Raw genomic sequence first — 288358 nt, 5'->3', positions numbered from 1 at the left:
TTATACTCTTGAACCTCTTCAAGTACAGGTTCAGGGATTTTAAGTTTAAAATGGGTCTGACCGAACCATCCGGTTTCGGGACCACACACAGGGTTGAGTAATATCCCTCTCCTTGCTGGAGATGAGGAACTGTGACAATCACCTGTTGAATATACAATTTTTGGATTGCTGCCAACACTAGCTCCCTCTCCGACGGGGAAGCCGGCAGAGCCGACTTGAAAAACCGGCGAGGAGGCAAGTCTTCGAATTCCAGCCTGTATCCTTGAGAAACAATCTCTAATGCCCAGGGATCCACCTGCGAGTGAACCCAGATGTGGCTGAAAAACCGAAGACGAGCACCCACTAGATCTGCCTCCCCCTGGGAAGCCCCAGCGTCATGCGGTGGACTTTGCAGATGCAGGGGAGGACTTCTGCTCTTGGGAACTAGCTGTGTGCAGCTTCTTTCCCCTGCCTTTCCCTCTGGCAACAAAGGACGATCCCCGTACCTTTTTGTTTTTATTGGAACGAAAGGACTGCATTTGATAATGAGGTGCCTTTTTTGTATGCTGCGGGGGGGACATAAGGTAAGAAATTCGACTTACCAGCCGTAGCAGTAGAGACAAGGTCCGAGAGGCCGTCTCCAAACTCCTCCTCCCCTTTGTAAGGCAAGTACTCCAAATGCCGCTTTGAATCGGCGTCTCCCGTCCACAGTCGGGTCCACAAGAGCCGCCTAGCAGAAATAGACATAGCATTTATTCTGGTGCTTAATAAACAAATGTCTCTCTGAGCATCTCTCATATACAAGGCAGCATCTCTGATATGCTCTATGGTCATTTGAATGGCATCCCTATCTAAGGTGTCAATCTCCGTAGATAAGGAATCTGCCCATGCCACAACTGCACTACAAACCCAGGCCGACGCCATAGCCGGTCTAACAATAGTACCTGAATGAGTGTAAATGTGCTTCATGGTAATTTCCTGCCTGCGATCAGCAGGATCCTTGAGGGAAGCCGTATCCTGAGAAGGCAGTGCCACCTTTTTGGACAAGCGTGTCAGCCAATCTGAAACAACGAGGATTGTTCTCACTCCTTTTCTTCTTACTATTCTCAACACCTTGGGTATGAGAGGAAGAGGAGGAAATACATAGACGGACCGGAACACCCACGGTGTCACGAGGGCGTCTACCGCTACTGCCTGAGGGTCTCTGGACCTGGCGCAATACCTCTGTAGCTTTTTGTTGAGGCGGGACGCCATAATGTCTATCTGTGGCAGTTCCCACCGACTCACAATCTGTGCAAAGACTTCTGGATGAAGTCCCCACTCTCCCGGGTGTAGGTCGTGTCTGCTGAGGAAGTCTGCTTCCCAGTTGTCCACTCCCGGAATGAACACTGCTGACAGTGCGCTTACATGATTCTCCGCCCAGCGAAGAATCCTGGTAGCTTCCGCCATTGCCGCTCTGCTCCTTGTGCCGCCTTGGCGGTTTACATGAGCCACTGCGGTGATGTCTGACTGGATCAGAACTGGTTGGTCGCGAAGTAAGGCCTCCGCTTGACGTAGGGCGTTGTATATGGTCCTTAGTTCCAGGATGTTGATTTGCAGACAAGTCTCTTGACTTGACCAAAGACCCTGGAAATTTCTTCCCTGTATGACTGCTCCCCAACCTCGGAGGCTTGCGTCTGTGGTCACCAGGATCCAATCCTGAATGCCGAATCTGCGGTCCTCGAGAAGGTGAGCACTCTGCAGCCACCACAGGAGCGACACCCTGGCCCTGGGGAACAGGGTGATCAACCGATGCATCTGTAGATGTGATCCGGACCACTTGTCCAACAGATCCCATTGGAAAGTCCTCGCATGGAACCTGCCAAAGGGAATGGCCTCGTATGAGGCCACCATCTTTCCCAGGACTCGAGTGCAATGATGCACGGACACCTGTCTTGATTTCAAAAGGTTCCTGACCAGAGTCATAAGTTCCTGGGCTTTTTCTATCGGAAGATACACCCTTTTCTGGGTCGTGTCCAGAATCATGTCCAAGAAAGGCAGACGAGTCGTAGGAACCAACTGCGACTTTGGGATATTGAGAATCCAGCCGTGTTGTTATAACACTTTCAGTGAAAGAGATACGCTGTTCAGCAACTGCTCTCTTGATCTCGCTTTTATGAGGAGATCGTCCAAGTACGGGATAATTGTAACACCCTGCTTGCGCAGGAGCACCATCATTTCCGCCATTACCATGGTGAAAATCCTCAGAGCCGTTGAGAGACCAAACGGCAACGTCTGAAATTGGTAATGACAGTCCTGTACCGCAAATCCTAGGTACGCCTGATGAGGTGGATAAATGGGGACGTGAAGGTACGCATCCTTTATGTCCAGTGACACCATAAAATCGCCCCCTTCCAGGCTGACGATGACCGCTCTTAGCGATTCCATCTTGAACTTGAACCTCTTCAAGTATAGGTTCAGAGATTTTAAATTCAATATGGGTCTGACCGAACCGTCCGGTTTCGGAACCACAAACATGGTCGAATAATAACCCCTTCCCTGTTGAAGGAGGGGAACCTCGACCACCACCTGCTGAAGATACAATTTTTGTATTGCATTTAACACTATCTCCCTCTCTAGGGAGGAAGACGGTAGGGCCGATTTGAAAAACCGGCGAGGAGGCACCTCTTCGAATTCCAGCTTGTAACCCTGAGACACAATTTCTATTGCCCAGGGATCCACCTGGGAGTGAACCCACATGTGGCTGAAATTCCGAAGACGCGCCCCAACTGGCCCCGACTCCGCCAGTGGAGCCCCTGCGTCATGCAGTGGATTTTGCAGAGGCCGGGGAGGACTTCTGTTCCTGGGAACTAGCTGTATTGTGCAGCTTTTTTCCTCTGCCCCTCCCTCTGGCAAGAAAGGACACACCTCGGACTTTCTTGTTTCTTTGTGAACTAAAGGACTGCATTTGATAATGCGGTGCTCTCTTAGGCTGTGAGGGAACATAAGGCAAAAAATTTGACTTTCCAGCAGTAGCTGTGGAGACCAGGTCCGAGAGACCTTCACCGAACAATTCCACACCCCTGTAAGGTAAAACCTCCATATGTCATTTTGAGTCGGCATCACCTGTCCATTGCCAAGTCCACAGGACCCTTCTGGCAGAAATCGACATAGCGTTTATTCTAGAACTCAGCAGACTAATGTCTCTTTGAGCATCTCTCATATAAAGGACAGCGTCTTTAATATGCCCCAGGGTCAATAAAACAGTATCCCTATCTAGGGCATCAAACTCCTCTGATAAGGTATCAGTCCATGTCGCTACTGCACTACAGACCCAGGCCGACGCGATTGCCGGTCTGAGCAAGGTACCTGAATGTGTATAAATGGACTTCAGGGTAATCTCCTGTTTGCGATCAGCAGCATCCTTGAGGGTAGCCGTATCCTGGGACGGCAGGGCTACCTTTTTGGATAAGCGTTTTAAAGCTTTGTCCACCCTAGGGGAGGATTCCCATAGTAACCTGTCCGTTGGCGGGAAAGGATACGCCATAATCTGCAGTTTTTTATCTGGAGATTCCCAAGCTTTTTCACATAACTCATTCAGTTCGTGTGAGGGGGGAAAAGTTACCTCAGGTTTCTTTCCCTTAAACATATAAACCCTTGTGTCAGGGACAGGGGTTTCCTCTGTGATGTGCAAATCCTCCTTAATTGCTATAATCATATATCGAAGTGATTTAACCAACTTTGCATCATCGTAATTGACACTAGAGTCAGAATCCATGTCGGTATCTGTGTCAACAATTTGGGATAGTGGGTGCTTATGAGACCCCGACGGTACCTGCGACATAGGATCAGGCACGGGTTGAGACCCTGACTGTCCCAATGCATCAGCCTTGTCTAATCTTTTATGCAAGGAATTCACATTATCATTTAAAACCTTCCACATATCCATCCAATCAGGTGTCGGCGCCGTCGGCGGAGACACCACATTCATTTGCTCCCGCTCCTCTCCCACATAGCCTTCCACATCAGACATGTCGACACAAGCGTACCGACACACCACACACACAGGGAATATCCTTTCTGAAGACAGTTCCCCCACGAGGCCCTTTGGAGAGACAGAGAGAGAGTATGCCAGCACACACCCCAGCGCTATATAACCCAGGAATAACACAGTAACTTAATGTTAACCCAGTAGCTGCTGTTTGTATACTTTTTTGCACCTAATTATGTGCCCCCCCTCTCTTTTCAACCCTCTTCTACCGTGTATCAGCAGGGGAGAACCTGGGGAGCTTCCTCTCAGCGTGCTGTGGAGAAAAAATGGCGCTGGTGAGTGCTGAGGGAGAAGCCCCGCTCCCTCGGCGGTGGGCTTCTGTCCCGCTTAAATTTTATTTCTTTGGCGGGGGCTCCTACATATATACAGTGCCCAGCTGTATATATGTGTTCATTTACCAGAATGAGGTACCAAATGCTGCCCAGGGTGCCCCCCCTCCCCCCCGCGGCCCTGCACCCTAACAGTGACCGGCGTATGTGTAGGTGTGTGGAGCAATAGCGCACAGCTGCAGTGCTGTGCGTTACCTCCAGTGAAGATCACGAAGTCTTCTGCCGCCTGTGAAGTCTTCTTGCTTCTCATACTCACCCGGCTTCAGTCTTCCAGCTCTGCGAGGGGTCGGCGGTGCGGCTCTGGGACGGACGGCGAGGGTGAGATCCTGCGTACCGATCCCTCTGGAGCTAATGGTGTCCAGTAGCCTAAGAAGCAGGACCTAGCTTCAGAGAGTAGGGCTGCTTCTCTCCCCTCAGTCCCACGATGCAGGGCGTCTGTTGCCAGCAGAGCTCCCTGAAAATAAAAAACCTAACAAAAAACTTTCTATCAGCAAACTCAGGAGAGCTCACTGAAAAGCACCCAGCTCCTCTGGGAACAGAATCAAACTGAGGTCTGGAGGAGGGGCAGAGAGGGAGGAGCCAGTGCACACCAGGAACTAAATTCTTTCTTAAAGTGCCCATGTCTCCTGCGGAGCCCGTCTCTCGCCATGGTCCTTACGGAGTCCCCAGCATCCTCTAGGACGTTAGAGAAAAATGGTATCATTATCCAGGGTATCAATTTCCGCCGATAAGGTATCTGTCCATGCTGCTACAGCGCTACAAACCCAAGCCGACGCTATCGCCGGTCTGAGTAAGGTACCAGAATGTGTGTAAATGGACTTCAAGGTAGTCTCCTGCTTGCGATCAGCAGGATCCCTGATGGTTGCCGTATCTTGGGATGGCAGCGCTACCTTTTTGGATAAGCGTGTCAACGCTTTTGTCCACCCTTGGGGAGGAATCCCACTGTATCCTGTCCTTAGTCGGTAAAGGATACGCCATAAGAATCCTTTTGGGAATCTGCAGTTTCTTGTCTGGAGATTCCCAAGCCTCTTCAAATAACTCGTTCAGCTCATGAGATGGGGGAAAGGTTACCTCAGGTTTCTTTTCCTTATACATGCGCACCCTCGTGTCAGGGACAGAGGGGTCATCTGTGACATGCAGTACATCCTTTATTGCAATAATCATATATTGAATACTTTTAGCCAGAATCCGTGTCGGTATTAGTGTCTACTATTTGGGATATTGGGCGCTTTTGAGACCCAGAAGGTCCCTGCGACATAGTGGCAGGCAGGGCTTGACTCCCTGTACACTCCCTGGACTCAGCTTTGTCCAACCTTTTGTGCAATAAATTCACATTAGCACTTAAAACATTCCACATATCCAACCAGTCAGGTGTCGGTGTTACCGACGGAGACACCACACTCATTTGCTCCACCTCCTCCCTAGGAGAGCCTTCTACCTCAGACATGCCGACACACGCGTACCGACACACCACACATTCAGGGAATTCTCTTATCTGCAGACAGTTCCCCCACAAGGCCCTTTGGAGAGACAGAGAGAGAGTATGCCAGCACACACCCAGCGCCAATGACCCAGGGAAAAAATAAGAATTTACTTACCGATAATTCTATTTCTCATAGTCCGTAGTGGATGCTGGGAACTCCGTAAGGACCATGGGGAATAGCGGCTCCGCAGGAGACTGCGCACAAAAGTAAAAGCTTTAGGACTACCTGGTGTGCACTGGCTCCTCCCCCTATGACCCTCCTCCAAGCCTCAGTTAGGATACTGTGCCCGGACGAGCGTACACAATAAGGAAGGATTTTGAATCCCGGGTAAGACTCATACCAGCCACACCAATCACACCGTACAACCTGTGATCTGAACCCAGTTAACAGCATGATAACAGAGGAGCCTCTGAAAAGATGGCTCACAACAATAATAACCCGATTTTTGTAACAATAACTATGTACAAGTATTGCAGACAATCCGCACTTGGGATGGGCGCCCAGCATCCACTACGGACTATGAGAAATAGAATTATCGGTAAGTAAATTCTTATTTTCTCTGACGTCCTAGTGGATGCTGGGAACTCCGTAAGGACCATGGGGATTATACCAAAGCTCCCAAACGGGCGGGAGAGTGCGGATGACTCTGCTAAATTCTACAAATTTGATACCCTGGCTGAGGAGGACCTGGAGTTCTCTCATTCGTTGCTGCAAACGTGTTTGCCCCTGATAAAGTAGCTGCTCGGCAAAGTTGTAAAGCCGAGACCCCTCGGGCAGCCGCCCAAGATGAGCCCACTTTCCTTGTGGAATGGGCTTTTACAGATTTTGGCTGTGGCAGGCCTGCCACAGAATGTGCAAGCTGAATGTACTACAAATGCAACGAGCAATAGTCTGCTTAGAAGCAGGAGCACCCAGCTTGTTGGGTGCATACAGGATAAACAGCGAGTCAGATTTTCTGACTCCAGCCGTCCTGGAAACATATATTTTCAGGGCCCTGACTACGTCCAGCAACTTGGAGTCCTCCAAGTCCCTAGTAGCCGCAGGTACCACAATAGGCTGGTTCAAGTGAAACGCTGAAACCACCTTAGGTAGAAATTGAGGACGAGTCCTCAATTCTGCCCTGTCCGTATGAAAAATTAGGTAAGGGCTTTTATAGGATAAAGCCGCCAATTCTGAGACACGCCTGGCTGACGCCAGGGCTAACAGCATTACCACTTTCCATGTGAGATATTTTAAGTCCACAGTGGTGAGTGGTTCAAACCAATGTGATTTTAGGAACCCCAAAACTACATTGAGATCCCAAGGTGCCACTGGAGGCACAAAAGGAGGCTGTATATGCAGTACCCCCTTGACAACAGGAAACGACCCAGTTGAAATTCCTCTGTAGGGGCCTTCCTGGCCTCACACCACGCAACATATTTACGCCAAATACGGTGATAATGTTGCACGGTTACATCCTTCCTGGCTTTGATCAGGGTAGGGATGACTTCATCCGGAATGCCTTTTTCCTTCAGGATCCGGCGTTCAACCGCCATGCCGTCAAACGCAGCCGCGGTAAGTATTGGAACAGACAGGGTCCCTGCTGGAGCAGGTCCTTTCTTAGAGGTAGAGGCCACGGGTCCTCCGTGAGCATCTCTTGAAGTTCCGGGTACCAAGTCCTTCTTGGCCAATCCGGAGCCACGAGTATAGTCCTTACTCCTCTCCTTCTTATGATTCTCAGTACCTTGGGTATGAGAGGCAGAGGAGGGAACACATACACTGACTGGTACACCCACGGTGTTACCAGAGCATCCACAGCTATTGCCTGAGGGTCCCTTGACCTGGCGCAATATCTGTCTAGTTTTTTGTTGAGGCGGGACGCCATCATGTCCACCTTTGTTTTTTCCCAACGGTTCACAATCATGTGGAAGACTTCTGGGTGAAGTCCCCACTCCCCCGGGTGGAGGTCGTGTCTGCTGAAGAAGTCTGCTTCCCAGTTGTCCACTCCCGGAATGAACACTGCTGACAGTGCTATCACATGATTTTCCGCCCAGCGAAGAATCCTTGCAACTTCTGCCATTGCCCTCCTGCTTCTTGTGCCGCCCTGTCTGTTTACGTGGGCGACTGCCGTGATGTTGTCCGACTGGATCAACACCGGCTGACCCTGAAGCAGAGGCCTTGCTTGACTTAGGGCATTGTAAATGGCCCTTAGTTCCAGGATATTTATGTGAAATGACGTTTCCATGCTTGACCACAAGCCCTGGAAATTTCTTCCCTGTGTGACTGCTCCCCAGCCTCTCAGGCTGGCATCCGTGGTCACCAGGACCCAGTCCTGAATGCCGAATCTGCGGCCCTCTAGAAGATGAGCACTCTGCAACCACCACAGGAGAGACACCCTTGTCCTTGGAGACAGGGTTATCCGCTGATGCATCTGAAGATGCGATCCGGACCATTTGTCCAGCAGATCCCACTGAAAAGTTCTTGCATGGAATCTGCCGAATGGAATCGCTTCGTAAGAAGCCACCATTTTTCCCAGGACCCTTGTGCATTGATGCACTGACACTTTTCCTGGTTTTAGGAGGTTCCTGACTAGCTCGGATAACTCCCTTGCTTTCTTCTCCGGGAGAAACACCCTTTTCTGGACTGTGTCCAGAATCATCCCTAGGAACAGCAAATTGTCGTCGGAAACAGCTGCGGTTTTGGAATATTTAGAATCCACCCATGCTGTCGTAGAACTACTTGAGATAGTGCTACTCCGACCTCCAACTGTTCTCTGGACCTTGCCCTTATCAGGATATCGTCCATTTTCTTTGAAGAAGAATCATCATTTCGGCCATTACCTTGGTAAAGACCCGGGGTGCCGTGGACAATCCAACCGGCATCGTCTGACACTGATAGTGACAGTTCTGTACCACGAACCTGCGGTACCCTTGGTGAGAAGGGCAAATTGGGACATGGAGGAAGCATCCCTGATGTCCCGGGACACCATATAGTCCCCTTCTTCCTGGTTCGCTATCACTGCTCTGAGTGACTCCATCTTGATTTGAACCTTTGTATGTAAGTGTTCAAATATTTCAGATTTAGAATAGGTCTCACCGAGCCGTCTGGCTTCAGTACCACAATATAGTGTGGAATAATACCCCTTTCCTTGTTGTAGGAGGAGTACTTTGATTATCACCTGCTGGGAATACAGCTTGTGAATTGTTTCCAATACTGCCTCCCTGTCGGAGGGAGACGTTGGTAAAGCAGACTTCAGGAACCTGCGAGGGGGAGACGTCTCGAATTTCCAATCTGTACCCCTGGGATACTACTTGTAGGATCCAGGGGTCCTGTACGGCCCCAGCGTCATGCTGAGGACTTGGCAGAAGCGGTGGAGGGCTTCTGTTCTTGGGAATGGGCTGCCTGCTGCAGTCTTCTTCCCTTTCCTCTATCCCTGGGCAGATATGACTGGCCTTTTGCCCGCTTGCCCTTATGGGGACGAAAGGACTGAGGCTGAAAAGACGGTGTCTTTTTCTGCTTAGATGTGACTTAGGGTAAAAAAGGTGGATTTTCCAGCTGTTGCCGTGGCCACCAGATCCGATGGACCGACCCCAAATAACTCCTCCCCTTTATACGGCAATTGCCGTTTGGAATCTGCATCACCTGACCACTGTCGTGTCCATAAACATCTTCTGGCAGATATGGACATCGCACTTACTCTTGATGCCAGAGTGCAAATATCTCTCTGTGCTCTATAGTCAATAAAATACTGTCCCTGTCAAGGGTATCAATATTTTCAGTCAGGGAATCCGACCAAGCCACCCCAGCGCTGCCCATCCAGGCTGAGGCGATAGCTGGTCGCAGTATAACACCAGTATGTGTGTATATACTTTTTAGGATATTTTCCAGCCTCCTATCAGCTGGTTCCTTGAGGGCGGCCGTATCTGGAGACGGTAACGCCACTTGTTTTGATAAGCGTGTGAGCGCCTTATCCACCCTAAGGGGTGTTTCCCAACGCGCCCTAACTTCTGGCGGGAAAGGGTATACCGCCAATAATTTTCTATCGGGGGAAACCCACGCATCATCACACACTTCATTTAATTTATCTGATTCAGGAAAAACTACATGTAGTTTTTTCACACCCACATAATACCCTTTTTTGTGGTACTTGTAGTATCAGAAATATGTAACACCTCCTTCATTGCCCTTAACATGTAACGTGTGGCCCTAAAGGAAAATACGTTTGTTTCTTCACCGTCGACACTGGAGTCAGTGTCCGTGTCTGTGTCTATGTCGACCGACTGAGGTAAATGGGCGTTTTAAAGCCCCCGACGGTGTTTGAGACGCCTGGACAGGTACTAATTTGTTTGCCGGCCGTCTCATGTCGTCAACCGACCTTGAAGCGTGTTGACATTATCACGTAATTCCTTAAATAAGCCATCCATTCCGGTGTCGACTCCCTAGAGAGTGACATCACCATTACAGGCAATTGCTCCGCCTCCTCACCAACATCGTCCTCATACATGTCAACACACACGTACCGACACACAGCACACACACAGGGAATGCTCTGATAGAGGACAGGACCCCACTAGCCCTTTGGGGAGACAGAGGGAGAGTTTGCCAGCACACACCAAAACGCTATAATTATACAGGGACAACCTTTATATAAGTGTTTTCCCTTATAGCATCTTAATATATAATCATATCGCCAAATAAGTGCCCCCCCCTCTCTGTTTTAACCCTGTTTCTGTAGTGCGGTGCAGGGGAGAGCCTGGGAGCCTTCCCACCAGCAGTTCTGTGAGGGAAAATGGCGCTGTGTGCTGAGGAGATAGGCCCCGCCCCCTATTCCGGCGGGCTCTTCTCCCGGTTTTTCTGAGATCTGGCAGGGGTGAAATACATCCATATAGCCTCAGGGACTATATGTGATGTATTCTTTTTAGCCAGAAAGGTAATCTCATTGCTGCCCAGGGCGCCCCCCCCAGCGCCCTGCACCCTCAGTGACCGCTGGTGTGAAGTGTGCCTGAGCGCAATGGCGCACAGCTGCAGTGCTGTGCGCTACCTCATGAAGACTGAAAAGCCTTCAGCCGCCGGTTTCTGGACCTCTTCTTACTTCGGCATCTGCAAGGGGGTCGGCGGCGCGGCTCCGGTGACCCATCCAGGCTGTACCTGTGATCGTCCCTCTGGAGCTAGTGTCCAGTAGCCTAAGAAGCAAATCCATCCTGCACGCAGGTGAGTTCACTCCTTCTCCCCTAGGTCCCTCGTTGCAGTGAGCCTGTTGCCAGCAGGACTCACTGAAAATAAGAAACCTATCAAAACTTTTACTCTAAGCAGCTCTTTATGAGAGCCACCTAGATTGCACCCTGCTCGGACGGGCACAAAAACCTAACTGAGGCTTGGAGGAGGGTCATAGTGGGAGGAGCCAGTGCACACCACCTGATCCTAAAGCTTTTACTTTTGTGCCCTGTCTCCTGCGGAGCCGCTATTCCCCATGGTCCTGACGGAGTCCCAGCATCCACTAGGACGTCAGAGAAAAACTGGTGCGGGATTACACAAACTATATGTACAGACATTTACATGCACTCAACCAGTTGCGCTGTTAATCACCGACGGCTTGTGTGGCAAATGCATAGACGGTCAGCTGTCTACCCATACACACAGCACGATGCGCCTATATATCAGCAAGCGGCTGTGCTGCAGGGCCAACACAATAAGTTGTGAACAACAGCATTCACAGACAGTGACTTACCAGCGATATATCGGCTGTTCAATTGAACGCCCAATATATCGGTCAGTGTGAACGCAACTTAAGACTTGATAATAAATATGCCCCAAAACATTGCATTGATAAAATGCAAAACCCCAGTTAAATATTCACCATCCACCAAACTTTCTTTTTAAAAAGAGCTCAAAAGTGTTAAATGTTTTTGCAGTACATTTCAGTGTGAAACCCACAACTTGCATAGCACACCAAAGAGCACCATGCACTGCACAGTAAATATCACTAATGCTAAGTTACTAGAGCAGCAGCTCCTCTGCGTTGAACAAAAAAATTAAAACTCGTTTTTTTTTTTTTTTTTTTTTTAAACATGGGTCAAAGGAACTCACATACATTTACACAGCTGCAATGCGTAACAGTAGCCTACAGTACTGTAGGTGACTTCATGTGCTCCCCCTGAGAATGGCAAGCCAGAGAATATGTCTGCCCGTTTATTGCACTTGTGCATTTTCGTCCGGGTGCTGGCCGGGATGGCTGCCAGGGGTGCGTCACATAGCGACACATGTTATTACCTGAGAGTATGCCGCTAGCGCCGCAGCCGGGGGATAAGGTGTCTGCCAGCTCCATCAGCGCCCCTGCTGCCCTCCAGTCCCCGCCACTGCTTCAAACCTGGCTTCCGCCACCGTACGTCATCATGCGGCGCCGCAGCAAATGCACCACTGAATGTCGGAGAACCAGGCAGCAACACCAGCAGCCGGGAGTGTCTGTCAGGGTGACTAGTGCTGTGCTGGAGCTACACAGACAAGACTAACCGGGCATGTAAAAAACATGATGAAACATTGCAATACTGGTTTCATAACATAACTAATAATTTTCATTTACCAGAATATCATTAAAAAATCGTCATGTATATCAATCACAAAAACGAAGTGCCCATTAGATTTATTTAGTACTATTTAACCACATTCTGGTGAGTGCAATTAATCAAATTACTTTGATATTTTAAGAAAACAGTATTTCTCTATCGTCCTAGTGGATGCTGGGGTTCCTGAAAGGACCATGGGGAATAGCGGCTCCGCAGGAGACAGGGCACAAAAAGTAAAGCTTTAGGATCAGGTGGTGTGCACTGGCTCCTCCCCCTATGACCCTCCTCCAAGCCTCAGTTAGGTTTTTGTGCCCGGCCGAGAAGGGTGCAATCTAGGTGGCTCTCCTAAAGAGCTGCTTAGAAAAGTTTAGCTTAGGTTTTTTATTTTACAGTGAGTCCTGCTGGCAACAGGATCACTGCATCAAGGGACTTAGGGGAGAAGAAGTGAACTCACCTGCGTGCAGGATGGATTGGCTTCTTTGGCTACTGGACATTAGCTCCAGAGGGACGATCACAGGTACAGCCTGGATGGTCACCGGAGCCTCGCCGCCGGCCCCCTTGCAGATGCTGAAAAGAGAAGAAGGTCCAGAATCGGCGGCAGAAGACTCCTCAGTCTTCTTAAGGTAGCGCACAGCACTGCAGCTGTGCGCCATTGCTCTCAGCACACTTCACACGGCAGTCACTGAGGGTGCAGGGCGCTGGGGGGGGGCGCCCTGGGCAGCAATGAAAATCCTTTTTTTGGCAAAAAATACCTCACATATAGCCTCCGGGGCTATATGGAGATATTTAACCCCTGCCAGAATCCATTTTTAAGCGGGAGACGAGCCCGCCGAAAAGGGGGCGGGGCCTATCTCCTCAGCACACAGCGCCATTTCCTCACACAGTTCCGCTGGTCAGGAAGGCTCCCAGGCTCTCCCCTGCACTGCACTACAGAAACAGGGTTAAATCAAGAGAGGGGGGGCAAAATTTGGCGAAATTGTGATTTTATAAAAGCAGCTATAAGGGAGCACTTATTATAAGGCTATCCCTGTAAAATATAGCGTTTTGGTGTGTGCTGGCAAACTCTCCCTCTGTCTCCCCAAGGGGCTAGTGGGGTCCTGTCCTCTATCAGAGCATTCCCTGTGTGTGTGTGCTATATGTCGGTACGTGTGTGTCGACATGTATGAGGACGATGTTGGTGAGGAGGCGGAGCAAATTGCCTGTAATGGTGATGTCACTCTCTAGGGAGTCGACACCGGAATGGATGGCTTATTTATGGAATTACGTGATAATGTCAACACGCTGCAAGGTCGGTTGGCGACATGAGACGGCTGGCAAACAAATTAGTACCTGTCCAGGCGTCTCAAACACCGTCGGGGGCGTTAAAACGTCCTTTTACCTCAGTCGGTCGACAGACACAGACACGGACACTGATTTCAGTGTCGACGGTGAAGAAACAAACGTATTTCCCTTTAGGGCCACACGTTACTTGTTAAGGGCAATGAAGGAGGTGTTACATATTTCTGATACTACAAGTACCACAAAAGAGGGTATTATGTGGGATGTGAAAAAACTACCTGTAGTTTTTCCTGAATCAGATAAATTAAATGAAGTGTGTGATGATGCGTGGGTTCCCCCCGATAGAAAATTATTGGCGGTATACCCTTTCCCGCCAGAAGTTAGGGCGCGGTGGGAAACACCCCTTAGGGTGGATAAGGCGCTCACACGCTTATCAAAACAAGTGGCGGTACCGTCTATAGATAGGGCCGTCCTCAAGGAGCCAGCTGACAGGAGGCTGGAAAATATCATAAAAAGTATATACACACATACTGGTGTTATACTGCGACCACCGATCGCCTCAGCCTGGATGTGCAGAGCTGGGGTGGCTTGGTCGGATTCCCTGACTAAAAATATTGATACCCTTGACAGGGACAGTATTTTATTGACTATAGAGCATTTAAAGGATGCATTTCTATATATACGAGATGCACAGAGGGATATTTGCACTCTGGCATCAAGAGTAAGTGCGATGTCCATATCTGCCAGAAGATGTTTATGGACACGACAGTGGTCAGGTGATGCAGATTCCAAACGGCACAAAGGTGTATTGCCGTATAAAGGAAGACGAGTTATTTGGGGTCGGTCCATCGGACCTGGTGGCCACGGCAACTGCTGGAAAATCCACCGTTTTTACCCTAAGTCACATCTCTGCAGAAAAAGACACCGTCTTTTCAGCCTCAGTCCTTTCGTCCCTATAAGAGTCATATCTGCCCAGGGATAGAGGAAAGGGAAGAAGACTGCAGCAGGCAGCCCATTCCCAGGAACAGAAGCCTTCCACCGCTTCTGCCAAGCTCTCAGCATGACGCTGGGACCGTACAGGACCCCTGGATCCTACAAGTAGTATCCCAGGGGTACAGATTGGAATGTCGAGACGTTTCCCCCTCGCAGGCTCCTGAAGTCTGCTTTACCAAGGTCTCCCTCCGACAAGGAGGCAGTATGGGAAACAATTCACAAGCTGTATTCCCAGCAGGTGATAATCAAATTACCCCTCCTACAACAAGGAAAGGGGTATTATTCCACACTATATTGTGGTACTGAAGCCAGAAGGCTAGGTGAGACCTATTCTAAATCTAAAAGATTTGAACACTTACAAAGGTTCAAATCAAGATGGAGTCACTCAGAGCAGTGATAACGAACCAAGAAGAAGGGGACTATATAGTGTCCCGGGACATCAGGGATGCTTACCTCCATGTCCCAAATTTGCCCTTCTCACTAAGGGTACTTCAGGTTCGTGGTACAGAACTGTCACTATCAGTTTCAGACGCTGCCGTTTGGATTGTCCACGGCACCCCGGGTCTTTACCAAGGTAATGGCCGAAATGATGATTCTTCTTCGAAGAAAAGGCGTCTTAATTATCCCTTACTTGGACGATCTCCTGATAAGGGCAAAGTCCAGGGAACAGTTGGAGGTCGGAGTAGCACTATCTCGGATACTGCTACAACAGCACGGGTGGATTCTAAATATTCCAAAATCGCAGCTGATCCCGACGACACGTCAGCTGTGCCTAGGGATGATTCTGGACACAGTCCAGAAAAAGGTGTTTCTCCCGGAAGAGAAAGCCAGGGAGTTATCCGAGCTAGTCAGGAACCTCCTAAAACCAGGAAAAGTGTCAGTGCATCATTGCACAAGGGTCCTGGTAAAAATGGTGGCTTCCTACGAAGCAATTCCATTCGGCAGATTTCACGCAAGAACTTTTCAGTGGGATCTGCTGGACAAATGGTCCGGATCGCATCTTCAGATGCATCAGCGGATAACCCTATATCCAAGGACAAGGGTGTCTCTCCTGTGGTGGTTACAGAGTGCTCATCTTCTAGAGGGCCGCAGATTCGGCATTCAGGATTGGATGCTGGTGACCACGGAGGCCAGCCCGAGAGGCTGGGGAGCAGTCACACAAGGAAAAAATTTCCAGGGAGTGTGATCAAGTCTGGAGACTTTTCTCCACATAAATATACTGGAGCTAAGGGTAATTTTATAATGCTCTAAGCTTAGCAAGACCTCTGCTTCAAGGTCAGCCGGTATTGATCCAGTGGGAAAAACATCACGGCAGTCGCCCACGTAAACAGACAGGGCGGCACAAGAAGCAGGAGGGCAATGGCAAAAACTGCAAGGACTTTTCGCTGGGCGGAAAATCATGTGATAGCACTGTCAGCAGTGTTTCATTCCGGGAATGGAAACTGGGAAGCAGACTTCCTCAGCAGGCACGACCTCCACCCGGGAGAGTGGAAACTTCATCGGGAAGTTTTTCCACATGATTGTGAACCGTTGGGAAATACCAAAGGTGGACATGATGGCGTCCCGTCTGAACAAAAAACGGGACAGGTATTGCGCCAGGTCAAGAGACCCTCAGGCAATAGCTGTGGACGTTCTGGTAACACCGTGGGTGTACCAGTCGGTGTATGTGTTCCCTCCTCTGCTTCTCATACCTAAGGTACTGAGAATTATAAGACGTAGAGGAGTAAGAACTATACTCATGGCTCCGGATTGGCCAAGAAGGACTTGGTACCCGGAACTTTAAGAGATGCTCACAGAGGACTTATGGCCTCTGCCGCTAAGAAGGGACTTGCTTCAGCAAGTACCATGTCTGTTCCAAGACTTACCGCAGCTGCGTTTGACGGCATGGCGGTGGAACGCCGGATCCTAAGGGAAAAAGGCATTCCGGAAGAGGTCATTCCTACCCTGGTCAAAGCCAGGAAGGAGGTGACCGCACAACATTATCACCACATGTGGCGAAAATATGTTGCGTGGTGTGAGGCCAGGAAGGCCCCACGAAGAAATTTCAACTCGGTCGATTCCTGCATTTCCTGCAAACAGGAGTGTCTATGGGCCTCAAATTGGGGTCCATTAAGGTTCAAATTTCGGCCCTGTCGATTTTCTTCCAGAAAGAATTGGCTTCAGTTCCTGAAGTCCAGAAGTTTGTCAAGGGAGTATTGCATATACAACCCCCTTTTGTGCCTCCAGTGGCACTGTGGGATCTCAACGTAGTTCTGGGATTCCTAAAATCACATTGGTTTAAAACCAGTCAAATCTGTGGATTTGAAGCATCTCACATGAAAAGTGACCATGCTCTTGGCCCTGGCCTGGGCCAGGCGAGTGTCAAATTGGTGGTTTTTTTCTCAAAAAAGGCCCATATCTGTTTGTCCATTCGGACAGGGCAGAGCTGCGGACTCGTCCCCAGTTCTCTCCCTAAGGTGGTGTCAGTGTTTCACCTGAACCAGCTTATTGTGGTGCCTTGCGCCTACTAGGGACTTGGAGGACTCCAAGTTGCTAGATGTTGTCAGGGCCCTGAAAATATAGGTTCCAGGACGGCTGGAGTCAGGAAAACTGACTTGCTGTTATCCTGTATGCACCCAACAAACTGGGTGCTCTTGCTTCTAAGCAGACTATTGCTAGTTGGATGTGTAATACAATTCAGCTTGCACATTCTGTGGCAGGCCTGCCACAGCCAAAATATGTAAATGCCCATTCCACAAGGAAGGTGGGCTCATCTTGGGCGGCTGCCCGAGGGGTCTCGGCTTTACAACTTTGCCGAGCGGCTACTTAGTCAGGGGCAAACACGTTTGTAAAATCCTACAAATTTGATACCCTGGCTAAGGAGGACCTGGAGTTCTCTCATTCGGTGCTGCAGAGTCATCCGCACTCTCCCGCCCGTTTGGGAGCTTTGGTATAATCCCCATGGTCCTTTCAGGAACCCCAGCATCCACTAGGACGATAGAGAAAATAAGAATTTACTTACCGATAATTCTATTTCTCGGAGTCCGTAGTGGATGCTGGGCGCCCATCCCAAGTGCGGATTATCTGCAATACTTGTACATAGTTACAAAAATCGGGTTATTATTGTTGTGAGCCATCTTTTCAGAGGCTCCGCTGTTATCATACTGTTAACTGGGTTCAGATCACAGGTTGTACAGTGTGATTGGTGTGGCTGGTATGAGTCTTACCCGGGATTCAAAATCCTTCCTTATTGTGTACGCTCGTCCGGGCACAGTATCCTAACTGAGGCTTGGAGGAGGGTCATAGGGGGAGGAGCCAGTGCACACCACCTGATCCTAAAGCTTTACTTTTTGTGCCCTGTCTCCTGCGGAGCCGCTATTCCCCATGGTCCTTTCAGGAACCCCAGCATCCACTACGGACTCCGAGAAATAGAATTATCGGTAAGTAAATTCTTATTTTCACTTACTGTTTTACAGTTCATCTGGAAAGTATTCACAACACTTCACTTTTTCCACATTTTGTTATGTTACAGCCTTATTCCAAATTAATTTTTTTCCCTCAAAATTCTACACACAACACCCCGTAATGACAACATGAAAAAAGATTATTTGCCATTTTTGAAAATTTATTGAAAATACAGTATAAAACTAAAAAAATACATGTACATAAGTATTCGCAGCCTTAACGCAATTATTATTATTTTCTCTGACGTCCTAGTGGATGCTGGGAACTCCGTAAGGACCATGGGGGAATAGCGGCTCCGCAGGAGACTGGGCACAAAAAGTAAAAGCTTTAGACTAGCTGGTGTGCACTGGCTCCTCCCCCCATGACCCTCCTCCAAGCCTCAGTTAGATTTTTGTGCCCGAACGAGAAGGGTGCAAGCTAGGTGGCTCTCCTGAGCTGCTTAGAAGTAAAAGTTTAAATAGGTTTTTTATTTTCAGTGAGTCCTGCTGGCAACAGGCTCACTGCATCGTGGGACTAAGGGGAGAAGAAGCGAACTCACCTGACTGCAAAGTGGATTGGGCTTCTTGGCTACTGGACATTAGCTCCAGAGGGACGATCACAGGTTCAGCCTGGATGGGTCCCGGAGCCGCGCCGCCGGCCCCCTTACAGAGCCAGAAGAGCGAAGAGGTCCGGAGAAAGCGGCGGCAGAAGACGTTCCTGTCTTCAAATAAGGTAGCGCACAGCACTGCAGCTGTGCGCCATTGCTCTCAGCATACTTCACACTCCGGTCACTGAGGGTGCAGGGCGCTGGGGGGGAGCGCCCTGAGACGCAATAAAAATGATATAAAAACCTTATATGGCTAAAAAAAATGCATCACATATAGCTCCTGGGCTATATGGATGCATTTATCCCCTGCCAGTTTCCTGAAAAAAGCGGGAGAAAAGGCCGCCGTGAAGGGGGCGGAGCCTTTCTCCTCAGCACACAAGCGCCATTTTCTTTCACAGCTCCGCTGGAAGGACGGCTCCCTGACTCTCCCCTGCAGTCCTGCACTACAGAAACAGGGTAAAACAGAGAAGGGGGCACTATTGGCAGCTAATATATAAATACAGCAGCTATAACAGGGAGTAACACTTATATAAGGTTATCCCTGTATATATATAGCGCTCTGGTGTGTGCTGGCAAACTCTCCCTCTGTCTCCCCAAAGGGCTAGTGGGGTCCTGTCCTCTATCAGAGCATTCCCTGTGTGTGTGCTGGGTGTCGGTACGATTGTGTCGACATGTATGAGGAGGAAAATGATGTGGAAGCAGAGCAATTGCCTGTGTTAGTGATGTCACCCCCTAGGGAGTCGACACCTGACTGGATGGTAGTAATTAAAGAATTACGTGACAATGTCAGCACTTTGCAAAAAACTGTTGACGACATGAGACAGCCGACAAATCAATTAGTGCCTGTTCAGGCGTCTCAGACACCGTCAGGGGCGCTAAAAGTTTCCCCCGATAAAAAACTGCTGATTTCTAATAAATTATTGGCACTATACCCTTTCCCGCCAGAGGTTAGGGCACGTTTGGAAACACCCCCTAGGGTAGATAAGGCGCTCACACGCTTATCAAAACAGGTGGCGTTACCGTCTCCTGATACGGCCGCCCTCAAGGAACCAGCTGATAGAAGGCTGGAACATATCCTAAAAGGTATATACACACATACCGGTGTTATACTGCGACCAGCGATCGCCTCAGCCTGGATGTGCAGCGCTGGAGTGGCTTGGTCGGATTCCCTGACTGAAAATATTGATACCCTGGATAGGGACAGTATATTATTAACTATAGAGCATTTAAAGGATGCATTACTATATATGCGAGATGCACAGAGGGATATTTGCACCCTGGCATCTAGAGTAAGTGCGATGTCCATTTCTGCCAGAAGAACGTTATGGACGCGACAGTGGTCAGGTGATGCGGATTCCAAACGACATATGGAAGTATTGCCGTATAAAGGGGAGGAGTTATTTGGGGTCGGTCTATCGGACCTGGTGGCCACAGCAACGGCTGGAAAATCCACCGTTTTACCCCAGGTCACCTCTCAGCAGAAAAAGACACCGTCTTTTCAAACCCAGTCCTTTCGTCCCTATAAGGGCAAGAGGGAAAAAGGCCGCTCGTTCCTGCCCCAGGGCAGAGGAAGGGGAAAAAGACTGCACCATGCAGCCTCTTCCCAGGAGCAGAAGCCCTCCCCCGCTTCTGCCAAGTCCTCAGCATGATGCTGGGGCTCTACAAGCAGTCTCGGGCACGGTGGGGGGCCGTCTCAAGAATTTCAGCGCGCAGTGGGCTCACTCGCAAGTGGACCCCTCGATCCTGCAGGTAGTATCACAGGGGTACAAATTGGAATTCGAGACGTCTCCCCCTCGCCGGTTCCTGAAGTCTGCTCTACCAACGTCTCCCTCCGACAGGGAGGCAGTATTGGAAGCTATTCACAAGCTGTATTCCCAGCAGGTGATAATCAAGGTACCCCTCCTACAACAGGGAAAGGGGTATTATTCCACGCTGTTTGTGGTACCGAAGCCGGACGGCTCGGTGAGACCAATTTTAAATCTAAAATCTTTGAACACTTACATAAAAAGGTTCAAATTCAAGATGGAGTCTCTCAGAGCAGTGATAGCGAACCTGGAAGAAGGGGACTATATGGTATCTCTAGACATCAAGGATGCTTATCTCCATGTCCCAATCTACCCTTCTCACCAAGGGTACCTCAGGTTTGTGATACAAAACTGTCATTATCAGTTTCAGACGCTGCCGTTTGGATTGTCCACGGCACCACGGGTCTTTACCAAGGTAATGGCCGAAATGATGATTCTTCTTCGAAGAAAAGGCGTATTAATTATCCCTTACTTGGACGATCTCCTGATAAGGGCAAGGTCCAGGGAACAGTTAGAGGTCGGAGTAGCACTATCTCAGGTAGTGCTACGTCAGCACGGGTGGATTCTAAATATCCCAAAATCACAGCTGATTCCAACAACACGTCTACTGTTCCTAGGGATGATTCTGGACACAGTCCAGAAAAAGGTGTTTCTCCCGGAGGAGAAGGCCAGGGAGTTATCCGAGCTAGTCAGGAACCTCCTAAAACCAGGACAAGTGTCAGTGCATCAGTGCACGAGAGTCCTGGGAAAAATGGTGGCTTCTTACGAAGCGATTCCATTCGGAAGATTCCATGCAAGAACTTTTCAGTGGGATCTGCTGGACAAATGGTCCGGATCGCATCTTCAGATGCATCAGCGGATAACCCTATCTCCAAGGACAAGGGTATCTCTCCTGTGGTGGTTACAGAAGGCTCATCTTCTAGAGGGCCGCAGATTCGGCATTCAGGATTGGATGCTGGTAACCACGGATGCCAGCCTGAGAGGCTGGGGAGCAGTCACACAGGGAAGAAATTTCCAGGGCTTATGGTCAAGCATGGAAACGTCTCTTCACATAAATATCCTAGAGCTAAGGGCCATTTACAATGCCCTAAGTCAAGCAAGGCCTCTGCTTCAGGGTCAACAGGTATTGATCCAGTCGGACAACATCACGGCTGTCGCCCACGTAAACAGACAGGGTGGCACAAGAAGCAGGAGGGCAATGGCAGAAGCTGCAAGGACTGTCAGCAGTGTTCATTCCGGGAGTGGACAACTGGGAAGCAGACTTCCTCAGCAGACACGACCTCCACCCGGGGGAGTGGGGACTTCATCCAGAAGTCTTCCAAGTGATTGTAAACCGTTGGGAAAAACCAAAGGTGGACATGATGGCGTCCCGTCTCAACAAGAAACTGGACAGATATTGCGCCAGGTCAAGGGACCCTCAGGCAATAGCGGTGGACGCTCTGGTAACTCCGTGGGTGTTCCAGTCGGTATATGTGTTCCCTCCTCTTCCTCTCATACCAAAAGTACTGAGAATCATAAGAAGGAGAGGAGTAAGAACGATACTCGTGGCTCCGGATTGGCCAAGAAGAACTTGGTACCCGGAGCTGCAAGAGATGCTCACGGAGGACCCGTGGCCTCTACCTCTAAGGAAGGACCTGCTCCAGCAGGGACCTTGTCTGTTCCAAGACTTACCGCGGCTGCGTTTGACGGCATGGCGGTTGAACGCCGGATCCTGAAGGAAAAAGGCATTCCGGATGAAGTCATCCCTACCCTGATCAAGGCCAGGAAGGATGTAACTGCAAAACATTATCATCGCATTTGGCGAAAATATGTTGCGTGGTGTGAGGCCAAGAAGGCCCCTACGGAGGAATTTCAACTGGGTCGTTTCCTACATTTCCTGCAAGCAGGATTGTCTATGGGCCTAAAATTAGGATCCATTAAGGTTCAAATTTCGGCCCTGTCGATCTTCTTCCAGAAAGAACTGGCTTCAGTGCCTGAAGTTCAGACGTTTGTCAAAGGGGTACTGCATATACAGCCTCCTTTTGTGCCTCCAGTGGCACCTTGGGATCTCAATGTAGTTTTAGGATTCCTAAAATCACATTGGTTTGAACCACTTGCCACAGTGGATTTGAAATATCTCACATGGAAAGTGGTAATGCTGTTGGCCCTGGCTTCAGCCAGGCGCGTATCAGAATTGGCGGCTTTATCCTATAAAAGCCCTTACCTGATATTTCATTCGGATAGGGCGGAATTGAGGACTCGTCCTCAATTTCTCCCTAAGGTGGTTTCAGCGTTTCACATGAATCAACCTATTGTGGTACCTGTGGCTACTAGGGACTTGGAGGACTCCAAGTTGCTGGACGTAGTCAGGGCCCTGAAAATATATGTTTCCAGGACAGCTGGAGTCAGAAAATCTGACTCGCTGTTTATACTGTATGCACTCAACAAGCTGGGTGCTCCTGCTTCTAAGCAGACGATTGCTCGTTGGATTTGTAGTACAATTCAACTTGCACATTCTGTGGCAGGCCTGCCACAGCCAAAATCTGTAAAAGCCCATTCCACAAGGAAGGTGGGCTCATCTTGGGCGGCTGCCCGAGGGGTCTCGGCTTTACAACTTTGCCGAGCAGCTACTTGGTCAGGGGCAAACACGTTTGCTAAATTCTACAAATTTGATACCCTGGCTGAGGAGGACCTGGAGTTCTCTCATTCGGTGCTGCAGAGTCATCCGCACTCTCCCGCCCGTTTGGGAGCTTTGGTATAATCCCCATGGTCCTTACGGAGTTCCCAGCATCCACTAGGACGTCAAAGAAAATAAGAATTTACTTACCGATAATTCTATTTCTCGTAGTCCGTAGTGGATGCTGGGCGCCCATCCCAAGTGCGGATTGTCTGCAATACTTGTATATAGTTATTGTTACAAACAAATCGGGATGTTTATTGTTGGAAGCCTTCTTTTCAGAGGCTCCATACGGTTATCATACTGTTAACTGGGTTCAGATCACGAGTTGTACGGTGTGATTGGTGTGGCTGGTATGAGTCTTACCCGGGATTCAAGATCCTTCCTTATTATGTACGCTCGTCCGGGCACAGTATCTTAACTGAGGCTTGGAGGAGGGTCATGGGGGGAGGAGCCAGTGCACACCAGCTAGTCTAAAGCTTTTACTTTTTGTGCCCAGTCTCCTGCGGAGCCGCTATTCCCCCATGGTCCTTACGGAGTTCCCAGCATCCACTACGGACTACGAGAAATAGAATTATCGGTAAGTAAATTCTTATTATCCTTTATATGGCGCCACAAGGGTTCCGCAGCGCCCAATTACAGAGTACATATGCACATAATCAAAACAGGAAAACAGTGACTTACAGTTGAAGACAATTTAGGACAAGTACAGGGTAACTAAGCATAACTACACCAGTAAATGACAGAGATAGGTTCCAGGTGGCCAAAAAACTGCGTGATTTGGGCAGTTGAGGATTATTAAAGTAAGAAAAGGATAAGCACATGAGGGAAGAGGGCCCTACTCTGTTGATGCACCTTTGGCAGCAATTAAGGCCTCAAGTCTTTTTGAATATGATGCCACAAGCTTGGCACACCTGTCTTATGGCAGTTTCGCCCATTCCTCTTTGCAGCACCTCTTAAGCTCCATCAGGTTGGATGGGAAGCGTCGGTGCACAGCCATTTTCAGATCTCTCCAGAGATGTTCAATCGGATTCAACTCTGGGCTCTGGTTGGGCCACTCAAGGACATTCACAGAGTTGTCCTGTAGCCACTCCTTTGATATCTTGGCTGTGTGCTTAGGGTCGTTGTTCTGCTGAAAGATGAACCGTCGCCCCAGTCTGAGTTCAAGAGCGCTCTGGAGCTGGTTTTCATCAAGGATGTCTCTGCACATTGCTGCATTCATCTTTCCCTCTATCCTGACTAGTCTCCCAGTTCCTGCCACTGAAAAACATCCCCACAGCATGATGCTGCCACCACCATGCTTTACTGTAGGGATAGTATTGACCTGCTGATGAGCGGTGCCTGGTTTCCTCCAAACATGACACCTGACGTTCATGCCAAAGATGTGGATCCACGTGGCGCTACTGAATACCCTCAAAACAAAATCCTTACACAATGTAATGTAGTCAGATTCGGTTCTCATAGGTGGTAGAACTCATATAGTGTAAACAGTAATGTAGTCAGATCGGTTCTCATAAATAGTGGAACTCATATATGTCTAAAATGCAAAAAACATACAGAACATAGTGCAACTCTGTTAGGATAAACAAAGTATTTTGATTTGTTTGGTCCCACTCACATGAAAGCGGTATTAATATTGCGTGTAGATAATCAGAAGTACTGAAAAAGCAGCTGTCACTCAATGGAACAAACCTCCTTCATAGATAACTTGAAGAAGAAAAAAATGATAGTGCAACACCGTCTTAAAAGACAAGCAATTTAATAAAAAATGCACTCACAAACAAATAATAAAAAACAGCATGTAGAGGATAGAAGACACTCTTATGGTGATGGGCTGCTGCTGAAGAAACAACTTTTAGGCATAGTCACCGCAAAGTCCCAGTGATAAAACGTCTCCAGCCACTTCAAATTGCAGCTCCAATCCGCACGTCCTCGTCCTCACCAACTCCCTGCTTTAGCGCTTTCGGACTACGTCCTTCCTTAGAAGCATGGGAGCTGATCTACCAGGTTCCTCCTTAAATAGCACCTTAACGAGCCGCACCTAATACACCTGTCTCCTCCGGACACATTCGTCCGGAAATGACGTCACAGGAGATGACGAACCCGGAAGTGAGATTGCGGCCATGTACTCCCATATGCGTTCCACCGTAGCAGGAAGAAGAACGACTGGTGTCTCTAATTCCAGGGTATCACAAGATCATAAATTGTCATGCGTTCCATCACATAGTGTATTGCGTTCCACCGTACGTTCTTCCATAAATCAGTCCACCAATATATAAAATGAAAATAGAGATGTGCAATAATGACTAGCTGATTAATATAACAGAATAAAAGACAATATAAAATCACAAACACAAAACGGAAAAGATATTAATCCAAAAAACCTACAAAAACCATTTCAACTCAAAATCACCGTTTAAACCAAAAGGAACCAATGTTTATAACTTTTAGATCCACTTCATTTACATTTTTATAAGGATCGTTTCTATCTCCTTATCGCGTGATGTGGGGTTAGCAATTTGTATCCCCCAAAACGTTCTAAAATGGCTAGGGTTAGAAGAGTGTTTCTGTTTAAAATGCTTGGGGACTGTATGTGTCTCCAAACCTTTTTTCACATTATAAGTGTGTTCATAAAGTCTTGTTTTTAAATTGCGGCTTGTCTTGCCAATGTAAAGCAAGCCGCAATCACACTCTAGAGCATATATCACGTTCCTGGAGTTACAGGTGATAAAGTCAGGAATGGGATAAATGATACCGTTGACTGTGAAGTCCTTCATCTTACTTGGCCCATTGGTACATTTGCACATGGCACACAGTCCATACCTATAAAAACCCTTACTTCTAACACTGTTCCTTTTTATGGGTTCTATGGAGCTATGGACTAAACGGTCTTTCAGTGATTTCGATCTTCTGTAAATAAATCCAGGTTTCGCCGGTAGGACACCACCGAGAACCGGATCTTTAATCAACACCTTCCAGTGTTTTTTTATTGTAGACTCAATTTCCTTATGTTGGGAATTAAAATTCATTATAAATGACCACTTGGAATCGTCAGTCCTAATTTTCTTGACACTTTTACCACAAATTAGATCACTTCTACTTGTATCATTGGCTTTATCTTGTGCTTTGGTAAGTAACTGTCTAGAGTATCCTTTTTCTAGGAATCTATCTGTAAGTTCCCTTGATTGTATGGAACAAATATCAGGATCAGTACAGTTCCTTTTGACCCTAAGTAACTGACTAAATGGTATTCCATCTAGCCAGTGTTCATGGTGTTGGCTAGTGCGTTCAATGAAACTGTTGGAATCTGTAGATTTACAGTATAGTTTCGATTTCAATGAACCATTTTCTATGTAAATACATATATCAAGATAGGTGATTTCTTTATTGCTAAGTTAACCAATGAAGATAATTTAATATTAAAAGTATTTCTTTCAAAAGAACCAAGAAAGTTATTTAGATCCTCCAGGCTATTCTCCCATATAAACAAAATGTCATCGATAAAACGACGCCAGTGGTCATTTATAACGAATTTTAATTCCCAACATAAGGAAATTGAGTCTACAATAAAAAAACACTGGAAGGTGTTGATTAAAGATCCGGTTCTCGGTGGCGTCCTACCGGCGAAACCTGGATTTATTTACAGAAGATCGAAATCACTGAAATACCGTTTAATCCATAGCTCCATAGAACCCATAAAAAGGAGCAGTGTTAGAAGTAAGGGTTTTTATAGGTGTGGACTGTGTGCCATGTGCAAATGTACCAATGGGCCAAGTAAGATGAAGGACTTCACAGTCAACGGTATCATTTATCCCATTCCTGACTTTATCACCTGTAACTCCAGGAACGTGATATATGCTCTAGAGTGTGATTGCAGCTTGCTTTACATTGGCAAGACAAGCCGCAATTTAAAAACAAGACTTTATGAACACACTTATAATGTGAAAAAAGGTTTGGAGACACATACAGTCCCCAAGCATTTTAAACAGAAACACTCTTCTAACCCTAGCCATTTTAAAACGTTTTGGGGGATACAAATTGCTAACCCCACATCACGCAATAAGGAGATAGAAACGATCCTTTCAAAAATGGAAATGAAGTGGATCTATAAGTTAAAAACATTGGTTCCTTTTGGTTTAAACAGTGATTTTGAGTTGAAATGGTTTTTGTAGGTTTTTTGGATTAATATCTTTTCCGTTTTGTGTTTGTGATTTTATATATTGTCTTTTATTCTGTTATATTAATCAGCTAGTCATTATTGCACATCTCTATTTTCATTTTATGTATTGGTGGACTGATTTATGGAAGAACGTACGGTGGAACGCAATACACTATGTGATGGAACGCATGACCATTTATGATCTTGTGATTCCCGGTCGTTCTTCTTCCTGCTACGGTGGAACGCATATGGGAGAACATGGCCGCAATTTCACTTCCGGGTTCGTCATCTCCTGTGACGTCATTTCCGGACGAATGTGTCCGGAGGAGACAGGAGTATTAGGTGCGGCTCGTTTAGGTGCTGTTTAAGGAGGAACCTGGTAGATCAGCTCCCATGCTTCTGAGGAAGGACGTAGTCCGAAAGCGCTAAAGCAGGGAGTTGGTGAGGACGAGGACGTGCGGATTGGAGCTGCAATTTGAAGTGGCTGGAGACGTTTTATCACTGGGACTTTGCGGTGACTATGCCTAAAAGTTGTTTCTTCAGCAGCAGCCCATCTCCATAAGAGTGTCTTCTATCCTCTACATGCTGTTTTTTATTCTTTGTTTGTGAGTGCATTTTTTATTAAATTGCTTGTCTTTTAAGACGGTGTTGCACTATCTTTTCTTCTTTAAGTTATCTATGAAGGAGGTTTGTTCCATTGAGTGACAGCTGCTTTTTCAGTACTTCTGATTATCTACACGCAATATTAATACCGCTTTCATGTGAGTGGGACCAAACAAATCAAAATACTTTGTTTATCCTAACAGAGTTGCACTATGTTCTGTATGTTTTTTGCATTTTAGACATATATGAGTTCCACTATTAATGAGAACCGATCTGACTTCATTACTGTGTACACTATATGAGTTCTACCACCTATGAGAACCGAATCTGACTACATTACTTTGTGTAAGGATTTTGTTTTGAGGGTATTAAGTAGCGCCACGTGGAGCCACATCTACTGTTTTATTACACTATTGTGAATCACGGTGAAAGGTTCTTCTGGTCTCCAAGGGCTGCTATTAGTATTTAAGCGCACCAAGGGTCTATTTTTCTTTGTTCGTGCCAAAGAGTTCAATCTTCAGACTAGAGAATTTTTTTTCTCATGGTCTGAGAGTCCTTCGGGTGCATTTTGACAAACTCCAGGTGGGCTGCCATGTGCTTTTTACTAAGGATTGGCTTCCGTCTGGCCACTCTACCATACAGGCCTGATTGGTGGATTGCTGCAGAGATGGTTTTCCTTCTGGAAGGTTCTCCTCTCTCCACAGAGGAATGTTAGTGCTCTGACAGAGTGACCATCGGGTTCTTGGCCACCTTCCTGTCTAGGGCCCTTCTCCCCCAATCGCTCAGTTTAGACAGCCAGCCAGCACTAGGAAGAGTCCTGATGGTTCCAAACTTCTACTATTTATGGATGATGGAGGCCACCGTGCTCATTGGAACCTTCAAAGCAGCAGATATTTTCCTGTACCCTTCCCCAGATTTGTGCCTTGAGACAATCCTGTCTCATTGGTCTACAGACAATTCCTTTGACTTCATGCTTGGTTTGTGCTCAGACATGCACTGTCAAGTGTGGAACCTTATGTAGACAGGCGTGTGCCTTTCCAAATCATGTCCAATCAACTGAATTTGCACACAGGTGGACTCCAATTAAGCTGTAGGAACAGCTCAAGGATGATCAGTGGAAACAGGATGCACCTGAGCTCAATTTTGAGCTTCATGTCAAACTTATGTACATGTGATGTCCTAGTTTTTTATTTTCAATAAATTAGCAAAAATCACAAAAATACTTTTTTCACGTCATTATGGGGTATTGGTGGTCATTCCGAGTTGTTCGCTCGCTGCTATTTTTAGCAGAATTGCTAATAGGCTAAAATCCGGCAGTTCTGCGCATGCGTATGCACAGCAGGGCGCACGCGCTAAGCAATTTTACACAAAACTATGCTATTTTACTCACAGGCGAACAAAGCTTTTCAATCGCTCTGCTGATCGTAGTGTGATTGACAGGAAGTGGGTGTTTCTGGGCGGAAATTTGCCGTTTTCAGGGTGTTACGTTCCTGATGCTCAGAACTGGAGAGATGTAATGACGCGAGTTCAGAGCACCAGAACGTGACGCTGAACTAAGGAGAGGTACGGGAATAGCCCCTAGCACCCTACCTCCGTTGTCTTACCCGTGTGGTCGACTCACGCCTGAACGACTATGGTTTCTTGGGCCCACGGCAGCCGCGTTTGAAGGGCGGATTAGGTCTGCCCAACTCCGATGCCCCCAGGTCTTAGAGAGAGACAAAGCGTGAACCGAGACAGGGTAATAACAAGGGGACCTAACTAAAACAAACAGAAGCTAGGGGCTACTAACTACCCTAAAACTAAAGGTATGTGCGGCACGCCGCCAAGGAAAAAGGACAACAAATGATACCACTGTCCGTTCCCCTACACGGCACCGCCGAGTTCCGGGGAGGACAGTGAAAAGCGGAAACCTCTGCAAAAACCTCCAACACAAAAGAAATACAAAGTAAATGCGGCCTAGGCCGCAACTCGCGGCAGAAGCCGCTACTCACGAAACCGGGAGAGAACCCCAAATAACGAGAACCCTCGGATGACTACAACAGGTTCGTTTTGGACAGGAAGGATTCCCAGGACCGGCTTCAGAACTCCAGGACTCGGGAGCCCAGGGAGCAGGATCGACCAGATACAGCCAAATCAGGAACAGACGTTACCAGGCAGGAACAGCATGCAGGAAGCTATCACCGGCGTTTGTGTGAGGCACTGAGGAGGCATATAACAGGGAACCCTCCAATGGCAGTGCAGAGCCTGATTGATGAATGTCGTTCAGCTGCCTTGCTGCACGACCAGGGGAGAACAGGTGTGAGTACTCTCATGGCAACGGGGAACGCGGTCCGCATGTGACATCCCCGTTGCTATGGACCCAGCGGCCCTGGGCGCACGGCGTCCTAGCGTTGCCAGGGACCCGGCGGCTATCGCGCGCACGGCGTCCCGGCGTTGCTAGGCGCCGTGCGGAAGCAGACAGAGCGAGAGGCGCGGCGGCCGTGACCGCTGCTTGGTCAGAGCGCGGACAAAAAACGCTGCGCCTAACAGTACCCCCCCTTGAGGAGGGGTTAAAGAACCCCTAGAGCCGGGTTTCTGAGGAAACTCCTGAAAGAATATCTTCTTAAGTTTAGGAGCATGTAAATCCTTATCCAACACCCAAGACCTTTCTTCCGGGCCATAGCCTTTCCAGTGGACCAAAAAATAAAGCCGGCCACGAGAAAGCTTAGAATCTAAAACCTTCTCCACCAGGAACTCTTGTTGACCCTGAACATCCACCGGAAGTCTACCCTGGGAAATCTTCCGGGGGAACCTCCTGGAAACAATATATTTCTTCAAAAGAGAGCAGTGGAAAGTGTTGCCAACTTTAAGTGATTTAGGCAACCGCAGCCGAAAAGCCACTGGATTGACTTTCTTGACAATAAGAAACGGGCCAATAAATTTGGGTCCCAATCTAGCCGAGGGTTGTCGGAGCTTGATGTTACGGGTTGACAAGCACACCTTATCTCCCACCTTAAGAGTGCACGGGCGTCGGAACCTATCCGGAAAAAAATTCTCTCGGAAGGCAGCCTTCTTCAGGGCAAGGTGCACCTTTTTCCAAATTATTCTGAGGCGGGAAGTTACGGTCAACGAAGAGCCTGGAAAATGAGGATAAAAGGAATTGGCTCTAGGATGAAAGCCCAGGACCGAAAAGAAAGGAGACTCCTTGGTGGAAGAATGGCAAGAGTTATTATAGGCAAACTCGGCCAAAGGAAGAAATTCAGACCAATCATTCTGAAGTTTGGCCGAATACAGCCGTAAATACTGCTTTAATGACTGATTAACACGTTCAGTTTGTCCGTTAGACTGTGGATGGTATCCAGATGTTAAAGAGAGCTTCATATTTAATGAGGTACAAAAACGTTTCCAGAAATGGGCAATGAATTGTGGTCCCCGGTCAGAGACAATATCCATGGGTAAACCATGGAGCCTGAAGACATGGCGGAGAAACAAAACTGCCAAAACTTGAGCGGAGGGTAATCGGGGAAGAGCAATGAAGTGGGCCATCTTACTAAAACGGTCTATCACCACCCAAATGACCCGGAATCCAGATGAAAGAGGAAGGTCCACCACAAAATCCATGGAAATGTGTGACCATGGCCTAAGAGGGATGGCTAAAGGCATGAGTTGCCCGACTGGCAACGATCGGGATATCTTGTGCTGAGCGCAGACCTGACAAGAAAGGACAAATTCCCTTACGTCCTTGGAAAGATTAGGCCACCACACCAAGCGAGAAATTAATTCCAAGGTTTTAGTAACACCCGGATGACCGGAAACTTTGTTATCATGAAACTCAGCTAGAACAGTGCCTCTCAGAAATTCAGGGACGAAGAGACGGTCCGCAGGAGTAACTTTGGGAGCCTGCTGCTGAAGCTGGACTAGCTGTGTAAATAAATCCTGTGTGAGGCCTGCTCGGATGACAGACGATGGAACTATGGGGGTAGTTGCCGGATGGTTATTGTGCAAAAAAGGAATGAATGAACAAATGCGCTGCTAGGTATCATGCAGCCACACACTCAAAAGGAACCTTCACAACAATTCCAAGAGAATAGAATTTATAAAAAAGAAATGAGGAGTGGCGCAAATACCAATGGGTCTTACATGAAATGTCCTTATCAATTCCAAGTAGGTGAGTTCTATGTTGTAGGGGTCTCGTTGTGTATGCAACCTTTGATCCTGTGGTTGATATCCTTAAAATTAATATGAATTAAAAAGGCATATCACCACTCTGGGTAAGAGGAACAGGGTGCTGGCGTCACTGATATTCCAGAGTAAAAACGGGGTCCCTTTATATATGTAACCTTTGATCCTGTAGTTAATATCCTTAACTTGACAAACAGAAACAGATCATGGTGCAGACCAACATCTTAAAAGATCTTAAATCTACATCAAGGTCTTTTAACGCCAGCACCCTGTTCCTCTTACCCAGAGTGGTGATATGCCTTTTTAATTCATATTAATTTTAAGGATATCAACCACAGGATCAAAGGTTGCATACACAACGAGACCCCTACAACATAGAACTCACCTACTTGGGATGGTTATTGTGAACCGGAAGAAAACAACGTGACAAGGCATCAGCTTTCGTATTCTTGGAACCGAGCCTGAAGGTGATAATAAACCTGAAACGAGTAAAAAACAGCGCCCAACGTGCCTGTCGAGCATTAAGCCGTTTAGCTGACTCAATATACTGCAGGTTCTTGTGGTCAGTAAACACTGTAATGGTATGTCTAGCTCCTTCCAGCCAATGCCTCCACTCCTCGAAAGCCCATTTAACTGCCAACAATTCTCGATTACCAACATCATATTGGATTCTGCGGAGGAGAATTTTCTGGACATGAAGGCACAAGGGTGTAATTCCTGAGACTCCGGGTCTTCCTGAGAAAGGATAGCTCCCACTCCCACCTCTGAGGCATCTACCTCGACAATAAAGGGGAGCTCCGGGTTAGGGTGCCTGAGAACAGGAGCTGAGACAAAGGCCTGCTTCAAGGCCAGAAAGGCAGACTCGGCTTCAGGCGACCAATTGGAAGGGTCCGCTCCTTTTTTAGTCAGTGCTACTATAGGAGCGACCAAATCAGAGAAGGTATGAATAAAACGCCTATAATAATTTGCAAACCCTAAAAAGCGCTGAATTGCTTTTAAGTTCGTGGGTTGTGCCCAATTTAGGATGGCCTGGAGTTTCTTTGGTTCCATGAAAAACCCCTTAGGAGAAATAATATACCCCAGGAAGGACACTTCTGTGATGTGGAAATCACATTTCTCCAGTTTGGCGTATAAATGATTCTCCCGTAATTTTTGAAGGACCAGTCGCACATGGGTGATATGTTGTTCAACAGACTCAGAGTAAATCAAAATGTTGTCTAAATAAACGACTACGAACTTTCCTAGAAAGTCATGAAGGACGTCATTAATGAGATCTTGAAACACCGCAGGAGCATTTGACAGCCCAAACGACATCACCAGGTATTCATAATGACCTGACTGTGTGCTGAAAGCCGTCTTCCACTCATCCCCAGATTTTATTCGGATGAGATTGTAAGCCCCTCTAAGATCGATCTTGGAGAAGATAACGGCAGACCGGAGCTGATCAAACAGTACTGAAATCAATGGCAAGGGGTAGGTGTTTTTAACAGAAATTTTATTCAGAGCCCAAAAATCAATACATGGTCTGAGCGACCCATCTATTTTCTCAACAAAAAAGAACCCTGCACTTAATGGAGATTTCGAGGGCCTAATGAAGCCTTTTTTCAGGCTCTCCTGAATATAATCATTCATTGCCAAGGTTTCCGGCCCGGACAGGGCATATAATCTCCCCTTAGGTAAAGAGGCACCGGGAACTAAATCAATAGCGCAGTCATAGGACCGATGGGGAGGCAGTACATCCGCATTACCCTTGGAGAAAACATCGGTAAAGTCCTGATATTCCAAAGGAATAAGTTCTGGGGTGACTGCCGCAACCCGTACTGGACGGGAAATACACTCCTTAACACAAAAGGGACCCCATTGGGAAATCTCCCCAGACCGCCAATCTATGGTGGGATTATGAAAGGCAAGCCAGGGGTGACCCAAAACTACGGGGACAGCCGGACAATGGGTAAGGTAAAATTCGATTTTCGCTGAATGTAGGGCCCCCACTGTCAGTTGCACTGGAGGTGTGCGGTGAGTGATAACCCCATTAGAAAGCGGACCACCATCCAAGCCGTGCATGGTGATACGTTTATCCAAAGGCATCTGTGGAACGCCTAAAGCCTGAGCCCAACCAATATCCATGAAATTTCCAGCAGCTCCACTGTCGACGAAGGCCGACACCAACGAACTGAGGCTACCAAAGGAAATTTTTACAGGAACTAATAAGGAATCATTTGAGGAGATTAACTGCAGACCCAAGTGAACCCCCTCACTACTCACTTGGTCAGAGCGTTTCCCTGCTTATTCGGGCAATTACGTGCGATATGTCCCTTGCCACCACAATACAAACAAAGACCAGAATTTAGCCTTCTGGTTCTTTCCTCTGGGGACAGCCGGGAGAGACCCATTTGCATGGGCTCCTCGATGTCCTCAGGAAAAGTATATACACATGGACTAGACCTAAAAGTAGCTCCTCTTTCAGCCCTCCGCTCTCGGAGACGACGATCAATTTTAATAGCGAGCTCCATGAGTTTGTCTAGAGTCTCAGGAGCGGGGTACTGAAGGAGACTGTCTTTAATAACTTCAGACAAACCGAGGCGAAACTGACTGCGCAGGGCCGGGTCATTCCAGCCACAGTCGTTCGACCAACGGCGAAACTCGGTACAATACGCCTCTGCTGGATTTTTCCCTTGCTTAAGTGCACGCAGGTGGCTCTCAGCTGATGCTTCTCTATCAGGGTCATCATACAAAAGGCCTAAGGACTTAAAAAAGGCATCTACTGATAGCAAGGCAACATCATCCGCTATTAGCCCAAAAGCCCAGGTCTGTGGATCACCTTGGAGTAAAGACATCGCAATCCCGACCCGTTGAGACTCAGTACCAGAGGAACGGGGCCTTAAACGAAAATAAAGCTTACAAGCTTCCTTAAAATTAAAAAAAATCCTTTCGGTTACCCGAAAAACGGTCAGGTAAATGCATTTTTGGTTCTGGAACCATACTCGGGGAGGCTCGCAAAAGAGCTTCCTGCGATCTCACCCGAAGAGTGAGGTCCTGAACCATCTGAGTTAGTTCCTGAATCTGGTTGGCCAAAAGCTGGCTGGGATTTGGACCTAAAACTGCCGGATTCATGAGGCCGAATTTCTAGGCCCACCAATACAAAAGAAAAAATTAACTTTTTTTTTTTTTTTTTTTAATAGGGCCGGTGATAATGTTACGTTCCTGATGCTCAGAACTGGAGAGATGTAGTGATGCGAGTTCAGAGCACCAGAACGTGACGCTGAACTAAGAAGAGGTACGGGAATAGCCCCTAGCACCCTACCTCCGTTGTCTTACCCGTGTGGTCGACTCACGCCTGAACGACTATGGTTTCTTGGGCCCACGGCAGCCGCGTTTGAAGGGCGGATTAGGTCTGCCCAACTCCGATGCCCCCAGGTCTTAGAGAGAGACAAAGCATGAACCGAGACAGGGTAATAACAAGGGGACCTCTAACTAAAACAAACAGAAGCTAGGGGCTACTAACTACCCTAAAACTAAAAGGTATGTGCGGCACGCCGCCAAGGAAAAAGGACAACAAATGATACCACTGTCCGTTCCCCTACACGGCACCGCCGAGTTCCGTGGAGGACAGTGAAAAGGGGAAACCTCTGCAAAAACCTACAACACAAAAGAAATACAAAGTAAAAGCGGCCTAGGCCGCAACTCGCGGCAGAAGCCGCTACTCACGAAACCGGGAGAGAACCCCAAATAACGAGAACCCTCGGATGACTGCAACAGGTTCGTTTTGGACAGGAAGGATTCCCAGGACCGGCTTCAGAACTCCAGGACTCGGGAGCCCAGGGAGCAGGATCGACCAGATACAGCCAAATCAGGAACAGACGTTACCAGGCACGAACAGCATGCAGGAAGCTATCACCGGCGTTTGTGTGAGGCACTGAGGAGGCATATAACAGGGAACCCTCCAATGGCAGTGCAGAGCCTGATTGATGAATGTCGTGCAGCTGCCTTGCTGCACGACCAGGGGAGAACAGGTGTGAGTACTCTCATGGCAACGGGGAACGCGGTCCGCATGTGGCGTCCCCGTTGCTATGGACCCGGCGGCCCTGGGCGCACGGCGTCCTAGCGTTGCCAGGGACCCGGCGGCTATTGCGCGCACGGCGTCCCAGCGTTGCTAGGCGCCGTGCGGGAGCAGACAGAGCGAGAGGCGCAGCGGCCGTGACCGCTGCTCGGTCAGAGCGCGGACAAAAACTGCCGCGCCTAACACAGGGAGTGTGCTAAAAAACGCAGGCGTGCCAGGTAAAAACGCAGGAGTGGCTGGAGAAATGGAGGAGTGGCTGGGCGTGTTTGTGATGTCAAACCAGGAACTAAACAGACTGAGGTGATCGCAATCTAGGAGTAGGTCTGGAGCTACTCAGAAACTGCAAGGAAATACTTAATAGCAGAATAATCTTTCATTAGCAATTCTGCTATGCTAAGATACACTTCCAGAGGGCGGCGGCTTTGTGTTTGCATTTCTGCTAAAAGTAGCTAGCGAGCGAACAACTCGGAATGACCACCATTGTGTGTAGAATTTTTAGGGAAAAATGAATTTATTCCATTTCGGAATAAGACTAATGAAACAAAATGTGGAAAAAGTGAAGCGCTGTGAATACTTTCCAGATGCACTGTATGTATATATATATATATATATATATATATATATATATATATAGCAAGAATGAAGGAGCGGCACTCAGCGTCTTGAAAATGGTTAAGTGTATTGAAAAAACACAATGAAAAACCAACGTTTCGGGGCTTACATGCCCCTTTGACAAAGGGGCATGTAAGCCCCGAAACGTTGGTTTTTCATTGTGTTTTTTCAATACACTTAACCATTTTCAAGACGCTGAGTGCCGCTCCTTCATTCTTGCTGTATCGTATCTCCTTGGAAAAGGCACAAGCGCAACATTGGGACTAATTAGGGAGTGCCTACTCATCCACTTGCTATATATATATATTTATTTCTCTTACGTCCTAGAGGATGCTGGGGACTCCGTAAGGACCATGGGGTATAGACGGGCTCCGCAAGAGACATGGGCACTGTAAAGAACTTTAGAATGGGTGTGCACTGGCTCCTCCCTCTATGCCCCTCCTCCAGACCTCAGTTAGATCCTATGCCCAGAGGGGATAGGGTGCACTACAGGGGAGCTCTCCGGAGTTTCTCTGAAAAATAATTTTGTTAGTTTTTTTATTTTCAGGGAGCACTGCTGGCAACAGGCTCCCTGCATTGTGGGACTGAGGAGAGAGAAGCAGACCTACTTCAGTGATAGGCTCTGCTTCTTAGGCTACTGGACACCATTAGCTCCAGAGGGAGTCGGAACGCAGGTCTCCCCCCGCCGTTCGTCCCAGAGCCGCGCCGCCGTCCTCCTCGCAGAGCCGGAAGATAGAAGCCGGGTGAGTATAAGAAGAAAAAGAGACTTCAAGGTGGCAGAAGACTTCGGATCTTCACTGAGGTAAGCGCGCAGCGGTAACGCTGCGCGCGATTGCTCCCACACACACTGGCGGGCACTGATGGGTGCAGGGCGCGGGGGGTGGGGGGGGCGCCCTGGGCAGCAATAAAACCTCTGTTTCTGGCATAGAAACTGCGGAGGCAGTAATTCTTTAAACCCCCGCCAGTTTGAGATATTTTGAGCGGGACCGAAGCCAGCCTCCGGAGGGGCGGAGCTTGGTCCCTCAGCACTAACCAGCGCCATTTTCTCCACAGAGATCTGCAAAGAAGCTGGCTCCCCGGTCTCTCCCCTGCTGAACACGGTGACACAGGGCTGAAAAGAGAAGGGGGGGCACTTGTAAGGCGCAGTGAGTGTATTACACAGTAATATAATATAAAAGCGCTATTATCTGGGACATTATTTTCCAGTGTCAGTTGGCGCTGGGTGTGTGCTGGCATACTCTCTCCCTGTCTCTCCAAAGGGCATTATTGGGGAACTGTCTCCTTATAACTATATCCCTGTGTGTGTGTGTGTGGGGGGGGGGGTACGAGTGTGTCGGCAGGTCTGATGCGGAAGGCTCAGCTAAGGAGGAGGTGGAGCAGATGATTGTGGTGTCGCCGTCGGCAACGCCGACTCATGACTGGATGGACATGTGGAATGTTTTAAATGCAAGAGATTGGACAAAGCAGAGTCCAGGGACAAAGCAGGGAGTCAGTCCACGGCTTCGGCTGGGTCACCGGGCCCTTCTGGGTCTCTAAAATGTCCCCTATCCCAAATAGCAGACACTGATACCGACACGGACTCTGACTCCAGTGTCGACTACGATGAAGCGAGGTTACACCCAAGGGTGGCAAAAAGTATTCATTATATGATTGTTGCAATAAAAGAAGTTTTGCATATCACAGATGATCCCTCTGTCCCCGACACGAGGGTGCGCATGTATAAGGAAAAGAAACCTGAGGTAACCTTTCCCCCATCTCATGAGCTGAACGAGTTATTTGAAAAAGCTTGGGAAACTCCAGACAAAAAACTGCAGATTCCCAAGAGGATTCTTATGGCATATCCTTTCCCTGCACAGGACAGGGTACGTTGGGAATCCTCTCCCAGGGTGGACAAGGCTTTAACGCGCCTGTCCAAGAAGATGGTGCTACCGTTTTCGGACACGGCAGCCCTCAATGATCCTGCTGATCGCAGACAGGAAACTTCTTTAAAATCTATTTATGCGCATACGGGTGCTTTACTCAGACCGGCAATTGCATCGGCATGGGTGTGTAGCGCAGTTGCAGCTTGGACAGATACCTTGTCAGCTGACCTCGATACCCTAGACAGGGATACCATTTTATTGACCTTAGGTCACATTAAAGACGCAATTTTATATATGAGGGACGCTCAAAGAGACGTTGGGCTGCTAGGTTCAAGAGCCAACGCCATGGCGATTTCTGCTAGGCGAGCCCTGTGGACCCGGTTGCCACAGCTACCGCGGGTAAATCTACCTTTTTGCCTTTTGTTCCCCCAAAGCAAAAGAAACCTCCACAATATCAGATGCAGTCCTTTCGGTCGCACAAGTCCAGAAGAGGTCGGGGCTCATCTTTCCTCGCCAGAGGTAAGGGTAGAGGGAAGAGAGCACCTGCTCCGGCTAATTCCCAGGAGCAGAAGTCCTCCCCGGCTTCTACTAAATCCACCGCATGACGCTGGGGCTCCACTGAAGGAGTCCGCACCGGCGGGGGCACGTCTTCGACTCTTCAGCCGGGTCTGGGTTCTATCAGACGTGGATCCTTGGGCGATGGATATCGTATCCCAAGGCTACAAACTGGAATTCGAAGAGGTGCCCCCTCGCCGATTTTTCAAGTCGGCCGTGCCAACTTCTTCCCCAGAGAGGGAAGTAGTGTTAGCTGCAATTCAAAAGCTGTGTCAACAGCAGGTGATTGTCAAGGTTCCCCTAGTCCAACAGGGAAAAGGGTACTATTCGACCCTGTTCGTGGTCCCGAAGCCGGATGGTTCGGTCAAACCCATTTTAAATCTAAAATCCCTAAACCTGTACTTGAAAAAGTTCACATTCAAGATGGAATCGCTCCGGGCGGTGATCTCCAGTCTGGAAGGGGGGGATTTTATGGTGTCACTCGACATAAAGGATGCATACCTTCATGTCCCCATCTATCCTCCTCATCAGGCGTACCTGAGATTCGCTGTACGGGACTGTCATTACCAGTTTCAGACGTTGCCGTTTGGGCTTTCCACGGCCACGAGGATTTTCACCAACGTGATGGCGGAGATGATGGTGCTCCTGCGCAGGCAGGGAGTCACAATTATCCCATACTTGGACCATCTCCTGATAAAAGCAAGATTGAGAGATCAATTCCAGAAGAGCGTGTCGCTCTCCCTGAGAGTGCTACAACAACACGGTTGGATTCTCAATCTGCCAAAGTCACAATTGATTCCAACGACTAGACTATCATTCCTAGGCATGATTCTGGACACGGAACAGAAGAGGGTCTTTCTCCCGATGGAAAAAGCCCAGGACCTCCAGAACATGGTCAGAGACTTGCTAACACCAAAAAGAGTGTCTGTTCATAAATGTACTCGAGTTCTGGGAAAAATGGTGGCAGCCTACGAGGCCATCCCCTTCGGCAGGTTTCATGCAAGGACGTTTCAGTGGGACCTCCTGGACAAGTGGTCCGGGTCCCATTTACTAATACATCAGAAGATAAGCCTGTCCCCCTGGGCCAGGGTGTCTCTCCTGTGGTGGCTGCAAAGTGCTCACTTTTTAGAGGGTCGCAGGTTCGGCATTCAAAACTGGATTCTGGTGACCAAGGACGCGAGCCTCCGAGGATGGGGAGCAGTCACACAAGAAAGAAATTTTCAGGGGCTATGGTCAAGCCAGGAGGCTTGTCTACACATCAACATACTGGAATTGAGGGCCATATACAACGGCCTACGACAAGCGGAGAATCTTCTTCGCGACCTACCGGTTCTGATTCAATCAGACAACGTCACAGCCGTGGCTCATGTAAACCGCCAAGGCGGGACAAGGAGCAGAGTGGCGATGGCGGAAGCCGCCAGGATTCTTCGCTGGGAAGAAAATCACGTAAGCGCTCTGTCAGCTGTCTTCATTCCGGGAGTGGACAACTGGGAAGCAGACTTCCTCAGCAGACACGATCTCCATCCAGGAGAGTGGGGACTTCATCAGGACGGTTTTACAGAGATAACAAGTATTTGGGGAATACCTCACATAGACATGATGGCTGTCATATTACCGCCGCGGCCGCCGGGCTTGTCCCTCCGAGGCTGCTGGCTGCCCGGACGGCCGTCCCCGCTGGCGGCCTCTGCATTCCGGCGCTCCGTCCGGCGCCCGTAGTGAGGACGTCACGGGTGCGCCCGACGCTCACTAGGGACGGGTGACGTCATCAGCGCCTCTCCAATCGGGTGCTGGCGGGAAGTACAAATTCAGACGCCGGGCAGAGCTCCAGCGCCTGAGTATCATCGCTACTACTGCTGTACCTGTGATCTCCAGACCTCCGTGCCTCAGCATTTCCGTGCTTCAGCATCTCCGTACCTCAGCACCTCCGTGCCTCAACATCTCCATGCCTCAGCACCTCTGTGCCTCAGTATTTCCGTGCCTCCAGCACATCCGTGCCTCAGCATCTCCGTGCCTCAGCACCTCCGTGCCTCCAGCACCTCCGTGCCTCAGCACCTCCGTGCCCCAGCACCTCCGTGCCTCAGCACTTCCGTGCCTCAGCACCTCTGTGCCTCCAAGCACCTCAGCGTCTCTAAGCGCCTCAGCGCCTTCAAACACCTCAGTACCTCTTGCATTTCAGTGCCTCTAGCACCTCAGTGCCTCTAGCACCACAACACCGCTCACAGCGAGCTTTTGGTACTCTCCACCAATTCATCAGCACCTTTACAAGTCTTGTCTTTCAGGAGTCCTTCAAGCGCCCACCCGTACCTTCTGCCTACCGTCTGAATCCCGCATGAGGAAGACCTACATCCGGCCTTCTCTTCTGCGACCCAGTAGCGGTTCCTCTTCCCGGTCACCGGAAGAAACCCCGAGTCCACAACACTTCCAAACCAGGTCAGTGATAGTATACTCAGGCCCCATGGACCCGGGGGATCGGAACACAGAGTCAAGCGCCATCCAAAGTTTGGCTTCCCGAGTTCAGACTCCAGAGGCGACACAGGGCCAGGTGATGCAATATCTCCAGGAATTGTCCGGCCGATTGGATCAAATTCAAGCATCCCTAGCTTCCGTAATTCCGGTTCCAGTTCCCGTAACTGCTCCAGTTGCTGTTTCCAGTAATGCTCAACCTCCGGTTGGTACCAGGTCTCGTCTTCAGCTTCCTACTCCTTCCCGCTATAATGGAAACCCAAAGAATTGCCGTGGTTTTCTAAATCAGTGCGAGGTGCACTTCGAGCTTCTCTCTCACAATTTCCCTACGGATCGCTCTAAAGTAGTGTATATCATTTCCCTGCTTGAGGGGTCAGCATTGGATTGGGTGTCTCCGTTATGGGAACGATCTGATCCCGTGGTTTCCAACTGCACCAACTTCATCACGTCCTTTCGAAGAATCTTCGACGAGCCCGGCAGGATGACTACTGCTTCTTCCGACTTGCTCCGTGTTCGTCAGGGCTCCCGCCCCGTGGGTCAGTACGTGGTTCATTTCCAGACCATTGCCTCTGAACTTCGCTGGAATAATGACGCTCTGAGGGCTGCCTTCTGGAACGGTCTCTCCGACCGGCTGAAAGATGAGTTGGTTACTAGGGATCTACCTGATTCGTTAGAAGAGTTGATCTCCCTTTGCGTCAAGGTGGATCTTCGGATGCAGGAGCGTGGAAGAGAACGTAGCCGTTCAGATCGTCCCAGGTTCCGGCATTCTACTCCTAGACCGGCGGCTGTGCCCAGCTCGGACGAACCCATGCAAGTTAACCGATCCCGACTGTCTCCGGAGGAACGTCAGCGTCGTCGTGAGGGTAAACTTTGCCTTTACTGTGGAGCCGCAGATCATTTCCTCAAGTTTTGTAAATCCCGTCCGGGAAACGGGCAGGCCTAGCTTGTTCCGGAGGAGTCAAGTTGGGGGTCACGACTAAATCTTCTCCTATTCTGGATTGTTTGCTTCCTGTGTCTTTAATCACCAATTCAGTTTCCAAGTCTTGCGAGGCCCTTTTGGATTCCGGAGCTGCGGGGAATTTCGTTTCTTCCTCCTGTGTCCAAAGCATGGATTTAAAGGTACGGCCTATCGAGCGACCTATTTCGTTGACGGCTATCAACGGTACTAGAATTTCCAAGGGTCTCATAACGTGGTGCACGGAGCCAGTTAAGCTGCAGGTCGGGGCTCTACATCAAGAATGTCTGGAACTTTTGGTGATTCCGGAAATGCATCACGATCTGGTCCTTGGAATGCCTTGGCTCAAAATTCATAATCCCCACATTGACTGGAAGTCTTCTCAAATTCTGTCTTGGAGTCCTTTTTGTCATGCTAACTGTCTCACTCCCGTTTGTCCGCTCCGTGTCTCTTCTAAGTCGGATGAAGAGCATATTCCGAAGGCGTATCAAGGGTTCAAGGATGTGTTTTCGGAACAGGCGGCTGATCAGTTACCACCTCATAGGCCTTGGGACTGCCCTATTGACCTTATCCCAGGGAAGATGCCACCCCGTGGCCGCACATATCCTCTGTCACTTCCCGAGACTCAAGCTATGTCGGACTATATTAAGTCCAATCTGCTCAAGGGATTCATTCGCCCCTCTTCCTCCCCTGCTGGAGCGGGCTTCTTTTTCGTGAAGAAGAAGGACGGGGGGTTGAGACCATGTATCGACTACCGCTGTTTAAACGATATCACCATCAAGAATAAATACCCCTTGCCACTAATCACAGAATTATTTGATAGGGTTCGTGGCGCCCGCGTTTTCTCCAAACTCGACTTGAGCAGAGTTTATAATCTTATACGCATCCGAGAAGGGGATGAATGGAAGACCGCCTTCAATACCCGGGATGGGCATTACGAATACCTGGTGATGCCTCAGCACCTCCGTGCCTCAACATCTCCGTGCCTCAGCACCTCCGTGCCTCAGTATCTCCATGCCTCCAGCACCTCCGTGCCTCCAGCACCTCCGTGCCTCAGCACCTCCATGCCTCCAGCACCTCCGTGCCTCAGCACCTCCATGCCCCAGCACCTCCGTGCCTCAGCACCTCTGTGCCTCAGCACCTCTGTGCCTCCAAGCACCTCAGCGTCTCTAAGCGCCTCAGCGCCTTCAAACACCTCAGTACCTCTTGCATTTCAGTGCCTCTAGCACCTCAGTGCCTCTAGCACCACAACAGCGCTCACAGCGAGCTTTTGGTACTCTCCACCAATTCATCAGCACCTTTACAAGTCTTGTCTTTCAGGAGTCCTTCAAGCGCCCACCCGTACCTTCTGCCTACCGTCCGAATCCCGCATGAGGAAGACCTACATCCAGCCTTCTCTTCTGCGACCCAGTAGCGGTTCCTCTTCCCGGTCACCGGAAGAAACCCCGAGTCCACAACCAGGTCAGTGATAATGGCGTCACGCCTCAACAAGAAGCTTCCGAGGTATTGTGCCAGGTCAAGGGACCCTCAGGCAGTAGCAGTGGACGCCCTGGTAATACCGTGGGTGTTTCCGTCGGTCTATGAGTTCCCCCCTCTTCCTCTCATCTCGAAAAATATTGAGAATCATAAGACAAAAAAGAGTGAAAACAATCCTCATTGTTCCAGATTGGCTTCGAAGGGCCTTGTATTCAGATCTTCAGGAGATGCTCACAGAAGATCCATGGCCTCTTCCTCTCAGGGAGGACCTGTTACAACAGGGGCCCTGCGTGTTCTAAGACTTACCGCGGTTACGTTTGACGGCATGGCGGTTGAACACCGAATCCTAGCTGGGGAAGGTATTCCGGAGGAAGTCATCCCTACTCTGATAAAGGCTAGGAAGGAGATGACGGCAAAACATTATCACCGTATCTGGAGGAAATATGTTTCTTGGTGTGAAGCCAAGAATGTTCCTACGGAAGATTTCCATCTGGGCCGTTTTCTCCACTTTCTACAGACAGGAGTGGACATGGGCCTAAAATTAGGCTCCATTAAGGTACAGATTTCGGCCCTGTCTATTTTCTTTCAGAAGGAATTGGCTTCTCTCCCAGAAGTCCAAACTTTTGTAAAGGGAGTGCTGCACATCCAGCCTCCTTTTGTGCCCCCAGTGGCACCTTGGGACCTTAGCGTGGTGTTACGGTTCCTGAAGTCTCACTGGTTTAAACCTCTTCAAATGGTTGAATTGAAATTTCTCACTTGGAAGGTGGTCATGTTGTTGGCCTTGGCATCTACAAGGCGGGTGTCTGAATTGGCGGCCTTGTCTCACAAGAGCCCCTATTTGACCTTCCATGTGGATAGAGCAGAGTTGAGGACTCGTCCTCAGTTTTTGCCTAAGGTGGTTTCTTCATTTCATATGAACCAACCTATTGTGGTGCCTGTGGCTACAGGTGACTTGGAGGATTCCAAGTCCCTGGATGTAGTCAGGGCCTTAAAGATCTATGTAGCCAGGACAGCTCGGGTTAGGAAAACAGAAGCACTGTTTGTCCTGTATGCAGCCAACAAAGTTGGCGCTCCTGCTTCGAAGCAGACTATTGCTCGCTGGATCTGTAACACGATTCAGCAGGCTCATTCTATGGCAGGATTGCCGTTAACAAATTCGGTAAAGGCCCATTCCACTAGGAAGGTGGCCTCTTCTTGGGCCGCTGCCCGAGGCACCTCGGCTTTACAACTTTGCCGAGCGGCTACCTGGTCAGGTTCAAACACTTTTGCAAAGTTCTATAAGTTTGATACCCTGGCTGATGAGGACCTTGCGTTTGCTCAGTCGGTGCTGCAGAGTCGTCCGCACTCTCCCGCCCGGTCTGGAGCTTTGGTATAAACCCCATGGTCCTTACGGAGTCCCCAGCATCCTCTAGGGCGTAAGAGAAAATAAGATTTTAAACCTACCGGTAAATCTTTTTCTCCTAGTCTGTAGAGGATGCTGGGCGCCCCGTCCCAGTGCGGACAAAATCTGCAAGGCTTGTATATAGTTGTTGCTTACATAAGGGTTATGTTACAGTTGAGATCAGTCTTTAGCTGATACTGTTTTGTTCATACTGTTAACTGGTTGCGTATTTTCCAGGTTGTACGGTGTGGATGGTGTGGGCTGGTATGAATCTTGCCCTTAGATTAACAAAATCCTTTCCTCGTATTGTCCATCTCCTCTGGGCACAGTTTCTGTAACTGAGGTCTGGAGGAGGGGCATAGAGGGAGGAGCCAGTGCACACCCATTCTAAAGTTCTTTATAGTGCTCATGTCTCCTGCGGAGCCCGTCTATACCCCATGGTCCTTACGGAGTCCCCAGCATCCTCTACGGACTAGGAGAAAAAGATTTACCGGTAGGTTTAAAATCTTATTTTATATATATATATATATATATATATATATATATATATATATATACACACATACACACATATACACAAACACACACACACACAAAGGGAGATAACTTCATTAGTTGAAGTACATTCTTTATTGTGTTTATGGTCAATTTGCCGGTTGTCGGGATCCCCGACACCCACTTAAATGCCGCCACCCGGAATCCCTACTTGGGTTGTGGTCCATGCCACGACCCGAGGAGGAATAGATTAGTTTCGCCACCGGGCCCAAAAGCGTGGTGAGAGCAGTGAGCCCGCTGTCACAACTGAGGGTTTAGGCTGACGGGAGGAAGCCTCAGTTGTAGGGGCTGGAATGAAGTTAAACTTATATGGTTTAATCAGACCCCTGGACATGTAAGTGTGGAAGGAAACCCGAAGGTGTGACCATGACAAGCAGGTTAAAAGTCAAATGAAAATTTTTATTAAACAGACTCCGTATAATCACAATAGCGTTCACAGTCAGAATTAGCAGTGGCAGATAATACAGTTCCTGGATCACTAAACCATAAAAGGTATAACAGGGCACTGGTAGGTTGCAGAACGGATGTTATAGTCCTTGGGTAGAATAACCTTACCAGGCCCGGCTGTAGTAGTGGAGACAACCGAGGAACACGCCAGTAGGTGTATGAGATGATGCTGGTAACTGGAATGCACTGTAGGAGTCACTGGACGGAACCAGCCAGATGGTGGAGACACGGAGTTAAAACTGAAAGATGCTAGGGTGCGTGGAAACAGATGAAATGAAGAGTGGTTACCGGTGGTAGTGGATACTGCTGGTAAGTAGAAATCCGCTGGGAGAACACCGGCTCTTTAAGGAGGCTGAATTCTGTTGGAAGCAAGTTGCTGGAAACAGATGGGTTAATAGCTGAAAGCTTGGAAGCTGGAAGCAAACGAAGTAATAGCTGAAAGCTGGATCAGTCACAGAGGATTGCAGAGTCAGGCTGCACCGCAGGATGGAAAGCAGGTGCGGGTCTCTTTGTGGATGCTGGAGACAAGAGCTGGAACCTGGAGAAACAAGCCACCGGAGAGAGAGACTGGAACAAGGTATGACATTCAAAGCACTGACCTCTATCTGGCCCAGACACAGGATACTTATACCTGCTGCTATGCAGGCATTGGCTGGGCAATTATGCAGATTCCAGAGATGGTGGATTGGAGGAATTGGAGCATGTGATCAAATCCAACATGGCTGCGCCCATGCTGGAACCCGGAGGGAAAACCTGGTTTGGAATGAAATGTGCAAACATAGTGATAATGGCGGCGCCGGCCGCGGAGGGCAGGAGACGCTATATAACAGTTACATGCTGGGACACATGAAGGACAGCGGAGACTGCGGGAGGCATGATAAATTACTCTGAGAACCCGCAGCAATAACACAGTAACGGCCGCGGAGGACGGGAGACGCCATGTTGGATTCAAACATGGCGCCGCTGTGGTAGTGTCTCAGAATGACAGGAGGGATGTGCAGAGTGTTGACACAAATGAGATCCGGATTTGGAACGCTGGGCCAGTCTCAGAAGACACCTAAACGGCAGGTAATGGCGTCCAGATACCCGGATCGTGACACCCGCGATGGGACACACTGTGCTCGCCACCGGTATTCCAGCTGTTGGGTTTCCGGCATCTGTCTTCTGATCACCAGGATGCAGACAGCTGTTATCAGAGGCGTCACTTACCATATGTACACCCGGTGCGACACTAGGGGAAAAGGGGCAGGGCTTTATGGAGTTGCAGGGCTTCGTGGAGGGGGCTGGGCTTTGTGTCCCGACCCCCGTATTTTCGTCATTCTGGAGGTTCGGGAGGTGGGGCTGCCCCCTGGGGGGTGCCATGGCTGCAGTGCCAGCTCCTACACAGTGTCAGGAGCTGAGTGCTGCACATAATGTAACAGTGCAGCACTCGGCTCCTGTCACTGAGCATCAGCTGGCATTTTGGTGTCACCCCTCGGCGGGTGACACCCGGTGCGGGCCGCACCCCCCTTATGACGCCACTGGCTACTGATTCCCTTTATTGCCATATCATTTATTATAGATACAATCCTTATAGATAACTGTGTAGACATAGGGTGTCATTCCGAGTTGATCGTAGCTGTGTTAAATTTAGCTAAGCTACGATCAGGCACTCAGACATGCGGGGGGACGCCCAGCACATGGCTAGTCCGCCCCGCATGTCAGTGCCGGCGTCCCCCTCCCACAGAAGTGCAAAAGCATTGCACAGCGGCGATGCTTTTGCATTTCAGGAGTACCTCCCGGCCAGCGCAGCTCCTGCGGCTGGCCGGAAGAACCTCTTCGCTGCCCGGGTCGCAGTGGCTGCGTGTGACGTCACGCAGCTGCCGCGGCCCCCCCCCCCCAATGGTCCGGCCACGCCTGCATTGGCCGGAATGTGCCCCTAAATGGCGGCTTGACGCCGCCATCCAGCCCAGCGACCGCCTCTGCCTGTCAATCAAGCAGAGGCGATCGCTATACAACTACGGCCTTCGGCCGTCTGGCATGCGCCGGCGCATGCGCAGTACTGACCCGATCGCACCGCTGCGATAAACTGCAGCGTGCGATTGGGTCAGAATGACCCCCTTAGTTGTCTACTATAGTGTTCACTCTGTCATTGTGTTACTGTCTGTTTGGAAAGTGACACCGTGGGTGTACCAGTCGGTTTATGTGTTCCCTCCTCTGCCTCTCATACCAAAGGTACTGAGAATAATAAGAAGGCGAGGAGTAAGAACAATACTCGTGGTTCCGGATTGGCCAAGAAGGGCTTGGTACCCAGAACTTCAAGAAATGATATCAGAGGACCCATGGCCTCTATCGCTCAGACAGGATCTGCTACAGCAGGGGCCCTGTCTGTTCCAAGACTTACCGCGGCTGCGTTTGACGGCATGGCGGTTGAATTCCGGATCCTAAAGGAAAAGGGCATTCCGGAGGAAGTCAGTCCTACGCTGATAAAAGACAGGAAAGAAGTAACCGCGAACCATTATCACCGTATTTGGCGAAAATATGTTGCGTGGTGTGAGGCCAGGAAGGCCCCAACAGAGGAATTTCAGCTGGGTCGGTTTCTGCACTTCCTACAGTCGGGAGTGACTATGGGCCTAAAATTGGGTTCCATTAAGTTCCAGATTTCGGCCCTGTCGATTTTCTACCAGAAAGAACTGGCTTCACTGCCTGAAGTTCAGACTTTTGTAAAGGGAGTGCTTCATATTCAGCCCCCTTTTGTGCCTCCCGTGGCACCTTGGGATCTCAATGTGGTGTTGAGTTTCCTAAAATCACATTGGTTTGAACCACTTAAAACTGTGGATCTGAAATATCTCACGTGGAAAGTGGTCATGTTATTGGCCTTGGCTTCGGCCAGGCGTGTGTCAGAATTGGCGGCTTTGTCTTGTAAAAGCCCTTATCTGATTTTCCATATGGATAGGGCAGAATTGAGGACTCGTCCCCAGTTTCTCCCTAAGGTGGTATCTGCTTTTCACTTGAACCAACCTATTGTGGTGCCTGCGGCTACTAGGGACTTGGAGGATTCCAAGTTACTGGATGTAGTCAGGGCCTTGAAACTTTATGTTTCCAGGACGGCTGGAGTCAGGAAGACTGACTCGCTTTTTGTCCTGTATGCACCCAACAAGATAGGTGCTCCTGCTTCTAAGCAGACTATTGCTCGCTGGATTTGTAGCACAATTCAGCTGGCGTATTCTGCGGCTGGATTACCGCATCCTAAATCAGTGAAAGCCCATTCCACGAGGAAAGTGGGCTCATCTTGGGCGGCTGCCCGAGGGGTCTCGGCTTTACAACTTTGCCGAGCTGCAACTTGGTCAGGGGCAAACACGTTTGCTAAATTCTACAAATTTGATACCCTGGCTGAGGAGGACCTTGAGTTCTCTCATTCGGTGCTGCAGAGTCATCCGCACTCTCCCGCCCGTTTGGGAGCTTTGGTATAATCCCCATGGTCCTTACGGAGTCCCCAGCATCCACTAGGACGTCAGAGAAAATAATATTTTACTCACCGGTAAATCTATTTCTCGTAGTCCGTAGTGGATGCTGGGCGCCCATCCCAAGTGCGGATTGTCTGCAATACTTGTATATAGTTATTGCCTAACTAAAGGGTTATTGTTGAGCCATCTGTTGAGAGGCTCTGTTATATTTCATACTGTTAACTGGGTATAGTATCACGAGTTATACGGTGTGATTGGTGTGGCTGGTATGAGTCTTACCCGGGATTCAAAATCCTTCCTTATTGTGTCAGTTCTTCCAGGCACAGTATCCTAACTGAGTTCTGGAGGAGGGGCATAGAGGGAGGAGCCAGTGCACACCAGATAGTACCAAATCTTTCTTATAGAGTGCCCAGTCTCCTGCGGAGCCCGTCTATTCCCCATGGTCCTTACGGAGTCCCCAGCATCCACTACGGACTACGAGAAATAGATTTACCGGTGAGTAAAATCTTATTATATACTTGTTTGTTTGAGCTGCAGGCCAAAGGGGGAAGGGGGGGGGGGGTCCCAGGCAATCAGAACCCCCCTCCTTCCCCTGCATTTGACTATAAGAGTTAAGGGGGGTACTCACGGAGCGATCGCTGCTTAAAATCTAAGCAATCTGACTAGATTGCTTAGATTTTAAGCAGGATCGCTCTGTGTGTAGCCCCCACAGCGATAGCGATGCACAGCCCCGCGCGTCGCTATCGCTGGTGCTAGATTGGCCTGCAGTGCAGGCCAATCTAGCGGGTCGCTCATTTCACCTGCTGAGTTGAAATGAGCGGCCCCCGTCTCCCCCCGCACGCTCAGCACAGATCGCGCTGTTCTGAGCGGCGGGAGAGATGTGTGCTGAGCGGTTCGCTCAGCACACATCTCTCCCGCATCGGCTGGTGAGTACCGGCCTTAAGACCAGGTCAGAGACAAAAAAGGTAAAGCAGGGTTGTTGTTGTTTTTTTTTTTTTTTAAAGACTGCATAAGCTGTACCCCAAGGTCACCAATCCAAGGGTTAAAAAAAAAAAAAAAATTCTGGGGGGGGGAGGGGTTGTTGAGCAGAATTTTAATGTTGAATAAAAACTAATGGTAAAAATACCATGCTTCTGTGACTTCTGTGATTGGCTGAGAGTGCTGTGCAGGAAACTCTGCCACTATACTGTAATTTTGAGCAGAACTGTCTGGCTTGCAGCCTGCCTATGCCTCACTGCTGGCCCGGCAAAACTCTCTAATCTTGGCCCTTGTGTAACCTACCCCTTCCTGAATCCAGACCTTCAGGGCCTTTTTCTTTTAATAATATTTTTTTCATTTTAGCACTTGATGTTCCCCCTAAGGGCACTTGGCAGCTGCCTATGTTGCCTTGTCAAAAATCCGGCCTTGTGCGTATGTATCATATACATCAGTTTTCTATGCAGAATAGAGCTTAGTAGTATGATATTGAATTGGCTGACATACGGTATATACAGTAGTTAGGATCAGTTGTTTGCTAATATTTGCATGAACAGTGAGAATAATATTGTCTTGTGATGGGGTTTAGTATGAAATACCTACAATCAAAATCCCGGCTGTCAAAATCCCGACAATAATTGACTGACGGTCAAAATCCCGACAAAGTCAAAGGGGGTCATTCTGAGTTGATCGTTCGCTAGCAGTTTTCAGCAGCCGTGCAAACGCTAAGCCGCCGCCCTCTGGGAGTGTATTTTAGCTTAGCAGAAGTGCGAACGAAAGGATCGCAGAGCGGCTACAAAAAAAAATTTGTGCAGTTTTAGATTAGCTACAGAACTACTCAGCGCTTGCGATCTCTTCAGACCATTCCGTTCCGGATTTGACGTCACAAACACGCCCTGCGTTCGCCCAGCCACGCCTGCGTTTTTTCGAACACTCCCTGAAAACGGACAGTTGACACCCAGAAACGCCCACTTCATGTCAATCACTCTGCGGCGGCCATTGCGACTGAAAACTTCGCTAGCGTGGTGTACATCGGACATTGTGAAAGTATGTTGCGCGTGTGCACTGCTCCGCATATGCAGAAAAGCTTTGCTAGACCTTGTGTAAAAATACATCGGACGTTGTGAAAGTACGTTGCGCGTGTGCACTGCGCCGCATACACATGCACAGAAGTGCCGTTTTGTTACTTAATCTGAGCGCAGTGAACATTTTCAGCTAGCGATCAACTTGGAATGACCCCCAAAATACCAACATTTAAAATACTAACAAGGTCAAAATACCGACATTTAAAATGTCGACAGGTCAAAAGCCAACACAAGTTTTTCATTTTTGTGTGTGTATGTCGATATAGGTCGACATGTACACCGTATAAGTGTACCATGCCCCCCACATGGCTCACTGCGCTCGCCATGCTTTGGGCACGGTGCCTCGCTGTGCACCGCTCACTATTATATTCCCCCTCCTGGACCAACAAGTTGGTTTCAATGAAAAAAATCATGAAAAACTCATGTCGACTGTTTGACCTGTCGACATTTTAAATGTCGATATTTTGACCGTGTTGGTATTTTAAATGTCGGTATTCTGTCCATGTCTGGATTTTGACTGCAGGTCTATGGTTGTCGGGATTTTGACCGTCGGAATTTTTATTCTAGGTAAATTGACCGCATACCTTGTGATGGACAATTGAGGAAAACGAGTTTTACGGTAAGAACTTACCTTTGTTAAAACTCTTTCTGCAAGGTACACTGGGCTCCACAAGGAATGGACAATGGGGTGTAGAGTAGGATCTTGATCCGAGGCACCAACAGGCTCAAAGCTTTGACTATTCCCAGAATGTATAGCGCTGCCTCCTATATCACCCCGCATCCCTGCACAGGATCTCAGTTTTTAGTTAACCAGTCCAATTCAGTAGCAGGAAAAGAGACGTCAACGGTTAGTAGCCACAACACCGCATTCTCGCAACAGGAGGCGTGTCAGCGGCTAATGCGATACTAACCCAAAGAAGCTAAGTGCGTCAGGGTGGGCGCCTTGTGGAGCCCAGTGTACCTCGCAGAAAGAGTTTTAACAAAGGTAAGTTCTTACCATAAAACTCATTTTCTGCTGCGGGGTACACTGGGCTCCACAAGGAATGGACAATGGGGATGTCCTAAAGCAGTTCCTTATGGGAGGGGACGCACTGTAGCGGGCACAAGAACCCGGCGTCCATAGGAAGCATCCTGGGAAGCGGCAGTATCGAAGGCATAGAACCTTATGAACGGTTTCACAGAGGACCACGTAGCCACCTTGCACAATTGTTCAAGGGTCGCACCATGTTGGGCCGCCTAAGAAGGTCCAACAGACCGAGTAGAATGGGCCTTAATGTGATCAGGAGCAGAGAGACCAGCCTTCACATAAGCATGTGCAATCAACATTCTAATCCATCTGGTCAGAGTTTGCTTGTGAGCAGGCCAGCCACGTTTGTGAAACCCAAACACAACAAAAAGAGAATCCAATTTCCTAATAGGAGCAGTTCTCTTCACATAGATACGGAGAGCCCGTACCACATCCAAAGACCGCTCTTTGGGAGACAGATCAGGAGAAACAAGTGCCGGAACTACAATCTCCTGATTAAGGTGGAACGAAGAAACCACCTTAGGTAGATAGCCGGGACGAGTCCTAAGAACCGCCCGGTCACGGTGAAATATCAGATATGGGGAACTACAGGACAAGGCACCCAAATCCGACACTCTTCTAGCTGAAGCAATAGCCAGCAGAAACACCACCTTAAGGGAAAGCCACTTAAGGTCAGCTGAACCAAGAGGTTCAAACGGAGACTCTTGTAACGCCTCCAAAACCACCGACAAGTCCCAAGGAGCCACAGGCGGGACATAGGGAGGTTGGATATGCAACACGCCCTGAGTAAAGGTATGCACATCAGGTAAGGTCGCAATCTTTCTCTGAAACCACACCGACAAGGCAGATATTTGAACCTTGAGGGAGGCCAGATGCAGGCCTAAGTCCAGGCCTTGCTGAAGAAAAGCCAACAACTTGGCTATACTAAACATGGAAGCGTCATAATCGTCAGATGCGCACAAAACAAATTAAGAATGCCAGACCCTATAGTAAATCCGAGCCGAAGCCGGTTTCGGGCCCGCAACATAGTTTGAATGACCGCCTCAGACAACCCTTTAGCCCTTAAGACGGAAGAATCAAGAGCCACGCCGTCAAAGACAGCCGGGCTAGGTCCTGTCACGATCCGGGTATCTGGACGCCATTACTTACCCTTCAGATGCCTCCTAAGGTTGGCTCAGCGTTCCAGGACCGGATCCCGCTGTTCCTGAGTTTCCACATGCAGAATGTCAGAGTGGTGATTTCATCAGCCGCGGCCTCCGCTGTGCCCGCGTGGTTAAATGTGCGCTTGTCAGTCTGGCGTCTCCTGTGGCCGGCGTCGCCATTACTGTTTCAATTCTCACATGGATTACAAACCAAACTTCCCTCCAAGTGTCTGCATGGGCGCAGCCATCTTGGATTTTGTCATCTGATTATTTCCACCAATCTGCTGTCTGTATTGTTGATTTGCATAATTGCCTAGCCAACCCCTTCCTTGCTGCAGGTATAAGTATGCTGTGCCTGAGCAAGGAAGGCGTCAGTGCTTTGGTTGTCTAACCTAGTTCCAGTTTGTCTCTCTCCTGTGGTTGTCTTCCAGGTTCCAGCTCCTGTCTCCAGACTTCTGCTATAGAGACCCGCACCAGCATTCCATCTGCGGTGTAGCCTGACTCTCCGATCCATTCTGGACTCACCTGTTTCCAGCTACAACAATCACTTGCTTCCAGCCCAGCTTCCAGCAGTGTACAGCTTCTCTTAAAGGGCCGGTGTCCTTTCTGCAGTTTACCACTCTCCACCGGTATTATTATTTCACCGCTCTCAAACAATCACCTGCTTCCAGCCCAGCTTCCAGCAGTGTACAGCTTCTCTTAAAGGGCCGGTGTCCTTTTCTGCAGTTTACCACTCTCCACCGGTATTATTATTTCACCGCTCTCAAACTCCAAACTTCATTATTATTTCATCGCTCTCAAGTTCGTTTATTATTTAACTGGTTCCAGCCAGTATCCACTCCGTACCAACAACAGTCTGGTTCCAGCCAGTATCCACAGCAGCCGTTTTACCTTCAGCAGCCCAGCCTTTCATGGAACATCAGCTGGTACGATCCTGGGTTCTCTCCATTGCTACAGTCAGGCCTGGTTAGGACTTTCCAACTAGAAGATTATAAGAACTGTCTCACACTACCAGTGCCTGTGGCCCTTGCCACCCTGTAGTACCCAGGAATTGTATTTATCCTCTGTTGACTTTTATGTTTCCTTTTACTGCTGCTGTGTTACGGAGTTTGTCATAATAAACATCATTGACTTTTATCCTGGTTGTCGTGGTCACGCCTTCGGGCAGTTATTCTACATGTTACTTACAACCTGATACAACCTCCCAGGTTCCGTTACATCTCAGCCCCTACAACTGAGGCTGCCTCCCGTCAGCTCAGGCCCTCAGTTGTGACAGTAAGCACTGACCTAATGAATCCAGCCGGAGACCAGGATCAAGCGGCCAGGCCGATGCAAGAACTGGCAGCCCGACTTGAACATCAGGAGGCTGCACAGGGCCACATCATCCGCTGTCTCCAGGATCTCTCTACACGGCTGGATGGGATTCAAACGACCCTCCGTGGACCTGGCACGTCCGGTGCGTCCACTACAGTGACACCAGCTGTAACCCCACCCACCTTACCCATTTCCAGTCCACATCTTCATCTTCCAACGCCAGCAAAATTTGATGGATCTCCAAGGTTCTGCAGGGGATTTCTCAATCAATGTGAAATCCACTTTGAGCTTCTACCTGGCAATTTCTTCAGTGACCGTACCAAAATTGCCTATATCATCTCCCTTCTCAGTGGCTCAGCCCTTGACTGGGCATCACCTTTATGGGAGAAGTCTGATCCCCTGCTATCCTCCTATACTGACTTTGTAGCTACATTCAGGCGCATCTTCGACGAGCCAGGCCGGATAACATCTGCTTCATCTGAGATTCTCCGTTTACGCCAGGGAACACGTACTGTGGGACAGTATCTTATACAGTTTAAAATCCTGGCATCCGAACTGGCATGGAACGACGAGGCCCTGTATGCTGCATTCTGGCATGGCTTATCAGAACGCATCAAGGATGAGTTAGCTACCAGAGACTTGCCCTCTAAGTTGGATGAGCTAATTTCTCTTTGCACGAAGGTTGATCTACGTTTCAGAGAGAGAGCAACCGAGCGAGGAAGATCATCTACTCCTAAATCTTCTGCTCCTCCTCCTCTTCAACCATCTCCATCCAAGGATGAGCCTATGCAAATTAGTCGTTCCCGTCTATCTCCCGCTGAGCGCCGAAGACGTCTCTCTGAGTCTCTCTGTCTCTACTGTGCAGCTCCGTCGCACACTATCAATGCCTGTCCCAAACGTCCGGGAAACTCCAGATCCTAGCTCGCCAAGGAGAGGGCCGGCTAGGAGTAATGATCTCCTCTCCATCTCCTCATGACTGTAACCTCCCAGTGTCGCTCCAAATTGCTCAACGTTACAGGAACGTCATTGCCCTCCTTGATTCCGGAGCAGCTGGGAATTTCATAACCGAAGCTTATGTTAAACGGTGGTCCCTACCCACCGAGAGACTGTCCTCGTCCATCTCTTTGACTGCCGTGGATGGCAGCAAGATTTTTGACGCAGTCATTTCCTTAAGGACTCTTCCAGTTCGTCTGAGAGTGGGAGTTCTTCATTCTGAGTATATTTCTTTTTTAGTGATTCCAAGAGCCACACATCCAGTGGTTTTAGGCCTTCCATGGCTCCGTCTCCACAACCCATCAATTGACTGGACGACTACGCAAATACTGGCATGGGGTCCCTCCTGTGCTGAGACTTGTTTAGCCAAAGTTCTTCCTGTTTGTTCTTCCTTCCCCAGGTCATCTGATGTTCCGCCTCCTCCATATCAAGACTTCACGGACGTGTTCAGTAAAGCCTCTGCTGATATCCTTCCTCCTCATAGAGAATGGGACTGCCCAATCGACCTCATTCCAGGGAAGGTTCCACCGCGAGGCCGAACTTATCCGTTGTCTCTGCCTGAGACACACTCCATGGAAGAGTACATCAAAGAGAACCTGGCGAAGGGTTTCATCCGACCATCTACTTCTCCAGCCGGCGCAGGCTTCTTCTTCGTTAAGAAGAAAGACGGTGGTCTGCGTCCGTGCATCGACTACAGAGGTCTGAACGACATTACCGTCAAGAACCGATACCCTTTACCCCTGATTACCGAGCTCTTTGATAGAGTTAGTGGTGCAACTATTTTCACAAAGCTGGACTTGAGGGGTGCCTACAATCTCATCCGAATCCGTGAGGGTGACGAGTGGAAGACCGCCTTTAACACCCGTGACGGACATTATGAGTACCTCGTCATGCCCTTCGGATTGAGCAACGCTCCAGCAGTCTTCCAGCACTTCGTGAATGAGATTTTCAGGGACATCTTGTACCGCCATGTCGTGGTTTATCTAGATGACCTCCTCATCTTTGCTAATAATCTCGAAGATCATCGTTTCTGGGTAAAAGAGGTTCTTTCCCGTCTCCGTGTCAATCACCTCTATTGTAAATTGGAGAAGTGTGTGTTTGAAGTTAAAACCATTCCGTTTCTAGGTTACATTGTGTCCGGTTCCGGACTAGAGTTGGATCCTGAGAAACTCCAAGCAATCCAGAATTGGCCTATACCCTTAAGCCTCAAAGGGGTCCAGAGGTTCTTAGGGTTCGCCAATTATTATAGAAAATTTATACGAGACTTTTCCACCATTGTGGCGCCTATCACTGCATTAACCAAGAAAGGTGCTAATCCGTCCAAGTGGTCCGAGGAAGCTACACAGGCCTTTCACCTTCTGAAGCAACGGTTCATCTCTGCACCAGTTCTGAAACAGCCCGACACCGACTCTCCTTTTATCTTAGAGGTAGATGCCTCCTCCGTTGGAGTAGGAGCAGTGTTATCCCTGAGGGCCAAAGATGGACATCTACATCCTTGCAGTTTCTTCTCCCGGAAGTTCTCCCCAGCTGAGCGCAACTATGCCATTGGCGATCAGGAGTTGCTAGCCATCAAGCTCGCTCTGGAGGAGTGGAGATACCTGTTGGAGGGAGCTTCCCACTCAATCACCATACTTACCGACCACAAAAATCTTTTATATCTCAAAGGCGCACAATGTCTGAATCCTCGTCAGGCCAGATGGGCACTTTTCTTCTCTAGGTTTGACTTTAAACTCCAGTTCTGTCCGGGTTCTCAGAATCGTAAGGCCGATGCCCTTTCCCGCTCATGGGAGCAAGAAAATGAGTCCGAGTCTGCAGACAAGCATCCTATTATTAATCCGTTGGCATTCTCCACGGTAGGGATGGACTCTACGCCTCCACCAGGGAAAAGTTTTGTTAAGCCAGTTCTAAGGAAGAAGCTCATGCATTGGGCCCATGCTTCCCGTTTTGCTGGACATACAGGCATTCAGAAAACCCTTGAATTTATTTCTAGGTCCTACTGGTGGCCAACTCTGAAGAAGGACGTTATGGAATTTATTGCCTCCTGCCCAAAGTGTGCCCAACACAAAGTCTCCCGCCAGTCGCCTGCGGGGCAACTGGTTCCATTATCTGTTCCCCGTCGACCTTGGACCCATTTGTCGATGGACTTTGTTTCCGATCTACCTATCTGCAACAAGTTTAATACCATCTGGGTGGTAGTTGACCGGTTCACCAAGATGGCACATTTCATCCCTCTCACCGGTCTTCCGTCAGCTTCCAAGTTGGCTCAAGTGTTTATACAAGAGATCTTCCGACTTCACGGTCTTCCTGAAGAGATCATCTCGGATCGTGGAGTACAATTTGTAGCCAAATTTTGGCGAAGTTTGTGTCAAGCCCTCCAAGTCAAGTTAAAGTTTTCCACGGCTTACCATCCTCAGACCAATGGTCAAACCGAGAGGGTGAATCAGGACTTGGAGGCCTTCCTCCGTATATATGTGTCTTCCTCTCAAGATGACTGGGTTCAACTCCTTCCTTGGGCCGAGTTCAGCCACAACAATCAATACCATTCCTCATCTTCTTCTACACCATTCTTCATTAATTATGGATTCCACCCTAAAGTCCCAGAATTCCAACCGCTTCCCGCAACGTCTGTTCCAGCAGTGGATGTCACCTTGCGTCAGTTTTCAAATAACTGGAGGAACGTCCGCGCAGCCCTGCTTAAAGCCTCATTCAGGTATAAGAAGTTTGCCGATAGGAAGCGTAGAGCGGTTCCTGCTCTCAAGGTGGGTGATCGTGTGTGGCTGTCCACGAAGAATTTGAGGTTGAGAGTTCCCAGCATGAAATTTGCACCTCGCTACATCGGACCCTTCAAGATTGAACAAGTCATCAATCCTGTTGCCTACAGGTTACAGTTACCATCCTTCTTGAAAATACCCAGGACATTTCATGTTTCTTTGTTGAAACCGCTGATCCTGAATCGGTTTCATTCCGCACTTCCTCCAGCTCCCAAAGTTCAGACTCAACGGGGAGTCGAGTACGAAGTGGCCAAGATTTTGGACTCACGTTTCCGTTACGGTCAGTTACAATACCTCATTGACTGGAAGGGCTATGGTCCTGAAGAACGCTCTTGGACCAATGCCTCAGACGTCCATGCTCCTGCCTTGGTCCGAAATTTCCACGCAAAGTTTCCTTTAAAGCCTAAGAAGTGTCCTGGGGCCACTCCTAAAGGGGGGGGGGTGCTGTCACGATCCGGGTATCTGGACGCCATTACTTACCCTTCAGATGCCTCCTAAGGTTGGCTCAGCGTTCCAGGACCGGATCCCGCTGTTCCTGAGTTTCCACATGCAGAATGTCAGAGTGGTGATTTCATCAGCCGCGGCCTCCGCTGTGCCCGCGTGGTTAAATGTGCGCTTGTCAGTCTGGCGTCTCCTGTCTCCTGTGGCCGGCGTCGCCATTACTGTTTCAATTCTCACATGGATTACAAACCAAACTTCCCTCCAAGTGTCTGCATGGGCGCAGCCATCTTGGATTTTGTCATCTGATTATTTCCACCAATCTGCTGTCTGTATTGTTGATTTGCATAATTGCCTAGCCAACCCCTTCCTTGCTGCAGGTATAAGTATGCTGTGCCTGAGTAAGGAAGGCGTCAGTGCTTTGGTTGTCTAACCTAGTTCCAGTTTGTCTCTCTCCTGTGGTTGTCTTCCAGGTTCCAGCTCCTGTCTCCAGACTTCTGCTATAGAGACCCGCACCAGCATTCCATCTGCGGTGTAGCCTGACTCTCCGATCCATTCTGGACTCACCTGTTTCCAGCTACAACAATCACCTGCTTCCAGCCCAGCTTCCAGCAGTGTACAGCTTCTCTTAAAGGGCCGGTGTCCTTTCTGCAGTTTACCACTCTCCACCGGTATTATTATTTCACCGCCACCGCTCTCAAACAATCACCTGCTTCCAGCCCAGCTTCCAGCAGTGTACAGCTTCTCTTAAAGGGCCGGTGTCCTTTTCTGCAGTTTACCACTCTCCACCGGTATTATTATTTCACCGCTCTCAAACTCCAAACTTCATTATTATTTCATCGCTCTCAAGTTCGTTTATTATTTAACTGGTTCCAGCCAGTATCCACTCCGTACCAACAACAGTCTGGTTCCAGCCAGTATCCACAGCAGCCGTTTTACCTTCAGCAGCCCAGCCTTTCATGGAACATCAGCTGGTACGATCCTGGGTTCTCTCCATTGCTACAGTCAGATGCGCACAAAACAAATTAAGAATGCCAGACCCTATAGTAAATCCGAGCCGAAGCCGGTTTCGGGCCCGCAACATAGTTTGAATGACCGCCTCAGACAACCCTTTAGCCCTTAAGACGGAAGAATCAAGAGCCACGCCGTCAAAGACAGCCGGGCTAGGTCCAGCTACAACAATCACCTGCTTCCAGCCCAGCTTCCAGCAGTGTACAGCTTCTCTTAAAGGGCCGGTGTCCTTTCTGCAGTTTACCACTCTCCACCGGTATTATTATTTCACCGCTCTCAAACAATCACCTGCTTCCAGCCCAGCTTCCAGCAGTGTACAGCTTCTCTTAAAGGGCCGGTGTCCTTTTCTGCAGTTTACCACTCTCCACCGGTATTATTATTTCACCGCTCTCAAACTCCAAACTTCATTATTATTTCATCGCTCTCAAGTTCGTTTATTATTTAACTGGTTCCAGCCAGTATCCACTCCGTACCAACAACAGTCTGGTTCCAGCCAGTATCCACAGCAGCCGTTTTACCTTCAGCAGCCCAGCCTTTCATGGAACATCAGCTGGTACGATCCTGGGTTCTCTCCATTGCTACAGTCAGGCCTGGTTAGGACTTTCCAACTAGAAGATTATAAGAACTGTCTCACACTACCAGTGCCTGTGGCCCTTGCCACCCTGTAGTACCCAGGAATTGTATTTATCCTCTGTTGACTTTTATGTTTCCTTTTACTGCTGCTGTGTTACGGAGTTTGTCATAATAAACATCATTGACTTTTATCCTGGTTGTCGTGGTGACGCCTTCGGGCAGTTATTCTACATGTTACTTACATGTCTAGGGGTCTGATACAACCTCCCAGGTTCCGTTACATCTCAGCCCCTACAACTGAGGCTGCCTCCCGTCAGCTCAGGCCCTCAGTTGTGACAGGTCCTGGTAGATACAGGGGCCCTGAACGAGGAGGTCTGGGTGTTGTGGAAGTAGAATTGGATGCTCTGATGATAGGCCTTGCAGGTCTGAGAACCAGTGCCGTCTGGGCCACGCTGGAGCTATAAGAAGCATACGGCAGTACGGATGGTGTAATGGTTAGCATTACTGCCTCACAGCACTGAGGTCATGGGTTCGATTCCCACCATGGCCCCAACTGTGTGGAGTTTGTATATTCTCCCCGTACTTGCGTGGGTTTCCTCCGGGTACTCCGGTTTCCTCCCACAATCCAAAAATATACTGGTAGGTTAATTGGCTCTCAACAAAATTACCCTAGGTGTGAATGTGTCTGCGTGTACATGTGGTAGGGAATATTGATTGTAAGCTCCACTGGGGCAGGGACTGATGTGAATGAGCAAATATTATCTGTAAAGCGCTGCGGAATATGTGTGCGCTATATAAATAACTGGTAATAAATAATAATAAATTCCTTTTTCTTGCTTGAACTTCCGAATTACCCTGGGCAGGAGTGACACCGGAGGGAACACGTACGGCAGCCGAAACCTCCACGGTACCGCCAGTGCATCCACGAATGCTGTTTGAGGATCCCTTGTCCGTGCTCCGAAGACCGGAACCTTGTGATTGTGTCGAGACGCCATCAGATCTACGTCTGAAAGGCCCCACCTTTCCACTTGGAGTTGAAACACTCGCCGGCATGCACGTCCTGATGACTGAGAAAGTCCGCTTCCTAATTCAGGACTCCCGGAATGAATATTGCCGATATGGCCGGTAGATGGCGTTCTGCCCACTGTAGAATCCGTGAGACTTCCTTCATTGCTAGGCGGCTACGAGTGCCGCCTTGATGATTTATGTAAGCCACTGTGGTGGCGTTGTCCGACTGTACTTGAACAGGACGGTTCTGAATTAAATGCTGGGCTAGGTTCAAGGCATTGAAGACCGCCCGCAACTCCAGAATATTGATCGAGAGGAGGGACTCCTCCTTGGTCCACCGCCCCTGAAGGGAGTGTTGCTCCAGCACCGCGCCCCAACCTCTGTCGTCAACAGGACCCAGTCAGATATCCAGAACGGACGGCCCCTGCACATTTGTTGGTCCCGGAGCCACCAGAGCAGCGACAGACGGACCTCCGGAGTCAATGAGATCATTTGAGACCTGATCCGGTGAGGCAGGCCATCCCATTTGGCTAGAATCAGCCTCTGGAGAGGGCGAGAGTGAAATGGAGCGTACTCCACCATGTTGAATGCTGACACCATGAGGCCCAGCACCTGCATCGCCGAATGTATCGACACTTGCGGACGAGATAGGAAGCAACGAATCCTGTCCTGAAGTTTCAGGACTTTCTCCTGAGACAGGAACAACCGCTGGTTGTGATTGTCCAATAGTGCTCCCAGATGCACCATGCTCTGAGCAGGGATCAGGGATGACTTCTTCCAGTTGATGAGCCACCCATGGGCTTGCAGAAACCGAACCGTCACATCTAGATGACGCAGGAGAAGTTCTGGGGAATTTGCCAGGCTTAACAAGTCATTCAAATACGGCAGTATCCTGACCCCTTGACGGTGGAGTACCACCGTCATCACCGCCATGACTTTTGTAAAGACTCGCGAAGCTGTTGTTAAACCAAAAGGTAACGCCCGAAACTGGTAATGGCAGTTGCCAATCGCAAATCTCAGGTATTGCTGATGAGACACTGCTATAGGAATATGCAGGTAAGCATCCTGTATATCCAGGGAGACCATGAAGTCCCCAGGTTCCAAGGCCAGAACTATGGAGCGAAGGGTTTCCATCCGGAACTTGGAAACCTTCACAAACCTGTTCAATGCCTTGAGGTTGAGAATGGGCCGGGAGGACCCATTCGGTTTCGGGACTAGAAACAGCGGAGAATAGTACCCCCGGTCCCTCTGCGCAAGAGGCACCTGTACTACGACTCCTGTATCCAGGAGGGTCTGTACCACCGAATGTAGAGTATTTGCCTTTGTCTTGTCCAATGGGACATCTGTCTGGCAAAATCGATGAGGGGGGCGGTTTTTGAAGGCTATGGCGTAACCTCGAGTGATGACTTCCCGTACCCCGGCATCTGAAGTGGTTTTCAACCATTCCTGGGTATACCCTAGAAGCCGGCCCCCCACCCTGGTATCCCCCAGAGGGAGGCCCGCCCGTCATGCAGCAGGCTTATCTGTCTTGGAAGCTGGCTGACGGGCCGCCCAGGCTCTTTTGGGCTTAGGCTTACCAGGTTTGGAAGTGCGGGCCTGCTTGTTGTACGCCTGACCTTTGCTTTACCTGAAGGACGAAAGGGGCGAAAGGAAGTACCTTTAGCCATCGACACAGAAGGAGCAGTACTTGGCAGACAGGCAGTTTTGGCAGTAGCCAAGTCAGCCACAATCTTATTTAAATCCTCCCCAAACAGAATATCTCCCTTAAAAGGGAGTACCTCCAGGGTTTTTCTAGAGTCCAGATCCACAGACCAGGATCTCAGCCACAATATCCAGCCAGGACTGACGTAGTAGAGGCCTGGGTTGCCAGGATACCGGTATCAGAAGCCGCCTCTTTAATATAACGAGAAGCTGTGACAATATATGACAAGCATTGTCTAGCATGGTCAGAGGAGATTTCAGCATCTAACTCCAAGGTCCATGCTTCAATGGCCTCTGCAGCCCAAGTAGCTGCAATAGTGGGCCTTTGTGCAGCACCCATGAGGGTGTAAATCGCTTTCAGACAACCCTCCACACATTTATCCGTAGGGTCTTTTAGAGACGTGACGGTGGTGACCGGCAGAGCTGAGGAAACCTAGCCACATGTGAGTCCACTGGAGGAGGCGTTTCCCAATTCTTAGACAGCTCCGGCGCGAGGGGATAGCGAGCCAGCATCTTCTTTTGAGGCACAAACTTCGTACCCGGGTTTTCCCAGGATTCCTGACGTATATCAATTAGGTGGTCAGAGTGAGGTAAAACTTGTTTAATCACCTTCTGACACTTGAACCTATCTGGTTTCTTAGGAGGAACGGATGGCTCGGGATCATCCGTAATCTGTAAAATTAACTTAATAGCCTCCAAAAGATCAGGAACATCCACATGTGAACCACACTCCCCATCAGCTGTATCTGAGTCAGAACCTGTGGGGTCAGTGTAAGTACTGTCTTCATCCGACGAGGTGTCAGTGACAGCAGTGGATTGTGAGGAGACAAGCGCTCGCTTAGAGGACCCCTTGGATGTAGGCGAGCGACGGTCAGACTTTTTAGTAGTCAGGGACTGGTTCAACTTCTTTATTTGAGCAGATAAATCGTCCGCCCACGGCGGGTTAGCTGCAGGGACCACAAACGGTTGTACCGGCATTGGGGGTCCCATAGGGGTTGCTAGTTTATGAACTAGCGTATGCAGAAGCGTGGGAAAAGCGGCCCACGGCGGGTCATTATTTGCCTCCGTTGCCACCGTCCCACTGGGGGGCAAGGAGCCCCCAGAACCAGAGCCCAAGGCTGCTATATTCTCCTCATAGGTATCTGCGGCTTCAGCAACACCAGCAGTGTGTTCAGCTCCAGAACCGTTACCCTCAGAAGCAGACATGATATAACTTGCAATATCAGGTAACACTACAATTTGTCAGCAGCACAATACCTCTAGCCCAAACCCCTGCACAGTGTAGTCAGCACCAGCAGAGATAAAGGAGAGATATGGTGACTAAACAAACATAGAAACATAGAATTTGACGGCAGATAAGAACCACTTGGCCCATCTAGTCTGCCCCTTTTTTTTTTATCCTTTATGTAATCTCCACCCTTTTTGAACCCTCATTCTTTGTAAGGATATTCATATGCCTATCCCAAGCATGTTTAAATTGCTCTACAGTCTTAGCCTCTACCACCTCTGATGGGAGACTATTCCACTTATCCACTACCCTTTCTGTGAAGTAATTTTTCCTTAAATTTCCCCTGAACCTCCCCCCCTCCAGTCTCAGTGTATGTCCTCAAGTTCTAATATTTCTCTTCCTTTGAAGAATGTTTCCCTACTGAACTTTATTAAGACCCTTGATATATTTGAAAGTTTCTATCATGTCCCCCCTTTCTCTTCTCTCCTCCAAACTATACATGTTAAGATCCTTTAGCCTTTCCGGGTACGTTTTGTGATGTAGGCCATGCACCATTTTAGTTGCCCTTCTTTGTACACTCTCTAATGTATTTATATCCTTCTGGAAATATAGTCTCCAGAACTGGACACATTATTCCAGATGGGGCCGCACCAATGACCTATACAGTGGCATTATCACTTCTTTTTTCCTACTACTGATTCCTCTCCCTATGCAACCAAGCATCTGACTTGCCTTTCTCATTGCTTTGTTGCATTGCTTTCCTGCCTTCAAGTCACTTGAAATAGTGACTCCTAAATCCCTTTCCTCCTCAGTAGTTTCCATTATAGTACCCTTGATACTATATTTAGCCTTTGGGTTTTTTAGACCTAAGTGCACGATTTTGCATTTTTTAGCATTAAACTGTAGTTGCCACGTTCTTGACCATTTCTCAAGCCTAAATGGTCAAAAAAAACACCTGTATAAAAAAGCGCTTGTCTAGCAGCAAGGGAATGGTGATCCAAAAAAGGGGTGTTACCCTCACCCCAAACACGTTATCCAAATACTAAAAAAACTTGGATCTCCTATCCACTGCGCTCTCCCACTATATAGGATTGTAAGAAAGGGAATAAACCTCTACTTATCTGAGGGAGTTGGTATTTTTTCCATGTATCCCACTTTCTTCTCGTTAAAATGTAATATGACTAATAGTAGATGGTATTATTCCGGAGGTCCCACAAGAACAACCATGTAAGAGAAAATAAAACACAATCTAGTGTAATACCATCACATAAATCCCTTCATTGGATAAAAATGTAGTGTGGATCCATATATTCAAATCTATGCAAGATATGATCCACACATATATATATATAAAAGAATTTTAATACTAAAAAGTTTTTTCAATTGTACAGTGTGCTTCAGTCACATAGATATATGACACTTATACACTTTTACATCCAATAATATGTGAGGGTGGCTTCCTACCAGATTTGGGAATTTTGAAGTGCTTATAAAAAAGCTGTGCAGATGTTACAGCAGTCCCAGGAAAAATCAGCCTCAGTGGTCAGCACCTCGTCCTTTCCTCTTCTGGTATGTCCGCCACAGATCCTCACCATCAGCCAACGCGTTTCGATCAGATCCGCTGATCTTTGTCAAGGCATATCCTGGTGGTCTCCTTTCCCAGCTATTTATACCCTCATAACTACATATTCCCAATTACTGGGAGGAGCCACTCCCACTCACAATAAACACGATTTTTACATCCATGCAATTATAAAATCCTGATCTAACATCCAGATACTACTCTATACAACATCCCTTTATTTCATAGTTAAATGGTGAAAGTTCATATAAAACGATTTATAAATATAAAACACAAATTATCAATATCCGGAAGTGCCCTGTGTAAACAGGAATAACTTCCGCCTGTGCTCTTACGAAGGTTCCACACCGCAGGGCGGCGGAGTCAAGTCCGTCCGACTCCGCGTCACATCCTGTCACGTGACCGGTTCGTCACATGATCGCGGCTGTCCGTATTAGTGTAGCCTGAGTCCCGTCAAGAGACGCATCCGATCACGTGATACTGTATACCCGGAGGTCCCGCAACCGCCATTTTTGAAAGTCCAAGACAAGCTTTAACAAATTATCACCTTATCGTTATAAAGGGGCGGAAGCATCTATTACGCCATATTGCTTCCTGGAAAAAAACGGGAATTCGCCTTTAGTTTCACAACAGTGGTTATATATAATAATGAAATATTTTATACATGAAATTTCCATACCTACAGTTCACATCCCCCCAGTTAATATAGGGACAATAGACTAGAGAATATAAATGGATAATTCTAATACAGTATCATTCACTTAACGCTGAACTTAATTAAGGAACCATTTGACCTCAAAATCTTTATTCAGGCCACCCGGGATTAGAGTTTTCAATGAGTATATGTATTGCATTTCAGTTTTTGCCAAAATTGCAGCTACATTATTACATCTCCAATTCCCCTTTATTTGCTTTAATGCTCCAAATACTTTTAGCTGTTTGATATCCTGGCCATGAATGGTTTTGAAATGGGATGAAAGCGCATGTGTTTCAACCCCATTTTTTATATTGCGCAAATGCTCTGTGAATCTTGTTTTTAAATTTCTGCTGGTCCTTATTTTATATCGGTAGGACCAGCAGAAATTTAAAAACAAGATTCACAGAGCATTTGCGCAATATAAAAAATGGGGTTGAAACACATGCGCTTTCATCCCATTTCAAAATTTCACCCCTCCCGGTGTGTCTACCCTGTTGCATATCTTTGTATCATCTGCAAAAAGGCATACCTTCCCTTCAATACCATCTGCAATGTCACCAGAGAGAAATCACAGAGAAAAATACATAATACAGTATATCTTTGTGAAAATCCTATATTAGATAAAACCTGACGTACCAAGCCCCCTCAGGTTATAGAATATAGGGATAGCAGGTTGAGTGAAAGACACGAAATGGACACCACTCAGCTATCAAATGCACACACAAATAGTCACAGTTTGTACAATGCAGAGGTTATAACTAACAATAATACTGCACTGGACTAGCTTACACAGCTATATAACAATAGATATAACAGTACACAGTAAGAACTGGATGTATATCACAGGGTAATTGTACTAGGAAACCCTGACTAAGTGCACTCTTTCTTAACTAACACTGACTAAAAAAGGCAGGTAGAATACCTAAGTGTCTTGCAGGTAGAATACTTAAGTGTTTTGTAAAGTCACAGCACTGACAACCAGGCGGCTTTATATAGGAGGATTTGTCCAAGCATTCCCAGGAACAGTGAGCTGAGGGATAATGGCGCCGCAGACACTGCCAGGGAGTGAGGGAGAGACAGATATGCAGCTCCAGGGTGGGAAAATTTGCAGAAAATGGCGCCCTGGGGCTGGGGGAGGGGTTTCAGGTCCAAGCTCTATCCCCCTGCTGGCAAAACCACCGGGTACTGCGGGCTCTAATACAATGGTTTATAGAGAAAACCTGACCTGTCCCATGCCCTGGTGATCTAGTGGGATCGCCTGTACTACCACAGTGTCCACCGCCAGCGCGCGCGGCCCGCCTCCCACTGACCGTGCCGGATCGCGATAAAGACCAGGTCCCGCAAGCGGGACCCACTTACCACCTCCCGAAGCGCGGCCACGCGATCCCGGAGAGCCCCCATCATGTGTGCCTGACAAGAAGAAAACCAGAGCCTCCTGCTGTAGTTACCCGGCAACCAGGGCTCGGGAGTGTACAGCGCCGCTGGGGAGAGCCGGAGCTGCAGCCGTGAATGTCCACTGACATGTAACACTGCTGCTGCCCTTGAAGTCTTCACTTTTTTCCTCAGAAAAAAAGCTCTTCTTAGGGCTGCCTGGAGCAGCCCCTCTGTTAAGTGCCTGCTACTGCAGCACCAACTACAAAACTGAGATCCTGTGCAAGGAGGCGGGGTGATATAGGAGGCGGCGCTATGCATTTTGGGAACAGTCAAAGCTTCGAGCCTGTTGGTGCCTCGGATCAAGATCCTACTCTACACCCCATTGTCCATTCCTTGTGGAGCCCAGTGTACCCCGCAGCAGAAACATAACTTTTATTTGACATAAAACAATTGGTGAACAAACCAGCATAATAATTGTTTAAAATAAAGAGAGGTATGCCAAAACATATAAAGGAAAGAGGCAGATTTAGACCTCGTGGGGCCCTAAGCAAGATTTGGGGCCCCTTTTCCTCAAACAATACTCAGTGTGCACCCCCCCTCCCCCCCTTTGTAACAGACAGGCCCCCACTCATTGTGCCCCCAGTCAGTGTATGCTCTCCAATCTGCCCCTTGCCCGATTATAGCAGGCAAATGGTAGTTGTACTAGTGTACTTAAATCACACTGTAGGCACTGCGCACAGGCAGGTGCAGGCAACTGGCAGCTATCTAGTTACTGAGAGCCTTTATTAACAGTTTCTTACACAGAAACATAGAAACATAGAATTTGATGGCAGATAAGAACCACTTGGACCATCTAGTCTGCCCCTTTTATTTATCCTTTAGGTAATCTCAACCATTTTTGAACCTTAATTCATTGTATGGATATTCATATGCCTATCCCAAACATGTTTAAATTGCTCTACAGTCTTAGCCTCTACCACCTCTGATGGGAGGCTATTCCACTAATCTACTACCTTTTCTGTCAAGTAATTTTTCCTTACATTTCCCCTGAAGCTGCCTCCCTCCAGTTTCAGTGTATGCCCTCGAGTTCTAATACTTCTCTTCCTTTGAAGAATGTTTCCCTCCTGAACTTTGTTAGAAACCTTGGTATATTTGAAAGTTTCTATCATGTCCCCCATTTCCCTTCTGTCCTCCAAACTATACATGTTAAGATCTTTTAGCCTTTCCGGGTAAGTTTTGTGATGTAGGCCATGCACCATTTTAGTTGCCCTTCTTTGTACACTCTCTAATATATTTATATCCTTCTGGAGATATGGTCTCCAGAACTGGACACAGTATTCCAGATGAGGCTGTACCAGTGACCTATATAGTGACATTGTTACTTTTTCCTGCTACTGATTTCTCTCCCTATGCGATGAAGCATCTGACTTGCCTTTCTCATTGCTTAGTTGCATTGCTTTCCTGCCTTTAAGTCACTTGAAATAGTGACTCCTAAATCCCTTTCCTCCTCAGTAGTTTCCATTATAGTACCCTTGATACTATATATAGCCTTTGGGTTTTTGAGACCCAAGTGCATGATTTTGCCTTTTTTTTTGGCATTAAACTGTAGTTGCCACGTTCAAGTGCATGATTTAGCATTTTTTGGCATTAAACTGTAGTTGCCATTTCTCAAGCCTAGCTAGGTCATCAATAATTTGTTTTACTCCTCCCGGTGTGTCTACTCTGTTGCATATCTTTGTATCATCTGTTAAAAGGCATACTTTCCCTTCAATACCATTTGCAATGTCACCAAAAAAAATATTAAAGAGAACTGGTCCAAGTACAGATCCCTAGGGTACTCCATTGGTAACATTTCCTCCATAGATTGCACTCCATTTACTACAACTGTCTGTTTCCTATCATGCAACCAGGATCTTATCCATATAACTTGTTTTATAATCCATCCCCACGCTTTCAAGTTTATTTAGCAGTCTGCAATGTGGGACAGTGTCAAATGCCTTACTAAAGTCTAGATATGCGACATCTACAGCTCCCCCTTGATCTATTATTTTCATCACAGAGTCAAAAAAGTCAATAAGATTTGTTGGGCATGATCTCCCACCAGTAAATCCATGCTGTTTTGGATCCTGTAAATTTTTTGATTTAAGATATTCCACAACTCTTTCTTTTAATAGTGTTTCCATTACTTTCCCTACTACTGATGTAAGGTTACTGGTCTGTAGTTACTTGCTTCCACTTTTGTACAGTGGAACTATATTCACTCTTTTTACAGTGGAACTATATTCACTCTTTTGACACCTGTATTTAGTGTCTGGTTAAATAATTCTGTTAATGGTGCCACCAGCACATCTTTTAGCTCTTTTAGTATACTTGGGTGTATCCCATCTGGCCCCATTGATTTATCCACTTTTAGTTTTGAAAGTTCTGTTAGGACCTTCCCCTCTGTAAATGTAGTTTCATCTACCTTATTTTTATGAATGTCCTTGCAACTTTACTGTGGCACCTTCCCTTCTCCTTCTATAGTAAATAATGAGCAAAAATAATTATTTAGATGACCTATTGTCTTGTCTTCCTCCACCAAATTCTCACTCTCTGGGGTATATTTTCTAAAATTCGTATTTTTCCGAATGAGGTTAAAGTTCAAACACGAATGACATCGAAAGTGTAAATTTGCAACTTTTTGAATTTATTACGACTAATTTACTAAGCTGTCGTATTCTGCATTTTCGTATTTACCGATGTCGATGTCATTCGTATTTTTTGGCAGTGTTTTACGGGAGTGAATTGTAAATCACTGCCGACTTTAACACAATGAATCTCGGCCGGATCTGTGAGATCCGTGCTGGGCTTCATTGTGCACCTTTCATAAAAAATAAAACATTGTTAAAAAAAAAAATTTAAAATGCGTGGGGTCCCCCCTCCTAAGCAAAACCAGCCTCGGGCTCTTTGAGCCGGTCCTGGTTGAAAAAATATGGGAAAAAAAGTGACAGGGGTTCCCCCATATTTAAGCAACCAGCACCGGGCTCTGCGCCTGGTCCTGGTTCCAAAAATACGGGGGACAAAAAGCGTAGGGGTCCCCCGTATTTCTGAAACCAGCACCGGGCTCCACTAGCCAGATACATAATGCCACAGCCGGGGGACACTTTTATATTGGTCCCTGCGGCCCTGGCATTACATACCCAACTAGTCACCCCTGGCCGGGGTACCCTGAAGGAGTGGGGACCCCTTCAATCAAGGGGTCCCCCCCTCCAGCCACCCAAGGGCCAGGGGTGAAGCCCGAGGCTGTCCCCCCCATCCAAGGGCGGCGGATGGGGGGCTGATAGCCTTTTTGTCAAAATTTGAATATTGTTTTTAGTAGCAGTACTACAAGTTCCAGCAAGCTGGTACTTGGAGAACCACAAGTACCAGCATGCGGAGGAAAACCGGGCCCGCTGGTACCTGTAGTACTACTACTAAAAAAATACCCCAATAAAAACAGGAGACACACACCTTGAAAGTAAAAGTTTATTACATACATCCACACCTCTAAACATACATACTTACCTATGTTCACACGAGGGTCGGTCCTCTTCTCCATGTACAATCCATGGGGTACCTGTTGGAAAAATTATACTCACATAATCCAGTGTAGATCGGTCCTCTTCTGTTCTATTTGTAATCCACGTACTTTTCAAAATAAAAAAACGGACACCCGACCACGCACTGGAAGGGGCGTCATGTTTTCACATGGGACCCCTTTCCCCGACTGCCAGGAACCCCCCCTGACTTCTGTCTAAGATGGTTCCTTCAGCCAATCAGGGAGCGCCACATCGTGGCACCCTCCTGATTGGCTGTGTGCTCCTGTAGTGTCTGTCAGGCAGCACACGGCAGTGATACAATGTAGCGCCTATGCGCTTCATTGTAACCAATGGTGGGAACTTTGTGGTCAGCGGTTGACCTAAAGTAACCTCACCGCTGACCTCAAAGTTCCCACCATTGGTTACAATGGAGCGCATAGGCGCTACATTGTATCACTGCCGTGTGCTGCCTGACAGACACTACAGGAGCACACAGCCAATCAGGAGGGTGCCACGACGTGGCGCTCCCTGATTGGCTGAAGGAACCCTCTTAGACAGAAGTCAGGGGGGATTCCTGGCAGTCGGGGAAAGGGGTCCCATGTGAAAACATGGGGCCCCTTTCAGTGCGTGGTCGGGTGTCCGTTTTTTTATTTTGCAAAGTACGTGGATTACAAATAGAACAGAAGAGGACCGATCTACACTGGATTATGTGAGTATAATTTTTCCAACAGGTACCCCATGGATTCTACATGGAGAAGAGGACCGACCCTCGTGTGAACATAGGTAAGTATGTATGTTTGGAGGTGTGGATGTATGTAATAAACTTTTACTTTCAAGGTGTGTGTCTCCTGTTTTTATTGGGGTATTTTTTTAGTAGTAGTACTACAGGTACCAGCAGGCCCGGTTTTCCTCCGCATGCTGGTACTTGTGGTTCTCCAAGTACCAGCTTGCGGGGGAGGTTTGCTGGAACTTGTAGTACTGCTACTAAAAACAATATTCAAATTTTGACAAAAAGGCTATCAGCCCCCCATCCGCCGCCCTTGGATGGGGGGGACAGCCTCGGGCTTCACCCCTGACCCTTGGGTGGCTGGAGGGGGAAAACCCCTTGATTGAAGGGGTCCCCACTCCAGGGTACCCTGGCCCGGGGTGACTAGTTGGGTATGTAATGCCAGGGCCGCAGGGACCAATATAAAAGTGTCCCCCGGCTGTGGCATTATGTACCTGGCTAGTGGAGCCCGGTGCTGGTTTCAGAAATACGGGGGACCCCTACGCTTTTTGTCCCCCGTATTTTTGGAACCAGGACCAGGCGCAGAGCCCGGTGCTGGTTGCTTAAATATGGGGGAACCCCTGTCACTTTTTTTCCCATATTTTTTCAACCAGGACCGGCTCAAAGAGCCCGAGGCTGGTTTTGCTTAAGAGGGGGGACCCTACGCATTTTTTTTAAACAAATTTAACACTTTCCCACTCCTTCCCACTGATAAACATGCACGGATCTCATGGATCAGTGTATGCCTATCAGAACACTGTAAAAAAAAAGCAGGTCTGTTTTATTTTAGCACTTTTTTACGATTTGTATTTTTTGACGGCAGTGTTTGGCTATTGCCGGCAGTGTTTGTGAATTACACTTTTTAGTAAATTACCGAGTTCTACCAAATTACAGGCGTATTTGACCGATGGTGTATTCATTCGTAATTTATTTCTCTGAGTTCCCAAAAAATACGAATGCCCTCATCACTGCCGTGATTTGAGTTTAGTAAATTCCCGAGATGACACTTGGAAGAAAAAACACCATCTCGGTCAAAATCGGAAGCTTAGTAAATATACCCCTCTGTCTTAAGTCTTATTATTCCTCCATTTGATTTTCTCCTTTCATTTATATACTTTAAAAAAGTTTTGTCCCCTTTATCTACTGACTGGGCCATTTTCTCCTCATCTCTTCCCTTTGCACGTCTGGTCACTCTCTTAGCATCCTTCCATCTGTCAAGATAATCCATTGCACTTTACAATTGCCACATTGAATATGTGATCAATGATAAATAGACCACTAAGTCTGCAGGATTTGAAAGGGCAATAATATTTCTCTAACGTCCTAGAGGATGCTGGGGACTCCGTAAGGACCATGGGGAATAGACGGGCTCCGCAGGAGATAGGGCACTTTAAGAAAGCTTTGGATTCTGGGTGTGCACTGGCTCCTCCCTCTATGTCCCTCCTCCAGACCTCAGCTTTACACTGTGCCCAGAGGATGAAGGGCGCACTGCAGGGAGCTCTCTTGAGTTCTTTGCTACAGAAAGCATTTTTATTTGGATTTTTACTTTTTTCACAGGGAGCACTGCTGGCAACAGGCTCCCTGCATCGAGGGACTGAGGAGAGAGGGGCAGACCTACTTAACTGATAGGAACTGCTTCCTCGGCTACTGGACACCATTAGCTTCAGAGGGGGTGAACACAGGTTTGTCCTGGGCGTCCACCCCCGGAGCCACGCCGCCGTTCTCCTCACAGAGCCAGAAGAACAGAAGCAAGAAGACGTCTCAGGCGGCAGAAGCCTTCAGCTTCACAGAGGTAACGCACAGCACTGCAGCTGTGCGTCATTGCTCCACATCACCTCACACACTCTGGTCACTGTATGGGTGCAGGGCGCAGGGGGGGTGCCCTGGGCAGCAATAATAACACCTCTTAGATGGCAAATAGGTATATACATGTACAGCTGGGCACTGTACATGTATATAATTGAGCCCCCGCCATTTTACACGATTTTGAGCGGGACAGAAGCCCGCCGCCGAGGGGGCGGGGCTTCTCCCTCAGCACTCACCAGCACCATTTCTCTCTCCACAGAACGCTAAGAGGAATCTCCCCGGACTCTCCCCTGCTTACACACGGTGAAGGGAGTTTAAAAAGAGAGGGGGGGGGGCACATAATTGGTGGATAAAGTATAATACAGCGCTGCTGGGGAAAAGCATTCTGTGTTGGTCTCCAGGTTGTTGCGCTGGGGTGTGTGCTGGCATACTCTCTCTCTGTCTCTCCAAAGGGCCTTTCAGGGGATACTGTCTTCAGAAAAAGTTTCCCTGGGTGTGTGCAGTGTGTCGGTACGTGTGTGTCGACATGTTTGATGAGGAAGGCTCGCTTAATGTGGAGGGGGAGTGCTTGAATGTCAGGTCGCCGTCGGCAACGCCGACACCGGACTGGGTGGATATGCTGAATGTCTTGAATGCAAATGTAAATCTCCTGCATAAAAGTTTAGACAAAGCTGAAGCTAGGGATCAGTCAGGTAGCCAGTCCGTGCCTGTCCCTGTGGTGCCAGGACCTTCAGGCTCTCAAAAGCGCCCCATATCCCAGGTCGCTGACACAGATACCGACACAGATACTGACTCTAGTGTCGACTATGAGGATGCAAAATTACAGCCGAAGGTGGCAAAAGGTATTAGGTACATGATTATTGCCATAAATAGGTTTTGCATATCACGGAGGAACCCCCTGTCCCTGACACGAGGGTTCACATGTATAAAGGGAAAAAGCCTGATGTCACGTTTCCGTCCTCATTTGAGCTAAGCGAATTATGCGAAAAGGCTTGGGAATCTCCGGATAGGAGACTCCATGTTCCCAAAAGGATTCTCATGGCGTATCCTTTTCCACAGAAGGATCGGATACAATGGGAATCTGCGCCTAAAGTAGACAAGGCGCTGACACGCTTATCCAAGAAGGTGGCACTGCCTTCTCCGGATACTGCTTCCCTCAAGGATCCTGCTGATCGCAAGCAGGAAATTACCATGAAGCACATTTACACACATTCAGGAACTATAGTTAGGCCGGCCATGGCGTCGGCCTGGGTTTGTAGTGCTGTCGTGGCATGGGCAGACTCCTTATCTACGGAGATGGACACCTTAGATAGGGATACCATTCTAAAGACCATGGAGCATATCAGAGATGCTGCCTTGTATATGAGGGATGCTCAGAGAGACATTTGTTTACTAAGCTCTAGAATAAACGTTATGTCTATTTCTGCTAGGCGGCTCTTGTGGACCCGACAGTGGACGGGAGACGCCGACTCAAAGCGGCATATGGAGTCATTGCCTTACAAGTATCATGACTAAGGTTTTTGTGAACCCGGTGCTAGCGAAGTCTGCGCGGGCGACTGGAGGACTACACGAATACCACCACTGACCTGGTTTTGGAAGTGTTGTGGACTCGGGGTCTCTTCCGGTGACTGGGAAGAGGAACCGCGGCAGAGATGGCCGAATCCAGGTTCTCCTCATGCAGGATGAGGTCGGCAGACAGGAAGCACGTGTGGGCGCTGAAGGTCTCCTGAAAGACAGAACTGGAAAGGCGCTGATGAATCAGTGAAGAATAACAGGTACAACTGTGCTAAAGGGCACGGGGTGCTTGGGGACACTGAGGTGCTTGGAGACACTGAGGTGCTTGGAGACACTGAGGTGCTTGGAGACACTGAGGTGCTTGGAGACACTGAGGTGCTTGGAGACACTGAGGTACTTGGAGACACTGAGGTACTTGGAGACACTGAGGTACTTGGAGACACTGAGGTACTTGGAGACACTGAGGTGCGTAGAGGCACTGAGGTGCGTAGAGGCACTGAGGTGCGTAGAGGCACTGAGGTGCGTAGAGACACTGAGGTGCGTAGAGACACTGGGGTGCGTAGAGACACTGGAGTGCGTAGAGACACTGGGGTGCTGAGGCACGGAGGCACGGAGGTGCTGGAAGCACGGAGGTACTGAGGCACGGAGGTGCTGAGGCACGGAGGCACGGAGGTGCTGAGGCACGGAGATGCTGAGTCACGGAGATGCTGGAAGCACGGAGGCACGGAGGTGCTGGAAGCACGGAGGTACTGAGGCACGGAGGTGCTGAGGCACGGAGACACGGAGGTGCTGAGGCACGGAGATGCTGAGTCACGGAGATGCTGGAAGCACGGAGGCACGGAGGCACGGAGGTCCTGAGGCACGGAGGTACTGAGGTGCTGAGGCACGGAGATGCTGAGTCACGGAGGTGCTGGAAGCACGGAGGCACGGAGGTGCTGGAAGCACGGAGGTACTGAGGCACGGAGGTCCTGAGGCACGGAGGTACTGAGGTGCTGAGGCACGGAGATGCTGAGTCACGGAGGTGCTGGAAGCACGGAAGTACTGAGCTCTGGAGATCCCAACTACAACAGTAGTAAAACTGAAACACGACAGCTGTGGTTTTCAGTGGAGAACATGGAATTCAGTACTGTGCCTTTAAGACGAAACATTGCAGCTGTGCCTTTACATTGAGACTCAGGGAAATGGTGAAATCAAATGGCAACACACAAGTAACCATACAGGAACAAGGGAACAGAGTTTCCACAGGAACTTAGGTACAATGGTTACCTTAAGGGAGCTCAGCATAAAGACTCTCACAAGGCTGTATGTGACACGAGGAAATGGCTCAGATTCCAACTCAGCCTCCTGATTTATACTTCCTGGTCCTTGATGATTGGTGGGCAGGATTAGGTGATGTCACTGTCATGTGACTACTCTAGCCAAGGCTGTGATGTAGAATGAGGCCTAGCAGGCCAAGAGAACACTGAAGCCTGGACTTCTGCAAAACACAGGATGCTTGCTTTTAGATTACTGAATTCAGCCTCACACAGGAGATCACCACAGGTGGAGCTGATTACCTCTCAGGCAGAGAACTCAGGAAACTCAGTGCTGACAAGCTGTTTAACTCCGTGAGTGAAAAGACACAGGATCCAGGACAGAAAGCAGGGGTAAGTCACCAAATATGAGAATTACAGTCAGGATTGTGACAGTATCCCCCTCTTCGAGGGTGGACTCCGGACACCCATCCAATCTTAGGGGAACTTGAGAAATTCATACAGAAGAATTTAGGACCTTTGTTGATGCCTCTTCTTCTTATGGGAACGTTTGGTTTTGACCAAGGACCGCGGGATCTCCTGTAAAGAAAAACCTTCCTTAGAAAACATGGGGGCTCCCAAGAAAGGAGTAGCATCATGGACTGGATCAAATTCAGAGTCTGAGTCCAAGTCTAATGGAAGATATGAATCTCCCATAGATACACAGTTTGCAGATGAAAATGAGGTGCACTGGAGATTTAAATTCTCTGGGCTAGGAGAGACTCCAACATGAGCAATTTTAATGGTCGGATTCTTACTGAAGGAGATTCTTAGATTATCCCTGGGAGGACAGCACAAACTTCCTTCTGCATTCCCTTTAGAGCCTGATTTCTTTACCGAGTCAGATTCCATAGGTTTAGGACCAAATTCTTTAACCACAGCATTACTAAAATTCTGTAAGTCATGGAACACAGGATCATTACTCTCAAAAAGCATGTTGGCCCACTCCAAAGCTCTTCCTCTGAATGCCAGGAACAGATATCGAGTAACGTTGGAAGGAGTTACTGCACCTGAAGGATCAGACTCCATCCGAGACAGAAATTGTTCAACCAAAGCGGCATATTGCAGTAAATCTCCATCGAAGTAAATAGGTGGTAAACCATCAGACGAAAGCTTAGAGGCTGAAACTGGAGAAATCTTTGACTGGACGAGTAGGACTGGATTGGATCCGGGGATGCTTGAATTGGCTGGAACCAAAGGAGACTGACCAGGCTGGTCCTGGAGTAACACTGGACCGGCTGGAACCGGAACGAACTGACCAGGCGGAGCCTGGAGTATTGCTGGACCGGCTGGAACCGGAACGGACTGGCCAAGCTGGGCCTGGAGTATTGCTGGACCGGCTGGAACCGGGACGGACTGACCAGGCTGGGCCTGGAGTATTGCTGGACCGGCTGGAACCGGGACGGACTGAGTCCTTTCTTCACGGGGCTGAACCAAGGCAGGAGCCCCCACTTCACGGGGCTGGGCTGAGGCAAGAGCCCCCACTTCAAGGGGCTGGGCTGAGGCAAGAGCCCCCACTTCAAGGGGCTGGGCTGAGGCAAGAGCCCCCACTTCAAGGGGCTGGGCTGAGGCAAGAGCCCTCTCTTCACGGGGCTGGTCTGCGCTCTGAAGGCTCTCTGGCTGGGCAGCGCTCTGAAGGCTCTCTGGCTGGGCAGCGCTCTGAAGGCTCTCTGGCTGGGCAGCGCTCTGAAGGCTCTCTGGCTGGGCAGCGCTCTGAAGGCTCTCTGGCTGGGCAGCGCTCTGAAGGCTCTCTGGCTGGGCAGCACTCTGAAGGCTCTCTGGCTGGGCAGCACTCTGTAGACCCTCTGGCTGGGCAGCACTCTGTAGACCCTCTGGCTGGGCAGCACTCTGTAGACCCTCTGGCTGGGCAGCACTCTGTAGACCCTCTGGCTCTGGACCCTCGGATCCCCTTCCTGGGGCTGTACCCTCGGAACCCCCTCCTGGGGCTGGACCCTCTGAAGAACCCCCTCCTGGGGCTGTGCCCTCTGAAGAACCCCCTCCTGGGGCTGGACGCTCTGAACCCCTCACTGGGGCTGGACGCTCTGAACCCCTCACTGGGGCTGGACGCTCTGAACCCCTCACTGGGGCTGGACGCTCTGAAGAACCCCTTCTTGGGGCTGGACACTCTGAAGAACCCCTTCTTGGGGCTGGACACTCTGAAGACGCCCCCCCTGGGGCTGAAGACACGGACGCCCCCCCTGGGGCTGGACACTCTGAAGACGCCCCTCCTGGGGCTAGACACTTTGAAGACGCCCCTCCTGGGGCTGGACACTTTGAAGACGCCCCTCCTGGGGCTGGACACTCTGAAGACGCCCCTCCTGGGGCTGGACACTCTGAAGACGCCCCTCCTGGGGCTGGACACTCTGAAGACGCCCCTCCTGGGGCTGGACACTCTGAAGACGCCCCTCCTGGGGCTGGACACTCTGAAGACGCCCCTCCTGGGGCTGGACACTCTGAAGACGCCCCTCCTGGGGCTGAAGACACGGACGCCCCCCCTGGGGCTGGACACTCTGACTCCTCTGTGATTCTAAATGGCTTGAATATTCTTCTCTGGACACCCAACTTGGGATAAGGTCTTTTAATCACCGGACCCCAGTCATAAATTTGAGTCTCTTTCCGAGTAGCCATCTTGATACCCCCGTCAGCAGTAGCAGGATCGGCTACTGTGGATGACTTGTAGACATGAGCACTGTGATACTGCGATTTGTCACCATTCCCTGGCTTGCGAAGAATGCAGTCTTTAACAAAATGACCAGAATTTCCACAGTAAAGACAGAGATGTAGCTCCTTACGCCGCTGACGTTCAGCTTCAGAGAGCTTGGGCCGTGGATAGCTCTGATGAAAAACTTTCCCTTGCGCAGAGGAAGAGACTCTATTAACTGGATGGGACAAAACAGGATCAACAACGTTGGTAGTATTCCTGAGGAGATCAGGCATCACAGAGAGAATACTAGGCAAAAGTTCTTGTAACTGTAGTAACATCTGGTAGAAAATCTGCAGTTGGTCAGGAGTCTTAGAGCAGAAGGTCATAGAATCTCTGGAGGACGAATTCCGCTGCAGACACTGTGCCAATCGATGCTGAGTCGACTCCAGACCTTCCAAGCGTCCTGCAATATTGCTTAGGAGGTCATGCGTCAGACTAACACTTTCGGCCGGGTCCATGGGGCCATTTCCTACTATCATGACTAAGGTTTTTGTGAACCCGGTGCTAGCGAAGTCTGCGCGGGCGACTGGAGGACTACACGAATACCACCACTGACCTGGTTTTGGAAGTGTTGTGGACTCGGGGTCTCTTCCGGTGACTGGGAAGAGGAACCGCGGCAGAGATGGCCGAATCCAGGTTCTCCTCATGCAGGATGAGGTCGGCAGACAGGAAGCACGTGTGGGCGCTGAAGGTCTCCTGAAAGACAGAACTGGAAAGGCGCTGATGAATCAGTGAAGAATAACAGGTACAACTGTGCTAAAGGGCACGGGGTGCTTGGGGACACTGAGGTGCTTGGAGACACTGAGGTGCTTGGAGACACTGAGGTGCTTGGAGACACTGAGGTGCTTGGAGACACTGAGGTACTTGGAGACACTGAGGTACTTGGAGACACTGAGGTACTTGGAGACACTGAGGTACTTGGAGACACTGAGGTGCGTAGAGGCACTGAGGTGCGTAGAGGCACTGAGGTGCGTAGAGGCACTGAGGTGCGTAGAGACACTGAGGTGCGTAGAGACACTGGGGTGCGTAGAGACACTGGAGTGCGTAGAGACACTGGGGTGCTGAGGCACGGAGGTGCTGGAAGCACGGAGGTACTGAGGCACGGAGGTGCTGAGGCACGGAGGCACGGAGGTGCTGAGGCACGGAGATGCTGAGTCACGGAGATGCTGGAAGCACGGAGGCACGGAGGTGCTGGAAGCACGGAGGTACTGAGGCACGGAGGTGCTGAGGCACGGAGACACGGAGGTGCTGAGGCACGGAGATGCTGAGTCACGGAGATGCTGGAAGCACGGAGGCACGGAGGCACGGAGGTCCTGAGGCACGGAGGTACTGAGGTGCTGAGGCACGGAGATGCTGAGTCACGGAGGTGCTGGAAGCACGGAGGCACGGAGGTGCTGGAAGCACGGAGGTACTGAGGCACGGAGGTCCTGAGGCACGGAGGTACTGAGGTGCTGAGGCACGGAGATGCTGAGTCACGGAGGTGCTGGAAGCACGGAAGTACTGAGCTCTGGAGATCCCAACTACAACAGTAGTAAAACTGAAACACGACAGCTGTGGTTTTCAGTGGAGAACATGGAATTCAGTACTGTGCCTTTAAGACGAAACATTGCAGCTGTGCCTTTACATTGAGACTCAGGGAAATGGTGAAATCAAATGGCAACACACAAGTAACCATACAGGAACAAGGGAACAGAGTTTCCACAGGAACTTAGGTACAATGGTTACCTTAAGGGAGCTCAGCATAAAGACTCTCACAAGGCTGTATGTGACACGAGGAAATGGCTCAGATTCCAACTCAGCCTCCTGATTTATACTTCCTGGTCCTTGATGATTGGTGGGCAGGATTAGGTGATGTCACTGTCATGTGACTACTCTAGCCAAGGCTGTGATGTAGAATGAGGCCTAGCAGGCCAAGAGAACACTGAAGCCTGGACTTCTGCAAAACACAGGATGCTTGCTTTTAGATTACTGAATTCAGCCTCACACAGGAGATCACCACAGGTGGAGCTGATTACCTCTCAGGCAGAGAACTCAGGAAACTCAGTGCTGACAAGCTGTTTAACTCCGTGAGTGAAAAGACACAGGATCCAGGACAGAAAGCAGGGGTAAGTCACCAAATATGAGAATTACAGTCAGGATTGTGACAACAAGGGGGAGGAGTTGTTTGGAGAAGGCCTCTCGGACCTAGTCTCTACTGCTACGGCCGGTAAATCGAATTTTTTACCTTATGTTCCCCCGCAGCATTCTAAGAAGGTACCACATTATCAAATGCAGTCCTTTCGTTCCAATAAAAACAAGAAGGTACGAGGATCGTCCTTCGTTGCCAGAGGTAAAGGCAAGGGAAAAAAGCTGCACTCAGCTAGTTCCCAGGAGCAGAAGTCCTCCCCTACTTCCGCAAAGTCCACAGCATGACGCTGGGGCTTTCCGGGAGGGGGGAGTCAGATCAAGTGGGGGCACGTCTTCGTCTTTTCAGCCACGTCTGGGTTCAATCACAGGTTGATCCCTGGGCAATAGAGATTGTTTCCCAGGGATAAAGACTGGAATTCGAAGACATGCCTCCTCGCCGGTTTTTCAAATCGGCTCTGCCGGCTTCCCCGTCAGAGAGGGAGCTAGTGTTAGCGGCAATTCACAAATTGTACATTCAACAGGTGATAATCAAGGTTCCTCATCTCCAGCAAGGAGAGGGTTATTATTCATCCCTGTTTGTGGTACCGAAACCGGACGGTTCGGTCAGACCCATTCTAAATCTAAAATCCCTGAACCTGTACTTGAAGAGGTTCAAGTTCAAAATGGAATCGCTCAGAATGGTCATCGCCAGCCTGGAGGGAGGGGATTGGATGGTGTCCCTGGACATAAAGGATGCGTACCTTCATGTTCCGATTTTCCCCCCTCACCAGGCGTTTCTGAGATTTGCAGTACAGGATTGTCACTACCAATTTCAGACGTTGCCGTTTGGTCTTTCCACGGCCCCGAGAATTTTCACCAAGGTAATGGCGGAAATGATGGTGCTCCTGCGCAAGCAGGGAGTCACAATTATGCCGTACTTGGACGATCTCCTTATAAAGGCGAGATCTCGGGAGAAGTTGCTGGACAGCGTGTCGCTGTCCGTGAAGACGTTGCAGATGCACGGCTGGATTCTCAATTTACCGAAATCCCAGCTAGTACCTGCAACGCGTCTGACCTTTTTGGGCCTGATTCTAGACACAGACCAAAAAAGAGTTTTTCTTCCAGTGGAGAAGGCTCAGGAGCTCATAGCCCTGGTCAGGAACCTTTTAAAGCCAAAAAAGGTTTCGGTGCATCATTGCACAAAGGTTCTGGGGAAGATGGTAGCTTCATACGAGGCCATCCCCTTCGGCAGGTTCCATGCGAGGACTTTCCATTGGGACCTATTGGACAAATGGGCCGGGTCCCATCTACAGATGCAGAAACGGATCACCCTGTCTCCCAGGGCCAGGGTATCTCTCCTGTGGTGGCTGCACAGTGCTCACCTCCTAGAGGGTCGCAGGTTCGGCATTCAGGACTGGATCCTGGTGACCACGGATGCGAGCCTCCGAGGTTGGGGGGCTGTCGCACTGGGAAGAAATTTCCAAGGTCTCTGGTCAAGCCTAGAGACTTGTCTCCACATCAATGTCCTGGAGTTAAGGGCCATTTACAACGCCCTATGCCAGGCGGAGGAGTGGCTTCAGAACAAACCGGTTCTGATTCAGTCGGACAATATCACGGCAGTGGCTCATGTAAACCGCCAAGGCGGCACAAGGAGCAGAGTGGCCATGGCAGAGGCGACCAGGATTCTGCGCTGGGCGGAAGGCCATGTAAGCGCACTATCAGCAGTGTTCATCCCGGGGGTGGATAACTGGGAGGCGGACTTCCTCAGCAGGCACGACCTGCACCCGGGAGAGTGGGGACTTCATCAAGAAGTCTTCACATAGATCGTGGATCGGTGGGGACTGCCTCAAATAGACATGATGGCGTCCCGTCTCAACAAAAAGCTAAAGAGGTATTGCGCCAGGTCAAGAGACCCTCAGGCGGTAGCGGTAGACGCTCTGGTGACACCATGGGTGTTCAGATCGGTCTATGTGTTCCCTCCTCTGCCTCTCATACCCAAGGTGTTGAGATTAATAAGACTAAGAAGGGTCAGAACAATTCTCATTGTTCCAGATTGGTCAAGGAGGACTTGGTATCCGGATCTACAAGAGTTGCTCACAGAAGATCCGTGGCCTCTTCCTCTTAGGCAGGACCTACTGCAGCAGGGGCCCTGTCTGTTCCAAGACTTACCGCGGCTGCGTTTGACGGCATGGCGGTTGAATGCCGGATCCTAGCTGAAAAAGGGATTCCGGAGGAGGTCATTCCTACCCTGATCAAGGCTAGGAAGGATGTGACATCGAAACATTATCACCGTATATGGCGGAAATATGTTTCTTGGTGTGAGGCCAGAGCTGCTCCTACGGAGGAGTTCCATTTGGGCCGTCTGCTTCACTTCCTTCAAACGGGAGTGAATTTGGGCCTAAAATTAGGGTCCATAAAGGTCCAAATTTCGGCCTTATCCATTTTCTTTCAAAAAGAATTGGCTTCTCTTCCTGAAGTACAGACTTTTGTGAAGGGAGTGCTGCATATTCAGCCTCCCTTTGTACCTCCGGTGGCGCCTTGGGATCTTAACGTGGTATTAAGTTTCCTCAAGTCACCTTGGTTTGAACCACTCAAAACAGTGGAGTTGAAATACCTCACTTGGAAAGTGGTCATGTTGTTGGCCTTAGCTTCTGCAAGGCGTGTTTCGGAATTAGCGGCTTTATCATATAAAAGCCCATACCTGATTTTTCACATGGATAGGGCAGAGTTGAGGACTCGTCCTCAATTTCTGCCCAAGGTGGTCTCATCTTTTCATATGAACCAACCTATTGTCGTGCCTGTGGCTACACGAGACTTGGAGAACTCCGAGTCCCTGGATGTGGTCAGGGCTTTGAAGATTTACGTGACCAGAACAGCTAGGATCAGGAAGACTGAAACTCTGTTTGTTCTGTATGCAGCCAACAAGGTTGGCGCTCCTGCTTCAAAGCAGACAATTGCTCGCTGGATCTGTAACACGATTCAGCAGGCGCATTCTACGGCAGGATTGCCATTGCCTAAATCGGTTAAGGCCCATTCCACTAGGAAGGTGGGCTCTTCTTGGGCGGCTGCCCGAGGGGTCTCGGCACTACAACTGTGCCGAGCTGCTACTTGGTCGGGGTCAAACACCTTTGCAAAGTTCTATAAGTTTGATACCCTGGCTGAGGAGGACCTCCTGTTTGCTCAATCGGTGCTGCAGAGTCATCCGCACTCTCCCGCCCGTTTGGGAGCTTTGGTATAATCCCCATGGTCCTTACGGAGTCCCCAGCATCCTCTAGGACGTTAGAGAAAATAGGATTTTACTTACCGGTAAATATATTTCTCGTAGTCCGTAGAGGATGCTGGGCGCCCGTCCCAAGTGCGGACTTCTTCTGCAAGACTTGTGTATAGTTATTGCTTACATAAGGGTTATGTTATAGTTGGTCGGTCTTGAACCGAGGCTATGTTACTTGTTCATACTGTTAACTGGGTAGTTTATCACAAGTTATACGGTGTGATTGGTGTGGCTGGTATGAATCTCGCCCTTAGGTTACATAAATCCTTTCCTCGTACTGTTCATCTCCTCTGGGCACAGTTTCTCTAACTGAGGTCTGGAGGAGGGACATAGAGGGAGGAGCCAGTGCACACCCAGAATCCAAAGCTTTCTTAAAGTGCCCTATCTCCTGCGGAGCCCGTCTATTCCCCATGGTCCTTACGGAGTCCCCAGCATCCTCTACGGACTACGAGAAATAGATTTACCGGTAAGTAAAATCCTATTTTAATGCGAAATGAGCCAATTTTTGTATTTAGTATTATTGCCTTTTTACGTGTGGCAGGCACAATTGGCACGAGTTATGGGTTTTAAAAATCAACTGCTTAGTAAATATACCCCTTAAAATTAAAATGCTGTTCACTAGATGCCAAAAATTAAAGTTGCTTTTATATTTAGCTGTGTAGCATAATTTCCAGTCTTATACCATATGAGGGTTAAGATGCTTTATAAGCCTGCCTGGGGTCTTAGATGAGAGTGTTTGTTATTTCACATTCTGCTACAAGTGTTACATCTAGAATGAGATTGTTATTATTTCTCATTTTGCTACAGTTGTTGCTTAAGGGTGTCTCGTAACCCCCATGTGCAAGAAATAAACCTTTTATCAGTGAAACAGTTGTAGTTTATGGTTTTGTAGTCTGAAAATATTATATCCAAATATGGTAGACCGAACCTAAATAAAACCCCAAAAGAGAAAATACATTTTAATAATGGTATGGGTACAGATGTGTCCTCATACTGTACAACCGCCTCAATACAACACATAGCGGGAGATGCCTGGCGTGAGTGAGCTGACAGGTCCTGTGTAACTCCGTTAGCATTGCGCGTCTTTTTTTGCCAAAAATGCATCTTATTTGCATCGAGATGTGAATAGGACGGCAAGCAGACTGCTGATTAATTCTGTGTGCATCTGTAACTGCATACAAAATGGTATGTTACAGTGTTTTGTAGGAAAACACTATAACATACCAATTCGTATGCAGATACAGCCACGGTCGCATACAGAACATAGGCATGCCACACATCTATTCAGCAAAAGCTGCTTGTATATTCTGAATATACGTAAAAATGGAGAATATAACTTAACCAGCGCTTGTGTTTAGACGTCCAAAATCTGGCGTATTCCTTATCTATTCGTCCTCATAGTAAATCATATGGAAGAAAAAAGATGTATATAGCATAACACCATTTATTATCACACAACAATAAAACAAGTAAATAGCAGCACAAATCCTGGAGTATTAACAGGTGCAGTGGGTAATTACCAGATGTTCCAGAACTGTGGTTAAACAGTTCTAAATAGGCATAGAGATGTAACTGCAGGGATTCCGGATTTCCCCCAGTAGTCGGTCAGATGATATTATAACCGTGTCTCCACTCCACTGCAAACCCGTGGTCACCTCCCTGGATCTCACCTGAGGGTTTGCATCTTTTTTCTTCCATATGATTTACTATGAGGACGAATAGATAATGAATAAGCCAGATTTTGGACGTCTAAACACAAGCGCTGGTTAAGTTATATTCTCCATTTTTACGTATATTCTGTGCACTTGTGGTGAGGGGTTGGAAGAAACCTCACAGGAGTTTAAGCATTACTAGCGGCTGTTGCGCACGGAACACTGCCATATTGTTTTTTGCTTGTATATTCTATACACATCGTTTTGCAAATAAGATGCATTTTAATGGAAAAGTAGCATGTAAAGACGCTTGGTGCTACCGAGTCACACCTCTGCATGGCGTGGCTAGGAAGGTTGTTTACCGTGCAGGGAGGCAAGATAATTAATATTCCCTAGCAGTAGAACAGTGTTCAGATACATGTGGCAGTCGTGAGTTTAGCCACAAATCCTAAGAGCCAGTGCCGTAACTAGACATTTTAGCGCTGTGTGCAAGAAACAGCATCGGCGCCCCCCCCCCCCATCACAACCACTACCACCACCATATTTAAAATAGGGTAGTGCGCGCCATAGGCTTTGTGGGGAAGGGGTGTGGCCAAAATAATACCAATTCATATTACGCTGTACAGTAGTCTCCATTATTAAAATTACGCTACACAGTAGCGCTACTTACAAATAGGTAGACCCCTTTTACAAATTACTCCAGGTAGAGCCCCTATCACACATTATGGCAGGCAGAGCTCCCTTTTACAAATTACTGCAGGTAGAGTCCCCCTTTTACACGTTACAGCAGGCAGAGTCCCCTTTTACATGTTACAGCAGGTAGAGTCCACTTTTGCACAGTACGGCAGGTAGAGTCCCCTTTTGCACAGTACGGCAGGTAGAGTCCCCTTTTACACAGTACGGCAGGTAGAGTCCCCTTTTACACAGTACGGCAGGTAGAGTCCCCTTTTACACAGTATGGCAGGTAGAGTCACATGAGAGAGGGAGGGAGAGAGTTAGAGTTGGTAGGGAGAAAGAAAGAAAGGTGGCAGGTAGAGAGACAGAGTGAGTGGTGGGAAGGAGACAGAGGGAGGGGTGGGAGGGGGAGAGAGGGGGGGGGGAGACACACACTGCGGTACCTATGCGATGATGGCTGGAGTGCAGGTAGTCTGTCTACCCAGCGATATCTGCTGTAAAGTACACACTCCTTTACTGTACCCATCTAACTTCCTTCACTACTCTCATTATGTGACTATATTGCTTACTCCTCCCTCAACACCAGCCTCTATATTTTTACTTCCTCTTTAGCTACCTCATTCCCTATCTAGTCCCATTTTACCTGACTACAACTTCCCCCCTCATTACCATCACCCTCTTCTTTACCTCACTCTATCCCTTCTTCATTTTCTCCCCCTCTTTAACAGCATCTGTAGTTTTAGCATCTCCCCACGTACTTGCCTCTTTGTTTCTTTCCTCAACCTTCTTCCCTCCATAAGTGCTAGTGAAAAAGCACCTTGCCTCATGCAGACAGTATTGCCCACTCCAGACCAAGAAAGGATACTGTAGAGTCCGTAATTGGTTCCAGAGCCGACTGATGATGGAGGGTGGACAGGGCCAGTACTAGATCCCTGTAGAGCCCCTTAAAAAAAAATCTATACTGTTTTTTGTGTGTAGTACATAAAAATACACCTTACCTATATGTTGGTTTCTCTGCAAAGGGGAACCTTTGAAGAAACTGATCCTTCATGGGCAGACGGTGCCGTCAGTCGCTATTCATGTAGGAAATCACCTGGTCCTGAAGACGTCTGTTTGTGTAGGAATATAACAAATGTCATCCTCATATAACAGATGTTCAATGAGACTCGTACACTCTGTTTCAACACCTGCTCTGTGTCCCCAGTCTCCTGCCCCTTCAGCCTCTTGCCCAATCTTTTCAGTCTTTTCTTTCCTGCTACTACCCTGTCTCCTGCCATCATGCCAGCTTTCTGCCTCCTTTCCAGCCTCCTGTAACGGCATTCTCTTGTCCCCATGTAACTGCATCCACCTGTCCCCATGTAACTGCATCCACCTGTCCCCATGTAACTGCAGCCATCTTTTCCCATTGTAAATGCACCCCTCCTGTCCCCATGTAAATGCAGTCTCCTGTAACCATGTAAATGCACTCCCCCTGCCCCTATGTAAATGCACCCCCCTCCTGTCCCCATGTAAATGCACCCCCCTCCTGTCCCCATGTAAATGCACCCCCCTGTCCCCATGTAAACGCACTCCCCCTGTCCCCATGTAAATGCCCCCTTGTCCCCATGTAAATGCACCCCCCTGTTGCGATGTAAATGCACTCCCCCTGTCCTCATGTAAATGCACCTCCCTGTTGCCATGTAAATGTACCCCCTCCTGTCCCCATGTAAATGCACCCCCCCTCCTGTCCCCATGTAAATGCACCCCCCTCCTGTCCCCATGTAAATGCACTCCCCCTGCCCCCATGTAAATGCACCCCCACCCCCTTCCCCCATGTAAATGCACCCCCACCTCCTGTCCCCATATAAATGCACCCCCACCTCCTGTCCCCATGTAAATGCACCTCCCGTCCCCATGTAAACACACTCTCCCTACCCCAATGTAAATGCACCCCCACCATCTGTCTCCATGTAAATGGACCCCTCTGTCCCCTGTGAGACACCTCCAACTTACCTCTGTCTCGGACAGCCTGCATGCTCCTCTACTTAATCCTCTGTGCACTGTGACACTGGCTGTACTGGTGCTGCTGTGCTGGGGCGGGCTGAGGCGGCTTGTGGCTGGGATATGCTGGCGGGTCCTTCCCACTTCGATGCGCTGTACTGTTGAGCAGAGGCGGCCTGCGGCTGGGATGTGCTGACGGGTCCTCTCCGCTCCGATGCGCTGTACAGTCGAGCAGAGGTGGCCCGTTGCTGGGATGTGCTGGCGGGTCCTCCCCGCTCCGATGCGCTATACGGTGGAGCTGAAGGGGCCTGCGGCTGGGATGTGCTGGTGGGTCCTCACTGCTCTGATGCTCCGTACAGTGGAGCTGAGCCTGGTGTACTGAGGCTATCTGGGACTTGAATGCATCGGCTGGCCCTCGACGCCCCGGCACTTCAGTGCGTGACGTTATGGCGCTGGAAATGGAGCCTGCAGTTTCAGCAATGTCCGACTGAAGGTACTGAAACAGGGCAGTGAAAGTGCGCTCCCCAGGGCACTGCCCTGTGTGCGAGGCACCACTCGCACACACCTAGTTACGGCCCTGCCCTGGTCCTGAAGACGTCTGTTTGTGTAGGAATATAACAAATGTCATCCTCATATAACAGATGTTCAATGAGACTCGTACACTCTGTTTCAACACCTGCTCTGTGTCCCCAGTCTCCTGCCCCTTCAGCCTCTTGCCCAATCTTTTCAGTCTTTTCTTTCCTGCTACTACCCTGTCTCCTGCCATCATGCCAGCTTTCTGCCTCCTTTCCAGCCTCCTGTAACGGCATTCTCTTGTCCCCATGTAACTGCATCCACCTGTCCCCATGTAACTGCATCCACCTGTCCCCATGTAACTGCAGCCATCTTTTCCCATTGTAAATGCACCCCTCCTGTCCCCATGTAAATGCAGTCTCCTGTAACCATGTAAATGCACTCCCCCTGCCCCTATGTAAATGCACCCCCCTCCTGTCCCCATGTAAATGCACCCCCCTCCTGTCCCCATGTAAATGCACCCCCCTGTCCCCATGTAAACGCACTCCCCCTGTCCCCATGTAAATGCCCCCTTGTCCCCATGTAAATGCACCCCCCTGTTGCGATGTAAATGCACTCCCCCTGTCCTCATGTAAATGCACCTCCCTGTTGCCATGTAAATGTACCCCCTCCTGTCCCCATGTAAATGCACCCCCCCTCCTGTCCCCATGTAAATGCACCCCCCTCCTGTCCCCATGTAAATGCACTCCCCCTGCCCCCATGTAAATGCACCCCCACCCCCTTCCCCCATGTAAATGCACCCCCACCTCCTGTCCCCATATAAATGCACCCCCACCTCCTGTCCCCATGTAAATGCACCTCCCGTCCCCATGTAAACACACTCTCCCTACCCCAATGTAAATGCACCCCCACCATCTGTCTCCATGTAAATGGACCCCTCTGTCCCCTGTGAGACACCTCCAACTTACCTCTGTCTCGGACAGCCTGCATGCTCCTCTACTTAATCCTCTGTGCACTGTGACACTGGCTGTACTGGTGCTGCTGTGCTGGGGCGGGCTGATGCGGCTTGTGGCTGGGATATGCTGGCGGGTCCTTCCCACTTCGATGCGCTGTACTGTTGAGCAGAGGCGGCCTGCGGCTGGGATGTGCTGACGGGTCCTCTCCGCTCCGATGCGCTGTACAGTCGAGCAGAGGTGGCCCGTTGCTGGGATGTGCTGGCGGGTCCTCCCCGCTCCGATGCGCTATACGGTGGAGCTGAAGGGGCCTGCGGCTGGGATGTGCTGGTGGGTCCTCACTGCTCTGATGCTCCGTACAGTGGAGCTGAGCCTGGTGTACTGAGGCTATCTGGGACTTGAATGCATCGGCTGGCCCTCGACGCCCCGGCACTTCAGTGCGTGACGTTATGGCGCTGGAAATGGAGCCTGCAGTTTCAGCAATGTCCGACTGAAGGTACTGAAACAGGGCAGTGAAAGTGCGCTCCCCAGGGCACTGCCCTGTGTGCGAGGCACCACTCGCACACACCTAGTTACGGCCCTGCCCTGGTCCTGAAGACGTCTGTTTGTGTAGGAATATAACAAATGTCATCCTCATATAACAGATGTTCAATGAGACTCGTACACTCTGTTTCAACACCTGCTCTGTGTCCCCAGTCTCCTGCCCCTTCAGCCTCTTGCCCAATCTTTTCAGTCTTTTCTTTCCTGCTACTACCCTGTCTCCTGCCATCATGCCAGCTTTCTGCCTCCTTTCCAGCCTCCTGTAACGGCATTCTCTTGTCCCCATGTAACTGCATCCACCTGTCCCCATGTAACTGCATCCACCTGTCCCCATGTAACTGCAGCCATCTTTTCCCATTGTAAATGCACCCCTCCTGTCCCCATGTAAATGCAGTCTCCTGTAACCATGTAAATGCACTCCCCCTGCCCCTATGTAAATGCACCCCCCTCCTGTCCCCATGTAAATGCACCCCCCACTCGCACACACCTAGTTACGGCCCTGCTAAGAGCATATTCATCATCACTTAATTTCTATAAATGTATGTGAAAATTAACAGCTACGTTTCTAGAAATTACATGTTGGGGCCATTCATCATGAAAGTAAGATATCACAGATATCTCCTGCTTACCTATCTCTCCCTATCTGGCCCGGCGTTCCCATACGCTGGTGTGGAGGCCTAATTCAGTTCAGCAAGCTCCAAAAATTAGTGATGAGCGGGTTCGGTTTCTCCGAAACCGAACCCCCCCGAACTTCACCTTTTTCACACGGGTCCGAGGCAGGTTAGAACCTTCCCGCCTTGCTCGGCTAACCCGAGCGCGCCCGAACGTCATCATCCCGCTGTCGGATTCTCGCGAGATTCGGACTCTATATAAGCAGCCGCGCGTCGCTGCCATTTTCACTCGTGCATTGGAGATGATAGGGAGAGGACGTGGCTGGCCTCTCCGTTTATTGTAGAAGTTGATTGGTTTACTTTATTTCTTATTTGTGGGGAGGATTGGGGAGCAGCTGTTAGGAGGAGTACAGTGCAGAGTTTTGCTGATAAGTGACCACCAGTTTTTATCCGTTCTCTGCCTGAAAAAAAACGCTCCATACCATATCTGTGCTCAGTATGCTGCATAATATATCTGTGCTGAGTGCTCACACTGCTTAATTGTGGGGACTGGGGAGCAGCTATAGCAGGAGTACAGTGCAAAGTTTTGCTGACAGTGACCACCAGTATACGTTGTCTGCCTGAAAAACACTCCATATCTGTGCTCAGTGTGCTGCTTTATTGTGTGGGGACTGGGGACCACTAGTATAATTAATATTATATAGGAGGAGTACAGTGCAGAGTGCACTGCTGTACCTACCTCTGTGTCGTCGACTCGTCATCCATTAAGTATACTATCCATCTACATTCTATACCTGTGGTGCATTTTAGACAGTTTTGCAGTTTGCTGACAGTGTCCACCAGTATACTATATATATATATATACTTATAGCAGTACGGTAGGCCACTGCTGTACCTACCTCTGTGTCGTCATCCATTAAGTATACTATCCATCTACATTCTATACCTGTGGTGCATTTTAGTTTTGCAGTTTGCTGACAGTGTCCACCAGTATACTATATATAGCAGTACGGTAGGCCACTGCTGTACCTACCTCTGTGTCGTCACTCGTCATCCATTAAGTATACTATCCATCTACATTCTATACCTGTGGTGCATTTTAGTTTTGCAGTTTGCTGACAGTGTCCACCAGTATACTATATATATACTTATAGCAGTACGGTAGGCCACTGCTGTACCTACCTCTGTGTCATCATCCATTAAGTATACTATCCATCTACATTCTATACCTGTGGTGCATTTTAGTTTTGCAGTTTGCTGACAGTGTCCACCAGTATACTATATATAGCAGTACGGTAGGCCACTGCTGTACCTACCTCTGTGTCGTCACTCGTCATCCATTAAGTATACTATCCATCTACATTCTATACCTGTGGTGCATTTTAGTTTTGCAGTTTGCTGACAGTGTCCACCAGTATACTATATATATACTTATAGCAGTACGGTAGGCCACTGCTGTACCTACCTCTGTGTCGTCATCCATTAAGTATACTATCCATCTACATTCTATACCTGTGGTGCATTTTAGTTTAGCAGTTTGCTGACAGTGTCCACCAGTATACTATATATAGCAGTACGGTAGGCCACTGCTGTACCTACCTCTGTGTCGTCACTCGTCATCCATTAAGTATACTATCCATCTACATTCTATACCTGTGGTGCATTTTAGTTTTGCAGTTTGCTGACAGTGTCCACCAGTATACTATATATAGCAGTACGGTAGGCCACTGCTGTACCTACCTCTGTGTCGTCACTCGTCATCCATTAAGTATACTATCCATCTACATTCTATACCTGTGGTGCATTTTAGTTTTGCAGTTTGCTGACAGTGTCCACCAGTATACTATATATAGCAGTACGGTAGGCCACTGCTGTACCTACCTCTGTGTCGTCACTCATCATCCATTAAGTATACTATCCATCTACATTCTATACCTGTTGTGCATTTTAGTTTTGCAGTTTGCTGACAGTGTCCACCAGTATACTATATATAGCAGTACGGTAGGCCACTGCTGTACCTACCTCTGTGTCGTCACTCGTCATCCATTAAGTATACTATCCATCTACATTCTATACCTGTGGTGCATTTTAGTTTTGCAGTTTGCTGACAGTGTCCACCAGTATACTATATATATACTTATAGCAGTACGGTAGGCCACTGCTGTACCTACCTCTGTGTCGTCACTCGTCATCCATTAAGTATACTATCCATCTACATTCTATACCTGTGGTGCATTTTAGTTGTGCGCAGTAAATATAGTAGTAGGCCATTGCTATTGATACTGGCATATAATTCCACACATTAAAAAATGGAGAACAAAAATGTGGAGGTTAAAATAGGGAAAGATCAAGATCCACTTCCACCTCGTGCTGAAGCTGCTGCCACTAGTCATGGCCGAGACGATGAAATGCCATCAACGTCGTCTGCCAAGGCCGATGCCCAATGTCATAGTAGAGAGCATGTAAAATCCAAAACACAAAAGTTCAGTAAAATGACCCAAAAATCAAAATTAAAAGCGTCCGAGGAGAAGCGTAAACTTGCCAATATGCCATTTACGACACGGAGTGGCAAGGAACGGCTGAGGCCCTGGCCTATGTTCATGGCTAGTGGTTCAGCTTCACATGAGGATGGAAGCACTCATCCTCTCGCTAGAAAAAAGAAAAGACTTAAGCTGGCAAAAGCACAGCAAAGAACTGTGCGTTCTTCTAAATCACAAATCCCCAAGGAGAGTCCAATTGTGTCGGTTGCGATGCCTGACCTTCCCAACACTGGACGGGAAGAGCTTGCGCCTTCCACCATTTGCACGCCCCCTGCAAGTGCTGGAAGGAGCACCCGCTGTCCAGTTCCTGATAGTCAAATTGAAGATGTCACTGTTGAAGTACACCAGGATGAGGATATGGGTGTTGCTGGCGCTGGGGAGGAAATTGACAAGGAGGATTCTGATGGTGTGGTGGTTTGTTTAAGTCAGGCACCCGGGGAGACACCTGTTGTCCGTGGGAGGAATATGGCCATTGACATGCCTGGTCAAAATACAAAAAAAATCAGCTCTTCGGTGTGGAATTATTTCAACACAAATGCGGACAACAGGTGTCAAGCCGTGTGTTGCCTTTGTCAAGCTGTAATAAGTAGGGGTAAGGACGTTAACCACCTCGGAACATCCTCCCTTATACGTCACCTGCAGCGCATTCATCATAAGTCAGTGACAAGTTCAAAAACTTTGGGTGACAGCGGAAGCAGTCCACTGACCACTAAATCCCTTCCTCTTGTAACCAAGCTCCTGCAAACCACACCACCAACTCCCTCAGTGTCAATTTCCTCCTTACCCAGGAAAGCCAATAGTCCTGCAGGCCATGTCACTGTCAAGTCTGACGAGTCCTCTCCTGCCTGGGATTCCTCCGATGCATCCTTGAGTGTAACGCCTACTGCTGCTGGCGCTGCTGTTGTTGCTGCTGGGAGTCGATCGTCATCCAAGAGGGGAAGTCGGAAAGACCACTTGTACTGCTTCCATTAAGCAATTGACTGTCCAACAGTCCTTTGCGAGGAAGATGAAATATCACAGCAGTCATCCTGCTGCAAAGCAGATAACTCAGGCCTTGGCAGCCTGGGCGGTGAGAAACGTGGTTCCGGTATCCATCGTTAATTCAGAGGCAACTATAGACTTGATTGAGGTACTGTGTCCCCGGTACCAAATACCATCTAGGTTCCATTTCTCTAGGCAGGCGATACCGAAAATGTACACAGACCTCAGAAAAAGACTCACCAGTGTCCTAAAAAATGCAGTTGTACCCAATGTCCACTTAACCACGGACATGTGGACAAGTGGAGCAGGGCAGACTCAGGACTATATGACTGTGACAGCCCACTGGGTAGATGTATTGCCTCCCGCAGCAAGAACAGCAGCGGCGGCACCAGTAGCAGCATCTCGCAAACGCCAACTCGTTCCTAGGCAGGCTACGCTTTGTATCACCGCTTTCCAGAATAGGCACACAGCTGACAACCTCTTACGGCAGCTGAGGAAGATCATCGCAGAATGGCTTACCCCAATTGGACTCTCCTGGGGATTTGTGACATCGGACAACGCCAGCAATATTGTGCGTGCATTACATCTGGGCAAATTCCAGCACGTCCCATGTTTTCCACATACATTGAATTTGGTGGTGCAGAATTATTTAAAAAACGACAGGGGCGTGCGAGAGATGCTGTCGGTGGCCCGAAGAATTGCGGGCCACTTTCGGCATTCATGCACCGCGTACAGAAGACTGGAGCACCACCAAACATTCCTCAACCTGCCTTGCCATCATCTGAAGCAAGAGGTGGTAACGAGGTGGAATTCAACCCTCTATATGCTTCAGAGGATGGAGGAGCAGCAAAAGGCCATTCAAGCCTATACATCTGCCCACGATATAGGCAAAGGAGGGGGAATGCACCTGACTCAAGCGCAGTGGAGAATGATTTCAACGTTGTGCAAGGTTCTGCAACCCTTTGAACTTGCCACACGTGAAGTCAGTTCAGACACTGCCAGCCTGAGTCAGGTCATTCCCCTCATCAGGCTTTTGCAGAAGAAGCTGGAGACATTGAAGGAGGAGCTAAAACAGAGCGATTCCGCTAGGCATGTGGGACTTGTGGATGGAGCCCTTAATTCGCTTAACCAGGATTCACGGGTGGTCAATCTGTTGAAATCAGAGCACTACATTTTGGCCACCGTGCTCGATCCTAGATTTAAAACCTACGTTGTATCTCTCTTTCCGGCAGACACAAGTCTGCAGAGGTTCAAAGACCTGCTGGTGAGAAAATTGTCTAGTCAAGCGGAACGCGACCCGTCAACATCTCCTCCTTCACATTCTCCCGCAACTGGGGGTGCGAGGAAAAGGCTAAGAATTCCTAGCCCACCCGCTGGCGGTGATGCAGGGCAGTCTGGAGCGAGTGCTGACATCTGGTCCGGACTGAAGGACCTGCCAACGATTACTGACATGTCGCCTACTGTCACTGCATATGATTCTCTCACCATGGAAAGAATGGTGGAAGATTATATGAGTGACCGCATCCAAGTAGGCACGTCAGACAGTCCGTACGTATACTGGCAGGAAAAAGAGGCAATTTGGAGGCCCTTGCACAAACTGGCTTTATTCTACCTAAGTTGCCCTCCCTCCAGTGTGTACTCCGAAAGAGTGTTTAGTGCAGCCGCTCACCTTGTCAGCAATCGGCGTACAAGGTTACTTCCAGAAAATGTGGAGTAGATGATGTTCATCAAAATTAATTATAATCAATTCCTCCGTGGAGACATTCACCAGCAGCAATTGCCTCCAGAAAGTACACGGGGACCTGAGATGGTGGATTCCAGTGGGGACGAATTAATAATCTGTGAGGAGGGGGATGTACAAGTGAAAGGGGTGAGGAATCGGAGGATGATGATGAGGTGGACATCTTGCCTCTGTAGAGCCAGTTTGTGCAAGGAGAGATTGATTGCTTCTCTTTTGGTGGGGGCACAAACCAACCAGTCATTTCAGTCACAGTCGTGTGGCAGATCCTGTCGCTGAAATGATGGGTTCGTTAAAGTGTGCATGTCCTGTTTATACAACATAAGGGTGGGTGGGAGGGCCCAAGGACAATTCCATCTTGTGTCGCTTAGCTTAGTCACACAGCCACCTTGGTGCGCCTCTTTTTTTCTTTGCATCATGTGCTGTTTGGGGACAATTTTTTGGAAGTGCCATCCTGTCTTGATTGACACTGCAGTGCCACTCCTAGATGGGCCAGGTGTTTGTGTCGGCCACTTGTGTCGCTTAGCTTAGTCACACAGCCACCTTGGTGCGCCTCTTTTTTTCTTTGCATCATGTGCTGTTTGGGGACAATTTTTTTGGAAGTGCCATCCTGTCTTGATTGACACTGCAGTGCCACTCCTAGATGGGCCAGGTGTTTGTGTCGGCCACTTGTGTCGCTTAGCTTAGTCAAACAGCCACCTTGGTGCACCTCTTTTTTTCTATGCATCATGTGCTGTTTGGGGACTATTTTTTAAATCGGCCATCCTGTCTGACACTGCAGTGCCACTCCTAGATGGGCCAGGTGTTTGTGTCGGCCACTTGGGTCGCTTAGCTTAGTCATCCAGCGACCTCGGTGCAAATTTTAGGACTAAAAATAATATTGTGAGGTGTGAGGTGTTCAGAATAGACTGGAAATTAGTGGAAATTATGGTAATTGAGGTTAATAATAGAGATGTGCACTTGAAATTTTTCAGGTTTTGTGTTTTGGTTTTGGGTTCGGTTCCGCGGCCGTGTTTTGGGTTCGACCGCGTTTTGGCAAAACCTCACCGAATTTTTTATGTCGGATTCGGGTGTGTTTTGGATTCGGGTGTTTTTTTCAAAAAACACTTAAAAACAGCTTAAATCATAGAATTTGGGGGTCATTTTGATCCCAAAGTATTATTAACCTCAAAAACCATAATTTCCACTCATTTTCAGTCTATTCTGAATACCTCACACCTCACAATATTATTTTTAGTCCTAAAATTTGCACCGAGGTCGCTGGATGACTAAGCTAAGCGACCCTAGTGGCCGACACAAACACCTGGCCCATTTAGGAGTGGCACTGCAGTGTCACGCAGGATGGCCCTTCCAAAAAACACTCCCCAAACAGCACATGACGCAAAGAAAAAAAGAGGCGCAATGAGGTAGCTGTGTGAGTAAGATAAGCGACCCTAGTGGCCGACACAAACACCTGGCCCATCTAGGAGTGGCACTGCAGTGTCACGCAGGATGGCCCTTCCAAAAAACCCTCCCCAAACAGCACATGACGCAAAGAAAAAAAGAGGCGCAATGAGGTAGCTGTGTGAGTAAGATAAGCGACCCTAGTGGCCGACACAAACACCTGGCCCATCTAGGAGTGGCACTGCAGTGTCACGCAGGATGGCCCTTCCAAAAAACACTCCCCAAACAGCACATGACGCAAATAAAAATGAAAGAAAAAAGAGGTGCAAGATGGAATTGTCCTTGGGCCCTCCCACCCACCCTTATGTTGTATAAACAGGACATGCACACTTTAACCAACCCATCATTTCAGTGACAGGGTCTGCCACACGACTGTGACTGAAATGACGGGTTGGTTTGGACCCCCACCGAAAAAGAAGCAATTAATCTCTCCTTGCACAAACTGGCTCTACAGAGGCAAGATGTCCACCTCATCATCATCCTCTGATATATCACCGTGTACATCCCGCTCCTCACAGATTATCAATTCGTCCCCACTGGAATCCACCATCTCAGCTCCCTGTGTACTTTGTGGAGGCAATTGCTGCTGGTCAATGTCTCCACGGAGGAATTGATTATAATACATTTTAATGAACATCATCTTCTCCACATTTTCTGGAAGTAACCTCGTACGCCGATTGCTGACAAGGTGAGCGGCGGCACTAAACACTCTTTCGGAGTACACACTTGTGGGAGGGCAACTTAGGTAGAATAAAGCCAGTTTGTGCAAGGGCCTCCAAATTGCCTCTTTTTCCTGCCAGTATAAGTACGGACTGTCTGACGTGCCTACTTGGATGCGGTCACTCATATAATCCTCCACCATTCTTTCAATGGGGAGAGAATCATATGCAGTGACAGTAGACGACATGTCCGTAATCGTTGTCAGGTCCTTCAGTCCGGACCAGATGTCAGCATCAGCAGTCGCTCCAGACTGCCCTGCATCACCGCCAGCGGGTGGGCTCGGAATTCTTAGCCTTTTCCTCGCACCCCCAGTTGCGTGAGAATGTGAAGGAGGAGATGTTGACAGGTCGTGTTCCGCTTGACTTGACAATTTTGTCACCAGCAGGTCTTTGAACCCCAGCAGACTTGTGTCTGCCGGAAAGAGAGATCCAAGGTAGGTTTTAAATCTAGGATCGAGCACAGTGGCCAAAATGTAGTGCTCTGATTTCAACAGATTGACCACCCGTGAATCCTTGTTAAGCGAATTAAGGGCTCCATCCACAAGTCCCACATGCCTAGCGGAATCGCTCCCTTTTAGCTCCTTCAATGCCTCCAGCTTCTTCTGCAAAAGCCTGATGAGGGGAATGACCTGACTCAGGCTGGCAGTGTCTGAACTGACTTCACGTGTGGCAAGTTCAAAAGGTTGCAGAACCTTGCACAACGTTGAAATCATTCTCCACTGCGCTTGAGACAGGTACATTCCACCTCCTATATCGTGCTCAATTGTATAGGCTTGAATGGCCTTTTGCTGCTCCTCCAACCTCTGAAGCATATATAGGGTTGAATTCCACCTCGTTACCACTTCTTGCTTCAGATGATGGCAGGGCAGGTTCAGGCGTTTTTGGTGGTGCTCCAGTCTTCTGTACGTGGTGCCTGTACGCAGAAAGTGTACCGCAATTCTTCTGGCCACCGACAGCATCTCTTGCACGCCCCTGTCGTTTTTTTAAAAATTCTGCACCACCAAATTCAAGGTATGTGCAAAACATGGGACGTGCTGGAATTTGCCCATATTTAATGCACACACAATATTGCTGGCGTTGTCCGATGCCACAAATCCACAGGAGAGTCCAATTGGGGTAAGCCATTCCGCGATGATCTTCCTCAGTTGCCGTAAGAGGTTTTCAGCTGTGTGCGTATTCTGGAAACCGGTGATACAAAGCGTAGCCTGCCTAGGAAAGAGTTGGCGTTTGCGAGATGCTGCTACTGGTGCCGCCGCTGCTGTTCTTGCGGCGGGAGTCCATACATCTACCCAGTGGGCTGTCACAGTCATATAGTCCTGACCCTGCCCTGCTCCACTTGTCCACATGTCCGTGGTTAAGTGGACATTGGGTACAACTGCATTTTTTAGGACACTGGTGAGTCTTTTTCTGACGTCCGTGTACATTCTCGGTATCGCCTGCCTAGAGAAGTGGAACCTAGATGGTATTTGGTAACGGGGGCACACTACCTCAAGAAATTGTCTAGTTCCCTGTGAACTAACGGCGGATACCGGACACACGTCTAACACCAACATAGTTGTCAAGGCCTCAGTTATCCGCTTTGCACAGGATGACTGCTGTGATATTTCATCTTCCTCGCAAAGGACTGTTGGACAGTCAATTGCTTGGTGGAAGTAGTAAAAGTGGGCTTACGACTTCCCCTGTGGGATGACCATCGACTCCCAGCAGCAACAACAGCAGTGCCAGCAGCAGTAGGCGTTACACGCAAGGATGCATCGGAGGAATCCCAGGCAGGAGAGGACTCGTCAGAATTGCCAGTGACATGGCCTGCAGGACTATTGGCATTCCTGGGGAAGGAGGAAATTGACACTGAGGGAGTTAGTGGGGTGGTTTGCGTGAGCTTGGTTACAAGAGGAAGGGATTTACTGGTCAGTGGACTGCTTCCGCTGTCGCCCAAAGTTTTTGAACTTGTCACTGACTTATTATGAATGCGCTGCAGGTGACGTATAAGGGAGGATGTTCCGAGGTGGTTAACGTCCTTACTCCTACTTATTACAGCTTGACAAAGGCAACACACGGCTTGACAAATGTTGTCCGCATTTCTGGTGAAATACTTCCACACCGAAGAGCTGATTTTTTTTGGTATTTTCACCAGGCATGTCAACGGCCCTATTCCTCCCACGTACAACAGGTGTCTCCCCGGGTGCCTGACTTAAACAAACCACCTCACCATCAGAATCCTCCTTGTCAATTTCCTCCCCAGCGCCAGCAACACCCATATCCTCCTCATCCTGGTGTACTTCAACACTGACATCTTCAATCTGACTATCAGGAACTGGACTGCGGGTGCTCCTTCCAGCACTTGCAGGGGGCGTGCAAATGGTGGAAGGCGCATGCTCTTCACGTCCAGTGTTGGGAAGGTCAGGCATCGCAACCGACACAATTGGACTCTCCTTGTGGATTTGGGATTTCGAACAACGCACAGTTCTTTGCGGTGCTTTTGCCAGCTTGAGTCTTTTCATTTTTCTAGCGAGAGGCTGAGTGCTTCCATCCTCATGTGAAGCTGAACCACTAGCCATGAACATAGGCCAGGGCCTCAGCCGTTCCTTGCCACTCCGTGTGGTAAATGGCATATTGGCAAGTTTACGCTTCTCCTCCGACAATTTTATTTTAGATTTTGGAGTCCTTTTTTTTACTGATATTTGGTGTTTTGGATTTTACATGCTCTGTACTATGACATTGGGCATCGGCCTTGGCAGACGACGTTGCTGGCATTTCATCGTCTCGGCCATGACTAGTGGCAGCAGCTTCAGCACGAGGTGGAAGTGGATCTTGATCTTTCCCTAATTTTGGAACCTCAACATTTTTGTTCTCCATATTTTAATAGGCACAACTAAAAGGCACCTCAGGTAAACAATGGAGATGGATGGATACTAGTATACTTATGGATGGACCAGCGACTGCCGACACAGAGGTAGCTACAGCCGTGGACTACCGTACTGTGTCTGCTGCTAATATAGACTGGATGATAATGAGATGAAATTAATATATATATATATATATATATATATATAATATCACTAGTACTGCAGCCGGACAGGTATATATATTTATTATGTAATGACTGATGACGGACCTGCTGGACACTGTCAGCTCAGCAGCACTGCAGACTGCTACAGTAAGCTACTATAGTAGTATGTATCAAGAAGAAAGAAAAAAAAAAAACACGGGTAGGTGGTATACAATTATGGATGGACCAGCGACTGCCGACACAGAGGTAGCTACAGCCGTGGACTACCGTACTGTGTCTGCTGCTAATATAGACTGGATGATAATGAGATGAAATTAATATATATATATTTATATATATAATATCACTAGTACTGCAGCCGGACAGGTATATATATTTATTATGTAATGACTGATGACGGACCTGCTGGACACTGTCAGCTCAGCAGCACCGCAGACTGCTACAGTAAGCTACTATAGTAGTATGTATCAAGAAGAAAGGAAAAAAAAAAAAACACGGGTAGGTGGTATACAATTATGGATGGACCAGCGACTGCCGACACAGAGGTAGCTACAGCCGTGGACTACCGTACTGTGTCTGCTGCTAATATAGACTGGATGATAATGAGATGAAATTAATATATATATATATATATAATATCACTAGTACTGCAGCCGGACAGGTATATATATTTATTATGTAATGACTGATGACGGACCTGCTGGACACTGTCAGCTCAGCAGCACCGCAGACTGCTACAGTAAGCTACTATAGTAGTATGTATCAAGAAGAAAGAAAAAAAAAAAACCACGGGTAGGTGGTATACAATTATGGATGGACCAGCGACTGCCGACACAGAGGTAGCTACAGCCGTGGACTACCGTACTGTGTCTGCTGCTAATATAGACTGGATGATAATGAGATGAAATTAATATATATATATATATAATATCACTAGTACTGCAGCCGGACAGGTATATATATTTATTATGTAATGACTGATGACGGACCTGCTGGACACTGTCAGCTCAGCAGCACCGCAGACTGCTACAGTAAGCTACTATAGTAGTATGTATCAAGAAGAAAAAAAAAAAAAACACGGGTAGGTGTTATACAATTATGGATGGACCAGCGACTGCCGACACAGAGGTAGCTACAGCCGTGGACTACCGTACTGTGTCTGCTGCTAATATAGACTGGATGATAATGAGATGAAATTAGTATATATATATATATATAATATCACTAGTACTACAGCCGGACAGGTATATATATTTATTATGTAATGACTGATGACGGACCGGCTGGACACTGTCAGCTCAGCAGCACCGCAGACTGCTACAGTAAGCTACTATAGTAGTATGTATCAAGAAGAAAGAAAAAAAAAACACGGGTAGGTGGTATACAATTATATATATATTATATACAATTATATATATATATATTAAACTGGTGGTGATTAATTAAACTGGTGGTCAGGTCACTGGTCACACTATCAGCAACTTGCAAGTAGTACTCGAGTCCTAAGCAGACAATCACAATATATACTGGTGGTCAGTGTGGTCACAATGGCAGTGTGGCACTCTGGCAGCAAAAGTGTGCACTGTACGTTAAAATATGTACTCCTGCTCTCAGACTCTAACTGCTCCCCACTGTCTCCCCCACAAGTCAGATATACAGTCACACTATCACTTCAGCAAGTAGTAGTACTCCTCCTAATGCTCCCCAAAATTACTAAAGTAAATACTGTGTCTCTCTCTACTCTAGTCTCACTCTCTTCTCTATAAACGGAGAGGACGCCAGCCACGTCCTCTCCCTATCAATCTCAATGCACGTGTGAAAATGGCGGCGACGCGCGGCTCCTTATATAGAATCCGAGTCTCGCGAGAATCCGACAGCGGGATGATGACATTCGGGCGCGCTCGGGTTAACCGAGCAAGGCGGGAAGATACGAGTCGCTCGGCCCCGTGTAAAAACACCTGAAGTTCGGGCGGGTTCGGATTCCGAGGAACCGAACCCGCTCATCTCTAGACTTAATAATACTATGGGATCAAAATGACCCCCGAATTCTATGATTTAAGCTCTTTTTTAGGGGTTTTTGAAAAAAACTCCAGAATCCAAAACACACCCGAATCCGACAAAAAATTTTCCGTGAGGTTTTGCCAAAACGCGTACGAATCCAAAACACGGCCGCGGAACCGAATCCAAAACCAAAACACAAACCCGAAAAATTTCCGGTGCACATCACTACCAAAAATACATTTTTGGAGCTTGACTACAGGAGCATTTGCCATCTTCTGATGGTGTTTGCTCGTACACCACTGCATCCCGATTCCAAGAATGCTGGGGGTCAGAAGAACCAGTGCTGGAATCCCGACACCCATCACAATCCCAACGCCGAAATCCCGACAGTCAACATCCCGAATGTATGTATGCCGGGGAGGGTTAGGGATAGGCACTGGGGTTAGGGGTGGTGGGGGTGGGGTGGGGGGGGTTAGCATACTTATCCACCAGGTGTCAGGATTCTGAGCATCTGGATGCCACTGTTGGTCTTGTGACCGTTGGTATCCTAAGCGCTGGGATCCCTTACCCAACCCATTGCTATAACTTTAAATTGTTTTATGACTGCCACTCAATAAAATGTACTTCAAAAATATGTGACAAATGTATAAGCTTTTTGCTGTAGTTATTATGGATATGTACAGGAACTGTACATAAACTATGGACATTTAAAAAAAAAAAAAAATTTTTTTTTTAAAAAGCACATGTTCAGTCCAATTCCCTACTTAACTGTGGCAGTTTTATAACATTTCACCACTGTACATAATATAATAACCACAATAACTTTTTGTTCTCAGTGTGTACCATTATCTAGAAGCATGCATAACTTATTAGATACCTGCACAGTATTGTTATGCATGAATGCGAACAATACAATATGTTTTTGTCTGCTGTGGTTTTTCACTATACCCCTATAGTCTGTTTCCTCTTTTGATTGTTTGCTACTTCGGTCTAAAACTGCTATGAATTACAGTATAAATAACTATTCATTTTGTACTGAGACAAAACCTTCAGATGTTTAGTGGAAGAATTTCCATTTGAAAACAATGGTATTATTTATTTACTTAATACATGCAGAGTTTTGCATTTGAATAGTACCATTTATGTATCAAGCAACCTTTGAAGTATAATACCACAAATAAGGCTGTGGCAATGAAAGCCACTTGAGTGCTCTAAATTGGCATTGTAATGACTTGCTTGCATTTCAGTTGCCTCATCTAAAGGAGATTGTGACAGACATTTCTCTTTGATCTTGGCAGCCGTTCACTTTTAATACAGGTTCCACATCTCACATAATGCACTCAGCTGTCTAAACAGTAGTCTGCAATGTAATAGCGATTACTTTACGTTTTTTCACTTGTTGAATCATAAGGTAATATGCTGTTTTTCTGAACTTTTAGGCATTATTTTTCTTTTATAAGACAGGAATTGCCTACTTTTCCCAAACAATCTGTTTAGCTTTTCTTGGTATCTACTAGGGGTGTCAGAACGTTTTTTGGTTGGGGGGGGGCAAGATCAAATCTCAGTTTGGCGCCTCTAACTTCTGGTCACCTTAGACAGGTTACTTGTACCTGTACGGAACTCTATAGAGTAGCTAGGAATGAGTGGCGCCTTGTACACATTATGCCAGGTTGAGCCGCTTATACACATTACCCCAGGTAAAGACCATTTCACACATTATACCAGGTAGAGCCCCTTGTACACATTATACCAGGTAGAGCCACTTATACACATTATGCCAGGTAGAGCGTCTTAAAAACAATGGTCAAATGACCCGATGTTTACAGCCCCCGGGTGTTTTGGAGCTATTTGACACTGGATAGGTGTAACTCATGTCCTGCTTGTTTTTATGCAATGCTGTCCCTATCTTACCCTGTACTCAGATGGGGTTCTGTTTACTGCTTTGAGCGCTGTGTATTTTACAGGAAAGTTCAAGTTCAGTTTATTGTCATCAGCCAAAGCAAATTGACAGACAAAATTTCAGCTCCCACTGTAATCCAACGCGTTTTGAATCCTGCTGGATTCTTTCTTAAGGATGAGTGGTGCTGGTCTCTTGTGCTCCTTTTATTGGGTAAAACTTTATTGGAAAAAATGGAAGTGGGCGGAACCGGAAGTGGGGTATCAGTGGCAACCTCATGGTATAAAATCTTCTTGTCTCCTGTTGTACTTATAGAAAGTATAGAAAAAGGGTACAGTGGAGGGGATTTTTAGATGGAAACGGAAAGTAGTTTAGGATAAGTGCTGCAATAGCTTGTAAAATAAAAAAATATATAAATAAAAATAAATAAAAATAATTATCAAAAATAATAAATAAAATAATATAATAATGCATAATAAATAAAAAAAGGAAGATGAAATGAAAAACAAATGTTCCGTTTTTTCCAATAAAGTTTTACCCAATAAAAAGAGCACAAGAGACTAGCACCACCCAACCTTGAGAAAAAATCCAGCAGGATTTGAAACTGGTTGGGTTACAGTGGGAGCAGACACAGAAGATTGAAGAAGTCCTGCCAGTGTCTGGCGTCACCGGAAGCCAATGCACGAACCGGTAAAATTCACAGCGTTCGGAACGGTAATCGGAACCCCATCTGAGTACAGGGTAAGATAGGGACAGCATTGCATAAAAACAAGCAGGACTTGAGATACACCTATCCAGTGTCAAATAGCTCCAAAAACACCCTGAAGCTGCTATAAACATCGGGTCATTTTACCATTGCTTTTAAAAGAAGTTTTTTATAATTTTATTTCTCCGTCCTGTACTTACCTTTGATTCTTGTTCCTCTCCCCCTTTTCTCTTCTTTCTCATACGTCCTAGAGGATGCTGGGGATGCTTCAAGAACCATGGGGTATAGACGGGATCCGCTGGAGACATGGGCACTATGTTAGGATTTTTATGTTCAGGGAGCACTGCTGGCAACAGGCTCCCTGCTTCGAGGGACTGAGGGGAGAGAAGCAGACCTACTTCTGTGAGTTCAAAGGCTCTGCTTCTTAGGCTACAGGACACGATTAGCTCCAGAGGGTTCGATCACTTGGTACGCCTAGCTGTCCGTTCCCGGAGCTGCGCCGTCACCCCCCCTTGTAGAGCCAGAAGAAAGAAGCCGGGTGAGTAAAAGAAGAAAGAAGCCGGGTGAGTAAAAGAAGAAACAAAGACTTTAGTGACGGCAGAAGACTTCAGGTCCTGAGGTACCGCACAGCGGTCGCGCTGCGCGCCATGCTCCCAAACACACAGCAGCACTGACAGGGTGCAGGGCGGGGGGGGGGGGGGGGGCGCCTTGGGCAGCATAGGGAGCTAAAAGGACTGGCAAAAGTTATATGGAAAGTGCCTAGGCACTCAATATAGACCCCGCCAGAATAAAAATGTTAAAATGAGTGGGACTGAAGCGCACCGGTGAGGGGGCGTGGCTTAGTCCCCACAGCTCTGACCAGCGCCATTTTCTCTTCACAGAAGCTGCAGAGATGCTGGCCCTGACCTCCACACTGCTGTACAAGTAACAGGGTGCAAAACAGGGGGGGGGGGGCACAGTAGATTTGGTGCTATTATCTTTATTATAAAAGCGCTAGCAGGTCTAAGGCATTGTATGTAAAGTTTCAGTACCAGGTTGGGCGCTGGGTTGTGAGCTCGCAAACTCCCTCTGTGTCTTTCTAACAGGCTTTGCTGTGGGTCTGTCACCTATAGCCCAGTGTGATTGTAGGTGTCGGTACGTGTGTGTCGACATGTCTGAGGCTGAGTGCTCTTCCCAGGAGGAAGCCGGAGTGGGGACAGAAAAGGAGGTGGGAGTGATCCTGTCGGCACCGTCGACTGCTGAGTGGGTAAATATGTTGAGTGTTTTGAATGCAAATGTGGCTCGGTTGACTAAGAGATTAGATAAATCAGAGTCTAAGAACCAGACATGGAAGAAATCCATGGAAGATGCATTGTCATAAGGTCAGACCCCTTCGGGGTCACAGAAACGTGCATTTACCCAGATAGCAGATACAGATACCGACACGGACTCTGATTCCAGTGTCGTCTATAGTGATGCCAGATTAAATCCTAAACTGGCCAAGAGCATTCAGTACATGATTGTGGCGATAAAAGACGTATTACATATCACGGAGAACCCTGCTGTTCCTGATACTAGGGTCTGTATGTATGTTTAAAGGAAAGAAGCCTGAGGTAACGTTTCCTCCCTCTCATGAACTGAATTCTCTTTTTGAAAAGGCTTGGGGAAATCCTGACAAGAAGGTACAGGTTCCCAAAAGAATTCCAGTGGCATATCCGTTCCCCTCGGGGGACAGGGAAAAGTGGGACTCAACCCCCAAAGTGGACAAAGCTCTGTTGTGTCTGTCCAAGAAGGTGGTGCTTCCATCTCCGGACACGGCAGCCCTAAAGGATCCTGCGGATCGTAAGCAGGAAAATACATTAAAATCAATTTATGTCACTACAGGTTCGCTACTCAGGCCTACCGTTGGTTCGGCATGGATGAGTAGCGCTATTGAAAAATGGCCAGATAACTTGTCATCTGAGATAGATACCCTGGACAGGGATAATGTACTTTTGACTCTAGGTCATATCAGGGACGCTGCAGCATATTTAAAAGAAGCTGCAAGGGATATTGGACTTTTGGGATCAAGGGCCAATGCCATGGCTGTCTCGGCTAGAAGGGCAATGTGGATTCATCAATGGAATGCTGATGCTGACTCGAATTCCCAAGAACAGAAGTCCTCTCCGGCTTCTACCAAATCCCCCGCATGACGCTGGGGCTCGTCTCAAACTCTTCAGTCAGGTCTGGGCTCGCTCGGCCCTGGATCCTTGGATATTAGAAATAGTGACCCAAGGGTACAAATTAGAGTTTCAAGACGTGCCCCCTCACCGATTTTTCAAATCGGCCTTGCCAGCTTCTCTTCCAGAAAGGGAGGTAGTATGCGCTGCGATACTAAAGCTGTATCAAAATCAAGTCACAACAGGGGGAGGGTATTTATTCGAGTCTGTTCGTGGTACCAAAGCAGGATGGCTCAGACAGACCGATTCTGAACCTAAAATCCCTCAATTTCTTTCTAAAAAAATTCAAATTCAAGATGGAATCTCTCCGAGCAGTGATCTCCAGTCTGGAGGAAGGGGATTTTATGGTGTCGGTCGACATAAAGGATGCCTACTTACATGTTCCTATATATCCTCCACATCAGGCTTACCTGAGGTTTGCTGTTCAGGATTGTCATTACCAATTTCAGACATTGCCGTTTGGTCTGTCCACGGCTCCGAGAATTTTCACCAAGGTTATGGCGGAAATTATGGTTCTCCTGCGCAAGCAGGGAATCACAATTATCCCGTACTTGGACGATCTCCTCATAAAGTTGAGATCCAAGGAGCAATTGCTGAAAAACGTTGCGCTCTCTCTGACGATTCTGCAACAACATGGTTGGCTCCTAAACTTGCCAAAATCACAATTGATTCCGACGACACGGCTGTCGTTCCTTGGTATGATTCTGGACACAGAATTACAGAGAGTCTTTCTTCCAGTGGAAAAGGCTCTGGAAATTCAGAACATGGTAAAACAGTTTCTGAAACCGGCAAGAGTGTCGATTCTTCAATGCACTCGGTTGCTGGGGAAGATGGTGGCGGCCTACGAGGCCATTCAGTATGGCAGGTTCCATGCCAGGGTGTTTCAGTGGGACTTGTTGGACAAGTGGTCCGGGTCTCACCTGGACATGCACCGGAAAATAATCCTATCTTCCAGGACCAGGATCTCCCTTCTGTGGTGGCTGCACAGTTCTCACCTTCTGGAGGGACGCAGGTTCGGGATTCAGGATTGGATCCTGGTGACCACAGATGCAAGTCTACGAGGCTGGGGAGCAGTCACACTGGGGAGAAATTTTCAGGGAAAATGGTCAAGCCAGGAAGCTTGTCTGCACATAAACATTCTGGAATTAAGGGCCATTTACAAAGGCATTCTGCAAGCAGATCATCTTCTTCGCGGTCTGCCCGTCTTGATTCAGTCAGACAACATAACAGCAGTGGCGTACATAAACCGTCAGGGCGGAACAAAGAGCAGAGCGGCAATGGCCGCTGGGCGGAAAGACATGAAAGCGCTCTGTCAGCGGTCTTCATTCCAGGAGTCGACAACTGGGAAGCAGACTTCCTCAGCAGACACGATCTCCATCCAGGAGAGTGGGGTCTTCATCAAGAGGTCTTTGCAGAAGTGACAAGTCGTTGGGGAATTCCTCAAATAGACATGATGGCGTCCCGCCTCAACAAGAAACTTCAGAGATATTATTCCAGGTCAAGGGACCCTCAAGCGGTAACGGTGGACGTCCTAGTGACACCGTGGGTATTTCCGTTGGAATATGTGTTCCCTCCACTTCCTCTCATTCCAAAGGTGATAAAGATTATAAGAAGAACAAGGGTTCAGGCGATACTCATTGTTGCAGATTGGCCAAGGAGGGCCTGGTATCCAGATCTTCAAGAATTACTCATAGAAGATCCCTGGCCTCTTCCTCTATAGGAGGACCTGTTACAGCAAGGACCGTGCGTGTATCAAGACTTACCGCGGCTGCGTTTGACGGCATGGCGGTTGAATGCCAAATCCTAGCCTGAAAGGGTATTCCCAGTGAAGTCATTCCCACACTTCTTCAGTCTAGAAAAGAAGTAACGGCAAAGCATTACTACTGTATTTGGAAGAAATATGTGTCTTGGTGTGAATCCAAGAAGGCTCCTACGGAAGAATTTCAGCTGGGGCGTTTGCTCCTTTCTTTGCAAGCAGATGTGGATGCGGGCCTAAAGTTGGGCTCTATTAAAGTACAAATTTCGGCTTTGTCAATCTTCTTTCAGAAAGAATTGGCCTCCCTTCCAGAAGTTCAGACCTTCGTGAAAGGCGTGCTGCACATCCAACCTCCATTTGTGCCCCCTGTGGCACCCTGGGATCTTAATGTGGTATTGCGGTTCCTGCAATCTCATTGGTTTGAACCTTTATGCAAGGTTGAGCTAAAATTCCTTACTTGGAAAGTAGTTATGTTGTTGGCCTTGGCATCCGCAAGGCGGGTATCTGAGTTGGCGGCTTTGTCTCACAAAAGCCCCTATTTAATCTTCCATGCTGATAGAGCGGAGTTGAGAACTCGTCAGCAATTTATGCCAAAAGTGGTTTCATCATTTCACGTAAACCAGCCTATTGTGGTGCCGGTGGCTACTGATGCCTTGGCAGATTCGAAATCTCTTGATGTGGTCAGAGCTTTGAAGATCTATGTCGCCAGAACGGCGCAGATTAGGAAAACAGAGGCTCTGTTTGTCCTGTGGGCTCCCAACAAGATTGGGGCTCCTGCTTCCAAGCAGACTATTGCACGCTGGATCTGTAATACGATTCAGCAGGCGCATTCTATGGCAGGATTGCCGTTACCGAAATCGGTGAAGGCCCATTCTACCAGAAAGGTGGGCTTATCTTGGGCGGCTGCCCGAGGGGTCTCGGCATTACAGCTTTGCCGAGCTGCTACTTGGTCGGGATCAAACACCTTTGCGAAGTTTTACAAGTTTGATACCCTGGCTGAGGAGGACCTCTTGTTTGGTCAATCGGTGCTGCAGAGTCATCCGCACTCTCCCGCCCGTTCTAGAGCTTTGGTATAAACCCCATGGTTCTTGAAGCATCCCCAGCATCCTCTATGACGTATGAGAAAATAGGATTTTAATACCTACCGGTAAATCCTTTTCTCTTAGTCCGTAGAGGATGCTGGGCGCCCGTCCCTGTGCGGACACTATCTGCAGTACTTGTTTAATAGTTATTGCTTGTGTTACACAAAGGTTGTGTTTCGGTTATGGTCAGCCTGTTGCTGATTTTGTTCATGCCGTTGACTGGACTTTTTGCTAATGCCATGTTGTACGGCGTGTTTGTGGTGTGAGCTGGTGTGTATCTCACCCTTAGTTTAACAATAAATCCTTTTCCTCGAAATGTCCGTCTCCCTAGGCACAGTTCCTATAACTGGAGTCTGGAGGAGGGGCATAGAGGGAGGAGCCAGTTCACACCCACTTAAAGTCTTAAAGTGCCCATGTCTCCTGCAGATCCCGTCTATACCCCATGGTTCTTGAAGCATCCCCAGCATCCTCTACGGACTAAGAGAAAAGGATTTACCGGTAGGTATTAAAATCCTATTTTCTTATTTCTGCAATACTATATATTTTTATTTTTTTACTTTATTTTTTACGTTATATTTTTTTTTATTTATTTTTATTTGTTTTATTTTTATTTTTTCATATTTGCATTAATCATATTTGCACACACAACACACATAGCGCTTGGTTAAGCCCAAAAGCTAATCTCCTCATAACCTGATTCCTCGATCTAGAAACCGAGCAGCTCTTCACAAGCACAGCAAGCTATCAGCATTTTTTTTGGCATTTCTAAATATTTATCTCACTTTAAAAACACATTTAAAATAATTTTAACCCATTAAAATAGTTTACCTATATGTAACTATGAAAAAACAGTACATATACCCATTACCTATAGTGAACCTAAATAGTGTACCTATATGTTACCGTAAAAAAAAAAAAATACAATTCATATTAATCTACGCCCTAAATAGTGTACCTAAATTTACATTTAGAAAACACATTTGAAAAAATTCCAAAGTAATTATTACTAATAACTAGAGATGTGCACCGGAAATTTTTCGGGTTTTGTGTTTTGGTTTTGGATTCGGTTCCGCGGGTTCTTTTTGGATTCAGACGCGTTTTGGCAAAACCTCCCTGAAATGTTTTTGTCGGATTCGGGTGTTTTTTATTAACCTCAGTAACCATAATTTACACTCATTTGCAGTCTATTCTGAACACCTCACTTCTCACAATATTATTTTTAGTCCTAAAATTTGCACCGAGGTCGCTGGATGACTAAGCTAAGCGACCCAAGTGGGCGGCACAAACACCTGGCCCATCTAGGAGTGGCACTGCAGTGTCAGACAGGATGGCACTTAAAAAAATTAGCCCCAAACATCACATGATGCAGAGATAAATAAAAAATAAAAAAAGAGGTGCAAGATGGAATTGTCCTTGGGCCCTCCCACCCACCCTTATCTTGTATAAACAGGACATGCACACTTTAACAAACCCATCATTTCAACCACAGGGTCTGCCACACGACTGTGGCTGAAATGACTGGTTGGTTTGGGCCCCCACCAAAAAAGAAGCAATCAATCTCTCCTTGCACAAACTGGCTCTACAGAGGCAAGATGTCCACCTCCTCCTCATCGTCCGATTCATCACCCCTTTCACTGTGTACATCTCCATCCTCAGAGTATTAATTCGTCCCCACTGGAATCCACCATCTCAGGTCCCTGTGTACTTTCTGGAGGCAATTGCTGCTGGTGAATGTCTCCACGGAGGAATTGATTATAATTCAGTTTGATGAACATCATCTTCTCCACATTTTCTGGAAGTAACCTCGTACGCCGATTGCTGACAAGGTGACCGGCTGCACTAAACACTCTTTTGGAGTACACACTGGAGGGGGGGCAACTTAGGTAAAATAAAACCAGTTTGTGCAAGGGCCTCCAAATTGCCTCTTTTTCCTGCCAGTATACGTATGGACTGTCTGACATGCCTACTTGGATGCGGTCACTCATATAATCCTCCACCATTCTTTCAATGGTGACAGAATCATATGCAGTGACAGTAGACGACATGTCAGTAATCGTTGGCAGGTCCTTTAGTCCGGACCAGATGTCAGCACTCGCTCCAGACTGCCCTGCATCACCACCAGCGGGTGGGCTCGGAATTCTTAGCCTTTTCCTCGCAGCCCCAGTTGCGGTAGAATTTGAAGGAGGAGCTATTGACGGGTCACGTTCCGCTTGACTTGACAAATGTCTCACCAGCAGGTCTTTGAACATGTGCAGACCAATGTCTGCCGGAAAGAGAGATACAATGTAGGCTTTAAAACCTAGGATCGAGCACGGTGGCCAAAATGTAGTGCTCTGATTTCAACAGATTGACCACCCGTGAATCCTGGTTAAGCGAATTAAGGGCTCCATCCACAAGTCCCACATGCCTAGCGGAATCGCTCCGTTTTAGCTCCTCCTTCAATCTCTCCAGCTGCTTCTGCAAAAGCCTGATGAGGGGAATGACCTGACTCAGGCTGGCAGTGTCTGAACTGACTTCATGTGTGGCAAGTTCAAAGGGTTGCAGAACCTTGCACAACGTTGAAATCATTCTCCACTGCGCTTGAGTCAGGTGCATTCCCCCTCTTTTGCCTATGTCGTAGGCAGATGTATAGGCTGGAATGGCCTTTTGCTGCTCCTCCATCCTCTGAAGCATATAGAGGGTTGAATTCCACCTCGTTACCACCTCTTGCTTCAGATGATGGCGGGGCAAGTTCAGGAGTGTTTGCTGGTGCACCAGTCTTCGGCACGCGGTGACTGAATGCCGAAAGTGGCCCGCAATTCTTCGGGCCACCGACATTATCTCTTGCATGCCCCTGTCATTTTTTTAAAAATTCTGCACCACCTAATTCAATGTATGTGCAAAACATGGGACATGCTGGAATTTGCCCACATGTAATGCACGCACAATATTGGTGGCATTGTCCGATGTCACAAATCCCCAGGAGAGTCCAATTGGGGTAAGCCATTCTGCAATGATGTTCCTCAGTTTCCGTAAGAGGTTGTCAGCTGTGTGCCTCTCATGGAAAGCGGTGATACAAAGCGTAGCCGGCCTAGGAACGAGTTGGCATTTGCGAGATGCTGCTACTGGTGCCTCCGCTGCTGTTCTTGTTGCGGGAGGCGATACATCTACCCAGTGGGCTGTCACAGTCATATAGTCCTGAGTCTGCTCTGCTCCACTTGTTCACATGTCCGTGGTTAAGTGGACATTGGGTACAACTGCATTTTTTAGGACACTGGTGACTCTTTTTCTGACGTCTGTGTACATTTTCGGTATCGCCTGCCTAGAGAAGTGGAACCTAGATGGTATTTGGTACCAGGGACACAATACCTCAAGCAATTCTCTAATTCCCTGTGAATTAACGGTGGATACCGGACACACGTTTAACACCAACATAGCTGCCAAGACCTGAGTAATCCGCTTTGCAGCAGGATGACTGCTGTGATATTTCATCTTCCTCGCAAAGGACTGTTGGACAGTCAATTGCTTACTGGAAGTAGTACAAGTGGTCTTCCGACTTCCCCTCTGGGATGACGATCGACTCCCATCAGCAACAACAGCAGCGCCAGCAGCAGTAGGCGTTACACTCAAAGATCCATCAGAGGAATCCCAGTTAGGAGAGGACTCGTCAGACTTGACAGTGACATGGCCTGCAGGACTATTGGCGTTCCTGTCTAAGGAGGAAATTGACACTGAGGGAGTTGGTGGTGTGGTTTGCAGGAGCTTGGGTACAAGAGGAAGGGATTTAGTTGTCAGTGGACTGTTTCCGCTGTCACCCAAAGTTTTTTAATTTGTCAATGACTTCTGATGAATGCGCTCCAGGTGACGTATAAGGGAGGATGTTCCTAGGTGGTTAACGTCTATTACAGCTTGACAAAGGCAACACACGGCTTGACACCTGTTGTCCGCATTTCTGTTAAAATAATTCCACACCGAAGAGGTGATTTTTTTTTTGTAATTTGACCAGGCATGTCAATGGCCATATTCATCCCACGGACAACAGGTGTCTCCCCGGGTGCCTGACTTAAACAAACCACCTCACCATCAGAATCCTCCTTGTCAATTTCCTCTTCAGCGCCAGCAACACCCATGTCCTCATCCTGGTGTACTTCAACAGTGACATCTTCAATTTGACTATCAGGAACTGGACTGTGGATGCTCCTTCCAGCACTTGCAGGGGGCGTGCAAATGGTGGAAGGCGCCACTTCTTCCCGTCCAGTGTTGGGAAGGTCAGGCATCGCAACCGACACAATTGGACTCTCCTTGGGGATTTGTGATTTAGAAGAACGCACAGTTCTTTGCTGTGCTTTTGCCATCTTATCTATTTTCAGTTTTCTAGCGGGAGGATGAGTGCTTCCATCCTCATGTGAAGCCGAACCACTAGCCATGAACATAGGCCAGGGCCTCAGCCGTTCCTTGCCACTCCATGTCGTAAATGGCATATTGGCAAGTTTACGCTTCTCCTCAGATGCTTTTAATTTAGATTTTTGGTTCATTTTACTGAACTTTAGTTTTTTGGATTTTACATGCTCTCTATGACATTGGGCATCGGCCTTGGCAGACAACGTTGATGACATTTCATCGTCTCGGCCATGACTAGTGGCAGCAGCTTCAGCACGAGGTGGAAACAGATCTTGATCTTTCCCTATTTTACCCTCCACATTTTTGTTCTCCATTTTTTAATGTGTGGAATTATATGCCAGTAATATATCAATAGCAATGGCCTACTGTACTGTACTATATATGTATACTGTTGGTCACCAAAATGCTGCACTGTAATACTATATATACTGCTCACAAAAATGCAGCACCGATATGTAATGGATACTTGCAGTGACACAGAGCTGCAAGATACAGCAATGGCCTACTGTACACAACTATGGGGGTAATTCTGAGTTGATCGCAGCAGGAACTTTGTTAGCAGTTGGGCAAAACCATGGCCCTCATTCCGAGTTGTTCGCTCGCAAGGCGATTTTAGCAGTATTGCACACGCTTAGCCGCCGCCTACTGGGAGTGAATCTTAGCTTCTTAAAATTGCGAACGAAAGATTCGCAATATTGCGATTACACATCTCGTAGCAGTTTCAGAGTAGCTTCAGACTTACTCGGCATCTGCGATCAGTTCAGTGCTTATCATTCCTGGTTTGACGTCACAAACACACCCAGCATTCGCCCAGACACTCCTCCGTTCCTCCAGCCACTCCCGCGTTTTTTCCGGAAACGGTAGCGTTTTTTCCCACACGCCCATAAAACGGCCTGTTTCCGCCCAGTAACACCCATTTCCTGTCAATCACACTATGATCGCCTGAGCGAAGAAAAAGCCGTGAGTAAAAATCCAAACTTCATAGCAAATTTACTTGGCGCAGTCGCAGTGCGGACATTGCGCATGCGCACTAAGCGGAAAAACGCTGCGATGCAAAGAAATTTTCCGAGCGAACGACTCGGAATGACCTCCCATGTGCACTGCAGGGGAGGCAGATATAACATGTGCAGAGAGAGATAGATTTGGGTGTGGTGAGTTCAATCTGCAATCTAAATTGCAGTGTAAAAATAAAGCAGCCAGTATTTACCCTGCACAGAAACAAAATAACCCACCAAAATCTAACTCTCTCTGCAAATGTTATATCTGCCCCCCCCCCCCCCCCCCCCGGAAGCGCACATGGTTTTGCCCAACTGCTAAAAATTTTCCTGCTGCGATCAACTTGGAATTACCCCCTATATACTGTTGGGTCACCAAAATGCTGCACTGTAATACTATATATACTGCTCACAAAAATGCAGCACAGATATGGAATGGATACTTGCAGTGACACAGAGCTGCAAGATACAGCAATGGCCTACTGTACACAACTATATACTGTTGGGTCACCAAAATGCTGCACTGTAATACTATATATACTGCTCACAAAAATGCTGCACAGATATGGAATGGATACATGCAGTGACACAGAGCTGCAAGATACAGCAATGGCCTACTGTACTGTATTACTATAAGTATAATTATATACTGGTGGTCCCCAGTCCCCACAATAAAGCACACTGAGCACAGACATTTGCAGCACACTGAGCACAGATATTTGCAGCACACTGAGCACAGATATGGAGCGTTTTCAGGCAGAGAACGTAGATATTTTCAGCACACTGAGCACAGATATTTGCAGCACACTGAGCACAGATATTTGCAGCACACTGAGCACAGATTACGGAGCTTTTCAGGGAGAGAACGCAGCCACGTCCTCTCCGTTCAATCTCCAATGCACGAGTGAAAATAGCGGCGACGCGCGGCTCTTTATATAGAATACGATTCTCGCGTGAATCCGACAGCGGAATGATGACGATCGGGCGCGTTCGGGTTAACCGAGCAAGGCGGGAAGATCCGAGGCTGCCTCGGAACCGTGTAAAATGGGTGAAGTTCGGGGGGGGGGGGGTGTTTGGATCTCGGAGAACCGAACCCGCTCATCTCTACGAATAACGTAACTTACTTTAAAAGAAAGACAGACACAAATGTGAATTATTTACTAATCCAAAAAATATTAACATTGAAATAAATAAATAAATAAATGCAATTAAGTGAAAACAAATGGAACCAACATTTTTGTTAGGTGGAAGTGCAGCTGCCCCTCCCTACCACTTGAGTCGCCCCTACCCCAAGGTACGGCCACCGTGGCTGTGGGGAGTAACCGGTAAGGCAATCTGTAGGGTGCTTGGCTTGGAGCTTGGGGACACCGATGATGGCCCTCTCCTAACTGTTCTTTGGGCCACCAGTTTTTCTTGAAGGCTTTTGAAGGCCTGGGTTTGCTCTTGAATGGCCTGTGTCAGCTGAAAAATATGTATGCCAAACTCACTGGCCATCTGGGTCCCCTGTGCTACTCTGGTGGTCTTATTAAGCTTCCTTAGATGCTGGCAGATGGTCTTCATTTTGATGGTTTGGTGCTGCATTTAAACCACCGGCTGCTGCCAGTAGCTGTGGCGTGAACTACATTCTTCCACCAGACCTGCTGGCTGCTGCTGGGTTGGTGGGGTGGGGACTGGTGGCTCCATGGCTATGGTTGCGGCCTCATCCTCCTTCTTAGAATCTGAACAGGCCACTAGGCCAACAGCTTTGTGAAGGGGATGTAGCTTAACACAGGAAGGACCTGAAAAGATAATAATATAGGTAAAGAATCAGATGTACTGAATTTAACAAAGTGTTACTAGTAATTTAGGGCACCTAGCAATGCTTATGTTAAAGATACCCATGCTTGAACAAAGGTGCCCCTCTATTACATTAATCAAATACTACAATGTAAACATGTTTTTTTTAAATAAAAAACCTTCACATATTAATGTGTTTTCAGTATGACAGTTATATACACTGCTCAAAAAAATAAAGGGAACACTAAAATAACACATCCTAGATCTGAATGAATGAAATATTCTTATTAAATAATTTGTTCTTTACATAGTTGAATGTGCCGACAACAAAATCACACAAAAATTATCAATGGAAATCAAATTTATTAACCCATGGAGGTCTGGATTTGGAGTCACACTCAAAATTAAAGTCGAAAAACACACTACAGGCTGATCCAACTTTGATGTAATGTCCTTAAAACAAGTCAAAATGAGGCTCAGTAGTGTGTGTGGCCTTCACGTGCCTGTATGACCTCCCTACAACGCCTGGGCATGCTCCTGATGAGGTGGCGGATGGTCTCCTGAGGGATCTCCTCCCAGACCTGGACTAAAGCATCCGCCAACTACTGGACAGTCTGTGGTGCAACGTGGCGTTGGTGGATGGAGCGAGACATGATGTCCCAGATGTGCTCAATTGGATTCAGGTCTGGGGAACAGGCAGGCCAGTCCATAGCATCAATGCCTTCATCTTGCAGGAACTGCTGACACACTCCAGCCACATGAGGTCTAGCATTGTCTTGCATTAGGAGGAACTCAGGGCCAACCGCACCAGCATATGGTCTCACAAGGGGTCTGAGGATCTCATCTCGGTACCTAATGGCAGTCAGGCTACCTCTGGCGAGCACATGGAGGGCTGTGCGGCCCCCCAAAGAAATGCCACCCCACACCATTACTGACCCACTGCCAAACCGGTCATGCTGGAGGATGTTGCAGGCAGCAGAACGTTCTCCTTTGCGTCTCCAGACTCTGTCACGTCTGTCACGTGCTCAGTGAGAACCTGCTTTCATCTGTGAAGAGCACAGGGCGCCAGTGGCGAATTTGCCAATCTTGGTGTTCTCTGGCAAATGCCAAACGTCCTGCACGGTGTTAGACTCCATGAGGGTGGTATGAGCCCGTTTCTGATCGTTTGAGTAGACATATACACATTTGTGGCTTGCTGGAGGTCATTTTGCAGGGCTCTGGCAGTGCTCTTCCTGTTCATCCTTGCACAAAGGCGGAGGTAGCGGTCCTGCTGCTGGGTTGTTGCCCTCCTACGGCCTCCTCCACGTCTCTGATGTACTGGCCTGTCTCCTGGTAGCGCCTCCATGCTCCGGACACTACGCTGACAGACACAGCAAACCTTCTTGCCACAGCTCGCATTGATGTGCCATCCTGGATGAGCTGCACTACCTGAGCCACTTGTGTGGGTTGTAGACTCTGTCTCATGCTACCACTAGAGTGAAAGAACCGCCAGCTTTCAAAAGTGACCAAAACATCAGCCAGAAAGCATAGGAGCTGAGAAGTGGTCTGTGGTAACCACCTGCAGAACAACTCCTTTATTGGGGGTGTCTTGCTAATTGCCTATAATTCCCACCTGTTGTCTATTCCATTTGCACAACAGCATGTGAAATTGATTGTCAATCAGTGTTGCTTCCTAAGTGGACAGTTTGATTTCACAGAAGTGTGATTGACTTGGAGTTACATTGTGTTATTTAAGTGTTCCCTTTATTTTTTTGAGCACTGTATAATGACTAATATGTTGCAGAATTACATTATGTAATGTTTGCAGGCTTGAATGTGACAATGCTATTGTAAAGAATCTTATGTGACATTATACTTATATTACAGAGGCCTGGGTATGGATGTACAGTAATGTGTGTTTCTCTGACGTCCTAGTGGATACTGGGAACTCCGTAAGGACCATGGGGAATAGCGGCTCCGCAGGAGACTGGGCACCAAAGTAAAGCTTTAGGACTACCTGGTGTGCACTGGCTCCTCCCCCTATGACCCTCCTCCAAGCCTCAGTTAGATTTTTGTGCCCGACCGAGAAGGGTGCACACTAGGGGCTCTCCTGAGCTTCTTAGTGAAAGTTTAGTTTTAGGTTTTTTATTTTCAGTGAGACCTGCTGGCAACAGGCTCACTGCATCGAGGGACTAAGGGGAGAAGAAGCGAACTCACCTGCGTGCAGAGTGGATTGGGCTTCTTAGGCTACTGGACACCATTAGCTCCAGAGGGACCGAACACAGGCCCAGCCTCGGAGTCCGGTCCCAGAGCCGCGCCGCCGGCCCCCTTACAGAGCCAGAAGCAAGAAGAGGTCCGGAAAATCGGCGGCAGAAGACATTTTTCCTGTCTTCACTAAGGTAGCGCACAGCACTGCAGTTGTGCGCCATTGCTCCTCAGCACACTTCACACTTCGGTCACTGAGGGTGCAGGGCGCTAGGGGGGGGCGCCCTGAGCAGCAATAAAAACACCTTGGCTGGCGAAAATACATCACATATAGCCCCCAGGGCTATATGGATGAATTTTAACCCCTGCCAGATTCCACAGAAAAACGGGAGAAAAGGCCGCCGAGAAGGGGGCGGAGCCTATCTCCTCAGCACACTGGCGCCATTTTCTCTCACAGCTCAGTTGGAGGGAAGCTCCCTGGCTCTCCCCTGCAGTTACTACACTACAGAAAGGGGTTAAAAAAGAGAGGGGGGCACTAATTAGGCACAGTATAACAATACAGCAGCTATAAGGGGAAAAACACTTATATAAGGTTATCCCTGTATATATATAGCGCTCTGGTGTGTGCTGGCATACTCTCCCTCTGTCTCCCCAAAGGGCTAGTGGGGTCCTGTCCTCTATCAGAGCATTCCCTGTGTGTGTGCTGTGTGTCGGTACGTTGTGTCGACATGTATGAGGAGGAAAATGATGTGGAGGCGGAGAAATTGCCTGTAACAGAGATGTCACCCCCTAGGGAGTCGACACCTGAGTGGATGAGCTTATGGAAGGAATATGTGACAGTGTCAGCTCTTTACAAAAGATTGATGACATGAGACAGCCGGCGACTCAGCCTGTGCCTGTCCAGGTGTCTCAAAAGCCATCAGGGGCTCTAAAACGCCCGTTACCGCAGATGGCAGATACAGACGCCGACACGGATACTGACTCCAGTGTCGACGATTAAGAGACGAATGTGACTTCCAGTAGGGCCACACGTTACATGATTGAGGCTATGGAAAATGTTTTTACACATTTCTGATAATACCAGTACCACTAAAAAGGGTATTATGTTGGGTGAGAAAAAACTGCCTGTAGTTTTTCCTGCATCTGAGGAATTAAATGAAGTGTGTGATGATGCGTGGTTTTCCCCCGATAAAAACTGTTAATTCCTAAAAAGTTATTAGCATCATACCCCTTCCCGCCAGAGGATAGGGCACGTTGGGAAACACCCTCTAGGGTGAATAAAGCGCTCACACGCTTGTCTAAACAGGTAGCACTACCATCCCCGGATACGGCCGCCCTTAAGGAACCTGCTGACAGAAAGCAGTAAAATGTATATACACTCACACGGGTGTGATACTGCGACCAGCAATCGCCTCAGCCTGGATGTGCAGTGCTGGGGTGGCTTGGTCGGATTCCCTGACTGACAATATTGATACCCTAGATAGGGACAGTATATTACTGACTATAGAGCATTTAAAAGATGCATTTCTATATATGCGTGATGCACAGAGGGATATTTGCCGACTGGCATCAAGAGTAAGTGCGCTGTCCATTTCTGCCAGAAGAGGGTTATGGACAAGACAGTGGTCAGGTGATGCTGATTCCAAAAGGCATATGGAAGTATCGCCTTATAAAAGGGAGGAGTTATTTGGGGTAGGTCTAACAGACCTGGTGGCCACGGCAACGGCTGGGAAATCCACATTTTTACCCCAGGTAGCCTCTCAACATAAGAAGACGCCGTATTATCAGGCGCAGTCCTTTGGGCCCCATAAGGGCAAGCGGGCAAAAGGCTCCTCATTTCTGCCCTGTGGCAGAGGGAGAGGAAAAAGGCTGCAGCAAACAGCCAGTTCCTAGGAACAGAAGCCCTCTCCCGTTTTCTGCCAAGTCCTCAGCATGACGCTGGGGCTTTACAAGCGGACTAAGGCACGGTGGGGGCCCGTCTCAAAAATTTCAGCGTGCAGTGGGCTCACTCACAGGTGGACCCCTGGATCCTTCAGGTGGTATCTCAGGGGTACAAATTGGAATTCGAGACGTCTCCCCTTCGCCGTTTCCTAAAGTCTGCTTTACCGACGTCTCCCTCCGACAGGGAGGCGGTATGGGAAGCCATTCACAAGCTGTATTCCCAGCAGGTGATAATCAAGGTACCCCTCCTACAACAGGGAAAGGGGTATTATTCCACGCTGTTTGTGGTACCGAAGCCGGACGGCTCGGTGAGACCTAATTTAAATCTGAAATCCTTGAACACTTACATACAAAGGTTCAAATTCAAGATGGAGTCACTCAGAGCGGTGATTGCAAACCGGGAAGAAGGGGGTTATATGGTGTCTCTGGACATCAAGGATGCTTATCTCCATGTCCCAATTTACCCTTCTCACCAAGGGTACCTCAGGTTTGTGGTACAGAACTGTCACTATCAGTTTCAGACGCTGCCGTTTGGTTTGTCCACGGCACCCCGGGTCTTTACCAAAGTAATGGCCGAAATGATGATACTCCTTCGAAAGAAGGGAGTTTTAATTATCCCTTACTTGGACGATCTCCGGATAAGGGCAAGATCCAGGGAACAGTTGGTAGTCGGGGTAGCACTATCTCAAGTAGTGTTGCGGCAGCACGGTTGGATTCTTAATATTCCAAAATCGCAGCTGATCCCGACGACACGTCTTCTATTCCTAAGGCTGATCCTGGACACAGTCCAGAAAAAGGTGTTTCTCCAGGAGGAGAAAGCCAGGGAGTTATCCGAACTAGTCAGAAACCTCCTAAAACCAGGCCAAGTGTCAGTGCATCAGTGCACAAGGGTCCTGAGAAAAATGGTGGCTTCCTACGAAGCAATTCCATTCGGCAGATTCCACGCAAGAACTTTCCAGTGGGACCTGCTGGAAAAAATAAGAATTTACTTACCGATAATTCTATTTCTCGGAGTCCGTAGTGGATGCTGGGGTTCCTGAAAGGACCATGGGGAATAGCGGCTCCGCAGGAGACAGGGCACAAAAAAGTAAAGCTTTACTAGGTCAGGTGGTGTGCACTGGCTCCTCCCCCCATGACCCTCCTCCAGACTCCAGTTAGGTACTGTGCCCGGACGAGCATACACAATAAGGGAGGCATTTTGAATCCCGGGTAAGACTCATACCAGCCACACCAATCACACCGTACAACTTGTGATCTAAACCCAGTTAACAGTATGACAACAGAAAGGGCCTCTTAAAGATGGCTCCTTAACAATAACCCGAATTAGTTAACAATAACTATGTACAAGTATTGCAGATAATCCGCACTTGGGATGGGCGCCCAGCATCCACTACGGACTCCGAGAAATAGAATTATCGGTAAGTAAATTCTTATTTTCTCTATCGTCCTAAGTGGATGCTGGGGTTCCTGAAAGGACCATGGGGATTATACCAAAGCTCCCAAACGGGCGGGAGAGTGCGGATGACTCTGCAGCACCGAATGAGAGAACTCCAGGTCCTCCTTTGCCAGGGTATCAAATTTGTAAAATTTTACAAACGTGTTCTCCCCCGACCACGTAGCTGCTCGGCAGAGTTGTAATGCCGAGACCCCTCGGGCAGCCGCCCAAGATGAGCCCACCTTCCTTGTGGAGTGGGCTTTTACAGTTTTAGGCTGTGGCAGGCCTGCCACAGAATGTGCAAGTTGAATTGTGTTACAAATCCAACGAGCAATCGACTGCTTAGAAGCAGGTGCGCCCAACTTGTTGGGTGCATACAATATAAACAGCGAGTCAGATTTTCTGACTCCAGCCGTCCTTGCAATGTATATTTTTAAGGCTCTGACAACGTCCAACAACTTGGAGTCCTCCAAGTCGCTAGTGGCCGCAGGCACCACAATAGGTTGGTTCAGATGAAATGCTGATACCACTTTAGGGAGAAAATGCGGACGAGTCCGCAGTTCTGCCCTATCCGAATGGAAGATTAGATAAGGACTTTTATAAGATAAAGCCGCCAATTCAGATACTCTCCTGGCAGAGGCCAGGGCTAGTAACATAGTCACTTTCAATGTGAGATATTTCAAATCCACCTTTTTCAATGGTTCAAACCAATGGGATTTGAGGAAATCTAAAACTACATTTAGATCCCACGGTGCCACCGGAGGCACCACAGGAGGCTGTATATGCAGTACTCCCTTGACAAAAGTCTGGACCTCAGGGACAGAGGCCAATTCTTTTTGGAAGAATATTGACAGGGCCGAAATTTGAACCTTAATGGATCCCAATTTGAGACCCATAGATAATCCTGATTGCAGGAAATGTAGGAAACGACCCAGTTGGAATTCCTCCGTCGGAACCCTCCGATCCTCGCACCACGCTACATATTTTCGCCAAATGCGGTGATAATGTTTCACGGTGACTTCCTTCCGTGCCTTAATCAAGGTAGGAATGACTTCTTCTGGAATGCCTTTCCCTTTTAGGATCTGGCGTTCAACCGCCATGCCGTCAAACGCAGCCGCGGTAAGTCTTGAAAAAGACAGGGACCCTGCTGTAGCAGGTCCCTTCTCAGAGGTAGAGGCCACGGTTCGTCCGTGAGCATCTCTTGAAGTTCCGGATATCAAGTCCTTCTCGGCCAATCCGGAACCACTAGTATTGTTCTTACTCTTCTTTGCCGTATGATCTTCAATACCTTTGGTATGAGCGGCAGAGGAGGAAACACATACACTGACTGGTACACCCAAGGAGTTACCAGTGCGTCCACAGCTATTGCCTGTGGATCTCTTGACCTGGCGCAATATTTGTCCAGTTTCTTGTTGAGGCGAGACGCCATCATGTCTACAATTGGTCTTTCCCAACGGTCTATTAACATGTTGAAGACTTCTGGATGTAGACCCCACTCTCCCGGATGAAGATCGTGTCTGCTGAGGAAGTCTGCTTCCCAGTTGTCCACGCCCGGGATGAACACTGCTGACAGTGCTATCACGTGATTCTCCGCCCAGCGAAGAATCTTGGCAGCTTCTGCCATTGCACTCCTGCTTCTTGTGCCGCCCTGCCTGTTTACATGGGCGACCGCCGTGATGTTGTCCGACTGAATCAACACCGGCTTTCCTTGCAGGAGAAGTTCCGCCTGGCTTAGAGCATTGTAGATTGCTCTTAGTTCCAGAATGTTTATGTGAAGAGACTTTTCCAGACTCGTCCATACTCCCTGGAAGTTTCTTCCTTGTGTGACTGCTCCCCAGCCTCTCAGGCTGGCGTCCGTGGTCACCAGGATCCAATCCTGAATGCCGAATCTGCGGCCTTCTAATAGGTGAGCCTTCTGCAACCACCACAGAAGTGACACCCTTGTCTTTGGTGACAGGGTTATTCGCAGGTGCATCTGCAGATGCGACCCTGACCATTTGTCCAACAGATCCCTTTGGAATATTCTTGCATGGAATCTGCCGAATGGAATTGCTTCGTAAGAAGCCACCATTTTTCCCAGGACTCTTGTGCATTGATGTACTGACACTTTTCCTGGTTTTAGGAGGTTCCTGACCAGATCGGATAACTCCTTGGCTTTTTCCTCTGGAAGGAAAACCTTTTTCTGAACCATGTCCAGAATCATTCCTAGGAACAGCAGACGAGTTGTCGGGATTAAATGGGATTTTGGAATATTCAGAATCCACCCGTGTTGTCTTAGCACCTCTTGAGATAGTGCTAAAGCTGTCTCCAGCTGTTCTCTGGACCTTGCCCTTATTAGGAGATCGTCCAAGTATGGGATAACTAATACGCCTTTTCTTCGAAGAAGAATCATCATCTCGGCCATTACCTTGGTAAAGACCCGAGGCGCCGTGGACAATCCGAACGGCAGCGTCTGAAACTGATAGTGACAGTTTTGAACAATGAACCTGAGGTACCCCTGGTGTGCGGGGTAAATCGGAACGTGTAGATACGCATCCTTGATGTCCAAGGATACCATAAAGTCCCCTTCTTCCAGGTTCGCTATCACTGCTCTGAGTGACTCCATCTTGAACTTGAACTTTTTTATGTAGAGGTTCAAGGACTTCAGATTTAGAATAGGCCTTACCGAGCCATCCGGCTTCGGTACCACAAATAGAGTGGAATAATACCCCTTTCCTTGTTGTAATAGGGGTACTTTGACTATCACCTGCTGAGCGTACAGCTTGTGAATGGCTTCCAACACCCTCTCCCTTTCGGAAGAGACGGTTGGTAAGGCAGACTTCAGGAAACGATGAGGAGGATCCGTCTCTAATTCCAACCTGTACCCCTGAGATATTATCTGCAGGATCCAGGGGTCTACCTGCGAGTGAGCCCACTGCGCGCTGTAATTTTTGAGACGGCCCCCCACTGTCCCCGAGTCCGCTTGAGAGGCCCCAGCGTCATGCTGAGGTTTTTGCAGGAGCCGGGGAGGGCTTCTGTTCCTGGGAAGGAGCTGCCTGTTGGTGTCTCTTCCCTCTTCCTCTGCCTCGTGGCAGGTACGACAAGCCCTTTGCTCTCTTATTTTTGTAGGAGCGAAAAGGCTGCGGTTGAAAGGTCGGTGCCTTTCTCTGTTGGGGAGTGACTTGAGGTAAAAAAGTGGATTTCCCGGCAGTAGCCGTGGCCACCAAGTCTGATAGACCAACTCCAAATAACTCCTCCCCTTTATACGGCAAAACCTCCATGTGACGTTTTGAATCCGCATCGCCTGTCCACTGTCGTGTCCATAAGGCTCTTCTGGCTGAAATGGACATAGCACTCACCCGAGATGCCAGTGTGCAAATATCCCTCTGTGCATCACGCATATAGATAAATGCATCCTTTATTTGTTCTAACGACAGTAAAACATTGTCCCTATCTAGGGTATCAATATTTTCAATCAGGGATTCTGACCAAACTACTCCAGCACTGCACATCCAGGCAGTTGCTATAGCTGGTCGTAGTATAACACCTGCATGTGTGTATATATTCTTTTGAATAACTTCCATCTTTCTATCTGATGGATCCTTAAGTGCGGCCGTCTCAGGAGAGGGTAACGCCACTTGTTTGGATAAGCGTGTGAGCGCCTTGTCCACCTTAGGGGGTGTTTCCCAGCGCGCCCTAACCTCTGGCGGGAAAGGGTATAATGCCAATAACTTTTTTGAAATTATCAACTTTTTATCAGGAGCAACCCACGCTTCATCACACACGTCATTTAATTCTTCTGATTCAGGAAAAACTGTTTGTAGTTTTTTCACACCATACATAATACCCTGTTTTACGGTATCTGTAGTATCAGCTAAATGTAACGTCTCCTTCATTGCCAAAATCATATAACGTGTGGCCCTACTGGAAAATACGTTTGAATTTCTACCGTCGTCACTGGAATCAGTGCCCGTGTCTGGGTCTGTGTCGACCGACTGAGGCAAAGGGCGTTTTACAGCCCCTGACGGTGTTTGAGGCGCCTGGACAGGCATTAATTGATTGTCCGGCCGCCTCATGTCCTCAACTGACTGTTTAAGGGAAGATAAACCATCACGTAATTCCACAAATAAAGGCATCCATTCTGGTGTCGACCCCCTGGGGGGTGACATCTGCATATTTGGCAATTGCTCCGCCTCCACACCAATATCGTCCTCATACATGTCGACACCACGTACCGACACACACCGCAAACTCACAGGGAATGCTCTAATGAAGACAGGACCCACTAGCCCTTTTGGGGAGACAGAGGGAGAGTCTGCCAGCACACACCACAAAGCGCTATATATACAAGGGATATCCTTATATTAAGTGCTCCCTTATAGCTGCTTTAATATATATATATATATAGCCATTAATGTGCCCCCCCTCTCTGTTTTACCCTGTTTCTGTAGTGCAGTGCAGGGGAGAGACCTGGGAGCCGTTCTGACCAGCGGAGCTGTGACAGAAAATGGCGCCGTGTGCTGAGGAGATAGGCCCCGCCCCTTTTTCGGCGGGTTCTTCTCCCGCTATTTTTCCAGTCAGGCAGGGGTTAAATATCTCCATATAGCCCCTATGGGCTATATGTGAGGTATTTTTAGCCTTGTATAAGGTTTATATTTGCCTCTCAGAGCGCCCCCCCCCCAGCGCTCTGCACCCTCAGTGACTGCCCAGTGAAGTGTGCTGAGAGGAAAATGGCGCACAGCTGCAGTGCTGTGCGCTACCTTATGAAGACTGAGGAGTCTTCAGCCGCCGGTTTCCGGACCTCTTCACGCTTCAGCATCTGCAAGGGGGTCGGCGGCGCGGCTCCGGGACCGGACTCCACGGCTGGGCCTGTGTTCGATCCCTCTGGAGCTAATGGTGTCCAGTAGCCAAGCAGCAAATCCACTCTGCATGCAGGTGAGTTTACTACTTTCCCCCTAAGTCCCACGTTGCAGTGATCCTGTTGCCAGCAGGACTCACTGTAAAGAAAAAAACCTAAACTAAACTTTCTCTAAGCAGCTCTTTAGGAGAGCCACCTAGATTGCACCCTTCTCGTTCGGGCACAAAATCTAACTGGAGTCTGGAGGAGGGTCATGGGGGGAGGAGCCAGTGCACACCACCTGACCTAGTAAAGCTTTACTTTTTTGTGCCCTGTCTCCTGCGGAGCCGCTATTCCCCATGGTCCTTTCAGGAACCCCAGCATCCACTTAGGACGATAGAGAAATGGTCCGGATCGCATCTTCAGATGCATCAGCGGATAACCCTGTCACCAAAGACAAGGGTGTCTCTCCTGTGGTGGTTGCAGAGTGCTCATCTTCTAGAGGGCGCAGATTCGGCATTCAGGACTGGGTCCTGGTGACCACGGATGCCAGCCTGCGAGGCTGGGGAGCAGTCACACAGGGAAGAAATTTCCAGGGCTTGTGGTCAAGCCTGGTGACATCACTTCACATAAATATCTTGGAGCTAAGGGCCATTTACAATGCCCTAAGCCAAGCAAGACCTCTGCTTCAAGGTCAGCCGGTGCTGATCCAGTCGGACAACATCACGGCAGTCGCCCACGTAGACAGACAGGGCGGCAAAAGAAGCAGGAGGGCAATGGCAGAAGCTGCAAGGATTTTTCGCTGGGCGGAAAATCATGTGATAGCATTGTCAGCAGTGTTCATTCCGGGAGTGGACAACTGGGAAACAGACTTCCTCAGCAGAAGTCTTCCACATGATTGTAAACCGTTGGGAAAACCAAAGGTGGACATGATGGCGTCCCGCCTAAACAAAAAATTGGACAGGTATTGCGCCAGGTCAAGGGACCCTCGGGCAATAGCTGTGGACGCTCTGGTGACACCGTGGGTGTACCAGTCAGTGTGTGTGTTCCCTCCTCTTCCTCTCTTACCAAAAGTACTGAGAATTATAAGACGGAGGGGAGTAAGAACTGTACTCGTGGCTCCGGATGGGCCAAGAAGGACTTGGTACCCGGAGCTTCAGGAGATGCTCACGGAGGACCCGTGGCCTCTACCTCTAAGAAGGGACCTGCTCCATCAAGGACCCTGTCTATTCCAAGACTTACCGCGGCTGCGTTTGACGGCAGGGCGGTTGAACGCCGGATCCTGAAGGAAAAAGGCATTCCGGATGAAGTCATCCCTACCCTGATCAAAGCCAGGAAGGATGTAACCGCAAAGCATTATCACCGCATCTGGCGAAAATATGTTGCGTGGTGCGAGGCCAGTAAGGCCCCGATGGAGGAATTTCAACTAGGTCGATTCCTGCATTTCCTGCAAACAGGAGTGTCTATGGGCCTAAAATTGGGGTCCATTAAGGTTCAAATTTCGGCCCTGTCAATTTTCTTCCAGAAAGAACTAGCTTCAGTTCCTGAAGTTCAGACGTTTGTAAAAGGGGTACTGCATATACAGCCTCCTTTTTGTGCCTCCAGTGACACCTTGGGATCTCAATGTAGTTTTGGGGTTCCTAAAGTCACAATGGTTTGAACCACTTGAATCTGTGGAGTTAAAGTATCTCACATGGAAAGTGGTCATGCTGTTGGCCCTGGCCTCGGCCAGGCGCGTGTCAGAATTGGCGGCTTTATCCTGTAAAAGCCCTTATCTGATCTTCCATTCAGACAGGGCGGAATTGAGGACTCGTCCTCATTTTCTCCCTAAGGTGGTTTCAGCGTTTCATCTGAACCAACCTATTGTGGTACCTGCGGCTACTAGTGACTTGGAGGACTCCAAGTTGTTGGACATAGTCAGGGCCCTGAAAATATATGTTTCCAGGACGGCTGGAGTCAGAAAATCTGACTCGCTGTTTATCCTGTATGCACCCAACAAGTTGGGTGCTCCTGCTTCTAAGCAGACTATTGCTCGTTGGATTTGTAATACAATTCAGTTTGCACATTCTGTGGCAGGCCTGCCACAGCCGAAAATCTGTAAAAGCCCATTCCACAAGGAAGGTGGGCTCATCTTGGGCGGCTGCCCGAGGGGTCTCGGCTTTACAACTTTGCCGAGCAGCTACTTGGTCAGGGGCAAACACGTTTGCAAAATTCTACAAATTTGATACCCTGGCTGAGGAGGACCTGGAGTTCTCTCATTCGGTGCTGCAGAGTCATCCGCACTCTCCCGCCCGTTTGGGAGCTTTGGTATAATCCCCATGGTCCTTACGGAGTTCCCAGCATCCACTAGGACGTCAGAGAAAATAAGAATTTACTTACCGATAATTCTATTTCTCGTAGTCCGTAGTGGATGCTGGGCGCCCATCCCAAGTGCGGATTGTCTGCAATACTTGTACATAGTTATTGTTAACTAAATCGGGTTATTGTTGTTGTGAGCCATCTATCCAGAGGCTCCTCTGTTATCATACTGTTAACTGGGTTCAGATCACAGGTTGTACGGTGTGATTGGTGTGGCTGGTATGAGTCTTACCCGGGATTCATAAATCCTTCCTTATTGTGTACGCTCGTCCGGGCACAGTATCCTAACTGAGGCTTGGAGGAGGGTCATAGGGGGAGGAGCCAGTGCACACCAGGTAGTCCTAAAGCTTTACTTTTGTGCCCAGTCTCCTGCGGAGCCGCTATTCCCCATGGTCCTTACGGAGTTCCCAGCATCCACTACGGACTACGAGAAATGGAATTATCGGTAAGTAAATTCTTATTTTTTCTGCTTACTACTCATCTTCCTCCTCATCTGATGTCTGAAGCCTTTTCACTGGCCCCTTCCTCCTTGGTTTTGCTATGTAGAAAACAAAGAATGGGTCAAAAAAAAGTGGTGTTTAATGAATACAGGAAAAGTTACCACTGGGGATTGGAAATATTACCCGTGATTGGCCTTCCTATCTGTGATGAAGGCTTTTTTTCATAAATAAATCATATGTAGTAACTCATACCAGACAACATGGTCTACTGATCATAGTAGATACATTTGCATTCACAGGAAAGGACAATGCTTATACTCTGTCCAAATCTCTCTTCTTATCACCATGTCACCCACTGCATACACAGAGGTTAAAGTGAGCCGGAACGGGGCAGAACTGCGCTTTGTCAGTTCCATTTGGAGCCGGAACGCAGTTCCTCTTCCTCCAGCTTACCTAACCCAGGGAGAAGTCGGGTGCCTGCTGAGACTTTGTTACCAGAGGGCGCCCGGCTCCTTCCCCTCAGTGGCCGCCGGATGCCGGAGTTCACTCCTGAGCTTCGGCTTCCGGTTCAGGTTGTGTGTGGCTGGGCAACGCTATGGGAAGAGCAGGCGGCCAGGAGGAGGGCAGCGTGGTCCGGAAGCAGTAGCGGGGATGGTGAGTATTGTGTTTTTTTCTTTTTTTAGTTGTATGTGTGTAAGCAGCGCTACTAGGGGGCAAATCTACTGGGGGCACATCTACTGGGGGCACAATGGCTGGGGACACATCTGCTGTGGGCACAACTGCTATGGGTACATCTGCTGGGGGCACAACTACTGGGGGCACAATGGCTGGGGACACATCTGCTGGAGGCACAACTGCTGTGGACACATCGGCTGGGGGCACAACTACTGGGGTCACATCTACTGGGGGCACATCTACTGGGGGCACATCTACTGGGGGCACATCTACTGGGGGCACATCTGCTGGGGGCACAACTGCTGGGGGCACAACTGCTGGGGGCACAACTTCTGACTGGGGCATAACTAAAGGGGGCACATCTACTGGGGGAACAACTACAAGGGGCATAATGTCTGACTGGGGGCATATCTACTGGGCGCATAACTACAGGGGGCATAACCACTACGGGCATAGCTACTGACTTGGGGCATAACTACTGACTGAGGACATAACTACGGGGGACATAACTACTGGGAGAAAATCTACTGGGGCATAACTACAGGAGGCATAACTACTTGCTGGGGGCATAACTAAGGGGACACTACTACTGGGGGCACTACTACATGGGGCATTACTACTGGGGGCATTGCATAGGGGGAACTTTATAAGGGCTTTACTCCTGGGGACATAAGGGGCAGTACTACTGAGGGCATTGTATAAGGGGCACTATTGCTGTGGGCATTATGTGTATTTGGGGTGCTACTACTGTGGGCTTTGTTTATAAGGGATACTAATGTGTGGTGTAATGTTAATAAGATTGTGCTACCATGCGGTATATTTTGAATTGGCGATACTATTGGGTGCCCACGCCCCTTTCTTTTTGAGACCACGCCCTCTTTCTCGCTTTGTTTCACGGACGTGGTGGAGGTGGAGGTAGGGGTGAGTTCCACCACCTCTCTAGGAACACTTTAAGCACTGTGTATACACCTTCAGTTCCTCCAATTAAAAAGCAGAAGAGTGGCTCCAATAGTGTGACACTGTATTTTAATATCGACAATATATACAATAACAGACAAAAGATAAAAGTGGATTCTCACTGAATCACCCAGTCTACAAGCCAAAGTAGACAAATAAGCATACGTGAAAATAACCAGGCATCGATGGAAGGTAAGATCAAACAGTCCAGATGCCCCCAATTCTTTCTTTCTTCTTTACCAACGCGTTTTGATACACAGAATGGTATCTTTTTCAAGGCATGAGGAAAGGGTGCACATGAACTGGTATATTTACCCCATACTGATTATCTTAACAAATACAGTAGGTAAAACCTCATACCAGACACAGAACAACTAATAGCTATGGGTAAACATAGATAAATCCATTCCCACAGCTCGGCTCCTGCTAACAGCTTCCACCTTGCCAGGTACTTCTAATAAAGTTGCAGGTACTTTCTGTAATGTCTGTCATATTTCCGGGTAAAATCTGAAATAGCAGCCCGTGTTTGTATTACATATGCTTCCCATAGTGGCATTTTTTCCATTGATGCATTTCCGTTTCCTGGAAACTGGGTCAATTTTAAAAGATAGAAGTGTTAAGACCGCCTTACTTCACAGTCTCCTGTTTTAGGCGGCGCCATTTTGTGATGGCTTTCGGAGTTTTACCAGAGTGGTGGCCATTGTCTTGCAGTTTGTCAACAAAGTGTACATTAAATAGAGATAGAAAAACAACACTAAAACATCGATATAAAACAGAACATAAATTATGTTCTGTTTTAAATCAATGTTTTAATGTGTATATATATATATATATATATATATATATATATATACAGTCACATATACATACATATACACACACACACACACACACACACACACACACAGGGCAGGATTAACAATGGGGCGGATGGAGCTGCAGCTCCAGGCCCCCCCTCAAAATAGGCCCAAAAGCACCTGCTGTGCTGCTGTATATAGGAAAACCTGACGACACCCCCCCCCCCCCACTTCCTGCCACGACCCCCCCTTCACCTCCTCCTCACTGTGTGCTCATAGCGGTGCAATGGAAGGCTCACTCATTAGCCCCGGCCTCCCTGCACTGTATACACAGTGATGTCAGGACGTGCGACATCACTTAGGCACCACTGCGGCACCACCACGCGCCCAGAAGGAAGCAGCAGCACAGTGCCAGCACCTGAGCCGGCTGCTCTGTGAAGGTGGACTGAGCCTGGCATGGTGAGTGATCCCATCCTGAGGTGAGGAGAGAACTTCTTTTGGTTGCCAGGCTACAGTATATATATATATATATATATATATATATATATATGTATATATTTTTATTACACACTCAGACATATATACACTTCTATATAAAAATATGTGGGTATGTGTATGTATGTATATATACACATACATATATATACATACATATATACTGTGCATATACACCACTCACAAATATCTATAAAAACATACTGTATACAGGTGAAACTCAGAAAATTAGAATATCGTGCCAAAGTTTATTTATTTCAGTAATTCAGCTTAAAAGGGGAAACAAATATATTATATAGACCAATTACATACAAAGTGAAGTATTTCAAGCCTTTATTTGTCATTTATTATAACAAATAAAGGCTTGAAATATCTCACTTTGCATGTAATGAGTCTATATGATATATAAGTTTTACCTTCTAAGTTGATTTACTTAAATAAATGAACTGTGTGTGTATATATATATATGTATGTATATGCACAGTACATATGTACAGTATATATATATATATATATATATGTATATATACACACACACACACACGTATATATATATATATATATATATATATATCTATCAGTGCCCTGATAAATACTTACATAGGTGCCCTCCGCGAATCAGCCAAGAATCCGTGAAAATAGTAAATGATGACAAGAAGGCAATCTGATCACTACACACAAAATTAATTACCAGACAACCATGTATTTTGCCTGATAAAATGCCTGTTGGTCTGATAGGCATTTTATCTGTACGTGTATGTTCATAAGTACTGTGTGCAGTGGCGTTTCTAGCGACGCGCAAGCTTTGCGATTGCACAGGGTGCCCACCGCGGCTCTTTGTGGCTCCTTCTGTTTCCTCTCCTCCCTTTAACATACTACTCCGTGTATGTATACTTACATCCCCTTGTCAACGAGCATTTCCCTTGTCAACGAGTATTCCCCTTGGCAATGAGTATGGATGTCAGAGCATGAAATCCCTGGCAACGAGCATGACAGTCAGTGCATGAAACCCCTGACAATGAGCATAACACCAAGCGCGTGAATCCTCTAGCAACGAGCGTGACACCCAGCGCGTGAAACCCCTGGCAACGAGCATGACACTCAGTGCATTAAACCCCTGGTAGCAAGCGTGACAGCACATGAAACCCCTGGCAACAAGCAGGTAATTTAAACGTAATTAGAAGCTTTATTGTAGGGCATAATGTATCACAGGCATTGCGGTGTGTCACATAATATGGTGCATGGGGCATAATTTGGTGCAAGGTGCATTACTGTCTGGGGCTTAATATGGTGGAGTGTTTATTTTTTCCAGTGGTGACCGTCTGTTGTTGCAGGGTCAAAAACTGGGGTATAAGGTCATCTTTTCCTGTGAATCCACGCCTGCTTTAGTGAGGCCTTCTCCCCTCACCGGGAGCGTGTGCAAAATAATTTTCCTTATGCCTATGGGGGGGGGGGGGGGGGGGCGCAATTTTAAATGGCTGGGGGGGATGCATTTTTTTAATGCTCGCACTGGGAGACAAATTGTCTAGAAACAGCCCTGTGTGTATTGATGCTGAAAGTTGGCATCGCAGTCCTTGCACGTCTCAACGCATATTCGGACACAAGGGAAGGCTTTGTAATGGAAGTTGCATAAAGGAAAAGCTGTGCGACTGCCAAAAGACGCAGTCATGATCCACTTCTATGTGTGCTCTCCTGTTCTGTTTGTTGTGTATCATGGAGATATATTATCTGCATATATTTTTGTTTGTTTCAGTAATTGATTTGTTTGAAATAATTGGACATTTAAGTGTTGAGAGATTTCCGTTTTTCAAACACATCTATTCACACATGTATACAAACACACATACATAGAATATATATACAGCACTGATCACACCCCCATATCAGTAGCCACACACCTGCCGTGCTGGTCACACCCCACGCGGTGGCACACAGTAGGCCCTTCAGAAATTTCAGCTCCAGGCCCATGAGGACCTTAATCTGGCACTGTATATGTATATATATATATATATATATATATATATATATATAAAATGGGATTTTGGTACTTACCGATAAATCCTTTTTTCAGAATCCATAGGGGACACTGGAGGCTGATTACGCTGAGGATAGATAGGCGGACTATCAGGAACTGGCACTTTAACTAATTGAAGAGAATGCATACTCCTCTCCCCTCTATCCCCCACAAACCCCAGTTTTAACAAATGAGCCATAAGGAGACGAACAGAGGAGAACAACAATAACAACTAACAATTACAACCTTGAACCGGACCCACAATGCAGGCAGGAAACAGTGCTGGGCGGGCGTCCCAGTGTCCCCTATGGATTCCGAGAAAAGGATTTATCTGTAAGTAACAAAATCCCATTTTTTCTAGCATCCACTAGGGGACACTGGAGGCTGATTACACTGGGGATGTGCCAAAGCTGTCCCTGTGGGCGGGAGAGCACTGAGGAATCTGCAAAACAAGCCGTCCAAACCGCGAAGCGGAGGCGGCAAACGTATCAAACTTATAAAACCGAACAAAAGTATGAGCCGTGGACCAGGTAGCCGCACGTCAAAGCTGTGACAGAGAGGCACTGAGGCTCACCGCCCAAGATGGGCCCACGGACCGCGTAGAGTGTGCCAAAATAACCGCCGGAGGTTGGCGGGTGGAATGCAAATAGGTTTGGCGAATGGCCAACTTAATCCACGCTTGATCGCATCATACAGCACAAACAAGGCATCCATTTTCCGCAAGGGTGCCATCCTAGTGACATATATAGTAAGTGCCCGGACCACATCTAGAGAAGATGGAGCCCCGGAGTCAGCCTTCAAAGTAGGAACCACGATTGGCTGGTTTATGTGGAAAGCCGAAACCACGTTTGGCAGAAAACCGGAGTGTGTGCGGAGTTCTGCTCTATCTTCGTGAAAGACCAGGTAAGGCGGTTTACAAGATATGGCACTTAAATCAGAAACCCTGCGAGCTGACGCTAAGGCCAAAAGAAGAACAGTTTTCCAAGTAAGAAATTTGAAATCCACCTCCTCCAAAGGTTCAAAAACCAAGGATTTTAAGACGTGAAGGACCAAATTGAGGTCCCACGGAGCAGTAGGTGGAACGAAGGGCGGATACACCAGCAAAACTCCCTGAAGAAAAGTCTGCACTTCCGGCATGATTGCTAATTTGCGCTGGAAAAAGATAGACAAAGCAAATACTTGTACTTTGAGAGAGCCGAGGCGTAGGCCACTATCCAGGCCGGTTTGTAAGAAAAGCAAAAGACGGACCAATTTGAAAGATCGGGTGTCGAAACACCGAGACATGTAGGCTCGCCATAGGCGGTGGAAATGGGCCGCCGTAACCGGTTTACGAGCCTTGAGCATGGTAGGGATTACTGAGGAAGGAATACCTTTACTTCTCAAGATAGAGGCTTCAAGAGCCACCCCGTTAAACGCAGCCGCGTCAAATCTGGGTGACGTAATGGCCCTTGCTGCAACAGGTCTGGACGACGAGGCAACAGCCACGGTTCGTCTGCGAGGAGCAGAAGGAGGTCCGAATACCAAGCTCTCCGAGGCCAATTCGGAGCCACTAGAATGACCCACATTGATTCCCTCTTGATCCGTTTGAGTACTCGTGGTAGAAGTGGGAACAGAGGGAAGAGGTAAACCAGATCGTACCGCAAAGGAGCCGTGAGAGCGTCTATGTCTTCTGCTCTGGGATCTCGAATCCTGGACAGATATCGCGAGAGTTGATGATTCAACCGGGAGGCCATCAAATCCACTTGTGGAATACCCCATCGCCGAACCAACTGTTGAAAAACCTGGGGGTGGAGAGCCCACTCTCCCGGGTGAAGGTCCTGATGGATAAGATAATCTGCTTCCCAGTTGTCCACTCCTGGGATGAAAATCGCTGATAATATGACCTCCTGAAGTTCTGCCCACCTCAGGATCGAAGCCACTTCTGACATGGCCATGCGACTGCATGTGCCGCCCTGGCGATTGATATAAGTGACTGGAGTTGCGTTGTCTGACTGCACTCGTACCGCTCTTGACCGAAGCAAGTGAACGGCTTCTCGAAGCGTATTGAAGATCGCCCTCAGTTACAACACATTTATTGGCAGTAACTGTTCCTGTAACTGTAACCACTTTCCTTGGAAGTGACACTCCAGTATCACAGCTCCCCAGCCCCTGAGACTAGCATCAGTCGTGACCAAAATCCAGTCCCATATGTCGAAACTCCTTCCCGCCATAAGGTTGTTCAAATGAAGCCACCAGAGAAGAGACACTTGGGTGCACGGAGCTAGCTGAAAGGGTCGGGAATGAAACCGCCTGGACTGCCAACGTCTCATAGGCTGCCACCATCTTCCCTAAGAGATGAATACAAAGGTGTAATGACACCCTCTTTGGCCTGAAGACTTTTAGAGCCATCAGCCAGGTATTCTGTGCCTTGTCCTCTGGCAGGAATACCCTCTGTAGCTTGGTATCCAAAATCAGTCCCAGAAACAGTATTCACTGGGCTGGCAAGAGATTGGATTTTCTGAAATTGAGGATCAACACATGTCGCAAGAGGACTTCGTGAGTGATCAGGGCATGCTCCCGAAGTTTCTCCGCTGAGCAAAAGATCATCTAGGTACAGTGCAATCGTTACCCCCAGAGAGTGAAGCTGTGCTACCATGACTGCCATGATCTTGGTGAACACTCTGGGAGCCAAAGACAGGCTGAAAGGAAGTGCTCGGAACAGATAATGATCCTGTAGAATTGCGAATCTCAAGAATTCCTGATGTGGCTCCCAAATGGGAACATGTAGGTATGCATCCTTTATGTCCAGTGATAACATGAACTCTTCTGGCTCCAGACCCATCACGGAGCCAATCAACTCCATCTTGAATCTGTGAGATATTGATTCAAACACTTCAAATTCAGGATAGGTCTTACCGAGCCTTCCGGCTTCGGGACCACAAACAGGCTTGAGTAGTAACCCTTCATCCGTTGAGGGCCTGGGACCGGCATTAAGACCGCAGAGGTCAATAGAGACTGAAGACCGGTGGTAAAGAACCGTGGTGGAGGTGAAACTTCGAAATCGATCATGTAACCCCTGGACACCAGGGCACACACCCACACATCTGTGGAAGTGTGCATCCATGCCTCCTGAAAATTTAGGAGACGTGCACCCTCCATGGGAGAGGCCAGGTGGGAAGGGAGTTCGTCATGCCACTGTTTTGTCAGTGGACTTAGGCTCCTGATGACGAGAGGTAGATTGTTGGCGACTGCAGGCTCTTCCACCCTTGGGCTGACCTGCTGAAGTTCCGATCTGGATTGAAAGGAAGCAGAGGTCCGAAGGAAATTAAAAGATGGACCAGAATAAGTGTTTAGGTGGGGGAGTTACGGACGGCAAAAACGTGGATTTTCCACCCGTAGCTTGAGAAATGAGCTTGACTAGATCGTCACCAAAAAGCACCTTCCCTGTAAACGGGAAGGCTTCTGCTGTTCGTTTAGATTCTGCATTGGCCTTCCAAGAGTGCAGCCACAGTGCCCGGCGAGCAGCTACTTGGCCGATATCCTTTGAAGCTTCTCCCAGGTACGCTGCTGATTCTTTAATATGTTCTGCCAGAACAATTAATTTGTCAAGTGGAACTCCTGCTTCCAAGTCAGAAATCAATTGGGCCGCCCAATGTTCAATAGCCTTATTAACCTAAGACCCTACCAATGTGGGTCTAAGTAAGGCATCGGCGGCTGTGTAGATGGATTTCAGTGTCGTTTCCATCATACGGTCTGATGGGTCCTTCAAGGCTGTTGCCCCCTTAACCGGTAAAGCAGTCTTTTTTGACAATCATGAAAGTGACAAATCCACTGGGGGAGGTTGTTCCCATTTTCCCATCATAGTAGCTGGAAAGGGATACGAAGCCAGGAACCGTTCGGTACCTGGAATCTCTTATTTGGGTGTTTCCAGGCTTCGGACAAAAGTTCATCCAATTTTGGTGAAAAGGGAAATGTTATGCAAGATTTGCGTTTAGTACCAAATAGAGAAGAATCCGGGGATTCCGGAGGAGCTGTGTCAATGATGTTCAACACCTGGTGAACTGTTCTTATAAGGGCTTCTACTCCTTGGTCTTGCAACGTGTTATCCTCCGCATCGGATACATCGTTGATTTCACCCTCTTCTTCCTCCGTCCTATCTGCCCCCGTCACTCTTCGTCAGATTCGTCTGACTGAAGGATTGCTTAAAGAGTCCTTTTCTTTTTGGGGCGTACTGGTATAGGTTGACTGGTGGAGGAATCCATCCGTTTAACCAAGCCTTCTACGGATTTGACTAGACCCGTTGCCCATGCTGGTTCTGCAGGGAGAGAAGAGGGTACAGAGGGATCAATACCTCTAGCTGATTTTCAATCTCTGCGAGAAGCTGCCAGTTTGGATCAGAGATCTGACATAATCTGTGCTAAATTACATGCCCAAGGGGCTTCTGAACCTTCCAAAGAGGTAGTCGCTACCTCTGGACTACCTCTTCCTGCGTACATGCAGAACAAACGGTCAAACAGTCAGATGCCTGGGGCAATTTCTTATTGCATATTAATGTGAAGGGAAAAGGGGAATGGGGGTATCGGAAACCGCACTGGAGAACTACAATTACTGTTAATTGATTATTTATTAATTTGTTAGACCAACATCTGGCTCTATCAGCATTAATTACGCTAAGCACTAGGTTGGCGGTGCACCCAGATTTTCAGTCCTGAAGACTGTAATATGCAAAAGGGGAACAGCCCTCTCTGCTGACGCAGAAAAGGCTGAAGAAAAAAGAAGACCTAATCTTTTTCTGGGGCACGCTTTCTATATGAGATAAAAATTAAAAATTAATTCTTTATTATTACTATATTAAAAAGTTCTAGGCTTGTTCATCAGTAAATAATGTAGGCATGAAATTTGCCAATTATGTAGCGATAATCTCTATATATTCGCACCCGGGTATCCCTATTTATTTGGATTCCATCTACAAATAGATATACCTTAGGGATATGATCACATTTATCTCCTTCACCGAGATTTAAAGGACATCAGAAATTACTGGAGTTTGTATGTACTCCTATTGTTGAAGATTTTCAAAATCAAAAAGAACACAAAAGAGTATTCTTTATATTTTTGTTGGAGTTTGTATGTACTCCATTTATTGTGTTCTGTTCAAAAATAAAAAATAAAAAATGGAACAGATAATGTGTTTGTCCCCTCGCAGTTATATGTGTGAGCGGAACACCTAACATGTGGCGTATACACATAAATCTGACCACCACCACTGTACAATTTATATAATCCTTCTTCAATACCACTGTATACAATATATATGTCAAAACACTTATGCCTGTTCTCTTAATTCTATCTCGATATTATTCCACACCACTGCACCACTGGATCTAAATATGCATTATAAACAATGGTATCCACAGGGTATATCTGTTGGAAAATAGTTCCTTTAGATCTTGCTGATTTGAAATTTGTAGTATCAGCTAAAGCACATTAAATATATACTGCTTGTTGTCATATACATTTGAAAAAAATTAAAGTCTATTGTTCCAAATGGTAAGTGCTTAATTCCTATGTATAAGTGTATTCAGATGTGTGGATCCCCACACCTGCAAATTTTCAGAACACACCCATATTTGCTGGGAGGCATATATCCAACATGAGGAATTGCAGCGATTACTTCTATAACTCATTAAATTTGATATGTATACACACAATTCCACAAAATTTGCTAAATAACCTAAATAGAAAAAACAGATACTAGGTTGCTTTTGAGATGCACCAGGAGCACTGCTGTCTAATGTTAATTACTGAGACAGCAACGAGGCATCCTGCTAATTGAAAAATTGTGACCATCTATTCATATAGAAGAAAAGCAATGGGCAGAATGATACTCCATACAAGCATTCAGTGCAATATAGGTAAAGTGACAAATTGCGGTTTGGTCAAATATACTTTACGTATACAGGGAGATGATCCAGCAGTGTTAGACCACGGTGAAGAGAGATCGTGATCTCCGGCGTCTGTGTCCGTGAAACCGGAAGTCGGAGCCGGCCCGGGGCGGAAGTGACGTACGTTTCGCTATCCTAAGCTTGTTCACATTTGCCTAGTGACCGTTGGCCTGACACCTTTTTGTACCATGTCAGCGCCATGTTGTCAAGGATATGACCTTCCCTACAGACCTATTTTCAGAGCAGTGTGTTCGCTCTAGTGTTTCTACAGTGACATTAAAATTTCAGCATATATTTAAAGTTACATTCCTATTTATATATTTATTTTATTATTGTACCATAACTATTATAAAACACTATTAAAAAATACACTTTTATTTTATAAAATTGTTGAGGATTTTTTTCTTTACAATAAATCGTTAATCATTGCCTTTATCAATGGCTAAGCGACCTGACAGATTATATTAAGTAAGTTTTCTTTTTCTACGGGATTCATTTCCCTTGAGAGGCAGTGAGATTTGGATAAGAAGACTCTTTTCTACATTTAAATGGGAAGATATAGTCTTAGATTGTATATAGGAGCAAAAAACTTTATTGGATGATTATTGCGGATAATTGTTTAATGAATAAATCCTATAGCCAGAAAAGTACTTGGGATAAGACTATCCTTATTTGACCTTTTTAGTCCCTTCCTTGTAATGAGAATGAGGGATTCCTTACTAGATAATTATTTACAGGAAAAAGAACACTCCAGATTAAATATATATAAGGAATTATTATCCATGGTCCCGTTAATAATTAATTGTAGTGAGGATAAGTATTCTGAACAATTTATCTAGAATCCATCCTAACTATTGTGTAATAATAGTGTTGGGTATGTGATGTGAGATTAATTTATTGTTTCTGTGAAAGTGTTAGTTAAAAATCCCAAAATTGTTACGTGCAAAGCTATCAGTATATCGTGTGAAATATGACTCTGCCCTTTTTACAAAATACTCCTTGTGTGAGCTATGTGAGTATTGCCATTTATTATTGAAATTGTATTTTTACAAAATACCCCTTGTGTGAGCTATGTGAGTGTTGGCATTTGTTATTGAAATTGAAGTGGCAAGTGAAATGAAAAAAATGAAGATAAGGGGGGGAAATAAAAAGGGGAGGGGGGGTAAAAAAAGAGAAAAGGGAAAAAAATATAAAATGTGAAAGAAGGTTTGAATGATGAACTATACATTGTGAAAAATTGGATTCTAATTACTATATACCCCTCGTCCTACAGCCATATAGTAGTACCTATGCTTAATTAAAAAGGGAAAAAGATGATGGGGGGCCCGAGGGAGGAAAGGAAAAGGGGGAAAAAAAAGAAAAGTCCCCTTTATGGCAAAAATGCACTGTAATTGATTTGTTCATTCATCCCTTCAGGAGCTACAGTGTTCATCTTGAAAATCCACTCACTTTCTTTTTGTAGCAAAGTTTTAGTGACATTTCCTCCTCTAATGCCAAGATTCACTCGTTCTAGGCCAAAGATCTTGAAATTTTCATGTGAGCCTGAATGGAATTTGAGGAAGTGATATGCCACTGTTGTTATCTGTTTGTAATTTTGTAGATCCGTTCTAACATTCCGGATATTTCCCATATGTTCTAATGCTCGCACCTTGAGCATTCTGGTCGTCATGCCTATGTATTTCTTCGGACAGTCACATTGAATACAGTATATCAAATTTGTAGTTCGACAATTAAAGTGGCTCATCATTTTGATGGTTCTCCCATATTTATCCTCTACTTCTTTCACTGGGCTCACATATTTGCAAAGTTTGCAATTACCACAAGGATAGGTACCTGTTGTTGCCGGGGTCTTAGGTTGTTGTGTGGAGAAATTACTCCTGACCAGTTGGTCCTTTAAGTTGGGAGCACGCCTCCAACTCATGTCGACGTTCTTCTTTAATTTTGTCCCCAGATCTTGGTCTGAGAGTATTATGGGCCAATGCTTCTGTATAATTTCTTTAATGGCCCTCCACTCTATGCAAAAATTTCCTACAAACCTAATGGTGTTATCCAATGGTTTCTGGGGCTTATCTTTAAAAATCAAGGAGTCTCTGGTCACTTCTTTCAAAGAGTTCTTTGCTCGCTTAATCATTCTTCCACTATACCCTCGCTCCTTTAGTCTGTATGTTAGTTCCCTACTCCTATCATTGAATACCTCGTCACTGGAGCAGTTCCTCCTCAATCTTAGGAATTCTCCTTTTGGTATGTTATAAATTGTCGGAGGAAAGTGAAAGCTATTACAATGAAGGAGAGTGTTGGTGGAGGTACTTTTGCGGAAAATCTCAGTGGCCAACATATTGTCCGAAGTTCGGTAAATCCGGAGATCCAAAAAGGAAATGCTCTCCTTGCTCCATTCGTAAGTGAATCGTAGATTTAAAGAATTTATAAAAGTACTCAACAACAATACTTTAAATCTACAAAAGGAGAATTCCTAAGATTGAGGAGGAACTGCTCCAGTGACGAGGTATTCAATGATAGGAGTAGGGAACTAACATACAGACTAAAGGAGCGAGGGTATAGTGGAAGAATGATTAAGCGAGCAAAGAACTCTTTGAAAGAAGTGACCAGAGACTCCTTGATTTTTAAAGATAAGCCCCAGAAACCATTGGATAACACCATTAGGTTTGTAGGAAATTTTTGCATAGAGTGGAGGGCCATTAAAGAAATTATACAGAAGCATTGGCCCATAATACTCTCAGACCAAGATCTGGGGACAAAATTAAAGAAGAACGTCGACATGAGTTGGAGGCGTGCTCCCAACTTAAAGGACCAACTGGTCAGGAGTCATTTCTCCACACAACAACCTAAGACCCCGGCAACAACAGGTACCTATCCTTGTGGTAATTGCAAACTTTGCAAATATGTGAGCCCAGTGAAAGAAGTAGAGGATAAATATGGGAGAACCATCAAAATGAAGAGCCACTTTAATTGTCGAACTACAAATTTGATATACTGTATTCAATGTGACTGTCCGAAGAAATACATAGGCATGACGACCAGAATGCTCAATGTGCGAGCATTAGAACATATGGGAAATATCCGGAATGTTAGAACGGATCTACAAAATTAAAAACAGATAACAACAGTGGCATATCACTTCCTCAAATTCCATTCAGGCTCACATGAAAATTTCAAGATCTTTGGCCTAGAACGAGTGAATCTTGGCATTAGAGGAGGAAATGTCACTAAAACTTTGCTACAAAAAGAAAGTGAGTGGATTTTCAAGATGAACACTGTAGCTCCTGAAGGGATGAATGAACAAATCAATTACAGTGCATTTTTGCCATAAAGGGGACTTTTCTTTTTTTTTTTCCCCTTTTCCTTTCCTCCCTCGGGCCCCCCATCATCTTTTTCCCTTTTTAATTAAGCATAGGTACTACTATATGGCTGTAGCACGAGGGGTATATAGTAATTAGAATCCAATTTTTCACAATGTATAGTTCATCATTCAAACCTTCTTTCACATTTTATATTTTTTTCCCTTTTCTCTTTTTTTACCCCCCTCCCCTTTTTATTTCCCCCCCTTATCTTCATTTTTTTCATTTCACTTGCCACTTCAATTTCAATAACAAATGCCAACACTCACATAGCTCACACAAGGGGTATTTTGTAAAAATACAATTTCAATAATAAATGGCAATACTCACATAGCTCACACAAGGAGTATTTTGTAAAAAGGGCAGAGTCATATTTCACACGATATACTGATAGCTTTGCACGTAACAATTTTGGGATTTTTAACTAACACTTTCACAGAAACAATAAATTAATCTCACATCACATACCCAACACTATTATTACACAATAGTTAGGATGGATTCTAGATAAATTGTTCAGAATACTTATCCTCACTACAATTAATTATTAACGGGACCATGGATAATAATTCCTTATATATATTTAATCTGGAGTGTTCTTTTTCCTGTAAATAATTATCTAGTAAGGAATCCCTCATTCTCATTACAAGGAAGGGACTAAAAAGGTCAAATAAGGATAGTCTTATCCCAAGTACTTTTCTGGCTATAGGATTTATTCATTAAACAATTATCCGCAATAATCATCCAATAAAGTTTTTTGCTCCTATATACAATCTAAGACTATATCTTCCCATTTAAATGTAGAAAAGAGTCTTCTTATCCAAATCTCACTGCCTCTCAAGGGAAATGAATCCCGTAGAAAAAGAAAACTTACTTAATATAATCTGTCAGGTCGCTTAGCCATTGATAAAGGCAATGATTAACGATTTATTGTAAAGAAAAAAATCCTCAACAATTTTATAAAATAAAAGTGTATTTTTTAATAGTGTTTTATAATAGTTATGGTACAATAATAAAATATATAAATAGGAATGTAACTTTAAATATATGCTGAAATTTTAATGTCACTGTAGAAACACTAGAGCGAACACACTGCTCTGAAAATAGGTCTGTAGGGAAGGTCATATCCTTGACAACATGGCGCTGACATGGTACAAAAAGGTGTCAGGCCAACGGTCACTAGGCAACTGTGAACAAGTTTAGGATAGCGAAACGTACGTCACTTCCGCCCCGGGCCGGCTCCGACTTCCGGTTTCACGGACACGGACGCCGGAGATCACGATCTCTCTTCACCGTGGTCTAACACTGCTGGATCATCTCCCTGTATACGTAAAGTATATTTGACCAAACCGCAATTTGTCACTTTACCTATATTGCACTGAATGCTTGTATGGAGTATCATTCTGCCCATTGCTTTTCTTCTATATGAATAGATGGTCACAATTTTTCAATTAGCAGGATGCCTCGTTGCTGTCTCAGTAATTAACATTAGACAGCAGTGCTCCTGGTGCATCTCAAAAGCAACCTAGTATCTGTTTTTTCTATTTAGGTTATTTAGCAAATTTTGTGGAATTGTGTGTATACATATCAAATTTAATGAGTTATAGAAGTAATCGCTGCAATTCCTCATGTTGGATATATGCCTCCCAGCAAATATGGGTGTGTTCTGAAAATTTGCAGGTGTGGGGATCCACACATCTGAATACACTTATACATAGGAATTAAGCACTTACCATTTGGAACAATAGACTTTGATTTTTTTCAAATGTATATGACAACAAGCAGTATATATTTAATGTGCTTTAGCTGATACTACAAATTTCAAATCAGCAAGATCTAAAGGAACTATTTTCCAACAGATATACCCTGTGGATACCATTGTTTATAATGCATATTTAGATCCAGTGGTGCAGTGGTGTGGAATAATATCGAGATAGAATTAAGAGAACAGGCATAAGTGTTTTGACATATATATTGTATACAGTGGTATTGAAGAAGGATTATATAAATTGTACAGTGGTGGTGGTCAGATTTATGTGTATACGCCACATGTTAGGTGTTCCGCTCACACATATAACTGCGAGGGGACAAACACATTATCTGTTCCATTTTTTATTTTTTATTTTTGAACAGAACACAATAAAATGGAGTACATACAAACTCCAACAAAAATATAAAGAATACTCTTTTGTGTTCTTTTTGATTTTGAAAATCTTCAACAATAGGAGTACATACAAACTCCAGTAATTTCTGATGTCCTTTAAATCTCGGTGAAGGAGATAAATGTGATCATATCCCTAAGGTATATCTATTTGTAGATGGAATCCAAATAAATAGGGATACCCGGGTGCGAATATATAGAGATTATCGCTACATAATTGGCAAATTTCATGCCTACATTATTTACTGATGAACAAGCCTAGAACTTTTTAATATAGTAATAATAAAGAATTAATTTTTAATTTTTATCTCATATAGAAAACGTGCCCCAGAAAAAGATTAGGTCTTCTTTTTTCTTCAGCCTTTTCTGCGTCAGCAGAGAGGGCTGTTCCCCTTTTGCATATTGCAATTTCTTATTGCACCTAGTACATGTAAAGAACTTCTGAGAAGTCTTTGGCACTGTATTCCTCCCATTGTGGGTCTTGCACAAGGACACTAGACCACTGTGAAACACACAATAAGGGATAGGGAGCTAGATAGAGGAGGAGAAAGCACTCTCTATGCTTAAAATCGATATAATTTGCTGAACGCTGTCTGTTCCCTAAAAGGTTTCAATTCCCTAATCCGTCCCCAGCACCTTCAGCCTCCAGGAGATGAAGGAATGCTGTTTTCAGGAGTCAGCAGGCTGGAGTCACTGCAAGATAAGAGGAATGTCACGGCGTTTAGTATATGTGAGCTTAGAAAGAAGCTCCGCCCCCTTCCTTCCCGCTGCTGTGTGCCCACTCAGCGCCATTGCAAACGTGGCTGGGTACACGGTTATATGAGCAAAGTAGATACAGAGCCATCAGCGCTATGAGCTGTAACCTTCCCCCTCCCCTGCCCCGTATAAGGGTAAATGCTCCGGGGACCCGCTGTCTCACCGCAGCTTTTTCATAGTCACGGTGTTTGTATGCCACTTCCCGTGGCTCAGTGCAGTGTCCCCCAGCCGTTCTGCGGGGGCAGAGGGGAAGCAGTGCTCTTACCTGTGAGTGGTAGACTCCAGACGCACAGCTTGGCGATCGGAGGCTGGCAAGCACTTTTCAGTAAGTGCTGACAGTCCTGTCCTGACGCGTCCTCTGGCTGTCAGGCTGCCCGAGGTCCCGGACCCCATCTTTGCAGAGGTGGCGAAGGGCCTCCACAGAGTCTCTCTTCATTTGGTATCATAGTACAGGAGCACTAAAAAAGATGACCGTCTCCTTCGGCACATTAAAAAAACTGGGGCTTGTGGTGGATAGAGGGGGGATGAGTCTGCATTCTCTTTCATTAGTTAAAGTGCCAGCTCCTGATAGCCAGCCCGTCTATCCCCAGCGTAATCAGCCTCTAGTGTCCCCTAGTGGATGCTAGAGAAAACAGGATTTTAATACCTACCGGTAAATCCTTTTCTCCTAGTCCGTAGAGGATGCTGGGGTCCACTTCAGTACCATGGGGTATAGACGGTTCCGCAGGAGCCATGGGCACTTTAAGACTTTTTTAGAGTGTGAACTGGCTTCTCCCTCTATGCCCCTCCTCCAGACCTCAGTATAGGAAACTGTGCCCAGGGAGACGGACATTTCGAGGAAAGGATTTACTTTAAGGATAACGGTGAGATTCATACCAGCTCACACTTCAACCATGCCTCACAACATGGCATTCAACACAATACATGCCAATGGGCATAACGTATTTCAGCAACATGCTGAAAATAATTGCAAGACAATACCTGTGTAAAATTATAACAAAATAACTACTGCAGGTAAAGAACGCACTGGGCCAGGTGCCCAGCATCCTCTACGGACTAGGAGAAAAGGATTTACCGGTAGGTATTAAAATCCTGTTTTCTCATACATCCTAGAGGATGCTGGGGTCCACTTCAGTACCATGGGGTTATACCAAAGCTCCAGTACAGGCGGGAGAGTGTGGATGTCCCTGCAGCACCGATTGACCAAACTTTAGGTCCTCATCGGCCAAGATGTCAAACTTGTAAAACTTAGCAAACGTGTTTGTCCCTAACCAAGTAGCTGCTCGGCAAAGTTGTAAAGCCGAGACCCCCCGAGCAGCCGCCCAGGATGAGCCCACCTTTCTAGTAGAATGGGCTTTTACCGAAGTTGATAACGGCAATCCTGAGCATGCTGAATCGTACCTCTGATCCAGCGCGCAAACGTCTGCTTAGAAGCAGGACAGAGCCTCTGTTTTCCGTATCCGAGCTGTTCTTGCAACATAAATTCTCAAAGCTCTGACCACATCCAGAGACTTTGAACCAGCTAAGGTGTCAGTAGCCACTGGCACCACAATAGGTTGGTTTATATGGAAAGAAGAAACCACCTTAGGAAGAAATTGCTGACGAGTTCTTAACTCAGCCCTATCTTCATGGAAAATCAAGTACGGGCTCTTGTGAGACAAGGCCCCTAACTCAGACACCCTTCTTGCGGATGCCAAGGCCAACAGCATGACCACTTTCAAAGTGATAAACTTCAGTTCTATCTCCTGGAGAGGTTCAAACCAATCCGATTGAAGGAAATGTAAAACCACGTTAAGATCCCATGGTGCCGCAGGAGGCACAAATGGAGGTTGAATGTGCAGAACCCTTTTCACGAAGGTCTGAACTTCTGGAAGAGAGGCCAATTGTCTTTGAAAGAAAATGGACAAGGCCGAAATCTGGACCTTGATTGAGCCCAATCGTAGGCCCGCATCCACACCCGCCTGAAGAAAATGGAGAAAACGTCCTAACTGAAACTCTTCCGTTGGAGCCTTCTTCGCTTCACACCAAGACACATATTTTCTCCAAATACGGTAGTAATGTTTAGACGTTACCCCTTTCCTGGCCTGAATCAGAGTGGGAATGACTTCTTTGGGAATACCCTTCCGGGCTAGGATCCGGCACTTAACAGCCATGCCGTCAAATGCAGCTGCGGTAAGTCTTGATAAACGCACGGCCCCTGCTGCAGCAGGTCCTCGCGAAGAGGAAGAGGCCGATGATCTTCTATGAGTAACTCCTGAATATCTGGATACCAAGAACTCCTTGGCCAGTCCGGGACAACGAGGATCGCTCGAACCCGTGTTCTTCTTATGATCCTGAGAACTTTTGGTATTAGTGGAAGTGGAGGGAAGACATACACCGACCGAAACACCCACTGGGTCACTAGTGCATCCACTGCTATTGCTTGAGGGTCTCTCGACCTGGAACAATATCTCTGAAGCTTCTTGTTGAGACGAGATGCCATCATGTCTACTTGAGGAGCTCCCCAAAGACTTGTCACCTCTGCGAAGACTTCTTGGTGGAGGCCCCATTCTCCTGGATGGAGATAGTGTCCGCTGGGGAAGTCTGCTTCCCAGTTGTCCACTCCTGGAATGAAAATTGCCGACAGAACTCTTGCATGTCTTTCTGCCCAGAGGAGGATCTTTGTCACCTCTGCCATTGCCACTCTGCTTTTCGTTCCGCCCTGATGGTTTATGTACGTGACTGCTGTTACGTTGTCCGACTGGATCTGTACGGGTTGACCACGAAGAAGATGCACCGCTTGTAGAAGGCCGTTGTAAATGGCTCTCAACTCCAGAACGTTTATGTGAAGACAAGTTTCTTGACTTGACCATCTTCCTTGGAAGCTTTCCACCTGTGTGACTGCTCCCCAGCCTCGGAGACTTGCATCCGTGGTTACTAGGACCCAGTCCTGAATACCGAACCTGCGTCCCTCTAGTAGGTGAGAACTGTGTAGCCACCACAGGAGCGAAATTCTGGCTTTGGATGACAGGATTATCCTCTGGTGCATGTGTAGGTGGGATCCGGACCACTTGTCCAACAGGTCCCAATGGAATACTCTGGCATGGAATCGGCCAAACTGTTGGAATCGACACTCTTGTTGGTTTCAGAATTTGTTTGACCATTTTCTGGATTTCCAGAGCCTTTTCTACTGGAAGAAATACCCTCTGTACTTCTGTGTCCAGTATCATCCCCAGAAAAGACAATCTTGTCATCGGTTCCAACTGTGATTTTGGAAAATTTATGATCCAACCGTGTTGTTGAAGTACTGTCAGGGAGAGTGCAATGTTCTGCACCAACCTTTCCCTGGACCTTGCGTTTATCAGGAGATCGTCCAGGTAAGGAATTATATTGACTCCTTTCTGTCGAAGGAGGACCATCATCTCCGTCATGACCTTGGTGAACACCCTCGGTGCCGTGGAGAGTCCAAACAGCAACGTCTGAAATTGGTAATGACAATCCTGTATCGCAGATAAGCTTGATGTTGGGGATAAATGGATTCATGTAAGTAGGCATCTTTTATGTCCACTGACACCATGAAGTCCCCTTCCTCCAGATTGGAAATCACTGCCCTCAGAGATTCCATCTTGAACTTGAACCTTTGCAGGTAGAGATTCAGAGTTTTCAGGTTTAGAATCGGTCTGACCGAGCCGTCCGGCTTCGGAACTACGAATAGGCTTAAATAAAACCCTTTTCCTTGTTGCGACAAGGGAACCAGGACAATCACTTGATCCTGACACAATTTTGTATTGCGGCTGCTACTACTTCCCTGTCTGGGATAGAAGCTGGTAAGGTCGATTTGAAAAATCGGCATGGGGGAATGTCTTGAAACTCCAGTTTGTACCCCTGGGATACTATTTGTAAATCCACGGGTCCAGGCCAGATTGAATCCAAATCTGACTGAAGAGTTTCAGACGTGCCCCCACCTGAGCGGACTTCGGCCAGGGAGCCCCAGCATCATGCTGAAGATTTGGCAGAAGCAGAGGTTGACTTCTGCTCCTGTGATCCTGTAGACGCTGTGGACTTTTTACTTTTCCCCTTCCTTTACCTGCAAAAAAAGGGGAACCTTTAGCCTTTTGTATTTATTAGGCCGAAAGGACTGCATCTCAGAATGATGTGTCTTTTTAGCCGGCGCAGAAGCATTAGGCAAGAATGTCGACTTACCTGCGGTAGCCGCAGAAACTAAGGCATCCAGCCCATCTCCAAACAAGGCCTCGCCCTTGTACGGGAGAGCCTCCATATTCATTTTGGAATCAGCATTCCATTGGCGAATCCACAACGCCCTTCGTGCTGACATCGCCATGGTAGCGGCTCTTGATCCCAAGAGACCAATATCTTTCATGGCTTCTAGCATGTACGCAGCAGCGTCCTTGATATGACCTAACTTTAAGAGAATCTCGTCTCTATCTATTGTGTCAATGTCTGAGAACAGGTTTTCTGACCACTTTTCAATAGCACTACTCACCCACGCACAGGCAATGGTAGGCCTGAGTAGTGTCCCATTGGCTACATAAATATATTTCAACGTAGTCTCCAACTTGCGGTCTGCCGGCTCCTTAAGTGAAGCCGTCCCAGGCGCAGGGAGAATCACCTTCTTTGTTAACCATGACAGGGCACTGTCTAAGATGGGAGGTGACTCTCACCTTTTCCTGTCTTCTGCAGGGAAAGGGTAAGCTACCTGAATCCTTCTGGGAATCTGAAATTTCTTTTCAGGGTTTGCCCAGACTCCCTCAAAGAGTGTGTTCAGCTCATGAGATGGAGGGAAAGTTACATTAATTTTCTTTTCTTTGTAAAAGTAAGCCTTCTCCTGTGGTAAAGGAGGGGGCTCAGTAACTTCTAACACCTCCTTTATAGCAACAATCATGCATTGAATGTTTTTTGCTAACTTTGGAGCTATTCCCCTGGAATCACTAATGTCGACACAGGAGTCAGAGTTCGTGTCGGTATCAGTTTGTACTACATGTGCAAATGATCTTTTATGTGACCCAGAGGGGTCCCCTGTGGATGAAAAGGCAGAAGTATTAAAAATCACATCTTCGACTGATTTTCTCCAGCTTTCTGCATGAGACTCAGACTTATCTAATCTCTTACTGATATGATTCACACTATCACGTAATTCTTTCACCCATTTAGGCTCGTGGTGTGCCGGCAGCGCCACCACATTACAACTCTGTGTCCCTAAAATGGCTCCCTCAGGGGAAGAGCTCCCTGCCTCAGACATGTCACACACGTGCACAATCACACCACAGACACTCCAGGGCTTCAGGGGACAGACCCACAGTAAAATCTGTCAGAAGGACACAGAAAGGAATTGCCAGTTCACAACTCAGCGCCAAAAGAAAAAAAATCCCTGTGTCGCGGACTTTGTACACAGAGTCAAAATCCCTGTGACGTGTACTTTGTACACAGAAACCTTTAAGCGCTTTATATTATAAATAATAGGTTATAGCACAGAATATCCCCCCCCCACTTTTTTGCACCCTGATACTTGATTCAGAAGTGGAGAGGAGGATCAGCGTTTCTTGCCCTGCAGCTAATGGGAGAAAATGGCGCTGAGAAGTGTGCTGGCTGCCTGAGGAAGAAGCCCCGCCCCCTGTAATGGCGCCTTTTTCCTCAGCTTACAGAATATATATTTACACTGGCGGGGGTGTAGGACAGTGTAAAAACAAAGTATGCTACCTTTTGCCAGTGAGAGTTTGTTTCATGCTGCCCAGAGCGCCCCCCCCCCCCCCCGTGCGTTATGGATAGCATGTTCGTGCAGCGTTCCCGCCCGCTGCGCGGTACCTTGAGCCGTCACGATGACCGGAGATCCCTCTCTGCAGATCTCCGGTAATAATACTCACGTGTCTTCTGGCTCTGTTAGGGGGGTGACGGTGTGCTGTGGGAGTGAGCGCATAGCCGCAGCTAATGTTCAGTACCCTTCAGGAGCTAATGGTGTCCTGTCAGCAAGAAGCAGAGCCATGAAACTCTTTAGGAAGTTGGTTCCTGCTTCTTCCCCCTAAGTCCCACGAAGCAGGGAGACTGTTGCCAGCAGTCACCCTGAAAATAATAAAGCTAACATAAAGTCTTTCATAGAAACTCAGTAGAGCTCCACTGGAGTGCGACCAGTCTGCCTGGGCACATTTTCTAAACTGAGGTCTGGAGGAGGGGCATAGAGGGAGGAGCCAGTTCACACTCTAGAAAAGTCTTAAAGTGCCCATGGCTCCTGCGGAACCGTTTTTACCCCATGGTACTGAAGTGGACCCCAGCATCCTCTAGGACAGAGGTTCTCAAACTCGGTCCTCGGGAGTCCACACAGTGCATGTTGTGCAGGTAACCCAGCAGGTGCACAGGTGTATTAATTACTCACTGACACATTTTAAAAGGCCCACAGGTGGAGCTAATTATTTCACTTTCGATTCTGTGAGGAGACCTGCAAAACATGCACTGTGTGGGCCCCCGAGGACAGAGTTTGAGAACCTCTGCTCTAGGACATATGAGAAATATATATATATATATATATATATATATATATATATATATATATATCAGTGACCTGCGGTGAGGTCAGAGGCTGGGGAGGCACACATGGGGGTTGGTCTGGTTGCTGGGAGTCTGTGACCACCTATTCAATGTAACATGCACACAGTCCTGTCCCCACACTCACTACAGATGCCACACCATACTTGCCTACCTGACCCTCTCCATGAGGGAGAAAATGCTCTGTTCCTGGACTTTCCTGGTAATGTATGATTGCCATCACCTGTGGTGAAACACCTTTCTTATCAATTACCTAGCTCACCACAGGTGATGGCAATCATACATTACCAGGAAAGTCCAGGAACAGAGCATTTTCTCCCTCATGGAGAGGGTCAGGTAGGCAAGTATGTGCCACACACACACACAGTTGCGCCGAGAGTGGGTGGAGGGTACTCTCTACCTGGCTAGGGCCCATTAGAGGGGCCCGGAGGGGACCCTGGTCCCACTGCCCTCCCACTTCCTTGTAGCTGATAGCCGCATGTCTGGTGGGGAGAGAGAACTGGCCTTCGCTGCAGCAGCCTCTCTCCCAGCCCAGCAGATGCGGGCGTGTGCTGGGGTGACAGGCAGCTCAGCGGTGGCCAGTCCTCTCTCCCGTGATGAAAGGAAGGGGAGCGAACGCACCCTCCCTTGTGCTGCCAACCACCAGTTCGGACACCGCTTTGCGGCCGCATGTCAGAGGTTTTTTTTTATTTTCATAAGTGCTCTGGCCACGCCCCCACTCATTACTGGAACCCAGCAAAGCTGTCAGTGACCACACACACACACACACACACACACACACACACACAGTCCTGTGCCCACTATCACTACAGATGCCACACACACACACACACACACACACACACAGTCCTGTTCCCACACTCACTAGAGATGACACACACAATCCTGTACGCATACTCACCACAGATGATTCACACACACAGAGAGTCCTGTCCCCACACTCACTACAGATGACACACACACACATACAATCCTGTCCCCACACTCACTACAGATGACTCACACACAGAATCCAGGTTATGGCTGCTACTCACCCCAGTCACTGTGCACGGGTGGCTGCTGCTTGCACTTCAGATCAGCATCTCCCTCCTCCCCTGTCAGGCTGCTCAGCTCCGATGGTAGATGCTAAATTCTAGTAGGCTAAGGGACCTGTGATGTCAGGGGGCGGAGCAAGGATGGCAGGATACTACTTTCAGTATCCACGCCACCAACTATTACCTTTAGTAATCACCGTACCCGAAGCGTGGCAAGCGAAGCGAGCTCGCGAGGGTCCATTTCTGGACCCTTTGCAGAAATTGCTCCTCCCCTTCTCTTGCGTGTTACGTGGGTCAAATGTCCCATAGCCCACTAGCAAATAGACACAACCCAGCTCAGATGTCTGTCTAACTGCACTTCCTGGATTGGTCACATGACCAATCCGAGCTGCCCATCAGAGCACAAGTACACCCCCACACTGAGGCATGACTCCCATTTCTCTTTTCTAAGCAGCATGATTGGCTGCTGTGTAGCCCAGCTCCGCTGTACTGGCAGGCTTTGACAGCGTGTGAGATGAGGCTCAGCTCTGGCTGCCTCATCTCTGTCTCTCCCTGCAATCACAGAGCCTTGCAACTCTGGACAATTTTATTTATAAAATGCTTGCAATAATACAAAGAATAGGCTTAGAGGTTATAAGCATCTTCTCTGTGATATTCCAATCATTTTTATAGTCAAACTGGAAAGTATGACAGGGAGCTTGGAAAACCCAGAAAGTGGGTAATTAAGTGTGAGAGATAGCCCCTCTCACCACAATATTTATATATTTATATATACCTCTATAGTTCAAGAAAGCACTCACTCCAAAACTTGTATCCATTGGGGTGCCCTCCTCAATGTAGATAATGACAAACAGGGTTCCTTAAGATGACTGACATGTCTCCTATTGTAAAAAAGGATCCCGGCGGCACTCCACAGATTTTTAGGAAAAGCAGTTAAATGTATTGAAATCATGGTGGTACAGGCTTTTTTTCAAGGTGCAATGCACAAATAAACAATAAAATGTTTGTTTATTTGTGCATAGCACCGTGAAAAAAAACCCGCCTGGGTGGCTTTGAAACATTGGTCTTCACTATGCCTGTTCCACCATGATTTGGATTCAACATTTATCTGTTTTTCCTAAAAATCTGTGGAGTGCCGCTGGGTTCCTTTTTTGCAATAAGAGACATGCCAGTCACCTTAGGAAACCCTGTTTGCCTCTATCTATCTACCTATCTGTCTGTCTGTCTGTCTATCTATCTAGTATAGTTCAATAATTACATTTCTGGTTACTCTTGTACATTTCATTAGGAAGACGGATATAAATTACCTATACTAATTTTTATATATATATATATATATATATATATACATACATACACGAACACTGCACATGCCCAATATGTTAAAAGGTGCATGCAGGGGTTCGGAAAGGAGGGTGGAGGGGGTACTAATTGCCCAGTCACCACAACCACCAATTATTACTTGTTAATGACAGCAGTCTCTCTCCCTAGCCCAGCACACAAAGCTGTGTGCAGGGCTGCAATTTGTACAGAGAAGCTGCTTCCGCTGAGTCTCCACCGCCTGCTTGATATGTGGGTAGAGAGATCACACAGATTGCCCCTCCTCTGGATATGCCTATGGCTGAGGGAAGCACAGTGCCCCTAATGCAGCATGTGGCGTCATGGAGCGCATACTAGGTTTTCTTTTTTTTTGGTATGGGGGCATAAGCACATTTCCAGGATTAGGCCACGCCTCCGACAGTACCCTGGCCTAGCCCTGCTCTCTAAGGCCCTGGGCGCATGCACAATTTGAAGATGGGCCAATATCATCTGAGCAGCAGAGGAGACAGTGAAGTATCTCATGCTTACGAAAAGCTGTCTCCACAGCAAATGCAGCTTTTCAAAAGTGATAATTAGGTTAATGAAGTATGATGAATGTATCCGAAATTTACAGGAAACTCAACTTCAATCCTAACTTTTCACAGCTGGCAATATTTACATGATGAATGTATCCTATATAACAAATTCTAATCCTTGCTAATGGTTGGAACAAAGAAAACAAATATTGCTTTGCATTCTAATAAGGTTATAACCAGGGGTTAAAGTGGGGGGGAACGAGGTGGAACTGAGTTCCACTACCTGTAATGGTAGGGAGAACTATTTCCACCTCCTCCATTGCCCTGCACAGTAATTCCAACAGAAAAGCCTGCCCCATCATCTGCGTCAATCGATGATAGAGGCGGCACTAGTGTTGCTGATGAGCTGCAGCCACCTACTCCTTCCTCAGGTTCTGGTGCCTCCATGGTCCTCCTCCAAGAGTTCCACCACCTCACCAGGACCACTTTAAGCCCTGGTTATAACTACATATGCAAAGAATGTCTTCAATTTAAAAGTTTCACAATGTTTACAAAAAGTGGTGCCAGGAGATTATGTACAGCAATGAAAATATTTTAAAATCACATCCCCACCTAGGATTATGACTTCTACATTCTGCAGCCTGCCTTCCATGGTCTTATAAATGTAAAACAACATAGTCATCAATGAAATATTATATCTACAAACTAAAGCTTTTAATTTGAAATGAATAAGAATTTTAATAATGATAAGGAAAACCCAGACATACATCTGATTAGCACATACAATCATGTTTTAATAATACCACTTTTTCTCATACATAGTGATAAAATACACATTTAACTAGTAGAGCAGTGCTGGCACAATTCATTGCTGTAATGAAATAGCATGGCACCTAGAGCTCTGGGATAGAAAATGACTTTTAGCAGGTCATGCAGAGTTTGCACCTGCTCTTGATCTGAGGGCTACCACTTCACAGACAAGTTTCTTAATTATGACTCTGTAATCAATCAGTTTTGTACAGTGAAAATCCTTAATTAGCTCACAGCCAACTGTTATACTGCAGATGAGGATTTTCCAGGATGTGCTGTAATACTGCCTTTGTAATTCCACCTATTTTACCGTTTTCTGATATGCAACTGTCACCAATAGTTAGGTTGACCCCATACGGTCAACATGCAGTAGGTTTTCAACAGGTAAAAGGAATAGGCGTTTCTATAATGGGTGCAGTGTGTGCTGTGCACATGGGCACCTAGGTCCGGGGGGAGAGGGGGCCACACCGCACACACTGCACCCATAGAGTATACTTACCACTCTCCAGAGTCCCGCGGCGCCGGCCCTACACTGCCACCGCAGCCATTTCCTGCGCATATGCACTGGAGGTGTCCCCAGCAACAAGGCATGGGAGCCATGTTCCCGGAAACCTGTGCATGTGCAGTAGACTCTGGCTTTATGCCAGAGTCTACCACAGTCAGGGACCGACTGAGGGATGAAATCGGCCCTGGCATGTGTGCGCACTCCCCCCATTACCATTGAGATGGGGACGGGGGCGTGCAAAACATGGCATGCCGAGAGTCAGAGGGTGTGGACTTGCTTCACGCCTCCATTTCCATGGAGACAGGCGGGGGAGCTGTGTGATAGGACCGTCCCACCAGCCCATCTGCCCTTCTGGCATTTGCCAGAAGTGCCAGATGGCAGTCTGGCCCTGACTACAGTAACTGCCAGAGAGAAGAGGGACTGCAATGGAGGCTGCACGCGGGTCCCCTCCTCTCTTTAGACTCCCCTGGTAAAAGGTTGACTGTGTCTAATGTCGACAGGTACAAAAGGTCAACAGGTTGTCTGTCGACATAACAGTGGTAGACAAAAAATGGTCAACACAGTTTTTGTTTTATTATTTTCAACTTTTGCTTGATTTGCCATCCACGTGGACTACGATTGGGAATAGTAACCTGTGCTGATCTTAGTGAATTGTGGTCACAGGTCATGAAACATACAAAATGACATCCAAAAACATTTTAAAAACTTGTGTTGAGCATTTATGTGGCAACCATTTCCATGTCGACCTTTTAGTTTTTATGTGTCGACCATTTCCATGTTCACCTTTTTGTCCATGTTGACCTTTTGACCCTGTCAATCTATTGCAAGTTGACTATATAGGGTTGATCTATTATACCACACCCCAGAAAAACAGTGCTGTTACTTCAATCTGTAATAGTCAAAATCAGACATTTTTCAAAAACTAATTTGAGTTTTACTGTATTTCCTTTGAAAGAACTGTATATACTCTCGTCTACCTCCAGCTATATTAAGTTAAGGTGTGTACACAAAGTGAGATTTTTTCTTTCGATTTTGACAAATGTTTATCTGCCACTGGGGGGCAATGTATCTGGCACTGGGGGCTATGTATCTGGCACTGGGGGCAATGTTTATCTGGCACTGGGGGGCAATGTATCTGGCACTGGGGGGCAATGTATCTGGCACTGGGGGCAATGTATCTGGCACTGGGGGCAATGTATCTGGCACTGGGGGCAATGTATCTGGCACTGGGGGGCTATGTATCTGGCACTGGGGGGCTATGTATCTGGCACTGGGGGGCTATGTATCTGGCACTGGGGGGCTATGTATCTGGCACTGGGGGCAATGTTTATCTGGCACTGGGGGCAATGTTTTTCTGGCACTGGGGGCAATGTATCTGGCACTGGTGGCAATGTATCTGGCACTGGGGGCAATGTTTATCTGGCACAGTGGGGGCAATGTGTATCTGGCACTGAGGGCAATGTGTTTCTGCCACGGTGGGGGCAATGTGTATCTGGCACGGTGGGGGCAATGTGTTTCTGCCACGGTGGGGGCAATGTGTTTCTAACACTGGGGGGCAATGTGTTTCTGGCACTGGGGGGCAGTGTGTTTCTGGCACAGTGGGGGCAATGTGTTTCTGGCACAGTGGGGGCAATGTGGATCAGGCACAGTGGGGACAATGTGTTTCTGGCACTGGGGGCAGTGTGTTTCTGGCATGGTGGGGGCAGAGGCGTAACAAGGGTAGGGCGAGTGGGACACGTGCCCTGGGCACCTTGGCAGGCCCAGGAGAGGGGGGCGCCGCCGGCGGCCAGGGCATCATGCCCCACTCGCCTCTGTCACGCCGAAATGTGAGGGGAGGAGAGCGCAGCGTCTCTCCCTCCCCTCACCGCCGCTGACAGCACTAGCAGCGCTGCTGTGTCCGGTCTCCGGCGGCAATAGCCAATCAGAGCTTGCGGACCGGCTCCTGGTTGGCTGCCGGTCCGCGAGCTCTGATTGGCTAGCGAACCGGCGCCAGACAGCTGCCGGAGACCTGGAGCGGTGAGGAAAAGGAGAGGCGCTGCGCTGCGCTCTCCTCCCCTCACATAGATATCAACAAGCGGTGAGTGACCGGGGCGGGGGGAAGGGGGCGGGCGGCACAGTGGGGCATGTATCTGGCACTGAGTGGGGCATGTAACTGCCACTGAGTGGTGCCTTTAACTTGCACAGTGATGCATGATTCTAGCACTGAGTGATGCATGTATCTGGCACTGTGGGGCATGTAACTGGCACTGTGGGGCATGTAACTGGCACTGTGGGGCAATGTAACTGGCACTGTGGGGCAATGTAACTGGCACTGTAGGGCATGTATCTGGCACTGTGGGGCATGTATCTGGCACTGTGGGGCAATGTAACTGGCACTGTGCGACATAATGTGTCATGCACTAATGTTTTTTTTTGTTTTTGTTTTTTTTTGGGGGGGGCAGGGGGGTGCTACATGTGTCCACATGGCTGCTGTACACTACCAATGTTTGGGGGGACTGGGGGGGGTGAATTGAGGGCTGCATTTTTGGGGTGGTGCATTGTATTTTAATGTGTTAATGTTGTTTAATATTAATTAATAGTATTTTTAGGCATTTTGTATGTGACAGTTGTATTTTGCAGGTTAATTGTGTTATTTTATTTTCAACCAGAAATGACAATTGACGAGCATCGCCAATTCTGGTCAGGGTTCATCGATCTCTACCATGAGAACGAGTGCCTGTGGCATGTCAGAAGTCTGGACTACCGTATGCCAACAGAACAAAGAGGAATCGGGAATATCAACAGCTCATCCAGTACAGTAGAGGCAGAAACTCTTTTGCTGATGTGCCTTGGGTGAAGAAGAAAATAGCAAATTTCCGAACAGTTTTTGTAAAGGAACACAAAGGTGCAGGAATCGCAGCGATCCAGAGCCGGGACAGATGAGGTCTATTAGCCGACGCTGTGGTACTATGACCAATTGAAGTTCATTTTGGTGCAAGAGCCACGGGTAAAGTCACGGGACGCTTTGGATCCAGAGTCTCCAGTTCTTGTGGAAGAGGAGGCCCAGGAGAGTCTGGATCTGGTAAGTACACACACATTTGTTTTGTATGCCACCCACAAATTTTTACATAGACCTAATTTTTTTTCCTTATATTGCAGGAACTTACCCCGGAGTTGGGGGAGGAGCCTACCAGAGCCAAGGGCAGAAGTGGAGGAGCCGGTTGTGGAGACTGTGGCAACCCCATAGTCGCGTCCAGCAAGAACAAGGTGCACGGTAAGGAGGACCACTTCTGCCCCCTATAGCGACCCCTCTGGCTCCCAGCAGTTTTTCCAACGTGTCGAGGAGGTTCTGCATAGGCCCCCGGATGTGGATCAACAGTTCTGCAATTATATTGCAGCGGAGATATGGTTGATGACCGAGGATCAAAAGATGAGCCATAAACGGTTAGTCTATGAGGCTACCTCACGCACCAGGCGTCAAGCACTGGTGCCGGTGTGTGGATAGTGCCAGCTGACCATTGGCATCTCATAAATTTGCCCCCTCCCACCTTCCCATACCACCCCCCCATGGAGCATGCGCCGGTAAACCCTCCTCCGCAAACGTCTTTTTTTCTGGCGGGAGCCACACAGCCCAGCCCCTCCCCCCAACAAGCACCTCGTCCAGTGGCATGTAATCGGACATGCCGAGTACACAGTCCTCTGTGCTGGGCGACCCACGTTATTTTAAGTTATGATTCATTTTTTGTACCCAGTGTTTTAGTTCTGGTGGAAAAATCTGCTGGTGACCTTATCCTACGCTCTTGTTTCCAGTGAACTTTATTGAGGTCATTAGCACTGCAGTGTTGGTTTTGTGACCTCATTGTCCCGGACTACTGATTGGAAGACTGTTTGGAAATTTGCTGTTCTTCACCCAATGCGAAATTGCTCTGTGTTTGCCTCTACTGTACTGGGATATGCCTGATTCCTGTTCTGTTGGCGTAGTCCCTGTAAAAAGGCACTCGTTCTCATGGTACAGCCTCTGAATCCTGGCCAGAATTGGCGTTGAAGTTAACCTGTTTAAAATTTTTTAAAGTTTTCTGAAAAAAATAAATTGTGTTGTGTATATTTTATAAATGTAATGTGGGTTATATTGTGTTATTGTCAGTGTTCGCAAAAATGCGCTATAGCGTTTTTAGGTGGGGGATGGTGGATTTAGGTGGGAGATGGGTGGTGAGTATTTCTGCAGCGGAGGTGGGGGGGATACGTACAGTAGTTGGCATTTATAGGCTGTTTTTATGGCATATAAGATTCGACCTCTTCAATGCCTGTGCCTATTTTTTTTTGAAAAATCCGGCAATGGCGTAAATCACAAATTTGCCCATCCACGATCTAGATGTAATGGTATCCGGTCTCTAGGTTGACAATGTCTTGGTTGACCACTATTGGTCGACAGTAACTAGGTTGACAGGGTCTGTTTCAAATTTTTCATACTTAACGATCCACGTGGACTACAATTGGGAATAGTAACCAACCTTGCCTGAAGCTGCGAGCGGATACGGTGCACTAATTGGGGTTCCCGGTCACTGTACAGAGAAGATGACACCAAAAAAAACAAAAAACAACTCATGTCAAGCTTTTGACCTGTCGACCTAGAACATGTTGACCTAGAACATGTCGACCTAGAATCCCTGTCTACCTAGTTACTGTCGACCAATAGTGGTTGACTTAGACACTGTCGACCTAAGTGTGGCCGACCTTCTATACCACACCCGATGTAATAGGGTGCAATTTTTAGAGTGTCTTAAAAAAACACAACAAATCACACGTTTGTAACTAAATAAAACTTGCAAATGTAATTGGGTGCGATTTTTAAGGATAACATGGATTTTGAATGCGATTATTGGGAATTTTAGTAATAAAAACATTTTTTGGTCATGTCTTATTACTAAAAGTCAGAAGCATGCACAGATCAATGAGATCCGTGCATGCTTCTGTGCAAAAATGTTAAGAATGTGTAAAAAAATTGAAAAAAGAAACAATGTGCAGGTCCCCCCCAGAAGCATAACCAGCCCCGGGCTCTTTGAGCCGGTCCTGTTTGCAAAAATACGGGGGGGGGGGGGGAGGAATGGAGTAGGGGTCCCCCATATTTAAGCAACCAGCACTGGGCTCTTGGACCAGTCCTGGTTTCCGAAAATATGGGAAAACGGGGGACAAAAGAAGTAGGGGTCCCCCGTATTTTTTAAACCAGCACCAGGCTCCGCTAGCCAGGGAGGTGATGCCGCAGCCGACGGGCACTGTTATACAGGTCCCTGCGGCCACAGCATAATACACCCCAACTAGTCACCCCTGTATGGGGTTCCCTGGGGGATGGGAACCCCTTAATTAAAGGGGTCCCCCCTCCAGGCACCCAAGGGCCAGGGTTGAAGCCTGAGGCTGTCCCCAGCACCCGTGGCTGGTGGGTGCTGGGCTGATAGCCAAAATTGTAAAAAAAGAAGAAAAAAAAAGAGTATTGTCTATTGCCGGGGAACTACAAGTCCCAGCAAGCCTCACCCGCATGCTGGTACTTGGAGAACCACAAGTACCAGCATGCAGAGAATTAAAGGGCCCACTGGTACCTGTAGTTCCACAATAAAAGAAATACCCCAAAAAAGACAAAACACACACACCGTGAAAGTAAAAGTTTATTAACACACACACACATACTTACCTAGTGTCCCACGCAGCCCCTCAGTCCTCTTGTCCATGTAGAATCCATGGGGTACCTGTAAAATAAAACAAAAACACAGGGGTATATTTACTAAAATTCGTATTTTTCCGTGTGAGGTCAAAGTTCAATCACGATTGACATCGAAAGTGTAAAATTGCAACTTTTTGAATTTAGTACGACTAATTTACTAAGCTGTCGTATTCTGCACTTTCGGTTTTACCGATGTCGATGTCATTCGTTTTTTTAGACAGTGTTTTACGTGAGTGACTTGTAAAACACTGCCGACTTTAATACAATGAATCTCGGCCGGATCTGAGAGATCCGTGCTGGGCTTCATTGTGCACCTTTTTAAAAAATAAAATCAGTGTTAAAATCCAAAAAAAAAATTGCGTGGGGTCCCCCCTCCTAAGCCAAACCAGCCTCGGGCTCTTTGAGCCGGTCCTGGTTGCAAAAATATGGGGGAAAAAATCTTAGGGGTTCCCCCATATTTAAACAACCAGCACCGGGCTCTGCACCTGGTCCTGGTTCCAAAAATACTGGGGACAAAAAGCGTAGGGGTCCCCCTTATTTCTGAAACCAGCACCGGGCTCCACTAGCCAGATACATAATGCCACAGCCGGGGGACACTTTTATATAGGTCCCGGCGGCCCTGGCATTACATAACCAACTAGTCACCCCTGGCCGGGGTACCCTGGAGGAGTGGGGACCCCTTCAATCAAGGGGTCCCCCCCTCCAGCCACCCAAGGACCAGGGGTGAAGCCCGAGGCTGTCCCCCCCATCCAAGGGCTGCGGATGGGAGGCTGATAGCCGTTTTGTAAAAAAAATGAATATTGTTTTTAGTAGCAGTACTACAAGTCCCAGCAAGCCTCCCCCGCAAGCTGGTACTTGGAGAACCACAAGCACCAGCATGCGGAGGAAATCCGGGCCCGCTGGTACCTGTAGTACTACTACTAAAAAAATACCCCAATAAAAACACAAGACACACACCTTGAAAGTAAAACTTTAATGCATACATCCACACCTCCATATACACATACTTACCTATGTTCACATGAGGGTCGGTCCTCTTCTCCATGTAGAATCCATGGTGTACCTGTTTAAAAAATTATACTCACAAAATCCAGTGTAGAAGGCTCCTCTTGTAATCCATTTGTAATCCAGGTACTTGGCAAAAAAACAAAACGGACACCCGACCTCGCACTGAAAGGGGCCCCATGTTTTCACATGGGACCCCTTTCCCTGAATGCCAGAAACCCCCTCTGACTTATGTCTAAGAGGGTTCCATCAGCCAATCAGGGAGCGCCACATTGTGGCACCCTCCTGATTGGCTGTGTGCTCCTGTACTGTATGACAGGCAGCACCCGGCAGTGTTACAATGTAGCGCCTATGCGCTCCATTGTAACCAATGGTGGGAACTTTGTGGTCAGCGGTTGACCGAAAGTATCCTCACCGCTGACCGCAAAGTTCCCACCATTGGTTACAATGGAGCGCATGGGCGCTACATTGTAACACTGCTGGGTGCTGCCTGTCATACAGTAAATCAGGAGGGTACCACAATGTGGCGCTCCCTGATTGGCTGATGGAACCCTCTTAGACATAAGTCAGAGGGGGTTTCTGGCATTCGGGGAAAGGGGTCCCATGTGAAAACATGGGGCCCCTTTCAGTGCGAGGTCGGGTGTCCGTTTTGTTTTTTTGCCAAGTACCTGGATTACAAATGGATTACAAGAGGAGCCTTCTACACTGGATTTTGTGAGTATAATTTTTTCAACAGGTACACCATGGATTCTACATGGAGAAGAGGACCGACCCTCGTGTGAACATAGGTAAGTATGTGTATATGGAGGTGTGGATGTATGCATTAAAGTTTTACTTTCAAGGTGTGTGTCTTATGTTTTTATTGGGGTATTTTTTTAGTAGTAGTACTACAGGTACCAGCGGGCCCGGTTTTCCGCCGCATGCTGGTACTTGTGATTCTCCAAGTACCAGCTTGCGGGGGAGGCTTGCTGGGACTTGTAGTGCTGCTACTAAAAACAATATTCACACTTTCACACTTGGCTATCAGCCCCCCATCCACCGCCCTTGGATGGGGGGGACAGCCTCGGGCTTCACCCCTGGCCCTTGGTTGGCTGGAGGGGGGGGACCCCTTGATTGAAGGGGTCCCCACTCCTCCAGGGTACCCCGGCCAGGGGTGACTAGTTGGGGTTTTAATGGCACGGCCGCAGGGACCGATATCTTACGTCCTAGAGGATGCTGGGGGCTCCAAAAGGACCATGGGGGTATAGACGGGATCCGCAGGAGACATGGGCACTTTAAGACTTTAAATGGGTGTGAACTGGCTCCTCCCTCTATGCCCCTCCTCCAGTTAGATTCTGTGCCCAGAGAGACTGGACACTAACAGGGGAGCTCTCCTGAGTTTCTCTGTAAAAAGGCTTTTTGTTAGGTTTTTTGTGTTCAGGGAGCACTGCTGGCAACAGGCTCCCTGCAGCGTGGGACTGAGGGGAGAGAAGCAGACCTACTTCTGTGAGTTAAAAGGCTCTGCTTCTTAGGCTACTGGACACCATTAGCTCCAGAGGGTCCGATCACTTGGTGCGCCTAGCTGCTCGTTCCCGGAGCTGCGCTGTCACCCCCCTCACAGAGCCAGAAGATAGAAGCCGGGTGAGTATTAAGAAGACAAGAAGACTTCAGTCACGGCAGAAGACTTCAGTACTGAGGTACGGCGCAGCGGTCGCGCTGCGCGCTATGCTCCCACACACACATACGGTGGCACTTGCAGGGCGCAGGGGGGGCTCCCTGGGCAGCATGATTACTGAAGTTTTACAATAAAACTGGCAAAAATATATATGTTGGAAGTGCCTAGGCACTAAATATAGCCCCCGCCAGTATAAATATTTTTAATTTGAGCGGGACTACAGCGCACCGGTGAGGGGGCGTGGCTTAGCCTTTACAGCTTACCAGCGCCATTTTCTCTTCACAGGATGCAGAGACGCTGGCCCGGACCTCCACACTCCTGCACAAGTAACAGGGTGCAAAACGGGGGGGGGCACAGTGAATTGGTGCGATTATCCATTGATAAAAACAGCGCAAACGGGTCTGAGGCAGTGTGTATTTGCTCTCAGTACCGGGATAGGCGCTGGGGTATGAGCTGGTAAACTCCCTCTGTGTGTCTCTAACAGGCTTTCCGTGGTTCTGTCCCCTATAGCCAGTGTGTTAGAGCGTGTCGGTACGTGTGTGTCGACATGTCTGAGGCTGAGTGCTCCTCCCTGGAGGAGGTTACTGTGGGGGCGGATAATGCGCTGGGAGTGACTGTCGACAACGCCGACTGCTGATTTGGTGGATATGTTGAGTACATTGAATGTGAATGTGGCGTTATTGACTAAAAGGCTGGATAAATCTGATTCTCAGACACAAACTTGGAGAAAATGCATGGAGGACGCCTTGTCTCAGGTCCAGACCCCCTCAGGGTCTCAAAAGCGTTCATTTACCCAAATGGCGGATACTGATACCGACACGGACTCTGATTCCAGTGTTGACTATAGTGAGGCCAGTTTAAATCTGAAGCTGGTTAAGAGTATTCAGTACATGATTGTGGCAATTAAAGACGTTTTACATATTTCAGAAGTACCTACTGTTCCTGATACAAGGGTTTGTTTGTATAAGGGTAAAAAGCCTGAGGTGACGTTTCCCCCCACGCATGAGCTGAACACTCTTTGTGAAAAAGCTTGGGAATCTCCTGACAAGAGGTGGCAGATTCCCAAGAGAATTCTAATGGCATATCCTTTCCCCTCTGATGACAGGAAAAAGTGGGAGTCATCTCCCAATGTGGACAAGGCTCTATCACGACTGTCCAAAAAAGGTGGCGCTTCTGTCTTCTCACATGGCTGCCCTAAAGGACCCTGCGGATCGTAAGCAGGAAACTACCTTAAAATCCATTTATGTCACTACGGGTGCGCTGCTCAGACCTGCCGTGGCGTCGGCATGGGTGAGTATTGCTATTGGTAAGTGGGCAGATAATTTGGCATCTGACATGGATACCCTGGATAGGGATAGCATTCTTTTGACTCTCGGTTATATCAGGGATGCTGCAGCTTACCTAAAGGATGCGGCGAGGGATATTGGCCTCTTGGGATCAAGGGCCAATGCCATGGCAGTCTCAGCCAGGTGAGCGCTGTGGATTCATCAATGGAATGCTGATGCAGACTCTAAGAAAGCTATGGAGGCTCAAATGTGGTGTCTTGTTTGGTGATGGCCTCGCTGATCTGGTGTCTACAGCTACAGCGGGTAAGTCTTAATTTCTTCCTCATGTTCCTGCACAACAGAAAAAGACGCCGCATTATCAGATGCAGTCCTTTCGGCCTAATAAATACAAAAAAGGAAGAGGGTCGTCCTTCCTTGCCTCTAAAGGTAGAGGAAGGGGAAAAAGGTTGCCTGCTGTGCCAGGTTCCCAGGAGCAGCAGTCCTCCCCGGCTTTTGCCAAGTCCACCGCATGACGCTGGGGCTCCTTTACGGGAGTCCGTACCGGTGGGGGCGCGTCTATGACTCTTCAGCCAGGTCTGGTTTCACTTGGGCCTGGATCCTTGGGTGTTAGAAATAGTGTCCCAAGGGTACAAACTGGAGTTTCAAGACGTGCCCCCCCCCACCCCCCACCGATTGTTCAAATCAGCCTCTCCAGTTTCTCTCCCAGAAAGGGAAGTAGTGTGCGCTGCGATACAAAAGCTGTGTCAACGGCGTGTAATTGTCACGGTTCCCCCGTCCCAACGGGGAGAAAGGTTTTATTTGAGCCTGTTTGTCATACCAAAGCCGGATGGCTCGGTCAGACCCATCCTGAACCTAAAATCCCTCAATCTATATTTGAAAAGTTTCAAGTTCCAGATGGAATCTCTTCGAGCGGTGATCTCCAGTCTGGAAGGGGGGGATTTTATGGCATCAGTCGACATCAAAGATGCCTACTTACATGTCCCAATATATCCTCCACATCAAGTTTTCCTGAGGTTACCAATGAGGTTACCAAATTCAGACATTGCCGTTTGGTCTTTCCACGGCTCCGAGGATTTTCACCAAAGTAATCGCGGAAATGATGGTGCTCCTACGCAAGCAAGGTGTTACAATTATCCCATACTTAGACGATCTCCTGATAAAGGCGAGATCAAAGGAGCAGTTGCTAAGAAACATTGCGCTCTCCCTGACAGTTCTGCAACAACATGGTTGGATCCTAAATTTGTCACAGTTGATGCAGACGACACGGCTGTCTTTCTTGGGCATGATCCTGGACACGGAACTACAGAGAGTGTTTCTCCCAGCGGAAAAAGCTCTGGAAATCCAGAACATGGTCAAGGAGATACTGAAACTGGCAAGAGTGTCGATTCATCAATGCACTCAGGTGTTGGGGAAGATGGTTGCAGCCTACGAAGCCATTCTATTTGGCAGGTTTCATGCCCGGGTGGTTCAGTGGGACCTGTTGGACAAGTGGTCCGGGTCTCACCTGCACATGCACCGGAAAATAAGCCTATCTTCCAGGACCAGAATATCTCTCCTGTGGTGGCTTCAAAGTTCTCACCTCCTAGAGGGACGCAGGTTCGGGATCCAGGATTGGGTCCTGGTGACCACGGATGCAAGTCTCTGAGGCTGGGGAGCAGTCACACAGAGAAAAAATATCGAGGGAAAATGGTCAAGCCAGGAAGCTTGTCTACACATAAACGTTCTGGAATTAAGAGCCACCTACAACGGCCTTCTACAAGCGGAACACTTTCTTCGAGGTCTACCTGTCCTGATTCAGTCTGACAACGTAACAGCAGTGGCGTACATAAACCACCATGGCGGAACAAAGAGCAGAGCGGCGATGGCGGAGGCAACAAAAGTTCTCCGCTGGGCGGAAAAACATGTAAGCGCTCTGTCAGCGGTTTTCCTTCCAGGCGTGGACAACTGGGAAGCAGATTTCCTCAGCAGACACGATCTCCATCCAGGAGAGTGGGGTCTTCATCAAGAGGTTTTTGCAGAAGTGACAAGTCGTTGGGGAATTCCTCAAATAGACATGATGGCATCTCGCCTCAACAAGAAGCTTCAGAGATATTGTTCCAGGTCGAGGGACCCTTAAGCCAGTGCAGTGGACGCCCTGGTAACTCCGTGGGTGTTTCAGTTGGTATATGTGTTCCCTCCACTTCCACTCATTCCAAAAGTGATAAGGATCATAAGAAGAACAAGGGTTCAGGCGATACTCGTTGTTCCAGATTGGCCACGGAGGGCCTGGTATCCGGATCTTCAGGAATTACTCATAGAAGATTCCTGGCCTCTTCCTCTCAGAGAGGATCTGTTGCTTCAGGGGCCGTGCGTCTTCCAGGACTTACCGTGGTTGCGTTTGACGGCTTGGAGGTTGAACGCCAAATCCTAACTCGCAAGGGTATTCCCGGGGAAGTCATTCTGCTTAAGGCTAGAAAGGAGGTTACGGCGAAGCATTATCACCGTATTTGGAGAAAGTATGTGTCTTGGTGTGAATTCAAGAAGGCTCCTACGGAAGAATTTCAGCTGGGTTGTTTCCTCCATTTTTTGCAAGCAGGTGTGGATGCGGGCCTAAAATTAGGCTCCATTAAAGTGCAGATTTCGGCCTTATCTATTTTCTTTCAAAAAGAATTGGCCGCCCTTCCAGAGGTTCAGACTTTCGTGAAAGGAGTGCTGCACATCCAACCTCCGTTTGTGCCACCTGTGGCACCATGTTACCTTGACACGGTGTTGCAATTTCTTATGTCACACTGGTTTGAACCTTTGCGAAAGGTTGAGTTGAAATTTCTCACTTGGAAAGTGGTCATGCTTTTGGCCTTGGCGTCCGCGAGTCGGGTGTCGGAATTAGCGGCTTTGTCTCACAAGAGCCCCTATTTGATCTTCCATGAAGATAGAGCGGAGTTGAGAACTCATCAACAATTTCTGCCGAAGGTGGTTTCTTCGTTTCACAAAAACCAACCTATTGTGGTGCCTGTGGCTACGGAAGCCTTGGCTGTTTCAAAGTCTCTCGATGTAGTCAGAGCTTTGAAAATTGATGTCGCCAGAACGGCTCAGATTAGGAAATCAGAGGCTCTGTTTGTCCTATATGCTCCCAACAAACTTGGGGCTCCTGCTTCCAAGCAGACTATTGCACGCTGGATCTGTAATACGATTCGGCATGCTCATTCTACTGCGGGATTGCCATTACCCAAGTCGGTGAAGGCCCATTCTACCAGGAAGGCTGCCCGAGGAGTCTCGGCGCTTCAACTTTGCTGAGCAGCTACTTGGTCGGGTTCAAACACTTTTGCTAAGTTCTGCTAGTTTGATACCCTGGCTGAGGAGGACCTCATGTTTGCTCAATCGGTGCTGCAAAGTCGTCCGCACTCTCCTGCCCGGTCTGGAGCTTTGGCATAAACCCCATGGTCCGTTTGGAGTCCCCAGCATCCTCTACGATGTAAGAGAAAATAGGATTTTAATACCTACCGGTAAATCCTTTTCTCCTAGTCCGTAGAGGATGCTGGGCGCCCGTCCCAGTGCGGACTCTAGCGGCAGTACTTGCTTTAGTTCTTGCTTATGTTACACAAAGGTTGTGTTTCGGTTGTGGTCAGCCTGTTGCTGATTTTAGTTCATTCCGTTAACTGGTATTTACTTAAAATCCATGTTGTACGGTGTGTGTGGTGTGAGCTGGTATGTGTCTCACCCTTAGTTAACAAAAATCCTTCTCCCTGGGCACAGTTCCTATAACTGAGGTCTGGAGGAGGGGCATAGAGGGAGGAGCCAGTTCACACCCATTTAAAGTCTTAAAGTGCCCATGTCTCCTGCGGATCCGTCTATTCCCCCATGGTCCTTTAGGAGTTCCCAGCACCCTCTACGGACTAGGAGAAAAGGATTTACCGGTAGGTATTAAAATCCTATTTTTTAAGGCTCCACAAGGGGTCCGCAGCTCCCAATTACATAGTACATAAACAAATAATCAAAACAGGAAAACAGCAACTTAGGGTGTGTACAAACGGTGAGATCCCAGCTATGCCTGATTTTTACTGGCGATTTCCCTTGTACTCCCCGGAGCCCAGATAGCACAGATTTTGACTAACTTTTCTTGAGCTATAAACTATGTGTGCTTACGATTTTGGCTTATGTGAGATTTTGGCTTATGTGAGATGTCATTGACATGTGAGATGAACTAGATAGTACACCGATCTAGCAAGGATTGACTTGCCTGCACAGTCTATCTTTTCTTGCGATGCCGCCCTGGCGGGACTGCGCATCGGCATCGAATCGGGATCGCAAGGTGACTTTCACCTTGCGATCTGCACTAACTTTTCTTTCGATTTTGACTATATAGTCAAAATCGAAAGAAAATATCTCACCGTGTGTACACACCCTTACAGTTGAAGACAATATAGGACAAGTACAGGGTAAATAAACACAGCTACAGCAGCAGATGACACTGGAATAAGTATCAGGTGGCAGAAGACTGATGGATTTGGTGCAGTAGGAGATTATTAAAGTAAGAAAAAGGATAAACACATGAGGGAAGAGGACCCTACTCATGAGAGCTTACATTCTGAAGGGGTGGGGTAGACAGACAGGGGTGACACAGAGGGGGAACAGTTCACAAACTGCGCTGTTTCAGAAATACTGCCACCCCTGGCTGAAAGCCGATATCAACCCTTTTTGCAACACGGATAATTTTCCTTATAGTTCCTGCAAGAAATTAAGCCAGCAGCAAGGGGCAATCCTAATGGATTAGATACAGGATCCCAGTTCTTGGAATGCCAGCTGTCAAAACCTAACCTTCCTCCCCCCAGCAGCCTAACCCTTCCTCATGGAGCTTAACCCTAACATCCCCTACTCACAGTCTAAATGTAACCCTCCCTCCAGCACAGCATATCCCTAACATTCCCCGGTGGTTCCTAACTATAACCCCCCTCCCCGCAACCTAACCCTAACCTTTACCACCCGCAGCCTAACCCTAACCGTCCGCCCGCTGCCTAAACCTACCCCCACCCTTCCCTCCCACAGCTTACCAGTGCGGTGTCCTGGCAGTACTTGATCGGGATTCTGGCATTCGGGATTCCAGTGTTCAGGATCTGGTGCTGACATTTTAATCTAAATTGTTGGATACTTGCATCGGAATTCTGAGCTGTGTCAGGATTCCAGCTTCGGTATTCCGACTGCCAGGATCCCAACAGACAGGATGCTCACTGCATCCCATCCTAACAATCAGCTATCAAGAGAAAATTTAAGGAAAAACTACTACACAGAAAGGGTAGTGAACAAGTTGAATAGCCTCCCATCAGAGGTGGTAGAGGCTAATACAGTAGAGCATTTTAAACATGCTTGAGATATGCATATGAATATCCTTAAATAGAACTAAGGATCAAATAGGTTTGAGGTTACATAAAGGTTAAAAAAAGGGCAGAGTAGAAGGACCAAGTGGTTCTTATATGCCATCAAATTCTATGTTTCTATGTTTAATCACTGCTGGCTGGGAGTGGGAGAAGGCATGGGGGAGGTAGAGCTGTCGCATTACAGTTTGCAACCCTTTGCAGTCGACCCTGGCAGTGCCTGTAGCAGGTGGAGAGAGTGAAGCCACCTGATTTCCCCCCCCCCCCCCCCCCGAACTCTGGCTGCATTAAGGCTGTGTTCCTGCAAGCGTGGGTGGGCAATTCTTTTAGGATGGCCCACCAACTGCTGAAAGATTAGCATACAGTAGCTGCCGACAGGCTCCACTGAAATGATTACATGAGAAGCGTCCATGTCAGTGAAAGCCCAGTCATAATATGCCAGGCAAGTGGTTAACCAAGGCAGTGGCACCACTATGGGGGCGCACTGCTCCCATGTGTCACCCGCTGAGGGGTGACACCAAAATGCTGGCTCCTCTTCAGTAAGAGGAGCCAGAAGCTGCACTGTAACATTATGTAAAGCACTCAGCTCCTGTCACAGTGTAGGAGACAGCACTGCTGCAGGCAGTCTCCAGGGGCAGCCCAGCATCTCCGGGATGCCGGAGGGACGAAAACAGGGGTCCAGCCATGAGGCCACTCCTTTTTCCTATGCATGGTCTTCTGCCCGCGTCCCTGAACAAGGGCAAGTGAACTTGAGGATGTAACTTCAAATAACTCCTATGTCCAGTATTTCAATGATTGTGCAGGGTTTCTCGGCACCATAGACATAACTTAAACCTACTGTCGCTTCTCTCTTAAGAGTGTTGTAGCCCCTGGGCATAGAAATACTCTGAGGCCCCTACCCACCCATTATAGGAGTAAACTAAAAGAACAAAACAAACGTATCTTACACCTCCTGTGATCCCAGCCATCTACTAATCAGCATACTAACAGCCATTCACTATCTGTCTGCAGGCTGGGAGGCAGGTAGAGAATGCTGCATTCTGATTGGTGGATATCTTCAGCCATCCACCAATCAGCATGCTAACATTCATTCGCTGTCTGGCAGATAGAAAATGCTGCCTGGCAGCTATGATCGTGTGTAATTCATAATTAGAGCAGCTGGGCAGCCTGCTTGAAGGCCCCTAGAATCATACGTTAAGATGTCCCTGCCAATACCAACTTACCAGGTCCCTCCTACACTTGAGTTTTGTAAAATAAAAGTAATAACGCTGCCTCCGCCCAGCTAGTGGTCAAGGATGCAGCCAGTATGTATTGATGTCAAATGCAGAACATTGTCCACAGAATGTGCAAAAGTAAAAACAAATCCACAAATACTGTACTCTAGTGATTAGAATTCAGATAAGTTTAAATACCTGATGAAAGTGTATGAGTTACTTGATAGAATCCCCCCCCCCTTCCCCCCAAAAAAAAGTAAAAAAGAGGGATTGTTGGTGTTACACTGTGATTGGTACAGATTTCATAGAAATGGACAGTTTGCCTTATGACATAAATAAATTGGAGACTCCTATATCAATATAATTGAAAATCACAGGTATTAACAGACATAAAAGTACATTAAAGGTAGTTAATAGGCAGTAATAGCCACTTTCTCAGACTCTCAATGCTGTTCAGATAATGTAAAATATATTTATATATAGTGGTTAGTTGTTATGTGTGTTCAGTCTGCATGTACTGTAAATGCTGATTAGTAAAGTAAAAGCATGTACAGGACTAATAAAAGTAAGCAGTTCCTAGATACAGTAGTATCGGAACGTTGCAATAGTTAGAACAAGACCCTCCACTTTCCAATAGGTCTCCAGCTATTGAGATTGAGGAAGGAATTTTCAGTGAACACTGCATCCCATGCCAGCTCCCAGATTATAAACGGACTCAAGACATTTATGGCCAGGGTTGGACTGGCCCAAAGGGGCATAGGGGAAACCCCAAGTGGCCCCCACTGCCTGGGGGGGCCCTCCGCCTCCTCTAGGGATCATGTACCAGATTATAATTATACATATGTTACCTTATAATGCGCAGGACCATGGAGTATTTTCTGCAGTGCATTTCTGGTATTAATCTGGTACATTATCATGCATGTGCTAGAAGTAATTCGCTTTATATATACATATATATATACTGTATATTTATCTATCAAGGGGCCTGACCTATGCACTCTCTACAGCAGGCATTCCCAACCACGGTCCTCAAGGCACACCAACAGTGCAGGTTTTAGTGAAATCCAGGCTGCAGCACAGATGGTTAAATCAAAATAACTGAGCTACTAATTAAGTCACCTGTGCTGAAGCCTGGATATCACTAAAACCTGCACTGTTGGTGTGCCTTGAGGACCGTGGTTGGGAATGCCTGCTCTACAGGTTAGGCAAACCAATATGGCGGCTGGAGACTAGCTACACCCCTAAACATGGGCCCCTACCACTGCCTTTCCCCCGGTGGGCCTTTCATGTCCCAGTCCAACACTGTCTACGGCAAGTCTCCTATTAGGATGCTATCTTCCAATTTCCAGTTCCTCCCAACTAAATGTGCGCCTATATGTACAGTCATACGCATTGCCCCTATTCATCACTATTACTAGGGTGGTGCAAGAGATCTATCTGAAATCAGGTGACCTTTTTAAATGATTCCAGATAAAGGGTAATTGACAGCCAATTGTTAGGACAATGGTGGTCATTCCAAGTTGATCGCTCGCTAGCAGTTTTTAGCAGTCGTGCAAACGCTATGCTGCCGCCCACTGGGAGTATATTTTAGCTTAGCAGAAGTACGAACGAAAGGATCGCAGAACGGCTACAAAGTTTTTTGTGCAGTTTCTGAGTAGCTGTAAACCTACTCAGCGCTTGCGATCACTTCAGACTATTCAGTTCCTGCTTTGACGTCACAAACATGCCCTGCATTCGCCCAGCCACACCTGCGTTTTTCTTGGCACGCTTAAGTTTTTCCAAACACTCCCTGGAAACGGTCAGTTGACACCCAGAAACTCCCACTTCCTGTCAATCACTCTGGTCAGCAGTGCGACTGAAAAGCTTTGCTAGACCCTGTGTGAAACTACATCGTTCGTTGTAATAGTACGTCACGCATGCGCATTGCGCCGCATACGCATGCACAGAAGTGCCTTTTCTTTGCCTCACCGCTGCACAGCGAACAAATGCAGCTAGCGATCAACTCGGAATGACCACCAATATCTTTCTTCTGTGTAAGCTTGGAGCTTCTGAAGACCTTGGCAAGCATCCAGTTTATCTGATTGACTCTCTCTCTCCATTTTCCCATTTGACTATGGAAGATAAGATGTAGAGAAGTAGAGTTGAATATTAAAGTCAATCTGTCTTACATCAAATAAATTATTATCTAAAAATCAGACCTTGACATTGCAGAGATCCAGAAATGCTTATACTGTTTTTTAACTATAAGATAAAAGAAAATTAAATAACAGTGAGAATGAAAATTATTTTATAATGATGTGAATAATTTTATTATCAATCAGGGGTAGATATTATAAAATTGGGTGGGGAATTCCTTTAGAAATGTATAGTAATGAATGTAATTTTTTTTGCTGTGGAAATGATAGAATGTCTTTAAACATTTTGCTGACACTGTCGATTGAGTTTAATTGTTAAGCTAGTTTGACTTTTAAATGCCCTATAAAATCAATTGTGACTTGTCAGTAAGTTTATGGATGGTTGGCAAGGCCGCTTAGTGACAAAATACATTCCAAAAGACCAATTCTCTTGCATCAGCTATGAGCTAAATGAGTTTAACTAGCATTAAATTGTATGCACAATTGTCTATAAAGGAGATGTTCTCTATTTGTGACTCACAAGAGGGTTGACCTCGCCAGATACATCAAAACAGACATTAACGTTCAAGTTCAAATACGGCTTACCAAAAGGAATGACTTATAAGTAGTATCCTGTCTTCACTGAAGTCACATATTACAGTAGCTCATTGTAAATCAGCACTTTACATCAGATTACAACCTACTGTAATAAATTTATCCTGTTAACTGTAAAACAATTAAACATTGTTCATGACATTATTATTGAGCTATTTCTTTCACTTCATTAATTTGCTGCGTCCTGGGTGCAGCAGAGTCTGTGATCCACAGCACTGCTGAACCCCGGGGACAGGCAGCCATCGCACATTTTAAAAACAACATTAAAGGTGCTATAAGGCTTATGTATTAACCTGCCCTACTCCTCACGCTGTGCTATATGTGGTCTGTGCTGCAGCCACTGATGCAAACTGCGATCTCTGTTTTTCTATTTTTATGTAGTATGGAAATTTCATTGCTGATACTTTTTAGTATGCTGGGGGAATAGTTTTACTATTTTTTTTACTTTCCTAGAATGACCCCTCTCTTTAATGCACCTGTGAAGCAGCACTTACTAATTTGAGCAGCCACCATTTTATATAGATGTTTCAGGTTTCACAGGACCTTTTCTGAAGCTGACATTTAAAAGGAGCACCCACCAGAGGTGGAACTACCTATTAGTGCAGAGGGTGCATTGCACCCGGGCACTTGAAAACGAAGGGGCCCACTGCTACCCAGACCAGCAAAGAGTAACCCCCTGGACCCCTTACAGACCATTTTGAGGATGTCAGATGGGTGGCCCAGTACAGAGAGTAGGGTGAGCCCCACTGTTTGAGGGGCCTGACCTTTACCTTAGGGAGGCAGGGCTGACCATGTGTGTACTGGTCTGAGTCCTGCCACTTATCAGTGCTGCTGATCACAGCCACATACTGCCTCTAATTAACAGACAGCTGTACATAATTTCTGATTCACAGTTGTGTGTGAAATAAAGGCAGCTCCCACCAGGTGTAACTGGCACTGTCAGAGTCTGCCTGACTGAGTGCCAAACTGAGGAAAGCACAAGGAGTGGGGGCCCTGTCACAGACAGAGCAGAGGCCACTGTGCTCCTGCCCCCACCAAGGTACATACCACCTTTTCTCTGTACTGTGCAGGACATTGTGCTTGTACCCCTGTCACCCACTGCCTCCCCAAGTCACCCTCTGGCCCCCCCCCCCCCCCTGCATTCCGCTGTTACCCTTTCCCTGTTACCCAATGCTTCCTCCTGTCACACTTCTCCATCCCTCTGCATTCCGCTGTCACACAGTCCCTCCACTTTGCCTTCAGTTGTCACCCACTGCCTCTCTATGTCAACCCCTGCCTTCCTTACCTTAAGCTGTCACCCTGTGCCTCCTCCTTTCATCCATTGCTGTGTGGCATATTGTGAACTTGGGTTGGGGAGAGGGGCCCAACTTATATTTTTGCACCTAGGCACCCCACTCACAAGTTCCGCCACTGGCGCCCACCATTCCACAGTTAATATATGTGTGTGTGTACTTGTCCTGCATTGTCTTGTAATATAAGTAATTGTTTTCATGTATGCTCTTTGTTCATATACTTTGTTAGGCACTGCAGAAACCTTGTAGTGCCATATAAATAAAGGATGATAAAAATAATAATAATAATAATAATAATAATAATAATAATAATAATAATAATAATAATAATGTAGTAAGTCATTCAGATCTAATCATATGTGTGCTAAATATAGCACATCTACGATCAGTTACTCAGACATGCGGGGGGGACGCCCAGCACAGGGTTAGGCCACCCCGCATGTCTGGCCCTACCCCCCCTACCCCAGTATGGGTGCAAAAGCATTGCACAGCGGTGATGCTTTTGCACCCGCCGAGTAGCTCCCTGCCCGCGTCCCGGGTCGCAGCAGCTGCGTGTGATGTCACGCAGCTGCCGTGCCCCCCCTGCAAAGGTCCAGACATGCCTGTGTTGTTCGGACCGCACTCCCAACAACGGATTTCTAATGCAGTTGGAATGCCCCCTCCCGTCCCATGACCACCTCTGCCTGTCAATCAGGCAGAGGCTATCGAGGTCCTGAGATGCCTTTGTATCTCACTGGGCTTCACGATGTGTGCACACGCGGGTTTCAGACTTTGATCGCTGTCGCTGCAACGATCCAGTCTGAATGACCCCCTCAATCAGAATCAGGTCCATGCTGCTGTTCAATAATAAAGATATTAGCTGTTTATTTGGGATGTAGTTATGTGACACAATACCGACCCCCACATCCAGCCTGCTCCAAATCCCAACAGTCGGCATGCCAACTAGCAGGGACTATTCCCACTCGTGGGTTGCCACGACACCCATAGAGTAGGAATAGAGCCTGTGGCCAGCGCAGCTTACTACCGATCCCGCAGCATGGCAAGCGCAGCGAGCCCGCAAGGGGCTTCATTGGGCTCGACCCCCTTGCCGGCATTCTGTGGCTGGGATCCCGGCGGCGGGATGCTGTCGGTAAGCCATACTTGACCCGTTTATTTGAACTTGTATAAATCCTTCCATAGACACAGTACATTCTGCTTATAAACTGATGCTATTCAAGAACCTATTTGTCCTAAGGTCGTGGCTGCAAGTAGGGATTCCGTCTTCGGTATTTTGACCGATGGGCTCCTGTCTGGCGTTATTGTGACTGCTTCCCGGTATGGTCATATGAAAGCAGTAAACCTCTCTGATCAACATACAGTACCTGTGCACTGCCATTAAAAACTGCTATTACACAAAAAAATGTATATGTTAACTCCCATGCTTATTACAGTATATGGCTTTTGTTCTCATCCTGTGTGTTCGGAATTAAGACTGTATTTTGTATCATTCTCTAATTGCCATTAATATTACATTTGCATGATAGCTAACTGAAGTGAAGTGAATACAGTTATACTGTACTCTGGGGGTCATTCTGACCCAGTCGCATGCAGTGGTTTTTCACTGCGGTGCAAACGGGTCGGGACTGCGGCTGCGCGGCGCCCGCAATGCGAACACATGTTGTTGCCTGGTGACGGTCGTTGCCGGGCAGCGACGACGCCAGCGCTGAAAGTGATCGCAGCGGTGATCGCAAGAAGATTGACAGCGGGGAGGCATTCCGGGGTGTCTACTCACTATTTTCTGGGCGTGGAGATCTGAACGCAGGCATGTCCAGGCGTTTAGAGGGCGGATGTCTGACATCAATCCCGGGACCTTTGTCGTACGATCAGTCACACAGGATAAGTAGGTCTGACCCTGTGTTATGAGCGATGGCAGTGGCTCATTCCTGTTTTGCATTTTGGTTATGTATTTTATGTTATACTTCTGTTGCTGTTCCCCTTGGTTTTTATGGGGTGTCCGGAGTCCACCCTTAAGGAGGGGGTACTGTTATGAACCACAAGCAGTGGTTCATTCCAGTTTGCTTCTGTTTATGAATTTTATGTTATAGTTATGTTTGCATGCCAGGATTTCTCTTGTACTGGTTTAGAAGACTTGTTGGCCGCCGGTGGTGAGTCTGTGTCACTGCAGTCTGTTTCTATGCGTTAAGCCTCACCTATCAGATATTTGGTCATTATGTGGTGAGTCTCTGTACTGCAACCTGGCTCTTGTCTGTATAACCTCACCTGCCTGTATTTTGGCCATTATCTTGTGCCTGGCTTCCAGCCATCCTGATTGGGGCATGCTTCCTTTATTACCCAGCTAGCCCTGCAGTCCAGTGCTGGCGATAGAAGTTTGTCATTATACCTGTATGTTCCTTAGAGAACCTGTCAGCTTCCTGTGGAGTTTGTATCCTGTGTCCGGAGTATTCCTGATTGCAGCCAGTCCATTCCTGTGTCATGGTTTCTGGAGCCTGGTCCTGGGAATCTGTTCCAGCCTTCTGGTCCAGTGATCCTTCAGCCTTGGGGTCCAGTTCCTTCTGCATACACCCTTCGTGGTGTTGTGAGTAGCGGCTTTGCCACACTGTTTGGCTGAAGTCTTATATTCTTTATTTGTGTTTGCTTTGGTGTTTTCTGCGGAGGTTTCGACGGTGTCGTGTTTGGCGTCTGGACAGCATCGCTTTTGTTACAGTTTGTCTTGGCGGCCAAACCGCACATACATTTGTTGTAGTGTTCAGTAGTTGCCCCTATCTTTGTGTTTCCGTTTTAGTTAGAGGTTCCCCTTGTTCTCTCTCAGTCTCGGTTTACACCTTGTCCCCAAATAAAACCGGGGGGCATCGGAGTTGGGCAGACCTAATCCGCCCTTCAAACGCGGCTGCCGTGGGCTCAAGAAAACATAGTCTCGCAGGCGTGGACCGACCACGTGAGGGAGACAACGGAGTCAGGGTTTCCATAGGGGTCGCTGCTAAACTCAGTTCTAACTGCAGCATCACATTCCTGTACTCGGAGCTTGTCCACCCTGTCTCTTGAGTACAGAGTACAGTGAACGTAACATTATCACCAGCCATACAACAAAAAAAGAAACAAAGCTAAATGGAGTAGTTTTTTTTTTTTTTGGTTCAGTCCAGTTTTCAGTCCAGTCCAGTTTTCCGTCCAGTCCAGTCCAGTGCAGAATCCAGTCCAGTGTAGAATCCAGTCCAGTCTTGTCCAGTGCAGAATCCAGTCCAGTCTTGTCTTGTCTAGTCTTGTCTGTCTAGCCTGATATCCTCATGTGCCTACTATGAAAGCCCTGCAGACATCTCTCTCAGCCCTGAACTCTCCCTTTCAGTGCCTTGAAACCTGAGCGGCTGGAAGTTTTGCAACAATCCTTAAAGCAACTGCAAAACCTTCTGACCAAAATGTTGCTAATCCTGCCTGAATTTGTTGAGAGTTTTTCTATCACAAAAGAGACTCTTGCTCACAATGTTGTGACAAGAGAATCCTCAGATTTGGTTGGAGAGAAAAGGTTTAAAAAATTCCTGCAGCCCAGGCTCTCAGAGAAGGAGCATCAGTGATGCAGAAACTTGAATTTGTGCCTATATTGTGAGGGTTTAGGCCACTATCTGCAGATCTGTGAGTTGTGCAAGCCAAAATGTGGTGACAAGTCCTACCCTCTGGCCAAGTTGAATCAGGATTCAAGACCTACTCCTGTCTCTACTGTGGCAGAGGTACTTGTCATGAAACCCACACTTAAAAGCACTCAGTCCTATAATTGGGGTCCTTGGGCTAGGGAGCCCCATTATAGATTCAGTAATCAAAGGAGAATGTTTCTCTCATCTCTTGACTTTCCTGTTGAATCAGAGTTGCAAACCCCAGTAGTGGAATCTCAGGGTCCTGGAGTGGTGCCCGATGCCCAGGGTCCTGGAGTGGTGCCCGATGCCCAGGGTCCTGGAGTGGTGCCCGATGCCCAGGGTCCAAGAGGGGCATCAGATATAATGGTTCAGGTGTCAATACCAGAAAGGGTCTCAGAAGCTGTTACCCCAGGTAGGGACTTGAAAAGTGCAACCCCAGAAATGGTAGCTAAAACCATAGCTAAAGAAGGGAACTCGAGAAGCAAAACCCCAGAAGGGATCTTTGAATCAATATCCCCAGGTGGGGTCTCAAGAGACACAACACCAGGAGGGGATCTAGAGGTCACTTCCCCAGGAAAGGACTCAAGAGGCATAGCTTTAGTGGAGGTTCTGAAGGTCATAGCTTCAGCAAAAGTCCCGGAGGCCATAACCCCTGGAGAAGTCTCAATAATTTTTGACCCAGAGAGGGAGTCCGATGGTCCGGTCCCAGAGAGGGAGTCCGATCCCAGAGAGGGAGTCCGATGGTCCGGTCCCAGAGAGGGAGTCCGATGGTCCGGTCCCAGAGAGGGAGACCGATGGTCCGGTCCCAGAGAGGGAGACCGATGGTCCGGTCCCAGAGAGGGAGACCGATGGTCCGGTCCCAGAGAGGGAGACCGATGGTCCGGTCCCAGAGAGGGAGACCAAGGTGCTGACCCCAGAGGGGTTCCCAGAGGCCACTGCCCCAGAGGGGTTCCCGGAGGCCACTGCTCCAGAGGGGTTCCCAGAGGCCACTGCCCCAGAGGGGTTCCCGGAGGCCACTGCCCCAGAGGGGTTCCCAGAGGCCACTGCCCCAGAGGGGTTCCCAGAGGCCACTGCCCCAGAGGGGTTCCCGGAGGCCACTGCCCCAGAGGGGTCCCAAAGGCCACAGCCTCGAGTAAGGTCAATAGTGACCTGGTCCCAGCAATGCACTCCAGTCAGATGGGAAGGAAGTGGATCCTGACCCTTTTGATATCTCAACATCTATAGTCTTTGATGGGGACTTAGTCTAATTTCTTGCACTCACCAAACACTACTTCACTATTATGCTGTCTAGACCATTTTTGTGCATCACTTCAGAGAACTTGGTGCTCTATCTGATATATTCCTTTAGAGGGGAGCCTTTTGAATGGGTGTCCAACTTAATTAAAACTGAAGATCCCATTCTTCAGGATATCCCGGCATTCAGGGATGCAGTTATTAAGAAATATGGTTCCAAAGAAATTGGTTCAGGTTCCTCTAAATCACCCGTCTTATCTGCTGAGAGTCCACTGAATACCATAAACTCGGCACAAAAATCTCAGCCTATTGTTTTGACTGCGGGATGTGCTTTTCTATCTTCTTCTAGCAGTATTTCTTCTGAAAGTTCAGCCCCCAAGGTTAAAAAACCAATCTCGGGATTGAACCCAGCTTTGCTGGAAGGTACCATCAGTTCAGACAATGCTTGGGGAATCACCTTGGTCAGACCTCAAGAACCATGTGAAAAAAAGAAGAAAAATAATTGTTGACTCTTGCCTTGTTAAAAAAAAAAAAATTGTCTTGTGTACAGTGGCCACCGTCAAAGGGGGGGGGGGGGGCACTGTTACAAGCTGTTCTGTTGCCACAGCTTGTTTCTGTTTTCTTGCCATTGTCTGTTTATACCAGTGTGTCAGATTTTTTATGTATCCCTTGTTTTGGAAAACCTGAATTTTGGGATCTGTTGACCACTCCTCAAGGAGGGGGGTACTCTTATGAGCCACGGCGGTGGTTCATTCCTGTTTTGCATTTTGGTTATGTATTTTATGTTATACTTCTGTTTCTGTTCCCCTTGACTTTTATTGGGTGTCCGGAGTCCACCCTTAAGGAGGGGGTACTATTATGAACCACAAGCAGTGGTTCATTCCGGTTTGCTTCTGTTTATGGATTTTATGTTATAGTTATGTTTGCATGCCAGGATTTCTCTTGTACTGGTTTAGAAGACTCTTGTTGGCCGTCGGTGGTGAGTCTGTGTAACTGCAGTCTGTTTCTATGTGTTAAGCCTCACCTATCAGATATTTGGTCATTATGTGGTGAGTCTCTGTACTGCAGCCTGGCTCTTGTCTGTATAACCTCACCTGCCTGTATTTTGGCCATTGCCTTGTGCCTAGCTTCCAGCCATCCTGATTGGGGCATGCTTCCTTTATTACACAGCTAGCCCTGCAGTCCAGTGCTGGTGATAGAAGTTTGTCATTATACCTGTATGTTCCTTAGAGAACCTGTCAGCTTCCTGTGGAGTTTGTATCCTGTGTCCGGAGTATTCCTGATTGCAGCCAGTCCATTCCTGTGTCATGGTTTCTGGAGCCTGGTCCTAGGAATCTGTTCCAGCCTTCTGGTCCAGTGATCCTGAACCTTCAGCCTTGGGTACCAGTTCCTTCTGCATACACCCTTTGTGGTGTCGTGAGTAGCGGCTTTGCCGCACTGTTTGGCTGAAGTCTTATATTCTTTATTTGTATTTGCTTTGGTGTTTTCTGCGGAGGTTTCCGCCATTGCTGTCCTAGTCAAAATATGATGGTGTCGTGTTTGGCATCTGGACAGCATCGGTTTTGTTACAGTTTGTCTTGGCGGCCGCGCCGCACATACATTTGTTGTAGTGTTCAGCAGTTGCCCCTATCTTTGTGTTTCCATTTTAGTTAGAGGTTCCCCTTGTTCTCTCTCAGTCTCGGTTTACGCCTTGTCTCCATATAAGACCGGGGGGCATCAGAGTTGGGCAGACCTAATCCGCCCTTCAAACGCGGCTGCCGTGGGCTCAAGAAAACATAGTCTCGCAGGCGTAGACCGACCACGTGAGGGAGACAACGGAGTCAGGGTTTCCATAGGGGTCGCTGCTAAACTCAGTTCTAACTGCAGCATCACGTTCCTGTACTCGGAGCTTGTCCACCCTGTCTCTTGAGTACCGAGTACAGTGAACGTAACACCCATGTCTAGTGTTGCAGGAAACTTTTTTAGCATAGCAGGGCTGCACAAGCGATCGCAGCCCTGCTATGCTAAAATACACTCCCCCATAAGCGGCGTCTAGTTGATCGCGCGAGCAGCAAGAAGTTGCTATGTGCGATCAACTCAGAATGACTACCTATATAACAAGAAGAGGCTGGAAGACCAGTCACAGCAGAATAGGTAATATGGATATACCTGTTGCAATAAACATAATGTATTTCAAAAATATATGAAATAATTTCATTATCTGTTCAACAAAAATGATACTTCTATAAGTTGTGTTTTATTGATAATGAAGAAGCTGAACGTATTAGCTGGTTTGTCAGGTTTTGAATCAATAGTTTTGGAGATGTGTTGCTTGCATGCAGTTTCTAGTAATAGGTAAAACTCTTCTGTCAGGAGAAATAATTATTTCAGTTCACCCTGCACTCTATGGGATTAGTGTGAGAAAGGAGATAGATCAAAATATGGAACAAGGAAATCAATAAGGTACAGGATGAAAGCATTTTTCATGCAAAACAGGCGAGAACAAGGACTTAGTCAAGAAAGATGGGTATAAGTGTCTCATGGGAAATGTTAGTAAATGCTTTTTACACTTTATTGATGACACAAATGCCTTGAAGATGCTGTGAAGTCTAGTGTAGAAATGAGTTCTATGTTCTCTTTGTGAAATGTTTTATCTTATTTTTGGCCTACCACTTCTCATCAGTCAGCTTCAGAAAACAACAAAGTAGATGGCATATGAATTACTTGGACACTGTGCAGCTTTAATAATCATAACAAATATACAGTAGTTAAAACTTACAACAGGGGATGAGCAGTGGCTTAAAACCAGGGGGGTCATTCCGAGTTGATCGTAGCTGTGCTAAATGTAACACAGCTACGATCATTTACACTGACATGCAGGGGGAATCCGCCCCGCATGTCAGTGTCAGCCCCCCCCCCCCGCAGAAGTGCAAAGGCATCGCACAACGATAAACAATATCTTGTAGCGTCAGTCATTAATTATCAACCATTAACAAGAAGAGTAATGAAATAATATGTAATAAACATAGAATAAATACATAACTTCATTTTAAACCCTCAGAATGTGTGGCAATCACCACTCACCCCAAAGTAAAATTCAGGGAAATGGATCAATCAAGAACAATGGGGGGGGGGGGGGGGATCATGCAGGTTGCGTAGTCCATACCACAAGGTCAGACGTAAGCTTCTATGGATTCCCTCCCGTACTGATAAAGTTTGTGTTGCAATGTAACTTTCCCATACATCGAATAATGGACCAAGCTGTCTTTCCTTATCAAACATGGTTTCCACCCAATCCATTCTGAAAATGTTATGAAGCTTTTCCTTATATAAGGAAAACGATGGGGGGTTAGGATGAATCCAAGTTTGCAATATTGTTTTTTTAGCTGCTGAGCTTATGGCCAGGAGCAACTTTCTCCCTCCCTTAGTAATACGCTGGGATTTTGAGGGGAATCCAAAAATGGCCCACTCAGGAGAAAGAGGAATATAGTTAATCAATGTGGGTTCTGCCTCACATTTAATCCTCATCCAAAAACCTCTAATTATTGGACAGTCCCAAAAGCAATGAAATAAATCTTCAGAGCCCCAAGAACATTTGGGACAACCATCAGAAGGGATTACTCCCATAAGTAACGGTCTATTCTGAGAAAGATAGGTTCTGTGTATGACATTATAAAACAGTTCCTGATACATATTTGAAGATAAGAGTTTACAATAAATATTGAGAAATTTCAAAAGGTCTTGAGTTGAGAAAGTTGGGAAGTGGACCAACCACTGGCTCATCCCTGATTGTATGTTAGTATGATCAATAGGATTATCGAGAAAGATATAATGATAGGAAATTGCCTTTTTATGAGAAGGTCCTTTCCATATTTAAATATCCAAAGGATTATCCCAATCCAGATCTTTATATTCTCTCAGCACAGTATAAATATAATGTTGGGCCTGTAGAAACACCACTGTATAAGACCATAAGGTGAAGGGGTGAGCCGCCATGCCGCCCTGAAAGCCTGGGTTATTACATAGGGGGAGGTGAACGGAGAAATGAGCATTAAACCCGCTCTTATGTCTCAAAGTATGCCAGACTTTTCTCGTGTTCCATAAGAGAGGATTGTCTCGGAGAGTAAATGGAATATCTTGGTCACGACTGTGTTTAAGTCTCCCAATAGCTGAGATTCAAGTACTGTATTTACATAAACATTGGTACCATGAATCCAGTCAATTAAATATCTTAAATTGGCTGCATGACTATATCGCACCACATCCGGAAAGTTCATTCCCCCATTGTCCCTGGTCTGGCACAGTTTGAGAACGCTAATGCGAGGCCGTTTTCCTTGCAAAATAAAAGGAGCAAAACTGACTATTAGTATGTTTCACATCTCTTTGGGTAAGTAACACAGGGAGAACCTGTAGTAAGTAGAGCAGCCTAGGAAAAGTGATCATTTTGATAAAAATCACTCTTCCAAGGTAGGAAAGAGTTAGTTGTTTCCATCCTCTTAATTCAGTAGAAATGTTGAAAATGGCTTTGCTAATGTTGTGTTTATACAGTTGAGAAGGATTTCTAGTTAAAGTTATGCCCAGATAATTTAAAGAAGAGGAGGACCATTAGATGGGAATTAAATTACTCCACTGCGGGATTGACCTACCTGGACCTAGGAGCATTCCCACGGACTTGTCTGCATTAATAACCAGTCCAGAGACGTCGCCATAAGAGTTAATTTTTTCCAAATTAAGAGGGACTGTTTCGCAGGGATTATTAATGTATAATAGAAGGTCACCCGCGAAGGCCGATATATTTACTTCACTCGATCCAATACGCACACCCTTAAATTGTGGCCAGTGTTGAAGGATCCATAATATAGGGTCCAGTGATAAGTTGAAGAGCAAGGAAGAGAGAGGGCATCCCTGAAGGGTGCCTCTATTTAGGATCAATGCACTGCTTCTCAGGCCATTAACCAAAATTGAAGTAGAGGGGGAAAGGTAGAAAAAAGAAATTAGTCTTATGAAATCCACATCGAAGTCCCTACGTTCTAATACGGAGAACAGGTGTGGCCAAAGCACTGTGTCGAATGCTTTGTGAGTATCTACACTGAACATATTATTTGAATTAGAAGACCGCATGGAGGAAATGGTTGCTGCAATCGCAGATCTTATAGCGCGAACAGAGTGTCTACCTGCTACAAAGCCCAGTTGATGGTCCGTAAGCAAATTCGGCAAAATTTGTTGTAGGTGGTTAGCCATAATTTTAGATACAATTTTAAAATCAACATTCAACAACGTTATGGGCCTTTAAGACCCAACAGTTGGGGGTCCTTGTCCGGTTTTGGTAATAAAATCGTATGTGATTCGTTGAACGATGGGTAAAGTGGAGAGTCTCTATATATAGTTTGATAAAGTTCATGTAGGGTCGGGAGAATATTATCATGAAGAATTTTGTAACAGTCTCCTGACAGACCGTCCAGTCCTGGGGCTTTGCGTGGTGCAAGCTTTTTGATAACCTGGGAGATTTCTTCTAAAGTGATGGTGCCTCGAAGTTTCTTTTTGGCTCTGTGACAATTTTGGGAGGCGGGCTTCTTGAAGAATTCTATTTTGTAAATCTAGATCTATCTCCTGGTCTGCATAGAGGTTGCTATAGTATTCATGGAATAGGTTTAGAATCTGTTTTGAGTCTGACAATAGTAGGGTCATGAGGATTTTTGACAGCCACAATATGAGTCTTAGTCTTCCAGGGGCGTGACATGTTAGCGAGGAGTCTGCCCGATTTGTTTCCCCACCTATAATATTTATGTTTGAAAATCTCCAGTGAATGTTTGGCTTGAATGATAAGAAAGGATTCCAACAATTGCCTAGCTTTTTTGTACGAGTCCAAGGTACTATCAGACAGGTCTGAGGAGTATGAGGCAAAGCTGAATGAAACGTCCACTCTAAGGGCATTGTATGTGGCTGCAGATTCTCTCTTTTTTTTTAGCTACATAACTTATAATGTGCCCCCTCATCACCGCCTTTGAGGATTCCCAAAAAAGGAGGGGAGAATCCCAATGCTCAATATCATCATCTGTGAATTCTGCCCATCGGGCGTTTAGAAAAAGTTTAAAATCCTCAGAATCAATTAAATGGGATTGGAATCTCCACAGTCTATCCGGTGACGGAGCAAAACCTACATTTAGTGCAACAGAAACAGGAGCATGGTCCGAGATCACAATGTCACGTAGATTTGTTTTAGAAAGAGTAGTCATAAGAGTGTCAGAAACCATAAAATAATCTATTCTGGAGAAAGACCTATGCACACCTGAGTGAAATGTGTTCGATTTATCCGAGGGATTAAGTAATCGCCATGGGTCCGATAGGTGTAATGACGCTGTAAATATCGAGACTATTCCACATTGAGGAGAGTGTGGATTAGTGGCTGGTGGAGATTTGTCCAATGGGGGATCTGCAACTTTGTTGAAATCCCCTCCAATTATCAAGGAAAAATTATCTCTTTGGTTAAGGATCAGTAGCAGTTTATAAAAAAAAAGAGCATGTGTCTACATTTGGTGCATAAGTATTGACTAATGTGTACTTAGAGTTATGGATTTGTATGTCCAGTATAATAAATCTCCTCTCTGGATCAATAGTCTGATTCAAAACGGTAAATGGCAATGATCTGCGTATCAATATGGTGACGCCTCTGGACTTGGTATGGTAGGGTGCATCAACACACAGGGGTCTCGAAGAGAAGAACCCTCCCTGGTTTTCCAGTGGGTCTATTGAAGTAGCATTATGTCAGCATTGAATTTGCAGAGGTGGGTAAGAATGCGTTTGCGCTTGATAGGGCTATTAGCTCCACCCACATTCCAGGATATAAGACGTAGTTGGGATGGGGTACTAGAAGCAGAACACTCTCCAGGCAGCATGACTAACCAACTCCCTCCCAGGGTAACTGGGAGAATGCAGATGTTAAATACATTCAGGCAGGTCGAGATAAGATTTCACAATGTGAGAAAGAATAGGTTGGTGAGGGTTTAGACTGTTGATCTGACGCCATGAGGGCGAGCGCCACACATCCTTTACAAAAAGTTAACAACACGTATACATATCCATGCTTCAAATCAACACTTTTTTTTTAAATTTTCCTGTAACAGTAAGTAATATAAGGGCCACGCAGTATTATAGCTGCCTGGGGCCACTAGTTCACACAAATAAGAGTGGGGATGGGTAGGCTAAAGGAAACATACTGTAAGTGTAAAATACCAAAAAACAAAAAGGAAAAATTAAAAAATAAATGAAAATGGAAATCATTTTGACGTGTCTCTGTCAACATGTTAACATAGAATCAGTATGAAATGGCCAACTCAACCCAGGGCCACATGAGACTCTCAAAGTCACAAACCTCTCCAGGCCACCTGAGAAGGACCACCATCTCATCAGAATACCAATTGCCAGTCGGGAGAAAGATCAAGGTGTTTTCTGGCGTCGACCAGGCCATTCCACACACATTAAACAAAAATAATGAGTCACTTCTTAATAGTGTGACATATTATAAGAGAGAAAAGGGTGTCAATCATGCTTTATCTCAATCCCTCTAAACTATGGCGGTCTCGGGGACAGAGACGTTAAGCAATTAGCCATTAGTTGGCGTTTCGCTAATTGAGGATCATCAAAATACGCTGGTTGGCCATCTATCATTACTCAAAGTTTTGCTGGGTAGAATAAAGCAAAGCGCCGTTCATGGTCGTGGAGGTATCGACAAATCTCAGAGAATGCTTTACGCTTTTGGGAAACACTCGCGGAGAAGTCTTGGAAAATTAACATTTTCTGAGCTTTAACAGTTAGTGGTTGTGAGCTGTGGTATTGAGCCAGGATTTTTTCCTTAACTCTGTAATCTAAGAATTTGGCCACAACCGGCCTAGGCCTGCCCTGGGCTTTTCTCTGAATCGGGCCAACTCTATAGGCCCTTTCAATTTGAGGTATGGGAAAATCTTCCCCCAGACCCAAAGCCAGTGGAAGATCAATACTGAGAAAATCTATCAAATGGGAGTCAGGAATCGATCTCGGGATCCCTATTAATTGAAGATTGCTTCGCCTGTTGCGGTTCTCAAGATCATCACTTTTATCTTGGAGGGCTTGCACAACATTGGATTGTGAGTGTCCCTGTTGTTGAACTGTATGCAGGGAGTCCTCGACATCACTAGTTCTTTATTCTAAAGTGTCTAGGCGAGTGGAATGGGAGTCAAGCCTAGCTAATGCAGCATCCAATTTAGTATTTAAGTCCTCACGAGGCTTGTTTAAAAGGGGTAAGATAATCTTGGACATTTCTTTCGCCATTTCAGCGAATGGAAGGGATTCCACGGGGACCACCTGTAAGTTGGTGGGTGTATGAGAATCTTGTGAGTCATCTGAAACACACGCAGAGTGAGGTGAAACCTTTTTGTCTCCCTTGTTTTTGTTTCTAACCATGTCTGAGGTAGAGGGAGATTGGTGTGAAGCCGATAATTTGTCCACAAATGTATCCATACCCTACCTAGGGCCTATAAATAAAAGTAAAATTTCCTCAGTAACTCTGTGTAGGATTAGTAAATAGAAACAAAATTAACACCTGTAAATTGTGATGTGGTCACACATAAGTACTGATAAGTATCCTTTAGCCCACCTACTCCAAGGCCATCCACCTAAATCACATAACTGTTTAGTAGAATGGTGATAAACTACCACAGCATTTGACTAGGAAAAGGAAATAGTCACCACTGTGAGAGACAGTGTAGTCTTGAAATAAACTTGTTGGTACCTTATGAAGGTAACACATAAAACTTAAGCAGAAAACGTCACAAGTGGGTATTCCACTGGGGGAATTTAATATAAAGAAAAGAAAAAGGGAAAAATAGAAAAAAAATTCCCCCAACTACTGTAATGCTATAGCAGTGGAAAAGTAAGTCCGTTAATACGGAGCAATCTGAATAGTATTACCAAATACTCAACACTGAATGACTATGTGGGGTATTTGCTTTTTCAATAATATAAACACATTTGACTAACCCAGACAATATTCAGACAATATTGAAGAACAAATAATCCCCAGGAAATGGGGAGGGAAAATAAAAAAAATAAAAAATTGAGAATATGAAACAGCAATAGTGTTGATAAAACAAAGTGTTAAAATATTAGCAGTTATTAACACTAGAATGTGGTTTTGTAGTAGAGACAAGCTGTACCTGCGTGCTTAAATTAATGCTGTCTGATGGGACAGAGATGCATCCAGTAATTGCTGTATAGCTCAGAGCATCAGCAGTACACATGAATAATATCCGAAGATCAGCAAAGGTTGAAAGCACCAATATAAACTCTCACCGAGCAATATAGCAGGTGTGAGAACTATGGGGGTCATTCCGAGTTGTTCGCTCATTGCCGATTTTTGCTATACTGCAATTAGTCGCTTACTGCGCATGTGCAAGGTTCGCAGTGCGCATGCGCTTAGTTATTTTACACAAAAGTTAGGTATTTTACTCACTGCATAACGAAGCATTTTCATCGCTGTGCTGATTGTAGTGTGATTGACAGGAAGTGGGTGTTTCTGGGCGGAAACTGGCCGTTTTATGGGAGTGTGCGGAAAAACGCAGGCGTTCGAGTTGCAAAACGCAGGAGTAGCTGGAGAAATGGGGGAGTGGTTGGGCAAACGCTGGGTGTGTTTGTGACGTCAAACCAGGAATGAAAAGGACTGAGCTGGTCGCAATGGCATAGTAAGTCTGGAGCTACTCAGAAACTGCTAAGAAGTTTCTATTCGCAATTCTGCTAATCTTTCGTTCGCACTTCTTCTAAGCTAAGATACACTCCCAGAGGGCGGTGGCTTAGCGTGTGCAATGCTGCTAAAAGCAGCTAGCGAGCGAACAACTCGTAATCACCCCCTATGTTCACTAATATAATCAAAGGATAAAATTACAAATGCAATATCAAAAACAGTCACTAGATGGTGTTAGCATTTTAATAACTTTCATACACTAAACCTCTATAACAAATCCGAGAATGACGTATAAATGTCCATCACAAAATGTAAAGTGCTTCCAAAACTGTGCCATTTGAGTATTACTTGGCTGCATAAGAGAAGTACAAAGCAGGATTTGCTGTAAATATCACCCAATCCTCCACAATACAAAAGCCCAAGTGCCCCTAGATAGACCACCTGTGGAGTTATCAGTTGCGGCAGAGATGGGGTAAGTATTATGAGACTCCACACAGAGTAACTCAATATTCCTATTAGAGAGGGATCAGCAGAAGGATAAGCAGAATAAGGAAGAAACATATGAGGGGTGAGAGGGAGGATGCAGGTAGAGAGGGAATTACACAGCACCTAAATAAGGGACCAAGTTTGGAAAAAAAGAGAAAAGAGCTAGGACGTTAGTGGAGAGAGGAGGTTACCACAGTCACTGTTAGAATCGGGGGGATATTGCAGCAGGCAGATCCTCAATGCTCCACGATAAAGTCCCAGTCACTGATCCCCAATGCACGGCTGGCAATAGATGTTGACAGTTTAGACATTGAATGGTCATAGGCCGATGGCTACCTCCTTCGTCTCCAAGGAGGGCAACCCTCCCGCAGGTACAGGGCCAAAGATCCCCGCTGCAGCACAGCGCAGAGTCTCTCCCCGGAGGCGATCATCCACGCTAAAGCCCCAGCGCGATCCAACAGCTTGGGCCAGGAAAAAGTTAGCCCTCAATCAGGGCCGCGGAGCTGCATCCGACACATCGAGCAAGACGGAGTAATGAGGATCTCCACTGCGCCTCAGCCACCACCAAGCCGATCAGCGGCCTCTCCCCACTGAACAACAGCAGGATCCGGGTCCAGGAGCTGAGCAGACTCATGCGCCCCGAATCCTCCCGAGCGGCACACAGGTGAGTCACGCTTGCGGGTCCCTCGAAGGTCGAAGCGGAGCATGGAGGTCACCACTAGTAGATCGGCCCCGCACCAAGCCACCCGCAGTAATCAGCTGGTGTTCACCGGTCACTAAAGAAGCAGGGTGGGCTAAGGTGAGCAACGTATTTGGTGACACACTGGCACGAGGAGCTGAGGACATGCGAGCGGCATTACAGCTCTCCTGGCAGACAGTATCAGGTCCGGATGTTGGTGGCAAAATTACTGCAGAGACCGCCATCCAGTACACTACAACCAGGTAAATATTTTGCTGCCTACTCCCATCTCCCACTATTCCTCATCTCTACCTCTCCCATCTCCCACTATTCCTCCTCTCTACCTCTCCCATCTCCTACTATTCCTACTCTCTACCCCTCCCATCCCCCCACTATTCCTCCTCTCTACCCCTCCCATCTCCTACTATTCCTCCTCTCTACCCCTCCCATCTCCTACTATTCCTCCTTTCTACCCCTCCCATCCCCCCACTATTCCTCCTCTCTACCTCTCCCATCCCCCCACTATTCCTCCTCTCTACCTCTCCCATCCCCCCCACTATTCCTCCTCTCTACCTCTCCCATCTCCCGCTATTCCTCCTCTCTACCTCTCCCATCTCCTACTATTCTTCCTCTCTACCCCTCCCATCTCCTACTATTCATCCTCTCTACCCCTCCCATTTACCACTATTCCTCCTCTCTACCTCTACCCTAACCCTCCCTTTCTGCAGACTAACCCTAACCATGACCCCACCATCACAGCCTATCCCTAATGCTCCACTCCAGCAGCCTAACTCTAACCTCCCCATGATACTTACGATTTGGATGTCGGCTGTTGGGATTCCAGCATCGGGATTCTGGCAGTTGTTGGGATACTGGCGCCGGTCTTCTGACCACTGGTATCCTCTATGTGGGGATACCAACTGCACCCCTTCAAGAGTGCCTTGCACAGTTAATCGATTTTATCAATCAACTGTGTTTACAGCATAAACTATACACTGGGAACTATGGATGTCATTCAGAGTTGATCGTACCCCTGCAAAATTTTGCAGGGCTACTATCATGATAATAGACATGCGGGGGGATGCCCAGCACAGGGCTATCCCACCCCGCATATCAGTGTCGCCCCCCCCCCCCCTGCCCAGAAGTGCAAAAGCATTGCACAGTGGCGATGCTTTCGCACTTTAGGAGTAGCTCCCGGCCAGCGCAGCTTTAGCGTGCTGGCCGGGAGCTACTCGTCGCTCCCTGGCCCGCAGCGGCTGCGGTTGACCTTACGCTGCGGGCCCCCCCCCCCCGCATGTTCCGGCCAGGCCTGGGTTGGCTGGACCGCGCCACCATAATGGCGGTCAAATGTCGCCCCCTCCCGCATAACGACTGCCTCTGCCTGTTAATCAGGCAGAGACGATCGCAAGGAAACGACAGCCTTTGGTGCACTGTGGCGCCAGCGCATGCACAATTCCGATCCGCTTGCTGCGATAAACTGCAGCGAGCGATCGGGTTTGGAATGACCCCCTGTATCGGAGAATAAAATCTTCCATGCTTCTCACGTAAGTGACCTTCCCGGCATGCTACAAGAGAGGCCCTGCAGATGTACTCTCTAATGTCCAACCTTAAACGTTTGTAGAGGTGCTGCCCCTGCTGTGTGATACATCGGTCATGGGCCCTCATTCCGAGTTGTTCGCTCGTTAGCTGCTTTTAGCAGCATTGCAAACTCTAGGCCGCCGCCCTCTGGGAGTGTATCTTAGCTTAGCAGAATAGCGAACAAAAGATTAGCAGAACTGCTACTAAATAATTCCTTGCAGTTTCTGAGTAGCTCCAGACCTACTCCTAGACTGCGATCACCTCAGTCCGTTTAGTTCCTGGTTTGACGTCACAAACACGCCCTGCATTCGGCCAGCCACTCCCCCGTTTCTCCAGCCGCTCCTGCGTTTTTACCTGGCACACCTGCGTTTTTTAGCACACTCCCTGAAAACGCCCAGTTTCCGCCCAGAAACACCCACTTCCTGTCAATCATACTACGATCACTCGAGCGATGAAAAAACGTTGCTTGAGCTTGTGTAAAACTACCAAGTTTTGTGTTAAATTACTAAGCGCATGTGCGCTGCGTACCATGCGCATTATCCAACTAATCGCTCGTTGCGAAAAACGGCAACAAGCGAACAACTCGGAATGACCACCATTGTGTATCATGTTACTCAGCATCCTCTAGCACAGATTAATGACCCTTGGAATAGGTTTGGCATATGCACACAGGGACTGTACTCTGGTTCTGCTGGGTTTGGTCTTATCACCTCCATGCCTTAATCTGGGTACACCCTGGGCTATATATTGGCCATTCGAGTAAAAGGTTGATATATCTCGAGCTAGTCGGCAGGTGTATACACCCGATATGTCTGTGAACGATGTTGTTTATAAACATATCGCGTGAGCTGTGCAGCACAGCCGATGCCCGCTATATCTTCATATATATCTGTATGGACGATCCACCGACCACCTGTACACTTGCTGCAGGGACTGAAGTCAAAACTGGACGGGCAAATACAAATGCCCATCCAGCGGTGATGTCAAGATGACACATTGAGCATCTGATTGATATATATGCTTCCCTAAATTGGTCACTCAGTTGGCACAATCGCAGAGCTGGCCTAGTGTGTACCCAGCATTAGCCGGCATCTCTTTACATGTCACCACTGGTGTTTCCAGGAGGATAGGCCTTGGAAGTGGACAGAGGTGGTCATTCCAAGTTGATCGCAGCCAGCAACTTTTAGCTGCTGCTGCGATCAACAGTCCACGCCTATGGGGGGAGTGTATATTAGCTTAGCAGGGCTGCGATCACTTGTGCAGCCTGCTAAGCTTAAAAAATTTCAAGCAGTTTCACAGTAGCCCTGGACATACTTACTCTGTGCAATGATCCCTGCGATGCTGAAGCTGCTTCTGACGTCAGACATCCGCCCTCCGTTGCTCTGGACACGCCTGCGTTTTTCAATCCTCTCCCCGAAAACGGCCGCCAACGCTATGGAGACGTCCAGGACCGCCTTCATCCTGTCAATCTTCTTAGCGGTCCACTCTGCGACCGCTTTGTTTGCTGGACGCGTCGTAACCCAGTGACCCCTGTCGCCGGGCAACGTCACGTACGCGCAATGTGGCCGCCGCACATGTGCATTCCGCACCGTTCGTACCACAGCGAGAAACCGCTGCGTGCGAACGGGCCGGAATGACCCCCAGAGTCATTAAATTATTGATAGATGCGACTGCTTGCATGGATCTAGGACATTCACAGATCAACTCAGCATTGTATGCAAAGCTACATACTGTAGTTTTGGAAAGCATAATGTCTTTGCTAGTACAGTGTTATTATGCAAACGGTCTCCTGTAAACTAAACAAGGGTACAGGTTAAGAGTAATTTTTAAACTCCCAGCATGTTTGCAGAGAGCTTATATATGTACACATACAGTCACAGCTCTTCTCTCACGTTCTACTACTGTAGCTTGTCTTGTGACTTAACTCTACCACCTGCCCTGCAGGCCAGGATATCATCATTTGCTAGGTGTTGCCTAAAAAGTCTCTTTAGCATACAAGCTGCAACACCTTCAATTTGAGCAGGAGACTGTGGGGGTCATTCCGAGTTGATCGTAGCTGTGCTAAATTTAGCACAACTACGATCGTTAACTCAGACATGCGGGGGGACGCCCAGCACAGGGTTAGTCCGTCCCGCATGTCAGTGCCGCCCCCCCCCCCCCCGCACAAATACAAAAGCATCGCACAGAGGCGATGCCTTTGTATTTGAGGAGTAACTCCCGGCCAGCGCAGTTAATGCGGCTGGCCGGGAGTTGCTCATCTCTCCCGCTGGCCGCAGTGGCTGCATGTGATGTCACGCAGCCGCTGCGGCCCGCTCCCCCAACTCCAACTCCGGCGTTTAGCCCCCTCCCGCCTTGTGACCACCTCTGTCTCAGAGGCGATCGCTAGGTAACGAAAGCTGCCATGCACCAGCGCACTGCGGCGCTGGCGCATGCGCAGTTCTGACCCGATCGCTGCGCTGCGACAAACTGCAGCGAGCGATCGGGTCGGAATGACCCGTGTTACTAATTGCTGATTATTAACCTGAGAGTTCTTTTGTGTGTGTAATCTGCAGATTCTTGATTGCAGCAGTGTTATCAGACCAACTACCGTGTTTCCCCGATAATAAGCCCTACCCCGAAAATAAGCCCTACCCTTGGTTTTGGAAACTTGTCCAAAATAAGCCCTACCCCGAAAATGAGCCCTATCAAAATTCTCATTACCCGAGTCCGTGCACTAAATTCAATGCCCCCAGCTCCACCCCCGCTAACTCCCTTCACCGCCGTCCTGCTTGAGGGATGCTGTACAGTACTGTATCAGCCGTTGAAGACTCCAGCTCCCAGTCCCAGGGATGCATTGCGCCCAGCGCATGATGTCACCGCGCACATCATGCGGCTTCTGTACACGGCGGGAGCGGAGTAGCAGCGGCGCCGGCGGAAAGCAAGAAGAAGAACTAACTGGAACTGGAAAGTGCTGTAGGTGAGGAGCAGGACTGATGGCATGGTGGCTGTAAAAGGAGGACTGGGGGCTGTAAAAGGAGGACTGGGGGGCTGTAAAAGGAGGACTGGGGGGCTGTAAAAGGAGGACTGGGAGGCATGGTGTCAATGTTAATTAAAATAATCCCTACCCCGAAAATAAGCCCTATGGTGTTTTTTGTTGAAAATAAATAAATAAGACAGTGTCTTATTATCGGGGAAACACGGTAGTAGTGCTGGACGGGTGTAGTATGGTATGCCTGCGCTCGGGCTCCCGGCGACCAGCATACCGGTGCTGGGAGGCCGACCGCCGGCATACCGACAGTGTGGTGAGCGCAAATAAGCCCCTTGCGGGCTCGCTGTGCTCGCCACGCTGCGGGCACGGTGGCGCGCTATGCGTGCCACGCTATTTTATTCTTCCTCCAGGGGGGTCGTGGACCCCCACGAGGGAGAATAAGTGTCGGTATGCCGGCTGTCGGGATTCCGGCGCCAGTATACTGAGCGTGGTCTCCAACATGGCTGCCCCCAGCACAGGACACAAACTTAGCTGTTAGCACACAGCTTTAGCCAGCTTCTGTCTCTGACACACTATACTGTGTTACCACTAGAGGACCTTACCGCAACGATCCCCGCCGCAGCGCACGGCTCTCCAGACCCTCGGCCCCCGGCCCATGGTAGCCGCACATCCGTCCAGGAAGACCCGCCGCCAGCAGCTCCCTGCCGCCGCAGCCATGTCAACCAGCGGGACGGTAACCCGCGAGAGCACTCGCCGTAGGTAAGGCTCCGGAGCCTGACAACATGTACCTCATGAGTTTGCCCTCCATCTCCAACTGCTGGATGCCACCATCTTGGTCCCAGTCAGCTTACCATGTACCAGCCATTCGGGAACCAGCTTTTGATCAACTGACTGCATCTTACAATCACTGCTAAGCAAGGGGAATATTATTATTATTATTATTCTTTATTTATATGGCGCCACAAGGGTTCCGCAGCGCCCAATTACAGAGTACATATGCACATAATCAAAACAGGAAAACAGTGATTTACAGTTGAAGACAATATAGGACAAGTACAGGGTAACTAAGCATAACTACACTAGTAAACAACATAGAGATAAGTTCCAAGGTGGCCACAAAACTGTGGGATTTGGGCAGTTGAGGATTATTAAAGTAAGAAAAGGATAAGCACATTAGGGAAGAGGGCCCTACTCGTGAGAGCTTACATTCTAAGGGGAGGGGTGGACAGACAGGGTTGACACAGATGGGGTACGTAGAGAGCGTGGAACAGAGGGTTAGGATGAGTTCCAGTCCAGGTTCCCAAAGCTACTCTTGTTCCAGTCCGGTTTCCAGGAGCTACTCTGAGTCAGTCTGGTTTCCAGAAACAACTCTGGTTCCAATCCAGTTCCAGAGATACTCCAGTTCCAGTTTGGTTTCCAGAAGCCATTACAGTTTCAGTCTGGTTTCCAGAATCTATACCAGTTCCAGTCTGGTTCCTGTACCAATAGCTGGTCCCAGCCTGGTATTTGAGCATTACCTGTCCAGGACCAGCGCATTTTGTACTGAAAGGAATGAGTTATGTTGGAGTACGAGTTAAGCATCAATGCATAGTATTCAATTCTTTCCACCCCTTTCCACACACGTTCTGTTTCTGCTGATGAGTGTTGCATCATTATTTCAGCACCAAACCATTTAGGCAGCTAAACCCGATTATGATGGGTGCAATATGCACAATAACAGGGTTCATTTTAGAAAGGAGATTGGGCGTAAACATAGAAACAGAAAAAATCTCAATATGTATAGTTTGGAGCAGAGAAGGGAAAGGGGGGACATGATAAAACCCTTGATATATTTGAAAGTTTCTAACAAAGTCCAGGAGGGAAACATTCTTCAAATGAAGAGAAGCAATAGGAAACAAGGACATGCACTTAGACTGGAGGGAGGTGGTAGGTTCAGGGGAAATTGGAGGAAAAATTACTTCACAGAAAGGGTAGTGGACAAGTGGAATAGTCTCCCATCAGAGGTGGTAGAGGCTAAGACAGTAGAGCAATTTAAACATGCATGGGATAGACATAAGGATATTCTTACAAAAAAAAAGGATTAAATAAGGTTTGAGATAAAAAAAATATGGTAAAAAAAAAAAAAAGGGGGGCAGACTACATGGGCCAAGTGGGTTTTATCTACCGTCAAATTCTATGTTTCTATGTTTCAGCCTGGTTCTTGCACCAACAGCCAGTTCTATCCTGCCACGCTATCCTGCCACGTGAGCATTACAGGTTCCAACCCAGTTCCCGTATTCCCATTCCGGTCCCAGCCCGGTTTAACACCAGCTATACCATTTCCAGCTTGGTCCCAGTTTTAGCATCAGGTTCGAGCTGTTGCACATCAGTCCTGGTCCCAGTCCAGGGTCCTGTACCAGTCTAGTTGGCTTCTACCTGGTTCTGGTATCAGCTATTCTAATTCCAGTCCAGTTCCAGTATAGATCTTGTTCTCCTGACCCTACTTCAGAGCACAATCAATCTATGAGGAAGATTTATATCTTACCACCTTTGGAGTTCTTGACAAGCCAACACTTAACCCTCTCCCAGTGATCCCAAGCCTCAAATTGTGACAACAGGCACACATCAGCTGTCTACTTCACTGTATTCCAGCAGCAGAAGGCAGTGCTGATATGGGAGAATATGTAATAGGGTCTGAGTTGCCAGAGGTCTGGGATTTCGTCTGAGAATGGACATATTTTAAAGCGGCAATCAGTTACACGTCAAAACCAACCAGGTTTTGCCTTGCAAATGATTGCTGATTTAAAATACGGCCATTCTCAGACAAAATACCATACCTCCGGCAGCTCAGACCATATGACATTTACCCCATGGAGTGTAAAAGGCAGGAAAAGTCTGAGCATAGTTGGCTGTCCACTTCTGGTGACATAGCACATATGACCTAATTAGATTAGATTAGGCTTTGTGACACAGGAGGTGCGCAAGGTGTGTTTCAGTTGCACATGTCAATTTTACCCAGGCTTTAGCAATTTTGGTCCTGGCTTGAGGCGTGTCAATTCAACCTCAACTGAATTTTAAGGTCCAAATAGAGACTACATCCAACACCAGGGGGAGGTCCACTTCCATGCCCATTCACCGGAGAGCACCAGCCAGTCCATGACTAAGGAGAAATGCAATGACCTGGGAGTGATATTTACACAATTCTGGCAAACAAAGTAGACCACGCCATCAAAAGGAGCCAGGATCCATCTGACCTTCTGAGAAACATAGCCAGATTAAGGAGGGGGTGCAGGAGATTTTGTACCCCTATGTCAGTGCCCCCACATCCCTGGCCAGATCACACTGACAATACTAGCTCTCCATCTTGTGTAGGAGCAGAACCAGGCAGCCAGAATGCAAGCTAGACAGTATGCAGTGCAGGCAGAGACACAGTAGTACCAGGTGTCATGAGCTACCGATGGAGCTTCCTGACCAGAGAAGAGATAAGAGGTGGGAGAGAGCTAAGTGACCCAGGTACCCAGCATTTCCTCCTCACCTCCTGGGTGTCTGGGTCCTATGTCACCTGTTATCTAATGAGAGCTGTCACGATCCCGGTTACAGGACACCATTATTTACCTTTCAGGTGTCTCATGAGGCTGGCTCAGCGTTCCAGGGTCGGATCTCAATCATGCTGCTAAACATCCTTACTTCATATTTCCTCTCTGCCAGTCCACAGACGCTGTCACAAGGAACTCTTACAAGTGGAATGGCGTTTCTAGCCCATCGTGGCCTCTGCCGCCATTACTGCACTCTCAGCACCTGGACAGCTCTGCATAGCGTCTCCTGTCAGCCGCGGCCTCCGCCGCCATTGCTGAGCTCTAAGCACTTGGATGGATCTGTGTGACATCCCCTGTCAGCTGCGGCTTTTGCCATTATTACAGTTCAAAACACTAACAGGTCTGTGCGGTGCCTATCGCCTGCTGTGGCCTCTGCCGCCGGCTCTGTGGGTTTGCTGTGCAGTTTGGCGTCCACTGTCCCCTGCGGTCGCCGCCGCCATTACTGCAAAATCTCCATATGGGATTACAAACCAGGAAGTTGTCAGTGCTTTGGTTGTCATTACCAGTGTATCCTGTCCCTGCTCTCTGTGATTACTAACTGTGTTCCAGGTATTCCAGCTCCTGTGTCTTCAGTTTTTTAGAGACCCACACCAATCACCATCCTGCGGTGCCTGCCTGACTCCATAGTATCCTCATTGCCTTCTGCTATTGGCAGTGCTCTAAAACACCGGCTTCTAGCGTTTGGCTCCCAGCGGTGTTCAGCTTCCTGATGTCATCGGTGCTCCGCCATCAGCTTCCCTAATATCTGCAGTGCTCAAGTCATTCGTTCTTCAAATTTATTGATCTCTAGCGTCACCAGTGTCATTCAACTCCTCTGCTAACACTGGTTCATCAGCACTTCATCCACAGTTCTTTGTTACCGGTTCCATCCGGCAAAACCGTCAGTCTACGTGTACTACTCACTCTACAGCACGTTCAGCCTCTGTACAACATCTGCTGACCAGTTCCAGCTTTCATCTACCATACAGCACCTAGGTGATGGTAAAAGGACTCTCCATCTCCTAATCTCCCAAGCTAGCCTTGTGCGGATACCACACCTAAGGGAATGCTAACTTTTGCTAATTCTTGTGGAACTGTATACTGTTTTTAATCATTTCTCATATCTCATATTTCTGCAACTGCCTATGTACCATCAGAACTGTGTTCAATAAACAAACATTCATTTTATCCTCGTTGTCATGGTCACACCTTCGGGCACTGGTGGTACAAGTCATCTGTATGTCTAGGAGTCCTATTCTACCGCCCAGATTTACATTTACACCAGCCCCTACAACTAAGACTGTTTCAGGTCTACCAGTGACGTAACTAGAAGTTTTTCTCCCCCAAGCCAACAAAAATTCTTCGGCGCCCCCCCCCCCCATCCCACATAATTGGCACTATTAAAGGGACAAACATGCACGCGCCGAAGGCGCGCACCGCAAAAAAGGGTGTGGCTTCGTTGGGATGGGCGTGGTTTTGCATAAAGGGGCATGGCATTGCAGAAAAAGACTTCCTTATACCCCAGTTTTGCAACCTGCACGCCCAGACGTTAGCCACCACAGGAAAGAAAAATAATCCTGATTCATGCCCCTTACATTATTTGTCATTTTTCCTCCTTATAGTAATGCCCAGTATACATTATGCCACATACTGCAATGGCCCTTAGACATTATTCCACACACAATAATGCACATGACACAATATGCACACACCATAATGCCACCGACACATTATGCCACACACCGTAATGCCTTTGACACATTATGCCACACACCGTAATGCCTGTGACACATGACGACAGGAATCGCAATGCCCATTATACATTATGCTACACACTGCAATGCCCCTGATACATTATAGCACATACAATGTCTGGGACACATTATGCCACACACCGTAATGCCTGTGACACATTATGCCACACACCGTAATGCCTGTGACACATGACGACAGGAATCGCAATGCCGTTATACATTATGCTACACACTGCAATGCCCCTGATAGATTATAGCACATACAATGCCTGTGACACATTATGACACACACTGCAATTACCCTGAGACATTATACCACAATGCCCGTGATATAGTATACAACACACAGTAATGCCTGACACATTATGACACACACTGCAATGTCCGTGATACATTATGCCACACACTGCAATGACCCTGAGACATTATACCACATATCACAATGCCCGTGATATAGTATACCATACACTGTAATGCCTGTGACACATACCGCAATGCCCGTTTTACATTATGCCACACTGCAATGCCCCTGAGACATTATACCACATGCTAAAGGATTGGTAAAATCTGCACAGAATACAATGTTAGTAATGTTTATGTTACTCTGGTAATTTATTAAACCAACATAATGCTTACTACATAAACAAATAAATTCAGCAATGGGTTGGTGGTGCTCCCGGAAAATAGTTCAGAAAACTATATGGGAAATGTGGTCTTAAGAAAAGAGCAAAAGACAAAGAGCTGCTATATGCCTTTTCGAGGGCACACTTAGAAAAATATGTGATAAATTATGAAAATATGAGTGAATTAATACTTAACTTTTATTGAGATATACTTACTAAAAGGGAGGAGGCAAATATGGATAATTTATTACAAATTTGAGGCGAATAATTTTTTTTGGGAAGGCGAAAATATGTTTACTCCCTTTGTTATCAAAACTTACTTTATTTCTGGATTGAAAAAGTGTTAATGGGAGTAAATATGCTCCATTGGGTTCAGCTATCCCATGTCAGAATATCCAAGTCAAACAAAATGCCTGGGGCTGCACAAAGAACTGGAAAGGCTCAAAGGGATGAGAATAAAATACCTAAGGTACCTAGTATTCCCTGGTGGTCTCCCAACCGGGTACTGACCAGGCCCTGCAGTGTATGGCTTCCAAGATCAGACGAGGTTGGGCATACTCAGTGCGGTTTGACCATAGGTGAGTAAATCTCCAGTTTGTGCAATCAATTCCAGTGTGTGGTTATTTCAGGCAAATATTGATATTTGAGATGGTCTGACAGGAGGGACACGGGAGAGGCGCGCGCTGTGCCCTCCGTGTCCCTCCTTACAGCAGGGAGGGTTAGTGACAACAGATTGACATGCGGACGCTCGTCCGCATGTCAATCTGCTCTAAATCAGTGGCGGCGCCCCCGCAGCCCCTCGCCCCCAAGCCACCGCGAGGGCTGCGGGGGCAGTAGTTACGCCACTGAGGTCAACATCAGCCCTCAGTTGTGACAAGAGCATTCGGGTTTAGAGAGAGAGGGGGACACGGACACACATACAGATAGTCCTGTCCCATTGCGTAAGTAGTACAGAGGGGTTTAGTATGAAATACCTACAATCAAAATGCCGATGGTCAAAATCCCAACAACAATTGACCAACGGTCAAAATCCCGACAAGGTCAAAATACCGTCATTTAAAATGTCGACAGATCAAAAGTCAACACAAGTTTTTTAAATTTTTTGTGTGTATGTCGACATAGGTGCCTCTCTGTGCTCCGCACACTATTGTAAACCCCCTCCAAGTTCACTGGGATGGTAAAGTATGAACAAGTTGGTTTCAATTAAAAAAAAATCATGAAAAACTCATGTCAACTTTTTGACCTGTCAACATTTTAAATGTTGGTATTTTGACCTTGTCGGTATTGTAAATTATAATATTTTGACCTTGTCTGGATTTTGACCGTTGGTCAATTGTTGTCAGGATTTTGATTGTAGGTAAATTGACAGCATCCAGTACAGAGGATGCTGCTATTCTTTCATTTGACAAGATAATTTATAGATTTTATATTTCTAAGCGTATTTTATGATTGTTTGAGTTGTCTGTTTCACTACAAGAAAACTTTATGAAATAGTTGTCTCAGTTAGATGGTACTATAAAAAGTACACAGACATTATTAAACTATTAGTTTAAATCTTATATACACAATTAGTATACATTTAATATACACAATCCATACCTCCCAACACGACCCATTCCAGAAGGGAATTCCAAAACTCTCTACCTGGACTTCTGTCTTAATTTATTATTGCAATCACCTGTGTTGAAATACCTTTCTTATAAATTAAATAGTTCATCACAGGTGACATCAATCATATATTAAGAATGAAGTCCAGGAAGAGAGCATTTTGTCATTGCTAGAATGGGTCATTTTGGGAGGAAAGCACAACATAATATACACACCCTCTCTTTCCCCAAGGTTCCCATGTCTTAAGCGCCCCGGGTCCCCCCAAAACTTTATTCGGTACTGTTGAGGAGGGTTCGATGGCAGACACTTAAAGCTCAGAATCCCTCACACAGAGAACTCTAGGATTCTATGTAACCTGAGGTTGGGTTGAGTTTTCCTTTAACCGATGTTATAGGGTGCCACGTCAATCAAGGGCCTAGATGTAGGCATTGTGCTGCTTGCGCAGCATGCCATGGGCAGATGGAAGGTCAGATCACCTTGAACCAATTGGGAGCCCGGATTTGGTGGAGTGATCATCCCTTTCTGCCATTATGCAGGGTGTCACATTAATTGGTTTGTGGAAGGCCCCAGCGAGACCTGGAGCTGGTGCACAGTATTCTTATTGGATGTGTGCGCTAAATGCTTGGTGCTGGCTCACACGCACTCATCATCACTAGCACACAGACAACCATTACCATCTGAGAAAAGGGACTTTTGAAGACATGCTTGATTATGAAGCAGACATGCCCCCTGAATTGACTGCCAGAGTGTCACGCTCAGTGTAAGTTGGGGTTTCGACAACCGAGTTTCGGCTGAAGGGACGGCTGCCTGTGAGGTGAATAAACGAGGTGGCTGAATGTAATTCCTCCTCATGGGGTGGAGGCCCAATTAAGTGGTAACGTTGGCAGGAGGGCGTAAGGAACTAGGAACTCTCCATAAGAAGATAACTGGTGTTTTTAATGAATAACAGGTTATACACAAATACTTGAGGAATTGAAAGAAACTGAATTAAAGAACTGGAGTCTATGGTTATACGACTTGAAGAATGAAGCTGAAACACTCCAGTAATGAAGAACTGAAGGACTGTGGTTTAGGATAGAAAGACAAGGCTGAAGAACTTTGACTTTGAAAAAGTGGATGCTGTAGTTGGTGATAGAAAGACGAGGCTGAAGAACTCTGACTTTGAAGAAGTGGATACTGTGGCTTGAGGTGGGGAGACATCTGCGGGAACCACCGTTAGCACCCGAAGCACCTCTACGACCTGGGGACCCGTGAGTGCTTCCACGAGTGGCAACGGGCTTAGACAACAGGACTGCAGCAGCATTAGAGTACAGACGGATATGAGCATGCAGGACCAGGACACCAGAAGCAACCTGGGAGCACAGAGCTAGAGAACCTTTCACAGGAAAGTAACTTGAAGCACTGGCATTCTCCCTCTGGGCCAGCCCCCTTTTGTAAGGGGAAATCACACAGGATTGGCTGGAGACCGAGTGGGAACTTCATTTGCAATTCTCTAGTCTCCAACATGGCTGCCCCCAGCACAGGATACATACTCAGCTGTAGTACACAGCTTTAGCCCAGCTCCGGCCTCTGACACACTGAGGCTGTGTCACACTAGAGGACCCTGCTGCAGCAACTCCGGCTGCAGCACCCGGCTCTCCGGGCCCCCAGCCCTAAGAAGCCGCAGACCCATCCAGGAGGTCCCGCAGCCAGCAGTTTGCTGTCGCCGCAGCCGTGCCAACTACTGGCACGGCAACCCCGAGAGCCTGTGCCAGAGGTAAGGCACTGGATACTGACAGTACCCCTCCTTTTTAGGGTGGGCTCAGAACACCCTTGTGCTTTCATCGGGTTCTTAGCGTGAAAGGCCCGGAGCAATCTTGGGCCATGGACGTCCTCTGCAGAAAACCAGGATCTTTCTTCTGGTCCATATCCCTTACAGTCAATAAGATATTGGAGACGAACATATCTTTTACAACAGTCAAGGATCCTGTGAACCTCAAATTTCTTTGGGAGGTTTAGGAAGCGTAGCCTGAAAATGGTTAAGTATGAGAGGCTTCAGTAAGTAGATATGAAATGAATTAGGGATCTTCAAGTATGGAGGCACGTCACCTTGTATGCTACTGGATTCAAAACTCTTTCAATAGGATATGGTCCAATGAATCTGGGGGCAAACTTTTTGGAAGGGACCTTGAGTCTTAAGTTTCGAGTGGAAATCCACACTTGATCCCCCACTTTGAGACTAAGGACAGCCTTCCATTCCGATCTGCAAAAAATTTGTACTTATTGGATGTTTTAAGCAGAGCCTTATGAACTTGTTTCCACATCTTAGTGAATTGTTGAATGGCTAGCTCTGCAGCAGGTACTTCGGGAGCTGGAAGAGATTGGAAAATGGGAACACGTGGATGAAGTCCATAATTCACATAAAAGGGTGTGGAATGGGTAGCGGAATGGTAACGATTATTGTGAGCGAATTCAGCGAATGGAAGATAGTCCAGCCAATCGTCCTGGGAAGAAGACATGAAGATTCGTAGAAAAGTCTCTAAGTCTTGGTTCATTCTCTCAGTCTGGCCATCCGACTGAGGATGGTATGTGGAGGAGAAACTTAATTTCATTCGAGGGCTGAACTCAGTGCTCTCCAGAATTTAGCCACAAATTGAACAATCTCTTCTGGAAGCTCATGTAACCGGAAGACGTCTGATATGAACAATTTTGATAGCTGTGAAGAGGTTGGACCTGTGAGTGGGACAAAGTGCACCATTTTGGAAAACCGGTCCACAATGACCCAAATGGTGTTTCGAGCACTGGAGACAGGCAAATCGGTTATAAAGTCCATGGCTATGTGTGTCCAGGGTTTTCGTGGGATCAATAAAGGATGTAGAAGACCAGGTGACAATTCTTTCGGACTCTTATGTTGGGCGCACTTTGGACAGGTGGCTACGAATTCTAGAACATCAGTTTTAAGATGAGGCCACCAGTAGGAGCGTTGGATAAACTTCTTTCGGAGCTCTGGTGCAACAAAGGTTCTTCCGGGTGGAAGAAGTGGAGCATTACAAGTCGCGGCAAAGGAGGTTGGATCCAAGACGAATTGTCTCTCCCGATGATCGGTGGACTCATCCAAATTCATTAAATGAGAGAGAGCATCTGCTTTCCGATTGAGTGAACCTGGATAACAGAGCTTGAATGAGAAACGGGGGGGGGGGGGGGGGGGAGAAAGGGGGAAAGTGCCCACCTGGCTTGCCGTGGGTTTAGACATCGGGCGGTTTGAAGATATAAGAGGTTTTTATGATCTGTGATTACAGAAATTGGATGCTGTGCTCCTTTTAGCAAGTATCTCCACTCCTCAAAAGCTAGTTTGATGGCCAGCAACTCCTGTTCACCAGTAGTATAGTTCTGCTCTGCCGGGGAGAATCTCCTGGAAAAGTAAGCGCAGGGATGAGCTCTCTGGTCTTCGAAGAACTGGGATAAAATGGCTCCCACCGAGGAAGCATCTACCTCCACTTGGAAGGGACTGCTGAGATCAGGTTGTCGAAGGATAGGAGCAGACATAAAGGCCTCTTTTAGAAATGAGAAGGCTTTGAGTGCCTCAGGTGGCCATGCTGCAGGATTGGAACCCTTCCTTGTCAATGCGGTAATAGGAGCAACAATGGAGAAGTAATCTTTAATGAATTTCCTATAGAAATTAGTGAACCCCAGAAAACCCTGGATACTCTTCAGGGTGGCAGGAAGGGACCAATCTCTGATGGCCTGAATCTTGGCAGGGTCCATCTGTATCTCCTTCCCAGAGATAATATAACCTAGAAAGGGAATGGAAGAAACTTCATAAGTGCACTTCTCCAATTTACAGAAGAGCTGGTTTTTCCTTAGACAATTCAGGACTTCTTTAACCTGTTCACGATGGATGTTCAAATCTTTGGAGAATATCAGGATGTCGTCAAGATGCACAACCAAAAATTTGTAGAGTAGATCTCGGAAGAGCTCGTTGACATAATTCTGGAAGTCCGCTGGAGCATTGCGCAGGCCGAAGGGCATCACCAGATATTCGTAATGCCCATCACGGGTATTGAACGCGGTCTTCCACTCATCTTCTGCACGAATACGTATAAGGTTATAAGCCCCAAGTAGGTCTAATTTCGTGAAAATGGTAGCTCCCTTTACTCGATCAAATAATTTGGGAATCAAGGGCAAGGGATAACTGTTCTTAACTGTGACTTCATTAAGGCCCTGGTAGTCAATGCAAGGTCGTAGGCCCCCGTCCTTCTTAACAAAAAAAAACCCTACCCCGGCTGGAGAAGAGGAAGGACAAATAAATCCTTTGGCCAAATTCTCCTGTATGTACTCAGACATCACTTGGGTTTCCGGGAGGGATAGAGGATATGCTCTGCCTCTGGGAGGTGTTTTACCAGGCAATAAATCGATAGGACAGTCCCAACTACGATGGGGAGGCAGAGTGTCCGCCCCTGATTACTGAAGACATCTAGGAAGGATTGGTAGGCATCTGGAAGATTAGTGGAATGTAGGGTAAGAAGTGGCTTGATGGTGGATAAGCAAGTTGGGAATACGACATCCCCCAAGCGAGCACATCCATAGTTTGCCAATCCAAGCAAGGATTGTGCTTCTGTGACCATGGGATTCCTAGGATTATCTTTTGAGAGGCTTTGGGAATTACCAGAAAAGAGATAGTTTTGGAATGGAGAATACCAACTTTAATTTTCAGAGGAACAGTATGGAGAGTGGTGATTCCTTCAGGGATATAACTTCCATCAACCGCGGTGATAGAAATAGCTTGCTCCAAACAAACAGTCGGGTATCTCAGAATGTTGGACTAAGGCAGAAGTAATGAAACTTTCAGCAGCTCCGGAATCCAAAAGTGCTGTAACATGAAGAGAAGAGGGAAGTTCCAAACAAACAGCCAATAGTGACTCCTTCCTAAATTGGTTAGGGAATGCTCCTAGCTTAATCTCTCCTGCGTAAGCTAGGAGTGGGATTTTCCCGGATGTTGAATACAAGACTTAACTAAGTGGTCAGCCGCCCCACAATACATACAGAGGTTGCCCTGTCTGCGTCTTTGACGTTCCACATTGGTGAGACTGGAACGGTTGATCTGCATGGGTTCTACGGTAGAAGGTGAAGACTGTCTAGGAGTGGGGCTGGCCCGAGGTTTGGGTTGCTCAAACCTTGTTCTCTCGAGACAGCGCTCCTTGTATCTCAGATCAAGTTTATTGCATAAAGAGATTAGCTGATCGAGCTTAGTTGGCACATCCTGAGTGGCCCGGTCATCCTTAATTTTGTCGGAGAGACCGTTCCAAAAGGTGGCTAGGAGAGCCTCTGCATTCCATCCCAATTCAGAGGACAGAGTACGGAATTGGATCACGTAATGGGTGATGGAGTAGTTCCTTGACGCAGACGTTGAATCTCCAAAGAGGCAGAGGTGGTCCGGCCTGGCTCAAATATTTTTTGAAAAGTTGCCACAAATTCCAAATAGTTCGAGAGTATGGGGTCAGCTCTCTCCCACAAGGGTGAAGCCCAGTCCAAAGCTTGTCCAGTCAGAAGTGAAATGATGTATGCGACTTTGGTTCGATCAGATGGGAAGTCAGCTGACTGAAGCTCAAACTGGATCTCACATTGATTGAGGAACCCTCTGCATTGCTTTGGACTACCGTCAAATTTACAAGGTGGTGGCAGTTGTAGACGAGGAACTGGAATAGACACAGGAGGATTAGATGCTGGTGGATTAGAAGCTGGATTCTGGGACGTGGATATGGCTGCATGAAGAGAATCCAAACAAGTGGACATATTCTGCATGAACTGTACGATCTGTGCCTGCTTGGCCTCCTGTTTACTTAAACTGCTCAGAATATTTGCAGAGACATTGCCCCCGGCAGCCTGTTCACTTGCCGGATCCATGGGGCCAGTGCTTACTGTCACACTTGGCATAAGGTGGGATTCCGATAACAGAGTTTTGGCTTAAGGGACGGCTGCCTGTTAGGTGAATAAACGAGGGGGCTGAATGTAATTCCTCCTCATGGGGTGGAGGCCCAATTAAGTGGTAGCATTGGCAGGAGGGCGTAAGGAACTAGGAGCACTCCGTAAGAAGATAACTGTAGTTTTAATGAATAACCGGTTATACACAAATACTTGAGGAATTGAAAGAAACTGAATTGAAGAACTGGAGTCTATGGTTATACGACTTGAAGAATGAAGCTGAAACACTCCGGTATTGAAGAACTGAAGGACTGTTGTTTATGATAGAAAAGACAAGGCTGAAGAGCTTTGACTTTGAAGAAGTGGATACTGTGGCTTGACGTGGGGAGACATCTGTGGGAACCACCGTTAGCACCTCTATGACCTGGGGACCCGTGAGTGCTTCCATGAGTGGCAACGGGCTTAGACAAACAGGACTGCAGTAGCGTTAGAGTACCGACGGATGAGAGCAAGCAGGACCAGGACACCAGAAGCAACCTGGGAGCACAGAACTAGAGAACCTTTCACAGGAAAGTAACTAGAAGCACTGGCACTCTCCCTCTGGGCCAGCCCCCTTTTGTAAGGGGGAATAACACAGGATTGGCTGGACACTGAGTGGGAACTTTATTGGCAATTCTCTGGTCTCCAACATGGTTGCCCTCAACACAGGAGACATACTTCGCTTTAGTACACAGCTCCGTACACAGCTTTAGTCCAGCTCCGGCCTCTGACACACTGAGGCTGTGTCATACTAGAGGACCCTGCTTCAGCGACTCTGGCTGCAGCGCCCGGCTCTCCGGACCCCCGGCCCTAGGAATTCGCAGACCCATCCAGGAGGACCTGCCACCGCGCCAACCACCGGCACGGCAACCTCCGGGAGCCCCCGCCGGAGATAAGGCTCCGGATACTGACATAGAGGTTAAGTGCACTGCACATGTGCAGATCTAGTCCTGCATTGTTGGGTGCAGTTTCACTGGCCCTGGCAGTTTGGCTTTGCCGGACATCCTGAGTATCCTGCTAAGACCCAGGTCCGTTATTAAACATGATGTCAAGCCATCACAGCTGCTGAAACTGTTCACACTGCAGGCTGAACCCAAGTTATTGCTGGGTCATCTCTTTTCAGAGAGCACCCATGTATCGTGCTACCTGATCTGCAGACGCTTGGTGATGACATCATCTGCAAGCACAGCTGATCTGCCTCTCTGGTCTTTTGGGCGTGACTCAGGTCGAATATCCTGGGTCGCCCCGTTAACACAGCAGCCTACCTAGGTCGGTCCTAGGTTCATCCCTGGTTGTGAACAGGGTCGAATTCCTGGGACACACAACCCTGGTAGACCCTTTTACACCAAGCCAGTGTCCGGGTTTTCCTGGTAATATACCAGGTCAGAAGCTTGGTGTGAAATGGGTATAAATGGCTCGAGAGACACGCTCTGTAATACAAGATCTATGCTATTGTGGGTAATACCAATTGAGTAACAGTTCTAAGCAACAAAGCTACCTGAAGGTTAGAGAGTACCAACATAAGGGGTAATTCAGAGTTCATCGCAGAAGCAAATTTGTTGGGCAAAACCATGTGCACGGCAGGGGGGGCAGATATAACATGTGCAGAGAGTTAGATTTGGGTGGGGTGTATTCAATCTGAAATCTAAATTGCAGTGTAAAAATAAAGCAGCCAGTATTTACCCTGCACAGAAACAATATAACCCACCCAAATCTAACTCTCTCTGCAAATGTTATATCTACTCCACCTGCAGTGCACATAGTTTTGCCCAACTGCTAACAAATTTGCTCCTGCGATCAACTCTGAATTACCCCCATAGTGCCTTGAATGAGCAATTTGTGCTGTTTCCTCATGCTAGTGCTGTTTTGTTGTACAGTTGTTAATTAAAGCAAACTTATGTTACATATGAATTGCCTAGTGGAGACCCTTTATGAGCAGCTAAACGCTAGTCACTGACTAAAGGAGTTCCAGCTGAATTTGGGTTTTTCCTTTCTCAACATATATTTGCCATACTCTTCCAGAAGCTGCAGAGACCCATGATTTTTCAGGTAGTCCAGCGCAGCAATGGCAGGATATGTGGCTCTCCCGCATCCTGCCCGCTTGCTAATGAAGCAGGCAGGATGGCGATAACCGCACCGAAAATCCAGCAAGTGAAGGGGAAAGGGCTAAAATGCACAAACATGTAATTTAGCCTGTCCCCTACCTACAGACCAGTGAATCGTGGGCACTCCCCATCTTGGAGGCAGGGCCAAATGACATGACAGATAATATGCAGCAGGTCACTTTCTTCAGGTTTCTCCCGGAGAGTATAAAAAAAAAAAAGGTAGGCAAGTATGAGCAATATATATATATATATATATATATATATATATATATATATATATATATATATATATATATATATATATAAAACCACACATTTATTGTGCTAAAAAAATACCAATAATTACATTTTAATTTACAATCATATATTTCCTTGTGATATATGTTCTGTTTTTATTGTGTTTATAGCTGTAATCAAAAGTGATTCAGTGAGTAAAAGATGGTTCCTCTCAAGTATGAATATCTGAAACATTTTAGTAGTTTGATAAATTATGTTTTACTTTCTAAATGACCTTGTGTTTTAGATGCCAAAATCATTACTCGAAAAGTATTTTGGCTGCTACCATTAGCAAGTTATTCTAAAACCTCCAAGTTAATTTGAATATGTTAATGAATAGATCCATATGCACAGATAATTCAGATATATAGTGGCAATGTAATTTATTATAATTACTGGAATAGTACCTAAATCAACATTTCTCCATAAAATGTTAGCCAACATGAATAAATGTAAGAGTGCAACAAAACTTTAATGAGACAACCATGTACAAATGATATTTGTTGTGTTTTAATTATATTGGCTGCCAAATACTGATAACCAATAGGGCATTCTAGAATTCTGTAATTACAGTTAGAAAACAAGCAGAAGTTTGCATAAGTCAAGGCTATATTTCTATGTACAGTAGTAATATACATGCATACATTGGCGAGAGAAAATCATCAGCAAAAGCTGCAATTTAAACTATCTTTATTACACTTCCTGCAATTTTGCTCTAGGCATTAAAACAACTGTCAGTGGGCATACTTGCCTACTCTCCCGGAAGTTGCGGAAGGCTCTTACTTTTGGGGTACCCTCCCGCACCCCTGGAAAAGCAGGCAGATCTCCAGCATTTTGCCTGCACCTTAGTGAAGTGGACAGGATGGAGAGATAATCACCAGCATTCACATGTCAGTGGGGATGGAGGGGAACTAAAATTATGTGAATTGCATCTTTTTAGCACCACCTCATTCTGTGGATGGGTGGTCTTCAGGTTGCCGGCTGTCGGGATTCCGGCGCCGGAATCCCGACAGCCGGCATACAGACAATTTTTCTCTCTCACGAGGGGTCCACGACACCCCTGGAGGGACAATAAATAGCATAGTGCGCCACCATGCCCGCAAGGGGCTCATTTGTGCTTGCCACGCTGTTGGTATACCGACGGTCGGGCTTCCGGCGCCGGTATGCTGGTCGCCGGGAGCCCGGCTGCCGGCATACCATACTACACCCCTGTGGATCCACAGAAACGGTGCAGTGCTTGATGATGTCAGAGCCCAGTTCCACCCCCGAAGTTCCCTGCAGTGTCTCGTCTCCAGGGGAGAAATTAATTGTAGGTAAGTATGATCAGTGTGGTCTGTCCTGTGGCCGATGTATTGTTTTTTTGATATTGCTTGCCTTCATTCATACCTGCTCTCTAGAGATGACAACACACATAATAGCTATACCTAATTTTACTAGGAGGGGAAAAATCTGAAGAGTTGCACCATTCCAAAATGTACAGGTCATATTGAAGTCCATACTTGTCAGCTTTACTTATGTCCTCTCTGGGGGAAGCCTAGAGAGGAGATGCAGCTGGCTGCTTTAGGCAGTGCAGAGGACTACCCCCCCCAAAAAAAAAAAAATAATATTCAAAATTACTGCTTGTTTAAACCTGATATGTGGCATACATCATGCAATTGAGGGGACATTTAAAGTAACTATTAAATGGAGCAATTTTGTGTATTTAAAGCATTTTTTGAAGAGAAGTCCCTCTAGAAATGTACTTTCACTTGCAAAATACTTCTCATTAAAAATATAGGATGTCCCCCAATGTGAGCCAACTTCGAGATGGTTCGACGGTTTCTAGGGAATACAAATCTTCCCTTCTGAGCATGTTAAAGCAGTGCAGTGCGTCTCTGATAATCCCAGCGGCGATGAAACTGTGTTGTGGCTGGAGTGGTGATAGATAGGCCTGTAAGACAGAGATGACCTCTCCTTATGCTTACCCATGATCAATTAGGGCTTCTACAAGTGCTCCCCAGAGTGACACATTCTAATACTGTTGGCCTTATTTTTAATACTAACCTGTTGTACGCAAAGAATTTGAAAGAATTGGAATAGTATGTAGAAGTAACGGGACAAGGGAAGTGGTGATCCCAGGCAATGTCTTTAAATGGAATCACCAGGGGGAGAGTGTAGCCTAATGGTTGGCTAAGACTAAATATGTGTATAATGTGTAAATGTATTTAATATGTATCTGCTTATATGTGTATTGTTAGGATATATATATATATATAAAATACATTGTTGGTTAGTGGGGAGAATATGTTAGAAGCCTCGCGCAGTGGAGTGGGACCTCGCACTCCAGCATCAGGGGGGAAAGTAGCAGCACGAGCAGGCAGTTGAGAGCTGCCATAGGAGTGTGGAGAGATTGGCTGGAGGGAGAGAGGGTCTGAGCCCTCAGTGCGGATTGGAGCGGTTTACCAGGTGGTCCCCGACATGTGAAAGCAGGGCAGTGCGGCTCCGGTAATCCTGGTGGCGGTGAAACTGTGTCGTGGCTGGAGTGGTGTGTCAGCCCGGGTCTTGCAACCCTTCCTCTGGCATCCCCACAGGCAGCCGTGATCTGCGGACGGGAGGCCATAGGAGAGGTGATGCAGCGGTCAGCAGTGGTCACCACACCCCAGAGGCGGAGCCCTGCCCAGACCGATAGGAAGGCTGTGGCGGTGGGCCGATCCCTGCTGAGAGTCGAGGCGGGTCGGAGGTGTTGCAAAGGCGGGTCCAGATGCAGAGCTTTCCACTTCAGCAAAGAGACCTGGGGATCACAGCTGAGTGCTTCACTAAGGAAGACAGGACTGTCACTCATCATTCGAAGGAGGAGTGTGGGTAGCATCATACAGCAGCTCAAACTAAAGGAGGTGTAAGTGCATGTGAATAGATACTCACCTCACACTATACACCATCAGTTGCCCTAAACAATTCATATCAGGAAGGAGACATATAATGCCAGCACCAGACAGCAGTTACAGAGACACCAGCTATAGGGCTTCTACATACAGTACAAGGATATTACACTATATGTCTATCGATTGATTGTTTGATTGTGCAGCACTCATCCAAGTTAATGTGGGTTAAGTGAAGCCATAAGTATTTAAGTGCCATATATTTATCCATTAACAGTGCTATATTAACTGTGCTGCACCAAAAGGCTATATGATTGCTTTATAGTTGTATATAAGATAGTTTTCAATTAGTTGCTTATAGCAGGAGCTACGCAACTTCTGGGTATCACCTATATACGCATACTGAAGGAATAAAGAGAAAGTAATACCATCTACAAGGACAGCTTATATTGAGAAAATATATACCCTATATAGGGACAGCTTGAGACTATATGCTTCACAAAAAGGGGAGGACAGCTGTTCTGCATGATAAAGGTCACAGCTTGCTCAAATTGACAGTTGTCGATGTTAGTTCTCATTTATATCATCATTAGAAGGATATTTAGTACATAAAGAACCAACCGCTGCAGTCACCATTCATAGCAGGAAAGAAACAGCTTCTTTGATAGTGATTATATAAATTGTTACTTATAAACAATTCTCGCTTGACAGCTGCCACGGAGACACAAGTAACTCTATATTAGATATTAAATGTTGCATGGGTATACAGTAAGTAGCACTATGTTTGTTGTTGGAGGCTACATATCTAGACAACATCAAACCTGACCTTATCGCTAAAGAGAAAGCTGATTTATCAAAGAATATCATTATTCATTGATGAGATACTGTTTGCATTCTTGGAATTTCTAGGCCCCTACAGTGCACTTTTATATTAAGAGTACCCGGGTCACTCTGACACTTGAAGGTGTCAATTTAATGGAAGTTTTACTATTGCATGCATAGCTCATTGTATAGGAACATTAAGGTAAAGGGTTTAGAAAAGAAAGGTATGTATGTATGTATGTATGTATGTATGTATGTATGTATGTATGTATGCACACACACACACACACACACACACACACACACACACACACACACACACACACTGCTCAAAAAAATAAAGGGAACACTAAAATAACACATCCTAGATCTGAATGAATTAAATATTCTTATTAAATACTTTGTTCTTTACATAGTTGAATGTGCTGACAACAAAATCACACAAAAATTATTAATGGAAATCAAATTTATTAACCCATGGAGGTCTGGATTTGGAGTCACACTCAAAATTAAAGTGGAAAAACACACTAAAGGCTGATCCTGTGCCAGCATGATGGGGTCCTGCACCCCGGACCCATACCTAGTATTAGGGACCCCCAGTGATGGAGAAGCCTTGTCGATTGGCCTGGGGCTTAACCCTATATCTGCAGATATACACAACTAAGATCTCCGTATTATCTGATTATTATGTAGTATTATTACTCACTCAGTGTGCATTAGGGAACACAAATTGTTTTTTCTTACACAGAATTACCCCACCCTTTTAGCACCTGACTGGTATTACATCTGATTGAGCAGCTTTCCAATATTTGTGCATTGTACTTACCACTTATCCTATTTCCTGGAAGTCGCACTGAGAACGCTGGAAAGAGAACAGGTAGAACATAATCAACTGTATGTTTGTATTTACATATCCCTAATAGTATTTTGGGGATTATAGTCATAGAAGAGTAGGCTTACCCAAGCAAGCCTGAATATAACATCACTAATATCACAGCTTGGGTGGAGGCACATTTAGTATTTCTAGTGTAACCGTTCGGTAGATGGGTGCCAAAAGAGGGTTAAAATAATGGAGGCACTGCTGAGATCTCAGTGAATCTCATCAGGTGTTGCTAATTAACAAGGTAATTTACATATCGCAGGTATTAAAGTTGTGTAGTTTACTTAACGACCATGGAGATGTTGACAGGGGAAGACATCTACACTTGGTGTCAAAGGAAAGGAGTGAACTCTAAGAGATGTATAGGAGTGGGAGGATACATAGACCTGTCCAATGACATGTCCAATGAATTGTGCTAAGAAAGTGGGCAGTCTATATGGGGTGATTAGGCCCATCATAGTGGATAAGTGGGATGGGGAACTAGGAAGGAAAGTTTCTGTGCTAGTTGAAACTGAAAGGGAGTTAGACATCAATTTAATTCCACTTATGGTAATGGCTGATGAAGAAACAGGGACAAGATGGTCTATCTTTGGACCTAGGGCCGGAGATGAGGAGGTAATCAGTTCCCATATATCAGAGGCATCCCCTTCGGATGACTCAGAAAAAGGTGATGTTAGGAGGGATAGTATCACTACTACCCATTTAGGTGGAGTACAGTTCGAGGCTATGGTAGACCGAGTAATCTCTCATTTGGAAAGATGGCATTATGAGGGGAGCTACCAAAGACTAAGAATATTCTCAGGCATTGTACCAGTACCTACTGGGGAAGAGGCATATGAAGCCTGGAAGGAAGCTGCAGTCCATCAAGCAGAGGAGTGGCAGTGCCCCAACAAGATAAAGTCACAACGTGTAGTGGAGAGCCTGTGGGGCCCCACTATGGGGATAGTACAGGAGGCTAGATGAAGTAACCTCAATGCTATACTAGAAACCTACTTGGAAGCTTTAGACTATGCATATGGTACACAGGAGGATGTAGGGGACCTTATGTCCAGATTGCACCATACCTTTCAGGAGCCCGGAGAGAAACTGAGTATATACGTAATCAGGATAGATAAATTGTTATACAAAATTGTGGCTAAAAGGGGGATTTACCAGAGAAGAAGTAGATAAGAGTCACATGAGACAGGTACTATGGGGCGCATTGACAATGGACCCAGTGGCACAGAAATTAAGGTGTTCTAGAGTGAGAGAACCCGTTGGGTTTAATGAGCTATTAAAGAAGGTGAAGCAAGAAGAAGTACTGATTGACATGAGAGAGAAGACGATAAAGAAGGTCAAGGTGGTGCAATCAACGGGTGAGGTTCACCCGTGTGAAGATAAACTTCTAAAATTAATAGAGGAGCAGAATAAGATGATAAAGCTCTGCATAGCAATAAATTGCTCTCACAACTCTCCTCAAGGTACTGCCCTTGCCTCGAGTGAGTCCGTGCCAAGTGTGGGGAGAAGGAGTAACTTTAATAATAGAGGGTGTTTCAAGTGTGGGAGATTAGGCCACCAAGCTTTTGAGTGCAACCTCAATCAAAGCTCCACTCGGATGCCCAATACTCCCTCCAGTAGCTCTGACAGTGAAAACCATAGTTCGAGAAACGGACAGGGAAGGCCCATGCACCCCACACAGGCCTCCTAGTGGTTGGATGCTGCACAATGGGGAGCACTTGGTGGAACGGAGTCCTGCCTCAAGGATTGATGGGACCTGCTCCAATAATCGCTGCCACAATAAATGGACATCATTGTAAGGTACTGATTGACAGTGGCTCTAAAATCTCGATTGTCTTCAAGAACTGGAATAGAAGATACCTCTCTGATATCCCCATCCAACCACTATCTGGATTATAATATGGGGATTAAGTGTGGAAAAATATCCCTACCTAGGATATAACGTAATCAATCTGGAGATTTGTCATGGAGAAGAGGAAGAGTTTGAGAAATTGCAGGTGCCCTTAATCGCGCTGGTCTGTTCAGAAGTCCCTGAGGGCAGAGGTGAGCCCCCCCCCCCAAATTATCGGGACTAATACAAGAATTTACCCCATTCTTATGGTCTGGCTTGAGAGCGGAGAAGCAAACTGATGTGTCCTCTGATTCATATTGCGTTATATCCGAGGAAACTATACAGAGGAGTAAGAGTCTATTTGATATCTGCTTCCTGGAGAGTGAACTTGGGTTTGAGGAGATATCCCAATTAATTGCAGATTTGGAATCTAGAAAGCAGGTCTTTTCTACCAGAGAGTGGGACCTGGGGACGGCAAAGTGGATGGAGCATCGTATAAAGCTCATGGATAATATGCTGTTCCAAGAGCGCTCCTGGCAGATAGCACCAGCAGATTTTGAAGATGTAAGAAGCCATCTAAAGAGTTTGTTGGAAATCCAAGTCATAATAGAATTCAAGAGTCCGTACCCTTCCCGGTAGTCATAGTACGGAAAAAGAATGGAAAGATTTGAATGCACATCGATTATAGGACACTGAATCAAAGAACAGTGTCTGATCAATACACAGTGCCCAGAATAGATGATGCCCTAGATTGCTTACGGGGGAATGTTTTATTCTCTGTGTTGGATTTAAGAAATGGGTACTACCAAATACCTATGCACCCTGAGGATAGACAAAAAACGGCATTCATATATTCGATAGGATGTTTTGAGTTTCTACATTTGCTTTAAGGAGTGAAGTGACCGCTGGCTACTTTCCAACAGACCATGGAAAAGATCATCAGAGACAGGAACTACCACGAAGTGATAGTCTACTTAGACAACATTATTGCATTTGGCACTGCTATCGAGTAACATAATTGTCGTTTTCTTAAAGTCCTTGATAGACTAATGGAAGGGGGTCTGAAATTGTCACTGGACAAATGTCATATGCGTCGATCAAGAGTCAAGTAACTGGGACACATTGTGCCTAATTCAGACCTGGTCGTATGCAGGCTATTTTTTGCACTGCTGTGACCAGGTAATTGCCGCCTACAGGGGAGGGGGAAAAGCTGTGCAGGGCAGCGATCAGCTGTGCAGAGAGCTGCACAAACAACAGTTAGTACAGTTTCTGCACAGCCCAGGACTAACTCAGCCGCTGCGACGATCCGGGATGTTGCTGACGTCAGGAACCCTCCCTGGAAACGGCCGGGCACGCCTACGTTTTTTGGACAATTCCAGAAAATGGTGAGTTGCCGCCCATGAACGCCTTATTCCTGTCAATCTTCTTGCAATCGCCAGTGCGATTGCTTCCTTTGTTTGTTTCGTCGTTGCCCGGTGACGGCCGTCACCGGCGGCCATCACGTCTGTGCATTGCGGGTCACACGCATGCGCAGTACAGACCCAATCACATGGATGTGAAAAAATTCAGCATGCGATCGGTTCTGAATGACCCCCCCTTGTGAGCTGGGATGGGGTGGCCATGGATCCAGACAAGGTGCAGGCTGTGAAGAACTGGCCTCGTCCCACCAAATTGAGTGAATTAAGATCTTTCCTGGGATTCTGTGGGTATTACCACCGATTTGTACTGAACTACTCCGCCCTGGCAAAGCCACTAACCAACTTGATGAAAGGATATTCACTTCCAAGTGCGAGAAAGAAGTACAACGTCACACTAACGGGAGAGCTTCACAAGCCCAACAAACTCTTTGGAGAAAGATGAACATATGAGTGTGAAGCTGCATTTGAGGTGTTAAAGGAAAGCCTGATGAATGCTCCAGTATTAGCATATGCTAACCCCAGTTTGCCATATGTACTTCATATTGATGCATCTATAAGTGGGCTTGGGGGTGTACTTTACCAGCAACATCTGAATTCATTAAGATCAGTATCATTTGCTAGTAGGGGTGTGTCTGACAGTGATAGGTATACCCAGCACACAAATTGGAGTTTTTGGCCCTGAAGTGGTGCGTGGTGGATAAATTCCATGATTATTTGTACGGGGTGAAATTCGAAGTACACACTGATAATAATTGGTTAATTTGTGTGCAGACCACCACAAAATTAGACGCGACTGGGCACTGTTGGCTAGCGGCGCTGGCACTGTATGACTTCTCTTTGAAATATCGGCTGGGAGTGAGTAACATAGATGCGGATTCTCCAAGATCCCTGGACAGTTGGGGCGTGAAAATGATAATGAGTGGATTGAGATACCTGTTGGAGAAATTCGAGGGATGTGCCGCAGCCTGAGAGTGAGTAGCAGTATAGTGAGCGAGGCAGTGAGTGCGTTGGGAGTACCACCTGAGTCTCTGCCCATATCGTATTGTTGGATTAGTCAAATGGAGTTGGAGGGTCTGCCCAGAATGAAAGAGTACCAGCTTAGACCAGAGCAGCTCCAGGATCCATGTATACGATGGGTGATGCCTGGAGCTATAAAGGGAAAAACTGCTAGATTGACATTGACGGGGACGGAGAAAGTGCAGCTGTTAAAGAGACAAGTGAAAAACTTGGTATTGAAGAAGGGAGTACTATATCGATGTACCAAGCAAAGGGATGGTAGGAAGAGAGACCTATTGATCAATTGAAACATGCTTACAACTGTACGCAAAATTACACTACCGATACTCACCCTATTATCAAATGTTTGGGAGAGTTGCAGCGTAAGCGGATAGTTGAGAGCCGCCAGAGGAGTGTGGAGAGATTAGCTGGAGAGAGAGAGATGGTCTGAGCCCTCAGTGTGGATCGGAGCGGTTTACTGGGTGGTCCGTGACATGTGAAAGCAGGGCAGTGCGCAGCTCCGGTAAACCCGGTGGCGGTGAAACTATGTCGTGGCTGGAGTGGTGTGTCAGCCTGGGTCCGGCAGCCCTTCCTCTGGCATCCCCACAGGCAGCCATGACGAGCAGAGGGGAGGCCACAGGAGAGGTGACACAGCGGTCACCATACCCCAGAGGCGGAGCCCTGCCAAGACTGACAGGAAGGCTGTGGCGGTGAGGCCGATCCCCACTGAGAGTCGAGGCGAAGGTGTTGCAAAACCGGGTCCAGATGCAGAGCTTTTCACTTCAGCAAAGAGACCTGGGGATCACAGCTCAGAGCTTCACTAAGGGAGACAGGACTGTCACTCATCATTCAGAGGAGGAGTCGGGGGAGCATCATACAGCAGCTCAAACTAAAGGAGGTGTAAGTGCATTTGAACAGATACTCACCTCACACTATACACCATCAGTTGCCCAAACAATTCATATTTGGAAGGGGACATATAATGCCAGCACCAGACAGCAGTTATAGAGAAACCAGCTATAGGGCTGCTACATACAAGGATATTATACTATACGTCCATTGATTGATTGTGCAGCACTCATCCAAGTACCATTAATGTGTGTTAAGTGAAGCCAGGTATATATATATATATATATATATATATATATATACATACATACATACATACATACACATACACACACCACAATAGGTGAGCTGGCGCCTGAGGGTTGAGTCAACACCCTGTGTTACAAAAGGCACTTATGATTCACACCTTTAAGAGTCAAAACATGGTGGCAACATGTTCCATCATAAAATGTATTATATATATATGTATATGCATAAAAACAAGTTCAAAGTCCATAGTTCATTTGTAAAAGGAGCAATAAGTCGCTCCACACTTAGTGTATTTCCGTTTAAGATTTGGAGGACAATAGTAGGTGAATCTCTACAGTCTCCTCTATTTCTTCAATATATATTCAGAGGTGACATCATAAAGGAAGAACAAGAATACCCAACGCATTTCTTGTTATTATAAGACTTCATCAGGGGTACATCTACAAGCATAGGAAACCCATCTTATTAAAATATACATACATCTGTTTATAATAAAAAAAACATAAAGAGGAACATATTGCATACAGAGCAATGACATGCATGACAAAGCATAATTGAACAAGACAGAAGGAAAAAAGACCAAAAAAGTATATTAAGAGACATCATAATTACACGGAACATACCTTAACTCTATGGTAAGTATTATTAAAAAAAATAAGCGGATATGGATACCCGATACAGCGATATAGAAAACCCTTAGTATCAGAGGGGCTTTCTATTTGAGTCGTCTGCCAATCCTAAGAATATATATTATATAATGTATCAGTACGGATTCTAGTTTAAAAGGAAACAGACTTAATAACCAATAATTTGAAACACATACCTCATGGGTCGACTACTTGAAAGTGAAATCTAGATACTCAGGTGTAGCAGGAATTCACTTAGGTGAGAACCTGGTAATTTATAGTAAAGGATAAATAAATAAATAAATATACTAATAGAGTATTCCAAAAGAGTTTTACATGGAATAAATTAGTATAAAATATGTATTATATTTAATTTTTACTATATTTAGAAGGGATTAATCAGGATATTTATAGATGTCCATTCTGAATGAGTAATTAAGCCGAATTGCAAAGTTATTGGACTGTGTGTCCACATGGCCTCCCTAGGCACCACAGATGGATACTTAGACCTCTATAAATTACTATCATATTATGTATTACAAATCTGAGATTTTACAGTTTATAAAAAAAAAAAAAAAACCTCAATAGCAACAGTTAGTAAAAATTGCTTATACCCTATAGTATGTTACCATATTAATTTCCGGCTATATTCCCAACATTATTTTAACAATATTTTTACCAACATTATTAAGTTATAATACTTGCTGACATGATACAAATTATTATCCTCTTCATAATGAGTCTCATATAAACAAATCAAATGTTAAATGTGTCCTTATTACAAATAGTGCTCAATAATTAAATCTCAATACCATAATAGTAACCAATGTACCTCACTTTTAGTGGATCAGCAGTGGTAGCCTGGTCTCTGAGTAATGAAACACTAATCCAGGACTACACCTTAATATAGGGGAAATTAGTGACATAATTTAAACTGACTACCGTGATTGGTGCCCTGGAAACCACAAATAAGTTCTTATCATTAACTAATTTAATAATAGTGGTGCACTAGAAAATGAGTACTAACCTTATAAAAACCTTCCTATTACTTTTTACTCCTAAAATATTAAGACTAGAGACAAAAAACACCTAATTAGAGTGAGTACCCATAATGCATTTTGGTGAATACTGAACTAGTGGATTATAGTGTGTGATTGACAGCTTGTCCCTCCAATGGGTAAGTGGGAGACAGGTTACCATTTCAACATTAGTGAAAATGTGCCTAGAGATACTAAATGCAATATATGTGTGTACCTTGCTAATACCTATGTATATTATTAAAGGAGTGAAAACATAAGCATTATAAAATAAATATAAAAAATGAGCCCTAGACAGTGGCGCCCTCTGTGGTGTTTAGAGGCACACAGCACCTTGAATTCCCAGGTGGTCTCCCATCCAAGTACTAACCATGCCCAACACTGCTTAGCTTCCAAGATCAGATGAGATTGGGCATATCAAGTGTGGTGTGGCTGTAGATTGACAAGAGACTACAACAATAGAATGTATCAGATATTAATCACACTAAAGCAGAAAAGATTAATTTAATAAACTAAAATGGGTCTCTATTTGGGGGTACTATTCGCATGTCATTTATATATGTTTTTTATGAACAGTAAAAATACATAGATTATATAGCGGAAATACCTATGGTATTGTATAATGTAAAATAATATGATATTATACTGTGAAATGGATGTCTATGCATAAATTTGTATTAAATAGTGGCGCCCCCTGTGGTATTTTGAGGTGCAGAGCACCTTGTATTCCCAGGTGGTCTCCCATCCAAGTACTAACCAGGCCCAACACTGCTTAGCTTCCAAGATCAGATGAGATTGGGCATATCCAGTGTGGTGTGGTTGTAGATTGACAGTAGTGAGTATACTGGAGAATATTTACCCACAGCAATAGAATGTGTCAATATTAAGTCAGAGGAGTTAAATTTGATATACTGTATTAGAAAGTATCCTAAACTAGTGTACTTAATACATAAATTTTGTGGACAAAGTTTAACATGCATACAGATGCATTAATTGTTTATAAGAATGGAGTACCTAAAATATTATAATTTGTTGGACTAGTTCACTACTATAAAATTAATATCAACACATAAGTGTATATTCAATAGTGACGCCCCCTGAAAAGCTAATAGGCGCTATCATAGATATTATCTGAGAATGTATACCCACCCCCTTTGTTTTACTTTTATTGCACCATTTGGAATAAGACTCCACTTTTACAAAAACAGAGGTATGAAGTGACAGTATCTATATCGCTCTAAGAGGAGATATTTTTATATCACTCAAAGTACAGCCCATAGTAATAAACCTTATTTATGTACATATTATAGGATATACATGGATCCCTATCGAACAAACTAAGATGGGGGTACCTCCCCTATGCTACTGTCATATGAAGCTGGAAACACTAGTATGCTACCTAACCTGAAGAAACGCTGCCATATCAATACTTTCATTTAACCCTCTAGGAATAAGAGTATTGAGGGTGTAGATCCAAAAGGATTCTCTTTTTGCGAGCTGTAAGTCCCTGTCACCTCCCCTTTTAGCCTCCAAAACATGTTCGATGACTGTAAATGTGAGGCCCTGAACATCAGAGTTGTGTTTATTTTGGAAGTGACGGGGAGGCTGTGATTTTGCACCTTATTCTTAATGTTTCTCAGATGTTCTTGTATTCTGATCTTAAGGCATCTCTTTGTTTTGCCAATATAAGATAAATTGCAACGGCACTCAATCCTGTATATCACATACTGGGTATTACAAGTAACAATGGTTTTCAATTTGTATATTCTTTTGTTTTCCTCATCTTTCCAGAAGAACCTTGTCTATCGATTGATTGATTGATTGATTGATTGTGCAGCACTCATCCAAGTACCATTAATGTGTGTTAAGTAAAGCCGGAGAGTGTTTAAGGGCCAAATATATATCCATTAACGGTGCTATATTAACTGTGCTGCACCAAAAGGTTATATGATTGCTTTGTAGTTGTATATAAGATAGTTTCCAATTAGTCGCTTATAGCAGGAGCTACGCAACTTCTGGGTATCACCTATATGTTACGATCCTGACTGTAGTTTTCATATTTGGTGACTTACCTCTGCCATCTCTGTCCTGGATCCTGCATCTTTCTGCTCACTGGGATAAACAGCTTGCCAATACCATGAGTTTCCTGAGTCCTGAGTTCTCTGCCTGGAAGGTAATAGTTAACGAGCTCCACCTGTGGTGATCTTCTGTGTGAGTCTGAATTCAGCAATCTGAAGTTTAGGCCTAAAAGCCAGCATCCTCTGTTTGTTTGCAAGAAGTTCAGGCTTCAGTGTTCTCTCGGCCTGCTAGGCCTCACTCCACTTCACAGCCTAGTCTAGAGTACTCACATGACAGTGACTGTTCACCTGACCCAGAGCTGTTCAATCATGTGCCAGCCTGAGACTCTCTGAATCACCTGATCCTGCTCACCAATCACCAAGGACCAGGAAGTATAAGTCTGAAGCCTGGAGTTGGAATCTCTGCCAGTTCCTCGTGTCACACACAGCTCTGTGTGAGCTTTGAAGCTGAGCTCCCTAAAGGTAACCCTTGTACTTCAGTTCCTGTAAAAACTCTGTTCCTTTGCTACCCAGTTTGGATTACATTTGTGTTACCATTGATATCCAGTAATTCTACAGTTCATCTTAAAGGCACAGTTGCAGTATTCCATAGTTTCATCTTAAAGGCACAGTCACAGTATTCCACAGTCTCAACTTAAAGGCACAGTTGCAGTGTTTCATCTTAAAGGCACAGTCACGGTATTCCACAGTCTCAACTTAAAGGCACAGTTGCTGTGTTTAATCTTAAAGGCACAGTCACAGTATTCCAGAGTCTCAACTTAAAACCACAGCTGCAGTGTTCTACTGTCACAGCCGCAGGGTTCTTCAGCCTCGTCCCAAAGTTACAGCCACAGTCATCATTCTACTTCCAGTTGCATTTCCAGTTATATCCGGTACCAGCCCGCATTACAGTTGCATCCCAGTCTCACCGGTAACCAGCCCGGTTATCAGTCTCACCAGTAACCAGTCCATCTTACTATCTTGCCAGTAACCTTGAGTACATAAGCACCTACTCCTGTGACACTATATCCAGTACAGTCTCATCTATACATTCATCATCCTGCTATCAAAGTCCTTGGTGATCCAGTGGTCAGGATACGGCTTCCTCTGCCAAGGCCCGGGTTGGGTCCCCGGTCAGGGATTGCTCCTTCTTCTCACTGATTCCTACAGACCAGCCTAATATTCACATAGTCCACCAGTTGCCTGCACAGACTTGACTAACCCCGGGTTCACAAAAATCACAGTCATGACACTATATATGCATACTGAAGGAATATTGAGAAAGCAATACCATCTACAGGGACAGCTTATATTGAGAAAGCGATTCCATATACAGGGACAGCTTGAGACTATGAGGGTAATTCAGACCTGATCGCGGGGCAGCGATTTTTTCAGCACTGCGATCGGATATGGTCAGAGAGATGCCATTAGAATCCAGAGGCGCTCAAAGAAAACATAAATGAACATTCATAGTGTATCACATATATATGTAGAACTATTCAATAAAATCTTTAAATAAGCCTTATACCTAAAGATGAGTCTACTTTTTTAGGAGTAGACAATCACGCATTTTTTGGGGGGGAGCTGGAGTTCTACCAGTATGGATTCCGAGTGGCTTTGATCCTCCTCTCCACAGATGTATCCCCAAAAAAGAAAGATAAAAAACCTCCAATGGTGCAATATCTTTTATTTGCTGTACTAAACATATAAAACAGGGATAAGGGTGGTCTCTCACCATATGAAGTGGTCTACAAAGTAGACAAAAACAGCAGGTTTTAAAAGGTGTTCACATTCGGGCGTCCCCGGAACTGGCTGCTCCACTCCACAGATGATGTCCCAACCGTCTCCCTCACAATGAAAGAGTCCTCCTGCCAACGCGTTTCGACACAAGCAGTGTCTTCCTCAAGGCATAAGGAGGTACTGACATTCTAATCTATATATACCCATCATAATTATCTAGAGGGTAAGCCTATTTCCAGACATGGAACTACTATCCTCTAAGATTCCTATACTAATACTAACAGTTCATTCCGTTTATAGTCCAGTCCAAATTTCACAGTGAGCCACATACTCCCACCAAAAAGGGGAAAGTCCATCTCCTCTGGCCGCTGAGTTGCGCCGGCCGGAAGTCGTCATTATAGCCGCGACCGGAAATCCGTCTTTCGGGCCGCGACCGGAAGTGCGTCATCCCCATCCTCCGCGATCCGCTACACCCGGAAGTTGCGGGTGCGTGGCTTCAAACATCCCACCGGAGGTGCGATCGGATAGTCTCCACCTAAGGGGGGAATGTATTTTAACTGTGCAAATGTGCGACTGCATGTGTAGCAGAGCTGCACAAACAGATTTTGTGCAGTCTCTGCGCAGCCCAGGACTTACTGACCCGCTACGAACACATCAGCCTCTCCAGGACCAGAATTGACATCAGGAACCCTACCTGCAAACTCTTGAACACAACTGCGTTTTTCCAAACACTCCCAGAAAATGCTCAGTTGCCACCCACAAATGCCCTCTACCTGTCAATCTGCTTGCGATCGGCCGTGCGATTACTTTTTTCGCACCATCCAGTCACTTCCCGGCAATCCCTGGTGATCCCCGTTGCTGTGGTCTGACGTGCCTGCGCATTGCGGTGCATACGCATGCACAGTTCAGATCTGATTGCAGGCTGTGAGAAAACGCAGCCTGGCTATCAGAATTAGGCCCTATATCAGGCCTGGCCACACTGTGGCTCTCCAGCTGTTGTGAAACTACACGTCCCAGCTTGCCCTGCCACAGTTTTCGCTAAAACTGTGGCAGGGCATGCTGGGATGTGTAGTTTCACAGCAGCTGGAGATCCACAGGTTGACCAGGCCTGCCCTATATGCTTCACACAAAGGGGAGGACAGTGTTTCTGCATGATAAAGGTCACAGCTTGCTCAAATTGACACAGCTGTCGAGGTTAGTTATCTCAGTTATATCATCAGGATATTTAGGGGGTCATTCTGACCGGATCACATGCTGCAGTTTTTCGCAGTGGTGCGATCGGGTCCGAACTGCGCATGCACCGTGTCCGCAATGTGCAGGAGCATCGCTGCCTGCCGACAGGAAACACAAGGCAGCGTGGGTCCTTATGAAGAAAGCGATCGCAGCGGCGATCGCAAGGTGATTGACAGCAAGAAGGCATTTCTGGGTGGCAACTGACCATTTTCTGGGAGTGCCGTGGAAAATTCAGGTGTGTCCAGGCATTTGCAGTGCGGGTGTCTGACGTCAATTCTGGGACCTGACAGACTGAAGTGATTGCAGTGGCTGAGTAAGTTCAGACCTTTATTCAGAAACTGCACAAAAACTTTTTGCATAGCTCCGCTGCACAAGCAATCGCACACTTGCTATGCTAAAATACACTCCCCTATAGGCGGCGACTATCTGATTGCACGGCTACAAAAAACTGCTACGGTGCGATCAACTCGCAATGACCCCCTAAGTACATAAAGGACCAGCCGCTGCACTCACCGTTCATAGCAGGAAAGAAACAGCTTCTTTGCTAGTGATTATATAAATTCTGTTACTTATAAACACTTCTCACTTGACAGCTGCCACGGAGACACAAGTAATTCTATATTAGATATTAAATGCCACATGGGTATACAATAAGTAGCACCATGTTTGTTGTTGGACGCTACATACCTAGACAGCATCAAACCTGACCTTATCGCTAAAGAGAGAGCTGATTTATCAAAGGATATTGTTATTCATCGATGAGATACTGTTTGCATTCTTGGAACTTCTGGGCCCCTACAGTGCACTTTTATATTCAGAGTACCTGGGTCACTCTGATACTTCAAGGTGTCACTTAAATGGAAGTTTTTCTATGGCATGAAAAGCTCATTGTAAAGGCACATTAAGGTAAGGGGTTTAGAAAATAAATGTTATATATATATATATATATATATATATATGCTATTTTATGTGAGGTTATTATCCAGTTAGTATTGTGACATTAAAACTGATATACTTACCACTTATCCTGTTTCCTGGAAGTCACACTGAGAATGCTGGAAAGAGGAGGTAGAACATAATCAACTATATGTTTGTATTTACAAATATCCCTAATGGTATTTTGGGGATTATATTTGTAGAAGAGTAGGTTTACCTAAGCAAGCCTGAATATACCATCACTAATATTATGGCTTGGGTGGAGGCACATTTAGTATTTCTAGTGTAACCGTTCAATAGATAGGTGCCAAAAGAAGGTTACAGGAGTTTCATATTAGAAGTAGTACTGTGAGATGGCTGGTGGCCAGGGTGTAGCTAGAAACAATATATACACACTGAGGAAGCCGCTGAGGTCAGAGAAAAGCGGAGAAACGCGTATGTGGATGACCGTGAGTCTATAGCCGGCCGGCTCAACTGCTGAATAGGACACCTCTGTGGGCACAAAATTGCTGGTGGTATGAGCAACTGTATAATGCTATATTAACACCTTGATACTCGGACCCCAGTGCTAAGAGGATTAGGGAAATTCACTCCCAGATCCGTGTGTTGTACTAACTGCCTGCTATCAGATACTGCCTATTAACAATTAATTCTGCTTCTCTTAAAAAAGACTAACAAATATAAGCTCACACTACTGTTCTGTCTCTGCATCAGTTAACCTATGGGACATTGCTGCTATTTCATAATTAAACCCCGGTTGTGCAGGGGTAGAACAAGCGAAGGATAGATACAATTTCACTGCTTATTGAAATAGTCCCACGGACAATCTAGTATATTTAATATGGCAGGGACGCCTGCTGTATTATAGTAGTCACCTGTGAACGGATGCAAGAATCAGACCATTGTTCTTAGGTGGTTGAAAGTATATTACTGTGATATATGGGCTTATTGTATGATATGAATACTGAACAGTAATTTTATTGTGTTTACCGGCCGGTAATTGGGGGAATTTTTTCCTTTTAATCTTTTTATGTTTTATTATGTTATTGAATAAATGTCTCATTTTTGGATGATATGCGCAGTTCCATTTTTTTCTTTTTCTTTCTGATATATTTAATTGGGGTCAGAAAAACCAGGCCCTAGGAATGTGCGGCTATTATCCAATATAAATCATTAGCGCCCAACTTTGTCTGTTGTCTACAAGTAGCTAGAAACTAGTTGGCCCCATACACCTCTCTACACAGTACTCTACCAGAGATTTTTTATAACACTGTGTTCTGGATAAACTAACCCATACTCATGCCTACTCTCCCAGAATGCTTAGAAATATAGGGGTCTATTCATGAAGCCGCGAAAAGAGTGTCACATCTGCCCCCCTGCAGTGCAACATGGTTTTGCCCAATTGCTAACTTTTTTGGTTTGCTTTCAAACCTGAATAACGCCCTTCGCACCATGGGGGTCATTCTGACCCGTTCGCACACCATGGTTTATCGCTGCAGTGCGAACGGATGTGGAATGCGCATGCGCGGCGGCCGCAGTGCGCGTCATTGCCCGGTGACAGGGGTCGCCGGGTTATGTCGCGGCTAAAGAAGAATGCGGTCGCAGGACGGATCGCAAAGAAGATTGACAGGAAGAGGACGATGAAGGGCGGTTCCGGACCGTTTGGAGCCGTTTTCGGGGAGTGGTAAGTAAAACGCATGTGTGCCCAGGTGAACGGAGGGCGGAGGAGTGACGTCAAAGCCGAGCCCATCATCGCTGGATCCATCGCACAGGGTAAGTAGGTATAGGCCTAGTCTTGCAAAGAAAGAAAACCAACTCTTCCAGTATAAGCGCCCTGTCGAAGTCAGAAAATATTACAAAACCCACATTACATACAAACACCACATAGGTGGCCTCCGTGTGTGTGCGTGTTCGGCTGTGCATGCACATATTCGCAAATTGCGTATGGTCGCTCCCGTGGTCCTGCGCGGTTTGAGCGTGGTATGAGTAATTACAGTGGAGTTTGTACTCTTATGGAAAAGCCACAAAGACATATCATAAATCTAATATATATATTGTATAAATCCCACACTGTCTGCTTTTTATTCTAAATAGCATGAAGATCAGTCACACATAAATTAAAACTCCCAGAGACTAAAATACAATGGCCTTATTTACACTAAGCTTTGAAATTCTATGAAGAAGGCAAACACCTTTGTTTACTAGGATAGCTGAGTTTCTATTTAAAACAATGAGTACTGGATTGTCATTGTCTCACCTGAAGACAAAAACAAACGAAGAGACAATACCCAGAAACCGAAGCTGTTAGAAAATCAATTAACAATAGTTAACCAAAACACAAAACCAGACATTTAGAAATCTAAGAGATTAACATTCATAGTCTAAACTCATGGAGATGTGTGTGTTTGTATATATATATATATATATATATATATCATTGGAGATCCGCACTCACATCAAAACACATAAACACATATTTGGGTGCACCCAGTGATACTGACGAAGTCAGCCACAAATACAATACTTGATTTCCACCATGGTGGAAGGGGCACTCACAACAATAGGAAACAGACAAAAAATTAATATCTCTTAAATTATCACATAGTTTAATTGTTGGATCATCTGTTGCACCAACTCGCCCCTAATCGACGCTTCGACCCCATATCTGGGTCCTCCCCAAGACAGGCAGATTCGGTGAAGGTTCAGAAATTCACAGAGGCAAATGCTACAACATCAATAGAGATATAAACCAATCTCTCCGGGAGATGTCCAAACAACACCTGTCAAATCAACAGGTGGGCGACCACAATTATCAACTTGTTACTTCTTAATGTGATCAGCTCTCCTAGATCCAGGTAGTCTTTCCAGTATATATCTATGTCCAAATAGTCCATTAAATTGTTTCCAATAGGTCAAACAGATCCATGGCTGGTATCCTGCTGTCACACTGCACATGGCTCTACTCAGATGTGTCCCAGAAACGTCACCTGTTGTTTCCATTAAACGCTTCACGGAGTGGAGTTTGTTCAACATTTTTTGCAAGTCTGTGAGTGCCACCTGTTTCTCTTTACTGTATGTGGGTGGACCAGCATGTCCACAAGGAAGGGCACCTCAGCCAGTCATTTGGAGGAGTGCCGGGGCAAATTTTGGATATATATATATATATATATATATATATATATAAAATTCCTAACAAATTGTGATAGCAGGAGTATGTGTGTGTATGTATATGTTTATATATATATATATATATATATATATATATATATATGAGTATATGGATATATGTGGATATATGTATATCTTGAGGATTGAAATAGATAATCATATCATGTGTGGGATCATATTGTTCAGAGTCACGTAAACATTAATCTGGTGGGAATAAGAACATTATTATATTTCTCTAACGTCCTAAGTGGATGCTGGGGACTCCGTAAGGACCATGGGGAATAGCGGCTCCGCAGGAGACTGGGCACATCTAAAGAAAGCTTTAGGACTATCTGGTGTGCACTGGCTCCTCCCCCTATGACCCTCCTCCAAGCCTCAGTTAGATCTCTGTGCCCGAACGAGAAGGGTGCACACTAGGGGCTCTCCTGAGCTTCTTAGTGAAAGTTTTAGTTTAGGTTTTTTATTTTCAGTGAGACCTGCTGGCAACAGGCTCACTGCATCGAGGGACTAAGGGGAGAAGAAGCGAACTCACCTGCGTGCAGAGTGGATTGGGCTTCTTAGGCTACTGGACATTAGCTCCAGAGGGACGATCACAGGCCCAGCCATGGATGGGTCCCAGAGCCGCGCCGCCGGCCCCCTTACAGAGCCAGAAGACAGAAGAGGTCCGGAAAATCAGCGGCAGAAGACATCCTGTCTTCACCAAGGTAGCGCACAGCACTGCAGCTGTGCGCCATTGCTCCTCAGCACACTTCACACTTCGGTCACTGAGGGTGCAGGGCGCTAGGGGGGGGCGCCCTGAGCAGCAATAAAAACACCTTGGCTGGCAAAAATACATCACATATAGCCCCCAGGGCTATATGGATGAATTTTAACCCCTGCCAGAATCCATAAAAAAGCAGGAGAAAGGTCAGCGAAAAAGGGGCGGAGCCTATCTCCTCAGCACACTGGCGCCATTTTCCCTCACAGCTCAGTTGGAGGGAAGCTCCCCTGGCTCTCCCCTGCAGTCACTACACTACAGAAAGGGTTAAAAAAGAGAGGGGGGCACTAATTAGGCGCAGTATTAACAATACAGCAGCTATAAGGGGAAAAACACTTATATAAGGTTATCCCTGTATATATATAGCGCTTTGGTGTGTGCTGGCAAACTCTCCCTCTGTCTCCCCAAAGGGCTAGTGGGGTCCTGTCCTCTATCAGAGCATTCCCTGTGTGTGTGCTGTATGTCGGTACGTTTGTGTCGACATGTATGAGGAGAAAAATGATGTGGAGACGGAGCAGATTGCCTGTAATAGTGATGTCACCCCCTAGGGGGTCGACACCTGAGTGGATGAACTGTTGGAAGGAATTACGTGACAGTGTCAGCTCTGTATAAAAGACAGTGGTTGACATGAGACAGCCGGCTACTCAGCTTGTGCCTGTCCAGACGTCTCATAGGCCGTCAGGGGCTCTAAAGCGCCCGTTACCTCAGATGGCAGATATAGACGCCGACACGGATACTGACTCCAGTGTCGACGGTGAAGAGACAAATGTGACTTCCAGTAGGGCCACACGTTACATGATTGAGGCAATGAAAAATGTTTTACACATTTCTGATAATACGAGTACCACCAAAAAGGGGTATTATGTTCGGTGAGGAAAAACTACCTGTAGTTTTCCTGAATCTGAGAAATTAAATGAGGTGTGTGCTGATGCGTGGTTTTCCCCCGATAACAACTGATAATTTCTAAAATGTTATTGGCATTATATCCTTTCCCGCCAGAGGTTAGGGTGCGTTGGGAAACACCCCCTAGGGTGGATAAAGCGCTCACACGCTTGTAAGGGCTCTACCCTCTCCTGAGATGGCCGCCCTTAAGCATCCTGCTGATAGAAAGCAGGAGGGTATCCTAAAATGTATTTACACACATACTGGTGTTATACTGCGACCAGCAATCGCCTCAGCCTGGATGTGCAGTGCTGGGTTGGCGTGGTCGGATTCCCTGACTGAAAATATTGATACCCTAGATAGGGACAGTATATTTTTGCCTATAGAGCATTTAAAAGATGCATTTCTATATATGCGTGATGCACAGCGGAATATTTGCCGACTGGCATCAAGTCTAAGTGCGTTGTCCATTTCTACCAGTAGAGGGTTATGGACACGTCAGTGGTCAGGTGATGCGTATTCCAAACGGAATTTGGAAGTATAGCCTTAATAAGGGGAGGAGTTATTTGGGGTCGGTCTTTCAGACCTGGTGGCCACGGCAACAGCTGGGAAATCCACGTTTGTACCCCAGGTCGCCTCTCAACATGAGAAGACGCCGTATTATCAGGCGCAGTCTTTTCGTGGACAAGCGGGCAAAAGGTTCCTCATTTCTGCCCCGTTACAGAGGGAGAGGAAAAAGGCTGCAGAAATCAGCCAGTTCCCAGGAACAGAAACCCTCTCCCGCCTCTGCCAAGCCCTCAGTATGACGCTGGGGCTTTACAAGCAGAATCAGGCACGGTGGGGGGCCCGTCTCAATGAATTTCAGCGCGCAGTGGGCTCACTCGCAAGTAGACCCCTGGATCCTTCAGGTGATATCTCAGGGGTACAAATTAGAATTCGAGACGTCTCCCCCTCGCCGTTTTCCTAAAGTCGGCTTTACCGATGTCTCCTTCTGACAGGGAGACAGTTTTGGAAGCCATTCACAAGCTGTATTCCCAGCAGGTGATAATCAAGGTACCCCTCCTGCAACAGGGAACGGGGTATTATTCCACACTGTTGTGGTACCGAAGCCGGACGGCTCGGTGAGACCGATTCTAAATCTAAAATCTTTGAACACTTACATACAGAGGTTCAAATTCAAGATTGAGTCACTCAGAGCAGTGATTGCGAACCTGGAAGAAGGGGACTACATGATGTCTCGGGACATCAAGGATGCTTACCTTCATGTCAAAATTTACCCTTCTCACCTAGGGTACCTCAGGTTTATGGTACAGAACTATCACTATCAGTTCAGACGCTGCCGTATGGATGGTCCACGGCACCCCGGGTCTTTACCAAGGTAATGGCCGAAATGATGATATTCCTTCGAAGGAAGGGAATTTTAGTTATCCCTTAATTGGACGATTCCCTGATAAGGGTAAGATCCAGGGAACAGTTGGAGGTCGGTGTAGCACTATCTCAGGTAGTGTTGCGGCAGCACGATTGGATTCTCAATATTCCAAAATCGCAGCTGGTTCCGACGACTTGTCTTCGGTTCCTAGGGATGATCCTGGACACAGTCCAGAAAAAGGTGTTTCTCCCGGAGGGGAAAGACAGGGAGTTATCCGAGCTAGTCAGGAACCTCCTAAAACCGAGCCAAGTCTCAGTGCATCAATGCACAAGGGTTCTGGGTAAAATGGTGGCTTCCTACGAAGCAATCCCATTCGGCAGATTCCACGCAAGAACTTTCCAGTGGGACCTGCTGGACAAATGGTCCGGGTCGCATCTTCAGATGCATCAGCGGATAACCCTGTCACCAAGGACAAGGGTGTCCCTCCTGTGGTGGTGGCAGAGTGCTCATCTTCTAGAGGGCCGCAGATTCGGCATTCAGGACTGGTTCCTGGTGACCACGGATGCCAGCCTGCGAGGCTGGGGAGCAGTCACACAGGGAAGGAATATCCAGGGCTTATGGTCAAGCCTGGAGACATCACTTCACATAAATATCCTGAAGCTAAGGGCCATTTACAATGCTCTAAGCTTAGCAAGACCTCTGCTTCAAGGTCAGCCGGTGTTGATCCAGTCGGACAACATCACGGCAGTCACCCACGTAAACAGACAGGGTGGCACAAGAAGCAGGAGGGCAATGGCAGAAGCTGCAAGGATTCTTCGCTGGGCGGAAAATCATGTGATAGCACTGTCAGCAGTATTCATTCCGGGAGTGGACAACTGGGAAGCAGACTTCCTCAGCACGACCTCCACCCGGGAGAGTGGGGACTTCACCCAGAAGTCTTCCACATGATTATAAACCGTTGGGAAAAACTCGACAGGTATTGCGCCAGGTCAAGGGACCCTCAGGCAATAGCTGTAGACGCTCTGGTAACACCGTGGGTGTACCAGTCAGTGTATGTGTTCCCTCCTCTGCCTCTCATACCCAAGGTACTGAGATTGATAAGATGGAGAGGAGTAAGCACTATATTCGTTGCTCCGGATTGGCCAAGAAGGACTTGGTAACCGGAACTTCAAGAGATGCTCACGGAGGATCCGTGGCCTCTACCTCTAAGAAGGGACCTGCTCCAACAAGGACCCTGTTTGTTCCAAGACTTACCGCGGCTGCGTTTGACGGCATGGCGGTTGAACGCCGGATCCTGAAGGAAAAAAGGCATTCCGGATGAAGTCATCCCTATCCTGATCAAAGCCAGGAAGGATGTAACCGCAAAACATTATCACCGCATTTGGCGAAAATATGTTGCGTGGTGCGAGGCCAGTAAGGCCCGACGGAGGAAATTCAACTGGGTCGATTCCTACATTTCCTGCAAACAGGAGTGTCTATGGGCCTGAAATTGGGGTCCATTAAGGTTCAAATTTCGGCCCTGTCAATTTTCTTCCAAAAAGAACTAGCTTCAGTCCCTGAAGTTCAGACGTTTGTAAAAGGGGTACTGCATATACAGCCTCCTTTTGTGCCTCCAGTGGCACTTTGGGATCTCAATGTAGTTTTTTGGGTTCCAAAAGTCACATTGGTTTGAACCACTTAAATCTGTGGAGTTAAAATATCTCACATGGAAAGTGGTCATGCTGTTGGCCCTGGCCTGGGCCAGGCGCGTGTCAGAATTGGCGGCTTTATCCTGTAAAAGCCCTTATCTGATTTTCCATTCGGACAGGGCGGAATTGAGGACTCGTCCTCAGTTTCTCCCTAAGGTGGTTTCAGCGTTTCACCTGAACCAACCTATTGTGGTGCCTGCGGCTACTAGGGACTTGGAGGACTCCAAGTTGCTAGACGTTGTCAGGGCCCTGAAAATATATGTTTCCAGGACGGCTGGAGTCAGAAAATCTGACTCGCTGTTTATCCTGTATGCACCCAACAAGCTGGGTGCTCCTGCTTCTAAGCAGACTATTGCTCGTTGGATTTGTAGTACAATTCAGCTTGCACATTCTGTGGCAGGCCTGCCACAGCCAAAAATCTGTAAATGCCCACTCCACAAGGAAGGTGGGCTCATCTTGGGCGGCTGCCCGAGGGGTCTCGGCTTTACAACTTTGCAGAGCAGCTACTTGGTCAGGAGCAAATACGTTTGTAAAATTCTACAAATTTGATACCCTGGCTGAGGAGGACCTGGAGTTCTCTCAATTGGTGCTGCAGAGTCATCCGCACTCTCCCGCCCGTTTGGGAGCTCTGGTATAATCCCCATGGTCCTTACGGAGTCCCCAGCATCCACTTAGGACGTTAGAGAAAATAAGAATTTACTTACCGATAATTCTATTTCTCATAGTCCGTAGTGGATGCTGGGCGCCCATCCCAAGTGCGGATTGTCTGCAATACTGGTACATAGTTATTGTTACCAAAAAATCGGGTTATTGCTGTAGTGAGCCATCTTTTCTAGAGGCTCCTCTGTTATCATGCTGTTAACTGGGTTCAGATCACAAGTTGTACAGTGTGATTGGTGTGGCTGGTATGAGTCTTACCCGGGATTCAAAATCCTTCCTTATTGTGTACGCTCGTCCGGGCACAGTATCCTAACTGAGGCTTGGAGGAGGGTCATAGGGGGAGGAGCCAGTGCACACCAGATAGTCCTAAAGCTTTCTTTAGATGTGCCCAGTCTCCTGCGGAGCCGCTATTCCCCATGGTCCTTACGGAGTCCCCAGCATCCACTACGGACTATGAGAAATAGAATTATCGGTAAGTAAATTCTTATTATTACCACATTAAGTTATTAATAATACCAGATTTATGTATGATTAATGTGATGGGTTTAACTGGTCATGGGGCGGGAACTCAGATGCAAACAACAGAAACCACATTTCAAGTCCTAGCCATCGCCCACTTCTTGAGCTGACCAATGGTCCCCGGTGCACAAGATATGTCCCACCCCCGAACCAATGGAAGAAGAGCACACAGTGTCTATTGTATTATGTTTTGATCTACTGTATAAAAAGCCTGCTGCAGCCTGGCCTGACAACAAGACTCTCAACGCAATCAACCTGATAGCGGAGGACCGGGCCGGGTTGCGCAAGCGAATATTCTCACGTATATGCATTAACTGTAGCCATTTACTCTGTTATATTGTAGTATATAAATTGTATTGTTATCCCCTTCCAGATATATACGCTGAGGTGTCGGAGCCCAGTGTTTAACTACAAATCGCTGTTGTGTCTTCTTTTCCCTGCTAGGGTTTAAAGCGTATTACATTACCTAACTGCATAAGGTTTAAAAGTGTATTGATAAGTTGTGTACGCGCTGCGGGTACTTTGTACCGTCAGCGCTGCATAAGGTTTAAGGTGTAACATCATTGCAGTGCTTTGCTGCATAAGGTTTAGAGTGTAATAATATCATTACATTGCTTTACTAATAAGGTTTAAAGTATATCAAGAGTGTGTGCGCACTGTGTGTACTTTGTACCCCCAGCGCGGCGTTTGTACGCTAAGTCCGTACACGGTACGGGACTCTGTACGCAAATAGCGTACAAAGTACGTAGAGTGCATATTAAGTCTAGCGGCCGCAGCGGCTCCACGGTAAAAGTGTGTTTAACGGAATAGCTTTATGGTTTAAGATAATATCGACATTATCAATTGGGGACACGGTTTTTCCTCATACCCGCAGCCTAGCTGGTGAAAGCAGACTTTATCTATCAGCAAAGGGCGGACAGGTATCCCACGTAAGCCTTCTCCTGGTTGGTGGATACACTGGAAACCCTATCTTATTGCTGATTAGATGGTGTCTGCTCTGCATGGTTTGTAGGGATGCTGGTGGGACCCGTAAAGTAAATACGCAAAGCTATTTTAAAAATCTGTGAATTTCTATTTTGGCGCCAAATGCGCACACAACACAAGCATACACCTGTACTTTGTATTTGTATACCTGCTCGCATTGTTGCCATAAGTACTGATTACTAGATTCATTTAGACCTGTGCGGAGAAATTTGTTGCTATTTAGTTAAAATATAGAATAAATAATAAGGAAGTAAACGTAAAACACAAATACAGTCTGGCCTAGTTAAACAGGTTTATACAGAAATAAACTGTGTTGTGTTAAGTAAACGATTATAGGTAATATCGCTTACATTTATAGAAGTGTGGGATTTGTACTATTGCGGACGTACGGTTTTTGTACACGTGTCTCGGACAAAGTACGGGACTGCGTACGCAACGTAAAGACATACGCATAGTCGCGTGTTTACGCAACGTGCGTAAGGGTACGACCGCTAAGTACAAATTACACAATAGCAGTGTTTCCTTTAGGGGCGGAACAGTAGCCACGCTACACGCTACAATAGCACAAATTGCTCTGTTTCCAAAATTTAGTTTAAATAAAACCTTTTCTACTGTATTACCTCTGGGGAAAGCTATCAGTTAACAGGAAAGGATATTTTTCTGATCAGAAAACTATAGAGTGTTAGTGTGGGCTGAAAAAGGTGTGAATGTATTGAACCCCGCTTGGTGAACTCGGTGAAACTCGGTGAACTTGGTGAGCACGGTCTAGGTGAACACGTGAAACGGAGTGTGATAAAGCTTTGTGAAGTTGTTGTTTTCTTGGTATTACACTCCGGCTGTTTTGGAGCAGTGTGAAGACTCCAGTGATCCTACAACTTATAGATAGCAAGTGTCTATAAGCGGTACAATTGGACCGCACGGTTGTGTGAGCAATACGTGGCGCAACGTGATACGAAGTTTTGCATATTTGTGCGTAAATCTCGTCATCATACGCGTTGTGTAGAGCACATGCAAGCGTGATTTGTGTAAAAATTGTCTTTTAGGCAGATATTCACTGGGTACGGTAAGTTACTCCTAAAGGCCCAGGGGATATAGGCCGAAGTAGGGCCTGCAATGACTACACGTGTCTGCTAAATAGGGCGGATCCCTGGTACTCGGAGCAGAAGAAGTTAGTGGAAGAACTTTGAGGACTTCCACCATTAGACTACTGTGTTTGGAGCATTTTAGGAAATTTTCCCGTGTTAAAAGGGTCCACAATGGGAGCCAAGTGCACAACACAGGGGCGTTCCTCAGTCAGGGTTCAGACAGCAGAATTGAGACCCAGGGGGTCAGCTCGGTTGGTAATGTGGGGGAAGTATGGTCCCCACACTGAGACCTTTTGTGATGAATGGACACAAATGACTGTGGGGAATAAAGCATCATTTCCTGGGATAGGTAGTTTTGATCCAGAGGTACTACCGAATGTAAGGAGTAGGATATGTCTAATAAAATCCAGAAAACAAAGGATTAGACATACAGATTGTTTACATTTATGGCAGCAAGAGGGCGATATGCAAAGGGTACTAGCTTACGCAGCAGGTTCCAAACCTAGCAGGAAAATGATGGCAACCGCACCACCACCACCACCGTATATTGTAGGGGAGAAAGTGGCTACAGACAATGGCATATTGGTATCTGATAAGAGTATAGTTGATAAATGTACTAATGGTAACCTGTGCAAGTTGTATCCCATTTTAAACTTTCCTCAGGACTGTGAGCAAGAAGATGAGCCCAGCGCGATATCGGCACTCTCTCTAGCAGCCACCATACAGAACACTCAGGTGGGCACGGCCCAACCAGTAAGAGCAATAGTAAGGCCCCCTAGCGGAGGGATAAGTGAGGTCGTGTCCACAGGTAAGTACGGTACCGTACATTATGCAGAGACAATAGCACCTCAGATTGTGGAGTCAACTCAGAATGATGTAATTGAATTAAATCCTGTCAGGGTGATCGCAGTCCCCAATGGGAAGACTGACGCTCAGGGAATCACTCCCATCAGGAACATTGCTATGCATTGTCCTTGGTCCCGGACAGAATTGAGGACAATTATGTCTGAATTTCCCGATCTCAGAAAGGATCTAGTCGCATGCCAGAGGTTTATTAAAGAATTAGGTAAAGCCACCGAACCCACAAACAAAGATTGGCGAACAGTGCTACGGGTATGTTTACCCTCCAATATTGACCCTGCAAAATTCATTACTGATTGTAAATTATACGCAGAAGTACCTCTCACTGATGAGTACACTCAGGAGAATCTACGACAAATCAATCTGCAATTAGGAGTATATTTCCCTACTGTTGTCAAATGGAATAAAATCTTTTCCATAAGACAAAAAGAAGGTGAAACGACATCTGAATATTTCCATCGAGCACTGCAGGAAATGGCTAGATACACTGGGGTCGAGGACATTAAGGAAAATGTACATCACAGGGAGGTTGCTGTGTCAGTATTAATGGACGGGTTAAAAGAGACATTAAGAAAAAGGGTACAAACCTCTCTACCTAACTGGAGAGGTATCTTGGTGGCTGCATTAAGAGAGTCCGCTATCGAGCATGACCGTAATATCCAGAAAACCAGGGAGGCACAGGGGGAGCGGTTGATGGTGATGAGCATCCAAGCACTGGAAGGAGCACCAACTTGACCAAAACCCCAGGCCCGTGACACATGGAGAAAGCCAAGAGTTTGTTATCTGTGTAAAAGGGAAGGGCATTATGCCAGCAATTGTAACAGCACACAAAAATTCAGACCCCCTAGACAAGAACACGAGCAAAGTTATTAAACACATAATAGGGATCAGGGATTGCATAGGAGAAGTTACGAGCCACACGCAGGGGAAACAAAGAAGCACCCACCAAGGAAGGACTGGCAGACCTCTGAAAATTCTCAGCTATCCCACTCACATATTGTAGCTGCCAGCGCGCTGCGGGAGGGCCACAATATACAATAGGGGTTGGGCCACACCTGTAGTCTGCAGCCAGTGAAGTTGATTGCTAGCCTTGGTAGTGAACCCGAGGTCACAGATGATGTAGCTGGTAGATCATTACCTTTCCTTGTAGATACAGGGGCGGCCAGGTCAGTGTTAAATTCAACGGTATGAAAACCACGGGCAAAACAATTTCGGCAATGGGAGTAACAGAAGTAGTACAACACTACCCTTTGAGTAGACCTGCGGAGATTACGATAGGGCCTTTGCAGACCAAGCATTCCTTTTTGTTAGCTGCATCGGCTCCGACTAATCTACTTGGGAGAGATCTATTGTGTAAAATGGGGTGTGTCGTATATTGTACTCCTGAGGGTGTCTTCTTGGATATACCCGAGGATCACGTTCAGGAAGTGCAGGATATGTTAGACACCCCACAAGGGCTAATGTCGCACTCTGCTGGTATAGACAGGTGTCCATCCAAGGTAGAGGAAATGATCTCACAAATACCGGGATCCCTCAGGACCAAAGATGGACAAGACACTGGATTGATGGCTGGGATAGTCCCAGTAGAGATATAACGCACATAGAATTTCTTTTGGGGAACAGACCGATTAGGGAATCATTCCCCGTAGTGCCTAATCCAGATGTCAAACTTTGTAAAAAATTTTTTTGCCTCTACTAACTTATCTATTACTAAACTCTGTGATTTGTCTTCAAAGTTTCCTCTTCATCCTCTTACATTCACTGACAGGATTACAGTTCAAGCTCTGCCTACTCGGTCTGTCAGAGCTCTGCCTTAATCCAGTATATCTCACTAGCATAGGGACACCAGTATCAGTGTGCCTGGTCATGCACAAAGGGTGGAGAATGGGAATACTGGTGAAGATAGACTGTGCATAGATACCGATATACATGATGGTGTGACATCCTGATGGTGAACGCAAATCTGACAAATTTTCTTTTTATTATTTCCCCCCCGTCTCTTTTCACTTTCCAAAGATGGTTTACTTCATACAACAGTTAAACACATTGAAATACAAGATTTATGTTCCCTACAGAAAGGTCGCTGACCCGGAGAGAACATCGTATCACTGGAGTGTCTGTTCCGGGAAGGTTGAGAGGCAGGACTGTTGTCATGGCACATGAGTGCAACCACTTTATCTACGCTTTTGACTCTTTTCATACTAAATCTACACCCCTTGAGCCTACACTGCTTTTCTCACCTGCATTTCAGCAAATCTTCTGCTTGGATTCACTTGCAGTCTCCTCTCCTACTTCCACTTTCCCTCAACCTATTTACCTACTTTACACTATGTCAAGGCTTTCCTATACTCCCCACATCACTCAGTGTCTACCTAATATGTATCTTTATCCTTCCCCCCCTAGTCTCCTACACCTCCTCCTCTGTCTCCCCTCCATCCCTCTGTTTCCTACCCCCACCTTTCCTGTTACCCCACTTTCATTCACCTCTGCCCCATGGTCCTGCTACCCCACAACTCAGCCCTGCTCCCTCTTTCCCTTCCCTGTCACCTGCCCACACCCCCATCCACATCACACTGACCTCCCTCCCTGCCCACCTCCTGCAGTTTCCCCTCCTAGCTCAGGCACCCGTACCATCACTACACTCTCATCATCCCTGCCCTCAAAGTTAATCCCACCTCATCGCTACAGCAACCCTGAAAATCTCATTCACATCTCTCCCACAAGCTCATACCCCCTATCCTGTGCACTCTGGAATGCCAGATCTGTTTGTAACAAACTGGTCCCCACTCATGACCTTTTCATTTCCAACTCCCTACACCTACTAGCCATTACTGAAACTTGGATTACACCCTCTGACACTACTTCTGCTGCTGCTCTCTCTGCTGGGGGCCTCACATTCACACACACACCCCGACCTGGGGGTCGCCATGGGGGTGGTGTTGGGGTCCTATTACCTTCTAGTTACTCCTACCAACTCATACCACCAGAACCATCCCTTATATTCTCTACATTTGAGGTCCACGCCATACGCCTCTTCCAACCAGTCCATCTTAGAGTAGCTGTCCTTTACCGCCCCCCTGGCACTGCTTCCAAATTCATCGACAACTTTGCTTCCTGGCTTCCTCACTTCCTCTCTTCTGACATTCCCACCATTATTCTAGACGATTTCAACATCCCTATTGACATCCCCACACAATCCCCTGCCTCTAAACTCCTTAACCTCACCTCTTCACTTGGTCTCTCCCAGTGGACCTCCTCACCCTCCCATGTGAATGGGAGCTCACTGGATCTGGTCTTCACTCACCGCTGTGATATTTCTGATTTTTCCAACTCCCCATTTCCCCTCTCTGACCACCACCTGCTCTCCTTTAACCTATCTCTCTCGACTTCCCCATCTCTACCTCCTAAGGCTACCATCACTAAGCGTAACATTGAAGCTATTGACACCACATTCCTTTCCTCCCTGTTTGACTCACTTCTCTCTCCTATTCTCTCTCTCTCATGCCCTGAACAAGCCACTTCCACATACAATGCTTCCCTTACTTCTGCTCTTGACTCTGTTGCTCCACCAACCACTATTCACCCTCGCAAATTAACACCTCAACCCTGGCACACCAAATGCACCAGATATCTGCAAAAATGCTCACGTACTGCTGAGCGACACTGGAGGAAATCACGCTCTAAGGCAGACTTCCTCCATTTCAAACTTATGCTTTCATCCTTCAGTGCTGCCCTTTCTCTTGCTAAACAGTCATACTTCAAGAACCTCATCTCCTCCCAGTCTTCCAACCCCCGGCGCCTCTTTGCCACTCTCAACTCACTCCTCTGCCAACCTCCACCTCGTCTCCCTTCCTCACTCTCTGCTCTTGACTTTGCCCCTTACTTCACATCCAAAATTGACTCCATACGTCAGGACATCACATCACACCAGACCATCAGTAACCAGCCTTCTCCCATCCCTTACCAACCCTCCCCATCCCTCGCACCAACTCTGTCATCTTTCTCCCATGCATCTGGAGAGGAAGTCATGGCCCTCATTCGTTCCTGTCCCCTCACCACCTCCCCACTTGACCCTATCCCCTCCCGCCTCCTCTGCTACCTCTCTTCTTCTGCTTGTTCCCATCTTTCCCACCTTCTCAATCTCTCCCTATCATCAGGCACTGTCCCCTCTGCCTTCAAGCATGCACTCATCTCTCCTATTCTTAAAAAACCTACCCTTGATCCAAACACTCTCTCCAACTACCGACCCATCTCTCTCCTCCCTTTTGCCTCCAAACTCCTTGAGCGTATTGTCTACAACCACCTTACTTCCTTTCTTTCCTCACACTCACTGCTTGACCCATTCCAATCTGGCTTCCGTCCTCTCCACTCCACTGAAACTGCCCTTACAAAAGTATGCAATGACCTCCATGCTGCTAAATCTAAGGGACACTACTCTCTACTTATTCTACTTGATCTCTCTGCTGCTTTTGACACTGTGGACCATCCTCTCCTACTGCAAATCCTTCACTCCATTGGTCTGCGTGACACTGCCCTCTCTTGGTTGTCGTCCTACCTTTCTAACCATTCATTCTCTGTCTCCTCTCATGACTCCACCTCCCCCTCACTTCCACTAACTGTAGGGGTACCCCAAGGTTCTGTCCTTGGTCCTCTTCTCTTCTCTCTCTCTATACGTCCTCACTAGGTAAGCTCATTAGTTCTTTTGGTTTCCAATATCATCTTTATGCTGATGACACTCAAATCTATCTTTCCTCTCCAGACCTCTCCCCTACTCTCCTCACTCGTATCTCCAACTGTCTCTCTGCTATCTCTTCCTGGATGTCCCAGCGCTTTCTTAAACTTAACATGTCTAAGACCGAGCTGATCATCTTCCCTCCCTCCCGCATAACCTCACCTCCTACAATCTCATTATCTATTGATGGCACTACTATCTCCTCTACCCCCCAAGTGCGCTGTCTTGGAGTAATCCTTGACTTCTCCCTCTCCTTCAAACCTCACATTCAGCACCTCTCACAAACCTGCCGTTTTCATCTAAAAAATATTTCCAGAATCAGACCCTTTCTGACCCAGGATGCTACTAAGACTCTTATCCACTCACTGGTCATCTCCAGACTGGACTACTGTAATCTCCTCCTGACTGGCATTCCTGACAAATATCTCTCTCCACTCCAATCTATCCTCAATGCTGCTGCCCGGCTCATTTTCCTCACCAAACGCACTACGTCCACCTCTCCTCTCTTACTAGACCTTCACTGGCTCCCCTTCCCTTTCAGAATCCATTTCAAGCTTCTCACACTTGCTTACAAAGCCCTCACCCACTCCTCTCCCATCTACATCTCTGATCTTATCTCGCTTTACACTCCCACCCGTCCTCTTCGCTCTGCTAATGCTCGCCGACTCTCCTGCCTACGGATTACTTCCTCCCACTCCTACCTCCAAGATTTTTCACGCGCTGCACCACTTCTCTGGAATTCCCTACCTCTCCCCCTCAGACTCTCCACCTCTCTACAAAACTTCAAACGGGCTCTCAAGACCCACTTCTACACCAAACCCAGCCAAATCTCATCCTAAACCTCTGTTCCACGCTCTCTATGTACCCCATCTGTCTCACCCCTGTCTGTCTACCCCTCCCCGTTAGAATGTAAGCTCTCACGAGCAGGGCCCTCTTCCCTCATGTGCTTACCCTTTTCTTACTTTAATAATCTTCAACTGCACCAAATCCAGCAGTCTTCTGCCACCTGATACTTTTTCCAGTGTCATCTGCTGATGTAGCTATGTTTATTTACCCTGTACTTGTCCTATATTGTCGTCAACTGTAAGTTGCTGTTTTCTTGTTTGATTATTTGTTTATGTACTCTGTAATTGGGCGCTGCGGAACCCTTGTGGCGCCATATAAATAAAGGATAATAATAATAATAATAATAATAACAACAAGACCAGAGGCGGTTGTCACACCAGTTTTCTTTTTTTTATTATTTTCTCCATCTCCCACTACCCTCCTTCTCTCCTTCCCTTTCCTCCCCCTCCTTGTTCCCTTTCTCTCCCCTTAACAAGATGGACCTACCCCAAGAGACTGCATTCCGGGTTTTCCTGTTAACCCTGTTGTTGACCAGAACAGTCTGTTTCGGTGAGAGTCCCAGAGAGGTCGAGAAAGGATCTGGAATGGGTTCTGATGGCGAGGACGGATTTGTAGAATTCCAAGAGCAACACATCACTCGAGCAAAGGCGAGTATCAGAAAACTATCTAGTAGTCAGGGAGCTCGGAGGCACTGTGAAGGGTTATTGGCTGAGGAAAACTGCATTTGTAAGAATTGTGAGAACATAGTTGAGGATGGGTGCATCCAGAGATGTCAGTCCAGCCTTAATATCAACATGGACCGTCATCCATTGAGTGACTACCACTCACTAGTGGGTAAGGTTTTAAACCAAACAGAATGCTGGGTGTGCTCACAAGTACCTCAAGGTCAGATCAAGTCAGGATTAGTACCGTGCCCTTTAGCAATAGATGAGGTACTCGAATTACGGGGTGGGAGACCGGTGGACAAGAAATTTTATATTTCTAGGCCCCCTAGTTTGAAGCTCCACCAGTATCATGTAGATAGATCCTTACTATGTTTCAACATTTCCAATTACCGAAAACCAGGAAATTGGGAGGTGACATGGAATAACCAGACCATGGCCTTTTCACACAGAGCTGATAGGATACCCATAGACTCTGAACTTGTACGCCAAATAGCCAACAGTGGAAGGTATTTTCGGTATAGGTATACTCGAGGAAGCAAGACCATGTGGGTTGGAGAAGTCTCACCAGGGTACTGTGCTCATATCATCCAGCCGGATACTTGTACTGAACAGATGGGAGAACTAGGGATTGGGTTTTTCACTTGGAAAGTTTGTAATATGGTAATGTCATATTCTGTCCCATATGTTCTCCCTGATGATGCCTATTTCATATGTGGGAGGAATGCGTATAAGTGGCTTGCCCCAAACTCAGAGGGATTGTATTATGTTGGAAGAGTGTTGCCAGAGGTCATGACCATAACCCATGATAAGATGAAAGACGTTCACCGCAGTGCTCAGGCTCCTTATACTCATACTCACTATGAACACATCGTTAAGAGACACCTCATAGATAGGACAGAGCACGTAGCCTCTAATTTGATCCACGAATCCACCGGGATTCAATTCCTTCTCGCATTAGACATTACCCGTATTGCCAGAGGAATTATAAATTATAGGTATATCCATGCGCTATCGAACTTGATAGATAATATCACTGAGATGTATGACGACACCTTCAGGTATACGGGTAGGGAGTTGCAAGCTTACAAGACAGAACTGATCCAGCATAGGATGGTCCTCAATTATATCACAGCCGTGACGGGTGCGTACTGTGTCACTTTGGCAACTCAATATGGTGTGAAGTGCTGCACGTATATTACAAACAGCACTGACGACCCCACAGAGATTATCGATCAAAAGATGGATGATATATTGCAGTTGAAGTGGGAGTTCCGAAGGAGACACAACCTTACCCTTACCGCTGTGGGTAATGAGCTGAACGGCTGGGTCTCATGGTTGAACCCACGAAATTGGTTCTCAGGATTAGGAGAGTGGGCTCAAAATGTTATTATGAGTGAAGGAAAGTTTCTCCTTTGTATCCTGGGAGTCGTCATAATTATTGGCTTGATATTTAGGTGTGTTCGAATTCTAACGCGGCGCAAGCACGGTACAAATTTGATGAGTTTAAGGAGCGGGGGCATTGTTACAGCAGCAGATTTAATTTACGACCCATCCATAGAGACAATGTTATGATAAGGATTGCAAATGAATTCCATGGCCTGTTTCTTTCACCCATTTTTCCTTTGTCTCCCCCTTTGCCCAGATACACCGATCCGGAAAAAAACATCGACTACACCCAAGAATGATTATGAAAATGTTATGTGAATGTATTTTAGATATGTGTCTTTTCTTCATCTCTACAACCTTCAGTTAATGACACACATAGTCGACAGGTGATATCCACATATACTAGCACTCACATATGTTCCCCCTCCATGTATCATCAACTAAATGTGCACCCCATTTGTTGGAAAAAGAAGCCGAAAAGAGCTCGGTAGTGTTTGTCGGCCCACTTACAGACCCTTAATACGGGATAAGAAGGATTTAATGTATACTTCGCAATACCTCGAAGCTTATCTAGAACATATATGGCACGATGATACATGCCCCTCAGACATGGATTCATACATACATGCTTTTTACTATCCCACTAGGTCATACATTTCCCACCTACAACTCTTCCCCGATCATCAAAGCTTTAGTATATATTGTATAGGTAATATTTTTTTTCCTGTTTATTGATTAGTTAGTGGCAGTTATTGATGACTGCCAAAGGGTGGACTGTCGAAGTGAGAAAATATTACAAAACACACATTACATACAAACACCACATAGGTGGCCTCCGTGTGTGTGCGTGTTCGGCTGTGCATGCACATATTCGCAAATTGCGTATGGTCGCTCCCGCGGTCCTGCACGGTTTGAGTGTGGTATGAGTAATTACAGTGGAGTTTGTACTCTCATGGAAAAGCCACAAAGACATATCATAAATCTAATATATATATTGTATAAATCCCACACTGTCTGCTTTTTATTCTAAATAGCACGAAGATCAGTCACACATAAATTAAAACTCCCAGAGACTAAAATACAATGGCCTTATTTACACTAAGCTTTGAAATTCTATGAAGAAGGCAAACACCTTTGTTTACTAGGATAGCAGAGTTTCTATTTAAAACAATGAGTACTGGATTGTCATTGTCTCACCTGAAGACAAAAACAAACGAAGAGACAATACCCAGGAACCGAAGCTGTTAGAAAATCAATTAACAATAGTTAACCAAAACACAAAACCAGACATTTAGAAATCTAAGATATTAACATTCATAGTCTAAACTCATGGAGATGTGTGTGTTTGTGTGTGTGTATATATATATATATATATATATATATATATATATATAATTCCTAACAAATTGCGATAGCAGGAGTATGTGTGTGTATGTATATATATATATATATATATATGAGTATATGGATATATGTGGATATATGTATATCTTGAGGATTGAAATAGATAATCATATCATGTGTGGGATCATATTGTTCAGTGTCACGTAAACATTAATCTGGTGGGAATAAGTACATTATTATATATTACCACATTAAATTATTAATAATACCAAATTTATGTATGATTAATGTGATGGGTTTAACTGGTCATGGGGCGGGAACTCAGATGCAAACAACAGAAACCACATCTCAAGTCCTAGCCATCGCCCACTTCTTGAGCTGACCAATGGTCCCCGCTGCACAGGATATGTCCCCCCCCGAACCAATGGAAGAAGAGCGCACAGTGTCTATTGTATTATGTTTTGATCTACTGTATAAAAAGCCTGCTGCAGCCTGGCCTGACAACAAGACTCTCAATGCAATCAACCTGATAGCGGAGGACCGGGCCGGGTTGCGCAAGCGAATATTCTCACGTATGTACATTGACTGTAGCCATTTACTCTGTTATATTGTAGTGTATAAATTGTATTGTTATCCCCTTCCAGATATATACACTGAGGTGTCAGAGCCCAGTGTTTAACTACAAATCGGTGTTGTGTCCTCTTTTCCCTGCTAGGGTTTAAAGCGTATTACATTACCTAACTGCATAAGGTTTAAAAGTGTATTGATAAGTTGTGTACGCGCTGCGGGTACTTTGTACCATCAGCGCTGCATAAGGTTTAAGGTGTAACATCATTGCAGTGCTTTGCTGCATAAGGTTTAGAGTGTAATAATATCATTACATTGCATTACTAATAAGGTTTAAAGTATATCAAGAGTGTGTGCGCGCTGTGTGTACTTTGTACCCCCAGCGCGGCGTTTGTACGCTAAGTCCGTACTCGGTACGGGACTCTGTACGCAAATAGCGTACAAAGTACGTAGAGTGCATATTAAGTCTAGCGGCCACAGCGGCTCCATGGTAAAAGTGTGTTTAACGGAATAGCTTTATGGTTTAAGATAATATCGACATTATCAGCCCTAATAAATAACAGAACACAAATAACATATACGTCCCTTGTCAGTTGTAGATAGGTAGTTTCTTCAATTTCTTAATCGTCCGGAGGTTCAATTTTGATGATTTGATCCCGATATTGTTATATAAAAACAGAAATAAACATACAATGTGTAATGTCGTTTTGTATAATCCTCTTTTATATTCAAAAAACAGTCCTTGTCCCAACAAGAGCGGAAAGAACACCCGAAAGGATAATCTGTATGAGGTGCGTACCCCAGACTCGCACTAAGGGAGAGGTTTTTGTGCACATAAAGGTTTCTTTGTATTCCTTCACCCCTTCTGTGGAGCCCTCACCCGCTAACATGCAAAGAACTGCATACCTAAACTCACTTAGAGATATAGATAAGTCAAATGCATAAAGGTATCTTTTTCCTCTATAATTGCAGCAAATTATGGTGCGTACCACACTCAAGAGAAATGAAGCAAAGATGTTCCTATCTGGGTTTCTTTTTTTCTCTCCCTTTCAAATCCACACCCGTCTTAGATTTGAGGATCAGATGTATGATTAAATGTTCTCAGCGGTTGTTATGTGGAAATAGAAAACAGATAAACACAAAACTGTGTAGCATCATTTTGTACAAAACTCTTTATTGTATAGAGCTATCCTTGTCCCATTATGGTAGAGGAAGAAATGAATAGGGATCTACATAAGGTGCGTACCCCGTCATGTTTCGGCTCAAACGGGAGCCTTCCTCAAGAGATGTCTTGAGGAAGGCTCCCGTTTGAACTAAAACACGTTGACAACCACTGGGCACTGTGAAACCATAGCAGGTGAGGGCTCCACAGAAGGGGTGAAGGAATACAAAGAAACCTTTATGTGCACAAAAACTCTTCCTTACCTCATACAGATTATCCTTTCTGGTGTTCTTTCCGCTCTTGTTGGGACTAGGACTGTTTCTTGAATATAAAAGAGGATTATACAAAACGACATTACACATTGTATGTTTATTTCTGTTTTTATATAACAATATCAGGATCAAATCATCAAAATTGAACCTCTGGACGATTAAGAAATTGAAGAAACTACCTATCTACAACTGACAAGAGATGTATATGTTATTTGTGTTCTGTTATTTATTAGGGCGCTTATACTGGAAGAGTTAGTCTTCTTTCTTTGCAATTTCTGTTTTAGTGGGGTGTGGTGACACCCGGTTAGACAATCATTGCCAGTTAAAGCTGCCTTGCGCACATTTCGAGTTCCCCCTTTCTCTGCTGTTATAGGCCTAGTCTTGTTTTTTAGTGAACATTTTTTTAGCTTAGCAGGACTGCACAAGCGATCGCAGCCCTGCTAAGCTAAAATATACTCCCCCATAGGCGTGGACTATTGATCGCAGCAGCAGCTAAAAGTTGCTGGCTGCGATCAACTAGGACCACCCATGATAGAACTGTTGCTAAATTAGCACTACTGCCTATTTCTTCTGATGTCAGATATATTCCTGTAATAAAGGAGTTTAATTAGCCATGCATATCTAAATCTTTCATATACAGTAGATGGATCAATGGGTGTCAAAAAAATTGACCTTTCAATGCAGTCTTTACTATTTCTGTCTACCATTGAAATAAACCCCAAGATGGCACGATCATAAAATAAAAAAAATATTTCTTAAAGCGTATCTTGAACAGCTTTGATATTGCCGATACTGTAAGTATTTTCTTCCTCCCAAATAAAATGAAAACCAAAATAATAACAATAAATCATAATTCACATTGTGTATTTAAAGGAAAATATCTGACTGCTTTTGGATTCACCCAATAATCACAATGATCTTTATTGGCCTCATGAGTGCTCATCAGGAATAGAAACTGAAAAAGTGTATAAACACCCACTTGCTTAATTATTGTTTTTTGTAATGGGATGCATGGTTCTAGCAAGGTATCATAGACAATTCAGGTGCACTTTTAATGCAGAGTTCCCTTTTTTGTGCTTTTTATTGACCTTTATATTTTAAACTACTTAGTCACACTTCGTAGACTTTGAGGACAATGGCCTGATTCTGAGTTGGGAGTAAAGCGATGAAGCAGTAACTTTGCACGTTGGCAAAACCATGCTGCACTGCAGGATTGGTAGATTTCAAATGCAGAGATTTAGAGTTTAGAGATTGCTGCCAAATGGAAATATTAATTGCAGTTTAAAAATAAAACTAACCAGCATTTGTGGTTTACTTGCTTACTCTCCTGGAAGATGAGGGAGCTCCTAATTTTTCAGGTAGAGTAGGTTTTTCTCCCGCAACCGACCTGCTTCCCAGTAAAGTGGGCAGGATGGGTAGCTTAACAGAGGAATCCCGGCAGGACAAAATGACTCAAATTGTGTAATTTTAGCCCCCCCCCCCCCCTCACTGCAGACCTGTGAATGGGGTGGGGGTGGGGTCTAATGGTGTGAGCACCCAGCTCCGTCCAATACAGTGCAGCAGCGAATCCTCTCTGGGCTTTTCCCGGAGAGGAAACATCAAAAGTAGGTAAGAATGATTTGCGGATTATATAGTAACACATGAAAAAACTATTCCCCCCCCCCCCTTGCATTAGAAAATGGTTTGTCTAGGCCAGAAAAGACACCCAGATCGAAGCAGCAGGAAGGTTCAGAGAGTCAGCAGGTAACACTGATTTGCATGGTCCCAAGTGAGGCTAATGTTTTTCATAAATACACCTTTTATCGCCATGAGAGTAGGCGCGGTGTAGTAGGCGCTGGATTCCCAGAATGTAAACAAGCTTCTAGAATACATACATTAGTGTTCTACTTTTATTAATACCTATTAATTTGCTTGTTTACCTATGTACATGTTATGGCTAACTACTTTCTCTATGACATAAACATTCTCTGTTAAATGCGTGCTCAGAGCATATTTTAACAAACAGGGTGTTTTGTTCTAGACAAGGGCATATGCAAAGCTTACACAGCTGAATATGGGACAAGGCACAAGGGTCACCCTAATATAATAACTGTACTGGTCACACTGACTCCCCAGTTGTCACCAAGAACCCCTGAGTTGTGGGATAAGCTTCACTGCCAGGAATACCCAGGTCACATGCTTCTCACTGACCCCCAGAGGTAACTGTGTTTGAGTGTTGGCATGGAACAGATACAGTAGAAGGTAGAATAGTCAGGCAAGCTGAAGTCAGGATCACTAGTAAAGGTGCAGAACGAGGGTACAGAGGTCATGTCACAGGTAGAGGTTCAGAATGAAAAAGGCGAAGTGGAGTCTCAGAAAGAGGAAAGAACAAGCAGGATACATTGGCACCAGTATGGTGCACAGAGGGAGTTTAAATAGGCAGGCCTGCTTGAAATGGGTCCAAAACTGACATCACAGATCACCTGATCCAAATATTAAATACTTCAGACAGCCCCACTTCTGTTGCCTTCATAGCAGCACCAGAGATCCCACCACTGCAGCCAATAAGTAGACACCTGGCCCGACGGAATGACAAAATGTATGTTAATATTAATTTTTCATATATCTTGAGGAGACATGTCAATGATACATTGAAGGAGAGGATCTGTGCCACTCCATGAGGTAACAGCAGAGCTGGCCCTGACCAATTTGGTGCGCTAGGTAACAGTTTGTCCGCTCCCACTCCGGTGCACATGAAAACGGGGCATAGCCTCATAGAAAGGGCATAGTCTCATTGAAAGGTGAGGCCTTATGATGCTGTGCTCCCCTACCCCCATTGTGTTGAACATCCCATCCCACACAGCCTCATCCCTCCCATGTTTCTCCTTCCCAAATAAGTGTCTCTACAGCCCTAACCCATACAAGTATATCTCTCCAGCCCCAGCTCCAGAACATTGTTAAAATAGTACACACTAATATATGTATAATGGGGTCATTCCGAGTTGTTTGCTCATTGCCGATTTTCGCTATGCTGCGATTTGTTGCTAATTGCGCATGCGCAAGGCATGCAGGGCGCATGCGCTTAGTTATTTAACTAAAAACGTAGCAGTTTTGCTGTGGGTCCTGCGGCGCTTTTCAGTCACACTGCTGATAGGTGAATGATTGACAGGAAAGGGGCGTTTCTGGGTGGTAACTGAGCGTTTTCCTGGAGTGTGCTAAAAAACGCAGGCGTGTCAGGGAAAAACGCGTGAGTGTCTGGAGAAACGGGGTAGTGGCTGGCCGAACGCAGGGCGTGTTTGTGACGTCAAACCAGGAACTAAATGGACTGAGCTGATCGCAATCTGTGAGTAGATCTGTAGCTACTCAGAAACTGCAAATAATTATTTATTAGCAGTTCTGCTAATCTTTCGGTCGCAATTCTGCTATGCTAAGATACACTCCCAGAGGGCAGCGGCCTAGCGTGTGCAATGCTGCTAAAAGCAGCTAGCGAGCGAACAACTCGGAATGAGGGCCCATATCTCAAACAACATGATTGAATCCCTGCAGAATCTGAACCAGGGGCGGAACTCTAGGAGGCAGTGGAGTCGGCTGCCACCGGGCTCCTGACCTCAAGGGGGCACATCTCCTCCACTGTCTCCCACTGCCTGACCGCTCACCGCGCTGCTGCTGTCTGTGAGGAGAGGAGAGCGCAGCGTGCGCCTCCCCTGCCCCTCACTCTTCGGCGGCTGTGTATCTCTTCAATTCAGCGCCGGTCCGTGAGCCAATCAGAGCTCGCGGACCGGCAGCTAAGGCTGCTGGTCCGCGAGCTTTGATTGGCTCATGGACCGGCGCCTAATTGAAGAGATACACAGCCTCCGGAGAGTGAGGGGCAGGGGAGTCGCACGCTGCGCTCTCCTCTCCTCACAGACAGCAGCAGCAGCAGCGCGGTGAGCACCACGGGGGAAAAGGGGGGTCATGTATATCTGGCACTGGGGGCATTGCTGGCACTGTGGGGACATGAATACCTGGCACTGGAGGGCATATCTGGCACTGTGGGGACACTGACATTGGGGGCATAGCTGGCACTGTGGGGACATATATATCTGGCACTGGGGGGATAGCTGGCACTGTGGGGACACTGGCATTGGGGGCATAGCTGGCACTGTGGGGACATATATCTGGCACTGTGGGGACATGTATATCTGGCACTGGAGGCATTGCTGGCACTGTGGGGACATGTATACCTAGCATAGGTCACAGCTGGCACTGGGGAGACATGTATATCTGGCACTGTGGGGACACTAGCATTGGGGGCATAGCTGGCACTGTGGGGACATATATATCTGGCACTGTGGGGACATGTATATCTGGCACTGGAGGCATTGCTGGCACTGTGGGGACATGTATACCTAGCATAGGTCACAGCTGGCACTGGGGAGACATGTATATCTGGCACTGGGGGGGCATATCTGGCACTGTGGGGACACTGGCATTGGGGGCATAGCTGGCACTGTGGGGACATATATATCTGGCACTGTGGGGACATGTATATCTGGCACTTGGGGGATATGTATATCTGGCACTGGGGGGCATATTTGGCACTGGGGACACTGGCATGGGGAGCATAGCTGGCACTGTGAGGACATATATATCTGGCACTGGGGGCATATTTGGCACTGGGGGCATAGCTGGCACTTTGGGGACATATATATCTGGCACTAGGGGCATAGCTGGCACTGGCGGGAAATGTATATCTGGCATTGGGGGGGACATGTATATCTGGCATTGGGGGGTCATGTGTATCTGGCACTGTGAGGCGGGTGGTCTTCAGTATGCCGGCTGTCGGGATCCCGGCGCACAGTATACCGGTGCCGGAATCCCGACAGCCGGCATACAGACACTTATTTTCCCTCGTGGGGGTCCACGACCCCCCTGGAGGGAGAATAAAATAGCGTGGCGTGCATAGCGTGCCACCTTGCCCGCAAGGGGCTCATTTGCGCTCGCCACACTGTCGGTATGCCGGCGGTCGGGCTCCCGGCTCCGGTATGCTGGTCGCCGGGAGCCCGACCGCCGGCATACCATACTACACCCCTGTGAGGCATATATGTATCTGGCACTGTGAGGCATATATGTATCTGGCACTGTGGGGCATATATGTATCTGGCACTTTGGGGCATATATGTATCTGGCACTGTGGGGACATATGTTTCTGGCAGTGTGGAGGCACCCATTTTTTGACAATTTTATATGTACAGTATTTGCTGGCGTATAAGACTACTTTTTTGCCCTGAAAAACATGCCTCCAAGTGGGGGGGTCGTCTTATACGCCGGGTGCACTTCACTTGGGATAGACATAGCTGCCATAGTGGCCTTCCGATACTCGCCCGGTGCCCATAGTGGCCTCCCGATGCCCGCCCACCTCATTCTACTCACCATCCAGTATCGCGCGATATCCAGTGCGGCCGCGGCGGGTCACTAGTGCCAATTACAGGGAGATGCAGGGACTGGCCGGAGGCGCTGCAGTCGCGTTGTGGCCGTACAATGGTGACAATGACAGGTACTGTAATGGCACTAATACTAATACTAATGGCACTCATGTGAAACCGGTAACAATAAATGCACACAGGGGTATACTTTTATACATTTTACAACTTTCTCCTCGCCCCCTCCCCCCTTCTTATGCATACCTTGATAAATACTCCCTATCCAAATCTCTTATCAGGTCATAATATACAGTATGTAACAAATCTGATGTTCTTTTACGTTTTATTTGGTGTGTGGAAGGGGGTAGTCTTATACGGCGAGTATATAACAAACTCTATATCTTGAGTGGAAATGTTGGGGGTCGTCTTATACGCCCAGTCGTCTTATACGCCGGCAAATACGGTATGTGGCACTGTACTGAGGCATTATATGTATTTGGCAATGTACAACATGACTAAAAAGGGAGTTATGACACAAGGTCATACTCCTACAAATGTCATAACGAAAGGTGTGTGCACAAATGGGGTGTGGCTTTGTGAAAACTAGGCCACGACACCATTTTTGCACGCGCGCCTTCGGCATGATACTGACTCTTGTCCTTGACTACAGATCTTTTCTGGCTCTTTGCCTCTGACTGGTTGGCCACCCCTGTCCTAGTATATACAGAGTGCTGGCTGTGGCTACAGCTAGGGGGAGCTCCAGAACGCAGCACCTGCCAGGCCCTTCCAGATGAGGTGGCCAAGTGATGCTCTCTGTTCTTCCGTTGGGCTGATAGCAGCAGGTAGGCACTGGCAGCACTTGCCTCAAGCTGCACTGTGGGGGTGTGTGTAGTTGGAAAGGGGAGGGGTGCTGGGGGGTCTTTAATGAATGTTAGCAGCACTGTGTTTTATGTGTGCATGTTTAAGTGAGGTTTGTGTGTGTGTGTAAGTGAAGGCAGCATGTGTTTGTTTTTGTTTGTGTGTGTGTTTTTAAGTGAAAGAGGCGTGTATGCGTGTAAAGGAGACGCGTGTGTGTGTGTGTGAGAGACATAAGTGTGTGTGTGTGTGTGTAAGTGAAAGTGGAATGTTTGTGTGTTTAAGTGAAGGACGCGTGTGTTTGTGAGTTTAAATGAAGGAGGCGTGTGTGTAAGTGAAGAAAGCATGTGTTTGTTTTTGTTTGTGTGTGTGTGTTTTTTAATGAAAGAGGCGTGTGTGCGTGTAAGGGAGATGTGTGTGTGTGTGTGTGTAGGTGTATGTGTGTGTGTATAAGTGAAAGAGGCATGTTTGTGTGTTTAAGTGAAGGAAGCGTGTGTGTGAGAGTTTAAATGAAGGAGGCGTGTGTGTGAGTTTAAGTGAAGGAAGCATGTGTAAGTGAGAGGCGTTTGTGTAAGTGAGAGGTGTATGTGTGAGAGGTGTGTGTGTAAGTGAGAGGCGTGTGTGTAAGTGAGGATTGTGTGTGTGTTTAAGCGAAGGAGGTGTGTGTGTTTAAGTGAAAAAGGCATGTGTGTGTTTAAGTAAGAGGTGTGAGTGTAAGTGAGAGGCGTGTGTGTAAGTGAGAGGTGTATGTGTGAGAGGTGTGTGTGTAAGTGAGAGGCGTGTGTGTAAGTGAGGATTGTGTGTGTGTTTAAGCGAAGGAGGTGTGTGTGTTTAAGTGAAAAAGGCATGTGTGTGTTTAAGTAAGAGGTGTGAGTGTAAGTGAGAGGCGTGTGTGTGTTTAAGTGAAAGAGGTGTTTGTGTGTGTGTTTAAGTGAAAGAGGTGTTTGTGTGTTTTTTATATATATACTGTATATCGGCACACCACTGTGCCAAAGCATCTACATTGTGAGACGCTGTTGGGTGAGGGAGTACTGTAGGTGTGCTATAAAGGTATGCTGGTGTCTATTTTATTGTGATGACTGACTTGGAGTGCCGTACACTTTGTATGTGTATCTATATTACTATTGGGAAAGGCACCTGAGCACGCTACTACTGTTCAACACGAGTGCCGGATAGCTACATATGAAGGGTGTGTGTGTATACAGTATGTAGCGGGGCACCCACATTTATCATGCCTCCGGGCGACTGGGGCGAACTTACGCCACTGATCTGAACCCAGTGCATACAAGTGTGTCTCTCCAGCCACTACCCTTACCTTCTTTGATGTCTTATGGCTTACCACCATGGCTTCTCTGCAGTGCTTGTCCCAGCTGTGCTGTGCACGATGCACCACAATAAACAAAAACATTTTTTATTGCATTGCCCATCACTAGTGCATTAAAGCTACTATCTGAAATTGTTAATTAGAATTTAGATGTTCAGCCTGCCTAGATGCTCCTAGGTTTTTCAAATGCCCCTAGGCATCTGCTTATACTGCCTATGCCTAGGCTGTGGTTAACTGGTATAATTTGCGGCCTATTGGGTGGTCTGTGCACAGGTATAGCCACAAAATGCAGATGTGGTTATAATCTAACCGGTAATAATCTTTAACAATTCTGGGGGTCATTCCGAGTTGTTCGCTCGTTATTTTTTTCTTGCAACGAAGCGAATAGTCGCTAATGCGCATGCGCAATGCCCGCAGTGCGACTGCGCCAAGTAAATTTGCTATGCAGTTAGGTATTTTACTCACGGCATTACGAGTTTTTTTCTTCGTTCTGGTGATCGTAATGTGATTGACAGGAAGTGGGTGTTTCTGGGCGGAAACAGGCCGTTTTATGGGTGTGTGCGAAAAAACGCTACCATTTCTGGGAAAAACGCGGGAGTGGCTGGAGAAACGGAGGAGTGTCTGGGCGAACGCTGGGTGTGTTTGTGACGTCAAACCAGGAACGACAAGCACTGAACTGATCGCAGATGCCGAGTAAGTGTGGAGCTACTCAGAAACTGCTAAGAAGTGTCTATTCGCAATTTTGCTAATCTTTCGTTCGCAATTTTGATAAGCTAAGATTCACTCCCAGTAGGCGGCGGCTTAGCATGTGCAAAGCTGCTAAAAGCAGCTTGCGAGCGAACAACTTGGAATGAGGGCCTCTGTCGTTTATGATGAGATACCTTTAAGACAAGGGTAAGGTACTTATGGATCCGGTGGTGCTCCCGAAGAGTCAAAAATATAACTATATATAGGGGTATATGCAATTGCGGTCGAATTCCCGAAAATGTCGAAAGACGGGACATTTTCGCCAAAAAAAAAATCGACAATGAAATTCAGTACTTTTCGTCAAAAAAACGGGCATTCCAAATTCGACTTTTTGAAATTCAACATTTGTCAAATTTGACATTTCTGCAATGGTACAAATGCGGCATTTCGACAAAAGTATATTCAATTGAAGTGCTTTTAGACAGTAAATTCGTCATTTTCAATCTGCCACACTTTGCTGGCGGAATCTAATAAAAAATTTTAAAAATTTTTTTTTGTGTTTTTTTTATTGGTAATAGCATATCTATTTATATTAGAAGGGATTAGGTACTTGGTTTGTGTATTCAGGAGGCACAAGTATTATTGATATATTTAAAAAAAAAAAAAAAATATATATATATATATATATATATATATATATATATTTTTTATGGAATGGGGTAAAAATCAGAAAAAAAAATGTGTGGGGTCCCCCCTCCTAAGCATAACCAGCCTCGGGCTCTTTGAGCTGGTCCTGGTTGCCAAAAAATGGGAAAAAAATGACAGGGGATCCCCTGTATTTTAACAACCAGCACCGGGCTCTGCGCCTGGTCCTGGTGCAAAAAATACAGGGGAAAAAAGAGTAGGGGTCCCCTGTATTTTTTGTACCAGCACCGGGCTCCACTAGCTGGACAGATAATGCCACAGCCGGGGGACACTTTTATACCGCTCCCTGCGGCCGTGGCATTAAATACCCAACTAGTCACCCCTGGCCGGGGTACCCTGGAGGAGTGGGGACCCCTTCAATCAAGGGGTCCCTCCCAGTCACCCAAGGGCCAGGGGTGAAGCCCGAGGCTGTCCCCCCATCCATGGGCTGCTGATGGGGGGCTGATAGCCCTGTTGAAAATGTAAGAATATTGTTTTTTGCAGAAGAACTACAAGTCCCAGCAAGCCTCCCCCGCAAGCCGGTACTTGGGGAACCACAAGTACCAGCATGCAGGGGGAAAACGGGCCCGCTGGTACCTGTAGTTCTACTGCAAAAAAAATACCCAAATAAAAACAGGACACAGACACCGTGAAAGTATAACTTTATTACATACATGCCGACACACATGCTTACCTATGTTGACACGCCGACTCTGGCCACGTCTCCAATGTCGACGTCCGGGGTACCTGAAAATAAAATTATACTCACCTGATCCAGTGTCCGGTTCTTTTATTGTAATCCACGTACTTGGCAAAACAAAAAAATGCATTTACCCGAACCAGACGGACTGAAAGGGGTCCCATGTTTACACATGGGACCCCTTTCCCCGAATGCAGAGACCCCCCGTGACTCCTGTCACAGAAGGTCCCTTCAGCCAATCAGGAAGCGCCACTTCGTGGCACTCTCCTGATTGGCTTTGCGCGTCTGAGCTGGCAGACAGCGCATCGCACAGCTCCTTCCATTAATTTCAATCGTGGGAACTTTGCAGTCAGCGGTGGGGTTACCCGCGGTCAGCCGCTGTATAAAAGCTAAAATCTAGATCAGTGGTCTCCAAACTTAATTGGGGTGTGAGCTACTTTCGGAATATAAAACCTCTGAAGGAGCTACCCCCTCCCCCCAATGCGCGTGCGAAAGTGAGTGTGGCCTCACAAAAGTGGGTGTGGTCTCACAACTACAAGTAATGCCCCATCCCCCGCGTAGTGCCCCTCAGCAGTGCCAGAAACACAAATAATGTCCCCAGCAGTGCCAGAAATTCAAATAATGCCTCCCAGCAGTGCCAGATACACAAATAATGCCCCAAGCAGTGAAAGATACACAAATATTGCCCCCCAGCAGTGCCAGATACAATGCCCCCACCAGTGCCAGATACAATTCTTCCCCCCACAAGTGCCATTTAAAATGCCCCCCCGCTGCTTGCTGGCTTATTCTGCTGCCACCGGTGCTTCTCCTCCTGTATGAGGGACGGAAGGGGAGGAGAGCGCAGTGCGCGACTCTCCTGTGAAGTCCGGAGAGTGGCTGCAGTGAAGGTGACAGTCTCCGGCAGCGGCGGGCATTTAAAATATGGTGCCGGTAAGTGAGCCAATCAAAACTTGCGGTCCGGCAGCCAATCAGGTGCCACCACTGCCGGTCCACGAGCTCTGATTGTCTGACGGCCGGCGCCATATTAAAAATGAAGGAAGGAGTGCCAGTGACTGCCCAAGCCCGTGCGCTCTGTGAGCTACCGAAAATACTACTGCGAGCTACCGGTAGCTCGCGAGCTACGGGTTGGAGATCACTGATCTAGATTGTAAACAAAATAATGGTGATGGCCAAGTGAGTAGACAGTTCAAAGGGGTCAGTCAAGGTCACCACGCTTGGCAGGCCAGCCCTGATCAGCATCTGGCAAGACATTCTAGTCTACTATAGAAGAAACATGAAAAAACCTGACAATCTGGATGGGTTGGGATGCCGGCAGTCAGAGTACCAACTGCAGCATCCCAATGATCAGAATCCCAACAGGAGAAGATAAGTATACTTACCCCTAATCCTAACTCTGTCTTCTAGCAGCCAAGCCTAACCCTCCCACCCCCGCAGCCTAAACCTAACCCTCCGGACTGCAGCCTAACCCTAACCCCACCCCCACACCTGCTGCAACCTGAACCTAAACCTGGTGCTGGGCAGATGACCCTATTTGGGATGCCGGTGTTGGCATTCCGAGTAGTGTCAGATTCCGAGTAGTGTCGAATAGTGTTTGGTATGGGATACCAGTGGTCGGGATGCCGGTGGTCAGAATCCTGATGAGCAGAATCCCGACAGGTAAAGTTAAGTATACTTAACTTCCCCATGTGGCAAAATAAGCATCTCTTTCCGCAGCCTACCGAGGTGAAGCAGGAAGGAACATCAAAAAGATGTATAAACATCTTGTCTGCCAAAGCGGGGGGAGTGAACCCCCCCCGCCTGTGCACACAGTGCATCAGCATCACTGTGTCTCACGAGATCTCACATGCAGCCCGGAGTCGGCAGCCGCTGCAGACAGAGACAACGCAGTCCCTGGCTGGGGTGTATGAGCAACGCCACCTGCAGCTGTAGAAATCGATAGCTGCAGGTGTCAGATATGTGCCGCTATAATACATATCCCCCAAGATTCCATGCAATTTGCCAGTTGGTTTAATTCAACTTCTTCCTTGCCATGGGTGACTAATTTCCATTCATTTCAGAGTTGATTTACCTCCTTAAGGGTAAGAAACAATTGTGGTTGTAGTTGGCCTTCTTACAGAGATGGATTATGTTACTCAAACCACAGGTGTTAGACTGCAGAACAGTGGTGTAGCAATAGCCACTGCAGACCACGTGGTGGCTTGGGGTGCCATTCCATGTGGTCTGGCAGTCCGCATGGAAATATGCTGAAAATGTCACTTCAAAAATGGCCGCAGCCAAGGGAAAGACAGATGCTAGAGGTCCTATTGGACCTCTAGCATCTGTCAGGGAAGCATAACATGTGTAGCATTACCCGGCAGTGGATGGATTTCGGGAACGCTGGCACTGCTACTGAGCATGAAACCCCTGTCAACGAGCATGAAACCAGTGTCAATCCCAAGTATGAAACTCCTGGCAGCGAGCAAGAAACCCCTGGCAACAAGCATGAAGCCCCAAGCATGAAACCCCTGACAATGAGCAGGAAACCCCTTGCAGCAAGCATGAAACCCTTGGCAATGAGCAAAAAACCCCTGGCAACAAGCATGTAGGTAAAAACTATAATTAATGTGGGGGTGCCAGAAACTTTTATATATTTATGCCACTGCTACAGACTTAGTGATTTTTTTTTTCATATTTAGACTTATTGACTGCATTCCTCACATTATAGTGTCATAAGGGGCATATACACGGTGTGATTCTGCCTTTGTGGCCAATTTGCACTATGCAATTTCCCTTGAATTCTCTGGAGCCCAGAACCGGTGATATTGACTATACACACAGTGCGATTCTGGATATGTACGATTTTGACTATGGCCAATTTTGACTATATAATGTACTAGATTGTATACTTTCTAGTCAAAATTTACCTCCCTGCATAGTCTATTTTTTCTTGCGATACCATTCCCACAGGAGCGAGCATCGGCATCACAAGGTGTTTACACGTGGTGCGATATCCACTATATAGTCCATATCAGTAGTTATATCGCACCGTGTGTATGTGGCTATATAGAGGGGTGTAGTACTGCTGACCGGCGGTCTCCTGACCGCCGGTCAGCTTACCAACGCCGGGATCCCGGCAGCATACCAACGCCGGGATCCCGGCGGGGAGGGGCAGGTGCAGCAAGCCCCTTGCGGGCTCGCTGCGCTCGCCACGCTGCAGGCTCGGTGGCGACCTGCAGTCGCCACGGATTCTATTCCCACTCTATTGGTGTCGTTGACACCCACGAGTGGAAATAGTCCCTGTTGGTCGGCATGCCGACCGTCGGGATAGTGACCCGTCGGGCTGGTGGAGGAGGTCATGTGACTGTCGGTCAGCTGACGATGGTCACATGAATACCACCCATATAGAGCTATACAAATATTATTAAATTCTGGAAAAATGTTTTGCTTTGCTCTTGGAGTTCATTTTAAGTTGGTTTCCTCTTTTGAGCCAAAGTCAAATAGGCAACTTGAAAGAACTAATATTCTCTCACAATATTTACGATGCATTAGTGACCTTCAAGATGATTAAGTGCATCTTTTACTCACTCCTGAATTTGCTTCCAAGAACTTTAAACACAGCTCAATTTAATATAAGATTCCATTGAAGGTCTATTCTGAATTTTCCAGTTTCTAAATCAATTTCAACTGTAACTAATAGAACCACTTATTTAGAGGAAACACAAGAGAGTCTATTTGAAACTTTGTGAGAAACTGAAGAACATTATAAACATGCTGAAGACACCGTAGAGCTATACACAATTATCAAGTTGCAGACAAAGGGCCTAATTCAGGTTGGATCGCAGTGTGCAATCCAAGAACAAAGATTACAAAAAAGATGCGGGCGCATGCGAAGGGCCCATCCTGCGCATGCGCCCGCATTTTCTGTTGGGGGGGCAGAAAATGTGATCGCCTCCGCCTGCAAATCAGGCAGAGGGGGTCACGGGGCGGGAAGGGTGGGTAGGCCGGCAAACAAGGAGGCGGTGCAGCGTGAACAGGGGCGTGATCGCGGCTGCATGACATCACACGCAGCCGCCACGATCTGACATATGGTGGCGGGCCTCCTGCGGGTGCAGCTAAGCTGCGGCGGCGGGAGGCAACCTTAATTTCTGTTAACTAGTGATGTGCACCGGAATTTTTTTCGGGTTTTGTGTTTTGGTTTTGGATTCGGTTCCGCGGCCGTGTTTTGGATTCGGGCGCATTTTGGCAAAACCTCCCTGAAATTTTTTGTCGGATTCGGGTGTGTTTTGGATTCGGGTGTTTTTTTACAAAAAACCCTCAAAAACAGCTTAAATCATAGAATTTGGGGGTCATTTTGAACCCAGAGTATTAACCTCAATAACCATAATTTCCACTCATTTCCAGTCTATTCTGAACACCTCACACCTCACAATACAGGTTGAGTATCCCTTATCCAAAATGCTTGGGACCGGAGGTATTTTGGATATCGGATTTTTCCGTATTTTGGAATAATTGCATACCATAATGAGATCTTATGATGATGGGACCTAAATCTAAGCACAGAATGCATTTATGTTACATATACACCCTAAACACACAGCCTGAAGGTAATTTTAGCCAATATTTTTATAACTTTGTGCATTAAACAAAGTGTGTCTACATTAACACATTTCATTTATGTTTCATATACACCTTATATACACAGCCTGAAGGTCATTTAAAACAATATTATTAATAAATTTGTGTATTAAACAAAGTTTGTGTACATTGAGCCATCAAAAAACAAAGGTTTCACTATCTCACTCTCACTCAAAAAAGTCCGTATTTCGGAATATTTCGTATTTCGGAATATTTGGATATGGGATACTCAACCTGTATTAATTTTAGTCCTAAAATTTGCACCGAGGTCGCTGGATGGGTTAGCTAAGCGACCCAAGTGGCCGACACAAACACCTGGCCCATTTAGGAGTGGCACTGCAGTGTCAGATAGAATGGCAGATTTAAAAAATAGTCCCCAAACAGCACATGATGCAAAGAAAAAAAAGAGGTGCAATGAGGTAGCTGTGTGACTAAGGTAAGCGACCCAAGTGGTCGACACAAACACCTGGCCCATCTAGGAGTGGCACTGCAGTGTCAGACAGGATGGCAGATTTAAAAATTGTCCCCAAACAGCACACGATGCAAAGAAAAAAAGAGGTGCACCAAGGTCTCTGGATGGCTAAGCTAAGCGACCCAAGTGACCGACACAAACACCTGGCCCATCTAGGAGTGGCACTGCAGTGTCAGACAGGATGGCAGATTTAAAAAAATAGTCCCCAAACAGCACATGATGCAAAGAAAAAAAGAGGTGCAATGAGGTAGCTGTGTGACTAAGCTAAGCGACCCAAGTGGCCGACACAAATACCTGGCCCATCTAGGAGTGGCACTGCAGTGTCAGACAGGATGACAGATTTAGAAAATAGTGCCCAAACAGCACATGATGCAAAGAAAAAAAGAGGTGCACCAAGGTCTCTGGATGGCTAAGCTAAGCGACCCAAGTGGCCGACACAAACACCTGGCCCATCTAGGAGTGGCACTGCAGTGTCAGACAGGATGGCAGATTAAAAAAATAGTCCCCAAACAGCACATGATGCAAAGAAAATAAGAGGTGCAATGAGGTAGCTGTGTGACTAAGCTAAGCGACCCAGGTGGCCGACACAAACACCTAGCCCATCTAGGAGTGGCACTGCAGTGTCAGACAGGATGGCAGATTTAGAAAATAGTGCCCAAACAGTACATGATGCAAAGAAAAAAAGAGGTGCACCAAGGTCGGTGGATGGCTAAGCTAAGCGACCCAAGTGGCCGACACAAACACCTGGCCCATCTAGGAGTGGCACTGCAGTTTTCTAGCGAGAGGATGAGTGCTTCCACCCTCATGTGAATCTGAACCACTAGCCATGAACATAGGCCAGGGCCTCAGCCGTTCCTTGCCACTCCGTGTCATAAATGGCATATTGGCAAGTTTACGCTTCTCATCAGATGCTTTTAATTTTCATTTTTGGGTCATTTTACTGAACTTTTGTAGTATACTTGATGACAAAGGGGTAGAGCAGTGGACTACTGTATCGTACTGCTATATATACTGGTGGTCGGCAAAATTCTGCACTGTCCTCCTACTATATACTGCGCACAACTAAAATGCAGCACAGGTATGGACGCATAGTATACTTGACGACACAGAGGTAGAGCAGTGGACTACTGTACCGTACTGCTATATATATATATATATATATAAATATATATATATGTAGAGAAGGAGATTTGACACAGCGCCACTTGTGAGGTGGGTTCTCAGTATTATGCAAATAAGTTAAATTGCTAAAAATCGTTAAAAAAACACGTAACCTTATTAAAGGTGTCTGCCAACCCTTAAAAACGCAGTGCTGGTACAGGACTGCTGGGAAATTTAGAAAATGGGGGAATAAAGGTACCGGCGACTAGTGTGATTTAAAATGCAAAATTGTTAAAAGACTGATTTAAAAGCCAAAGAACTATAAAATGATAAAAACAAGTTTTATTGAGCACACAAAATTATTATTAAAAATCCTGAAGTTATAAAAGCGTCTTAGTAAAAGTATAAGGAGATAAAACTTAACTTTTAAAATAGGCACAGGGGGGTCACCACAGGGAGCCCAACGCGTTTCGTCACAGCTGACTTCTTCAAAGGGTAAGGACAGAATGAAATGATATGCCTATTTATAGCACTGTTGGGCTGTTACAGGGTTGATGATGTCATAACACGTCATGTGATATCATTAACATATGAGGTGTATAAAATCGCAAGGACACTCAATTAGTATACATATAAAAACAACAGGGAGTATTAAGACCTAACTGGCATAAAAAACGAGTGGTTTAGGAGTTTATAAAGTGTTCTAATAGTCCAGTATTGTACTTTTTCTATTAAATTGCGGCACTTCCGCCACACTTCCGGTGACGGAGGGCCGCGTCACGTGATATCGGGTATTTCCGCCCCACTTCCGGGTATGTTCGTGCGCATGCGCCGACGGCGTCATCCATTCATTCTGCTGTGGTCTCTTCAGTTCACAGCAGCTCTAGTTCTGGTCTCCATGTTAGCATATGTATATTGCATAGCGGCGGCCATTTTGGGGATGATGTTCTCCATAGAATACATGCGGAATCGCGGTGGCCATCTTTATGTAGCCCCTGGAGACACACTTTCTTATTTCATCGGTAGCCATGGAAACCGGACCATGCAACGAGCAAAGAAGGAAAAAATGGTGAAGGCTCATGTACTGATTCAATTGTATATACAAATAAACATATATATACATATATACAACCAAATAAATATAACAAATGAGTATTTTTAAATATTTTTAAATATGTATAGACAAGAATTGATTATCTTAATAAGAGATACCTAATAAGTAAAACAAGCTGATATTTAATGTGCTATAAGATGTAGGTGGCTATTAAATGCATGTGAGGCATGGGAATTATGAGAAGTATTCATTAACTCATAGTGAGGAAGGGTTTGAAGTGATACGTGAATATTTAGTGAGTAAAACATAATGCACTGGTGACAGTGTGGTGCATCCTGGATGTATTAATAAAGTGATCTGGTTAGCAACTTATGGTGTTGATTAGGTCACTAGATAGCTCGATGTTATTTTTCCGTCCTTACAGTACCTAATATTCCCAGGCAGTCCCCTCCCTGGTACTGATCAGGCCCAAACACTGCTTAGCTTCCAAGATCGAACGAGATTGGGCGTACCAGTGTGGTTTGACTGTACTTGAGAGGTAAACATCTTAATGTCATGACCCAATCGCACATATTACACACACAAAACCAGTTTGTTCGCATGCTTTAATGAAAGGATACATGAGTGAGTGAAAGGTGAGAAGGGACGTGCGGGGAGGGCATATACAGTGGGTGAGTAGTACGAAATAATGTAGCACCTCACAAAAAGGGTGCAATTTCATAGCTCTCATTCAGACCCACCGGTTGTAGGGTCTGGAGCTGGAAGATCCAATACATCTCTCTTCTAGAGAGTTTGTTTGCGAGGTCTCCTCCTCTTTCCCCCAGGCGCACCAGCTCAATCGCTTTAAATGTGAGGTCCTCTGGATTAGAGTTATGGTGTGAAGTGAAATGTCTGGAGACCGTATGGCTCTCCACCTTGTTTTTTATATTCCTTATATGTTCCTGGATCCTCATCTTAAGTGGTCTCTTAGTTTTGCCCACATACTTCTTCCTGCAGGAACATTCCAGCAGGTAGATGACGGACACGGTATTACAGTTCATGAATTCCTTGATAGTGTAGATTTCCTTTTCTTCCATATCGCTGAAGGTTTTCCGGTTTGGATGTAGGAACTTGCAAATGTTGCATTTCCCGCATTTGAATGAACCCACACATCTAGGCATAGCAGAGCTCTTGGTAGACTTCTCTTTAAGTAGGCTGGGTGCAGGGTGGTCTTTTAGGTTCCTGGATTTTTTAAAAATGATGACTGGTTCGGGCGGTAAAAGGTCTTTGAGGACAGGGTCCATGAGTAGAATATTCCAGTGGGTCTTGAGTGATCTCCTGATGTTCTTCTCATGTTGATTATAGGAAGTGATGAAGGCTACCGAGTCTTTCTTGGGGTCTCTTATCTTATATTTCAGAAGTTCATCCCTGTTGATCTTCCTTGTTTTTTCCAGGGCTTTCTCCACGATATGTTCGGGGTACTCCTTATCTTGGAACCTCTTACTGTAGATTTTGAGTTGGTCATCACACTCTTTTTGCTTGGTACAGTTCCTCTTTATCCTTGAAAATTGTGACGCCGGAATGTTATCCTTCCACTTCTGGAGGTGGTTACTTCGATAGTGTAGATAGCTGTTCGTATCCACCTCCTTAATGTAGTTTTTGGTGGTGATGCCCCCATTCTCACCCGTTAATACCAAATCCAAATATTCGACTGACTTGTTGTTGATATTTGAAGTGAAGGTCAAGTTAAAATCATTCTGCCCCAGCTGATTTAAAAACTCATTAAAAGATTCGATCGTGCCGTTCCAAATGATTAAAATGTCATCGATATAGCGTCTGTAGAGCACCACCTTTTCTTTAAAGGCTTCCAGGCCGTATACATGAGTCTCTTCCCAATATCCCATAAATAAATTTGCGAAACTAGGTGCGAAAATCGTTCCCATAGCTGTGCCACAGCATTGTAAATAAAAATAGTTAAGAAATTTAAAATAATTATGACTGAGGATAAAAAGCATAAGATCACAGATAAAATCTCGGTGGGTTGGAGTCAGGGTTATATCATTGTTCAAGTATTCTCTGCATGCGGCTATACCCTTGGAATGTTCGATACATGTATATAGGGATTGAACATCCACAGTCGCCCACATGTAGGTATCCTTCCACTCCACAGTTCCGAGTACGTTAAGTATTGATGTTGTATCTTTCAGATAAGATGGTAATGTTTTAACGTATTTCTTTAAAAAAACATCCACGTACTCTGACAGGTTAGAGGTTAGTGAACCTATGCCCGCCACTATTGGTCTGCCAGGAGGATTTGTCAGTGACTTATGTATCTTCGGTAAGAAGTAAAAAATGGGGGTAATGGGATTGGATTGCATGAGAAATTGATACTCTTCCTTCGTAATCACTGTGTTCCGTAGTGCATGCAGAAGGATGGTCCTCAGTTCCTCTACAAATGGTTCTTTAGGATCACTCTGGAGTAGTGTGTAGGAATTAGTGTCCCCTAACAGTCGTTGTGCCTCTCTCGTATATAGGTCGTGGTCCATTATGACCAATCCCCCCCCTTTGTCAGCTTGTTTTATAACTATATTATGGTTCTTCTGCATTTTCTTCAGGGCTTCACATTCACGGTTCCCCAAGTTCTTTCCTTCTGTTTTCTTAGGTGCATTATCACACAGGTCCTTTTTCACCATATCATAGAAGAGACTGACATTGCTACCTTTTGACTCGAGTGGGTAATACTTCGATGTAGGTTTGAGGCCAGATTTGGAGCGTTCTTCGTAGTTGGTTATGACGGCATCTTCTTTACGTAAAAAATGTCTTTTTAAGGTGAGTTTCCTCACAAATTTATTAAGGTCGATAAAGGTTTCGAATTTATTCAGACCAGTTGTTGGTGCAAAAGTTAAACCTTTGCTGAGGAGTGAAACCTCAGGCTCCGTAAGGGTATGTTTTGAGAGATTGAAGATGCCTCTATCTCGTGGATCAATTATTGTAGGTTTCTTCTTTTCTGGTCTCTCCCGCCTGCCGCCCCGTTTTCCTCTTCTTCTAGGAGCCTTCTTTTCATGGGAGATGCCTGTCTGCTGTCTTCCCTCACCGTTTTCTGTATCACGTCTTTCATTCGTGCACCTGTTCTTGCGGATAAAAAATCCTGGTTTCCTGTGGAGTCTTTTCTTTGTAGGGCTGTGAATCTGTTATTTGTTCTTATGTGTGGGTTCGATGGGGAATCCTCACTATTTGTTCTATTCTTGGTTCCTTTGCTTGGTACCGTTTTCCATTGGTACCTTTCCACTCTGTTAGGCTGATGGCCCTGGGCCTTGAAACGGCTCCAGTTTTTCACATGTCCTTGGTGGTAATCATTTCTGTCCCGAAGAAATTTCTTCTCCTTCCCTTTGATAACCTCCCCTTCTATGTGCTCTAGTTTCTTGTTAAGTACTTTCTCATTTATGATGTAGTCCTCTTTCTCCTTAAATCTGCTCATCTCAGTTTCCTTTGCTTTTATTTCGACCTCTATTTCCGCCAGGGTGTCCTTCTTTTTGCGGATAAGAAGTTTCATGAGATCGATTGAGCATCTGTGTAGGATGGAGTCCCATTCTTCTATAAACTCCGTATCCTGTGTACCAAATGTGGGCCGCTTTAGGAGTCTTAGGCCTCTGGGTATTCTATTAACTGAAATGTAGTGTTCCAAGCCTTTAACATCCCACCACGTTTTCACTTCTTTACTCAGAAGTTTCTCCATCCCCCAAAAAAGATCGTCTAGATCTTGGTTGGGTGTCTGTGCGTCCACCTGTTTGTTCTCATTGAATATTCTTTGGCATAAATCATTTCTTCTAACCGTGCGGTCAGTGTCTCCAAGCATTTCTAGAGAAGATGCTGGAAAATACTGGATATACGTCTCACCAGGCTGCTATGTCGGTATACCACAGAAAAATTTGTGTAGAGAAGGAGATTTGACACAGCGCCACTTGTGAGGTGGGTTCTCAGTATTATGCAAATAAGTTAAATTGCTAAAAATCGTTAAAAAAACACGTAACCTTATTAAAGGTGTCTGCCAACCCTTAAAAACGCAGAACCATTTGTAGAGGAACTGAGGACCATCCTTCTGCATGCACTACGGAACACAGTGATTACGAAGGAAGAGTATCAATTTCTCATGCAATCCAATCCCATTACCCCCATTTTTTACTTCTTACCGAAGATACATAAGTCACTGACAAATCCTCCTGGCAGACCAATAGTGGCGGGCATAGGTTCACTAACCTCTAACCTGTCAGAGTACGTGGATGTTTTTTTAAAGAAATACGTTAAAACATTACCATCTTATCTGAAAGATACAACATCAATACTTAACGTACTCGGAACTGTGGAGTGGAAGGATACCTACATGTGGGCGACTGTGGATGTTCAATCCCTATATACATGTATCGAACATTCCAAGGGTATAGCCGCATGCAGAGAATACTTGAACAATGATATAACCCTGACTCCAACCCACCGAGATTTTATCTGTGATCTTATGCTTTTTATCCTCAGTCATAATTATTTTAAATTTCTTAACTATTTTTATTTACAATGCTGTGGCACAGCTATGGGAACGATTTTCGCACCTAGTTTCGCAAATTTATTTATGGGATATTGGGAAGAGACTCATGTATACGGCCTGGAAGCCTTTAAAGAAAAGGTGGTGCTCTACAGACGCTATATCGATGACATTTTAATCATTTGGAACGGCACGATCGAATCTTTTAATGAGTTTTTAAATCAGCTGGGGCAGAATGATTTTAACTTGACCTTCACTTCAAATATCAACAACAAGTCAGTCGAATATTTGGATTTGGTATTAACGGGTGAGAATGGGGGCATCACCACCAAAAACTACATTAAGGAGGTGGATACGAACAGCTATCTACACTATCGAAGTAACCACCTCCAGAAGTGGAAGGATAACATTCCGGCGTCACAATTTTCAAGGATAAAGAGGAACTGTACCAAGCAAAAAGAGTGTGATGACCAACTCAAAATCTACAGTAAGAGGTTCCAAGATAAGGAGTACCCCGAACATATCGTGGAGAAAGCCCTGGAAAAAACAAGGAAGATCAACAGGGATGAACTTCTGAAATATAAGATAAGAGACCCCAAGAAAGACTCGGTAGCCTTCATCACTTCCTATAATCAACATGAGAAGAACATCAGGAGATCACTCAAGACCCACTGGAATATTCTACTCATGGACCCTGTCCTCAAAGACCTTTTACCGCCCGAACCAGTCATCATTTTTAAAAAATCCAGGAACCTAAAAGACCACCTTGCACCCAGCCTACTTAAAGAGAAGTCTACCAAGAGCTCTGCTATGCCTAGATGTGTGGGTTCATTCAAATGCGGGAAATGCAACATTTGCAAGTTCCTACATCCAAACCGGAAAACCTTCAGCGATATGGAAGAAAAGGAAATCTACACTATCAAGGAATTCATGAACTGTAATACCGTGTCCGTCATCTACCTGCTGGAATGTTCCTGCAGGAAGAAGTATGTGGGCAAAACTAAGAGACCACTTAAGATGAGGATCCAGGAACATATAAGGAATATAAAAAACAAGGTGGAGAGCCATACGGTCTCCAGACATTTCACTTCACACCATAACTCTAATCCAGAGGACCTCACATTTAAAGCGATTGAGCTGGTGCGCCTGGGGGAAAGAGGAGGAGACCTCGCAAACAAACTCTCTAGAAGAGAGATGTATTGGATCTTCCAGCTCCAGACCCTACAACCGGTGGGTCTGAATGAGAGCTATGAAATTGCACCCTTTTTGTGAGGTGCTACATTATTTCGTACTACTCACCCACTGTATATGCCCTCCCCGCACGTCCCTTCTCACCTTTCACTCACTCATGTATCCTTTCATTAAAGCATGCGAACAAACTGGTTTTGTGTGTGTAATATGTGCGATTGGGTCATGACATTAAGATGTTTACCTCTCAAGTACAGTCAAACCACACTGGTACGCCCAATCTCGTTCGATCTTGGAAGCTAAGCAGTGTTTGGGCCTGATCAGTACCAGGGAGGGGACTGCCTGGGAATATTAGGTACTGTAAGGACGGAAAAATAACATCGAGCTATCTAGTGACCTAATCAACACCATAAGTTGCTAACCAGATCACTTTATTAATACATCCAGGATGCACCACACTGTCACCAGTGCATTATGTTTTACTCACTAAATATTCACGTATCACTTCAAACCCTTCCTCACTATGAGTTAATGAATACTTCTCATAATTCCCATGCCTCACATGCATTTAATAGCCACCTACATCTTATAGCACATTAAATATCAGCTTGTTTTACTTATTAGGTATCTCTTATTAAGATAATCAATTCTTGTCTATACATATTTAAAAATATTTAAAAATACTCATTTGTTATATTTATTTGGTTGTATATATGTATATATATGTTTATTTGTATATACAATTGAATCAGTACATGAGCCTTCACCATTTTTTCCTTCTTTGCTCGTTGCATGGTCCGGTTTCCATGGCTACCGATGAAATAAGAAAGTGTGTCTCCAGGGGCTACATAAAGATGGCCACCGCGATTCCGCATGTATTCTATGGAGAACATCATCCCCAAAATGGCCGCCGCTATGCAATATACATATGCTAACATGGAGACCAGAACTAGAGCTGCTGTGAACTGAAGAGACCACAGCAGAATGAATGGATGACGCCGTCGGCGCATGCGCACGAACATACCCGGAAGTGGGGCGGAAATACCCGATATCACGTGACGCGGCCCTCCGTCACCGGAAGTGTGGCGGAAGTGCCGCAATTTAATAGAAAAAGTACAATACTGGACTATTAGAACACTTTATAAACTCCTAAACCACTCGTTTTTTATGCCAGTTAGGTCTTAATACTCCCTGTTGTTTTTATATGTATACTAATTGAGTGTCCTTGCGATTTTATACACCTCATATGTTAATGATATCACATGACGTGTTATGACATCATCAACCCTGTAACAGCCCAACAGTGCTATAAATAGGCATATCATTTCATTCTGTCCTTACCCTTTGAAGAAGTCAGCTGTGACGAAACGCGTTGGGCTCCCTGTGGTGACCCCCCTGTGCCTATTTTAAAAGTTAAGTTTTATCTCCTTATACTTTTACTAAGACGCTTTTATAACTTCAGGATTTTTACTAATAATTTTGTGTGCTCAATAAAACTTGTTTTTATCATTTTATAGTTCTTTGGCTTTTAAATCAGTCTTTTAACAATTTTGCATTTTAAATCACACTAGTCGCCGGTACCTTTATTCCCCCATTTTCTAAATATATATATATATATATATATATATATATACTGGTGGTCAGCAAAATTCTGCACTGTCCTCCTACTATATACTGCGCACAAATAAAATGCAGCACAGGTATGGATGCATAGTATACTTGACGACACAGAGGTAGAGCAGTGGACTACTGTACCGTACTGCTATATATATATATATATATACTGGTGGTCACAGCAAAATTCTGCACTGTCCTCCTACTATATACTACAATGCAGCACAGATATGGAGCGTTTTTCAGGCAGAGAACGTAGATATTTTCAGCACACTGAGCACAGATATTTGCAAGCACACTGAGCACAGATATTTGCAAGCACACTGAGCACAGATATTTGCAGCACACTGAACACAGAAACTGAAAGAATGCAGCCACGTCCTCTCGCTATCATCTCCAAAGCATGAGTGAAAATGGCGGTGACGCGCGGCTCCTTATTTAGAATACGAATCTCGTGAGAATCCGACAGCGGGATGATGACGTTCGGGCGTGCTCGGGTTAACCGAGCAAGGTGGGAAGATCAGAGTCTGCCTCGGAACCGTGTAAAATGAGTGAAGTTCGGGGGGGTTCGGATCCCGAGGAACCAAACCCGCTCATCACTACTGTTAACAAGCAGAAATTGCTATCGCAATTTCTGCTTGTTGAAGGGTGGGGAGGCTCCGGTCAGCATGCTGGGCGGCCTTGCCCAGCAATGGACAGCACCCAGCATGCTAACAAAAGGATTGCAAATTAGCATTAGCAGAATTTGCAATCCTTACTGAATTAGGCCCAAAGTCTATTCTTTCCAATAAAAATTTAAACAGAAAAATAGTACAACAAATATCTGGGCGCTGACAATAATTACTATGATGTTAAAAGTCACTGATTTAGGTTGCTGCTTCACCAAGAGGTCACTGCCAACCTCACTAAAAGTTCCAAAAAATATATACACAATAATGAAGCGCTGTCCAAATCAATGTATATTTAAAACATATAACATTTATTTAACCAATACATGACAAACATATATCACACGGCCGGTGTTTTCCTAATCTCACTTAGAACATATATAATATATAATATAATATAACCACTCCGGGGTTAATAAGCTTATTAAGTGCACTAGATGTTAGTAGTCATTAATCATGCCATAATGGAAGACTTGAAATCATCAGAAAAAGTTCAAAGCATGATGTCAGGAATCGACTCACCACAGTTACATCTGTCCGTCAGTGCGGACTCCGTCCGGGGTCCCTACGTTTTGCTGTCACCCGACTCCCTGTTGCCGGACGTCATCCTGGGCCTGGGAGCACTCCTGTTGTCGGCAGGCATGGGAGCGCGCTGCGTTCCCGCCGGGCCGCGGCGTGGGCGCCGCCATGACAGTCTCCATCAGCCTGAGTACGGCGGCCAATCCGGAGCTTGGCCGCACCTCCTTGTTCCACTCCAGCCTATGTCTGCACACCAGGGGGTATATCAGGAGCTGCAGGATGAGCCTGTGGCTGTCCTGAACTTTGTGTCACTCCTGCGATCCATGTGCCTGGATCCTCCGTGTTCCTGGTTACCTTCCTGGATCCTCCGTGTTCCTGGTTACCTTCCTGTTCCTCCGTGTTCCTGGTTACCTTCCTGCATCTCCGTGGAACTACAAGCATCAGCAATCCCTGGGTTTACTATCTGGCTCCACACCTATCTACATCCACAGTGTGCTTCAGCCTCAGCAGTAGAGACTCTCTCTCTCCAGGTGCATTTCATCACCTCACCTGTGAAGCAGCTTGCTAGCTGCCTGTGCTTCATCAACTGCACTGTGAACTGTTACCAAGTCTCCTGCATCTGCTACCAGGTTTGCTACCATATATCACCATCTCTGCTGGCTCCACGTTTTAAACAACTCTGGTTCCCATACCAGTGACTTTATCCATCATACTGTCATATTACATTTGCCATAGACTCTCAGCTTTTACGCTGCACCATTATCATTGCATTCCTTACTGTTTATTTCTGCTGCCTTATTGTGTGAACTTTTCTGTTAATAAAACATCATTGCGCCCATGCGCAGAAACCCAATCCAGCCTCCTCACTTCTTCCATCCTACCTCCACTGACCCACTAGCACCCCCCCCCCGGGGGGACACGAGCTAAACCAAACCTGACAGTAAGTTCAGGACCGATGGACTCGGACGGTGGTCAGAGTGTGGGGTCAGGGGCCTTACAAAATCTGGTCTCCCGCTTGGATGGTCAAGAGGCTGTGTGCAGCAGCAGATGTTTCAGTTCCTGCAAGGAATGTCCTCCCGGATTGATACACTGCAACAATCCCTGCCTAGTGTACCTGCTTTTCCAGTTCCAGTTACCCCAGCACCTGCAAGTGCTGTGAGCTCTTCTATGTCGGCTGCATCAGCTCCAGTGTCACGCTTGCACCTGCCCGTGCCCAGCAAATATGATGGCAGTCCGAAGCTATGTCGCGGGTTCCTTAACCAATGTGAAATCCAGTTTGAATTATTATCACACAATTTCCCCACGCCAAGATCCAAGGTTGCCTACATTATCTCACTGCTCTCTGGTTCTGCCTTGAGTTGGGTGTCTCCTCTGTGGGAACGTGCTGACCCTCTGATGAACAACTACGCTGAATTCGTTTCAACCTTCAGACGCATCTTTGACGAACCGGGTCGTGCAACATCAGCCTCTGCAGATCTTATTCAGCTTCGTCAAGGTACCCGGAGTATGGGCCAATATGTCATCCAGTTCCAGACATTAGCCGCAGAGATCCAGTGGAATAACCAAGCCCTGGTAGCAGCCTTCTGGCATGGACTTTCGGATCGGATCAAGGATGAACTGGCAATTCGTGATATCCCTGAGCAATTGTCTGAACTAATCTCTCTGTGCATCAAGTTGGACTCTCGCATTCGCGAACGCAACAGTGAGCGTGCTCGTAGTGAGCCTCGCAAGTCAAGAATGGTACCTTCAGTACAATTTCAGCCTCCACCTTCTGATGAGCCTATGCAAATTAATAGGTCCCGCTTAACTCCTGAGGAGCGGTCAAGAAGACTCCGTGAGAGACTGTGTCTTTATTGTGCGGCTACAGGTCACCAGATTAATTCCTGTACAGTGCGTTCGGGAAACGCCAGATCCTGACTTGTAAAGGAGGAGTCAAGTTGGGATCTTCTAGACAAGCTCCTTCAAATCAAGACCTTATTCTTCCTGTGACTTTAGAGACTACGGCTGGACTCCAATCTGCAACTGCGTTGGTGGACTGTGGAGCCGCGGGAAACTTTATCACTCAGGCTGCAGTAGATAAGTTTCATTTGCCTGTCTGCAAACTCTCATATCCAGTCTACATTACTGCAGTGGATGGTAGCCGAATTTCCAAGGGCTATATCTCTCACCAGACCAAGCCAGTGGTACTGGGAGTCGGGTTCCTGCATTCTGAATTAATAAAGTTTTTAGTTATTCCTCAGGCAACCCAGGAGATTGTGTTGGGTATGCCCTGGCTCCAACTACATAATCCGCGGATTGATTGGTCCACGTTACAACTCACTTCCTGGGGTTCACATTGCCGTCAGTCCTGCTTAGCTCAAGTTTACCCTATAAGGTCTTCTGAAGTCAAGTCCCAGTCAAGTCTTCCTGTGGCCTACCAAGATTTCTCTGACGTCTTCAGTGAAAAGGCTGCTGATGTTCTGCCGCCCCATAGAGAGTGGGATTGCCCCATAGACCTCATTCCCGGCAAAAAACCACCTAGGGGGCGTACGTATCCGTTATCTGTTCCTGAAACCGAGGCGATGAGCGATTACATCAGGGAGAACTTACAGAAGGGATTCATCCGCCCCTCATCTTCACCCGCTGGTGCGGGCTTTTTCTTTGTCAAAAAGAAGGATGGAGGATTACGTCCATGCATCGACAACCGGGGTCTCAATGACATTACCATCAAAAATAGCTATCCATTACCCCTCATCACTGAGTTGTTTGATAGAGTCAAGGGAGCCCGCATCTTCACCAAGTTAGATCTCCGCGGTGCCTATAATCTCATCAGAATCCGTAGTGGTGACGAATGGAAGACAGCTTTTAATACTCGAGATGGTCATTACGAGTACCTGGTAATGCCATTCGGGTTGAGCAATGCCCCAGCAGTATTCCAGCACTTCGTTAACGAAATCTTCCGTGACGTTCTGTATAAGTATCTTGTAGTTTACCTGGATGATATCCTCATCTTCTCCCAAGATATCTCTTCTCATCGTCTACAAGTCCGTGAGGTCCTCCGACGTCTTCGTGAGAACCGTCTCTACGGCAAGTTGTCCAAGTGTACTTTTGAAGTTTCTTCCATACCCTTCCTGGGGTATATAATTTCCGGATCGGATCTCCAGATGGACCCGACAAAGTTGGAAGCTATTGCCAATTGGTCCATTCCGAATACTCTCAAGTCCATTCAGCGATTCCTGGGATTCGCTAATTATTATAGGAAGTTCATCCGAGGATTCTCAACTCTCATCGCTCCTATTACCAGCTTAACTCGGAAGGGGGCAGATCATTCCAACTGGTCAGAAGAAGCTTTATCCGCATTTCAAAAAATCAAGCTGGCTTTCATGTCTGCTCCAGTTCTGTCTCAACCAGATGTTAACAAGCCATTCGAGTTGGAGGTGGATGCTTCCACAGTAGGAGTTGGAGCTGTTCTCTCCCAGAAGGGAACTGATGGGAAGATTCACCCTTGTGGATTTTATTCTCGTAAATTCCTTCCTGCAGAAGCTAACTATTCCATTGGTGACCAAGAACTACTGGCGATCAAGCTGGCCCTTGAGGAATGGAGGTATCTCCTGGAAGGGGCCAAATTTCCATTCAACATCTATACGGATCATAAAAATCTGCTTTACTTAAAGGCAGCCCAGTGTCTTAATCCTCGCCAGTCCCGGTGGGCTATGTTCTTTTCTCGTTTTAACTTTAAGCTTCATTTCCGCCCAGGTTCCCAGAATATCAAAGCAGATGCTTTGTCCCGATCTATGGAGTCCAAAGAAGGGACGTCCGATCCAGTTCCGCATTCCATCCTGAATCCAGTCGTATTTGCTTCATCTCAAGTTTCTCCTGCTCCGGCTCCTGGTAAGACTTTTGTTTCCCCAGAACTGCGTCCCAAGTTGCTGTCTTGGGCTCATCAGTCCAAATTCACTGGGCATCCTGGTGTCCTAAAGACCTTCAAGTTTCTCTCCGAGACATACTGGTGGCCGAAGATGAAAGTCGACATCAAAGACTTTGTGGCATCCTGTCCTAAGTGTGCGCAGCACAAGACTCCTCGTCAGTCTCCAGCAGGTCAGTTACAGCCATTATCTATTCCCAGCCGTCCCTGGTCACACCTGTCCATGGATTTCATCTCCGACCTTCCCTCTTCTCAAGGATATAATACCATCTGGGTTGTGGTTGACAGGTTTACCAAAATGGCTCATTTTGTTCCTCTCCAGGGTCTCCCTTCCGCCCCAAAACTTGCTCAAATCTTCCTACGGGAGATTTTCCGTTTACATGGACTGCCCACTGAAATTATATCTGACCGTGGAGTTCAGTTCGTGGCAAGGTTTTGGAGAGCCCTTTGTTCTGCCATGCAAGTCAGTCTCAAGTTTTCGTCGGCTTACCACCCTCAGACAAATGGGCAGACAGAGAGGGTAAACCAAGAGTTGGAAACCTTTTTAAGACTTTATGTTTCATCTTCTCAGGATGACTGGTTGGATCTGCTTCCGTGGGCCGAATTTGCCCACAACTTCCGCTACCATACTGCTACAGAAACAACTCCATTCTTTGCTGTATATGGACAACATCCTCGTGTTCCGGATTTTCAAGACCTTCCTAACATCGATGTTCCTGCCGCCACTGTTGTTTTGGGTCAGTTCTCTTCAACCTGGAAGAAGATTCATGCTTCCCTCAAGAAAGCTTCCAGTCGTTATAAGTTCTTTGCTGACCGGAAAAGACGCGCAGTTTCTAGCCTGAAGCCTGGTGACAAGGTTTGGCTCTCCACTCGGAACCTCCGTCTTAGAGTGCCATCGATGAAGTTCGCACCACGCTTCATCGGTCCCTTCACCATCGAAAAAGTCATCAGTCCTGTGGCTTACAAACTCAAATTGTCTCCTTCATTACGAATTCCTAATGCCTTTCATATCTCTCTCCTCAGACCGTTAGTCCTGAATCGCTTCCAAAGAGCTCTTCCAGTTGGTCCCAGAATACGAACCCAGCGGGGCGTAGAGTTTGAAATAGAGAAGATTCTGGATTCTCGTTGCCGGTACGGTCGTTTGCAATACCTCATCGACTGGTCCGGTTATGGTCCTGAGGAGAGAAGCTGGGTGAATTCTTCTGACGTCCATGCTCCAAGGTTGGTCCGTATCTTCCACAGAACTCACCCTTCCAAGCCACGTGGGTGTTCGGTGCCCACCCC

The 288358-nt window shown here is 46.7% G+C and overlaps 1 protein-coding gene, 1 long non-coding RNA gene and 4 pseudogenes across 7 annotated transcripts in view; 1 reads left to right on the top strand and 5 right to left on the bottom strand.

Annotated features, from left to right (window-relative positions):
• The window catches only part of MCPH1 (microcephalin 1), a 774602-nt gene extending 762288 nt beyond the window's left edge, over window positions 1-12314 (bottom strand). For 2 of the 3 annotated variants that reach the window (XR_010175987.1, XM_063916679.1), the window contains exon 1: window positions 12072-12312. Coding sequence is in view for 2 of the 3 variants with exons in the window: in XM_063916679.1 (XP_063772749.1) it covers window positions 12072-12126 (55 nt within the window). In the remaining variant the exon portion in view is untranslated. Of the gene's footprint in view, window positions 1-12071 lie in introns of all 3 variants that reach the window. The other variant, XM_063916680.1, reaches the window with a different exon arrangement.
• A 106996-nt stretch (window positions 12315-119310) lies between these two features.
• Window positions 119311-228711, bottom strand: LOC134911445 (uncharacterized). Of its 4 annotated transcripts, none has more exons than XR_010176575.1 (5): window positions 228676-228711; window positions 228041-228110; window positions 221824-221859; window positions 133152-133215; window positions 119311-119945 (listed from the first exon to the last, which is right to left on the bottom strand). It is a non-coding gene; the product is annotated as an uncharacterized LOC134911445 (long non-coding RNA). The 4 variants fall into 4 exon arrangements; XR_010176578.1 differs by having other exon boundaries at window positions 228681-228707; XR_010176576.1 differs by lacking the exon at window positions 228041-228110 and having other exon boundaries at window positions 228676-228710.
• A 490-nt stretch (window positions 228712-229201) lies between these two features.
• LOC134913076 (5S ribosomal RNA) lies at window positions 229202-229320 on the bottom strand (annotated as a pseudogene).
• Window positions 229321-229588: 268 nt separating this feature from the next.
• Window positions 229589-229707, bottom strand: LOC134913680 (5S ribosomal RNA; annotated as a pseudogene).
• A 45373-nt stretch (window positions 229708-275080) lies between these two features.
• LOC134913002 (5S ribosomal RNA) lies at window positions 275081-275198 on the bottom strand (annotated as a pseudogene).
• Window positions 275199-280618: 5420 nt separating this feature from the next.
• Window positions 280619-280736, top strand: LOC134913000 (5S ribosomal RNA; annotated as a pseudogene).
• The last annotated feature ends 7622 nt before the right edge of the window (window positions 280737-288358 follow it).

The sequence above is a fragment of the Pseudophryne corroboree genome, chromosome 4 (genome assembly GCF_028390025.1).
Source record: "Pseudophryne corroboree isolate aPseCor3 chromosome 4, aPseCor3.hap2, whole genome shotgun sequence".
Lineage (NCBI taxonomy): Eukaryota > Metazoa > Chordata > Amphibia > Anura > Myobatrachidae > Pseudophryne > Pseudophryne corroboree.
This window is presented reverse-complemented; position numbering and strand designations above follow the sequence as displayed.